The sequence below is a fragment of the Amblyraja radiata genome, chromosome 5 (assembly GCF_010909765.2).
Source record: "Amblyraja radiata isolate CabotCenter1 chromosome 5, sAmbRad1.1.pri, whole genome shotgun sequence".
Lineage (NCBI taxonomy): Eukaryota > Metazoa > Chordata > Chondrichthyes > Rajiformes > Rajidae > Amblyraja > Amblyraja radiata.
The window spans coordinates 57,037,716-57,316,631 of NC_045960.1; the positions used below are offsets into that span (position 1 = coordinate 57,037,716).

The following is a 278,916-nucleotide window of genomic DNA, read 5'->3' on the forward strand; positions in this document are numbered from 1 at the left end:
CACCGTAGTGCCACAGGGCTGTGTGCCCAGCCCTCTCCTCTACTCCCCCTTCACCCATGACTGCATCCCTAAGAATGGATCCAACGCCATCATTAAATTTGCCGACGACACCACGGTGGTAGGACTGATCAGTGACAACGACGAGTCAGCCTACAGGGATGAGGTCCAGCACCTGACCACCTGGTGTGCCAACAATAACCTCGTCCTCAACTCCAAGAAGACGAAGGAAATTATTGTTGACTTCAGGAAGATCAGAGGGGGCAGACATTCCCCCATCCATATAAACGGGACTGAGGTGGAGCGCGTCTCCAACTACAAATTCCTCGGGGTACACATCTCGGAGGATCTGTCCTGGTCCCTCAACACCTCCAAGCTGACCAAAATGGCGCAGCAGCGCCTTTACTTCCTGAGGAGGCTTAAGAAAGCTCACCTGTCCCCCCAGATCCTGACCAACTTTTACCGCTGTACCATCGAAAGCATCCTGACCACCTGCTTCACGGTATGGTACAGCAGTTGAACCGTAGCGGACAGGAAGGCACTACAACGGGTGGTAAAAACCGCGCAGTACATCATCGGTGCCCCGCTCCCTGCCATGGATGCCCTCCACCGAAAACGGTGCCTGAGACGGGCCGGGAAGATCATCAAAGACCCCTCCCACCCCAACCATGGACTGTTTGCCCTCCTCCCATAAGGGAGGCGGTACAGGAGCCTCAGGTCTCGTACTAGTAGGATGAGGAACAGCTTCTACAACAACACTATCACATTGCTGAACTCGGAGTCCCGCCGATAGATTTCTCCAGTCTCTCCGTCCACATTGTTTGCTTATTCTGTATTTTTATTTCTATATTGCACTATTACTACGGACTGACGCTAAACTGCATTTCGTTGTACCCATACTTGTATTTGTGCAATGACATTAAAGTTGAATTGAATTATGATTTAATATATAAGGAAACTTATTAAGAATTCATTAATTGTGTCTAGTGGGCAAGATAATCTTCCGTTAGTTAAATTAAACAAACACAATTTGTTGTAATATAATTGTAAGTATATAAGCCATCACATGTTGTTTCTGAGGTAGACAAAAGTGCTGGAGAAACTCAGCGGGTGCAGCAGCATTTATGGAGCGAAGGAAATAGGCAACGTTTCGGGCCGAAACCCTTCTTCTGATTTTCCAGCATCTGCAGTTCCTTCTTAAACAACATGTTGTTTCTGATACTTGGAAAATAAATACAATAAATGTGCATCTTGGCCCAATGCTCAGAATGAGTTCTTTGTATCTTGTGGATTCCAGCAGCTGCAGTCTCTTGTGTTATATCTCTGCATATTCTACTTGTTTAGTTGCCCCTTGTGATTGTACAGTTTGAACACCGTCGCCATACTTGCATCAAGAAAATTGATAAACTGTATCTACATTTGCATGGAGAGGCCTTGCAGGCAGTTTGTGGCAAAATACCAAGAAGTTGAATTAAGTGAATGTCTTAGCGTGCTATAAGAAAATTAATATTTTTGTAAATCGTTCTGCACTATGTATAAATAGGTCTTTTTCCTGGCTGGTAATACTGTAAGAGTAATGAATGAGGAGTCTAGGAAAATGGTGCTGGAGCCATGTAAATGTTTTGGATGCAGGGGGCCATAGCTCAGGTTGAAGAAATTACTGATAATTCAGATACACTGGAAAATAAGTTGTGAAGGAGAAGTAAGGATGCTACAAAAGGAAGTACAGTAAAATTCCAATAGCATGATATCCGACTATTCAAAAATCCAGAAACCCCTGGTCATTATCTTTCACCCCATCAGTCGTCGCATGCAGCACGTAATCCTCTGACATTGTTCCCACGTCTAACAGGATCCCACCACTAGCCACATCTTCCCATCTCCACCAATTTCCGCTTTCCGTAGAGGCCGGTCCCTCCGCAAGTCCCTGGTTAACACAGCCCTCCCCATGTACTTTCCCCTGCAACCGGAGGAGATGCAACACCTGTCCCTATACCTCCTCCCTCAACTCCATCCAGGGACCCCGACAGTCCTTTCAGGTGAGGCAGAGGTTCACTCGCACCTCCTCAAACCTCATGGACGCATATCGGCAAGACCAAGTGCAGACTGAACGAATGTTTCGCTGAACACCTACGGTCAGTCCGCCTTGTCCTCCGTGATCTTCCAGTTGCCAAACATTTTAACTCCCTTTCCCACTCCCATACCAACTTTCTGGCCTGGGCCTCCTCCACTGTCAGAGCGAGGCCACCCACAAATTGGAGGAGCAGCACCTCATTTCGCTTGGGCAGCTTACAACCCATCGGCATAAATATTGATTTCTCTAACTTCAAGTAACCCTTGCATTCCCTCTCTGCCCTCCCGCACCCTACTCCTCTTGCTAATTTTACCGTTTGTTTTCCATCATTATCACCTCGTCCCAAGTCAACAATGGACCATTGTGGCATTCACCTTTTCTGAGTCATCGATGCTGGCTCTGCTTTGTTCTGTACCTTCTCAACCTCTGAAATCCCTCTCCCTGACTCTCAGTCTTATGAAGGGTCTCAATCCGAAATGTCACCTATTCCTTTTCTCCAGAGATGCTGCCTGACCCGCTGAGTCACGCCAGCATTTTGTGTCTATCTTCAGTGTAAATCAACATCTGCATTTCCTTCTTACAGAAAAATCCCAATGGTTTGGCATTTGGATCAGAAGTGATGTTTCCATATTCCTTTGTCATAGTCATAGAGCTATACAGCACAAAAACAGGTCCTTCAGCCCAACTGATCAATGTCAACTTTGTTTCCAAAGCGTGCTAATCCCACTTGCTTACGCCTGGCACATATCCCTTCAAACCCAATTTAAACATGTATGTGTACAAGTGTGTCTTAAACGTTGCAATTGTACTCGCCTCCACAGCTTTCGTTGGCAGCTCATTCCTGATGCACACCACTTTTTGTGAGGAAAACGTTGCACTTCAGGACCTTTTTAAATCTTTCCCTTCTCACCTTAAACTCATGTCCGTTAGTTTTAGATTCTCGTACCCTGGGGAAATGACTGTGGCTATTCAACTTATGTGTGCCCTTGTGATTTTATAATTCTCTATAAGGTCGCCCCTCAGCCTCCTACGCTCTAGGTCTAGGTGAAAAAGTACAAGACTACCCAAACTCCCCTATTAGCTTAAACCCTCGAGGCCCAGAACATCCTTGTAAATCTTCTTTGCACCCTTTCCAGTTTAATAACATCCTTTGAAACTCACCATGGCCCTGTTTCCCACTCTCGCCTAGGTTCAGTTGGGCCCTAGTTCCTACACCTCTCTGAATGTCACTGACCCCAGTTCCTGCACTACACTGAAACTCACTGGGACCCAGTTCCCATGCTCCTCTGAAACTCACCAGTCAATTCTTTTTTCTCCTAATGGATTGCAAATTTTTGTAACTGTGTTCCTTAAATGGCAGTGGAAGGTTTAGGTTTATTAATGTCAGTGTACCAAGGTACAGTGAAAAACGTTGTTTTGCATGCTACCAATCAGATCAGAAGTGAAGAGTTTCAACATTTCTAAGGCAATGGTAGATAGATCCTTGACAAGCAAGAGCTTGAAAGTCACATGGGAGAGGCAGGAACATGGAGCCAAGGTTACAGTCAGGTAAACAATACCTTTATATGGCAGTGCAATCTCAAGGTGCCATTTGACCTACTTCTGTTCTGAATGTATAAGTTGGCAGATATATGTGGTCTTAGAATTTGTACTTTCTTGGAATTTGTATACTCTCATCTGAAATCCCATTATATCTATTGAATTTCAGATTGTTACTTGGTAACATATAATATCTTAAAAATGTTTTAACGAGCCGGTAGAGATACCAGACGGATCAATTTGTGATGGTGACGGGGATAGTCAGAGCTGAAGTTCTATTTCCTCAGGTCAATGAGGAGGGGAAAGGGTGACAATTGGCATTGCATCAGAGGGAAAACTACAATTACAGTCGATAAAAGCCAGTACTTGCGCTAAATCTGTCAGCCATAAAGTCACTGCAGCCATGGAAAGGTGACCCAGTCACCTACCAGCAAAGGTCAGCAGGTCACTGAGACGCGTGGATTGATAGTGGAAGACATCAGATCTGCAGTGCTATTATTCAAACTAATTATTTTGGCTTGGTTTAGACAGTTTGGGTTTATAAATGGGTTTGATATGTCCAATTTAACCTTGGCAATTGTGTTCTTTAGTTCTGAAATAATAAAGGCCTGGTGCTATTTGGAAAGGTGTGGTTTAAAGTAAACATAAATTCAATCAAAAACCGAAGTGCAGATTCGAAAAATAAACTAGTATGAGGTTGGTTTATTTTATGCATGCATATATTTTCTAACACTTTTTTTGTTGTGAAACACATTCCAGTCTTTAGATATATCTTTGCAAAGTATTTCAGCGTTGTAGATTGTGTAACTAATGCTGTTGATTCAGCTCAACATGTGATATACTTATGATTTTGTAACTCTTTGTAATGTGGCTGAGTCAATACTGAGAAACAATTAAAAAAATGAAAACTTTACGCTGACTCCATTTTGAGGAAGAAGTTGAATGAGGATGGGGGGAGAGATAAGAAAAGAATTGTAATGAGGAAAATTGCATTTCCAGCATTTTTTCATTTCAGAATTCACATTTTTGAGGTTAGTGTATTGTCATGTGTACCGAGGCAAAAACGTGAATAATGTTTAGCGTAAAATAAAGTCCAATCAAAAATAGTCCGAGGGTCTCCTATAAGGTAGATAGCAGCTCAGTACTGCTCTCCAATTGTTGGTAGGATGTCAAGGCTGCCAACATTGGGTGAGACTTGAGAGTAAGAAATTGCGAGGGAGCGTAGTGACCAAGGGGGGGTGGGAGGGGGGTGTTCCCCCTCCCACGGTAGGGAGCTTTTGCATTTTTCAGCTTGAAATTGTGCAATCTGGTGCATACTGTAGCGAGTCTTTTAACTTGCATTTGAATGCGACATTTATGCTTTAAATTGGATTAGGTATGAATAAGGTAAGGCTAAATTACATTCCTAATTACATTCCACAATAGAGCCAGGCTCTGATCAACAGGTGCAGCACATGAATGACTATATTCATGTATGGAAATCAGATTATATTCATGCTGTTATGCATATATATACAGAAAAACTCAGAGAAACAATGCAAAAGTCGGACTTCCATCACTGTTCTGCACAAATAAATCAATCAACCTTGTTCAAGAAGTAACTGCAGATGCTGGAGAATCGAAGGTAGACAAAATTGCTGGAGAAATTCAGCGGGTGCGGCAGCATCTATGGAGCGAAGGAAATAGGCAATGTTTCGGGCCGAAACCCTTCTTCAGACGGTTTCAACCTTACCCTTTGAATATAGAAACAAGACGAAAATAATGCCACATATTCAATCATATATGGTTCAATGAAATTAAGATATATATGTAAAAATATATATGGAAGCAGGCCCTTCCGCCCACAAAGTCCACACCGACCAGCAATCTATCATACACCAATTCCATCCATCACGCCAGGGACAATTTACAGAAGCCATTTAACCTACAAACCTGCACTTCTTTCGGATATGGGAGAAACCGGAATATCCAGAGAAAACTCATGTGGTAGTAAGGCAACAACTCTACCACTGCGCCACTGTGCCACCCCATTAAATTATTTTTTCTGTAATATATTTATTATGGTGTCACGTGAATAAAGATGAACATGATTCTGATTTCTGCCCTTAGTTGGATAACACACATGTCCAGTCATTGTGTTTTATGGCTGGTTTTCAACCTCTTCAGGCTGAAGGACTCGACTCGAATCATCACCCATTCTTTCTCTCCATAGATGCTGCCTGTCCTGCTGAGTTTTTCTAGTTTTTAGTGTCTATCTTCAGTTTAAATCAGCATCTGCAATTCCTTCCTACACTATTTGTTAAGCAAAACAGGTCCTATTCTCATTATATAATTTTGTGATCAGTGTGAGAGCATGAGAATTTTGTGAAATGCGTGAGTCTCACGCGCAATGCGTGAGAGTTGGCAGCCCTGCTAATAATGCAAACATTTTATGCAAGTTCCAATTGTTTGGTCAAAAATCACTTATTACTGCTTTATAACAGTTAAGTTACTTTAAAACCTTTTCAGAAATTATGGCAGTCAACAAAAAATCAACGAACAAATTAAAGCAAACTAAAAAAAAATGACATGTTCTCTTTCCTGACTCTACCTCATAGGTACTTTAACGCTGTTAACAGAGCAAAGGGATATGAATCTCAAGAATCAAAATGGGGAAAGTGAGGGCAATTTTGCTTAAATGGTCATTCTAAGCCCATTCAGAACTGCATAGAGTCAGAGTTATACAACATGTACGTGGCTGGCCCAATTTGTCCATAATGATCAAGTTGGCATTTTGCATGCCCAGGGACTGGCTGCCATTCCCAGATCAGCTCGCGTCCCAGGAACTGGCTGCCATTCCCAGATCAGCTCGCGTCCCAGGGACTGGCTGCAGTTCTCAGGTCGGCTCGCCTGCCCCGCGAAAACGAATTGAAATAAAAAAGTGGTGTTTCGGGTTACGGGCCGGATTCGGCCCGTGTGACACAGGTTACCGAACCCCGTCCTAGATGTTTGGCCTCATTGTGATCCCCCCCATGTTTTACAACCAACTCACCTGGTTAGTTCCATCTCCGGCTGCTTCATGTTGTCGGCGGCTGCACATCCAACCAAGAAAGAGGAGAAGAGAAGAGATGCGACGTCACTCACAGCTGCCAACTGACACTCTTCCACAGACCGCACAGATCGCTCTGATGTAGCGCAAAAGAGACAAACTGTGCATGTACTGAAGACAGTATGAGAATTCTGTCATCAGTGTGAGAATAGGCTGAAATGCGTGACTCTCACGCTCAAAGGATTGCCAAGCGTGAGAGTTGGCAGCCCTGTCTAAGGCCAGGATGTGACAAGACACACAGGGAGACACATACACAAAGGAAGCCACACACACACACACACACACACACACACACACACACACACACACACACACACACACACACACACACACACACACACACACAGCGAGACAGACACACACACACAGGGAGGGAGACAGACACACACACGGGGAGACACACACACAGGCACACACACAGGGAGACACACACACACACAGGGAGACACACACAGGGAGACAGACACACAAGCACACACACACCTTTCCTTCCCCCTCCCTCCCTCCATCCTCCCCTTCCTCCCTCCTGCTCCCTCCTGCCCCCATCCCCCCTCTTTCTCCCTCTCCCACCCTCTTTCCTCACCCTCCCTCTTTCTTCCCTTTCTCCTTTCCTTCCTTCATCCCCTTTCTACATTCCCTCCCCTTGTCTCTCTTTGCCTCCATCCCTCCCTTTCTTTCTTTCCCTCTCTCTCTCTTTCTTTCCCCCCTCCCTCTCTCTCCCCGGCCGCCACCGGGCACGGTGTAATGTGGATTGGCGGCGCTGGCGCTGCCGTGTGAGTTGAAGGGCAGGAGAGAGGGAGGGAGGGAGTTAGGGAGCGAGGCTGCAGCGGCGGCCGGCAGCGCAGAGCCCACAGCTGGCAAACAGATGCGCTGACACCCGGCGGCTGCACATCTGACCAAGAGAGAAGAGACGCAACGTCACTCACAGCCGTCAACCGACGCGCTTCCCCAGACCGTGCAGATCGCTGTCGTGGCGCAAAGAGACAAACTGTGCAGCAAAGATCGTATAGCTCCGCTATAGGATCCTGTGCAGGGACTGAAGTCAGCGTGAGAATTCTGCCTTCAGCGTGAGGGCGTGAGAATTGGCTGAAATGAGTGAGTCTCACGCTCAAAGTGTGAGAGTTGGCAGTCCTGGGATGGTTCAGTTGCCTGATAACAGCTTTTATTTGCTTTTAGATATTTTACATTAAGCATCAAAACTCCATTCATTTTCTGACATGATTTTAATAGGTTGATCCAAAGGAAATTATTAATAGATGCAACATACAGTGCCCTCCATAATGTTTGGGACAAAGACCCGTCATTTATTTATTTGCCATTGTACTCCCCAATTTGAGATTTGTAATAGAAAAAATCACATGTGGTTAAAGTGCACATTGTCAGATTTTAATAAAGGCCATTTTTATACATTTTGGTTTCACCATGTAGAAATCACAGCAGTTAATTTACAGAGACCCCCCATTTCAGGGCACGATAATATTTGGGACATAGTAATGTCATGCAAATGAAAGTAGTCATGGTTAGTATTTTGTTGCATATCCTTTGCATGCAATGACTGCTTGAAGTCTGCGATTCATGGACATCACTAGTTGCTGGGTGTCTTCTCTGGTGATGCTATGCCAGGCCTGTATTGCAGCCATCTTTAGCATGCTTGTTTTGGGGGCTAGCACCCTTCAGTTTTCTCTTCAGCATAGATAAGACATGCACAATTGGGTTCAGATGGGGTGATTGACTTGGCCACTCAAGAACTGACCATTTTTTAGCTTTGAAAAACTCCTTTGGTGCTTTAGTAGTATGTTTGGGATCATTTTCTTGCTGTAGAATGAACCGCCAGCCAATGAGTTTTGAGGCATTTGTTTGAACTTGAACAGATCGGATGTGTCTATACACTTCAGAATCTATCTTCTATAATTAATAAATTAAACGCCCTGATTAAATTTTGGAAAACTCTTCCGATGTCTTTAATAGGCCGAATAAATGCTATAAAAATGATAATTTTACCACAAATTTTATATCTATTCCAATCAATACCAATATGTAGCAATGTTACAAAATTTTGAGATTTTAAAAATCAAGTCTGTAATTTATCCCATCAGATAAAGCATAAAAATAAGTTTAATTTGACACCTAATTCACTTTCATATCTCAAGTATTTAAAAAGTTATGGCCATTTTCATACTCGGAAATGAGCATCTTGTTCCCTATTGATTTTCTATGGACATAACAAAAAAGCTGTGATCTTGAACAGTCAAAAGCCCATAACTTTCTTAAAAATTAAGAAAACTGAATGAAATTTTCAGTTATCATAGATTGAAGCATTCTGAAACAAATATAAAATAATCTTACTTGGATGACCTGAAATTAAAGCATATAATTAGTTAGTTACCTAATTGTAGCTAATTTCAGACTTCAATTACTAGATCTAAACATCTATCCATTTCTTAATAAATGATTAACATTTTTAAATAGCCTAAATGTCCAAATAATATTCACAAATAATTCACAATAAAACATGATTTTAAAATCTCATTTACATTAATTTATAGGCCAAATGGAAGGAATTTAGTGTTCAATTGCTGTAAATAAATGCCCATTTAAATCAGCTTTCTAGTGGGTCCCTGTGGAACGCGCTGGTTTAGAACGTTCACATTGCGGTAGATTTGTGCCCCAAATGCCCAGAAAAATACTGCGCGATATAATGGGCCCAAATTGAGCTACTCGCAATATTAAACTTTGTATAAAGGGTTCTTTAGAAGCCCTTTTTAATGTAAATATATACAGCCTAACTTCAGCTGTTTGCTTTATGAGACTCTGCGGTTGCTGGCGGTCACGGGTTTAGAGATTGATTTTTAAACTACTATAACTATTTTACGAGGCCTTTAAAACTAATAATAGCTTTTGCGACGGGGTCTTCCAGCGATTTTTCGTTAATAATTAACTAGGCTGAACATCTTCGATTTGAACAGCCTAGAGAAAATCGCGTTTTAAACCCGCCCCCTCTAAACGGCGCCAAAATCGCGCACACTTGCAACGGCAGATTTTCAACGACGCTTCAGGTAGGCTTTGCAACATACCTACAATATGCTTACCAAAAAAGTTTTTAAAAAAACTGGATTCTGATATCACAAACTTTATATGGGACTATAAATCCCATAGAATTCAAAGAAGACGTTTGTGCAAACCTAAAGAATTTGGTGGATTAACACTCCCTAATTTTTTGTATTATTATTGGGCAGCAAATGTCAAAAATATGATTCACCTGTTGGACAACTCTGCCCAACAGGTGGATTGGATAGTAATGGAGAGAGAGGATTGCTCCCCTTTTAATATAGGAGCGATCCTTCTCTCACCAATAAAATTGAATAATACAAAATACAGTAAAAATCCAATTATTCATAGTACAATTAGAATTTGGAAACAAATAAAATTAACCTTAAAATTAAGAAACCTATCGCTTCTTTCTCCAATAGTTAATAATCTGTCGTTTAAACCATCTATTATAGATAAATCATTTACATACTGGGAAAGAATAGGAATTAAAACGTTTGGAGACATGTATGAAAATGGAAATTTTTTATCATTCCAACAACTACAACAAATACAATCTGAGAAGTAATCAATATTTTAAATATTTTCAAATCCGTGACTATTTGAAAAAATATACACAAGAATATCAAAATTTGTCTCCAGACCTATTAGACGAAGCAATGAATATAAAGGCGGAATCAACTAATTTAATATCATACTTGTATAATATCATCCTAAATATAGAATTCAATTCAATTCAATTCAATTCAATTCAATTCAATTCAATTCAATTCAATTCAATTCAATTCAACTTTAATGTCATTGCACAAATACTGAGTATGGGTACAACGAAATGCAGTTTTGCGTCAGTCCGTAGTAGTAGTAGTGCATATAGAAATTTTAAAAAAAAGAAGATACAGAATAATCAAAAATACAGAATAATTAAACAATGGGGACAGAGGGACCGGAGAAATCTATCGGCGGGACTCCGAGTTCAGCAATGTGATGGTATAATTGTAGAAGCTGTTCCTCATCCTACTGGTACGAGACCTGAGGCTCCTATACCGCCTCCCTGATGGGAGGAGGGCAAACAGTCCATGGTTGGGGTGGGAGGGGTCTTTAATGATCTTCCCAGCCCGTCTCAGACACCGCTTTCGGTGGAGGGCATCCATGGCAGGGAGCGGGGCACCGATGATGTGCTGCGCGGTTTTCACCACCCGTTGTAGTGCCTTCCTGTCCGCAACAGTGCAGCTGCTGTACCATACTGTGAAGCAGGTGGTCAGGATGCTCTCGATGGTACAGCGGTAGAAGTTGGTCAGGATCTGGGGGGACAGGTGGGCTTTCTTGAGCCTCCTCAGGAAGTAAAGGCGCTGCTGTGCCTTTTTGATCAGCTTGGAGGTGTTGAGGGACCAGGACAAATCCTCCGAGATATGTACCCCGAGGAATTTGTAGCTGGAGACGCGCTCCACCTCAGTCCCGTTTATATGGATGGGGGTATGACTGCCTCCTCTGACCTTCCTGAAGTCGACAATAATTTCCTTCGTCTTCTTGGAGTTGAGGACGAGGTTATTGTTGGCACACCAGGTTGTCAGGTGCTGGACCTCCTCTCTGTAGGCTGACTCATCGTTGTCACTGATCAGTCCTACCACCGTGGTGTCATCAGCAAACTTAATGATGGCGTTGGATCCATACTTAGGGATGCAGTCGTGGGTGAAGAGGGAGTAGAGGAGAGGACTGAGCACACAGCCCAGTGGCACGCCGGTGTTCAGTGTTATAGTGGAGGAGGTGAGGTTGTTGACCCTGACAGACTGTGGTCTGTTGGTGAGGAAATCCAGTGTCCAGTTGCAGAGGGAGGTGGAGATGCCAAGTCCGCTGAGTTTGGTGATCAAGCTGGCGGGGATGACAGTGTTAAAGGCAGAGCTGAAATCAATGAACAGCAACCTGATGTAGGAGTTGTTGTTGTCCAGGTGGGTCAGGGCAGAGTGTAGGGCCGCCGATATGGTGCCCTCTGTTGACCTGTTGGCCCGGTAGGCAAACTGATGGGGGTCCAGTGTGGGGGGGAGGCTGGCTTTGAGGTGAGCCAAGATCAGCCGCTCAAAGCACTTAGCAATGACAGGGGTGAGTGCCACTGGGCGGAAATCATTGAGACTCCCTGTGGCTGACTGTTTGGGCACTGGCACGATGGTTGATGTCTTGAGGCAAGTGGGGACAACACCCTGGGCCAGTGAGAGATTGAAAATGTCGGTGAAGACTGGGGATAGTTGTCCAGCACATGCCCTAAGAACCCGACCAGGGATGCCATCGGGGCCGGCAGCTTCGCGCTCATTCACCTTGCTCAGTGCATCTTGTACAGCAGAGGTGGAGAGACTGAGGGGTTGTTCATTCGGGGGTGGAGCAACTTTGATGGCTGGGGTTTTGTTGTCCCGGTCAAAGCGAGCATAGAAATGGTTTAGCTCGTCAGGAAGGGTGGCGTTGTCTGGGGATTTGATTCCTTGCCACATGCGCCTGGGGTCAGAGTTGTTTTGGAAGTGCTCCTCAATCCGCCGTTTGTGATTGAGTTTGGCATTCCTAATTCCCATTTTCAGATTGGCCCTGGATGAGCTGTATCCCTCAGCATTGCCAGATCTGAAAGCGGCATCGCGAGCCTTCAGTAGGAGTCTGACCTCCCTGCTCATCCACGGCTTCTGGTTAGGGAAGGTCTTTATCTCTTTGTGGGTAGTGACATTATCAGTGCAGAATTTTATATAGTCCATAACTGTTGAGGTGTATGAGTTGATGTCCACTTGTGAATTGAAGGTGGACTGAGTAGCAAACAGACTCCAGTCTGTCTGCTGAAACTGCTGCTGTAAAACAGAGACAGCCCCCTCAGGCCAAACCTTCACTGTCCTCATGGTAGGTTTCACACGTCTGATCAGACGTGTGTATTTGGGGAGCAGGAACAGAGAGAGGTGGTCAGACTGACCAAGGTGGGGGAGGGGGAGGGATTTGTAGGCTTCAGTAATATTAGTATAAACTTAGTCCAGAATATTGTTTCCTCTGGTTGGGCAGGAAACATGCTGATGGAACCTGGGGAGTACAGTTTTAAGGTCGGAGTGGTTGAAATCACCCGCAACAATAAATGCCCCCTCTGGGTGAGCAGATAGATGTTTGCTGATAGCAGCTTGCAGCTCTTCCATTGCTAGCCTGGCATTAGCGTCCGGGGGTACATAGACTGCAGTGATAAATAGAAGGGCCTGCACTTTAACATCAGGTATTCCAGGTCAGCAGAGCAGTGACTACCAATCCTAACAACGTCCGTGCACCATGTGTTATTCACATAAATGCACAGTCCGCCGCCCTTGGTCTTACCGGAGTCCTCCACTGATCTGTCGGCCCTGAAGACAGTGCGCCCCTCCAGCTCGATGGCGTTGTCTGGGATGTTGTTGTTGAGCCATGTTTCTGTGAGGACCATGGCGTTGCAGTCGGCGATCCTTCTGTGTGTGGTGATCCGCAGCCTCAGTTCGTCGATTTTACTCACCAGGGACCGGACATTCGCGAGGAAAATGCTGGGCAGAGCTGGCTGGTGAGGATTTAATTTCAGCCTAGCTCGATGGCCTCCCCGCTTCCCACGTCTTTGTTTGCGGTCTCTGCGCCGCCTCCGGGCACTTCCTGTCGGGGGAGCTGGCCTGCTAGACCACTCTGTCCTGGCGATCTCCGGCGGCAGTTGAAAGTCGCTTCTGGGGCTCGTTACGCAGAGACGGCCGAGCTCCAGTAGCTCCTGACGGCCGTATAGAGTCTTCGCTCGGGTGCTCCGGGCGAAAACCAAGGTAATGATTAATAGGAAAATAACTAAATTACAAAAACTACGGAGACGCAGAGCCTCGCGTTGTGCACGCGACGCCATCTTGAGATTGAAGACCATCATCCGATAGAATTAGAAGAGATTGGGAATGAGAACTAGCTATTAAAATTTCGAAAGAGAGGTGGGATAAACACTTGCTATATGTGCACGAATGCTCGATCAATGTGAGACATATTCTAATCCAATTTAAAACTTTACATAGACTATATTACTCAAAAACTAAAATAAGTAAACGTTTTCCAAATGTCTACCCCATCTGTGATAAATGTCTATCCCAAGAAGCAACTATAGCACATTCCTTTGTTTTTTGTATAAAAATCCAAAAATATTGGAATGAAATCTTTGAAATTTTTACAAAAATTATTTAAAATAAAACTGAAACCGAACGCAGAATTGATTATTTTTGGAACAATGGAAGCCAGCTTTGAGCTTAATAATGGCAAAAAAACTTATACTTAAATCCTGAAAAAACGCTCCCATACCAACGATAAAAATGTGGATTTCAAATATGTCCGAAATGTCACACCTGGAAGACATGAGATTCCTCCTAGCAGGCAAATCAGACCATTTCCAAAAGATTTGGTCTCCATTTATCGACTTATTACAAGTATAGGGTGCAACATAACTTTGAAAATAAATGGTTTCAGGACCTGGTGAGGGGTGTGTAAAGATACGAAGTAGGTATATCCCTTTTATGTTATTTTACTTTCTTATATCTTCTGTTCTCTATTTTTCTCTTTCTTTTCCTTTGGTTTTCTTTTTATCTCTTTTTCGTGTTTTACGTTTCTACGGGTCTCTCTTGATCACTCTTTCACGCACTTACTATCCTATCTAACTCTCTCTTCTTTCCTTCTTTTTAAAGTTTAAAACAAGAAGTGGTACAGGAAATGTATTATGTTATTTTTGGCTTATATCACTGTAATGTACATTACTTCTAATAAATAAAATATTTAAAAAAAAAGAATATCTTCTTTATTATATTACTAAAAGTCTGATCTTAACCGCTTTTGACTTACTGTGATGTGATTTCCGAGAGAACGCCGCCACTTACGGCCGTCATTTCTGGCCACCTCGCTCAGAGCCCCCCTCCGCCGGACTGCACCGGAGGATATTTCCCATCTATGAAAAATCAGAGAGATATTAATGGGTTTTTTAAATTGCCATTCTCTCTACTGCCCCCGCTGGCGGCAGGGGGGACGGACTATAAAACCCGGAAGTGTCGTGGCTCACTCAGGGGGTGACGTCAAGATGGCGCCGTTGAATAATTCAGCAGAGCTGCTCTGTCTATGGTGAGTGTGTTTGTTGGATGTTATTTAAAGCACGTTTATGCTTCAGCACCAGCAGCCTCTACAGGAGGCTTTAAACATACGTTTTACACACTATATATTCAACACGTTCTGAAGTTACTTGCCATTTTAGTATTGAGTGAGTGTGTGTGAGTGAATGAGTCTGTGTGTGTGAATGAGTCTGTGTGTGAATGTGTGTGTGTGTGTGTGTGTGAATGAGTGTGAATGAGTGTGAATGAGTCTGTGTGTGAATGAATCTGTGTGTGTGAATGAGTCTGTGAATGAGTGTGTGAATGAATCTGTGTGTGTATGAGTCTGTGTATGTGTGAATGAGTGTGTTTGTGTGTGAGAATGAGTCTGTCTGTGTGTGTGTGAATGAGTCTGTGTGTGTGAATGAGTGTGTGTATGTGTGAATGAGTGTGTGTATGTGTGAATGAATCTGTGTGTGTGTATGAATTAGTTGTGTGTGTGTGAATGAGTCTCTGTGTGTGTGTGAGAGAATGAGTCTGTGTATGTATGTGTGAATGAGTGTGTGTATGTGTGTGTGTGTATGTGTGTGTGTGAATGAGTCTGTGTGTGTGTGTGTGTGAATGAGTCTGTGTGTGAGAGTGAGTCTGTGTGTGTCAGTTTGAGTGAGTGTGTGTGTGAATGAGTCTCTGTGTGTGAATGAGTCTGTGTGTGTGTGTGAATGAGTCTCTGTGTGTATGTGAATGACAAGGAGCAGAGTGGGGGGGGGGGGGGTCAAGGGAGGAGGGGTGACTGAGTGAACTGCCAGTGTACCAGGAGTGAGTGACTGCACTGACAGCCCACGAGCCGTGAGTAAGTGAACTGCCAGCCCACCAGCCATAAGTGCCTGAACTGCCAGCCCAATAATCCATTCAGTCCACCCTCTCCCCCTTCTCTCTCACAGTCTGCCACCTGTTTTGGGCAGAATTTCTGGCAGTTTCTCAGCTGCCAGCCTGCCAGGTCCGAGTGACTGTACTGCCAGGCCTCAGTGACTGAGCTGCCAGCCCAAGAATCCATTCAGCCCACAATGTCTATACTAGCCCTCTGGAAACCAGTACCTTCGGCCCACAACATCCATACTAGCGCAACAGAAAGCCCCCCCCCCACCCCCCCACTGGCGAGCAATATTGGAATTGGTAGAGAGGTGGAATATTGCTTTGGGTGACCAGCCTCCTGTGTGATGCTGGGACCCGACAGGTCCCACTTAGTCTAGTATATAACTAAAACTCTGATCTTGTGCTCTTCCGGGTTGTGGGGTTTTTCTTTTCTTTTTTTTAAATATTTTATTTTATTAGAAGTAAGTACAATCATACGGCACCAAAATGCCTAATATATATTTTCATAATACATTTTATGTACAGCTTCTTATTTATTTCTTTGTTATAATAAAGAAAAATAAGAATAAAAAAAATAAATTAGATAGTAAAGGATAGAAAGACGTGAGATATATGGTGTGTGAAGAAGGAGAAAAAAGAAGAATGAATGAAGAAAGTTGAAGAAAAGAAAATAGGAAAAAGAGAATAAGACATAAAGAAAAGAAGTAAGGAGATCATTGTTTATAATCTTGACTATCCCTCGTCCAGTCCTGAAACAGTTAGCTTTTACAATTGTGTTGCACCATATGATTCCAAAAAGACGACAAATCGAGACCAACTCGTTATGAATTGGTCTGATTTATCCATTAGGAGGAATCGCATTTCCTCAAGATGTGCGGTGTCCAACATGCTTGCAATCCACATTTTAAGCGTTGGTTATTGATGTATTTTTCCAAAATTTAAGCATTAATTTTTTTGCTATTATTAGACCATAATTAAAAAATAAATTTTGAGATGGGTTCAATTTATTCCCATCTTCCATTACTCCAAATATAATCATTTCAGCATTAGGTTCCATTCTTATCTTAAATAATTTTGTAAATATTTCAAAAATATCACTCCAAAATCTATAAAGTTTTATGCAGGAGACAAAAGAGTGTGTTATAGTTGCGTTTTGGGATAAACATTTATCACAAATGGGGGATATATTTGGATAAAATTTGTTCAATCTTGTTTTTGAATAATATAATCTATGTAAAATTTTTAATTGAATTAGATTATGTCTTACATTAATCGAACATTTGTGAATATATATCAAGTACTTTTCCCATGTAACCTTCGTAATTTTTATAATTAATTCCCGTTCCCACTCTTCTCTAAGTACTTCTGTCGATGGTAGGTCTATATTTAAAATATTATTATATAAATATCATATTAATTTTTGTGAGTCAGCTTTAATATTCATTGCTTCTTCCAATAATTCAGGAGTTATTCTTTGATATCCTTGTATGTATTTTTTCATGAAATCGCAAATCTGAAGATATTTAAAATATTGTTTTTTCAATTTAAATTTTAATTGTAATTGTTGGAATGAAAGTAGGTTTCCCGTTTCATACATATCCCCGATCCTTCTAATTCCGAGACTTTCCCATTGGTTATATGTTTTATCAATAAGAGATGGTTTAAATAAAGGGTTATTCGCTATTGGCATTAACAATGATAAATTTCTTAATTTTAAAGATAATTTTATTTGTTTCCAAATTCTTATTGTATCATGTATAATTGGGTTCTTCTTATATATTGTGTTGTTCAGTTTTTTCGGGGAGAAAAGGATCGTTCCTATATTACAAGGAAAACAATCCTCTTTCTCCATTTTTATCCATTCTGTCTGTTGGGTAGAACTATCCAGCCAATAAATTATATTCTTAATATGCACTGCCCAGTAATAATACATAAAATTCGGGAGTGAGAGCCCCCCGACATCTTTTGGTTTACATAAGTGTTTTTTTTTTTAATTCTATGTGATCTATAGTTTTTCTATTTACTTAAAAACGGCAAGCGATTGCGCTACAATTTTGCCAGGTTACTCAAAGTTCTCTTGTGCTGCAAGTGCAACAAGTTTCGTTCTGATCGGTGGTATATTGTAAAAGTTATCGAGATTTAAAAATCTTTAAAACCGCACGTGCGCAGATTCCTTCAGTCATGCCACGCAAATTGGTCTCTTCTCCTGTCAGTCAATGCCACAGCCGGGATGGCGATGCCCCTTCCTGCCCCACCGATGGTGGCCTGTACCGCCTCACTCATAAACTCCTCCCTCCCCTCCTCACAGTAACTTGTCTATCGTCTCCCCCACCACTGGCGGCGGCCGCGGGGGGGGGTTCAGTGGAGGCCATGTGGAGGTCCAGTGGAGGCCCTGGTCCTGTCTCTTTCTTCCGTCTCTTTCTCCCGTCTCTCTCTCTCCCTCATCACTCACCCCTCTCCTCCGCTCGCTCTCTGCGGCAATGGCGGTCCCGTCTACCCCTCCCCCCGTAGCCGACTCCTCCGCCGCCGCCGTTGCGGTAACTCACCCTCACGGCCTTCTTGGAGGAAATCTTCTCCACCAGCTCATCATAACTCGTGTCCACCGTGAAAAACACTGACTCCATTCCCCACAGCCACAGTCTGTGGCCTGGCAGCGGCAGCGAGGTGGGCGAGACGGGGACGGGCTGAGCGGTAGCAGTGGGCGGTCGAACAGGACGGTGACAGGCTGAGCGGCAGCTGAGCCAGAGTGGGCAGAGGGAGGGAGAGTCGGGTTGAGGGTGTCCGAGCAGTTTGCGCGGAGTTTGAGTAACACACACACACGGGGAAAATGAGAGGGAGGGAGTGGTGAGGGAGGGATTGTGGGAGGGGAGGAGAGGAGAGTGGGAGAGGAGGGGGGAGGTAGGGAGTTGGGAATAGAGGGAGAGGAGGGTAGTGGGGGAGGTCAAGAGGGGTAGTGGGGGGATGGGGGAGGTGAAGAGTTGGGGATAGAGGGATAGGAGGGGGGTAGGGAGGGGAGAGGAGTTATGGAGGGAGTGAGTGAGGGTAGGGGAAAGGCGAAGGAGGGAGAGGTGAGGGAGGGGGAGGGAGTGCTGGGGGGTGAGGGGAAATGAGCTATGCCTGCACAGTTGGGGGCTATGCGTGAGTGGTGCAATATTGCATTGGGGGAATGGGTGAGTGGTAGAATATTGCATTGGGGAACGGGTTGTGTTGGGGTCCAGACCTCCCATGTGACAGGGACCCAACAGGTCCCACTTAGTCTAGTTCATTATGCTGCTACCGTCAGCCATTGTATCACCAATGAAGATAAGTGAGCCAGTACCTTCAGTAGCCATACATGCCCAGGCCATAACACCCCCATCGCTGTGTTTCACAGATGAGGTGGTATGCTTTGGATCTTGGGCGGTTCCTTCTCCCCTCCATACTTTGCTCTTGCCATCACTCTGATATAAGTTAATCTTCGTCTCATCTGTCCACAAGACCTTTTTCCAGAACTGTGGTTGCTCTTTTATGTACTTGGCAAACTGTAACCTGGCCATCCTATTTTTGCAGCTAACCAGTGGTTTGCATCTTGCAGTGTAACCTCTGTGTTTCTTTTCATGGTCTTCTGCGGACAGTCCGGACATGTCCACATTGACAAATCCACACCTGACTGCTGAAGAGTGTTTCTGATCTGTCGGACAGGTGTTTGGGGATTTTTCTTTATTATTGAGAGAATTCTTCTGTCATCAGCAGTGGAGGTCTTTCTTGGCTTGCCAGTCCATTTGCGATTAGTAAGCTCACCAGTGCTCTCTTTCTTCCTAATGATGTTCCAAACAGTTGATTTTGGTAACCTAAGGTTTGGCTGATGTCTCTAACAGTTTTATTCTTGTTTCTCAGTCTGATAATGGCTTCTTTGACTTTCATTGGCATGGCTTTAGTCCTCATATCAATAAACACAATAAAAGTTTCCAAAGGTGATGGAAAGACTGGAGAAAAGACTTGGTGCTGAGAGCTCTCTTATTCCTGCATTAAGGAGCCAATTAAACACGCCTGAGCAATTACAAACGCCTGTGAAGCCATTTGTCCCAAACATTATGGTGCCCTGAAATGTGCACTTTAACCACATGTGATTTTTTTCTATTACAAATCTCAGATTGTGTAGTACAGAGGCAAATAAATAAATGATGGGTCTTTAATCCAAACATTATGGAGAGCACTGTAAAATATTTCTGAATTGTTCAAAATTCCATACTAAAGTTTTGCATTAGAATTTTACTCTTCATTTTGAAAAGCAAGAACATGTAATTTTCATAATACACAGGATATATGTTTCAATATATATTTGTAGAACTGCAGCATCCCAACTGCAGTATCTCTGCACCCAAAGTAAACACATGCAGGATACAGCTGTCAGCTCAGCCCAGATCAAGTAAAACATTACAACCTTCTACTTCCCCATACTCTGAATTCTATTCAATTTTCTAACTGCCATTGTGAAATTAAAAATATTTTCCTCATGTCTGAATTTATGATTATTTGGGTCCCAGCAACTGGATTACACCACCACACAAAAACAACTTGCATTTTTATAAAGCACTATAGGTAGTGAAACATCTCAAACAGCATTTTTGAGGTACAAAATTTAACAGTGACATTGAGATGTTAGGACAGGTGATCAAAGAGCATTAACTGATTTAGGAGGTTTATGAAGTTCAAGCAACTATTGATCGGGATTATCCTGTAAAAATCCAGAAATTGAAGTGATTATTTTAGAATGTATTAGGCAGGTACATTAAATTACAATAGTCAGCACAATTTTTTTTAAATCTATAAATTAGTACCCAAAGGTACTACATTTTTAAAAATTGAGGAAGAAATCAATTAACAGAAATTTTTAGTGATGATTTTTCCATCCTTTGGACAAATGAAAAATATTATGGAAATATGTTGCAAAAAACATAAATTGCACTAAATCTTCTGCCATGTTTTACAGTAATATTGCCTGAGTTGTTGTTTTTACCTGCTTTTAACTATTTATACTGTTCCATCAGGGACTGGATTGTTTTTAGTGTTATTATGTGTGAAATGTTTTAAATTTCATGTGCGATGCTCCGCTATTCCCTGGGAAACGTCTTTTCATTTTGCACTGTACAACTGTTGCTTGCAAGATGACAATAAAGGTTGATGATGATGATGATGATGATTTTAGTCAAATGGCAGCAGCAGCAGAGCTGCAGCCTCACAATGCCAGAGACCCAGGGTCAATCCTGACCTTGGGTGCTGTCTGTAGGGAGTTTGCACATTCTTCCTGTGACTGTGTGGATGACCTCCAGATACTCCGGTTTCCTCCTATATGTCAATGCTTGCGGGTTTGTAGGGTAATTGTCCTCCGTAAATTGTCCCTACCTTGTAGTGGGATAACAAGTGTGAACACGTGATCAATAGTCAGCGTGGACTCGGTGGGCCGAAGGGTCTGTTTCCATGCTATATGCCTAAACTAAACCAAATGGCATTTTTAAAGAAACAGTACATTGGGGCAGAATCTGCAGTGTGTTAACTTTAAAAGAGATGAGGGATGTAGCGAAGTGGACATTGAATGGAATGCCAAAGCTTGGATTCCTGACAACTGAAAGCAAGATCATCAATGATAGAGAGATTAAATTTAGAAATGTCCAAAGAGTGAAACCCAGTAACATAAAATTAAGGCTATTAAACCAGTTGAACTGCTCAAACATAAAAATAATGCAGAGTGATTTACAGGCTGAGCAAGGTAGCGACTTTAATGGAAATTAGCGCAATTGGCATACTGTCAATAATGTCAGTAAATGAACACGTGATATGTTCATTTAAATGCCTTAACACTAAATCATGTCATTAATGGGATCCTTAGATATGATATAATAAATGAAGAAGGGAGATTTTTTTCAGTCAGGAAGCCAAAGACAAGATGTGCCAAAAGTATTCTTCTGATGTTAGCAGAAGACCTCCTGCCCATCCTGCACAGGAATATCTTTCGAAAACTGAAATACACAATAAGGTGAGCATCCCTTTATTATGCCATAATAGGCCATAATTTTGCATGTACCCAATTATTTTCAAGTTATTGTAAGGGACATCCACAATCTTTTGCAATAAACTGTTCTGCACTTATTGAATTGAGGAATTCTCAGAATCTTTCAACTCCAGAGGAACCAAATTCATCTTTCTCACTTGAGATAGAGCAACCACACGTTCAAGACATGTGCATGGATTTGACTGGTTTGTAGGATTTCTCATGGTGTACAGTAGGTATCCACTGACTGCACTTAGGTTGCATTGAAGGCACCATTTGAAAACCTTGAAATATTATACATTGCAGAAACTTAACTTCCTGAATGAACATCTGCTCTGTGACCAAAAGCAGAACATTATGGTCAACGTCTTATACGCCAGGTGCAATAACAATTCTTCTCACATGCTTTTAACAGTTCCACCATTTGATTAAATGCCACTAAACATCCATAATGAAGCTGCTGAATAGATTGGGGGGGTAAGATTAATTATCTGTAATTGGTTTAATGTATTCACAAAATCATAGGTAAATTATCAAACTCAGTTTGGTTTAAACCCCTATAAATGTTTAAATGAATTATATGTTGTGCAGTTAATAACCTGCATGATCAAAAACATCTAGAGGAAGTAAAATGGGAGCTCAGTTTAATTAACAGATACAGTATGGAAACAGGCTCTTTTGTCCACCAAATTCAGGCTAATCATGGTTTTCCGGTAGATGAGTGTCATACAATTGGCATGCTTTATTAATTGTTTAAATTCCAGAATGCTGCCTGGATTAGAGGGTTTCAGCTACTAGGAGAGGTTGGATAAACTTGGATTGTTTTATCTGGAACGTTAGAGATTAAGGGGAGACATGATAAAACAAGGTTGAGCGGAGACAAGAAGGGTGTCCCAAAGAGCCACGGGAGTGTCCTGGGGAGCCATGCGGGCACGATCCACCCGCCGAACAACCTCACCGCGGCCGACCAGAACGACGACCGGAGACCAGAATGCTCCACGGTAGGCCTGACTCGCCCCAGAAGCCTCCCAGCGGACTGTGGTGAAGCCGGGCGGCGAGGCCTGTCTGGGCTGAAGGAGCCTCAGCGGTGGCGGCGTTGGGAGCCTCAGCGGCGGCCGCGGGATACTCGGCAGTGGTATGCAGGTGCCTCGGCGGCAGCAGGAGCCTCAGCGACAGGGGGGCCTCTGCAACAAAGTGGGCCATGGCGGCAGCAGGAGCCTCAGCGGCAGAGGGGCCACTGCGGCAACGTGTGCCTCGGCGGCAGCAGGAGTATCTGCGGAAGGGAGGCCTCTGTGACAACGTGGGCCTCGGAGGCAATGGGAGCCTCGTTGGTGGTGGGGCCTCATGGTCGATGAGCGTGAGGGGGAAGGGGAAGACAATGGACCCGGTGTAGGGGACAGCCGTGAAGAACAATGGGATCCGGCGTGGGGGGAAACGCTGTGAGGGACGATGGGAGAACAAATGGGGTACATGGTGTGGGGCACTCTAGTTTAGAATCCTCTGCCCAGAAGATAAGTCTGTGTTTGTTTGTTTGTTCATTTGTTCCGGTGAAGGCGCTGTGCACACGGCAGCCAGCCAACAGTCGCTTGTCTTGTTCTTTTTATTTTCACTATTAATTTCGAGCTTTTGGGCACCTTGTGTGTTGTGACTGTCGGCAGACCAATTTCCCTACGGGGATGAATAAAGTTTTATTGTATCGTATCATATATCATAAAAGCATATAAAATTGTCAGAGGCATAGATAGAGTAGACAGATTTTTCCCAGGGTGGAAATGTCTGACATTGGAGGGCATAGCTATAAGGTGAGAGGGGGAAAGTTTAATGGAAATGTAAGGGACAAATATTTTATACAGAGAATGGTGAAGGCCTGAAAAACATTACCTGTGAAGGTGGTAGAAGCAGATGTGATAATGCTATTCAAGAGGCTATTAGATAGGCAGGTGGAAGTGCAAGGGATAGAGGAATATGGATCATGTACAGGCAGATGAGATCAATTTAACTTGGCATCATATTGAGCACAAACATTGTGGGGCAAAGGGCCAATTCCTGTGCTTTACTGTTCTATGTTTTAAATGGAACAAATTATTTATGTGAAGTAGGAAGGCAATACTTTAAAGTGACTCCATGGTTTTGTAGACCCTACAAATAATATTTTGCTGTCTTTATTTCAGATATTTAACCCTGAGGTAATGAAAGAAATACTCGGAAAATGTAGACTGTGAAGAATGTTTTATGCATAACTTCAAAGAAAGTGTAGTGAGGTGAGGAAGTATTTAGACCTGTAATTCCTGAGTTTACTTCCATAGAAGCAAATGCTGGTGCATCACCAACCTGGAGCTGTGGAGCTTGGAGTCTGAAGAAGGGTCTCGACCCGAAACGTCACCCATTCCTTCCTGCCTGTCCCCCTGAGTTACTCCAGCATCTTGTGTCTATCTTCAGTTTAAATTCATTCCTACACATTGGAGCTGTGTGTAGCAGTTCTGAACATATTTCAGCAGCTCATTAGCAATACTTTCACGAAAAATATCCATGGGCAATTTGTGTCATGCAACCAGTTGATAACAGTTTGCAGAGCTGATTGGGCTTTATAATGTTGGACCTGGCCCAAGCCATTATCACTGCTCACTGTCCCTATATGCTCATACTCCTTTTTAGGTCTTCAGCACCCGTGAATCAAGCAGCAAGATCGCAGACAGCACTTACTGTAGGTCTCAGGTAATGTAGTTCACTTTACTGGAAAGCCTCTAAAAGCAGCTATCATAGGGAAGGAGTTTTATCTTTTCTGAGTCATGCACTAGTTAACCCAGATCTGTCTGCACCTCAGAGCTCTGCAGGCTCTCACCTTTTAGATAATATGCTTACTATGCAAATCCCTTAACTCTAGCTCTCCTTGGAATGACATTAACTCAATCTTACTATTAGCAATACCAAATGTAATCTGTAAGCACACATTAAATGATAGTAGGTCAAATGTGCTCTTTACTTTGCTGGGAATATACGATCACCTGCTTGCTTGGCATAGAATAAAATTGGTGGAGGGTGGAGAGGATTTCATTTTCTTAATGAAGGCTATTTGATGTAACATTCATGAATTTCAGTGAAAATGTAATCAGTCGCATTTGATGTAGAAATGTAAGAGAGAAGCAAGAGTCATAGGGCCAACGAGTCAGACAGCACTAAACAGGCCCTTCAGCTCAACTTGCCCATGCCAACTAGGATGCCCCATCTATGGTAGTCCCACCGGCCCTGTTTTGGTCCTTATCTCTAGAAACCTTTCCTATCTATGCCCAAATGCCTTTTAAATGTTGTTATAGCAATTACCTCAACTACCTCCTCTGGGAACTCATTCCATATGCCCACTACCCAATGTGTGAAAATGTTGCCCCTCAGTTTACCTTTAAACCTTTCCCCCCTGGGATGGGACTTGGAGTGCAGGAGGATGATGGGTGATCTTATGAAGGTGTATGAAATGATGAGAGGAATAGTAGACACACAGTGTCTCTTGTCCAGAGTAGGGGAATCGAGAACCAGAGGATATAGGTTTAAGGTGAAGGGGAAAATCTGAGGGGTAACTTTTTCACACAAAGAATGATGGGTGGATGGAACAAGCTGCCAGAGGAGGTAATTGAGGCAGGGACTATTACAACTTTTGAAGAAACAATTAGTCATGTACAGGATAGGTTTTGAGGGATATGCAGCAAATGCAGGCAGGTGGGACTAGTGTAGATGGGACATGTTGGTCGGTGTGGGCAAGTTTGGCCGAAGGCCCTGTTTCTACTCTGTATGGCTGTATGACTATGACTCTCACCTTAATCCTATGTCCTCTGGTTCTTGATTCCTGTACTCTGGGTCAAATATTCAGTGCATTCACCCGATCTCTTCCCCTCCTGATATTACCCTCCTCCAAAAGATCATCATTCAGTCTCCTGCACTCCAATTAATAATGTCCTAGCCTGCTCAGGCCCTCATGTCCTGGCAACATCCTCGTAAATCTTCCCTGCAAGAGGAAGTATTGTTGATATGTAAATTATATTCAATTCTGAAATAGATTTTGTATTAGAAGAATCAAAAGTGTTGGAAAAAAGTACCGGTATCTCTTCTTGTATGAGACACCAAATGTCTATCAGGACAACAGCTTGCAGAAGCAGCCAAGCATGGGACTAGGGCATAAAAGAAAAATCACCCTTTACAACAGCAAAGAAAGTAGATCTGGGGATTTGAGTGGATCAACCATACAATAATATTCAGGTCAAGGAAGTTATACTTAAAGACAGCAGCATTATCGGATTGTGTAGATAGAGCCACAGGCAGACTAGTCTGAAATGTTATTTCAAAATCTGTACTTGCACTTTGAGGTACTGATAGATGTCATTAGAACTTCAATTTTAGAACAAAAAGAGAATTTGGTTTATGTTTTCAAGTAGAAACATCTCATTGTAAAAATGCAAAACGAGAGCCATTGAGTGTGCCTGGTGTCAAAATCATAAAAATCACAGGCTTAATTTCAATAATTCTTTTCCAACAGAATAAAAGTCAATGTACATAAGCTTTTTAATTATGTCACCATCAAATCACATCGAACGCAGGGCACTCTTTTAGAAAGTAGGTGAGGAGGAACTTCTTTAGTCAGAGCGTAGTTAATCTGTGGAACTCATTGCCACAGAAGGCTGTGGAGGCCAAGTCAGTGGATATTTTTAACACAGAGATAGACAAATTCTTGATTAGAATGGGTGTCAAGAGTTATGGGGAGAAGGCAGGAAAATGGGATTAGGAGGCACAGATAAGCCATGATTGAATGGCGGAGTAGCCTCGATGGGCCAAATGGCCTAATTCTACTATTATAATGTGAACTACTAACACTTTGAAAACACTGTGAAAAGTTCTATCAAATGATCAGTATGTTAAAAAATATTCCATCTGAACACACATTAAATAAACGGTTTTAAAATATTGGTTTAACCACAGTGGCCTTCTGCCTGTCAAAAATGGGACTGTATTGTTGCAAGAATAGGAAGCAAGCACTTACAGTTACAGTCATCCTATTTCTGTCTACAGCACAATGATTCCCTGGGCATTGTGCAAGACAACTAAATCACTCACCTGAGTCAAACAGTGGAGGATTACGAGTGGAATTTGGCGTGAATCATAATTGGTAATCTAAGCCTGTAGGATATTGCAAAGATAATGGAGCCAATAGAATGTAAATTATTCAGGATCACGATAAGGATTTGATACAAAATGCGCGATAATACACAAGGAAGCAGTATAGATCTATGATGGGAAAACTGGTAAAAAGTATTTTGGAGGAAGTAGACTACTACTTTTGGGGAAAGCATATTTATAGAGTTCATAGATATAAGAAATACCAAAGAGAGGGAGCTGTGATAATTAAATACATGAAAGTGGCAAACTTTGGTTTGGGATCTGAGTGGTGGAGATGAAAGTAAATAGTCTTTAGAGTAGAGAAGATTTGGCATTGGAAATTTGTCCCATAAGCTTGTGCTTTTGTGATCCGCTCCACCAATAAGCCAGGGAAGCAGGATGCAATTAACATTAAAAGGAATAAGGTTGCATAGGCTATTGTTACACATATGAGTCAACATTAAGGCCTTCTTTGGTCGAATGATTGCCCCACCATCTTACTTTTGTAGGATTTACAGTACCCTTTACAATGTGGGATTTACAGTATATGTACGATGGGTAAACTCACTGTGTAACACTGATATCACTTTGTAATCTGAAATATTTTAGCTAGTTTCTCACAAGTGTTTCTTCAGTGTCATTAAAGATGCATTTTTACTAGAATGTTGCCTGGGTTTCAGCAACTAAGTTACAGAGAAAGGTTGAACAAGTTAGGGCTTTATTCTTTGGAGCGCAGAAGGTTAAGGGGGGACTTGATAGAGGTCTTTAAAATGATGAGAGGGATAGACAGAGTTGACGTGGATAAGCTTTTCCCACTGAGAGTAGGGAAGATTCAAACAAGGGGACATGACTTGAGAATTAAGGGACAGAAGTTTAGGGGTAACATGAGGGGGAACTTCTTTACTCAGAGAGTGGTGGCTGTGTGGAATGAGCTTCCAGTGAAGGTGGTGGAGGCAGGTTCGTTTTTATCATTTAAAAATAAATTGGATAGTTATATGGACGGGAAAGGAATGGAGGGTTATGGTCTGAGCGCAGGTATATGGGACTAGGGGAGAATACGTGTTCGGCACGGACTAGAAGGGTCGAGATGGCCTGTTTCCGTGCTGTAATTGTTATATGGTTATATGGTTATAATATGCAGAAGGGAGGCTCGATTTGAATCAAAATGCTATTTCATTTCAAAGTTAAAAAGCACACAAATTTTGAACACTCATTTTAATTTCAACAGTACACTTGACCATCTTTTACAATAAAATGTAAAGAAAATGACATCCTTCCCAGGTCAGTAGTTTATTTTATCTGAGTTATGCAAGAGAATTTTGAGCTGTTGTCTTTTACACTCCCATCTTCCAATCTTATTCTTAATCTTAATATCAAAGATATATCTTTCAAAAATGTCTGTCTACCTGTTAGTATGATTTATCTTATCGGTCATGGTTACAAAGAAGGAAAAAACTGTTTATACAACACATTTCCAGGGTCAGGATGACCCATAGCACTTCATAATGATTAAATATGTGTTTTAAGTGGTGTTGAAATGTTAGACATGGTGTAGTCAATTTATAAGAATGAAAGGGCGGCACGGTAGCTCAGCAGTAGAGTTGCTGCCTCACAGCACCAGAGACCGGATTCGATCCTGACCTCGAGTGCTGTCTGTGTGGAGTTTGCACATTCTAGACAATAGACATAGGTGCAGAGGCCATTCGGTCCTTTGAGCCAGCACCGCCATTCACTGTGATCATCCCCAATCAGCACCCCGTTCCTGCCTTAACCCCATATCTCTTAACTCTGCTATCTTTAAGAGCTATATCTAATAGACAATAGACAATAGGTGCAGGAGTAGGCCTGTGACCATGGTTTCCTTCAGATGCTCCGGTTTCCTCCCACATCCTAGAGATGTGTGGGTTTGTAAGTGATTAGTTGCTGTAAATTGTTGCTGTAAATTGACCCTAGTGTGTAAGGAATGAATGTAAAATCAGGATAACAGAACTAGTGTGAACATATGATCGATGGTCGGCATGGATGGTGGGCCGAAGGGTCTGTTTACATGCTCTATCTCTAAAAACAAAAGTTCCCATAAATAACAATGTGACAATGAAGAGATCATGATTTTTTGAAACCAGTGAATAAATTAAGCACAAAGGAGTAAATCTCCTGCTCTTCATCAAAGTTTTGCATCTATCTTTTGCCTGACAGGTGAGAGTATTCCCAACAGTGTTATGGCTCATTGAAAGGGGATCATTGAGTTTGAAGCACACAATTAAGATGTTTATTTTCTGTTCTGCTCGAAGACAAATATCTTTAATTACACTCAAAATAAATCTATTGTAGCTGAATCCGAGGTAAATATCTGACAAGAAAATGTAAGTTTTAGTACTCGCCGATACCATGGATACAAAAAAGCATAAAGCATTGGGTTCAAAGTAGAATTAAAGAATCCAAACCATGTAATTACATCATCTAAAGGAGTTGGGATTAAACTGTCAAAATACGGATTAAGAATGCTATTTACATAGAAAGGCAGCCAGGAGAATGTAAAAATTCCCATTATTGCACTTTGATTTTTAACAGCTATTTGTTCCTTATTATGCAAAGTTTCTTTATTTATTTCCCCCGTGTCATTGTTTGGCAAATTTCCAATTTTTCTGCCACGTTTACATTTTACCACAAAAAATGTCTTAATGTATACACCCAGAATGATCAAAATAGGAATGAAAAATATGATCAAAAAATCCATATGTCCCTCAAATTTAGCATAAGCAATGCAGCTGCCTTCACAGGCCATAGTAGGCACATAATCAGACAGTATCTTTTTACTGAAGTCCAAAAAAACCACATTAAAACCATAATAGATAGCAAATAACCAGATCAAACTAAGAATGATAAATGTCACAGGCACAGTTATTTTTATGGAATAGAGCAAGGGGTCACAAATAGCATAGTAGCGATCAATAGCAATAAAACATACATTATAAATTGAAACTATTGTTAATACAATTTCAAGAACTGAATGAATTTTGCAAAACACATGTCCAAAATACCAACATGTTTCAATGGATCTAATCATACTGTAAGGCAATACAATAGATGCTACCAGAAAATCAACAACTGCTAAAGATAATACAAGATAATTAGTGGGTGTCTGTAGTTGTTTGAAATATAAAACCGAAGCAATCACCACCAGATTCCCCAAAATTGAAATAAATATTGATAAGCTAATAATAAGGTACAGTGTTGCTTTGATTGCTATTGGCCTAGTGACTCTGGGACAGGATGCGTTAACATATTGAAAACAATATTGCACATCTTCTGAATTCTCAAGATATGTTAAATTCATTCTTTTTCACATTGATAATCAACTTCCTTGAATCACAGAGAGATGACAAAGTTATTTATTCGGGTAATGATTGATTGGAGTCATCTTCATCAAGAACCCTTTCTTCACATGATTATTTGCGATTTCTGCAAAAATAATCTTTTATTATTTCAGAATATTTGAAAGCATGGGAGTTCACTTTCAAAGGAAAACAACGATTTTGAAAAATACATGCTCAAGCGTAAACAAGTTCACACAAATTCAAGATGCAAACACAAAGGATATAATTTTGTGTAATACAAGACCCCTATATAAATGTACTTGTTTGCTGTTATCTGCTATTAAGACAATTAAAACAAAATTGTAAAGCATTACAAAAATAAGTTTCTAACTTAATGTAATGATTTAGAGTTTTTAATTTTGCACGACCTGTTTTTTGAACATCTAAACTTTTGTCAAGCAGAAAGATATTAGTGAAAATGTGAAATAGACGGCTCCTAATTTTCATTTCCATTGCCCTCAACAGGCCACAGCCCCCCCCCTCCCCCCCCCCATTTCATACAAAAAAAAATCAGTTCTATCATTGTGAAATGGAAATTGATTTCAGATTCCTTGTTAATTTGATTCCAAGGATTGTAAAGTATTAACCATTGAATTTGATTTCTTGATTATTATAAAAAAATAGATTGATTCCTCAGTCTAAAAACAAAATAATACAGTCAAAACCTATCTAACCTGCTGATATGATTTAACCCATTGAACACTGATAGCAAAGTGAATAACCCCAATATTCCAATTGACTCGATCAAGAAATGTACAATTCAACTACTGAACCCCATTTTAAATTCTATTCCTCTTGAGATGCACACCATTTTCTCATTAATATTTTATGTTTATACATTACATATTAAGAAAATTTTACAACAATAAATAAACCATGGTCATTGTATACAGGGTGTATCTAAGGCCACTGACTGGATATTTTGTGTATGCCTCTTTCCACCTTTAGCAACTTTTCTGGAACAGCAGTTGTATATTCAAAATTTCACCTCCTCAGTGGAGATCTGTACCAATACAGATAAGGATTCACAACCTAGACAGAATTTGCTAAATTATTAATGGTTGGAGCCAGATATCCCGCTCTACAGAAAGGATAATGAACCTTATAAAGGATGCACAAAAATACCTGCATTGGTTTCTTTCCTCTTTGGGCATTAATTCTGAAGCTGGGAATACTTAAAACTACCATTAAAACAGATGTCTATCCTGCAGCTTTCATTTCTCTCAAAGTCTATCATAGATGCTCACTACAATACAAATTTATTGTCATTTGAGCCCCAGTGAGACTCAAACGAAATTTTGTTTCCACAGCCATACAAACAAAAACAATGTCCTACAGACATACACACAATTAAGTTCACACAAACATCCATCACAGTGAACCCACTGTGTTGGAAGGCAAAGTCTTTTCTCTCCCCTGCTCTCAATTTCTCTCCCGATGTCCAAGCTCCAGGTGGGTGATGCTAAGTCCCACGGCCATTTTAGGCCGCGCGGGGCGATTTACGGCCCCGCTCCCGGTCTGAAAGTACAAGGTCGGAGCCCCAGCGTGCGACGGTGAGTCCCACGGCCATGAAGCCGCGCCAGGTGATGTACGGTCCCGGTCCAGGTCGTTCCAACCCCGCGACACGGGCTGGAGAAGTCGCGTTGCGGGAGCTCCGGGAAGCGGTCTCTCTCTCCCCCCGGACCCGCGAGCTCCCGGTGTCCCGACAGTCCACCGGACCTGCGGCTGCGTTGCTGGAGCCTCCGAGCCCCAGGAGTCGAGTCGCAGCAGCGAGTCACCACCGCTCCCCACGTTCCGAGGCCGGCCAGCCCCACGATGGTGAGTAGTCCGCAGCTCGCAGTCTCCCGAGCCCCCGGGTCGTTCAGGCTGGAGGCCGCTCCACGGTGCTAGGCCCCAACGACAACGGAGACCCGACAGGGAAAAGGTCGGGTCTCCCGAACAGGGAAGAGATTTAAAACGGTTTCCCCCTCCCCCCCCCCCGCCCCCCACATATACACATTTAAAACCAAGCTTAAAAAAACACAAACACTACATTTAACTAGACAAAAATTAAAAAAAGACAGACAGGCTGTTTGGAGCCGCTGCAACGAGATCTGTACTATCCTCCTACTTTATGAGGAAAAAACTTAAAATTGAAAATATTGAACAAACATTTTGAAGCCAATCACTTTGAAAGCAGCTGCCCAATTTAAAAAAATCGAAATCATGCAAATATTTAAATGGTGCTGAAATATTTAGAGAGATTCATGGTACCTTCACAAACTATAGGTTGGCTGAAGAAGGGTCTCGACCCGAAAAGTCACCTATTCCTTTTCTCCAGAGATGTTGCCTGACCCACTGAGTTACTCCAGCCTTTTGTGTCGGTCTATGCTGTCTTCAACATGTAGTTAAAATGCAGGGCCAAAAGAACAAGTTCAATTACAGACTTTTTGAATGATTGAGATTATTTAAGTAAATGATTTATGAATAAGGGCTACAACTAAGAATCAATTTCAAATGATTACATTTGTGTTATGGACAAGATAGACTAAATTGTGGAAATCAAAGTTTGCCTATCAATTACAGTAATTTGCTAAAGTCAATGGAATAAAAAATTTTGGAGGTAAAAATAACCTCGACTACAGAAACACTACATGAATTACTTTATTAAAACAATTAAATCATATCTATGGAAGTATTATCTTAGCAACTGTTCTTCAATACACAAACCTTTTTGCACTGCAGTACATTATTTTGATTCAAGGTTTGGTTTGTGCAGGACAATGGAATCTCAGATTTGCCCGCCTCAGATTGGGCGGGCAAATGGCAAACAATGGGAATATCTGAAATGGAGGCCAGAGAGCCTAAGAAAAGGGAAATAGTCAGATGATCCAAAACATTTTCATAAATATCTGATATCGCACGATGCACAATTTCTCAAAATGTCAATATAGATTTGGTGTTATAAATTATGTTGTTAAAAGTTGTTACAAAAGAGAATGCCAACGTTCATTTTAATTATTTAAGTATTTAATATGCGATAATTTGACGTTGTACTTCATATATTGCCATGTTTTGTACAGTAGATATTCCAGGAATAAGAACATCGGCAGATTTGTTTCTGTTTTGACTGACAGTAAAATTGTTACAATGCTCCCCCTAGTGTCTGACAGGTGCCATTTCTGGTCAGTATGTCATTGTCATGACCTCTGTTGCTGTGTGTTAAGTTTGCGTGATCTCTGTAATCACATTCCTTCCACATCCCAACTGTGCAGGGTATTGAAGTTCTCAATGCAGCAGCCCCCTGTGCTCATCACTTCTCTAAAATAAAAAGACAGCATTTGAAGCCGACTTGTTGGACAAAGTTGACTCTATCCTTAGCAGTGAGGACCTAAGGGATTTCAGATCTTTCAGCACATAAATATATCATGGAGTCATTAGGCCATTTGGCCCATCAAGTACTATATCAATCTAATTTTCCAACTCACTCCATAGCCTCCCATGCCATAAAAATTCAAATCCAATGCTGAGAAGGTACCTGCCTTCAACAATGCTTTCCCTATTCCAAATACACACTGGGAGCTAAATTCTTCCTCAAAATCTCCTAGCTCTTTTCGTAAAACCACGCCCTTTTGTTACAGACACCCTTGCTAAGATATAACGTTTCACATTATCTACCATATTTATGACCCTTATAATTTTGATTATCTCAGTCTGGTCATCCCACAATCTTCTCTCTGATGAAAACAAACCCTGCCTACCGAATCACTCTTCAATCAATGGAGTTTATTAGCATTTCTGATGTTCATAAACTTTCAAAACTATTTAAAATATTTAAAACTATTAAAATATATTTTTTAAGTTAAACAATGTAAGCAAGTTAAAACCATGATCTAAAACTCTTAATAATGTAAAGTGGCTAGCACTGACAGTCTCTCAAACCCATTCCTCTTCAGTTGAGTGCAAAGAAGCTTATTCCAGCTTTAACTGGATCTCCCATCTCAAGTGATGGGCACATGCCACATCTTTGCTCTCTGCTGCTGGACTCCATGAAGGGTCTAGCATCGGAGCCAAGGTGCAAATTTCCTGCTGAGCAGCTGACAAAAAGGTGACTTTCACATTCGCAGACACGTGGGAATCTTAAACGTTTTGGCGCTCATGCATGGCGATGCCAATGGTTTAATCTTCCTGTATAATTATGGACAGAAAATAGTTGTCTGCTTATTCACATTAAATTATTTCTCTTTAAGATGAAAGCTGTACATTTCTTTAAACATAGTGACATGGTGCATCAATAGCTTTTAGAAATTTTGATTGTGATCATTTAAATACTCTAATCACAGTTATTGAATATTTTTGAATATTTTGTAATAATGACAAACAGTTTCAATGTTAAGAAATCTACTTTGTTTTCTCGAAAACCAAAATATACATGCACCATTTAAAAACTAAATGTATATGCATATTCTTTCCATACAATTGAAAGACTTCATTAGATGCAAAGAAGGCTTCCTGAGCTAATCACAGTATCACTTTTTCTGCAGATTAGATTTTCAGATTCCTCTTAAAATTGGTTTAACTGATTTAGAATCTTTATTCCAAATTTGGGTCAGGTTAGCTACTCAAAGGAACATCAAATAGTTTTACAGCCAGTAAATCATATATTTTATTTTCACGATTTGTCAATGTAGATATATATATATTTATGCACAGAATATTTTACCTGTAGGAAAGATAGACAAGAAGAATTTGAAAAAATTGAAGAATTAAAATTTATAACTAAATTCAGTACACTCAGCCATTCAGCTGGATGTATGAAAATTGTAAATAAATTACAGTACATCACGCAGGAGTATTCTATGTAGAAACCTTTAAATAAATTGTCAAACTATATGTCATTGACACTGCAATTCTATATTTTAAAGCTAAACAGTAGTAATGTAAAATATAGCAAGAATACTCAAAGTACATTAGCATTTGCTTTTACAATTATTTAGCAATTTGAAAATAAATTATGAACTTCTTTAATATTATTAGAAAACATTCCAGTTGCATGAAGATTCTATATGCATAAATACTGGATAAATGTAAATTTACTGTATAAATGCAAACAATGAAACTATCAATACCTTTATTGATGTTATCCTTATTAGTATTGCCCTAGATAGTTGTTTGCAGGATCCATAAAATATAACCTGATAATATGTTTAATTTTTATTCCAGTGGTCACAATAGTATTGCTTTTGCCATTCCTCCTCACCTATTATGAGCCAATTCAACAGTGTCAGTACCGGGTTGAAGTAAATTGAATAAACTTTAAGAAGATTAATATATTTAACAGTCTTAAAGGCCGAGCATGTGGCAGTCTTAATGATAGAGCATAATTAGTCAGATATTTTTATGCTACATTGAAATCCCAAATAACCTTCTCAATATCTTAAAGCGTGTTTTGAGATTGATTCAACATTTTAGTGATATCACCAAACAAGCCACAAATAGAAAATAATATTGATAAATAATTATTACAATTATGATGAAGTGATATATTATTGTAATTTAACCATTTTCTTGTGTTATCTTTAACACAGTGAGAGTATTCTTCCCTCATCAGATCAGATCAGATTATTTAATAATTAAAGTGTATAATTTAGATTGATGTTTCAGTCTTTTACTGATAAAATATCTTGCTACTCAAGGTTGCCACTTTTCAATACAAGATTAAACCATTCTCCCATCTGCGCAGAAGTGCCTATTTGAAAGAAAGCAGGTTTCGACTCCAGATCAAATTTATTCCCAAATAATCATTACCAAAACAGATTATATGTTTATTTCATTATTTATGCTGTCAATTATTTGTGGTTAATTAGATGACCACAAAGGAGTGTTAACAGGTTCTAAAATACATTTAAATTACTTTAAGAAGCTTTTAATTACACATTCTTAAATATATGCATCAGGTGTACTATTTATTTTGCTATAATGAAATAATATACTTAGTAGAATTCTGTAAGAGCTTGAGCTAGATTTGTTTGAGGATTTACAGAATTTTGCAAACCATTCAGTTGAAGCAATGTAAGTGTCAGAGTCAAAGGATCTTTTCAAATACCCGGGATATCCTCTATTGTTTCAATGCGTCAACATCCCCTTAGTGATTTTATGATAAATGTAATTCTATTCTTAATAATACTATTTATTCTTGTAAAATATCCAGGAAAATCATATGGTCCTAGAGACAAACAGCACAGAAACAGGTTCTTCACCCATTGAGTCCACATCAACCATCAACCATACATTTAAACTCATCCTGTGTTAACCCGTTTAATTCTCTCCATATTATCATCAACTCCACCACCTCCTGCCCCCCCAAGATTCTACTACTTATAGATTCATAGTGTCATAGAGCAATACAGTGTAGAAACAGGCCGGCAGCCAGCGAACAGTCGCTTGTCTTTTTCTTTTTGTTTCACTTTTAATTTCAAGTTTTTGTGTACCTTGTGTGTTGTGATTGTCGGCAGACCAATTTCCATCCGGGGACGAATAAAGTTTTATCGTATCGTATCGTACAAGAATTACAAGGCAATTAGAAATGAGTAATAGCCCTGTCCCACCGTACGAGTTCATTCAAGAGCTCTCCCGAGTTTAAAAAAAAATCAAACTCGTGGTAAGTACGTAGCGGGTACGTTGGAGCTCGGGGACGTCTCTTAGCGGCTCGTAACGCTAATGGCAGGTACTCGGGAAACGCGATAAGCTCAGGAAGACTCGTGAATATTTTTCAACATGTTGAAAAATGTCCACGAGAGCCCCGAGTACCTACGAGCAGCCATTACCGTAAATCTCCGAGTTCGAATCAAGGCAAACTCGGGAGAACTCTTGAATGAACCCGTACAGTGGGACAGGGCTTTAAGCTGCCGATGCTGGAATCTTGAGTAAAACATCAAGTGCTAGAGTAACTCAGAGGGCCAGACAACATTTGTGGAGGGAATGGACAGACAAAGTTTCAGGTCGGGATCCTTCTTCAGATGGTAACAATTCATGCTGATCTCGCCAGTAATCTCCACATCCCATAAAATAATAAACATAAACCTTGGTATCCGTTGGATGTAAAAAATTATCTTGAAAAAAAACACAAAAAGCTATGGCAGAAAATGTACTGATTCTGCTAGTTCAAGAAATGTGAAAGATAATTCAAAGATTCGAGATGGAATGGTTGACTATATTGGACATCGCAACAAGATTAACTGCAGCCATGTGCAGAAATAACTACAGGGATAAGCATTCAGGATTCTGTGGTGAATTTTACCAGGATTGTATTTCAAGTTGGAAAATAGAGACATGCAAAGATCAGCTTGTAAAGTTTTAGTTTCATTCAGTGTGGAGACCATATTTGTTGATGTATGCTCTGGGGCAAATTGGCAATTACCATGGATCTGCTGGTCAACTATCAGCAAAGTCCAGCAGAACATGTAACATATTCTGTCAGTTACCAATACTAATATTTACAAGAACTTATTATTTGAACAAATCACGCTAAGCAGGCATCCAAACAAACTATGTAAACACCTTGCCCAATTAGCATACTATATTATCCATGGCGCAAAGCCATTGGGTCTCATCAACGCTTCACTCTTGATTCTCATTTAGATTAGTGATAAATTCTCATGAGCATTCTAGTCATAAACTAATGGGCAGTCACAAATATAGGAACATATGTTGTGTTAGACTTAGCAGGCTGTTCTGTTGGGATTCTAGAGAAGTTACAGACAAAGATGCTAACTTATCTTTAAGAAGATTTATGGCTCAATTAGTATCAGAACACACATGGAGTTCATTGTGTCTACACAAGGATCTATTTAGCCCATCAGGAGCAATCCAACTCTCATCCCTGATCTTTATTTCCCTGTACCCCTGCAACTTATTCTCTCTCACCGATGCCTATCAACTGATTTTTTTAAATCCTTGTTGCCATTCACCTACACTAAAGGGTAGTTAACAGTAAGCAAATAGCCTGCCAGCATAACTTTTGGATGTGAGAGGAAACTGGAGCAGCCATACGAAACCCACTTAGACACAGAGAGAATGTGCAAACTTGCATACAGTACACAAGGTCAACATCAAACTCGTCTTCATAAAGGTTGAGAGGCAATATAAATTTTCAATATATAAAGCATTTTGCATTTGGCCAGCTCTGGATGGGCTGTCATATTAAAGTATTTTCAGCATCCCTCTTTTGAAATCAGAAAGTTGCTGATTTATTGCAATGAATATCTTCATTGTAGTCATAAGTGAGGTCATAAGTGATAGGTTTAAGAAAGAACTGCAGATGCTGGAAAAATCGCTGCTCTAGGTGTCAACTGCTCTGCATCGGTGAGATCAAGCGCAAGTTTGGCGATTGCTTCACCCAACACCTCCACACAGTTAACGAACCCGATCTCCCGGTGGCTCAGCACTTCAACTCCCCCTCCCATTCCGTATCGGACCTTTCTGTCCTGGGCCTCCTCCATGGCCAGAGTGAGTCCCACCGCACATTGGAGGAGCAGCACCTCATATTTCGCTTGGGCAGTTTACACCCCAGCGGTATGAACATTGACTTCTCCAATTTCAGGTAGTCCTTGCTTTCTCCCTCCTTCCCCTCCCCTTCCCAGCTCTCCCACAGCCCACTGTCTCCGCCTCTTCCTTTCTTCTTCCCGCCCCCCCACCCCCACATCAGTCTGAAGAAGGGTCTCGACCCGAAACGTCACCTTCCTTCGCTCCATAGATGTTGCCTCACCCGCTGAGTTTCTCCAGCATTTTTCTCTACCTTCATAAGTGATGGTAGAATTAGGCCATTTGGCCCATCAAGTCTACTCCGCCATTGAATCATGGCTGATCTATTTCCCTCCTAATCGTATTATCCTGCCTTCTCCCCATAACCTCTGACAACTGTACTAATCAAGAATCTATCTATCTGCATTAAAAATATCCACTGACTTGGCCTCCACAGCCTTCTGTGGCAAAGAACTCCACAGATTCACCAACCTCTGACTAAAGACTAGACTATCACTATTGCTGAAGGCAGCATTTATATATAATCCAAGGTTTGGTAAACAATTGAAGATGAATTGACTGGATAGAATGAAACAGCAATTGTTGAAATGTCGACATGAGGAACTGCAGATGCTGATTTACCAAAAAAAGACATAAAGTGCCGGACTAAGTTTGTCAGGCTGCATTTCTAGAGGAAATGATTGGTTCTGAAACAACCATTAACCCGATACACCATGTCCTCCAAAGATGCTGCCTGACCTGTGAGTTACTCCAACACTTAGTGTCTTTTGTCAGCAATTGGTAAAACTCTGATGACAAGTCCCTGGATCCTGAAAGAATTCACACTAAAGTCTTAAAATAAGTTGATATAAGGTTCTGAATTTCCCAAATTCTCTGGGTTCAAGGAAGGTTCTGTAAAATCTAACTTTTTTTTAAAAGTAAAGGAGATAGAACACAGGAAATTTAAGATCATAGCTGGTGGGAGAATAAGGGAGAATTATTAATACATAAATTATAGTAGGGTATTTAGATAAAAAATTGGTATCCTGGGAGAAGTCAACATGTATTTGTGTAAGGGAAAACATGTTTGAACAATTTGTTTGAGTTCTTTGAAGCTGTTACATGTGCTGTGGATAGAGAATATGTACATTCTTAGATTTCCTGAATGCATTTAAAATCAAAATAATTTGGAAAAAATAAAAACTTATGGTGTCATTGGTAACTGCATGGATAGAAAAAAATGCTTGGCTAATAGGAAAAAGAGGGCAGGAATGCATGGGTCTGTTACTGGTTGCCCGCATGTGATGAGTATGTTGTCACTGGTTTCAGTGCTGTACCTCAATGTCTTTCAATTTATATAAATGACTAGACTAAGAGGGACCCGTTGGGTCCCATGTTCACACCGGAGGGCTGGTCCCCCGACGCAATATTCCACCTCTCCACCAATTCCAATATTGGTGGCCAGTGGGGGGGCTTTCTGGGTGCTCGTATGGGTTCTTGGGGTGGCAGCTCAGTCCCTCAAGCCTGATCTGCTGGCAGCTCACTCACGGCTGGTGGGCTGGCAGTTGACTCATGACTATTCCTTGAAATTCCATTTCAAGCAGGGTGCAAGTCCACCAAATTCAAATCCATGTTCCTACCATTTCAAGCAGGGCGCAAGTCCACCAAATTCAAATCCATGTTCCTACTATTTCAAGCAGGGTGCAAGGCCACCAAATTCAAGTGCAGTTTCACACCACTGTAAGCTGGATCCAAGGCCACCAAATTCAGTGCAGTTTTATTCCACTTCAAGCAGGGTCCAAGGCCACCAAATTCAAATGCAGCTTCATACCATTTCATGCAGGGTGAAACCACCATAAAACCACACAAAACACCAAACTCACAGTTCAGTAGACATTCAGTGTGTTCAGTTGATTCACAGCTCAGACAGAGTCATGACCTCTCCCTCCCCCATCATGCAGAGACTGAGCCACACCCACACTTCCGGGTTTTATAACCCTTCCCCCACCCACCGGAAAAGGTGTGGCTTTCAGGGCGTGATTGACAGGAGAGAGATTCTCAAAAAATTTTAAACACAAATAACACTTTTATTTTTCATTGATGGGAAGAATTCTCTGCACCTGCTCAGCGGAGGGGGGACTGAGTAAGATGGCCAAAAATCACAGCCGTAAGTGTAGCATTTTATCTAAAATCAATATACAGTGCAAACAGGAAGTAAGTGCATTTGCAGTAGTGCCTTTCAACCTCAAGCCAAAGCACCCAAGCCACCATTTGCAGTAAGTAGTTCCTTTCAACTTTAAATCAAAGCTCCCATGCCACCATTTGCAATAAATAGTGCATTTCAACTTCAAGCCAAAACACCCAAAACAACCATTTGCAGGCAGTGCCTTTTTACTTCAAACAAACCATATTTTCATTTTCAAACCACATTAAGGGTTCTCACAGTTGTGTAGACATTTGTTCAGTGTTATTCAGAGCTCAGAGAGACGTGACCCTTGGCTTCATCCATCTTGCAGATAATGAGTGAGGCACACCACTTCCTGGTTTTATAGCCTCTCCCCCTCCCTCCAGCAGGTGCAGCAGAGAGAATGGTGATTTAAAAAAAAAACATTAATATCTCTCTGATTTGTCATCGATGGGAAAAATCCTCCACACCCGTAAGGCGGAGGGGGGCTCTGGGCGAGGTGGCCAAAAATGACGGCCGTAGGTGGCGGCGTTCTGTCGGAAATCGCAGCACAGTAGGCCAAAAGCGGTCAAGATCAGAGATTTAGTAATATAGATTGGATGAAACCACAAAAGATATAACTGCAATATTGGTAGTGGTAGTGGGGAAACTGCTAGAATCAGTTATTAAAGATGGGATAGCAGCACATTTGGAAAGTGGTGAAATCATTGGACAAAGTCAGCATGGATTTATGAAAGGTAAATCATGTCTGACGAATCTTATAGAATTTTTCAAGGATGTAACTAGTAGAGTGGATAAGGGAAAACCAGTGGATGTGTTATATCTGGACTTTCAGATGGCTTTCGACAAGGTCCCACATAAGAGATTAGTATACAAACTTAAAGCACACGGTATTGGGGGTTCAGTATTGATGTGGATAGAGAACTGCTGGCAGACTGGAAGCAAAGAGTAGAAGTAAACGGGTCCTTTTCACAATGGCAGGCAGTGACTAGTGGGGTACCGCAAGGCTCAGTGCTGGGACCCCAGTTATTTACAATATATATTAATGATTTGGACGAGGGAATTGAATGCAACATCTCCAAGTTTGCAGATGACATGAAGCTGGGGGGCAGTGTTAGCTGTGAGGAGGATGCTAGGAGGCTGCAAGGTGACTTGGATAGGCTGGGTGAGTGGGCAAATGCATGGCAGATGCAGTATAATGTGGATAAATGTGAGGTTATCCACTTTGGTGGCAAAAACAGGAAAGTAGACTATTATCTGAATGGTGGCCGATTAGGAAAAGGGGAGATGCAACGAGACCTGGGTGTCATGGTACACCAGTCATTGAAAGTAGTCATGCAGGTGCAGCAGGCACTGAAGAAAGCGAATGGTATGTTAGCATTCATAGCAAAATTCATAGCAGACTCTTTTTCCTCAGAAGGCTCAAATCCTTCAATGTGTGTAAGGATATGCTGCACATGTTTTACAACACAGTGGTTGCAAGCGTTATTTTCTACGCTGTTGTCTGCTGGGGCAACAGCATTAGTGCAAAAAACAATAGGAAGCTGGTCAAACTGGTTAATCGAGCTGGCTCAGTGCTGGAGGGGAGAGTAGACTCTGGGATGGAGGTGCTTGAGAGGCGTATGAGGCACAAGGTGCAGGTCATCCTGAAAAACCCCGGGCATCCCCTCCATATAATTCTGGAGAGTCAAAAGAGCACTCGGAACAACAACCGGCTCCTCTCCCTGCCCTGTAGAACGGAGCGGTTCAGGAGTTCCTTCACCCCTGCAGCCATTAGATTTTATAATTCGGACCGCTAGGCTGTAGGGGGATGCATTTTGCAATTATTAATTTTTAACTGTTAATTATTGGTCTTTTTAAGTATTTATTGCTCTCAGGTAGTGTCCACATTGTATTTTATGTATTTTCTGTCTGCGTTCGTTTTGAATCTGTGGGTTTGTTGATTGGGAGGTTCTGGACATCTGAATTTCCCTGAGGGGATCAATAAAGTATTTATTATTATTATTATTATTAAAAGGATTTGAGTATAGGAGCAGGGAGGTTCTACTGCAGTTGTACAGGGTCTTGGTCAGACCACACCTGGAGGATTGCGTACAGTTTTGGTCTCCTAATCTGAGGAAAGACATTCTTGCCATAGAGGGAATACAGAGAAGGTTCACCAGACTGATTCCTGGGATGTCAGGACTTTCATATGAAGAAAGTCTGGATAGACTTGGCTTGTACTCGCTAGAATTTAGAAGATTGAGGGGGGATCTTATAGAAACTTACAATATTCTTAAGGGGTTGGACAGGCTAGATGCAGGAAGATTGTTCCCGATGTTGGGGAAGTCCAGGACAAGGGGTCATAGTTTAAGGATAAGGGGGAAATCTTTTAGGACCGAGATGAGGAAAACATTTTTCACACAGAGAGTGGTGAATCTCTGGAATTCTCTGCAACATAAGGTAGTTGAGGCTAGTTCATTGGCTATATTTAAGAGGGAGTTAGATGTGGCCCTTGTGGCTAAAGGGATCAGGGGGTATGGAGAGAAGGCAGGTACAGGATACTGAGTTGGATGATCAGCCATGATCATATTGAATGGCGGTGCAGGCTCGAAATGCCGAATGGCCTACTCCTGCACCTATTTTCTATGTTTCTATTTCCTGATTATACAGAGAAAGGTAAGAAAGGCAGCTGTGAAAAAGAAATAAAGAAGAAAGGTAAGAAAGCCAGCTGTAAAAAAGAAAATGTGAGGTAGTGTGGAGAAAGTCCAGGCATTTGAAGAATAATGTGAGAAAATGTAACATTGTCCATTTTGGCACAAATCAAAAAAAAAGCGTATTATCCAAATGGCTGAAGGTTGCACAGCTCTAGCTGAGGTGACGAGCTGTGTTCAAGTACATGAATCACAAATTTAGTATGTAGGCATGCAATTCAGAAAACAAATAAAATATTATAGTTTATTATTATGGCAATTGAATGCAAAAGTAGGGAGATTGGTTATAAAGGGCATTTGTGAGACGAGTTCTGGAAGATTATTTAAGGAAGTATGTAAATGGGATGGGAGCAATTGCAATAGGTTTACTGGAGACTGAAAAAAGGTCACAATCCAAAATGTTGCATTATCTTGGCCTTTGGAGAATGTTGCCTGCTAAGTTACTCCAATACTTTGTGTTTTACAAGACTAACATCTTGAATAGATTGTTCAAAAGGGAACTGCAGATGCTGGAATATCGAAGGTACACAAAATTGCTGGAGGAACTCAGCGGGTGCAGCAGCATCTATGGAGCGAAGGAAATAGGGCAATCTTGAATAGATTGTTGTGATATAAAGGTTGGACAGGCTAAGCGTATATCCACTGGTTATTAAAAGAATGATAAGACTGAAACATAAGAGGCTTAGGAGTGTTCTGATGATTATAATATGCTTATCATGCGGCATTAACCGTTATGTTGCCATACCCAGCACAGATCTGGCATTGTCATCGTGCTAGTATTCCCCTGTCAAGGCTGTCAAATGCTCCCTAGCCTCATTCATTGAGCTGCAGCATGCAGATAATATTTGCATACATACACACAAGTTCACAAGTTATAGAAGTAAAATTTGACCATTCGGCCCATCGAGTCTACTCCGCCATTCAATCGTAGCTGATCTCTGTTGCTAGACAGTTGGAGATTGAATTTCAAGTTATCATCGATTCATTCATTCACTTCTTCTTCTTCTTATCTAGTCCACACACAAGACTAGAAGTTGTTCAGCCAGAGCTGCATACAATGGTGTCTGTCTTGTGGCTTCTTGTCGCTTCTTGTGCTTCTTGTGCGTGGTGGTGGAAAGATTGGTGGAAACAGGGCCGCGACGTGAACGCTCTTTCCTTGACCCCGATTCATCCACTGAAGCATACGTTATATACCTGTATGCTGGCATGAATATCAGTGAAATAATGTTTTCGTTGCTTTTTCAAAATGTAATTTTCCTATCAATAGGTTATTTTCATTGCAAGCTTCCAATGTGTATGTCCATAGCTGAATTACACCCAAAATTTGAACACATAGAAGCATCGGAAGGATGAATGTACCCAGATTGATCTTATAATAATTTAGAAAACTGATTAACAATAAGAGTACGTAGTCAACATTTTCTTAGCTATTCAAGCTGATTTAAAATATCAGTCTGTTATTAAACCAGTGGTCATTAGTGCATTGTTGTTATAAGTAGAGTATGTAAACCCGCTCTGCCCTCTTGTGGTTTTGGTATGCATACAGATTTAAATTAGTGAACAGAGATCACAATTTGCGCAAACAATCATGAATTATATAAAGCTCATATTTGTGAGTGAATTATTCCAGCCGTCAGTCTCTGGATAATGTACTATGCTTATAACCACACAGTAGGTAAATTTAATTTACATTAAATGCATTTGAATTTATCTGCAACCCTAAATGCAATTTGATACTGTTACGGTACCATCAGGAAATTACTGTATTCTGCTATCATAAGGGTTTACTCAAGAAGGAAAATATTCAAACATAGGAACATAATAGGTATATAGTAGACACAAAATGCTGGAGTAAACCAGCGGGTCATTCAGCATCACTGGAGAGAAGGAATGAGTGACGTCACCCATTCCTTCTCTCCAGAGATGCAGCCTGACCCGCTGAGTTACTCCAGCATTTTGTGTCTACCTTCGATTTAAACCAGCATCTGCAGTTCTTTCCTACACATAATAGCATGCATAAAACCATCATTTTGACGAGTATCTATTTTTCTTGGATGCAACGGTGAAAGGGATTAGATTTTTTTCTATTTCATTCTTCATTTTATTGTTCCAGGATTTCTGCTTCATCAGAAGGGGGAAGCATTGCCACAGCTATGAGAATGAATAAGCGCATGGCCAGTGAGGTCATGCAGAGGAAATTCTTATTGTTTTATCGCACCAATCATTGAAGTGCCCCAGTGAAAAATGACACGATTGCATGACCGTGGACCTCTGCTGATTGTGGACCCTGGACCAGCATGGAATCAAGAGAAGTGTTGAAAGTCAATCTAGCATTCTAATTAAAGTCCCTGTAGCACAGCAGTAATTTTAAGGACCTATAGCAGTTCTTAAACTTTGCTTTTCACAGTGTTGGTCACTATCCGAGCCTGCAGTTATATTTATGTGGCCCCGGACCTAGTTAATATCTTGGGACAGTTCAGCAGGGAAAGGCAGAAGGATAAATTAGTCTTTTGCATTCATCAAAGAATCGGGTACTGATTTACAAAGGAGGCAATCTATAGAATCTACTTGCTGTTCAATGGTACAGGCTGCTTTTTGTAATAAGGGCAACACAGTGGTGAAGCTAGTAAAGCTGTGCTTCACAATGCCAAAGACAGAGGAGCGGCAGGTGAAGGAGCGAGTGCGGGGATTGGCTGCAGAACCTTGCTGAGTTTTCAAGAGCGGGTAATTTAAAAACTGGTCGGGGCCAGCCTGCAACACATACCTTCAAGGTCGGCAGCGGAGTATCAGGTGATGGAGCGAGTGCGGCGATTGGTTGCAGAAGTTAAACCCTTGGTGAGTTTTCAAGACTAGGTCATTTAAAAAATGGTCTCTAAATTGGTAAATTAGCTAATTAGTTAATTGAACAGCAAATAAAAGCAGGGCTTGCTCTCGGGGGAGTGCCTTGGTGAGTAAAGTGTAAGTCTTTGGCTCAAGAGTCTTCGGGGAGGAGGCTGAGGCAAGGAGGCTACATTTGATTTGAAATTTGTGATTTGTGACTTTTTGTCCACTGAAGAAATGGCAGTCAAGTTGGTACAGTGTGTTTCCTGCAGGAGCGTAGGTTCACCAGGTTAATTCCTGGGGTGGCGGGACCGTTATATGATGAAAGAATGGAGCGACTTGGCTTATATTCACTGGAATTTAAAAGAATGAGAGGGGATCTTATAGAAACATATAAAATTATTAAGGGATTGGACACGCTAGATTCAGGAAACATGTTCCCGATGTTGGGGGAGTCCAGAACCAGGGGCCACAGTTTAAGAATAAGGGGCAGGCCATTTGATGAGGAAAATCTTTTTCACCCAGAGAGTTGGGAATTTGTGGAATTCTCTGCCTCAGAAAGCAGTGGAAGCCGATTCACTGGATGCATTCAAAGGAGAGTTTGATAGAGCTCTTAGGGCTAGCGGAATCAAGGGATATGGGGAGTAGGCAGGAACGGAGTACTGATTGTGGATGATCAGCCATGATCACATTGAATGCTGGTGCTGGCTCAAAGTGGCGAATGGCCTACTACTGCACCTATTGTCTCTGTATCTCTATGAATCTATGTAAAGACACAGGTTCGATCCTGATCTCAGATGCTGTCTGTGTGGAGTTTGCATGTTCTCCTTATGACTGTATGGTGTTCCGGTTTCCTCCCACATCCCAAAGACATGAGGATTTGTAAGTTAATTGATCTCAGTAAATTGCCCTAATGTGTAGAGAGTGGATGCAAAATCGGTAATAACATAGAACTAGTGAGAACGGGTGATTAATGGTAGGCATTGACTTGGTAAGCCAAAGGGCCTGTTTCCATGCTTATTCTTTCAATCTTTCAATGAATCAATCAGTCACAACCAAAATATATTTATGGAACAATCATGAAATCATTCTGCGATGACTTCAAAAATGATCCAATTCAATGAAGTGTATTGATTGCTACCATCTCCACTGTAAAATAATAGGAATATATTTGATTCTGCCGTTACCATCAATTAAGTTCAAGCCCATTTGGGAAAGTGGGCCAATGGTAGATGGAATTCAACTCAGAAAAGTGTGAGGTAATGCATTTTTGTAAGTTAAACCAAGGTAGAACTTAAACGGTAAGCAGTAGGGCTCTGGAGATTGCTGCAAAACAGAGTGCCCTAGGAGCACAGATACATATTTCTCAGAAAGAGGAGACCCAGATAACAGGGTGGTGAAGAAGGCATTTGGCATGCTTGCTTTTATCGGTCACGGGATTGAGTGGAGGGGTTGTGTCCTCATGTCACAACTGTATAAGTCGTTAGTGAGTGTGGTTGAAAGTCAGTTCCAGCTTGGCCAGTGAATTTAAGCTGGCATTTACTGGCATTTCACCTCTGGCAGTCACAGATATGCCTAACATATTTTCTTTCAACTAGTTTCAACAGTTTATTTTGATAGGAAATTTTAAATGACTTTGGAAAAAAAATCACAAATTGTGGCATCTGTTCATTTGAATGGAGACTGTGATTGGCATATCTTCACAACACATATTAGCATGAGTTTGGCAGTCATTTGCCAAATGACTAAACTTAGGATACTTTCAACAAATGGTACATTTTGTTATGGAATGGTTGCTGTCTTCACCTTCTTTAAGAATGTTGTTATTTAACTAAACTCTGTGAACATGTATAGTCAGTCTCCCTCGGTTATTAGATAAACATTTCCATCATCACCTGATTTTAATAGGAGAAAAAATCATAAAATATTAACTGCAATAATCATAAAAAGCACTTCTTTCAAATGCATAAAATGCTGAATTTAATCAATCAAATTGAGAATGCAAAATATCTTTGAAGAATTCATTGAAAATTATTTTTATTTCCCTCCTTTGGCAGCGGATTTTAAAACCCTGGCTAGAAAAACGATATCCTTCATTTTTAAGGCAGAAAAGGCTGGAAGCACTCAACAGGTCCGGCAGCATCTCATGAACAGTTTGAATTGGTAATTATATTTTCTTTCCACAAATGCTGCCTCGTCTACTGAGCTTTTCCAGCATTTTCTGTTTTTCTTTCTGATTTCCAGCATTGCAGTTATTCAATTATTGACCTCCTGCTTAGATCTCTGTGTGAATATCGTGCATTCGTCAACCTAATGGGTGTCTGTATGCTCTATTTTTGCGAGAGAGATCAAGCCATCCAATTTTCAGATTTGGTTCATTTTATTAACTGAAGACACAGGCTGAGGAAAATAATTATTCTATCTAATAGCGCTTGCTAGAAATGTGGCAACCTGCCTGATCTAGCTGCAGGATTTACTCCAATTCATATATGAATAGTGGCCTTTATATTGCACAGTTTCAGTGTTTCTGCTTATGTAAATGTGCTTAGTTATACATCTGATTCGATTCAGGACACTCTTTGAAAAATATAGGTTCCTTCCCAACTGGCAAAGTCATGAAATGTTAGGAACATCTGCAAATAATTTAATCATGCAGTCATCTTAAAGGTGTAATAAATAAAGGGAAAGGATGAAGGAAGACATTGGATGCTAACACTCAGTTAATATTATAGAACATTGAAAATACAATATAGGAATAGGCCCTTCAGTTGACAATATCCATGCTGAATATGATGTTAAGCTAAACTAATCTCCTCTGCTTGCACGTGATTCATATCCCTCCATTTCCTGCATATCCATGTGCCTATCTAAAAGCCTCTTAAATACCACTATATCTGCCACCCTTGGCACCATGTTCCAGGTATCTACCACTCTGTAAAAAAAACTTGCCCCGCACATATCTTTTAAACTTTGCCCCTCTCACCTTAAAGCTATGCCCTCTAGTCCTTGAAATTTCCATCCTGAGACAAAGGAAAAAGGTTCTGACTATCCACCCTATCTATGCCTCTCAAAAATGTATATACTTCAATCAGGTTTCTCCTCGTCCTCGGATATTTCAGGTGGAATAGTGGCGCAGTGGTAGAGCTACTGCCTCGCACTGTCAGAGACCCAGGTTGAATCCTGTCTATGGGTGCTGTCTCTGCAAAGTTTGTATGTTCACCCTGTGACCAATTGGCTTCTGTAAATTGTCCCCAGTGTGTAGGATGCAAAAGTGGGATAACATGGAATTAATGTGAACAGGTGATCGATGGTCAGCCTGGGCTCAATGGGCCTAAAGGCCAGCTACCACCTTGTATCTCTAAAAACTAAAAAACCTAAAACTAAATTTCAGTGAAAACAACCCAAGCTTATTTAAACTCTCTTTATACGTAATAGCTTCTATTCCAGGCAACGTTCTGGTAAACCCCTTTTGCATCCACTCCAAAGCCTTGACATAATTCCTGTAATGGGATGACCAGAACTGCACACAATACCTCAATTGTGGCCTAACCAAAGTCTTATTAAGCTGCAACATGACACCCTTGGTTTTCTGCTCAATGCCCTGCCTGGTGAAAGCAGGCATACCATATGGCTACTTGTAATGCCACTTTCGGGGAACTATTAACTTGGACTCCAAGCTTGGAGTGTCTGGAACGGCCTTGGTGCCTTGGTGCACCAATGCTATTGAAAATCTTGCCATTAACTATGTATTTTCCCATTAAATTTGACCACAAAAATTGGAATAGCTCAAACTTTTATTAAACTCCATCTGCCATTTTACAGTAGTTTCGTTAGTTTATGCAGTTTATCAATATTCCGCTGTATAAATTGTCCTTAACAAACAAACAACCAACATCCACGCACACATCTCAGTGGCACCCCTCTGGTCATAGATCTCCAGCCAGACTCATATCCTTCCAGTACAACCTCTGCAGTAACTTATATACCATTGACATGAGGCTCACTCATCTATAATTTCCTGGGTTATCTCTACTTCCCTTTTTTAAAAAAGGAACAAAATTGTTTACTCTTCAATCCTCCTGGAAGTCACATGTGGCTAGCGAAGATACAAAGATCTTTATCAAAGTCCTTGCAATCACCTCTTTTCCTCCCTCAATAACTTGGGGGTAGATCCAATCAGGTCCTGGGGATTTATCCATCTCAATGCCTTACCCAGGTCGCCGTGAGGTATGCTCCGGAGTGCTGAGACCGCCGACTCCAACATCGCGGAGCTGTGTTTGCTGAGCATCCAGCCACGAGCGTCGCTGATTTTAAGAGGGCCTGAAACATCGGGCCGCAGTCACAGCGACTGCGGAGGCCTCAATAGGCCCGACCATAGGTGAACAAGAGGAAGAGGACTGGACTTTGTTGCCTTCCCTCATTGTGAGAACCATTGTGGGGGATGTTTTTATGTTTAATGTTAAATTCTTTAATGTTGTGTTTTATTTTTATTGGTGTGCTGCAAATGGCTCAGAAAAGATGGCTGCCGGAGTGAACTCTGGCACGACTAGCTGCCGCTGCTCTCTCTCCAAATTATGTATTATTGTTGTATATGTTGTTTTTGTTTCATTTTATTTATATATTTGTAATTTGCTTGTTTTAACTGTAAGATGTCCTTGAGTGTTCTGCAAGGCGCCCATAAATAAAACGCATTATTATTATTATTATTATTATTATTATTATTATTATTATTATTATTATTATTATTATAATAATAATAATAATAATAATTATTATTATTATTATTATTATTGTTCTTCATGAGCCCCAAGTCCACCTCCATCTTGATCTCAAACTGCCCGAGTATATTACTCTTCCCCACACTGATGTCATTGTCCTCCATGTCCTTGCTGAATACAGATGCAACATTTTCATGTAGTATCTCAACTACATCCTCCTAGTCCAAGCATAAATTATCTCTCTTGTCTTTGAGCAGTCCTTCCTACTCCCTGCTTACCCATTTGCTTTTAATGTATGTCTAAAAACGATTGGCATATTCTTTTATCTAACTTGCCAATTACACTTCATGGCCATGAAGTCCTTTTAGCCCTCCAAATTGTCCACGAGTTCCTTCCTGCTTGCTTTGTATTCCTCAAAGACCTAGTCTGTTTTCATCTTTCTAAACCTTATATCTGTTTCTGTTTCTTTTTACCAAGCTTACAATCTCTTTTCGTGCATACTGGAATGTGCCAGTCCTGAACTCTGATCAACTGGCCTTTATATGACTCCCACGTTTCAGATGTGGATTTACCCAACAATAACAACTGCTCCCAATGTACTGTCCCTTAGCTCCTTCCTAATAAACCTGTAATTTGCCTTCCACCAAAGTCACGACTTATTCTTATTCATAATTATCTTAAAACTATCACTTGGGAGTTTGGTGCAACCAGTGGACTGATGTCACTGATCTTGAGACTGAGAGAGCTGCCCCTTAATAGAGAGATCCGGTGATCGCCATGCTGCGGAATTTCCTCTTTATTAAGCTATTTGGCTACAATAGTTCAATGGAATCAATAGTGTCCAACACCAGTGACCTCATTAGCAAAAGCAATTTTTAACAAAGCCTCAAACATTTTATGTAAAGTAAGGTTGGCACACACATGAGATTAAGATTGTTGGTGCATAATAAAGTATTTTCAGAATGATAAAAGTTAACAATTTAAATCCTTTGAATACTTTATTAGCGATATATTGTTTCTTTATTTTTTCAGAGAGGCAGCCAGTCTATGATTATATTTTGGCAGTAATCTTTTGTATCGGTCACCACTGGTGCAGCGTACCAGCATCTCTAAACTGGTAAATATCATTATTTAGTTTTCTGACCACGTAACATGTGTGTTTAATAATTGTGCATATTGGCACCATTCTGTCTACCTATAAAAGAACTGTTACTTGGTACACCCATTAGAAACTCCTCCACATGAAACAAAGCATTTCATTATTCCTTACAGTGCCAGAGACCTGGGTTTGATCCTGAATCTCGGTACAGCGTTTGTACATTCTCCCCGTGAGCTGCGTGGGTTTTATCTGGGTGCTCCGGTTTCCTCCCACACACCAAAGACGTACAGGTTTGTAGGTTAATTGACTTGGTGAAATTGTAAATTGTCTCTAGTGTGTGTTGAATAGTGTTAGTGTGTGGGGATCGCTGGTAGGCATGGACTCGGTGGGCCGAAGGGCCTGTTTCCGTGCTGTATCTCTAAATTAAACTAAACTACATTCCGAAGGAACGTAACGGGGTAGTTGTTCTTAATGACTTAACAGCAATTTTTGGATTTCCACATTTAACGTGGATTCTCTGCAATTTGCTGAAGGCTTCATGGTGTAAATCATAACAACAATAGGAAAGATATCAAGAATTACAAATTCAAAGTTAATAAAAATTAAAGTGAGTTTATATTTAACCAAAATAATGGTATTTTCTAATCTTATAGCATATTGTGATTCAATTCTACTTCTCCATGTCTGATTTTTATTGTTTTCAATTTTATTTTTTATGTTCGAAACCAATAATGATAAAACTCTTGAAAATAACATGCATCCTGATTATTTACTTTTATGGTCAAATGACTGGGACAATTTCCTCTTGAGGGCAATTCATCTGCATGCAATGATATTTACATAAATGAATAACCAAGTAGTATAATTATTTTTTAGGATTAATGCTCTGACAATTACATTATGAGTTACATGGTATCTTGAGTATCAGTATCATTACAGATTGCATATTACATATCAATTGTGAGTCATAGAGTCACACAATACAGAAACAGGCCATTCAGCCCAACACATCTATGCCAACCAAGATGCTCCATGTAAGCTTGTTCCTATTTCCCCATGTTTGGTCCATATCCCTTCAAATCGTTCCTCTCCTTGTACCTGTCCAAATATATTTTCAGTGTTGTTATTGTACTTGCCTCAACTACTTCTGGCAGCTTATCCAATATACCCAACTGTGTGAAAATGGTGCCCCTCAAGCTCCTATTACATATTTTCCCTCTCGCCTTAAACCTATGACCTCTGGTTCTTGATTTCCCTACTCTGGGTAAAATAATCTGTGCATTTATCCCCTCGTGATCATATACACCTCTATAAGATCACTTCTATCCTCCTGCGCTCCAAGGAATAAATGTTCCAGCTTATCCAATCTCTCTCAATAGCTCAGGCCCTTGAGTCCTGGCAACATTATCGTAAATCTTCGCTGCACTTTTTCTAATTTAATGGCATAATTCCTATATAAGAGTGACCAAAGCTGAATACAATACTTCAAGCATTGCATCACCAATATCTTGTACAAATGTAACATATCGTCCCAGCTTCTATACTCAATAACCTGACTGATGAAAGCCAAAAGCCATCTTCCACCCTATCCATCTGTAATGCCATTTTATAGGAACTATGTACTTGTAGACTTGAAGTTCCAAGTTCCCTCTGCTCTGCAACACTCCCCAGAGCCCTATCGTGCACTGTGAAGCTCTTGCCCTGATTTGTTTGGTGTTCAGCCATGAGTGAATGGCGGTGCGGGCTCGACGGACCTGGTGGTCTACTCTCGCACCTACTTTCTATGATTCTATGATTCTATGACCACCCAAAACACACCTCATATTTGTCAGAATTAAATTCCATTTATTATTCCTCGGCCCCTTGCCCAGCTGTTTAAGTTTCTGCTGTAATTCCTGATAAGCATCTTCACTGTCTATGATACCAGCTATTTTAGTTCAAATAGAAAGAATAAGGACCTGTTGCATTTTGATATAAATGATTAACAGCAATTGGCCCAACACTGATCCCCGCGGCACACCACTAGTCACAAACCGTTGTTTGATAAACAATCTTCCACCATGTTTCCTATCAAGCACTGATTCTGTATCCATCAAAATCCTCATTCTTGGGGAAGTTTAACTCAGTTGGCCAGGAGAGTGAAGGGGGAATTCCGTTGTGTCATGGTTTTCCACAACTCCCTCCATTCTCTTTTGCCCATCAATCCCACAAAATCCCTGTTCTAGTCCTGCCACACGCCATTTTTTCAGGAAAAAGAGAGTTGCACAGGCATCCACGGATGTGAGGACAAAACTCTTACCAACGTATATAATTCTGAGACCTATTGCATATAAAATCCAGAAAAATCAAAAAAGATTTCCAGGTGATACAGTAAAAATGAGTGGGGAGTGGGCTAAACTATTGCTAGCTGTTCCATAACTTGGGCAGGAATTTTCAAGCTTTTGTGGAATGAGGAATTGGGAAGGCCTCTGGATGTTTGTTCTGTGTGTGAAGCCAACCAGTAAACTAGAAGTAAGATTCTCTCCTCTGATCAGCACATTTAAAGTCACGACATTTACAAATTTATAAAAATCTTAATAATGTTAATTAATAAAATAAATAAGCTAATTGGTTATTATTTACATATGCAAGTTTTTTCACACTTTATATTTTACTTTCAGTACATGTTTATTCTGGAGGACGCAGGCTGAAATATTTTGCATGTGTAAATAATTGTTACAGCTTTTCTAAACCAGGCAAAAAAGAAGCCGTAGATAACAGGATTAAATGTAGAATTCAAGTAGCCCAACCAAACAAGGGTATCAAGCAAAACTGGTGAACTAGAATGACTGACAAATGCATCCATTGTGTTGCAAACGAAAAATGGAGACCAACAGATCAGGAATGTTCCCACCACGATTCCTAGAGTTTTGGCAGCTTTTTGTTCTTGCTTTCGTGAACAACGGCTTCTATTTACTCTGATGTTTTGAATTTCAATGGTTATTCTGTTTATACTTCTCACTTGTTTCATCGCCACAAAATAAAGCTTACAATAAATACAGAGCATGGCAACTGCTGGGATGTAGAAAGAAATTATTGATGCAATCACCCCTGATATTTCATTGAATACAAGTGTGCAACTCCCATTGCATGCAATATCATTGTAGTAAAATGCCTCAATTCCTTTCAGATTTAATTTAAAATAGATCAAGGCAAAAGCAAAAACAGCAGAAACACCCCAGCTAATGAAGATCATTATCTGCACTGAAAAAAATGTTATTCTTAATTTGTACCTCAATGGATCACACACTGCATAGTAACGGTCAACAGAAATGAAACAAAGATGTAATATTGAAGCTGTGCTGAGCATAATATCAAAGCTGGTGTGAATCTTACAGAATGGCATTCCTAAATACCAACACGTTTCCACTGATCTCACCATGCTGTAAGGCATAACCAAACATCCCAATAGAAAGTCAGTAGTAGCCAGGGAAAGAATGAGATAATTGGTGGGTGTTTGAAGGTGCTTGAAATGGAAAACTGAAATGATGAGTAACAGGTTACCAACGATGGTAAATAGAATTATTAACGTCATAAGTATATACAACAGAACCCGCACGCTGCTTGTTCGGTCTGCTTTAGGACAGGATCCATTTACAAATTCATAACAGTAATCAACAGTTTCTGTTCCCTCAAAGATGCTTGTGTCCATTTCCTTCCTTTAAAGGCTTGTTAAATTTGATCACTCAATCTAATCCCGAATCTCTGTGGAAGTGTGGGACTTCACTGCTTCTGCTCTTCATTTCATCAATGAACTGGAAGAGGTACAAAACAAAAAGCTTAGACTTACTTCAATCCCACGATTTAGTCAGAGGCTAAATTTACACAAAGCACTGAGTGCTTTGGAGGAACTCAATGGGTCTGGGGTGGGCATGGACAGAGAATGCTTTTGGTCGGGACCCTCCTTCAAGCTGACTTTTCAGTCTGAAGAAGAGCTCAGACCTCAAACATCGTTTGGCCATTCCCTCTACAGAGGCTGCCTGACCCACTGAGTTCCTCCAACACATTGTGTTTTGCTCAAGATTCCAGCATCTAAAGTTCCTTGTGTCTTGAAATTTACAGAAACTTCCTTATAATAATAAAACAATGTTTTGAGAATTGAGTAAAATCTGATTTAATGTAAATAATAATGATCTACTGAAGTTTTTACTTTTTTTCAAAATACATTCGATTTTATTTCAAGCATCATAATAATTGTGACATTCAGGGTTTTGTAAACCTGAGTGACTGCTCTTTACATTGCATGAAAAGGTTTCAGTATCAAGAGCTCTGTACCAAAGTATTGACATTAGATAACATTTGTTTTACTTTTAAATTTTTGGAAGCTGGGTACTATTGAATGTGTAGCTGGTAATGTTACTTCCAGATACAAGACTATTTTTTGGTGTATTTCATTAAAAAAAACAGTCATAGTAGAAAACAGTATTTGCCTAAATATTATCCAAGTGGTCACATTGTGATTTAATATCCTAAAATGTATTTTAAAACAATGGGTCATCTTACCTGTATATACAAAAACTTTGTACAAATCGTTTCAGCTAGAGGTATCTATCTGGAATTATTAAATTCTCATTGTATCCCGATGTTTGGTATCAATAATCTGTGAAACAATTAATGAGATATATCAGTATTTAGCATGCAATTACAAATATATTATAAATATGAGATATATTGAATAAGCAGGACAGATGACTCGCTGCCACCTCACATTTTATGCATGTTTGCTTTATGTATTTATAGAATAACGTGCTTAGTTAATTAATACCAAAGTTTAATTAACGCGGCAGTACTTTTGAAATAACACGCTCAAGTTTAGGCCTTGCAGCACAGTGGCGTGTGATACATAGTACAATAGTGATGGCGTTCAGCGAGCTCACTCATACCCTTGCCTCTGTCTCTGAATTCATCCCCATGATATGGTGGACCCCCACTACCAGTAGCCTCGCTCCTCATGTCAACTTGGGCAAGTAGAAGTTGCCATCTTTATTTAAAATGATACTAGCTTGACATATTTCATCATGAATTCAAAATTTGAATTTCATCTATTCATGATGAAATATATCAAGCTAGTATTAATTTAAATTAATTTTTTTTTTCTCTAAACACAAACTATAATCAACCTTAATAAAATAATAATAGAAAATGTTGGAAATATTCAGTTGGTCAGGCATTATATGCAGAGAGAGAAAAACAGACTTTTATAGATTTTACAGACTTTATCTATTTCTGTTTTGCAGGAATTAGTAATATTATTGTGGTAGAATTGATAATAAGTTATCCACCTTGTTTTTCAGCAAATAAAACAGGCCATTCATTCCACTTAGTGCATACTAACCATCACACACCAGGTTGTAATATTCCTACATCAATCTTACACCAATCCAATTATATTTTGTGGGGCAATTGACAGTGGCCAATCAATCTATACAACCTGCAATGACTTTGGAGCACCTTGGATGAAACCCTCATGGTCACATGACAAGCTTGCAAACTCCACACTAGGATTGGGCCCATCTTGCTGCTGCTGAAGCAGCAGCTCTTTTAGCTGCACCGCTCTGATGCCTTGGCCCATGTCCCTATATTTATACATAAACTAAAACCATAAAGGTTGGACTCATTAATAATCAGTACATTAGGAAGAAAAAAACAATCACATAGTTAAAAGATAAGTATTTCTCACAAGGCCTATTTTTTTTAAATAACGTGCATGAGACCTGACCTTGCTGGTGCTCCACACCCTGTCAGGCTGCCAGGTCTCAAGCATAGAAGTCCCAAGGCTCTGCCCCAGGAACTCCTGATAGGCTTTAACAAAATGCAAATCTCCACCCTCACTTTCCCTTACGTTGACAAGTGTTTCAACAATCTTGGCGACCTTTAAAACTTCTAAAATTCTGAGCGATTTAAAAATTAAAACACATGGCAATAAAAATAGTAAAATGAAGTGACGAGTGTCTCCTCACCATACCTCTTACTTGCTGCAGCTTTACTGGCACATTAGTGCAATAACACAACAAATATACAATAAACAATAGTACAATAAATTATCCGTTATACTAGGTAACCAGACCACAACAGGGCAAGCTGAAGTACGTAGTATAACCTTACCCAAAGTCCATAGTATTTTGATACTGAGGTGGTGTTGTGGTTAGAGTTGTGCTGTATGGTTCAAGAGTCTTTGCCACATAATCCACAGACTTAAAATCTCTACTGAATTCAATAGTCCTCTTAGATAGACACAAAATGCTGGAGTAACTCAGCGGGATAGGCAGCATCTCTGGAGAGAAGGAATGCGTGACATTTTGGGTCAAGATCCTTCTTGAGATCTCCTTCAGTCCTCCAACTGGTTTGGATCAGAGAAGTGACTACACCAAACGTACTACTGGGGATCCTAATGGGCCTGTCCCACTTAGGCGATTTTTAAACGGACCGCCGGCGACCCACTCAGTAATACTGCCACATGACTGCCATATGTTCTCGTACGCATCAGCCAAATAAATGAAAATGGGACATGCTAAATGTCTCTATCAAATATCCTCAAATTATTAACACCAGTGTGATACGGATCAAGGAAGCTTCCAGACCAGACTTGTTTTGACACTTGGCACATCAAACATGTTCATCTGCATATTTGCTCAATCTGTTGATAATTGAGACACTTGTGTAGTCAGCGAGTCAGCCCCCACGACACTAATTTTGGGAGTTTGGGTTCTCTGTCCTCGAAAGCTTTTTGACCATCAGTGTGAATGACTTTGTCCATAAAGATGTTTGAACATTTGGAGGGTCTTCTCAGTTACAATGTGCTCCCATTATAAATATACAATTCAATAGAAACATTTGTCAGACTTAAAATGGCGAAGTAAACAATGTCATTATAGTTATTGATATTGTATTGAAGCACCTGCTGTTATCTTTGTTTTTATGAAACCATTGGACTTTGAGTTTGGGCAGATTCCACTGAGAGGGTGCCTGAGAGAATCTCTGGTTTTTGTGAAGGGTAAAGACTTTTACATCCAGATTCAGTCTCCGATTAACTCAGTTCACTAGTCACAACTGAATCTGATTCCACCCTTTAGCATGTTCCATGCATCTCTCTGTAAATAATTTATGTTGCAAATCTTCTTTAGACATTTCCCTCTCACCTTAAACCGTGCCCTCTATTATTTGGCATTTCCGCTGTGGGAAAAAGACCTTAACTATCTGCCCTATCTAAGCCTCTTATAATACAATTTACTTCCATCATGTCGCCCCTCAGCCTCTGCTGTGCCAGCTCGCCTAACCTCTCTTATGGCTAACACTCTTTAAATCAAACAACTTCCTGGACCCTCTTCTGCATTCTATCCGAAGCCTCCAAGTCTTTCCTATACTGTGTCAACCAGAAATGGACAAAATACTCCAAATCAGAATCAGAATCAGAATCAGATTTTATTCGCCAAGTATGTTTTGCAACATATGAGGAATTTCACTGGCCAGGTAAGTCATACAATTAAAAGTAACAGACTCAAAAACACATTTTAACATGAACATCCACCACAGTGACTCCTACACATTCCTCACTGTGATGGAACGCGAAATAAAGTTCAAGTCCTTCCTTTTGTTCTTCCTCGGTCGGGAGCCACGAGCCCCCGTTGACTGGACGGTCTTGACTCCCATTGCCGGCGGCATTCGGGCCCTCCGCGTCGAGTCAATCAGCACCTGCATTGGGGGGTTGTCAGCTCCCCCGCGCCGGGCAATCGAACCTCGCGTCGGGGCTGGTCGAACCTTCTGCAGCGTTGGAGCTCCCGACTCGGCCTCTCCTGAGACTGCGAGCCCTTGATGGTAAGTCCGCAGGCCGCGGTAGGAGCGATCCCAGGCAAGGGATCCGCTCCGATGTTAAGTCCGCGCGCGCGGTGGGGCTCACGACAGTCCGAGGAGGCCTCCAGCTCCAGCGATGGTAGGACGCAGAGCCCGGAGAATGTGATCCGAAAAATTGATCACATCTCCAGGAAGGTAAGAACTTGAAAAAAAGTTTCCCCCAATCCCCTCCCACCTCCCCCCACATAAAACAAACCGAAGCACATTAAAACAAACTTTTAACAAACGCAAAAATAACAAAAAGATGGAAAACAACCGACTGCCGGCAGGGCTGCCATCTCCCCAGCAACCCTGTTGGTTGTGGCCTAACCAAAGTTTTATACAGCTCTATATCGTGCTATATTACTATTACTAACTATAATAGGCTCTATTACTAACAGCAGACTAACTCATAGAAGACAGAGAGTTGTGGTGGAAGAGCATTATTCTGACTGGAGGTCTGTGACAAGTGGTGTTCCACAGGGATCAGTGCTGAGAATTCTGTTATTTGTCATAAGGTCATGAGGGATAGGAGTAGAATTAGGCCATTCGGCTCATCAAGTCCACTCCGCCATTCAATCATGGCTCATCTATCTCTCCCTTCCATCCCCATTCTCCTGCCATCTCCCCAGAACCCCTGACACTGTACTAATCAATGTAAATAAATCGATGTATATAAAATACTTGGACACAAGAGCAAATGGGTTAGTTAATTAGTTTGCAGCCATCACCAACATTGCTGGAGTTGCGAACAGTGAAAAACATTGTCAGAGTTGATAGCACGATATAGAGCAACTCAGAAATGGGCGGAGAATTGAAACATGAAGTTCAATCCAAGCAAGTGTGAGATGTTGCACTTTTGGAGCTCAAATGTAAAGGGAAGGTATACAGTTGGTGACAAGACCCTTAACAGGATTGATGTGCAGAGGAATCTTGGGATCTAGTGCATGGCTTCCTGAAAGTGGCAACACATGTAGATAGAATGGTAAAGAAAGCGTATGGGATGCTTGTCTTCATTTCTCAGGTTATTTTGATCGGAGTGAGGAAATCACGATGCAACTCTATAAGAATGGGGTTAGGCCGCATTTGGTGCCGTTCTGGTCACCACATTACCGGAATGATGTGGAGGCTTTAGAGAGAGTCCAGAAAGGTTTACCAGAATGATGCCTGTGGGTCAGACTTTCACAGTGGGTGCTGGTGAGTGGTACGGAACAGAAGGACTTAAGGATGTAAGTACATAGTTCCCTAAAAGTGGCATGACAGATAGGCAGGGTAATGAAAAGGGTTGACTTTCATGAGCAAGGGCAGTAGGTGTAGAAATTGAGATGTTATTTTGTAAAGACATTGATGAGGCCACACTTTATGTATTGTATTCAGTTATGGTCACCCTGAATAAGAAAGATACAAGCAGAAAAGATATATGATGTTAGAATATATAACATAGAAGAGAACTGCACAAGAACAGGCCCATCGGCCTGCAATGCCTGTGCTGAACATTATGCCAAGACCATCTCTTATCTACATGCACATAATCCATATCCCTCCATTCCCTGCATATCCATATGCCTATCCAAAAGTATCTTAAAAAACATTTTTGTATCTGCCTCAACCACCACCTCTGGAAGTGTGTTTCATGTACTCACCATCCTCTTTGTAATAATCTAGCCTTGCACATCTCCTTTAAACTTTGCCCCTCTCAACTTAAAGATATGCCTCTAGTATTTGTTTTTTCCACCCCAGGAAAAAAGATTCTGACAAGCTCCCCTATCTATTGCCAGTAAGTAAGTAAGTAAGTAAGTCCGTCAGTCAGTCAGTCAGTCAGTCAGTCAGTCAGTCAGTCAGTCAGTCAGTCAGTCAGTCAGTCAGTCAGTCAGTCAGTCAGTCAGTCAGTCAGTCAGTCAGTCAGTCAGTCAGTCAGTCAGTCAGTCAGTCAGTCAGTCAGTCAGTAAGTAAGTAAGTGTAGATGGTTTATGCATGCAACCTATAATGTAGCTACCTCATCACCACTAACCACGCCCCATCATATTAGTATAACTGTAGTATCCTCCCATTGTTCCTCCCACTAGGTCCCAGTACGCCTGAAGGCTGGATGCAGTCAGTGCTGGGACGTGTGTGCCATGTGCTATATTAAACTCCTAGTAAAGGTTACAGTGTGTCAGATATCACTCCTTTACATGGTGTCAGAAAGTTAAACTCGCGTCTCCCGTTTACCGGTTTTCTTTTATTTGTCCCCTGAGTGCCCTGTGTTGGGCTTCCCTTGATATGGCATCCTCATGCCACCGCCATCTCCCCTTGTCTTTGACGCTGACATTGCGGAGCGATGGTCGACTTTTGTGTTGGACTACACTCACTTCGTCAATATTGCGCACCGGAACGACCCAGCTGCGGTCAAAGCCTCACTCCTGCTCAACCTGGCCGGTCCCGACGCAATGAAGAGAGCTCAGGCGTTCGTCTACGAACCAGCAGTCCTGGATGACAACGGCCTGCCGGTCGAGCCAGCTGAATCTGCCGATGACCCGGTATGTCTTTTGCGCAAGTTCGCGGAGATATGCGACCTGCCCTCCAACCGTATACTGGAGCGGGCCAGGTTTTTCTCACGCAAGCAACAGCCGGACGAACCTGTCGAGTGTTTCATCGCTGACCTGCGCTACCTTGCTCAGCAGTGCCGTTTTGAAACCATGCGCGACCAGCTCACCAGGGACATTCGCGTCACTGGCATGCTTGACCAGAAACTACGTGCCGACCTGCTGCAACGGCCTGACCTAACCCTGACTCAAGCAATGCATGCGTGCCGCATCGCCGAAGTGGTTACCCCTCCGCATGGGCCGAGCAATAAATCTGACTGGTGTTGCTGGACAACGATGCATGCAGGACAACTTTCGCCCTCCACCGCGGCCCGTTCGTACATCTCGGGTCCCGCGATCTCAGAAGTGTCCAAACTGTAATTATGTGCATCCTACGGAATCACAGTGCCCAGCACTCGGAAAGACTTGCAATTTCTGCAGGAAAATGAACCATTTTGCAGCTGCCTGCCGGTCCCGTGGGAAAGTGCATTCAGCTCCTAGACAACTCCTAAACAACCTTCAGCAAGTTGATAGCGAGATGGATTCTCAGTCCTCTGTCGACACTGCCCCCAGCTCTGAGCTCAGCTATTCCATGGGAGATGCAAGTGTTTACACTCTCCTCCACAGCCGATCTCGCCTCCCCGATCCATCTGTGCTCATTACTGTGAACAATAAATCCTTCTCTGCGAAGCTGGATACGGGAGCAAAAGTGAACGTAATGTCAACATCACTGTTCAACAAGATAAGGAATAATGAGCTGTTGACTGCAGATCGCTCTGTTTTGCGTGCCTATGGGGGAGAGGAGCTAACACCTGTGGGGAGGGCGACCTTCCATTGCGTGCTACAGAAATCGTCCCGTGACCTGTCGTTCTTTATTCTGGATTGCGACTGTGTAACTCTACTGAGCAACCAGGCCTGCCAGGATCTTGGTCTGGTGTCCTTTGACCGTACGGTCCACGAGGTGCAAGCAGTGATGGACCCACTATCCGAGTACCCGGACCTGTTTGACGACAAGTTGGGGAAGCTGCCGCTGGTGTATAAAATCGCAACAGACCCATCCGTGGTGCCTGTGATCCATCCACCCCATAGAGTGTCGTTCGCCATGAAGGGCAAGGTGGAGAGCATGCTGAAAGACATGGTCAACATGGGAGTGCTGGAAGCTGTCAGCGATCCAACCGAATGGGTCTCCACCATGGTCGCCACAATGAAGAAAGGAAAAAATGAAATACGGGTATGCATCAACCCTAAGGACTTGAATCTGGCGATTAAACGGCCCCACTACCCTATGAGGACTGTTGAGGATGTTGCCGCCCAGGTCGGACAAGCCACAGTGTTCTCCGTCCTTGATGCCAGAAGTTCGTTTTGGCAAATACCCCTGGACAAACGTTCCACGGACCTAACCACGTTCGGTACGCCCTTCGGCAGGTTTAAGTTTTTGCGGATGCCGTTCGGCATCAACTCCGCCAGCGAGGTATTCCAGCGTTCTATGGAACAATTGTTTGCAGGTCTGCCCTGTGCGATTATTGTAGATGACATTCTGGTCTATGGCAGGGATGTGGCCGAACATGACCGCCACCTCCGACGGATTCTGGACCGTGCACGGCAGATCAATCTAAAGCTGAACAAGTCAAAATGCAAATTCCGGGTGCCTGAGGTCAAATACGTTGGCCACATTTTCACGGCCCAAGGGTTAAAGCCTGACCCGCAGAAGACCAGCGCCATCTCAGAACTGCCTGCCCCGACAGATGTTATCAGTCTACAGCGCTTCCTGGGTATGGTCAACTACCTGGGCAAGTTTATCCCTGACCACAGCGAGTTGAGCGCACCCCTGAGACAACTCACTAAAAAGGACATTGCTTGGTCATGGTTTCCACACCATCAGCAGGCGTTTGACCTGCTAAAGACGAAGCTGATCAGCACACCTACTCTGAAGTTCTTTGATCTACTGCGTCCGGTCGTGGTCACTTGCGACGCTTCTCGTTTTGGACTGGGCGCTGCTTGCCTGCAGCCCCATGATGGTAACTCGCTGCTGCCTATCTCTTATGCCTCCAGGACCATGACGGACACAGAGCAGCGCTATGCGCAGATAGAGAAGGAGCTGCTGGCGGTGGTGTTTGCGTGTTCGAAGTTTAAGGACTTCCTATTTGGAACCAGGTTCACCGTTGAAACGGATCATCAGCCACTAGTGACGATACTTAACAAGCCTATACACTGCGCTCCTGCCAGGCTACAGCGGATGATGCTGCAGCTACAGCGGTTTGACTTTAAAATCGTGTACAAGAGGGGCACCGAGATGCATGTGGCTGACGCGCTGTCCCGGGCCCCCCGGACCTCCTGCGACCAGCACCCCTTCGAGCAGGCAGACTTACAGGTACTGAACGTTAACTTCGTCCCTTCCAAGCAACTCCAGTGCCTGGTTGAGCATACTGCCAACGACCCCGACCTGCAACAGCTTGCTGCTGTCATTAAGCGCGGGTGGCCTACCAAACGGACTTCATTGCCTGCTAGCGTACACCCCTATTTTTTGGTCCGCGATGAGTTGGTCCTCCGGGACGGCATTATTATCAAGGGACATAAAGTGGTCGTCCCTGCCTCGCTGCATGGTTTGTACTTCGACGCCGCTCACATGGGGCATCCAGGGGCAGATGCCACTATCTCGCATGCCCAGGAACAATATTACTGGCCGGGCATGGCAAAGTACATCAAGGCCAGGGTGGATTCCTGTCCGGACTGCAACTCTCTTGCCCCGCATCAGCAGAGTACCCGCAGAGCAATGGACTGGCTGAACGGGCGGTCCGCAGCGCAAAGCACTTGCTTGAACAATCCCGTCTCTCCAACGGGGATTTCTATCAGGGTCTCCTGAACCTTCGGAACATTTCCAGAGACAGTACTATGCGATCCCCTGCCCAACGACTCATGTCCCGAGTTATTCGCCCTCCGATGCCGATCGCCCAGCAGTCCCTGATGCCCAAAGTCCTGCGGCCTGCTGATGTCCAGCAACGAATTGCCCAGAAGCACGAAATCCAGCGCCGCTCGCACGACAAATCCTGCCGCCCCCTATCCCCACTGGTGCCTGGACAGGTCGTCCGTTTGCAGACGCCCACCGGCTATTCCCGACTTGCCACCGTTGTCGGGTTCGACAGCGCGCCACGGTCCTACCTGGTGGATTTTGAGGGGACTGCATACCGACGCAGCCGCCAGCACCTGTTGGCGGTCAACGAGCCCAAACCACCGATTCCGTATACCCCTCCGTCGCGTATCGAGCCTTCCTCTACTAACTTACCACCTGCTCCCTGCATGCCCCGGTCGGTCCGTTTGCCTCGGGCACCTCCCCCTGCTCTTCCTGGGTTCGCTCCCCAGGCCCTGTTGTCCCCTGTCAGGTCTTCTCTCTCTCCGACTTCTGCTCATTCTACCCCTCCTGTTTCACCTGGCTCACCTGTGCCTCTCCGTTCCCCTTCCAAGCTTGTTTCTCCACCCACCTTCTCTCCCCCTCCTGTTTCTGTTTCTGTCCCTCCTCCTATTCTTTCGGGTGGGGAGGGTGAGGGTGCTGTGCGCACTCGCTCGGGTCGGATTGTAAAACCTCCGGCTCGATACGGAGAGTTTGCTTAGCTCTGCAGGTACTGTATAACCAACCTGCCATTGCTGTAACTTGTTTAAATTGTATGGGGAAGGATGTAGATGGTTTATGCATACAACCTATAATGTAGCTACCTCATCACCACTAACCACGCCCCATCATATTAGTATAACTGTAGTATCCTCCCATTGTTCCTCCCACTAGGTCCCAGTACGCCTGAAGGCTGGATGCAGTCAGTGCTGGGACGTGTGTGCCATGTGCTATATTAAACTCCTAGTAAAGGTTACAGTGTGTCAGATATCACTCCTTTACAGTCAGTCAGTCAGTCAGTCAGTCAGTCAGTCAGTAAGTCAGTAAGTCAGTAAGTAAGTAAGTAAGTCAGTCAGTCAGTCAGTCAGTCAGTCAGTCAGTCAGTCAGTCAGTCAGTCAGTCAGTCAGTCAGTCAGTCAGTCAGTCAGTCAGTCAGTCAGTCAGTCAGTCAGTCAGTAAGTAAGTAAGTAAGTAAGTATATTGGCCAAGTATTCACATACAAGGAATTTGCCTTGGTGCTCCGCCCGTAAGTAACAACATGACGTACAGTGACAGTTACGAATGACTCAGAAAACACTAAACATTAATAATAATAAGACATTAATGATAAAACACCATTGAACAAGCATGTGAACCAACAAAATACCAGATCAAAGGGAGGCTACAGATTTGTGGCTATTGAGTAGAGCAACTACTCGTGGATAAAAACAGTTTTTTTATGTCTGGCTGTGGCAGCTTTGACAATCCGGAGTCGCCTTCCAGAGGGAATTGATTCAAAGAGTTTGTGGCCCGGGTGAGAGTGGTCAGAGATGATCTTGCCCACTCGCTTCCTGGCCCTTGCAGTGTACAGTTCATCAATGGAGGGAAGGTTGCAGCCAATAATCTTCTCTGCTGATGACGATTCTCTTCGGACGATTCGCTGCAGCCTCCAGGTGTCGTGCTTGGTGGCCGAGCCAAACCAGACCATGATGGAGAAGGTGAGAACTGACTCTACGATGGCCGTGTAGTATTGGACCATCATTGCCTGTGGCAGATTGTGCTTCCTCAGCTGCCGCAGGAAGTACGTCCTCTGTTGTGCCTTTTTGACTGTGGAGTCGATGGTAGCCCCCCACTTAAGGTCCTTGGAGATGATGGTTCCCTGGAACTTAAAAGACTCCACAGATGTGACTGTGGTGTTGTTGATGGTGAGGGGAGGGTGAGCTCTTCTAAAATCTATAATCAATTCCACTGTCTTAAGAGCATTGAGCTCTAGGTTATTGCTATGGCACCAGGACGCCAGCTGTGACACTTCCTGTCTGTAGGCAGATTCGTCCACATCCTGGATCAGTCCAATTAGGGTTGTGTCATACGCAAACTTGAGAAGCTTGACAAAGATGTCTGTGGAGGTGCAGTCATTGGTGTAGAGAGAGTAGAGGAGAGGAGAGAGTACGCAGCCTTGCGGTGCTCCTATGCTGACAAAGGCAGCTGGCAAAGGTGAAGCCCATTCTTGAACGACAGCATTTTGAAACAGTAATCCATGCCTTCATCACGTCTCGGCTGGATTACTGTAACGCACTTTATTTTGGAGTTAGCCAATCTTCCCTTGCACGTCTCCAGTTGGTTCAGAATGCTGCTGCTCGCCTTTTAACTGGAACACGTAAGAGGGAGCACATAATGCCTATTCTGGCCTCCCTCCACTGGCTGCCTGTGTACTTTAGAGTTCATTTTAAGATTATTTTATTTGTTTTTAAATCTTTAAATGGTCTCGCCCCGCCTTACTTCTCTGAGCTGCTTCATCCCTATGCTCCTGCTGATCAGCTGCTCCTGGAGGTACCGAGGTCTAAGCGGAAGCTCAGAGGGGATAGAGCCTCCTCTGTTGCTGCTCCGACATTATGGAACACTCTACCTTTGCACATTAGACAGGCCCCTTCACTGTCCATTTTCAAAACTAGTCTTAAAACCCTTTTCTATTCCTTGGCTTTCGACCCTGCATGAGACTTTGCTCCTGTTTTAGTGTTTCTATTGTTTTTTTTATTGTTTTTACTGTCTTTTAATGTTTTTATTGTTTTGTTTTATGTTCATGATTAGTCATGTACAGCACTTTGTTGCAACAGTGGTTGTTTTTTAAAGTGCTCTATAAATAAAGTTCAGTTCAGTAAAGTTCAGTTTGCGGGTCCGAGATGTGCTTTCCCAGCCTCACATGCTGCTTCCTGTCTGTCAGAAAGTTGGTGATCCACTGACAGAGGGGTTCAGGCACAGTCAACTCAGAAAGTTTGGAGTGTAGTAGCTCTGGCACAATGGTGTTGAATGCAGAGCTAAAATCAACAACCAGGATCCTCGCATAGGTCCCCTGGCGGTCCAGGTGCTGTAGGATGAAGTGCAGTACCAGGTTGACTGCATCATCCACAGATCTTTTGGCCCGATATGCAAACTGCAGAGTTAACTCCAGCAGGGAGTTTGTGATATTTTTCAGCTTGGCTAGCACAAACCTTTCGAGTGTCTTCATGACTACAGAGGTCAGTGCGACAGGCCTGTAGTCATTAATCCTTGCCTTTTTGGGTACAGGGACAATAGTGGAAACTTTGAAGGAGGCAGGGACAGTACATGTTTGCAGGGACTAGTTAAAAATGTCTGTATATGCCGGTGCCAGCTGTTTGGCACAGAGCTTAAGAGTAGGGGAAACATTGTCAGGTACTGGAGATTTCCAGCTTTTTTGTCCTCTGAAAAGCCTCTCCACCTCTTCTATTTTTATTGTTGATATTGGATAAGTTATGTTGTGCAGCACAGAGGGTATGGGTGATTGGGTGTGAAGTGGTGATTGGAGGGGGTGGGTGTAGAAAGGCCCAGTCTTTGCAAACTGAGGTCAGGCTGTGACTGGGTGGGTCTCATAATGTTATATATTTTATCAGGTCTCCCTGAAACCTCAGGTGTTCCCGAGAAAACAATCCAAGTCTGTCCAACCTCTCCCTGTGGTTAATACCCCTTAATCCTGGCATCATTCTGGTAAACTTCCTCTGCATCCTTGCCAAAGCCTACACTTTCTTTCAGTAATGAAGCAACCAGAACTGCACACAATACTCCAAATGCAGCCTTATCAAAGTCCTATAAAGCTGCATCATGACTTCCTGACATACTCAATGCCCTGTCTTATGAAACCATATCCCTTCTTTATCTACTTGTGTTGCCACTTTCATGGAGTTATGGACTTGGAACCCAAGATCCATCCGTACATCAATGCTGTTAAGGGTTGTGCCATTAATTGTACATTTTCCCCTCACATTTGACCTCCAAAAGTGCAACACCTCACACTTTCTTGGATTAAAGGACTCAAAGGACTCGAGTTATAGGGAGAGGTTGGACTGTCTAGGACTTTATTCCTTAGAGCACGGAAGGCTGAGGGATGACCTTATAGAGGTGGATAAAAGCATGAGGGAAATAGATTAAATGAATGCACAAAATGTGTTTTCCAAAATTGGGGAACCAAGAATGAGAGGACATAGGCTTTTGGTAAGAGGAGAAAGAATTAATAAGAATCTGAGGGACGACGTTTTCACCCAGACGGTGCTGTGTATATGGAATGAGCGGCCAGATAAAGTAATTTAGGCAGGTAGAATAACAATGTTTAAAAGACATTTGGATAGGTACATTGATAGAAAACGTTTAAAGGGATTTTGGCAAATGGGACTAAAACAATAGCATGTGGGTCAGCTTCGTTGAGTTGGTTTGAATGGCCTATTTCCACATTGAATGACTCTATGAATCTTTAGCAAATAATGGTCAGGGAAAATGATAGTGAGGGTCTGGCTGAAATCAGTAGCTGCACAGTGAGGAAGTAAGTTGTGGCCATCATCATGGGTCCACTTTGCGTGCTGGCCTCAGTGGATCTACTTACTTCTGTAACAGCCAACAAAGCACACCAATGTTGCTACTTCTTCACAAGACTGAGGAAATTCAACAACTCTCTAATGACTCTTACCAATTTCTACTGATGCACCACAGCTTGTTACGGCAACTGCTCTGTCCAACACTGCAAAACATTGCAGAGTTGTGAACACAGTCTCTGTTGACTCGATGCTGTCTTGGAAAAGCAGCTGACATATTCGAGCTTCATTCACACCCAGTTATTATCTTTTCTCAACTCTTCCGTTGGGCAGATGATGCAAAATCTTGAAGGCATTTTACACCAGATTCAGAAACAGCTTCCCTGTTATCAAACTCTTGAATGGACCTCTCATATAGGAAGAATGAATAGTAAGATTAAACGAGAACTTACCAGTTTGAAGTTTGATCTGTATTTTATGAGGAGTTACGATGAGGGATTACGTGAAGAACCCCGCCAGGACGCATGCGTGTCATTCTTCAAAGCAGCGGTGTGAAATCACAGATAACTGTAATGACTAAACATAGTAAGATTAGAGAAGAGATACCAGTTAAGTATATGATCAGGGTGGGAGCGGAGGGCACGTAATCCCTCATCGTAACTCCTCATAAAATACAGATCAAACTTCAAACTGGTAAGTTCTCGTTTAATCTTACTATTTTATTTCGGAGTCACGTGAGTGACTACGTGAAGATTTTAAAGCTCTGTGATTTCATGCCGTGGAAACAAGTCCATGCATCACGTCTGCCTTGACTGTGGGAGGAATTGTGTTAACATAATTTGGACATGAATTCGACATTGAAATCATAAAATTTGTTAACACAAATTTATAACCCCTTTTTATGGGTTTAAATTAATTTACAGAACTTAAAATTGTTTCTGCAAACGTTCCAGGTTTCATTACTGGTTTATTATAAAATAATTGGAATGTTTTCCCCTCTAGACCATCCTGCTACCTTGAGGATTTGGTCCATTGGTACATCCAACTGTATTGCTGCTGATGTAGCTGCAGCCCTGGTGGAAAGAGATTTTAAAATATTAGTATCCTCCCCAGCCTGTGTTAGCACCTGTTTCAGCCATCTTGAGATGGTCTGGACCGTCACTCTTGGTGTGGTTGCTAGTGGCTGACCAAAATGTGCCTTTTCATTGCCTCTTAGGATATTCGTTTTCTCCATGTATAATGCCAGATGTCTTACTATACACAGACAGTCATCTGTTGGGTATGACCTAATTGTATATTGAGGCCTGCTGATCCCTTTCTGTTCTGCTTACTAACTCATAAATATGAAACGTAATATTTTCTGTTGAGGAAGTCATGTTGTCCAGTTTAGTTTTTGCAGTGACTGTATCCTCTGTGCCGTGACCAATACCATTAGCATGACTGTTTTAATGTCAGTCTGTGTAGGGACAGAACTGTTGCTGGAGACCAATTCCTGAGCATCTTCAGGATTATTCTTACATCCCATATTTGGGAGTATCTGGTTCTTGGGGATAGTATTAAAAATTCCCCTCATAAGTTTTGTACCAGTGGGTGAGTCCCAACAGTGTAATGCTCTGTCCCCTGCCATAGGTAAGTCGATAGGGCACTTCTGGCGCAGTTGATGACACTGTAACTGAGCCCCTCATCATAGTGGAGGCCTGCCAGATATTCCAGAACAGACGGGATGTTCATGTCTCTGATACCATGTTTGATACCACTGGGAACCATGGTTGTGTAGGCCAATCAGGTACTACCAATACCAGATGCAGAGTCTTGTTGTATTTCCTTAATACCCGACTGATGAGGCAGGAAAAGGAGGGAATGCATAAATAAACAATTCCCCCCCCCCCCCCCCCCCCCCAATGCAGCGAAAATGCATCTGTCGCCGCTGCCCCAGGGTCTGGTTCCCATGAAACATAATTTGATAACTGGTGGTTAAGTCTGGATGCGAATAAATCGATATCTGGTGTTCCATATTTGCTGTGATATCAGCAAATACTATTTTATTCAACATACATTTGATGTTTTCATTAAATTTGCGTGACCTGGTGTCTGCCACTGAATTTAGTCTTCCTGGTAGGTAAGTGGCTGATATCCAAATATCTCTCTGGATACACCATTGCCAAATTGTATAGCCAGATTGTCACATGATGTCGATTTGTTTCCACCCTGTGGTCAATGTATGCTACCACGGAGGTATTGGTATTGGTGGCTCTCCACCCAAGTGCACTGGCATCAGTTTGTAGTACCATGGAAGGGTTACTGACAATGATTGGATTGGAACAAAGCCAGATGTTATCTATCCACCATTTTAGTTCCATTTTAGCTTGATTGGTAGTTTCACAGATCTGTCAAAGTGACCTGCATAATTTAGAGTGCTTGTATTTTGCTCTCTGTAAGTTTTGGTAATGTAGAGGTCCAAATTGTGTGGCTGGAAAGGCAGCCATCATTATGCCAATTACTTTTGCTACCAATCTGATGGATGGTTTGCTGATGTCAGTGAGGTTATTGCAAGCCTCTATTAAATCTCTAGCCTTTCCCTTAGGCAGAGTCACCGACATGTGAACTGAGTCAATGGTGAAACCCCAGATAGTCCATAGTAGTGGAAGGCGTTAGTTTAGATTTAACTGGATGAAAAATGAATCCCAGTTTTCCAAATAACTTTTTTGTGGCTGTTACAGTTTGTTTGGCCAATTCTAAAGTTTTGCCCACAATGAGTATGTCATCTAAATATGCCATGACCATGTGTGTACGTTTCTGTAGAAACGCTAGGGCTGGTTTCAAAATGTTTGTGAAACAGCCTGGGACTGATGATAACCCATTTGGCAGTGCTTTATACTGTCAGAGTTGTCCCATCCAGTTGAATTTTAAGTAACATCTGTGGTCACCTCGTATAGGCACTGAATAGTAAGCATCTTTTAAATCGATGCTGGCCATTGAAGTAACCTTTGGAAATTAATTGTTTAGCAGTAACAAAGGTATCCATTTTGTCAGATCTATGATGATGCGATAACCATCATCTTTTTTTTTTTTTTTTTTTTTGATAAATATATTGGACACGAATTCTAATGGTTCATGTTGAGTTTTCTCAATTACACCTTTTATGTAAAGCCGCTTCAGTTCAGCTTGCGCTTTTGATTTTCCTTTATCAGAAGGCACGAACATTCGGTTCAGTATATGTTGAACTGGAGGGCTGTACTTGTGTATAAACTCTATTGTATATCCCTGGATACTGCTTTAGATGTAAGTATCGGTTGTTATCATGCTCCATGCATTCAGAAAAGAGTGTAATCTCCACCCAATCTCCGTGCTCCCTGTATATTGTAGGGAACCAGACCCACCTACCTCCATAGTTACCAGTGGCAGGTTTACTTTTTGTAGGTTCTTCGCTGCTGTTGTCGCGCTGGGTCTGGATTTTCGGTTTGGTTGGCGTTGGAGGTCCCCGCATCTTCCAAGAAGGCTGGCCTGGGCCATGGCCTAAAAAGACTCATGTTTTGGGTACCGGACCTTCGAGCTTTCACCAGTTCTGCTGGTGGGTGCGTGGGGGTGCTGTCTTTGGCACCCCCTGCACACTTGTCTTTCCTTCTGCGGACCCCTCTGGTTAACTCTTGCGTCAAGTCGCCCCGTGAAAAGGCCGCTTAAGTGGAAGGAACGCAGAGTCTTCTTACCTGCTGTTCCCGACTTTCAAATTCTGGAACGCAGAGACTCCTTACCTGCTGTTCCTGGCTTTCAAATTTTGCCGCTAGGGCAATGCGTGTAGCGATATGATACGCATGCGTCCTAGCGGGGTTCTTCACGTAGTCACACGTGACTCCGAAATAAAATTCATGTTGCAGCTCCTACACATATACTGTATAGTCTGATTTGTCTGCATAGTACAAATCAAGGTTTTTCCACTGTGTTTTGGTACAGTACCAATACCATTAAGTTCAGCAGAGGGAAGGCTCTGCCTGAAGCTGAGAAGTTGCATCTGAAAATGGGAGGAACAAAGTGAATGGCAACAGCAAGCAAACAGCAATGGATGGGTAAGGAATAGATTCATGGAGAAACCTGTCCATTTTTTCATGGAATCTTTTTAATGATGGCTGATTTACAGTGATGGCATAAATGTCAGAAGATGAGATGTTCATACAATGCTGAAACTGCAGCAAATAAAATGGTTCAGGGTGCTTGTGCAGTGCAGATTCAATGCCTAGGGTGTTCAAATGAAAACCAAGCTTATTCCACTCTTGCTACCGTTTACTTGCTTCATTTTGACTGAAAAACAGGTTTATATTATCTATCAGTGACTTGAAATTGCAACATCAATGCACTCACTTTTTTTATTAATTAAACATTTTTAATATGCCATCATTTCTGCTAACGTAATTTTGTATCAATCCATTGATAAATTCAGCACCAATCCTGCATATCATCATACGAATACACCTGGAGATGTAACTGAGATTCACTGTCAATATTCAAATGACACAAACAGCTTTTACACTGTGTACATTTTAGCTTTACAATTTCACTAACACAGATTATTTTACGTCAGAGAAGCTTTCAATTAATAAAATAATAATTCTGTGCATTTGCATAAGAACAGATAGAATGAATAACACAAAACTTGTCGAAATTCAGATGTCATAAGCAAAACGGAACACTTACCACAGCTACTTATTGCCTCACTGTCTCCTGCAGTCACACTGCATGCCTCTTCAAAGATCAGAAGTGATGTAGGATATTCATATCTCTCTCCAAACAAATCCATTTTACTTTCATGATCATGGCAGTTGAGAGATTGCGATTTAAAGCCAAGCACGCAATTAAAGTTGTCTCAAGGGGCAATCATCCAGTACTGGTCAATAGAGAACATCTCTTTCTATTTATGAATAACACATTGTGAGCCATTCTCAAATATTTACCAACAGCATTATGGTCATCAATCCCACTATTGCTAATTACTCTGTACAAATGATTGCTCGACAATGTCCTTTACAGCTAAAATGCCAATTAAACATAAAACTAATGGCAAACAATATCAGTGAACGGGTTGACGGTAATTTCAATATTCCAACAGCAAATACCAAAGTTAAAATTTATTTTCAAATGCATGTTCAACTAAACCAAGTTTAGCAACCTCTCCATACAACTATATTACTTTACGTTTTATTAAAACGTGTATTTTGAAAGATCCGAAGTAGATCATTAAAATGAGTTTATTCCATAAATGGCGATTATACAGGCAAGAAAGAAGGTAATAAAATGTATCACTTTTCTTCCACCCACTTAAGCAAGAGAGTTCGTAATTCCATTATGAACTTCTCATCCGGAAAAGTTAAATATTTGTCCTACTCTGGGACATAAACTACAACCTCATGGACTGGGCATTCAAAAGTTAATTCCCAGTTGATTAAACTAAATAAGAGGGGAAGTGCGTTTCTATTTCAGGAACACAAACTGTTTGAATATCTTCTGAAATATTATTTGCATCAGTAAAATGTAATATTTTTCAAACTTGAATGATTTTCAATTTTACTACTTAGATTCACAGGGTCATAGTCATATACAGGGGCGAAAATCCCGGGGTGGGGGCCAGGGGGGACACGCCCCCCCCCCCCTGTTTTGAGAGATGGGGGACGATCCCACCCCCTCACCCATTTCTTGTAATCCGCAAAATTATTTTAAAATATATGTTGTTGAAAATATATCAAGGAGAGAATAGGCTGATAGATCACTAGATAGATAGAGAAAGATAAAAAGGCACATTGGCCGTGCAAGCCTTTGTAACTCTTTAGCGTTTGGTGACATTGAGGTTTATTATTGCAGTCGCAATGACAAAAGTAGTAAGATTAAATGAGAACTTACCAGTTTGAAGTTTGATCTTTATTTTATGAGGAGTTACGATGAGGGATTACGTGAAGAACCCGCCAGCCCGCATGCACGTCAATCTTCAAAGCAGCAGTGTGAAATCACAGATAACAGTTGATGAACTGAATATAGTAAGATTCGAGCAACTAGAACTACCAGCTGATCTTTATGAGAGAGTGTTGGGAGTGGAAGGCACGCAATCCCTCATCGTAACTTCTCATAAAATAAAGATCAAACTTCAAACTGGTAAGTTCTCGTTTAATCTTACTATTTTACTTCGGAGTCACGTGAGTGATTACTTGAAGATTTCAAAGCTCTGTGATTTCATGCCGTAGAAACGAGTCCATGCATCACTCACTGCATCAATTGACCAAGGATGAGTGAACATTAATAATGCATTCAGACATGACATAGATTTAAACATGCTGATGCTTTATAATGAACAATAATGACAATAGTAACCCCTCTCAACCGGGAGGAAACTATAAACAGAACTTAAAATAGAGTTGGCAAATAGAGTTGGCAAATACACCCGGTCTGGCAATGGGTTTGTTATAAAATGTTTGGAAAGATCGTTCGTTTGACCATCCTGCAGCCGCTAGGATGTGGTCCAGCGGAACGTCCATAACCCTGCTGCTGTTGATGTTGTTGCAGCCCTGGTGGAGTGAGATTTGAAAATGTCAATGTTCACTCCTGCACAAGCCAGAACCCGTTTAACCACCTGGAGATGGTCTGTACTGATACCTTCTAATGAGGTTTTATGTAACTAACAACATTGCTAGTTCAAAGCCCTTCAGGCTCTTAGTGACCTTAACGTATTGTAGTAGATGTGACCACACACAACCAAAGGTCCATGGGGTATGCCCAAAATATAGTTTGAGACCTGATGCCCCTGGTCTGCTCTGCTTGATTAAGCCATGAACATAAATTGTTATTTTGCCTGCAGATGTAACCATCCTGTCCAGTCGCAGCTTATGCAATGACTGGACCCGTCGCGCTGAGCCAGCGCCATGAGCATAACCACTTTGTAAGTGAGTTTGACCAAGGACAGGGATGTAGCTGGAGCCTACCGGCGAAGCGGCGTCAGCACAATGTTAACATCCCATATCTCTGCGTACCTGGGCTTGGGAGGTTTTAGTTGAAGATACCCTTCATGAATCTGGATATCAGAGGGTGAGACCTGACAGAGTGGGTCCCGCTCTCTGCAGAAATATGATGAGAAGGCACGTTTGGCACAGTTAATGGTACTATAACTTGATTTTTGTCAAAGACCCATTCGAAAATGAACTCTCAGACGTCAATTATTCGTGCCGTATATATGTAAATTAGTATTTAAACAAAATACTTTCCATCTCCTGATGAGGAAATGTACTGCTTATATGGTGTTATCCCTGCAATCTGCAGTGAGCACGTCCATGGATTGGCCTGACAACTCGAGCCGCAGGACAGTCTTATCAGAGTCTGCAAGTCAATGAATTGATTTTATCATGCATTGGATGGTTGCCCGAGTCATGGGCTGAACCAGCAATTCTATGTTAGAAATAACCATATAAGGTTTTATTATCATTCCCAACATCAGCAGGAACCATGGCTGCATAGGCCAGTCACTACAAAATGCCTGAAGCGGGATTTTGCTGAATTTTTTGCAAGACCCGACTGATGAGGCAAAATGGAGAAAGACATTCCTCCCCAATGTAGCGAAAATGCATCTATCGCCACTGCCATGCCTCATATATATATTTTTTTCTTTTTGCAACTGGTGATTGAGCCTGGATGCAAACATCTCGATTTTTAGTGTTCCATGAGCCACCAAGTCATTAAATACTTTGTGATCCAACATCCATTCTGTTTTGATATTGATTTTACGTGATGATACACCAGTGCCAAATGAGGTTAGGTAAACTATCACCGGATACTTTGACTTGATTGCACCCATGTGATTAACATATGACACCACTAAAGTGTATCAACTTGGACTTGAGCATGCAGTTTATGCATATTCGCACAAAAACCTTTAACCCATAGAATGCACCTAGTGTCTATAGGTAGTTGATACCATATAACTGAAGAATAGGTAACTCATGCAAATCCCATCACCTCCGTAACTAGAGATGGTATTAGTAATTTTCAAGCTTTGAGCACTAGCATCAGTTTGTAATATAACTGAAGATTTACTGACGAAAAGTTAGTGGAGCAATGCTGAATACTGTTCGTCCACCATAGTGACTTTCATGGAGGTAAATAACGAGACCTACTTACCAGCGTCTCTAACTCCAGGTCCCTTACCTTTGCTGGAGTTCCAGCAAAATTTAATTCGCAGACTCTGTCCATGTTGTCATTTCCATTAGATCGCTGATGCTGCTGGCCAACTTCTCCTGTAGTGGCTAGTCCGTCTCGGACGGAGCAGCAAATTTTGAGGCAAAGCACACCGCTTTCCCTCATGCGATTGTCGTGCATTATGCATTAAGCATGGGACCCCGGCACATAGTCATATTTGGGTTCCTGTTTGGAGTTAATCCATACTAACCTTAGAGACTCTTTTTAGAGTGGGAGTAATTGCACCTGAACCAGGTGTCACCATCCGTATCCTCAATTTGTCTGTGCATGCCTCTGTACCAAGCGTGTTTTGCAACTCCATCTCCCAAGGTCTTATAATATATATGGCTCCACCTTCATCCTTTATACATCCGAATGGGAGGACTTATGCGGTGAACCAGGAGCTGCCTCAGGCATGTGTGCATGTATTTTAGCACCATCTCCATCACTGCGTTCAACCGAGTGGGAGGAATGGCGACCCTGAACTAGGCGTTGCTTCAGGCACATGTGCATACTCCTGTAGCACTCTCTCTACCACTCCATCATTTGAGTGGGAGGAAATTTGCAATCCTGAACCAGGAGCTGCTGCCTGACATGCCTTAAGATGGAGCGTTCTTTGACTGCGACTGGTCGCAATCTTGTCTGACATAGATGCCCAAGACTTGGCACTCACTCTGAGTTAGGGTTGTCAGGTTGCTTCCTTCAGCAGCCGCCAGGACTAGCTGTGCAAATCGATGCTTTGTTGGTATCCTCATTTCCCAAACAGGCTGCACGTGCTAGTGACTCCGAATCCTGCTCCTTTCCGATGCCAATGCAGTATACAGAGAAGGACTGGAGCGCCTCTGGCCCCTGTACACCAGACATAGTGGGAGAAACGCTGGAACAAAAACCTGCCAGTTATTTGTCATGGGCAAAGACGTTTACATGAATGAAGCCGCCCAACCCAGTTAAATCAGAAATTTGATTACTATATTGATATGAATAAAGTGGCCATCTTGGGGAAGAATCTTCCACAGTCCCTTTAATGAGCGGAATTACCATGACGCCACCATGTCTAGCTCGCACAGGTGACTGATAGGTATAGCTCAACAAGGCTTTCCAAGCCAGGGATCTAGACCGCCATGGTAGGTCCGATTCTACTACACAACTTATTGGTGTAAATGATAATAAAATGTCTCTTTTGATTATGATAGTCACAACGTGATCTAGTGGCAACTATATAAATGCCCACCCTGTATAGCCATACTTTAAAAGAATACACTATAACTAGTCCACACAACCCATGTTTCGGAACCCAGACTCACGTACCTGCATAGTTACCGGTGGTCTTGAGGTAAGCCCAAAGGCCCCTGACGTAGGTTCCATTCCCATCCTTGATTTGGAGGGTAGAACTGCCGGGGTGCGTGGATAGTATATTTTCCCTGATGGCCAGCTTGGGCCTAGGCCTGAAGACCTTTACCCACAGAATCAGTTTTCTGGCTGCTACCAGCTTTAGAGAAATGCTACTGCCATTGGAGACGTAAGGGTGATATTGCCGCTAGTAATGTGAGGGGAACTCTGGTTCCCCCCCCCCCCCCCGGGTATTCTGGAATCTTATTCATAAATGTAGGATGTGCCCTGGACACACTTCCGGGGTTGGGGTCAGTCACACACTGACCCCTTGCACTCCTCTCCACTGAGGGGAGATTAGTAAGCAGCCCTGAAAGGAAATGCAGACGCTGGTTTATACCGAAAATAGAAACAAAATGTTTGAGTAACTCAGTGGATCAGGCAGCATCTCTAAAGAAGGGTCCCGACCCGAAACGATACGTCACCCATTTATTTTCTCCCCTATTGCCTTGCCCTTCCTCCCAGACTTTTACAATGTTTCCCCTTCAGTGCTAGGCCCAGCCCTCTTTGTGAAGGGTCTCCTGAAGCGCTGTCTCTCCACTCTCTGCCGATTGCCTCTGGTGTGATCTCTGTAGTCCATGTTGTACGTCTCTTGGAACTTCTCCTTGTTTGTTCCACCACAGGATTGTGAACATGCTCTCAGTCTCCTACTCCCCTGCCCTGCAACGTAAATAATAGCCCGAGAATCTACTCGTGACTGAGACCTTTCATTGCTCATCCATTCTGGCTTCCCTACGAACTCTTGACATCCTTCCTGGTGTGAGACAAGAGCTGACCCTGGAATCTATCCAGGATTAGCCATTGTTTGTCATGGCAGCTCTCTGTGTTTTTTTGTCCCTGATTCCTATATAAATAGGAGCAGGAAGGTTGGGTTATTCAGCAACGTTCTCCATTAGTCCGACCCCTTGACCTCGTGCCCTCAGACCCCGGGCCCCTCCTCCCCCCTCCACCCCACCCCCCCCCCCCTTTCACGTTCACCGGCCCGCCAGCCCGCCCCTACCGCGGTGAGTTGCTGACCCCCCACCCGGTGTGTTACGGGTGAGGTTGGTGCTTCCTGCAGACACTGAACCGGCCGTGTTGGTCACTAAAGTACATCCGCTGTGCTGGCCGCTAACTCCCGGGGGAAACATCGCTAAAAAAGTGGGGGGGCGGGGGGGCGGGGGGGCGGGGGGGCGGTGCAGCCTCCCCAGCCCCCCCCCGGTTCTGTGGCCCATGTTTGAGGCGTCAGGAGATGTGCCATTCTCCACCAGATACCCAGCCTCTCATTAGCTTTTGCAAATGCAGCATTTTTAACGCAAACGTTTTACACAGAGAGCGGCTGGAGTTTTAGTTTGAGAGATACAGCGCGGAAGCAGGCCCTTCGGCTAGGGACAATTTTACATTTATATCCAAGGCAATTAACCTACAAACCTGTATGTCTTTGGAGTGTGGGAGAAAACTGAAGATCTCAGGGAAAACCCACATGGTCATGGGTAGTAAATACAATCTCTGTACAGACAGCACCAGTAGTCGGGATTGAACAAAGGTCTCTGGCACTGTAAGCGCTGTAAGGGGGCAACCCTACTGCTGCGCCACTGTGCCGCCCCTGGCTGACAATGCCTGTTTGCCATTTATTCCCACTCAGGCATTGTCTAAGCTTGATCTTAAGCTAATAGCTGTAAGGGTGGACATTTCAAATGAGTCAGTAGGCAATGATCAGTAAAAGAAAATTGGACAGCATCTGCCACTTTACCTCCTTTCCTGTATAATCCATCCACACCATCCTTGTTGGACCTCACAATATTTCATTGATATACAACCCTGTAAATTAAAAGAATGAATTTAATAAGCATTACACGTGTTCCAGTTTAAGAAAACAAGTTATTTCAATGTAGCAAGATTAACATTTTGTGATTAATGAGAAACTCCATTAAATTATATTGTGCAAAACCAGTGAACTAAAAGGATCATTCAAGAATCCAGCTGAATTTTTAAACCCAAGGCTAATCTTTTTGGGGGAAAAAGCTCCAATAAAATAGGTTATTTCATTTACTAAATAAATGCAAGATAATTATTAACCTGTCATTGTTTTGATCTCGTAACTATGCTTTTGCATTTTGTGAAAATGAGCAGGTGAGACTTATTAAAACAGTGTATACCAAGTGATGAAGCAATCCTGATATATTTGAAGCAACAGATGTTACCATAAATGTATTGCCTTTGGAAGGGGATTAATGATTAACAATTTAAGATGAGTAATCTTTAATTTCAATGAATTATAATTTCCCACAAATTTCACTATGCACTATTGCAATATATAAAGATATAAAATAAAAGGAAGCAATTTTAGTAATACCATAGCAAAGGCACATTATAAAAACTCATTATCAGGAAAGATTTTACTATCATAAAACATGTTACTGCTAAAATAGACTGTAAATATGACCTTATTTCTTAGTAAGTGAAATGTTTCTTTATTTTAAGTATTACAGAAGATCGATTTCTGTATCAAACAGAAGGGCAATGGGAATTTATGTAGTAAAGGAATCAGAAGGTAGTTTGTGCCATTTTTGTGACTTGTTTATATTAGCATGGTGAGCTGCCAGGGTGAATTAAAATCCTTACCAACCGTATTAATTCTGTTGTAGGAAATCATTTTAAAAGATTTCTGGTTTTGCACAAAAACTAAGCTTCATGCCCATAAAAAATCTGGACTATGGGGTATTAATACAATGAGAAATTGGACAAACTTGGATTGTCTTCTGTAGAATGCCAGAGTTTGAGGGGAGACCTGATCGAATTATATAAAATTATGAGAAACATAGATAGGGTAGACAGTCAGAGTCATTTTTCCAGGGTGGAAATGTCAAAGACTAAAGGGCATAACATTAAGGTAAGAGGAAAAGTTTAAAGGGAATGTGTGCTCCAAGGACTCTATTCCTTGGAGCACAGGAGGATGAGGGGTGATCTATAGAGGAGTACAAAATCATGAGAGGAATAGATCGAGTGGATACACAGAGTCTCTTGCCCAGAGTAGGGGAATCGAGAACCAGAGGGCATACGTTTAAGGTGGGGGAGAGAATTAATAGGAAACTGAGGGGTAACTTTTTGACACAAAGAGTGGTGGGGTGTATGGAATGAGCTACTGGGGGAGGTAATTACCATTGCAATGTTTAAGAAACATTTAGACAGCTGTATGGATAGGATAGGTTTAGAGGGATATGGGCCAAACACTGGCAGGTGGGACTAGTGTAGATGAGACATGTTGGTCAGTGGGAGCAAGTTGGGCCGAAGGACCTGTTTCAATGCTCTTTAACTATGACTCTATGACTATGACTCTGTGAAAGGATAACCATGTTACAAGCCATCTACATATTTTTGAGAAATTCATATTTTGCTCAGGAACATACTTCAATGTTATGTTGAAGGTTTTTTTGCTTGAGGGCTCAGGGAACTGCATGATTATTGATTGAAAATATGGCATTTCTGTGATTTCTCTCATATATGTTTGCTGTGTGAGGTCTGCCATCTTCCACAAAGTGACGAAGGACAAGATTCATCTTTATATCTAAACAGGAAGGGCCAACTTCCAGAACCAATGTCCTCTGCCACAAGACTTTTGATAGGCATTGAAAGAATCTCCTATCTGGGGCTAGCATTGTGGATACAGTGTATTATCATGGCTGCAAAGCAATTTGGGCCCCAAACTTTTCAAATTCTCCCAGTTTTTTTGCGGTTTAGTTGATGTTAGCTTGACAAGGTCTATTGCTTAGATGGAGAAAGAAGGAACTGTGGATGCTGGTTTACAAAAATGTACCCAAAGCGTTGGAGTAAGTCAGTGAGCCAGGCAGCATCTGTCGAATACACAAATTAACGCAACGTGCTGGAGAAACTCAAGAGGTCAGGCAGCATCACTAGAGATCTATTGCTTTGCTGGTCTGTCAGTAAATGCATAACTTAGAATGGGCGGCACAATGGCACAGCGGTAGAGTCGCTGCATGACCAGGACACGGGGGCCTGAGCTATAAGGAGAGGTTGAGCAGGCTAGGTCACTATTTCTTGGAGCACAGGTGGATGAGGGGTGATCTTATGGAGGTGTACAAAATCAGGAGGGGAATAGATCAAGTAGATGCACAGAGTCTCTTGCCCAGATTAGAGAAATCGAGAACCAGAGGCAAAGGTTCGATCCAGACTATGAGTGTTATCTGTACAGAGTTTGTACGTCCTCCACGTGATGTGGATTTTGATGTGGACCGGAACCCGGGTGCTCTGGTTTCCTCCCACACTCCAAAAACATACAGGTTTGTAGGTTAATTGGCTTCAGTGAAGATTGTCAATTATCCCTAACGTGTAGGATAGAGTGAGTGTATGGGGATCACTGGTCGGTGCGGTCTCAATGGGCCTGAAGCTTGAAATTGTGCAATATGGTGCATACTGCAGCGAGTCTTTTAACTTACACTTGAATACAATATATATGCTTTAAATTGGAGCATTTTTGAAAGGGGGGAGGCTGTGCGATCACTGGCCTTGGGGGTACCCGGTGAGGGAGTGGAGCAACCGAGTGGGGAGAGGGTGTGGAAGAAGGGTGTCCCCCCTCCCAGGGTAGGAACTTTTTGAAATTTGATGTATTAAAATCATGTTTTAGTGCACTGTAGAAGTATGATTTCAATGTTTTTTGAATTAAGTATTTTTAAGAGGTAACTTTTTAAGGGGTAACGTTATCCACACAAAGGGTGTATGGAACAAGCTGCCAGAGGAGGTAATTGAGGCAGGGACCATCCCAACATTTAAGAAAAAGTTAGACTGATACATGGATAGGACAGGTTTGGAGGTATGGACCAAAAGCAGGTAGTGTAGCTGGGACATGTTGGCGGGTGTGGGCAAGTTGCGCCGAAGGGCCTGTTTTCACACTGTATCACTCTATGACTACATTATACCTCCACCATGCATGAATGCTTCAAAATCAAGTGATCGAGTTTTATTGCCATATACTCAAGCATAGAAACATAGAAAATAGGTGCAGGAATAGGCCATTCGGCCCTTCGAGCCAGCACTGCCATTCAATATGATCATGGCTATTCATCTAAAATCAGTACCTCTTTCCTGTTTTTTCCCCCATATCCCTTGATGTCGTTGGCCCCAATAACTAAATGTAACTCTCTCTTGAAAACATCCAGTGAATTGGCCTGCACTGCATTCTGTGGCAGAGAATTCCACAGATTCACAACTCTCTGCGTGAAGAAAGTTTGTCCTCATCTCAGTCCTAACTGTTCCCCCCTTTATTCTTAAACTTTGACCCATGGTTCTGAACACCCCCAACATCGAGAACATTTTTCCTGCAGTTACAGTAAGTGAAAATCTAGCAGGCAAGCAGGATGCTTTCTCCAACCACCCTCATTTGAAGTCCACTATCTTCCACCGTTTCTACCCAGTGCTTGGTACTTACTTCCAGCAGCCACTGGTTGTCCTCCAGGATGCACCGAGCCGCTGCCTGATCCATGCCGGTCACCTGAACAAATTCGGCACAGAGACTCTCTCTCTCTCCCCCCTCTCTTCCGCTCTCTCTTCTCTCAACCCCCCTCTCTCTCCCCCTCTATCTCTCCCTCTATCTCTCCCCTCCCCCTCTCTTTCCCCTCTCTCTCTCCTCTCTCCCTCTCTGTCTCTCCTCTCCCCCCTCTCTCTCCCCTGTCTCCCCCCCTCACTCTCTGCTCTTCCCTCTCTCTTCTACAATACAATACAATACAATACAATTTATTTGTCATTTGGACCCCTTGAGGTCCAAACAAAATGTCGTTTCTGCAGCCATACATTACAAAACAAAAAGACCCGAGACACAACACAATTTACACAAACATCCACAAAAAAACGTATCTCTCCACTGCACGCCCCCCCCCCCCCCGATGTCAGAGTCAAAGTCAAAGCCCCCGGCAGGCGATGGCGATTGTCCTGCGGCCATTAAAGCCACGCCGGGTGATGCAAGGTCGCACACTGGGTCTTGTTGTTGGAGCCCCCGGCGTGCGCTCGCAAAGTCCCGCAACCATTCCAAGCCGCGCGGGGCGGTGATGTAAGGCCCCGCTCCAGGTGCTCTTCAACCCCGCAACTCGGGCGGGAGAAGTCGCCGTTGCGGAAGCCCCGAAAAGCGGTCTCCCAGCAGGGACTCGCGGGCTCCCGGTGCCGCCGTCCGCCAGACCCGCAGTTGCAGCCTCCGAATCTCTCCCCCCTCTCTCTCTCTATCCCCTCTCTCTCCCCTCTCTCTCTCTCTCTCTCTCTCTCTCTCTCTCTTCCCCTCTCTCCCTCCCACCTCACTCTCCCCATCTCTCTCGTCCCCTCTCTCCTCTCTCTCTCCCCCCTCTCTTTCCCCTAACCCTCTCTCCCCTCTTTCCCCCTCTCTCTTTCCCCCTCTCTCTTTCCCCCTCTCTCTTTCCCCCTCTCCCTCCCCCCCTCTCTCTCCCCTACCTCTCTCTCCCCCCCTCTCCCTCTTCTCTCTCTCCATTCACCCCCCCTCCCCTCTGTCTCCCCTTCTCTCTCCTCTCACCCCCCTCTCTCTCCCCACTGTCTCCCTGTCTCCTTCCCCTCTCTCTCTCTCCACCTCCCTTTGAGAGTCGGTCCCTTCGGCACAGAGACTCTCGCGGCAGCGGCGCAACGCTTCCGACGCCTCCGCGGCCCGGGACACTCGCACTGTCGGAGCGCTCCATGGCCAGAGCTGCAGCGTCAGCCCCGCAAACACTCGACAGCGCCGCAAACACTCGAAAGTCCCGGCTCCCCGCACCTGTTCCCGCCGCTGGTTCTGCTCCCATCCCTCCCGCAGCCCCTGCTCTCCAACACCCGCGGACCATGCAGTTTATCCGAGTTTTGAAATTTTCGTTGATCACAAAATTTCTCACCACTGAGCGTGAGAAATTTCTGATGAGCGTGAGGGCGTGAGAGTTTGCTCAAAGCGTGAGAGTTGGCAGCCCTGCTGTTTCTCTAATCTATGCTATACTAAACTAAACTAGAGTTTCCCTTCTTCTATAAATGGCTGTTAGTTTTGAAATGTGAATTGTGTGCACAGGAGCAATAGATAGCTCTTTGCAATTGCACTTGTAAAGAAAAATGGATCAGAGGTGTCACTTCAGTGAAGTTCATTCACACTTCTGGCAATCAGTTAACACCATCACTTATACTGTTGTTCATATTTACTGGAACACATAATTATGTTTGGATATGCATAAAAATACCTGAACACAAAGGTTAGAGTTTCCTAAGACTACAGCAATTATGCAAGAATGATACAGAGTTCCACAACCGGACCTAGAAATATCTCCCGGACATGAATGGCTTTATGAGGGGCGAGAAAGTATCTTTAATCTTTAAACACTTGTTTATCCCAGTGACCTTTCCAGCCAGGCACATGTGAAATCTGTTTATCTCAAAATGCACAGCTGGGTCGTACAAGTAGCAAATGCATTGTTTGCCTGGGTTAGTCAGGTTATTTATTCCCCTGCAATGTGCACATAACAATACTTAAGAAGTATCAGCACTCTTTCTAGCCAGTTCCGATGGAGGTAGGAGAGGTTTAGTTTAATTTATATGCTTAGTTTTGAGATATAATGTGGAAACAGGCTCTTTGGCCCACCAAGTCCACACTGACCATCAATCACCCATCCCATACAAACTAGGGTGCAATATACAAAGGCCAATTTACATACAAACCCACACATATTTGGGATGTGGGAGGAAGCTGGAGCACCTGGAGGTAACCAACCTCCCCCTCCTCTCTCCCCCTCCTCTCTCCCCCTCCCTCTGTTCCCCCTCCCTCTGTCCCCCTTCCTTCTCTCCCCCACAGGTCACAGGGAGAACTTGCAAACTCCACGCTGACAGCGCCCAAGGTCAGGATTGAACCCGGGTCTCGGGCGTTGTGAGTCACCAGCTTTACCAACTGCACCACTGTGATGCCACTGCTCTGACTCCAGCTTATTAAAGCCAACAGGTTTCGAGCACAAAGGGTAATGGCAGTGGGACAATGATAGCAGCATATCTGCAGGCAAATCCTTGCCGCTATTTACATACAGGAAAGGTAGAAATGTTAGTCAGCAGTGGCCCTCTTGAGAAGAGAAACAAGTAATTCAGAATGGGTGATAAGTCAGCTGTTGGTCTCTGCATCTGTCATTCCCCAACACACATACACAGGTTGTGGATACCACATCTATCGCTTGCCAGGCTTTGTTCCGCCACCACCGCTTTTCCACTTTTAACCACTTTCCACAATCAGTATGAAGAAGGGTCCCGGCCCTAATTGTCAGCTATCCATGTTCTCCAGAGATACTGCCTGACCCGCTGAGTTACTCCAGCACCTTGTGCTTTTGTTATGTAAACCAGCATCTGCAGTTCTTTGTGTCTCTATTTTCTTTCGGTTGGGGTCATGGTGGCCATCTATGTATGTACTTATTACCTGCCTGAAACATGTTGGAAGGCTTTTTAATTGGGTTCACTTTGTTATTTTCTCTTTAAGAACTACGATTGTCTTTTCTATTAAACCATCTTTGGCATCACTTCCTTCTTCAATAAAATAGGCAAGTAATTATTATATACTTTCCAATAAATTATTGGATATTTGTGGCCAACTTTCTGTCCTTAAACTTGAATGCATACATCACAATGAAAGAAAAAAAATATGATAAATACTTTAATCCGTGAGATATTTGAACATAGATTGTGGGACTGGATTATTTTACAAGATAATTCCTAGATGGGTTTACTGTCATATGCACAAGTACAGTGAGGTACAGGTACAATGCAAATCATCCCTGCAACAGCCGCACAGGCATGTAAACTCAGACAAGCACACAAAAGCAACTGCAGAAGAGATGTGGAGGCTTAGGAGAGAGTACAGAGGAGGTTTCCCAGAATGCTGCCAGAATTAGAGGGTTTTACTTACAGCGGGAGGGTAGATTCGGATGTTTTCTCTGCAATATCGGAGGTTGAGTGGAGAGACCTGGAGTCAACCCTGACCTTTTGAGCTGTCTGTGTGGAGTTTGCATGTTTCGCCTGTGACCGCGTGGGTTTTCTATGGGTGCTGCGGTTTCATCTCACATCACAAAGATGTGTGGGTTTGTAGGTTAATTGGTCTCTACAAATGTCTCCAGTGTGTTGGCATTGGATGCAAAAGTAGGATAACAGAACTAGTGTGAATAGGTGATCAATGGTCAGCATGGACTTGATGAGCCGAAGGGCTTGTTTCCATGCTGTATATTTCAATCAATCAATCAATCAATCTTTCCACTGATATTAATAGCGATGAACTTAAGCAGTCAGTGTAAATTACATTTCTTCATGTTAAATGCTTACAAGAATTCTATATGGTTTCAAAGTATAAAGTAGAAATAGCCAAATAGCCAAATAGTCATATTAATTTTTCAATATTATGCTAAACATCAAAATACAATTTTAGATATGTGTAGGAAGGAACTGCAAGTGCTAGTTTACACCAAAGATAGATACAAAATGCTGGAGTAACTCGGCGGGACAGGCAGCATCTCTGGATAGAAGGAATGGGTGACTTTTCGGATTGAGACCCTTCTCAACCTGAAACGTCATTCATTCCTTCTATCCAGAGATGCTACAATTTCAGATAAAATATTTAAATGAATCCTTATACTTTATACTTAACATTAAGCCATCCCCATCCATTCTCATCTTTCTGGTTCCTCTTCTACTTTTACACAACATTCTTACATTTTACTCTTACATTATTATTTCTAACTAATTTGTGAAATTTTTCCTTGCCATTTTGTATTCACCCCTTTACTTGCCAAAAATCATCTGGAAACAAACAAGGCGATTAATATCAGTGGATAGGCCAAGCTGTAGCAAAGAAAAGTTACAGAGAGCATCAAAACCAAACAGAAAAGGCTTTGAGGGAACCAGAGAAAAAACAACAAAGAAATCAATTTGCCCACATTTCAGATTGATTGCTGCACCTCCAGGTGATTGCTTTTGCATTATTTTCAGTCTGCAATGTAATCAGTCCCCTTTGATAAGCCCTTCATTCTGTGTGAATCAGGAGATGAATTCAGAGGGGAGTGTGTGCTTTGGGCAAACAAGGGAGTGGTTACATATTAACAACTACCACATTCACATCAGTCTTAGCCATAACTGGACGATCAGTGGGTTCAATTGGATCCTGACCCTTCATAGGTGAGTGTGTGAGCAGTGGAATGTCGTACTTCTCAGAACTAACACACAGTTATCATCCATCAGTGAGCAAACAGCATATGGTCTCTGCAACTTCCACCTTAGAGAGTTCTTTCTAATCGAGGTTTAATTTAGATATTGTAACGGGCATGATTAAGCAAGCTTTATGATGCAGCTGACATTAGAATGTGAACTTTAATAATAGATAAATGTAATATGCTTGATAGATATCATGGCAGTATTGCATGACCACTTTATGAGTAAAATTGTAAACAATTTAAAATCAATATGTAACAGATGAAAATTAAATCAAGGAAGTAGAATAATTTCAGTGATTCAGTCTACTTGCCTATATAATCCTCAAAATATGATCACACAGAAGAATTAATAATTCACAAAGTGAAGTACAGTTGAACCTGCCATTAACTAGAACAATGAAAATTAATAATCTCGACCCGAAACGTCATCAATTCCTCCCCAGAGATGCTGCCTGTCCCGCTGAGTTACTCCAGCATTTTGTGTCTTCGATTAAACAAGGATCTACAGTTCTTTCTTACACATACAGTATTATCTGCGAACCGTTGCTTTTTAGTGTTGCTTTAATATCAAAGATATAAACTATCTTATGAGACAGTGGAGTGTTTCTAATGACAGCTGTCACCAATACTGTAAACATCATTCCTTATCAGTAATGTGATTATTTATGATAAATCAACACTGAAATACAATAATTATCCAGCATCGTTGTTTGCCTTCTAATATATTAGTACACCAGCTTTATTAAAGTTTTGGCCACTATATAGATTGGGACCTGCACCTGAACTGCTGAATTCACAGACGGGCAAAAGCCATGCGATGAGTCAAAGCAGTCTTCTCCTGTTCATAGAAGCATAGTTCAGTCTTCTCCTTAAAGATGCATAGTTCAGGCTAAAGATTCATAGGTGAAATAGCATCTAAAATTGTGCCAAAGGAGCATATTCATTTGGAAAATTCGGAAAAAAAATTCAACAGTTAGCTGACACGTTTGAGAATATGGTAATTTATTGTTGTTACTGTACAAAGAATTGAAATCCAACCATGGGATCATTTTGAGTATAGCAACAAGATGATTTTTCAGTTGCAATATTTTTTACTGCTCAGCAGTAAAACAGTCTAGTAAAAGAGGAGTTATACGGCATGGAAACAGACTCACAGGACCAACCACTTAGTTTCAATGTGTTCTTCGTACAGAGTTTACATATTCTCCCAGTTTCCTTCTACATCCCAAACACATGTGGGTTGGTAGGTTGGGTATAGAAAGGAACTGCAGATGCTGGTTTACACTGAATGTAGGACAGGCAGCACCTCTGGAGAGAAGTAATGGGTGACGTTCCAGTTGAGACCATCCTTCAGGCTGAATTTTGTGTCTATCGTTGGGTTGGTAGGTTAAATTTGCCAATGTAAATTGCATATGGTGTCTAAATTGCCTATGATGAATGGTGGAATCTGGGGGGGAGTTGGTGGGAATGCAGTGTGAATAAAATGTCGCTATAGGATTAATGGAAGATTGAGTGTTTGATCATTGGCATGGATTTGGTGGGCTGCAGGATCGGTTTCCATGCTGTACCTCTACAACTACTAAATGAGCAATCAACTGCACAGGAGCAGAGTTTGAAAGTAGCATAGAGTTTCAACTAAACACCCAGCACACATCATGGAAGAAAATATGTATACTGTATATGCACAAGATCATACAACTCCACATTCACAAAGTGATTTTTAAATTCTTGAATAACTTGTGGGAAATAACAACACAACACTTACAGTGTTCTTAACTAATTTTGCAGATTTTGCTGATATAATTGGAAAAGGTTAAAATAATAAAATGATGGCATTTGTAATAGTCTAAACAGGAGGGAGACACTATTGTCAGCATCTCTATAGCTCCATAATTGCAATTTCCTCTGCAATAAAGGTGAATTAGAAGAGATTTATCCTGGAGGAATCGGTTGCGAATATTTTAAAAGTTAGAATAATTTTCAGGGCTTTTCTGAACCAAGAATAAAAAAATGCATAGATCACGGGATTGAATGCAGAATTTAAGTACCCTAACCAAAAAAAGGTGTCAAACATAAGCGGGGGTGTCTTATGACCAATGAAAGGATCTATGAAGTTACTGGTGAAGTAGGGAGTCCAGCACATTAGGAACACCCCCATCACTATCCCCAACGTTTTCGCAGCTTTCCTTTCACTTGTCTGGGAGGCTACGTTTTTATTTTCGTTGGCAGACTGGATCTGTCTTGTAATGTCATTGATGGCTCGGGCTTGTTTTGTGGCTACAAAATATATTTTCATATAAATACAAAGCATAATAAATCCTGGGAAGAAAAAGGAAACTAGTGAATAGATCACCGTACATATTTTCCCCATCACTAGTGTACAACCCCCATAACAGTATATTTTATTGTAATAATAGTCTCGAATTTCTATCAAGTTTAATTCTAAACATATCATGCCAAAACCCACAAATGCGGAGAGAATCCAACTGAGGAGAATCATCATGAGGACGATGTGAAGATTTATTTTGATCTTGTACTTTAGCGGGTCACACACCGCGTAGTAACGGTCAACAGAAATAAAGCAGAGGTGGAATATTGATGCAGCGCACAGCATGAAGTCAAAGCTTGCTTGGAGTTTGCAAAACAAGTCCCCTAAATACCAACAGTTTTCAATTGATCTGATCAAGCTGTAAGGCATCACCATACATCCCAGCAGAAAATCAGCTATTGCCAAAGAAAGAACCAGATAATTTGTGGGCGTATGGAGTTGCTTGAAGTGGGAGATTGAAACGATCACTAACAAGTTGCCAAACATTGTAACCAGAACTGCCAATGCACCAAACGCATACAGTGAGACCCGGAGACCATGGGACCGGATTGCTCTTGGACACGAATTTTCCTCAAGTTGATAGCAATTTTCATTGGTTGCCAGACTTGTATTCATGTTAGTTCTACTAGCTGATGTTTCAGTTTGTGCTCGAGAAATGATTGAATCCTTCCGTTCTTCACCGACTCCTTTCCTTAATATCCATCTACTGTACATCCAACTGCAAGCAGAAAAATTGTCAGAGAACTTTCAAAATGGAACATTTTTTGGAGATTTCAAAGCAGAAATATTGCAGATTTCAAACTTTTAATTTTGAATGTAAATGCGAGAGTTTGGATAATATTTGGAAAGGCTTAATTAAAGTCATAGTCATAAAATCATACAACACTGAAACTGGCCCTTCTGCCATACTCGTCCATGCCGACCAAGATACCCCATCTTCTGGTCCTATTTGCCCGTGTTTGACCTTCTAAACCTTTCCTAAATTGTGTACCTGGCCAAATGTTAAATGCTGTTATAGTACATGCCTCAGATACTTTCTTTGACAGCTCATTATATATACCTACCACCCACAGAAGCGGCACAGTGGCACAGCAGTAGAGCTGCTGCCTCACAGCACCAGAGATGCGGGTTTGATCCTGACTACAGGTGCACAATCTACAATACAATACAATTCAATTTATTGTCATTTGGACCCCTTGAGGTCCAAACGAAATGTCGTTTCTGCAGCCATACATTACAAAACAAAAAGACCCGAGACACAACACAGTTTACACAAACATCCATCACATCGTTGTGGTGGAAGGCAAAAAAAAACTTATCTCTCCACTGCACTCTCCCCCCCCGATGTCAGAGTCAGAGTCAAAGTCAAAGCCCCCGGCTGGCGATGGCGATTGTCCCGCGGCCATTAAAGCCACGCCGGGTGATGCAAGGTCGCGCACCGGGTCTTGTTGTTAGAGCCCCCGGCGGGCGCTCGCAAAGTCCCGCAGCCATTCCAAGCCGCGCGGGGCGATGGTGTAAGGCCCCGCTTAGGTGCTCTTCAACCCCGCAACTCGGGCGGGAGAAGTCGCCGTTGCGGAAGCCCCGAAAAGCGGTCTCCCAGCAGGGACCCGCGGGCTCCCGGTGCCGCCGTCCGCCAAACCCGCAGCTGCAGCCTCCGAATCTCCGGGGATCGGGTGGCAGCAGCGTCCACCACCGCTCCACCCGCTCCGGACTCGGCCAGCCCCGTGACGGTGAGTAGTCGGCAGCTCCACAGCTGGAACCCCAGGTCGTTCCTGTTGGAGGCCGCTCCACGTTGCAGCCCCAACGACAACGGAGACCCGACAAAGAAAAGGTCGGGTCTCCCGTGCACGGGAAAGATTTTACTAGGTGCACAATCTGTACGTTCTGTGGGTTTTCTCTGGGTGCTCCGGTTTTCTCCCATATTTCAAATATATGCAGATTTGTAGGTTAATTGGCTTCTGTAAATTGCCTCTAGTGTACAGGATGCAAATGTGGGATAACATAGAATGGGTATGGTTGTACGGGTGACCAATGGCAGGCATGGAATCAGTGGGCTGAAGGGCCTATTTCCACACTACCTCTAAACAGTTGCCGCTCAGGTTCCCATTAAAATTTTCCTCTCTCACCTTCAATCTACAGTATGTCCTCTAGTTCTTGATTCCCCTAAAGACTGTGTGCATTCACCATATCTATTCCCCTCATGACTTTGTGCATCTCTATATGATCACCCCTCAGCCTCCTGTGCTCCAAGGAATAAAGCCCTAGCCCATCCAACCTTTCCCTGTAGCTCAGGCCATCATGTCCCGACATTATCAGACGATTACAATATATGCAACATATTTTGTAATCATTAGTATTGGTATATAATGAGCAGAATTCAATAATTTTTCTGCAAATAATACACATTATAAATTGCATATAACATTACATCTTAATTTTAGGTCTTAAACCAGGTTGATAAATGTGCACAGGAACTTTAGATGATGGAGTAACTCAGCAGGTCAGGCAACATCCTTAGAGAACATGGACATGAACCCTTCCTCAGTATCAGGAGCCTTCCTCATGGATGTTGTCCATGTCCTCCTGGGATGCCACCTGACCCACCGAGTTACTCCAGCACTTTGTGTTCTCTACAACACTTTGGAATTCTTTGCCAACTTTGTCACCTGAGTAGCAATTCAATGCCGTGTGCAACCTTCCTCGAGTTCAATTCACTAAAATCAATTGGACTAAAAAATGGGCAGCTTCTATGACCCACTGGGATAGGTGGCAACTGTGACCTGACACTGTCCTCTTGAATGGGTCAACTATCAGACGACATGACCCAAATATTTATTAGTTCAAAAAGGAAAAGAGATTGACCAAAGGTATAAATTAATGGTGACAATGAATTTGGTTTTAAATCAAGATTATTTTGGGCTCCAAATATTTTGCATTAATTTGAACTGTGGTATTCTAATGATCACAGTAAAGCACTGTATTTAAAATGTCAACATTTTGAAATTTAAAGTTAAATTAAAAAAATGTTTGATTTCAGGTGTCTCAACGCCTCTCAGACACAGCAAGAAAGATGAGTATTAGTCCAAATCCTGATCATTAACCAGCCATTTTTATGTGAAGCTTACATATATCAAGGTCAGACATGGGGGCAAACATCATGTGGCAATCTTCAGGAGAGCAGCCCGAAACTGGGATGACACATTATTCTACACTAAATCTACCTTTCACCATCAATTGCTTCTGACAGAAGTGGAACATGACATGTTTGCATCCATTAAAATTAAAAGTCCTACCCAAAACATGGACAAAGATATGCAATTTAACTGCAATGATGTTTACATTTTGAAAAATAATTATGATGGGTACCCCAATGATCATTTCTGGAATGAGGAGTCAAAAGTTGGCTGAGAATAAAGTGTAAATTAATATTTCAAACACTCCTATCATTCATTGAGAAATGTGCATATCAAATATCACATCAATCGATTGCATCAAAATTAAAATAAATCTGTAAAATGCAACTCTGCTTTTAATACACTTCAATTAAAACATTTGTTCCAGTTTCTGTGACTAATTTTGATTATCACATTTGATAGGTGGCAATATTGGCAAGTTATGCTTAAAACTGATAAAGCTTAAGAAGATGAGAGATAACATTGATTTTCTATTCACTAAATAAACAAAGCTCCCAATACCTGGACATGGAATCCCTCTGATTTGCATCACATCTTCCTCCTTTTGATTTTCTGAAACATCTAGGCGATTACTTTCTGCAAAAAAACCCATAATAAAAACAATGAGGTAGTACATACTTAAAATAAAGAAGTCATTTTTGAACAGAAGAGCAATTCAACAAAGCAGGACAGAAGACATCACTTTAAATTGTTCTCTGGAACTAAGCAGTTAACTTGGGAAAGGTAGCTGAAATAAAACCAGAATTTAGGTTCAACCAAAAACAGTATAAACTTTAAAGAGTTTCATGTGTCGCATAATGTTTTGTTTTCTTTTCTTCATCTTGAAATTCAGTTAATGCATTTTTCAGTTGCTATGAGATGTTTGCTAATAAAGCTACTCTATACAATGTCAAACTTGAAGGATTTCACCATTGGTTCCACTATATCAAAACAGAACACTCACAATGCCTCCAATGCTTCTACTACACACCACAACTAAACATAAATTGCCTTCTGGATGATTTTTTCATATGCTGCTTATATAGAAACATACAGGAGTTTCATCAACAACTAATTGCTATATCTTAGATGCAGTCACAGCTACAGTGGGACCCAGAGGCTACCATCCACCGGGGACATCAGTCAACATCCCAGACCTGTTAATAGACACTACATGAGGGACTATCGCTTACGTGCTCTTCTCATACCCACGGGATATATATTCAAGACCAAAAAAAATCAGTAAAGACTTAAGGTTTCTTCTGATGGTATATGTGTTGCAATTAAGATTTGTTATCGCGATATCCAGTAGCAAACGCAAAGGCTTTCCACTACAATCTTCCTCAGCAGTAAATAAATTATATGGTACAAGTACAACTTGTTAAGTACAACTGGAAGTTTGTGGATGAACCGTCTTGTTTGAGTGATATAGGAGCAAAGCACCATCTGTGCTGCCTGTATATTATTTGGCATCATTTTTGGTTGGAACAATAAACTCTATAAAACAATTCCAACATGTATAATTGGCTAGACACAAAATGCTGAAATAACAGAGCGGGACAGACAGCATCTCAGGAGAGAAGGAATGGGTGATGTTTCAGGTCGAAACCCTTCTTCAGACTGAAGAATGCAAAATTGCCTGTCGCACTATCAAATATATTCAAGTCATTCAAATTGTTTTTACTTTTTGATTCTGCTTACAAGGTACTGGGTACAAAGCATCCCCATACAATTGGTTGATTAAAGGCAATGTGCCTTATGTTTAAATATCAATATTGACTGTTGAGCAGCGAATGTGGGAACTAAAATATTAACATGGTTGTCAGTGGAGAGAAACCTTAGTGCACATAATATTTCCATATCAATGAAATTCACTGGGGTTACACAAATGAAGGTAAGGAATAAATATGAAATGATCTTAAGGAAATTAAGAAATTAAAATTAATATCCATTTAGGTCATGGATTTATCAAAAGTGGAGATAATGCAGGTGTAAAAGGACAACTGGTATTGTCATGAATCATACAGCATGGGAACAGGCTCTTCTGTCTAACTTGGCCATGCCAACTAAGACATCCCACCTATGCCAGTCCCATTTGCCCACATTTGCCGCATATTCCTCTAAACTTTTCATATCCGTGTACTTGTACTAATGTCTATTAAATGTTATTATTGCATCTGCTTCAACTACTTCCTCTGGCAGCTTTTTCCATGTACCCACCATGTGTGAAAAAACCTGATCCTCAGATTTCTATTAATTCTTTCCCTTCTTACCTTAAATCTATGCCCTCTATTTCTTGATCTCATATCCTAGGAAAAAGAGTCTGTGCATTCATTCTTTCTATTCCCCTCATTGTTTTATACACCTCTGTATGATCACCAACCAATGTTCTTGTACAACTGTAATATTATGTCTCAAATTCTCTGGTCCCTGATTGATCACTGCCAGCATGCTAAAGGTCTTATTCAGCACACTGCCCACCTGACTCCTCTCTTTCAGGGAACTATGTACACATAATCCTGGATCCAGCTGTTCTAATGCACTTCCTAGGGCCTTCCATTTGCTATGAAGGTCCTATCCTGATTTGGCATCCTAAAATTCCACAATATACACTTATTTGAATTAAACTGAAATGGCCATTCCTTGGCCCAGATCAATAGGCCCTTTGCTTTTAGGGAGTGGATGCAAAAATGGGATTACATCGAACTAGTGTGAATGGGCGATTGACGGTCAGGTGGGCTGAAGGGCATGTTTGCATCCTGTACTTTTCCATCAGTCAAAAAAAAACAGAAAACACAATTTCCAGGTGATTATGGAAATTTATGTTTAAGAAGGAACTGCAGATGCTGGAAAAATCGAAAGTAAACAAAAAATGCTGGAGAAACTCAGTGGGTGTGGCAGCAGCTATGGAGAAAAGGAGTAGGTTATAAAAAGTTATGGTAATTTATTGATACTGTGCTCGATTTATTGAGTTAATTGAAACAAAATCATCTTGTATCAATATACTGCATATAATGCAACAAAACACCCAAGAGCACTTCACAAGAATGTCAGCAAACAGAATATAAAGTGGCCTTGTAAAGAAATATTAGGAAAGATAACTAGAAGCTTGTGCAGAGTGATGAGTTGAATGGGGTGTCTTAAAGGAGCAGAGAGAAATAGGAAGTGAAGCGATTTAAGGGGTGGAAGGGTGAGGGAGGGGGGTGGGGGGGGGGGGGAGGGGGGGGGGGGGGGGAGAGATTTCAAGAGCTCAAGGTCATGGCAACTGAAAGCACACTTACCAGTGGTGGAATGATTAAAATAAGCAGTAGTCCTGGTGCCAGAGTTGGAGGACCTCGGAAAACTCAACGTGGTTCTAACACTGAGATAATGGAGAAATATACTGTATGTTCTCCAACATGTACACTTCTCTCCAAAGCCAAAAATCTAATAATTACATATCTTAGGAAATCTTCTGGAAATTATGAATGTTTTTTAACAAAGTACAAACAAGTCAAGGATAAAGTGACTCAGAGATATAAATCATCTTGTATTTATAATTTAATCATCAAAAGAGAAATGACAAAAACAAATAAAAACTTACGATGATAGACGACGTTTCCTGGAATGATTTAACTGGCAAAATAAATGATCTGCATTTTGTGAGCCATTGCTTTTTTTTTCTTGACAAACCCAGAAGATTGTTCGAAAAGTAAACACCATTCAAATTACGTAAGTGTCGCAAATCCGAAGAATTCTGCAACAGAGTTGCATCGCGATTGTTACTCCCACTGTTGCTTTTAGGATACTCTTTGGTGCGGTGACCGGGAACAATGACTGAGAGCAGTAATTCAGTGGTTCAACTAGATCAATGATCCCACCCAGTGTGCCGGATTGGAAAGCTAATCTGCTAGAGATACATGTGCAAACAGTAAGGTATGAGTGAGATCTATCAAGACACAGAGGAAGTAATAAAGAGCATTAAGCGATACAGAAACTGATAGAGCAGCTAGGAAACAGTATGCTGATAGTTGATCAAAGGAGGTGAAGGACTGGTGTTCGACTGTGTGTGGCTTTGTCGAAATATAGGAAGTTTAGCTGTAAATCTATGTTCTTTTTTTCTGAATACTTAATATGGTATTTAATAAAGACATTGCTTATGGCTGAAGAGGAAGCAACAAGCAAAAAATTAGTGCAGCAAATGCAATATGCCAGAAGTCCTTCCTTAATGTACTTGATATTTTCACACAATACAAGTATAAAGCCATCACAGTTCAACGTGAAATGCTTTCATCTAGTTCAATCTATCATTTTTATTATGTTCATTATAACTTGATCTGTTTCTTCAAGACTGTTCACTTAATAAGACTTTTTTCAACATATACATTTTCATATGAACTTTTATCCTTTATCTGCGCACTGTATATGGCTTGATTGTAATCATGTATTTTCTTTGTCTGGTTTAGAACACAAAGGTTTTTCATTGTACTTCGGCACACGCAACAATAATAAACTAAACTAAACTTAAACTATGAAACATTTAACTAACAAAAATCAGTTGCCATTAATTGATGATTGTAGAAGATTTACCAGTGGGTGGCGCCAGTTTGTTACATTTTGAGGTGTTGAACCCAAGGATTTAAATCCTGAAAAAGCAGACTGCGCATTACCCTATCTATTCCCCTGGTGATCTTAGATGCCTTTATAAGATCATCCCTCATCCGTCTGTGCTCCAAGGAATAAAGTCCAAGCCTGCCCAACCTCTCCCAATAGCTCAGGCCTTCAAGTCCTGGCAACATCCTTGTAACTCTACTCTGTACTCTTTCCAGCTTAAGCTGGAGTTGCGCTCTATCCATCTTGAGTTGGCTTCCTTCCATGTTCACTTATGCAAGGCTTAGAGAATACGTTAGCGTGATCGTTAAGCCTCAAGGTAGCATTGCAGCATAACACTAAGTGTTTGAGGAACTTAGCGGGTCTTGATCCAACTTGATTCACTCAATGTAAGAGCAAGAAGCCCCTGAGTTTACTAGGTACAGCAAATGCTATAGGACCAGTCAACATGTAGCAGTAGTACTGAAGCACTCTATCCTAGATGCAGCTGATGCATACTCCAGATAAAGTACTCCAGTGCAATATAACACTATCTACCTAGATATGTGGAAATTGTCTGATTAAGTCCTGTGCACAAATGTAGGGGAATTCCAATCCAGCTAATCATGGCCCAATCATCAGCAAAGTGATGGAAGTTACTTTCAACCAGTTACAAAATGCACTGCAGTTTCTAGCCTGCACTACTACAAACTGGGTAGGAAAGAACTCCAGATGCTGGTTTAAACCAAAGATAGACCCAAAATGCTGGTGTAACTCAGTGGGACAGGCAGCACCTCTGGTGAGAAGGAATGGGTGACGTTTTGGGTCAAGTCCCTTCTTCAAACTAGTTACTCCAGCATTTTGTGTCTACTCCAAACTGGATTTGCCAATGATGCCCAAATGAAGAAACAAAATAATCTATTTATTTTTAAACATGTTTACTTGATTAGAACCAAGAACATGAATTATGAATTTTACACTTTAGTGGAGTATATTGAGTTGTATGATCAACAATAATGCAAGTGAGCATTGACACAAATATGGTTTTTATTACCTGCCTTAGCTTTTTCTGCTATTAATTTGTTGTGTATTGAAAATCTATATTATTATGAGCAACTTTCATAAAATGGAAATAATTAAAATGATTGCGAAGCAGATTTGATTGTTGTAAATCTGATTTCAATTTACAATTGAGGAGGTACATATTACACTTTAATTTATACCGTACCTTATCAAAGTGTTTCACATAATTAGTTACTTTTGGGTTGAGTGGCTGTTGTTATGCAGACACCAAATGGACAAAGGTTAATTTCTGGAATGGTTACTAGTGACAACATCTATAGTACAGGAAGTGTAATAGAGAGGCAACTCATTTCTGTAATACGGTATATTTATGCTTCAGGTTAATCATTGTTATAAATGTCTTACATGTAAATGTAAAACACAGGTACAAATATTCATCATCGTATTGAATTTATTTCTCACTGGAACAACTATAGTGGCAAACATTATAATTGCCAGAAGAAAAATCTACAGTAAGAATCATGTGTATATTTGACCTACGTTCATTTTGATTGTGGTCCATGAAATTGGAGCAATGGTAATTAATTAGTAAAATAACATTAGTACTTGATTTTTAATGCTGAAGTCCTGATGTCCTAAATATTTTTCACAAATGTGAAGCATCCAACCATACCAATTGCTTCTTACTCTTCCATTAAACATTCTGACCAAAACCTCACAGGCTCTTCTGGATCAATTTCTGTTTGAATTCCTCATTGTGAGCTCCTACGGTGGCCCAGGATGCACAGATATTGGTTTACAGCAGGTAGGTACACCACTGCCTGTACTGCCCAGTAAAGTCCACAGACACATCCCAGAAAACAATGGGATGTAAAGAACATGGGTAGAAAATGACCTAAACACCCAATCCCCCCAAAAATAAAATCTCCAAACTAAGGAAGCTGCAGTGGTACAGGGTACAGTTGCTGCTTTACAGCACCAGAGACCCGGATTTGATCCTGACTATGGGTGCTGTCTGTACAGAGTTTGTATGTTCTCTCTGTGTGGGTTTTCTCTGGGTGCTCCGGTTTCCTCCCGACCAATTCATCCCTCCCATCCCCCCGCCCTCATGCTGCTCCTCTAACAGATTGTTTATTGACCTATTACTACTATTTCTTACATTCAGATACTGATTCTGATGCTTTCCTGTAGCTTGTAAGTTTATAACTTCATGTTCGAGGAGTAGAATTAGGCCATTCAGCCCATCACGTCTACTCCGCCATTCATATATGGCTGATCTATCTTTCTCTCTCAATCCAAATGGAGCCGACCAGAGAAAAGGCAATTCTGGATTTAGTGTTGTCCAATGAACCAGATTTGATAAGAGAACTCGAGGTAAAGGAACCGCTTGGAGGTAGTGATCATAATATGATTAGTTTTAATCTGCAATTTGAGAAGGGGAAGGTTAAATTGGAAGTGTCAGTGATGCAGTTGAACAAAGGGGACTATGAAGGCATGAGAGAGGAGCTGGCCAAGGTAGACTGGAAAGGGACCCTAGCAGGAATGACGGTGGAACAGCAATGGCAGGAATTTCTGGGCATAATCCAGAAGACGCAGGATCATTTCATTCCAAAAAGGAAGAAAGATTCTAAGGGGAGTAGGAGGCAACCTGGCTGACAAGAGAAGTTAGTGATAGAATCAAACTAAAAGAAAAGATGTATAACACAGCAAAGAGTAGCCGGAAGCCAAGGATTGGGAAACTTTCATAGGACTACAGAAGGAAACAAAACGGGCAATACGGGCTGAAAAGATGAAGTATGAGGGGAAGCTGGCCAGGAATACAAAGAAGGACAGTAAGAGCTTCTTTAGATATGTTAAGGGAAAAAGAATAGCAAAGTCAAATGTGGGTCCCTTGAAGGCAGATACGGGTGAAATTATTATGGGGAACAAGGAAATGGCAGAAGAGTCGAACAGGTACTTCGGATCTGTCTTCAGTAAGGAAGATACAAACAATCTCCCAGAAGTACTGGAGGACAGAGGATCTAAGGGGGTCGAGGAACTGAAATAAATTTTCATTAGGCGAGAAATAGTATTAGGTAGGCTAATGAGACTGTAGGATGATAAATCCCCTGGGCATGATGGTCTGCATCCCAGGGTCCTCATGGAGGTGGCTCTAGAAATAGTGGAAGCATTGATGATCATTTTCCAATGTTCAATAGATTCAGGATCAGTTCCTGTGGATTGGAAGATAGCTAATGTTATCCCACTTTTCAAGAAAGGAGCGAGAGAGAGAAAACAGGGAAATACAGAACAGTTAGCCTGACTTCAGTGGTGGGAAAGATGCTGGAGTCAATTATTAAAGAGGTAATAATGGGACATTTGGATAGCAGTAAAAGGATTAGTCCAAGTCAGCATGGATTTATGAAAGGAAAATCATGCTTGACTAATCTTCTGGAATTTTTTGAGGATGTGATAAGTAAAATGGATGAAGGGGAGCCAGTGGATGTAGTGTATCTAGACTTTCAGAAAGCCTTTGATAAGGTCCCGCACGGGAGACTGGTGACTAAAATTAGAGCACATGGTATTGGGGGTAGGGTGTTGACATGGATAGAAAATTGGTTGGCAGACAGGAAGCAAAGAGTAGGAGTAAACAGGTCTTTTTCAGAAGGGCAGGCAGTGGCGAGTGGAGTGCCGCAAGGCTCGGTGTTGGGGCCACAACTGTTTACCATATAAATTAATGATTTGGAAGCGGGAATTAGGAGCAACACTAGCAAGTTTGCGGATGACACAAAGCTGGGTGGCAGTGTGATCTGTGAAGAGGATGTTAGGAGGTTGCAGGGTGACCTGGACAGGTTGAGTGAGTGGGCAGATGCGTAGCAGATGCAGTATTATATAGATAAATGTGAGGTTATCTACTTTGGTGGCAAAAACAAGGGGGCAGATTATTATCTCAATGGGGTAAGGTTAGGTAAGGGGGAGGTGCAGCGAGAACTGGGTGTCCTTGTACACCGGTCACTGAAAGTTTGCGTGCAGGTACAGCAGACAGTGAAGAGAGCTAATGGAATGTTGGCCTTCATAACAAGAGGATTTCAGTATAGGAGTAGAGAGGTTCTTCTGCAGTTGTATAGGGCTCTGGTAAGACCACATCTGGAGTATTGTGTACAGTTTTGGTCTCTGAATTTGAGGTAGGACATCCTTGTGATTGAGGCAGTGCAGCGTAGGTTCACGAGATTGATCCCTGGGATGGCGGGACTATCATATGAGGAAAGATTGAAAAGACTAGGCTTGTATTCACTGGAGTTTAGAAGGTTGAGGGGGGATCTTATAGAAACATATAAAATTATTAAAGGACTGGACAAGCTAGATGCAGGAAAAATGTTCCCAATGTTGGGCGAGTCCAGAACCAGGGGCCACAGTCTTAGAATAAAGGGGAGGTCATTTAAGACTGAGGTGAGAAAAAACTTTTTCACCCAGAGAGTTATGAACTTGTGGAATTCCCTGCCACAGAGGGCAGTGGAGGCCAAATCACTGGATGGATTTAAGAGAGAATTAGATAGAGCTCTAGGGGCTAGTGGAATCAAGGGATATGGGGAGAAGGCAGGCACGGGTTATTGATTGGGGACGATCAGCCATGATCACAATGAATGGCGGTGCTCGAATGGCGGTGCTCCACCTATTTTATATCTTTCTATGTTAACCCCATTTTTCTGCCTTCTCCCCATAACCCTGTTGTGGCCCTGAGCCATCTGCCTGGGCCAGGTAATGCAAATTAGACATTCAGTAGGACACAGAACATCAATGGAGTGCGCCAAATGCCTTCATCACCACCTATGTTCATCCATGTCGCCACCTTCATGCAGCTGTGTACCTGAATCTCTTGGTCACTTTTCTACAAATGTAGCAATAAGAGTGTCTAGAATAGTTCAAGGAGTTTAGAAATATAATGTGGGCTGACTTGACTAAAGCCATCATGCCTTTGGATCACTGTGGATGGAAGGATTCATCTTTAGAACCTTTCCTGCCAAGCTTCAGAAATAATGGCTGAGTCAAACTGCAGGAACTCCACTCACCACAGCAATGTGAGAGCAGCAACAGCACAACAACACATGCTCCTGCTGCATGTTGCAGGTACTATCATAATGTCATCAAGTTGGGAAAGGGGAAGTACAACGGAATCTGGGAGACCTTGTACATCAGTCTATGAAAGTAAGCATGCAGGTACAGCAGGCAGTGAAGAAAGCGAATGGCATGTTGGCCTTTATAACAAGAGGAACCGAATATAGGAGCAAAGAGGTCCTTCTGCAGTTGTACAGAGCCCTAGTGAGACCACACCTGGAGTATTGTGTGCAATTTTTGTCCCCTAATTTGAGGAAGGACATTCTTGCTATTGAGGGAGTGCAACGTAGGTTTACAAGGTTAATTCCCAGGATGGCGGGACTGTCATATACTGATAGAATGGAACAGCTTGGCTTGTACACTCTGGAGTTTAGAAGGTTGAGAGGGGATTGGGGATGATCAGCCATGATCACATTGAATGGGGGTGCTGGCTCGAAGGGCCGAATGGCCTACTCCTGTACCTATTGTCTATTGTCTATTGATTGCATCAAAGGATCACGTGATTGCGATCAGTCAGCTCCAGTATGCGGCTTCCCAAAGTGTAGGGATGAAGGAGCTCCGACCGTTCTGCAGACTTAAGGGCCTGTCCCACTTACGTGTCCTTGGCACGCAAATTACGCAACCTCATGGTCGCGTTGAGCCGCGATGGTCCCATGAAGGTCGCGCGCGACTTCATTCGACCGCACAGCCGTCTGGAGAGCATGACGTAATTTGAAGGTGGACGCAAAATGCAGGAGTAACTCAGCGGGACCGGCAGCATCTCTGGAGAGAAGCAATGGGTGATGTTTCGTGTCGAGAACTTCCCCAGGCCGAGCTCGGCGATCATTTGACTGCTTCTGCTGCTGTTAGAGGCGAGACGTTGTGTCACACCAGGGTCTTGGGCCTGTCCCACTTTGGCCGTCAGTTCCGCGACAGGCCGTTGTCGCGCGAAGATTTTGTTCGCTACACAAATTTCGGAGCCACGCGCGATATCGCACACAACTCCATACCCCTCCACGCTTCTCAGTGGGACCGGCCCTGCGTGGCCATACGGTGCCCGTGCGCCTCAAAGCGACCACGAGGTCGCGTAATTTGCGTGCCAAGGAAACGTCAGTGGGACAGGCCCTTTAGATTCCCATGAATCTTTCAGAGCCTTGTAACGAGCACCTATCTGTCCAGGCTTGCTGAATGCCCAGAGGTGTTTTGTAGCTGTTTATTTGCATAATAGAGCAAGTAAATTTAGTAAGGAGTTAAGAAGGTGGACTTGCATCATAAAACCTGGTGTAATATCTTCCAGTTTAATCTCTTCTGTCAGTCGCTGTTCTCTGAATGAAGTCAGCTATGGTCAGTGACAGAGCATTGAAATATTTTTGTACAGACAGCTGTTGCTGTTGGTATGAAGTGGAACATGGTTTTAATGGATGAAAAATTCACTGAACTTGTCCTGTCCCCTGCCATAATATCCACAATAGACAGGAATAATACAAATGGCTATTTTAAACATTTTAAAATCACAGGATTGCCTATGGAGAATCTCTGTAGAAATTTCAGGCAATTAATTTTAATGGGAAGCGTTTAATGAGATTATGATTGCGGTGAAGGAAACTTAGTAACAGGTTTATGTATAATTGTGGTTTAAAATGAAACAGCCCTGATCTATCTGTGCAAAATGGATTTTGCCAACCTGCAATTTTAGGCAGGCTATTAGTAAAAATGTGTAAAAGGAAATGGAGCAGAATTTGTGAAGCTGACAACAACCTTGAGCTCTATATTTTGTTTCGTACAGACTTTGCATTTTTTAAGTAATGCAAACTCTGACCTTACTGAATTGTGTTTTTATATTTCAACCTAAAAAGCCAGATGCCATTCCTGTCACATGCACATGATATGCAAATAAATCCACAAGAAGGGTGCCAATTTCTATCCAAAGCTCCCTTCACGTCGGCAGGGGTGAAGTACACATAATGTCCAATGGATTCAGACACAAGGAATTGCAGATGCTGGTTTACAAAAAAAGCACAAAGTGCTGGAGTAACTCAGCAGGTCAGGCAGCATCTGTGGAGGACATGGATAGGCAACGATTCAGGTTGGGACTGAAGATTAGTCTTTTTTTTTCTTCCAATGGATTTAAGCTGTTCTAACCTTCTGCCTCCTGTTCTCAGCAGTTGAATGTCAGGCTGAAACTTCACTACACAACTGGGGGTATGTTGTAATCACTGAGGTGCTGTTGCTCAAATAGGATATTAAATGGAGACCCTGGCTGTTCTCTCTGGGGGTGGGCAGAAACAGTTCCGTTGCATTACGTGTAGACAAGCCAAGGGTTTTCTCAGGTGATACAAGACACATCAGATGCTGGAATCTGGAGGGGAAAAAAACTGCTGGACGACCTCAGGAGGTTAGTCAGCATCTGCGGAGGTAGAGGGATGGTCAACATGTCAGGTTGAGACCCTGCATCAGAACTGAGAGTGTAGAGAAGAGATAGCCAATGTAAAGGGGGAGGGATGAGGCAGGGGATGGAGGGTGAACCAGGTGAAGAGGGGGGGGGGGGATGATGGGCTGATGGAGCCAGGTGGGGGAGAGATAGAGTTGGGAAATGGTGGTTAGTGGGGATAGGTAGAGATGGATAAAGAGGGAGTGGGGGAGGGGGGAAGCAGACGGAGGCTGGTTAGGGAAAGGAGAGTGGAGGTAGAGGCTGGACAGTAGCGTGGAGTAATAATAAGCTGCAGAGTTTTTTCTGCTGTCTTGGACATCCATCGAAGACAACATCACCTAAGTAGATTATCTGCTTTATCGCATTATTGTCTGCATCACCTCTTCGTGTGTTGTTTAGTTTAGTTTGGTTTAATTTAGATTCAGTGATACAGCATGGAAACAGGCCCTTTGGCTCACTGACTCCACGCCGACCATCGATTACCGGCCCATGGTTTCCAAGAATGGATCGACTGGGCTCATATTCACTGGAATTTAGAAGGATGAGAGGAGATCTTATAGAAACTTGTAGAAAATTCTTAAGGGATTGGACAGGCTAGATGCAGGAAAAATCTTCCCGATTTTGGGTTTACCTACCAATATATCCCATCTACACTAGCCCCATCTGCCTGCATTTGGCCCACATCCCTCTAAACTTGTCCTATGCATGTACCTGTCCAAATGTTTTGATAGTCCCTGCCTTAACTTCCTTCTCTGGTAACTTGTCCCATGTGAAAGTTGGCCCTCAGGTTCTGTTAATATTGGCTAAAATAGAGATATGTAAAATGGAGGATCATTGCATTTGCAAAATCTGTTTGGTCAATTTCTGTGAAAAGCTGAAGGCTGCAAATTGGCGCCAGCTAGTCTGTTCTGGATGTCAGATGTGGGAGGTCATGGAGTCTGAGTGCCCTCCAGACGTCCACATCTGCGCCAGGTGCGTCGAGATGGGGCTCCTAAGGGACCGTGTTAGGAACCTGGAACAGCAACTCGATGACCTCTGTCTGCTCAGGGAGAGCGAGGAGGTCATAGATAGGAGTTACAGGGAGGTGGTCACTCCAAGACCACGGGAGACAGAAAACTGGGTCACAGTTAGGAAGGGCAACGGGCAGAGGCAGGGACTGGTGAGTACCCCGGTGGCTGTACACCTTGAAAATAAGTACTCATGTTTGAGCAAGGGTGGGGGAGACAGCCTACCTGGGGGCAGCGACAGCGGCCGGGCCTCTGGCATAAAGACCGGTCCTGTTGCTCAGAAGGGTAAGGAAAAGAAGAGGAGGGCAATTGTAATAGGGGACTCTATAGTCAGGGGGTCGGATAGGCGATTCGGTGGACGCAGACAAGAGACCCGGATGGTAGTTTGCCTCCCTGGTGCCAGGGTCAGGGATGTGTCTGAACGGGTCCAAGAAATCCTGAAATGGGAGGGAGAGGAGCCTGAAGTTGTGGTACATATAGGTACCAACGACATAGGTAAAAAAAGAGAAGAGATCCTGAAAGAAGAATTTAGGGAGTTAGGTAGAGAGTTAAGGAGAAGGACTGCAAAGGTAACAATCTCAGGATTACTGCCTGTGCCACGCGACAGTGAGAGTAGGAATGGAGCGAGGTGGAGGATAAATGAGTGGATGAGGGACTGGTGCAATGGGTATGGATTCAAGTTTCTGGATCATTGGGACCTCTTTTGGGGAAGGTGCGACCTGTACAGAAAGGACGGGTTGCACTTGAACTCGAGGGGGACCAATATCCTGGCGGGGAGATTTGCAAAGGCTACTGGGGAGACTTTAAACTAGTATGGTTGGGGGGAGGGACTCAAATTGGGAAAGCTAGCAGTCAGTGTGTGAGGCAGGAGGCAGAGAATGGTAGCACTCTGACCCAAAATGTAGGGGAGAGAGAAGAAAAAGACAATAAACAGAGAATAAGAGAGGGTGGGTTTCTTAAATGTGTATATTTTAATGCTAGGAGCATTGTAAGAAAGGTGGATGAACTTAGAGCCTGGATTGACACCTGGAAGTATGATGTTGTGGCGATCAGTGAAACATGGTTGCAGGAGGGCTGTGATTGGAAACTAAATATTCCAGGATTTCGTTGCTTCAGGTGTGATAGAATTGGAGGGGCAAGAGGTGGAGGTGTTGCATTGCTTATCAGGGAAGATATTACAGCAGTGCTTTGGCAGGATAGATTAGAGGGCTCGTCTAGGGAGGCTATTTGGGTGGAACTGAGAAATGGGAAAGGGGTAGCAACACTTATAGGGGTGTACTATAGACCGCCAAATGGGGAGCGAGAATTGGAAGAGCAAATATGTAAGGAGATTGCAGATATTAGTAGTAAGCACAAGGTAGTGATTGTGGGAGATTTCAATTTTCCACACATAGACTGGGAAACACATTCTGTAAATGGGCTGGATGGGTTGGAGTTTGTAAAATGTGTGCAGGATAGTTTTTTGCAGCAATACATAGAAGTACCTACTAGAGAAGGGGCGGTGCTGGACCTCCTGTTAGGAAATGAGACGGGTCAGGTGGCAGAGGTATGCGTTGGGGAACAGTTCGGGACCAGTGATCACAATACCATTAGTTTCAATATAATTATGGAGAGGGTCAGAACTGGACCTAGGGTTGAGATTTTTGATTGGAGAAAGGCTAACTTTGAGGAGATGCGAAAGGATTTAAAAGGAGTAAATTGGGACATTTTGTTTTATGGGAAAGATGTGGAAGAGAAATGGAGTACATTTAAAGGTGACATTTTAAGAGTACAGAATCTTTATGTCCCTGTTCGGTTGAAAGGAAATAGTAAAAATCGGAAAGAGCCATGGTTTTCAAGGGAAATTGGACACTTGGTTCGGAAAAAGAGGGAGATCTACAATAATTATAGGCAGCATGGAGTAAATGAGATGCTTGAGGAGTATAAAGAATGTAAAAAGAATCTTAAGAAAGAAATTAGAAAAGCTAAAAGAAGATATGAGGTTGCTTTGGCAAGTAAGGTGAAAGTAACCCCAAAGGGTTTCTACAGCTATATTAATAGCAAAAGGATAACGAGGGATAAAATTGGTCCATTAGAGAGTCAGAGTGGACAGCTATCTGCAGAGCCAAAAGAGATGGGGGAGATATTGAACAATTTATTTTCTTCGGTATTCACCAAGGAGAAGGATATTGAATTATGTGAGGTAAGGGAAACAAGTAGAGTAGTTATGGAAACTATGAGATTCAAAGAAGAGGAAGTACTGACACTATTGAGAAATATAAAAGTGGATAAGTCTCCAGGTCCGGACAGGATATTCCCTAGAACATTGAGGGAAGTTAGTGTAGAAATAGCAGGGGCTATGACAGAAATATTTCAAATGTCATTAGAAACGGGAATAGTGCCGGAGGATTGGCGTACTGCGCATGTTGTTCCATTGTTTAAAAAGGGGTCTAAGAGTAAACCTAGCAATTATAGACCTGTTAGTTTGACGTCAGTGGTGGGCAAATTAATGGAAAGGATACTTAGAGATAATATATATAAGCATCTGGATAAACAGGGTCTGATTAGGAACAGTCAACATGGATTTGTGCCTGGAAGGTCATGTTTGACTAATCTTCTTGAATTTTTGAAGAGGTTACTCGGGAAATTGATGAGGGTAAAGCAGTGGATGTTGTATATATGGACTTCAGTAAGGCCTTTGACAAGGTTCCTCATGGAAGGTTGGTTAAGAAGGTTCAATGGTTGGGTATTAATGGTGGAGTAGCAAGATGGATTCAACAGTGGCTGAATGGGAGATGCCAGAGAGTAATGGTGGATGGCTGTTTGTCAGGTTGGAGGCCAGTGACTAGTGGGGTGCCACAGGGATTTGTGTTGGGTCCACTGTTGTTTGTCATGTACATCAATGATCTGGATGATGGTGTGGTAAATTGGATTAGTAAGTATGCAGATGATAGGTGGGGTTGTGGATAATGAAGTAGATTTTCAAAGTCTACAGAGAGATTTATGCCAGTTGGAAGAGTGGGCTGAAAGATGGCAGATGGAGTTTAATGCTGATAAGTGTGAGGTGCTACATCTTGGCAGGACAAATCAAAATAGGACGTACATGGTAAATGGTAGGGAATTGAAGAATGCAGGTGAACAGAGGGATCTGGGAATAACTGTGCACAGTTCCCTGAAAGTGGAATCTCATGTAGATAGGGTGGTAAAGAAAGCTTTTGGTGTGCTGGCCTTTATAAATCAGAGCATTGAGTATAGAAGTTGGGATGTAATGTTAAAATTGTACAAGGCATTGGTGAGGCCAATTCTGGAGTATGGGGTACAATTTTGGTCGCCTAATTATAGGAAGGATGTCAACAAAATAGAGAGAGTACAGAGGAGATTTACTAGAATGTTGCCTGGGTTTCAGCAACTAAGTTACAGAGAAAGGTTGAACAAGTTAGGGCTTTATTCTTTGGAGCGCAGAAGGTTAAGGGGGTCTTTAAAATGATGAGAGGGATAGACAGAGTTGACGTGGATAAGCTTTTCCCACTGAGAGTAGGGAAGATTCAAACAAGGGGACATGACTTGAGAATTAAGGGACAGAAGTTTAGGGGTAACATGAGGGGGGACTTCTTTACTCAGAGAGTGGTGGCTGTGTGGAATGAGCTTCCAGTGAAGGTGGTGGAGGCAGGTTCGTTTTTATCATTTAAAAATAAATTGGATAGTTATATGGACGGGAAAGGAATGGAGGGTTATGGTCTGAGCGCAGGTATATGGGACTAGGGGAGAATACGTGTTCGGCACGGACTAGAAGGGTCGAGATGGCCTGTTTCCGTGCTGTAATTGTTATATGGTTATATGGTTATAGTCTAGGTTCGAGATTGAATGAACAGATAAGGTGAGGTCCAGATGACCTCTCTATTGTTAAAATGTATGAGTACTTTGCAGAGAAACCCAAAGGTGTTGCAAATGCATTAGCATGATTGGTTGGCTGCAGAAGGATTGTAAATACTGTTAATAATGTTGCAAGACGTTTGTGTTACTGTTTGATGACTGGCTGAAGTGTGAAGCCTTGTTTGAATTGTTTATACTCCACTGGAGAATGTTGCATTATTTGATTGATTGACTTCCTTCCAGAAGCGTCTGTAGAAACATTGTACTGGGCTGCTTTGTAATTGGGTTGGGAGACTCAATAACACTTTAATGTGATCGATATTTGTGATTGGTTTGTAGGGGTACCACCCCCATGTAGATCTGCCCCACAGGGTTCGATGACCTATAAAAGGTAACCCCCATGAGGTTCATTGTCGATCTTCTGGAGGAGCGCTTGGGACTGCATAACCTTTTGGATGTATCCGCTTGCACGAAGCTGGAGGAGCAACCTATACCCAGCCACTGACACTCTCCTCCGCTTAGCGGAGTTGGTCCTCACCCTCAATAACTTTACATTTGACTCCTCCCATTTCCTCCAAACACAAGGCGTAGCTATGGGCACACGCATGGGCCCCAGCTACGCCTGCCTCTTTGTCGGGTACGTTGAACAATCCTTGTTCGATGCGTACCAGGGCCCCATCCCCGACCTCTACCTCCGCTACATTGACGACTGCTTTGGTGCCACCTCCTGCACCCACACACAACTGACTGACTTCATCCACTTCACCACCAACTTCCATCCGGCACTCCAATACACCTGGACGATTTCCGACACTTCCCTACCATTCCTTGACCTCACCATCTCCATCGCAGGGGACAGACTCCTGACCGACATACATTACAAACCCACTGACTCACATGGCTATCTGGACTACACGTCTTCCCACCCTGCCCCCTGTAAAGACTCCATCCCCTACTCCCAATTCCTCCGCCTACGCCGCATCTGTTCCCAGGATGAGACATTTCATACCAGGGCATCGGAAATGTCCTCGTTCTTCAGGGAACGGGGATTCCCCTCCGCCACCATAGATGAGGCTCACACCAGGGTCTCATCCATACCCCGTAACACTGCTCTCTCTCCCCATCCCCGCACACGCAACAAGGGCAGAGTCCCTCTGGTCCTCACCTTTCACCCCACCAGCCGGCAAATACAACACATAATCCTCCGCCATTTCCGCCACCTCCAACGTGACCCCACCACTCGCCACATCTTCCCATCTCCCCCCATGTCTGCCTTCCGCAAAGACCGCTCCCTCCGCAACTCCCTCGTCAATTCTTCCCTTCCCTCCCGCACCACCCCCTCCCCGGGCACTTTCCGTTGCAACCGCAAGAAATGCAACACCTGTCCCTTCACCTCCCCCCTCGAATCCATTCAAGGTCCCAAGCAGTCGTTCCAGGTGCGACAAAGGTTCACCTGTATCTCCTCCAACCTCATCTACTGCATCCGCTGCTCTAGATGTCAGCTGATTTACATCGGTGAGACCAAGCGTAGGTTGGGCGACCGTTTCGCCGAACACCTCCGCTCAGTCCGCAATTACCTACCTGACCTCCCGGTGGCTCAGCACTTCAACTCCCCCTCCCATTCCCAATCCGACCTCTCTGTCCTGGGTCTCCTCCATTGCCAGAGTGAGCAACAGCGGAAATTGGAGGAACAGCACCTCATATTCCGTCTGGGGTCCTTGCGTCCTTATGGCATCAACATTGAATTCCCCCAATTTGGCTAGCCTGTGCTGTCTCCTCCCCTTCCTTCACCCTCTAGCTGTCTCCTCCCACCCTCCCATCCGCCCGCCCTCGGGCTCCTCCTCCTCCTCCCTTTTTCCTTCTTTCTTTCCCCACCCCCCATCAGTCTGAAGAAGGGTTTCGGCCCGAAACGTCGCCTATTTCCTTCGCTCCATAGATGCTGCTGCACCCGCTGAGTTTCCCCAGCAATTTTGTGTACCTTCGATATTCCAGCAGCTGCAGTTCCCTTTTGAACACATAAACCTATGTCCTCTGGTTCTTGATTCCCCTACTCCGGGTAAGAGACTCTATTCCTCTCGATTTTGTACACCTCTGCCAATATGACAAAGGCAATAGGTGCATGGAAACACCACCATATGCAAGCAGACTTCCAAGTTATACACCATTCTGCTATGGAAATATATTGTTGCTGCTCCAAGCTCCCAATAAAATGAATACAAATAAATCATACTGACACTTTGACATTAAAGGCATAATATTTGAATTTTATTTTACGTTAAAACTCAGAAACAAAGAACTGCAGATGCTAGTTTATACCAAAGATAGACACAAAGTTCTGGAATAAATCAGCAGGTCAGGAAGCATCCCTGGAAAAAGGGATTGGTGACGTTTCGGGCGGGGCCTGAAGAAGGGTCCCAACCCGAAACATCACCCATCCATTTTCTCCAGAGATGCAGCCTGACCCACTGAGTTACTCTAGCACTATGCATCTATATTCATGTTTATATAGGATGGAAATGAAAACCAGTTCTACTCTTTGATGAAGACACAAGAGACTGCAGATGCTGATATCTGCTGGAGGAATTCAGCAAACTGGAACTTGCCAGCTCTTGTTCTCTCGCTCGTTCTCTCTCTCGTTCTCTCTCTCACGCTCTCATGATGTTACTGCATAAACTATAAATTTAGTCCGTTTAATGTAGTCATTAACCCATGACCATCAACTCACTTGCAACTTTAGTTTAGGTTAGAGGTACAGCATGGAAACAGGACCTTTGGCCCACCAAGTCCGCATTGACCAATGATCCCTGTACATTAACACTAATTATACACACACTAGGGTCAATTTACAATTATACCAAAGCAATTAACCTACAAGCCTGTACATCTTTGGAGTTTGGGAGGAAACCGGAGATCCCGGAAAAACCCGAGGTCACGTGGAGAACGTACAAACTCCATACAGACAGCACCCGTAGTCAGGATCGTACCCGGGTCTCTGGCGCTGTGAGGCAACAACTCTACCGCTGCACCACCGTGCTGCCCAAACTACACTATTATTTTATCAAGTGGATAAACTGTTTATACAATAATCATGATTGAAGTTTTAATTTTACATTGTAAAATGTATGAATAAGGAAATGTTATACTCAAATTTAATCAATTGTAAAACCACTGAATCCTGGGATTACATCGTTTATAGCTTAAATAAGTATTTTTGGTGCAATACGCCTGTGCTGGTTCAAGCTCTACAATTAGAGTTATCATCTCTACATGCAGTATTTTTTCAATTACATTTTAAATGGTATTATAATCCTCATTTTAATCGGCAATCTGGTGAACTATTCCTTGCTTAAAACCTTTCATCTTCATTCATCCAATGGTAATCCTGTCAATTTTCATGAAAAGCAACTCACCTGGAAATATTATTTTCCTTTCCTTCCTAACAATAGCAGGTACGATTTTTGCTCCTGACAAATTTTAACCTTCTCAGTTGCAGTGAATTAAAAAAAAAATCAATTTCATTTCAAATGTATTCCAATGAATATCTAGTTTAGCTATTCAAAGACTCAAATTCCCTCTCAATGGGTAACACTCAAACACTGACCCAATTGATGTACAAAAACTGTTTAGATTTGAAAAGTGATCTGATGTTTCCAATCCTATACTTATTCAAATCTTGGTAATCTGTAATTTATTTATTGACTACTATAATTTAAAACTATGCCGTTATTATAGAAATTAGAGCTCATCATATTGAGAACAAATATAAATCTACGTAACGTGTAGAAGAACAAATGGTACGCATTAACTTAGTCATTATATTCATTGTATTAATTTTAGATTGGTTTTATTCACATCGCTCATTTACTTAATTTACATCACACCTATTACAATCTACATTCACAAATTTAATATATACATAGAAACATTTGATTACGTTAATAACAAAGCATGAAGAGATATGGAGCTCTTTCACAGCAGTCCTATTTGACGATTGTTGAAGAGCAATTTACAAATTTATATTCCATTCATAACTCAACTTAAAAAAAACCTTATTCGATAAAGATAATTTGCTGACGTGCATATTTTAAGGCTTGAACTATTAAAGGAAAATTGAAATATGGAAACAATATGCTTCTTACACCACAAAGTTTTTTTTTACAGTATTATCTTGCAACCCAATCAATTATCTCCAAAGTTTAAAAAAAAAACTGTACTTAAAGTATTTTAGCAGAATCATATTATTCAATGTAGTTACAATAACAATTAAGATTTTTTTTAATTTGGTGGTGTTCTCAGTTTTCAGAATTCAATGAACCAATACAATTCTGACATAAATACCAAGTCACCAGACCTGAAACACTGCCTGTCCATTCCCTCCACAGGCTGTCTGATTCCCTTCCCCATTTGCACTTGTTCATTGCTCAAGATTTCAGCATCTGCAGTTTCTTCACCAACCAGTTTGGCAGTTTTTCCATGTAAAATGAGCAATCTCTACTGTGGGGTGATGTACCATCAGCAAGTCTACAAGATTGTTCAGAACGTTCAAAAGGCCAATGAATAATTATATCACAGTGAAGGAGAGAACAAAATAAAAGCAGAACTAAAACATTTGCATCTATGAATGCCAATTTCTATGTTCCTAGACACAACAATTAGGAAATCACAGAACCACAGCTAATCAAACTACACAGCATCTACACCAAGATGTGTTCTACATCAAAAAATCAAGTCCTGGAGGAACTCAGCAGGTAAGGCAGCATTTGTTGAGGAAAATGGACCGATAATGTTTCAGGTGAGGACCCTTTCTTAGACTGATTATTCTTAAAAGGGTCCCGACCTGAAACATCATCTCTCCATTTCCCTCCACAGATGCTCCATCGATGAACCCATTGAGTACCACCAGCAGTTTGTTTTTTTACTCAAGATCCCAGCATTCACAATTTCTTGTGTCTCCTCTAATTGGTGTCCTGAAACAGCACTAACGTGAAATTTACTTTAAGGATAGATATTTTTTATAGATTCACACAGACAATCTGCAGCTTCTTGAGGAGGACACACTGAGAATTCAGGAGGCAAGATCAATGAGCCTCACAGGCTTCTCTAGGGGCAAGAAAAATGCATCAAGGAATCTCAATTAGTAACAAGCCAGAAAATTGGGAAATCCATGAAATAACCTCATACCTACCAACAGTGATTGATCTGCCATTCAAGTGATTATTGCTCTGGAATGAACACATTAATTCATAGAACCTACTACAGGGTGGGGCACAAGAGAGTCTGGAAACAGTATAGCATGGTAATTTAAAGCAAACAAGTTAAAAATGTGTACTGCTTTGGAGTGAATTGCATTAAAGGTTATGACAATTTCGCATTTCATTATCAGATAGCATCTAAAATGTCCTCCTGATTTATCGCGTAGATTTAATTAATTTCTCTCTTGATGTGAAACGTGCTACGTCAATAGGAATGTGCTAGAACAGCCCATGAGGTTAATTGATTTCCTTTTCCAAATTCTCAGTGTGTCCACCTCAAGCAGTCTGTGTGAAAAGTGTCAGCGACAAACAGCATGGAAACAGGCTCTTTGGCCCAACTTACTCACATGAACCAAGATGCCGCATCTACGCTAATCCACTTGCCTGATAGTTGGCCCATATCCTTCCAAATTTTTCATATCCATGTATCAGTCCAAATGTATTTTAAAGATATTTATTGTGAAAGTATCTCCCTTAACTACCTCTTATGACAACTCGTTACATATACCACAACCCTCTGTGTGAAAAGGTCGCCCTCGGGTTCCTATTAAATCTTTCCCCTTAAACCAATGTCCTCTGGTACTTGATTCCCCTTCTCTGGGTTAAATGCACATTTACCCTATCTATTCCCCTCTAATTCTTATACATCTCTGTAAGTTCACTCCACATCTTCCTGCGCTTCAAGGAATAAAGACCTAGCCTACCTAACTTCTCCCAATAATCTCTGGCCCTCGAGTCCTGGCATCATCGTTATAAAATGGAATCTATATTTTAAAAATCTATCCTTAAAGTACACATGAAAGAAACACACTTTTAGAGACTAATTTAAATGGTTGCATTGGTAGGAATTGGGAAGAAATCAAAGCAGCTTTCTAAAGAGCAGACAATTCATGTTACCGAGGATGAACGGACAACTTTTTAAATTTTGGCTCAGGTATGTGCTGATTCAAAATGCAGCATAATACCAAGAAAAGTAGTTCTCTGAATCTCCCCCAAGTAACATCCAGTGTGTGAACCTAGTCCATGAATGCCAGCAGGCAATTCAATCATAAGGAGGGGTAACACAGCAAACACTGCTCCTATCATTACTTGAGACGGCAGTCAAAAGCAGTATCTGTGGCAAGTTTATTTCTCCCTCCCTGCCCAAGAGATATCTTTATTTCCCTTTCCCTCTCCATGCATACCTTTTACCAACCATATTGCAGCCAACTATTAATGATATATTCGTGCCTCATGTTTCATGCTGACCAGTGCTTTATTTAATAACCAACGTATTAATGGAAGCCAAACCTTTCCACTGGTTCTGAGAATCTTTCTGCAAAGTTCTGCATACTTCCAATGGGAAAAGAATCAAACTTCAGATCATCAGAATGTTTTTGAAAAAGTTCAGAACCCAAGAAGTTCAGCAGATCCTTTACAGGAATAGGAGAATATACCTGAGATTGGGAAGTGACATGATAGTACAAGACACAAAAAAAAGAATATTATCTACATAATCAAATCTATTTAGACCAATCCATGTGTGAATAATTTCATGAATAGCAGAATGTTATAATAACCCATACAATACAGTAGTCAATTGCTAATTATCAATGGTAATTTATGTTCAAAATGTTCTCTGCTTTTAGTTTAGTTTAGTTTAGAGATACAGCGTTGAAACAGGCCCTTCTGCCCACCGAGTCCGTGCCGACCAGTGGTCCCCGCACACTTATTCTGTCCTACATAAACTGGAGACAATATACAATTATACCATGCCAATTAACCTACAAACCTGTACGTCTTTGGAGTGTGGAAGAAAGCCGGGAAAACCCCATGCAGGTCACGTGGAGAACGTCAAACTCCATACAGACAAGCACCCATAGTTATGTTCGAACCCGGGTCTCTGGTGCAGTAAGACAGCAACTCTAACGCTCATCTACCATGCTGCCCTTTTACTCTTTGTGATATTAATTATTGCTTCACTACACAATGAAACAATTGTAACATATTAAAACAATTGTAACAAGATGTCCAACATTCTCTACAGTTTTGTAACTTTTGTCATATGTAATCATTTCTTTTTAATTCATTGCTGAAATGGTTTTGTCAAAGTGGTAGCCTATTTTCTTCCTGATGAATCCGTTTTATCTTCAGAGTGGCAGCAGTTAATGCAGAGTAGAATAGCTGAGGGATTTGTCCTTGCTCCCCGAGGCTACCTGGCTGGTAACGTTGTAGCTCTCTGAAAGATCAGAGCAGGAGAAAAGTTAATGGCTTAGGTCAGCGGCAATGCCATATTAATGCACACAATTTTACTGAGTCAATAGACATAGACAATAGACAATAGACGCAGGCGTAGGCCATTCGAGCCAACACTGCAATTCAATGTGATCATGGCGGATCATCCCCAATCAGTACCCCATTCCTGCCTTCTCCCCAGATCCCCTGACTCCGCTATCCCTATCTAGTTCTCTCTTGAAAGGATATAGAGACCCAGCCTCCATCGCCCTCTGAGGCAGAGAATTCCACACTCACAACTCTCTGTGAGAAAAAGTCTTTCCTCGTCTTAAGCTCATTCTAAATGGCTTACTCCATATTCTTAAACTGGTTCAGGACTCCCCCAACATCGGGAACATGTTTCCTGCCTCTATACTCAACTCCTCTTGTTATAAAGGTGAAGATCAGTGTCACTCATGTAATGATTCATACTTTGTAGCTACGCCCACTAGTTTAACAGAAAGCTTCTCAACCCTTCCTCCTTCAGTCTTGAGTTACATATTAAGATGACGTTACCTATGCTGTCACGCTAATAAAGTCTTTGGATCTTAATCATTGTGTGTGACCTAAATTATTCCAACAGCAGAAGCTCGACATTGTGTCAGCGTGTACGGACTCACTCCTTGCTTAATTATATTGTTTTTATTTTAGTTTGTTGTTTTCTCCGGTATATATTACTATGGCTTCTGCTCTCAGAAAACCAGAGATCCTGGTGTTTGACGAGGACCTCGCAGAACGGTGGCACATATTTGAAGAAGATTTCTCAATTTACATTGAAGCAGCTCACCCTACTGCTGCTCCTGGTGTTCGAGCGTCAATTCTTCTTAATCTAGCAGGTACAGAAGCTGCCCGATGTGCCAGATGATTTCATTGTGAACCGGCTAGATTTGACCCGGCTGGTGTCCAGATCGCTCCCACTGAGTCTATCCGTGACCCTGATTGCCAACTATGCAAATTCCGACAGTTATGTGAGTTACGCACTAACTTGATCATGGAGAGGCATTTGACCTTTTCCAGAAGCCAGAGACAGGGTGAACCTGTAGAGATCTATGTTAATGCCTTGAAGCACATTGCCAGTCGAAGCGATTTCAGGGATATATATGGTAGCCTGGTCCGTGACCATTTTGTCTATGGTGTCCGCAATGATAAATTACGCAACGAGTTACTGCAAGATGCTGAGCTTACTCTAGAGACTGCTGAAAACCGCAGTCGCATTGCTGAAATGGCTGACGCTCATACAAAAGTTTTAGGGCACTCTGCTGTTTGTGAAATTAATGTTACCGGCATGTCTTATCAAATCTCTCGTCATTCTCCTCAAGTGTCCGACAACTCTATCATGAGATTAATAAACAATTGTTTTAACTGTGGGGGTTTGCATGCTGCTGCTCGTGACCGTTGCCCTGCGTATGGAAAATTATGTCGATTTTGTAACAAAAGGAATAATTTCTTCAAATTCTGCCGCTCGCGTAGCAACAGAGTTCAAACAAGGCAATCTGTTCATTTGCTTGCCATGAGAACTTGCTCTCGGAATGCTCTCAACCAGCTCCCACGGATTTGCAGGCTGCTAGCGAAGGTTCTGACTTGGATATGCATTCCCTGTCTGATTCAATACACAAACAACTAGACCCCAAGGTCGCTTTGCTCGTTAATGGCAAGTACTTTTTTCTGAAAGTTGACACAGGGGCCAGATGTAACGTGATCAGTCTAGCTGCGTTGAAAAAGTTACGAAAAATAGAGACTGTCGCTCCTACTGCTGCTTCCCTTCTCCCATTTGCAGGAGGTCCAGTGCACCATATCGGTCAAGTCGAGTTACGCTGCTGTCTTAACTCACCTATCCACAACCTGAGTTTCTATGTTGTTCGTGAGGATGTGCCGTCGCTTGACACCTCATCAACAAAAGCAACCACTTATTTCACATCCGGCTCCTGCTCTCCCGTGGTCTACAGTGGCAACTGACATATTTGAATGGCATGGCAAGCAGAACCTGGTAATTGTCGATTCGTATTCTGGATGTTTTGACAGTGATTTGCTTAGCAGCCCCACTTCGAAGCTTGCTCGCCATTTTACAGACCACCGAGCTCCGTGCATACTGTTATCTGATAACAGCAGTCAATTTACCAGCCAACACTTCAAGGAGTTTGCTGCAAGCTGGGGTTTTCGCCACATCACCAGCAGCCTTGAATATCCAGTCGAATGGACTAGCTGAGCGGGCTGTCAAGAATGCCAAACAGGTCATGGAACGATCGTACAGAGCTAATTCCGATGTGTACCTGGATCTGCTCAACTTACGCAACATCTCCCGCGACCCCATTTTGGGTTCACCCGCTCAATGTTTATTGTCAAGGCAGACCCGAGCCACAGTGCCTGTGGCGGATCAGGCATTGATCCCACAGGTGGTTCCACCATGGGAAGTCCAGTCCAGGTTACAGCAAAAGCGTGACATTCAAAAACAGTGGTATGACAAGACAAGCAGGGAGCTGCCACCATTAACCATGGGGCAGATGGTTTGTTTGCAAACTGACAAAGGCCATGACCGTATCGGTGTAACTTCTGGAACTGCTTCTGAGCCACGCTCATATCTGGTCAGTGCCGATGGCGGCACTTACAGGCGTATCAGGTAACATACCCTGCCTGTGAATGAGCCGAGTCCACCGTATTATCCAGACCGTACAAGTGTACTGCCGTCCGTACCCAGCAGATCCGCCTACACCAGCACAACAACCCACTTCGGGAGCGGCTGCTTTGCCAGTGGCGACGCCCCCTCCGCCTGCGCTGCAGTTCCTTGTTTCATCACCTGGAATGTTGGTTCAATCTCCGTCACCCGTGAAGCCACCGGCTCTATCCCCGGTGGAGAAAAAAGGAGATGGTTTTTATCGCACACGTGCTGGTCGTGTTTGCAAGCCCTCCATGAAGTACCCAGGCTATGTTTGACTTTCATCAGCTTGTTATCAATTGCTATGCATGCCTTATTTAGTCAATGGTTGTGTACTGACATTTAATTCTTTAAGAGGGAAGATGTAGATCAGTGTCACTCATGTTATGAGTCATACTTTGTAGCTAGTTTAACAGAAAGCTTCTCAGCCCTTTCTCCTTCAGTCTTGAGTTATGTATTAAGATGAAGTGACCTATGCTGTAACGCTAATAAAGTATTTGGATCTTAAACACTGTGTGTGACCTAAGTTATTCCAACAGCAGAAGCTCGACAAAAAACCAACATGCCATTCGCTTTCTTCACTGCCTACTGTACCTGGATGCTTACTTTCATTGACTGATGAACAAGGAGCCCCAGATCCTGTTGTACTTCCCCTTTTCCCAATTTGGCACAATTTAGATAGTAATCTGGCTTCCTGTTTTTGCTATCAAAGTGGATAACCTCACATTTATCCGCATTAAACTGCATCTGTCATGCATCTGCCCACTCACCCAACTTGTCCAAGTCACCCTGCATTCTCATAGCATCCTCCTCACAGTTCGCCCTGCCACACAGCTTTGTGTCATCTGCAAATTTGCTAATGTTACTTATTGAATCCCTTCATCTAAATCATTGATGTATATTGTAAATAGCTGCGGCCCCAGCACCGAGCCTTGCGGTACCCCACTAGTCACTGCCTGCCATTCTGAAAGGGACCCATTAATGCCTACTCTTAATCCCTAGTCATCTGCTTTCTTTATTGCAGCATTGAGTTGAGCATCATCTTTAACTTATAGCAGCAACTTTTTGTGCAAACAAAGCATTGTGATCAGCAGACTGAGCTGAGAGTAGTGACAAGAGAAAACCGAGGTAAGGTTTACAAAGGTTGAGAGATAGGATGGAGAAAATATGAGGGGGGGAGTGGGATTTGAAATGTTTATCAGGTCAAGGAGGACTCTGAGCATATTTGATATTTGAATGTGCACTCTCTGTGCCAAGGCGCAGATTTATTTTGATGAAGATGCCCAATAAGTTCTGACAGTCCTGGAAATCTGACAAATGGTCATTCATAACTTCATGCTGAACACGCAACGTCGGGTCAAAACAAGCTGATCACTTGCGCACTCAACATGGTTAGATTTGATTCTGGATACTTAAAGCAGGCAGAAGCCTCATTAATCTTCCCAAATCAGCCTCCTATAATGTCAACAGGATCTAGCAGTAGTTGTGATTGGATTAAGGTTGGCAATCAAATAATTCATGAGTGCTTTCCTGCTATGCAGCAGCGAGTTTGAATTCAGCGAGGCATTGACAACAAGTCTAAGGAGTTTCATTTGTGGAGTGAGAATGGGCAGAGATGCAGTTGCCGGCACCCTCCTTCCACCGTCTATCTGCACCCACCACAACTTCCCCATCTCTCACCCTGCACAGAAGATACCTCTATCCATCACCCACATTACACAATCCCATCCCACCCATCATCGCACCATCCCCTCTCCCTCCATTTGGTAGTGTGATTGTCTGGTGGCTTCTTTATGAAATTATATTCATGTGCCTCAATTGTTAAAATTACCCTATATCTTTTCCATCGTAGGAGGACATAAAATATATCTTGAAATGCTGTTTTCTTGCAGAACTCTGCGAACGGACTAAAATCAGGCCTGAGATGCCAATTTAATCACATACTTCAACGACACATTCCTTCCCTAGTAAATGACAGCTTTCTATATGAAAATCAATTTCTCAACTCAGCTGTGATCAGTTTTATATTTATACTTACTGTTTCTCCCAGGAAATGCAAAACCAGGCTTGGAGCGAAACCTTCCAGTGGAAGAAGTCTGTACAGTCTGATAAAGGAAAGGTACGGTGTTAATGCATGAAGCAACCAATGTTACTTCTAAATTTCTTCTCCAAGAGACCTTCTGAACGTTCTCAGCAAATTACCATAATGCAATTTAGATTTTACACAAGATTAGCATCCTCTACACCCTGTTCCCAACTGGGATAACAGGCCTGTATTCCAGAGAGTAATGGTTTCTTTCAATTCACTTGTCCCAAGCCATCTGGAGCTTAAGAGGGGTGGGGAAAGGGGAATAGCATCTCCTTGAACTCTAAGGTCACCACTCTTTCTTGTGTACTTGGCTAATTTATTTCTTTATTTCCATTTGAGATGACCCCCTCCCCACCATGTTGGCAATCAAACTGGAAAATATTTGCTGCTTCAGAGGCAAGTATCGCCTTCCAAACAAGCGGAACCTACATTGCACACAATACTGCCGATGTGATCTTACAGTTATAGTTACAGTTATAACTCCCTCACCCTGGTACTCATCCCACCCCTGACACACTTTACAATGAAGGGTACAGTGGCCACAAACTGTTCTACTTCAATAATGAATCATTCACGATGTTGTGCAATTATTTAAAAACCTACACAATGAATAGAAAATCAAATATATATTTATTTTGAAAATCTAAATATAGTTATGTGCATGCAAGCTTAAACACCGACTTTTATGACATTGATTTTTTAACAGCTGTTTTAAAGACCGTGTGTCCAGTGAGCTATTCAGTACCTGATCCATCGTCACACATGCACCCAGAGATTCAATGGTGCTTCTTACTTTCCCCTCCCACAATCCTTGAACCTGTATTTGTCCACAAGTCAGGACAGGAGTGAGGACATTAACTGAAGTTTGACTGTTCATGGAGAGGCACCGTCACTTTGTTACACAACGTCGCACACTATTTTAATTTGCTGAAAGATTGTTGACGGGACAGGTGGAGATGGGTGGGTAGCCCAAGCTGGCACCTCCTCCATATACCATGGACTGAAAACTCCCATCTTGTTCAAATCTTAAATCCCTCTCTATCGCCAGCGGAGTGTCTACTGACTACCACTCCTCTGTATCCCCCGTAGCACAGAAGCTTCTTCCTGCCTGAACCCATTTCCTGGCAGACCCATTGTTTCTGCTTGTTCGTGTCCCACCGAACTTATTTCCACATACCTCGACTCCATCCTATCCCCCCTGGTTAAATCCCTCCCTACCTATGTCCAAGACACCTCACACGCTCTTCGTCTCCTCCATGACTTCCGTTTTCTAAGCCCCCATTCCCTCATCTTCACCAAGGATGTCCAGGCACTATACACCTGCATCCCCCACCAGGAGGGTCTTAAAGCCCTCTATTTATTCCTCGACCGCAGAACCAACCAATCCCCGTCTACTGATGCTCTCCTCCGCATAGCAGAGCTGGTCCTTACCCTCAACAACTTTTCGTTTGACTCCTCCCATTTCCGCCAAATCCAAGGCGTAGTTATGGGCACGTGCATGGGCCCCAGCTATGCCTGCCTCTTTCTAGGGTACGTCGAACAATCCTTGTTCGAGGCGTACTGTGGCCCTATCCCCGAACTCTACCTCTGCTACATCGACGACTGCATTGGTGCTACCTCCTGCACCCATGCAGAACTCACTGACTTCATCTATTTCACCACTAACGTCCATCCAGCACTCAAATTCACCTGGACCATTTCGGACATCTCCCTACCGTTTCTAGACCTCACTATCTCCATCGCAGGTAACAGACTACTGACTGACATCTACTATAAACCCACTGACTCCCATGGCTATCCGGATTACACTTCTTCCCACCCTGCTTCCTGTAAGGACTCTATCCCCTACTCCCAATTCCTCCGTCTATGCCACATCTGCATCCAGGATGAGGTGTTCCAAACCAGGGCATCGGAGATGTCCTCATTCTTTAGGGAAAGGAGGTTCCCCTCTTCGACTATAGAGGAGGCTCTCACCAGGGTCTCTTCTATACCCCGTAACTCTGCTCTCACTCCCTATCCCTCCACTCATAACAAGGACAGAGTCCCCCTTGTCCTCACCTTCCACTCTACCAGCCGTCACATACAACAGATAATCCTCTGACATTTTCGCCACCTCCAAAGGGATCCCACCACTGGCCACATCTTCTCATCTCCTTCCCTTTTGGCATTCCGCAGAGACCACTCCCTCCGTAACTCCCTGGTCAATTTGTCCCTTCCCATCCAAACCACACCCTCCACTGGTACTTTCCCTTGCAACCGCAGGAAATGCTACACTTGTCGCTTTACCTTCCCTCTTGACTCCGTCCAAGGACCTAAGCAGTCTTTCCAGGTGCGGCAGAGGTTTACCTGCACCTCCTCCAACCTCATCTATTGCATCCGCTGCTCTAGGTGTCAGCTGCTCTACATCGGTGAGACCAAGCTCAGGCTTGGCGATCGCTTCGCCCAACACCTTCGCTCAGTTCGCAATAACCAACCTGATCTCCCGGTGGCTCAGCACTTCAACCCCCTCGCATTCCGAATCCGACCTTTCTGTCCTTGGCCTCCTCGATGGCCATAGTGCGTCCTACCGTAAATTGGAGGAGCAGCACCTCATATTTTGCTTGGGTAGTTTACACCCCAGCAGTATGAACATTGACCTCCAATTTCAGATAGTCCTTGCTTTCTCCCTCCTTCCCCTCCCCTTCCCAGCTCTCCCACAGCTCACTGTCTCTGTCTCTTCCTTTATTCTTCCCGCCCCCACCACCCCCACATCAGTCTGAAGAAAGGTCTCAGCCCGAAACCTATTCCTTTGCTCCATAGATGCTGCCTCACCCGCTGAGTTTCTCCAGCATTTTTATCTACATCCTACTTCCAGGCAACCTAATTTCTCTCGACTTCTCTAATTAGTTTCGTTTAATTTAGTTTTGTTTAAAGAAACAGGCCTGTCATCCCATATAGTACACACCAACCATCGATTACCCGTTCACACTAGTTTTGTGTCATCCAGTCCTACACACTAGGGGCAATTTTTCAAGAGGCCAATTAACATAGTCAAGAGTGTTTTATTGTCATATGTCCCAGACAGAATAATGAAATTCTTAGTTGCAATAGCACAACTGAATATGTAAAGATGGTACTCTGTAAACAATATAACCTACAAACCCACATCTTTTGGATGTGGGAGGAAACCAGAGAATCCGGAGGAAACCCATGTATTGACGGGGAGGGCATGCAAACTGCACACAGACAGCACCCAAGGTCAGGATCGAACCTGGGACTCCTCTGCTGTGAGGCAGCTCTACCAACTGCGTCACTGTGCCGCCTTCTAATAGTCTCTATCTTCAATTAGAAACCAGTGCAAAATCCATTTTCTGACCTAGTTTTCAACTGATTTTCACCAAATCCATCACACATCTTTCTTTTTCATAACATGAACCATCAGCTGATTTTATTCTTTCAGACTTACCCTTGTTCGGGTAGACAATCTACTCAAAGAGAACCTCTTCAGTAAGGCTTCTCGCACCTGTGTTTGCAGCAGAACAAAGCATTATATTAGGTGAGGTGAAAATAGACAAATTACAGAAAAACTGGCAAAAAAAATAACAGATGTATCTCACCTTGCTATCCAAGCATGTTCCAAAGAGAAAAATGAAGAATCCCTGGAAAATATTTTTAAGCAGTTGACAATTAAAAAAAACTTTCAATCATTTTGTAACATTCCATTAAATGCTGAGCTGACAAATTGATCAATCAGGTTGAAGTAGGCTTTAAAAATCAGGGTTTTTTTTTCAAGCAGTGATCTTCAAAACCACTGTTATCACAGTCACAAAAAATGTACATCTTATCTCAGAATCCTGTCCAGTAATTTTCTTACCACAGATATTAGGCTTACTGGTCTATAGTTCCTAGATTTTTCTTAAATAAATGTACAACATTAGCCACTCTCCTGTCATCACTAACGATAATTCATAAGATAGACACAAAAAGCTGGAGTAAGAGCCCTGACAGATTTATGAAAAAGGTTCTTGACACGAAACATCACAGGCAGCATCTCTGGAGAGAAGGAATGGGTGATGTTTCGTGTCAAGAACGTTTTTCATAAATCTGTCAGGGCCCTTGCAAGTTTTTGTCTATCTTCCCACAGTTGGGTCTGCTCCCCCAACGCAGCCGTTCCCTACCCGTAGCCCCCACGGGAGACGTGGTCCTCCAACTCAAGCGGCTCAGGAATCAGCAGAGCGGCTGTTTTTAAAAGGCGTCTTTGAAGCGAGATGCGGGCGCCAGCAGCCGTATGGTCGCTGGCCAGCAGGAGGCGACAAAATGAGTGAGTGGGTGGGGGGGAGAAGGATTTTATTAAAAATGTGTACATAAACACGACAAAATTTAATGAGGAGTGGATACTTGGAGTGAAAAGTGAAAAGTAACAGGTGGGGACCAGCATTCTGGCAGACAGGTTTGCCACTGCTACACGGGTGGTTTTAAGCCGAATAAGGGGGGTGGGGTGTCGAATGGGATAGTTGAGGATGGAGTTAAAGGGAAAGGGTTTCTTAAATGTGTGAGCATAGAGACAGAGGGGTGTAAAATGAGGGTAGAAGCAATAGGTAGCAAGGTGAAAAGTAAAAGTGGCAGGCAGACAAATCCAGGGCAAAAATCAAAAAGGGCCACTTTTCAACATAATTGTATAAGGGGTAAGAGTGTTGTAAAAACAAGCCTGAAGGCTTTGTGTCTCAATGCAAGGAGCATTCGTAATAAGGTGGATGAGTTGAATGTGCAGATAGCTATTAATGACTATGATATAGTTGGGATCACGGAGACATGGCTCCAGGGTGACCAAGGCTGGGAGCTGAACATCCAGGGATATTCAATATTCAGGAGGGATAGACAGAAAGGGAAAGGAGGTGGGGTAGCGTTGCTGGTTAGAGAGCAGATTAACGCAATAGAAAGGAAGGACATTAGCTTGGAGGATGTGGAATCGATATGGGTAGAGCTGCGAAACACTAAGGGGCAGAAAACGCTAGTGGGAGTTGTGTACAGGCCACCTAACAGTAGTAGTGGAGTTGGGGATGGCATCAAACAGGAAATTAGAAATGCGTGCAACAAAGGTAAAACAGTTATAATGGGTGACTTTAATCTACATTTAGATTGGGTGAATCAAATTGGCAAGGGTGCTGAAGAAGATGATTTCTTGGAATGCATGCGGGATAGTTTTCTAAACCAACATGTAGAGGAACCAACGAGAGAGCAGGCTATTCTAGATTGGGTATTGAGTAATGAGGAAGGGTTAGTTAGCAGTCTTATTGTGCGTGGCCCCATGGGCAAGAGTGACCATAATATGGTTGAGTTCTTCATTAGGATGGAGAGTGACATTGTTAATTCAGAAACAAGGGTCCTGAACTTAAAGAAAGGAAACTTTGAGGGTATGAGAAGTGAATTGGCCAAGATAGACTGGCAACTGATTCTTAATGGGTTGACGGTGGATATGCAATGGAAGGCATTTAAAGACTGCATGGATGAACTACAACAATTGTTCATCCCAGTTTGGCAAAAAAATAAATCAGGGAAGGTAGTGCATCCGTGGATAACAAGGGAAATCAGGGATAGTATCAAAACAAAAGATGAAGCGTACAAATTAGCCAGAAAAAGCAGCCTACCAGAGGACTGGGAGAAATTCAGAGTCCAGCAGAGGAGGACAAAGGGCTTAATTAGGAAAGGGAAAATAGATTATGAAAGAAAACTGTCAGGGAACATAAAAACTGACTGCAAAAGCTTTTATAGATATGTGAAGAGAAAAAGATTAGTTACAAAAATGTAGGTCCCTTGCAGTCAGAAACAGGTGAATTGATCATGGGGAACAAGGACATGGCAGGCCAATTGAATAACTATTTTGGTTCTGTCTTCACTAAGGAAGACATAAATAATCTGCCGGAAATAGCAGGGGACCGGGGGTCAAATGAGATAGATGAACTGAGTGAAATCCAGGTTAGCCGGGAAGTGGTGTTAGGTAAATTGAATGGATTAAAGGCCGATAACTCCCCAGGGCCAGATAGGCTGCATCCCAGAGTACTTAAGGAAGTAGCTCCAGAAATAGTGGATGCATTAGTGATAATTTTTCAAAACTCTTTAGATTCTGGAGTAGTTTCTGAGGATTGGAGGGTAGCTAATGTAACCCCACTTTTTAAAAAGGGAGGGTGTGAGAAAACGGGGAATTACAGACCAGTTAGTCTAACGTCAGTAGTGGGGAAACTGCTAGAATCAGTTATTAAAGATGGGATAGCAGCACATTTGGAAAGTGGTGAAATCATTGCACAAAGTCAGCATGGATTTATGAAAGGTAAATCATGTCTGACGAATCTTATAGAATTTTTCGAGGATGTAACTAGTAGAGTGAATAAGGGAGAACCAGTGGATGTGTTATATCTGGACTTTCAGAAGGCTTTCGACAAGGTCCCACATAAGAGATTAGTATACAAACTTAATGCACACGGTATTGGGGGTTCAGTATTGATGTGGATAGAGAACTGGCTGGCAGACAGGAAGCAAAGAATAGGAGTAAACGGGTCCTTTTCACAATGGCAGGCAGTGACTAGTGTGGTACCGCAAGGCTCAGTGCTGGGACCCCAGCTATTTACGATATATATTAATGATTTGGACGAGGGAATTGAATGCAACATCTCCAAGTTTGCGGATGACACGAAGCTGGGGGGCAGTGTTAGCTGTGAGGAGGATGCTCGGAGGCTGCAAGGTGACTTGGATAGGCTGGGTGAGTGGGCAAATGCATGGCAGGCAGTATAATGTGGATAAATGTGAGGTTATCCACTTTGGTGGCAAAAACAGGAAAGTAGACTATTATCTGAATGGTGGCCGATTAGGAAAAGGGGAGTTGCAACGAGACCTGGGTGTCATGGTACACCAGTCATAAAAAGTAGGCATGCAGGTGCAGCAGGCAGTGAAGAAGGCGAATGGTATGTTAGCATTCATAGCAAAAGGATTTGAGTATAGGAGCAGGGAGGTTCTACTGCAGTTGTACAGGGTCTTGGTGAGACCACACCTGGAGTATTGTGTACAGTTTTGGTCTCCTAATCTGAGGAAAGACATTCTTGCCATAGAGGGAGTACAGAGAAGGCTCACCAGACTGATTCCTGGGATGGCAGAAGCTAGTTGAGGCCAGTTCATTAAGATGGAGTTAGATGTGGCCCTTGTGGTTAAAGGGATCAGGGGATATGGAGAGAAAGCAGGTACAGGATACTGAGTGGATGATCAGCCATTATCATTTTGAATGGCGATGCAGGCTCGAAGGGCCGAATGGCCTACTCCTGCACCTATTTTCGATGTTTCTATGTTTCTATGTCTATGTTTCTATGAAATCTCTACCGAAGTGGAAAAAAACCCGGCGTTTCTGGGTCTGGCCTTGGCGTAGCAACGAATCAAAGGCTAGCAGCCTCAAGTCAGAAACACATACAGCCAGCCAGCCAGCAGCCACAGAGTTTTAATCTATATTACTAAAAGTCTGTTCTTGACCGGTTTTGGCCATCTGTGCTGCGATTTCCGAGAGAACGCCGCCACCTACGGCCGTCATTTTTGGCCACCTTGCTCAGAGCCCCCTTCCGCCGTATGTGTGCCGAGGATGTTTCCCGTCGATGAAAAATGACAGAGATATTAATGATTTTACAAAATTCCCCATTCTCGCTGTTGCCCCCGCTGGCGGCAGGGGGAAGGGACTATAAAACCAGGAAGTGGTGTGCCTCAATCAGTGTCTGCAAGCTGGAGGAAGGCAGAGGGTCACGTAATAATTTGTTTATAGGGACAGTGCATATTAATGAACATTTGCATGTAAATATGCGGGATTGTAGCCAATCAGCAGCTAATTTCCGTCTCTAGTTTCTCTGAGCTGTGAATAACACTGAACACATGTCTACTCAAATGTAAGTGTCCTTAGTGGTTCTAAAACGCTTGCAGAATGTGTCTATTGGTTCTAAAATGTTTGCAAAAAGTGTTTATTGGTTCTAAAATGTTTGCAAAAAGTGTCTCTTTTGGTTCTACAATGCTTGCAGAATGTGTCTTTTTTGGTTCTAAAATGTTTTTTAGGTTCTCCCCCCCCCACTCCTCCCCTCTCCTCTCCCCCTCTCCTCTCCCCCCTCTCCCTTCTCCCCTCTTCTCCTCTCCCCCCTCTCCTCCCCCCTCTCCTCTCCTCCCCCCCACTCCCCTCTCCCCCCCTCTCTCCTCTCCCCCCCTCTCCTCCCCCTCCTCTCCCTTCCTTCTCCCCCCCCCCCTCCTCTCCCCCCCCTCTCCTTCCCCCCCTCTCCTCTCCACTCCGCCCTCTCTCTCTCTCCCCTCTTTTTCTCCCCCTTCTCCCCTCCATCCCCGCCCCCACCGTCCCTCCCCTAAACCCCCCTCCCCTCCACACACCCCTACCCCCTTCCCTCCACCATCCCTCCCCCTCCCTGCTCCCCAACTCTCCCCCTCCCCTCATCTTACCCCCCCTCTCAGCACACCCTCCCTCTCCCCCTCCCCCTCTCTCCTCCCCCTCTCCCCCCCTCCCCCCTCTCTCCTCCCCCCCCCTCCTCTCCTCTCCCCCTCTCCTCTCCTCCCCCTTCTCTTCCCCCCCCTCTTCTCTCCCCCCTCTCCTCTCCCCCCCTCTCCTCTCCACTCCCCCCCTCTCCTCTCCACTCCCCCCCTCTCCTCTCCCCACTCTCCTCTCCTCCCCCTCTCCTCTCCTCCCCCTTCTCTTCTCTCCCCCCCTCTCCCCCCCTCTCCTCTCCACTCCCCCCCTCCCTCTCTCCCCCCTCTCTCTCCCCCCCTCTCTCTCTCTCCCCTCTTTTTCTCCCCTCCTCCCCTCCATCCCCTCCCCCACCGTCCCTCCCCTAAACCCCCCTCCCCTCCACACACCCCTACCCCCTTCCCTCCACCCTCCCTACCTCTCCCCCTCCCCTCATCTCACCCCCCTCTCAGCACACCCTCTCCCTCCCCCTCTCTCCTCCCCCCCTTCCCCCCCCCCCCCCCCTCCCCCCTCTCTCTCTCTCCCCTCCAACCCCTCCCCTCCACACCCCCTACCCTCTTCCCTCCACCCTCCCCACTCCCTCCCCCTGCCTGCTCCCCTCCTCTCCCTGCCCTCAGCACACCCTCTCTCCCCTTCTCTCTCCTCCCCCACCTTTCCCCCCTCACCCACCCTCTTCTCCTCCTCTCCACCCCCCTATCCCTCTTGCCCCTCTCTCTCTGTCTCTGTCTCTCTCTCTGCCTCTGCCCCTTCTCTCTCTGCCCTCACTCTCTTATGCCAACACTAATGTCCATCATTAATTGTTGGGTCACGGGACAGCTGTAAAGACCAAGATTTCCTTATCAGAGAAATTTAGTAAATTGTCCGTTTTATTTTTATCACAATCAAATTGTGTTATTATTGTGTCTACAAGAAAATTAATCTACCCACAAAGCCTACTCTGCTGGGCTCATACGTGTAGTGGTCTTTGTTACTCCCTCATAGTCACATTCTGCAGACCTAAGGAATTATCAACTTAGGACATGTAGGACAATGAATAGGACTGGTTTAGAGGGATATGGGCCAAACTCTGGCAGGTGGGACTATTGTAAATGGGGCATGTTGACTGGTGTGGGCAACTTTGGCTGAAGGGCCTGTTTCCATGCTGTATGACTCTGTTTTGAACCTGTCAAACACGCTTAGTTCATCTTCAATGTTTTACCCAGATCATAAACTATGCAATTGCACATTTAAGGTTAGAAATCATTTATAACACTTACTTGAAAAGCATTGAGGATTGTAAATATATAATCAAAAGCAATATGCGATTTCTCTTGAAACGTTGCTATTCCAAATCCCCATGTGAGTCCAAGAATTGGAGTTAGCACCACAATGCTCCTCACAATTTGTTTAAATGTTTCTTGCTCCTCGCTGTGGCCCCTGGACCTATCTCCGATTCTTGGTCGTAAGAGTTTAAATAGGACCACAAACAGAACAACAACGTTGCTTGCAATGATAACCAGAGCAGGTATAACAAAAGCAAGTATCGGATATGAATCCCTCCAACGGAGCCAACAAGCATCTTCTCTTATATAATTTCCTGGATATGTAGCTCCGATTGTGATGACCGAGATAATTAGTGGACATAGATAGCCAACACTGAATGAGATTCCCATCAAGGTTGACTTACTGAAATCATGGAAAATGAAAACCAAGCGAAATATAAGTAGAAGGCCAAGGGTGAACATCCAAAAAAATAGGGCAAGATAGAAAAAATGAATGAAGAACGTTGCAGCCACACAAGCGTTTGCTACGGGCGATACATGGGAAGCCACAATGAACCATATGTTTGCTATCAGCAGGTTTATCGCAATATTCAGAATTGCAACATGGCGAGTGTGGGATGTTTTGTTCTTGGTCACTTGTTTCCATACTATTGCTTCTATAATAATGGTGATTAGTAAGCTGGCGATTGAAATGGCAATTCCAATTTCGGTTAAAATGTCCAAAGCTTTGTTGGATTCACTTAAAGGGGACATTAAAATTGAAAACGATGTTAAATGCTCACAGGTGCAAGCGATGTTGTCTCCTTCCTGACTAGTCATACAGCCTTCATTATTCCATGCGCCTATTCCAGCAAAATCCCAAAATGCGCATGTGGCAGTGTCAAAATCAAGTCCAATGTCCCTTAGTGAGAACGTCATATTCATTGTAAATGTTTTTTTACGGTTTAATGTTACTGTCATAACTAGACTATTAATTTCGAAGTGTGTATTCATATTAAAGAGTGTATTATTTCTTAAAATATCAATCCATGTTGGATATGCAATTATGACAACAACATTATCTTCGGCGGTTTCAAATTCGTCACCATGAATGAAGATATTAGCACTTAAATTATTATAGCCTGTAATGTTAAAACTCTTAAAGGTTTCATTAATGGAAGGGCTATTTTCATCTCGAGTGATTTTAGTAGCGACGAGCTGAAGATTATTTTGTTTAATTACTACAGTGCCATTTGTCAGATTGAGCCGACTAGTAAACGTCTCCACTGACTGTAATAATTGAGAGCTAGGGTTCGCGTCAACTGTTGTGTCAGAGAGAATTGTCCATGTGCTTAATGATTCATCAGAAATCACGGCGCTTACAGTTTGCAAAAAGTTCTGAAAAACACAATGAAGAGCTATATTAATCACACAATGGAATACAATTCACAACATACATTTTTGTAAAAGAATATGCAGAAAGATAAAGACTAAAACATAAATCAATTTAGAATTGTCCTGTTTATCCACAAAGCCTGTCCACATGCAGTGCCTGAAGCAAATTAACTAGAACTTTAGATAACCAGCCACACTCTACCCCCCAAACAGTCACAGAATCTTTCTAAACAGAGACACTAAATAAAGCTGGGGTCAGTAATGAAAAGTAACGTCAGAAAAAAGACCACTCCTGAAAGTTACAGTATGTTTGCTTTGAGTAAATTAATTGGAAATCCCCATATTTGTTTGCACCATGTGATCCTTGCCTCAACCACAAACTTTCACAATTTCTCGATGGAAGCTTGCAGTGAGACAGCCCAGGCCAGCAACACCTTACCCAGAACCATTATACCCTCAGTCATGTAAGGGAACCAAACCTATGGAAAGTGCCCCAGGCGATTCAAAATCTGTAATCCTTGACAAGTATTTAATGGTTCTAGAAATACCACTCAATATCTTGTTTATTTTCCCTATGACACTTATGTGACATAAACATACATTATCGTTTCCTGTACTGCTTCATTTTAATAAAAGCTTCATTCTATGTTGGACATATAAATATACATTGCATTCTATTTAACCAAAGCAACTGTTTAACCTATTTTCCCCATCACAGAGACCATTTCACATAAAACTTAATTCTAAACCTTGTTACCATGACTATAAAAATTTACAATCTAGGCAATTCACTAGCACAAATATTAGCCAAAGTATCCAACACCATTCCCTAAGCAACAGAGCTAGTGATTTATACAATGCTGATTATTGACTGGAGCCAATTCTCAATCCAAGGCATAACATTTTCACTGATTTAAGGTAGACATTGCAGGTAGCACCCCATAGCAAAGAGGAAATATTATAGAAATGATTAGTCTTGCAGAGCTGGTTGGATAAGAGGCAAAGACAACCCCACCATCTATGGAAACAGCAAATCTTATGCAGAAGGACACAAGAAGCTGGGAGTAGGAGTTGGTCACTTCTGCCTCTCAAACCTGCCCTGCCATTCAATATGAGTGTGGCTGATCTGCCAAAGTCTTCCTCTCCTTTCCTGTGCCAATTCCACATAGCTCCCAATTCCCTGTACTCTCAAAAGTTTATCTGCTTCATCTTTAAACTCCCCCAATAACCAACTCTACCACAAATCTCCAGAGTTGAGAATTCCAGAGTTTCTTAGCCAAACAATTTATTCAATTTCCGATTTAAACCAACATTTTCAGTTTTTTTTCTACACAATTTATTCACACCTCTGCTCAGATTGTCATCACGGAGATATTATCATCCCTGTGGTATAATGACCTTCACCACACTCAGCTGCCTGGGCTGTTCACTTCATAGACTCAAGGTCATGCTGATTCCAAATGTCCCCTCCATAGTATTGTTCCAAACAGCTTCTCCTTTTCTCTGCCTGGTCTCTCAGTCTGTTGCTCAGTACTGCATCAAGCACCATGCTCATATAGAGATGACTTCATCCACTTTGATTGCAGTGAGGAGCAAGGGCACCATGAGCAATAAGATACTGCCAGCTTCTCACAAGTGCTTGCAGTCATTGAATACACTCACATCCCCAATATGTGCTAGTTATGGGGAACCGGCAAAAGAGAGGTTAAGATTAGCATAGATTTGCATAGATCACCCAGGATCAGGAGGATGAGAGTGATCTTATGGAGGTCTACAAAATCATGAGAGGAATAGATTGGGTAGAAGCACAGAGCAGGGGAAATCGAGAACCAGAGGACATAGGTTTAACGTGAGGGGGGAAAGCTTTAATAGGAACCCAAGGGGTAACTCTTTCACGCACAGGGTGGTAGGTGCTTGGAATAAGCTGCCATACTTGAGGCAGATACTATCGCAACGTTTAAGAAACATTTAGGCAAGTACATGGATAGGGCAGGTTTAGAGGTATAAGCGTCAGCCAGGTGGGACTAGTGTAGATGGGCCATGTTGCCCAGTGTGGGCAAGTTAGGCCAAATGGCCATTTCCATGCTGCAAGACTATCATGTTGAAAGGCAGACGAGCAGCCTGATGGCTTATCCCTGCTCCTGTTTGCTTGTGTTCTTGTGCATGCTATACATTACATGACCAGTGGGTGCCAGAAGTAAAGGGCCTGTCTCACTTGGGCGTCATTTGCGCATCACACAGGCATTATGCATCACTGCTACGCAACCACGTCTCACCACACGTCATGCACGCGTAAATGATGCGCAAATAACACCCAGTGGGACAAGCCCTTACAGCACTAAACAAACCCTGAGGTGCATGAGGCATAGGCAGAGCAGGAGGATGTGGGGACAACCAGAGCACAGGAGGGAGGCAATGGCTGCACAGGCAATAAAGAGCCCCTGACAGGGAAAGTCTTAGCAAACAGGCTTACAAACCCATAATCCACACGGGCATTCATTAGCTTAAACACCAACAGAGTTCATCAACTGTGTTTGTGGTTCTCCAAGATCACTCTGTACAGGACCTCCCACCTGATATGTATCTCACTGATGAGGTCCCTAAATCTAAGACTGCTTCTCTCTCCACTGAGCCTCTGTCCCCTCCAAGTTAGTCAATGTGGATGTTGCTGCTGTATGTGCCTTTAAATCCTGATATCCTTCATCAACTCCTGCACAAAAGGGGTTAAATTATCAGAGACATTTAGTGTATGGCTTTGGTGGAAAGCACAGCTCTCTTTTCCTTATTTTTATTTGCAAGTGATTTGAAGTACTAGGTTAGTACGAGCCCAAATCCAGATCTGTGTATCAAGGACGTAAAGTTGAGCGGGTTACTGAGGTGAAAGATTATCCGGTTCCTGAGTTGTTACAGAGTCAACAAACTGTGCACTTGCTGTTCATTGCTAAACAATTCTATATGAAGAAGACATGGTGCACAAAGGAAATCAGAATTTTCCTTGGCTGATGCATATTCTTACCGCCAAATCGGTTTCATCAACAGGTACAGTGGCGTTCGCAAATGTCGTCAGTATTCCTATAACAGCTTGTACATTTCCAGGTTCGGTGATGTTTTCATTATCTGAGACATCAGATAATTCCTGAAGAAGACTGGAAAAGTTCGCTGCCACTTCAGCGGGGGACTTGGTTAACTGAGAAATGAAAGCAGAAATAGAATGATATATAAAGTTGCTGGACTGGGAAAGATAAGCAGGTAAGTGTTCCTTGTGTGGCTCACTGATGAGTCCCAATCTATTTGCTGTCCAGTCCCAAACCACCATACCTTCCCTCCATTCCCATCAAACCAATTCCAATGGATAGATAAGATCATGGAAAAAGCAACTCACCTTTAAAGGTTACTAGATCAAGTTCCCCCAACGCAATATTCCACCACTCACCCATAGCCCCCAACTGTGCAGGCGTGGTTGACGGGTTCCCGTTGTGACGCAAGAGATCCCCGTTGTGACTCGAGTCATGGCAACCCACCCCAACTGCGCCTCGCCATCCCTCTTCCTACCCCTATCCTCCTCCATTCCCCCTCATCCATAGCACCCCTCCCCCTCCTCTTCACCCTCTCTCTTCTTTCCCTCTCCTCCTCCCGTCCCCCACTCCCTCCCTCACCTCTCCCTTCCTCTCCTTTCCCTTACCCTCAGTCACTCCCTCCCTCCCTCCGTAACCCCTCTCCCTTCCCTACAACCTCCTTCCTCTATCTCCCTGCTCCCCCACTCATCACCTCCCCCATCTCATTCCCCCACTCTCCCTCATCTCCCCACTGCCCTCCTCTCCCACTATCCCACACTACCTACCGCCCCAACTTCCCTCTCCTCTCCCTCTATCCCCCCTCCCCCACTCTCCCTCCTCACCTCCCCCACTTTCCCCTCCCTATCCCCCTCCTCCTCACCTCCCCCCACAGTGAAAATCACGTTGTAAATGAAACCTTCCCCCAAGAATTTGATTAAAACAGACTTGTTTTTTTTAAATAGCAATTTTTTATGTAAATGAGATTTGGGATCCCATTGTGACATCGTAAGATACAAATTGGCAGTGCAAGTGGAAGTGATTTTCATCAAAGTGCTTTTTGTAAAGTTCAAAATGTGAATAACATAAAATATACCATCATTCTGAAAGAAACTTGCCACATCACACCACAGGACAATGGTGAGTACAGTGGGCCAAAAATTGTAGCACTATCGTGTACCTTTTTGGCGTAGTTTCTGGATCACTCGCACAGACACACACTCATACAAACCAACAAGATGAGAGTTTTAGTAATATACTGGACCAAGGAGAACCCGTTGGGTCCCGTCCCCTCAACGCACGGTTGTGGGGGGAGGGAGCGGCCTGCGGCATCACACACACACTAACCAACCCCTCACACACACACACAATAACCACCCCCACACACACGGGGGGGAGGGAGGGTGAGGGGGGGGGGGAGGAGGGGTGAGTGGGGGGTGAGATGGGGAGTGAGAGGGGGAGGGTGGGAGAGGGAGGTAAAGGGAGGCGGAAAGGGAGGGGGCGTAAAGGGGGGGCAAGGGGAGGGGGAGAGAGTTTAGAGGGGAGGGGTAGAGAGGAGGGGGGAGAGAGGAGGGGGGAGAGAAGGAGGGAGGAGGGGAGGGGGAGAGGGGGAGGAGAGGAATGGGCGAGAGGGGATGGAGAGGGGGGAGAGAGGAGGTGGGGAGAGGAGGAGGAGAGCCAGGCGGGCGAGCAGGCTGCTGTCCCAGATGAGGGCTGATTCGCGAACGCTCCTGTTGGCGGCTGCAGGCTTCAGGCTGCAGGCTTCATTCAGGCTGCAGGCTTCATTCAGGCTTTATTCATGCTTCAGGCTGCAGGCTTCATTCAGGCTGCAGGCTTCATTCAGGCTGCAGGCTTCATTCAGGCTTTATTCAGGCTTCAGGCTGCAGGCTTCATTCAGGCTGCAGGCTTCATTCAGGCTGCAGGCTTCATTTAGGCTTTATTCATGCTTCAGGCTGCAGGCTTCATTCAGGCTGCAGGCTTCATTCAGGCTGCAGGCTTCATTTAGGCTTTATTCATGCTTCAGGCTGCAGGCTTCATTCAGGCTGCAGGCTTCATTCAGGCTGCAGGCTTCATTCAGGCTGCAGGCTTCATTCAGGCTTTATTCATGCTTCAGGCTGCAGGCTTCATTCAAGCTTCAGGGACCGAGTACGGGAAGGGGGGAAGAATAGGAGGAGGGGAGAGGAGGAAGGGAACGGGCAGCGGGCAGCACGCCAACCAAAGGACTTCAGCGGATTCAATCCAGAGCCGTTAGGGGGGGGAGGGGTCATCACAGAAGAGGGCTGATTCCCGAACGGTCCCGTTGGCGGCTCCCGGCTGCAGGCTTCTGGGCCCTAGAACGGGGGGTGGGGGGGGGGGGGAGGGGAGAAGTCGGGGGGGAAGAGGTGGAGGGAAGAGGCGAAGGATGGGGAGAGGAGGAAGGGAGCGGGGAGCAGGCAGCGGGGCGTGCGCAACCAAAGGACTTCAGCAGCTTCAATCCAGAGCCCGGGGGGGTAGAGGGGTCGGAGGGTGACGTTACTCGCAGCATGTGGAATATAGCATGAGCAGAGCCATTGTAACATGCCCATCTCGTTTATTTTCAAACAATTGTGAACATGTTCATAAATAACTCAAGACATAAAGCTCGATAAAGCTTTTTAGGTAAGATGATTTTGGACTCCACCATGCTCTGATGCTCTAATATCTTTTTTAATGTCAACAGTGAATCCACACTCACTCTTAGGGCTAGCAACTCGCTACAAAGACTGATGTCTTTCTGCAAAGAAAAGCTTTTTGCTATCTCTCTAATCCTACGGTCAATAGCTTCCTGCGTGCATTGACATTTTGTAACTTTTGCCAATTTACTGTTAAGTACTATTTCAGTACAAAATAGCAAGGTCCTTCTTGGTGACAGTTCTTTGTGGTGTGCTGATAGATGGAGGGAGGGGTGGGTGAATGATGATGTGCCTGGAGAATGCTGACAGCTGGCAAGCATACATTTTGCCAGCTGTTGATGCTCTCATGGAGTGGCTCTGGCTTCCAATAAATGCTCCAAGTCAATTAAGCAGTTAGAGAAAAGATTTTGTTAAATATCTTTAATCAGTAGTAACGAAGGCAAATGCTAGCATTTATTTCAAGAGGACTAGAATATAAAAACAGGGATGTACTGCTGTGCCTTCATAAGGCAGTCAGGCTTCATTTGGAGTATTATGAGCAGTTTGGGCCCCTAAAGGACCCAGAAGAGGTTTACGCGAATGATATCAGGAATGATTGGGTTAACATATGACGAGCTTTTTAAGGCACTGGGCCTGTAATCGCTGGAGTTTAGAAGAATGAGGGGGGATCTCATTGAAACTTAACGATATGGCCACTAGTGTCTAGGACCAGAGACCATAACCTCAGAATAAATGGTAGTGCTTTTTGATTGGAGATGAGGAGGAAATTCTTTAGTTGGAGGGTGATGAATCTGTGGAATTCATTGCCACAGTCAGCTCTGGAGGCCTTCAATGGATATTTTTTAACGCTGTGTTTGACAGATTTAGATTAGCAAGGGTGTCAGGGGCTATGGGGAACAGGCAGGAGAATGGGGTTGAGAGGGAAAGATAGATCAGCCATGACTGAATGACAGAGTAGACTTGATGGGCCGAATTGCCTGATTCTGTTCTGATAACTTATGAAACATGAAATTACTAAGAAATAATTGAAAACACTTTTATACAGTTAAAAATCTTAAAATAAACTTGATTCATTATAAAAAGTAAATTCCATTATACCTATATGTTCTCCTTGCAGCTAAATGTGCTGTTCTTGTGCCAGATCTATGTGTAGCAGGCTCAGCAGTCAGAATGCCCACCAGCAACTTCATGCTCTGCTGCTGGTCTTGATGAATGTGTCCAATGTGAGGCGCAAATAGGTTAAATTTCTCTCGCCATCCAGGCTTTATTACTCCTGACGGCCTAGCTTGCAAATAACCTACTCCAATCAACTTTTGCAAGTTTCTGCCTATCATCAAAGTTGGCCTTGCTCCAGTTCAGAACATTAACTTGTGGACCAGCACTGTCATAGAGTCATAGAGTGATACAGTGTGGAAACAGGCCCTTCGGCCCAACTCGCCCACACCAGCCAACAATGTCCCAGCTACACCAGTCCCACTTGCATGCGCTTGGTCCCTATCCCTCCAAACCCATCCTATCCATGTACCTGTCTAACTGTTTCTTAAACAATAGGATAGTCCCAGCCTCAACTACCTCCTCTGGTAGCTTGTTCCATACACCCACCACCCTTTGTGCGAAAAAGTTACCCCTCGGATTCCTATTAAATCTTTTCCCCTTCACCTTGAACCTATGTCCTCTGGTCCTCGATTCCCCTACTCTGGGCAAAAGACTCTGTGCATCTACCCGATCTATTTCTCTCATGATTTTGTATACTTCTATAAAATCTCCCCTCATCCTCCGGTGCTCCATGGAATAGAGACCCAGCCTACTCAACCTCTCCCTATAGCTCACACCCTCTAGTCCTGGCAACATCCTCGTTAATCCATTCCTCTATTCTGAACCCTTTCAAGTTTGACAATATCTTTCCTATAACATGGTGCCCAGAAATGAACGTAATCTTCTAAATGCGGTCTTATACAACTGCAACATGACCTCCCAAGTTCTTTACTCAATACTGACTGATGAAGGCCAAAGTGCCAAAAGCCTTTTTGACCACCTTATCAACCTGCGACTCAACCTTCAAGGAACCACGCACTTGTACTCCTAGATCCCTCTGCTCTACAACACCACCCAGAGGCCTACCATTTACTGTGTAGGTCCTGCCTTTGTTCGACCTCCCAAAACGCAACACCTCACACTTCTCTGTATTAATTTCCATCAACCATTCCTCCGCCCACCTGATCAATCAATCCGGATCCTGCTGCAATCTTTCACAAACATCTTAACTATCTGCAAAACAACAATCTTTTGTATCATCAGAAAACTTGCTAATATTGGCCTGTATGTTCTCATCCAAATCATTGATGCAGATGACAAACAGTAATGGGCCCAGCACCAAACCCTGAGACACACCACTAGTCACAGGCATCCAGTCTGAGAAGCAACCTTCCACCATCACCCTCTGCTTCCTTCTATGAAGCCAATTTGCTATCCATTCAGCGATCTCTCCTTGGATCCCATGCGGTCTAACCTTCCAGAGCAATCTGTCCTTGTGGCCTTTTGCTGTCCTTATCCATAACTATTTTAATGTTCATAGTACTGTGGCCATTGGTCACCCACAAACATTTCAGTCACTTGCCCTTCCCAATTTACTGGAAACTAAATCAAGCTTTGCCCTTCCCCTTGTAGGACCGTTTACATGTTGGATAAGTAAACTTTCCTGAACACATTTTACAAATTCCAATCTGTCCAAGACCTTGACTCTATGGCGGTCCCAGTCTATAATGGAAAGTTAAATCGGCACTAAGATAACCCCATTAGTGTTCTATTAGTGTTGCAGCCGCTTGCAATCTCCTGGCATATTTGCTCTTCTAATTCCTATTGAGTAATTGCAGCCCTGTAGCATACTGCCAGCAAGTTGATCATGCTCTTTTCATTTTTCGCCTCCAGCCATCTACCTACACTGGACAAACCATTAGTAAAATCATCTCAGACAATTGCCATGAAGCTCTCCTTAAAGTAACTCCCTCTCTACTGTTACCTCCACCTCATCTGACCTGCAAGAACTGTACCATGGAATGTTAAGCTGTCCTTCCCTTAGCCAGGTTTCCATATTGACTAAAGTGCCCCAGCTGTACGTACCTTTCCACACCCTCGATTCATCTATCTTACCTGTCAAGCCTCTCGCATTGCAATAAATGCAGTTTAATCGGACAGTCCTTTCTCACTCCCTACTGTGCTCTTGCCCATCTTGACAACTGAACTTGCTTTCATCGACTTCCAGCTTCTCGCCTGCCTCCCGCCTGAATTGGATTCCATCCAATGCTAATCTAGTTTAAACCATCCCAAGTAGCACTATCTACCCAGCCTGCCAGGACATTGGTTCCCTTCCAATTCAAGTAAAAACAATCCCTCTAAAGCAGGCCACCTCTGCCCCAGATTCAAATATCTGAATCCCTGCCCCCTCCACCAACTCCTCAGCCACCAGTCCTATCTTCCTGTTTTCGACCCTCACTAACACGTGGCATTGGGAGCAATCCGGAGATTTACCCTCAAAAGGTCCTACTTTTTAAGCCTACTAGCCTTCTCCCACGGTGCGAATTCATTCCAAGTGCTCTCCCGAGTTAAAAAAAAATCGAACTCATGGTAAGCACGGAGAATGAACGTAGCGGGTACGTCAGAGCTCGGGGACGTCTCTTAGCGCTAACAGCAGGTACTTGGGAAGAGTCGTTAATGGCAGGTAAGCACAGGAAGACTCGTGAAGATTTTTCAACATGATGAAAAATGTCCACGAGAGCCCCGAGTACCGACGAGTGGCCATTACCGTAAATCTCCGAGTTCGAATCGGGGCAAACTCGGGAGAACTCTGGGAATGAACTCGTACCGTGGAACAGTGGTTTAACTCTCTGTATTCACTCTGCAGGACACTCTCCGGAAGTGGCGGCGCTGGTGAACGGATGCGGCTCGCCTGCAGTCCGTTTGATTTTACTTTTTTGTGTTGTTTTTTTTCGTTTTGTTTAGCTAGGTTTTTGGTTTATTAGGTTGTGTTTATGTGGGGGGGGGGGGGGGTTGAAACGGGGCTTGCTGTCTCTCCCTTCGGGGGAATGCGACTTTTTTGTCGTATCCCCCTTCTCTGCCTCCGTCTGCGCTGAGGCCTAATGGCGGAGCTGGCGACCTCGAGGCTCCGGAGGCAGCCTGTCAGGACTCGCCCTGGGCTCGCTCCCGTGAGGGCGGCCCGGCTCGGGGCTGGAACGGCGCTCCCGTGAGGGGCTGTGACGCTCCCGTGAGGGCGGCCTGGCAAGGGGCTGAGACGCTCCCGTGTGGGTGGCCCAGCCCGAGGGAAACGGCGCTCCCATCGGGGCGGCCCAGCCCGAGGGTAACGGCGCTCCCGTGAGGGCGTCCCAGCCCGAGGGTAACGGCGCTCCCGTCGGGGCGGCCCAGCTCAAGGGTGGAACGGCGCTCCCGTCGGGGCGGCCCAGCCCGAGGGTAACGGTGCTCCATTCGGGGTGGTCCAGCTCGAGGGTAACGGCGCTCCCGTGAGGGCGGCCTGGCGCGGGGCTGAGACGCTCACGTGAGGGCGACCCGGCTCGGGGCTGGAACGGTGCTCCGGTGGCTGAGACGGCGTTCTGGCGGCGGCGGCCTGAGTCCGGGGTTCGGCCGCGGGCCAGTGGACGACGTCGTCAACAGCTGCGTCCGCTGGACTGGAGGACGGCAGCTTCGACCACCCCGGGCCGCGGTGTTTTAACCGGCCCGTTCGCGGAGCTCTGTGAGCCGCGGGACTGATTTACCATCGCCCGGTGGGGTATCGCCTTAGCGCAGAGGGAGAAGAGGAGGGAAGAGACTGCAGCCCTAAGATTTTTGCCTCCATCACAGTGAGGAGGTGCTTGGTGGACTCACTGTGGTGGATGTTAATTTGTGTTTACTGTCTGTTCTGTTGTCTATTATTGTATTATTGTATGTATGACTGCAGGCACGAAATTTCGTTCAGACTGAAAGGTCTGAATGACAATAAAGGAAATTCAATTCAATTCAATTCAATTCATCCCTTTTCCTACCAATGTTAGTTGTGCCAACATGCACAATGACTTCTGACTGCTCCCCCTCTCCCTTGAGAATGTCATCCAGCCGCAGGGAGATGTCCTGGACCCTTGCACCAGGAAGGCAACACACCATCCTGGAGTCTCATTTCCTGTCACAAAATCTCCTGTCTACCCCTCTACACTGAAGAGTCTTCTATCACTGTCTGACTTCATCTTTCCCCACTGTGCCTCAGATTCATGCCTGATGCCATAGACCTCCTGACTGCTGCTCTCCCTTAACTAGTCACCCATAGGCATGGCCACCTGGCTATGTCCCACCTATGACCTCCTCAGTTTCCTGGATGATTCATTCAACTGCTGCTCCAATTCCCTAACATGGTCTGTAAAGAGCTGTAGTTGGATGTACTCCCCACATGGACACAGAAGTCTTCCTGACCTCCCATATGTAGGAAGAGCATGCAATTGCCATAACTGCCATCTTCAATGCACTCGGCCAGGAAAGAAAGATTAAAAACAGCCTGTACTATATTCCCCCTATCACCCTCTCTGCCGAAGCCTCACTTTCCTTCCGCCTGGCATTTACCCACCGCCTGACACTTGCCCTCCACATGGCCACTACCAAAAAGGCAGCTCCACAAGCATCTGCCTTCCTTTTATTCACCTACTTGGAGCAGTCTATGCAAGATGCAAACTGCTTTCAGCCACTCCAACTGAAAGTCAGCTCATCTCATTAACCGTGTGGCTTCGGTAATTGTGTGGCCTTTATGAAAGCCCTGCTCTTCTGCTCCTTCTTTCACATTTCCAACAGTTAACAAGGTGATTTAAGTTTCAGTGTTAATATACTACAAAGAGGAATTTTGATTTAGTCATGTTTTACACATGATAAAAATTCTTTACAGTGCCTACCTCACGAAGATTACTGATCTCTGGTATTAGACAGAAATTAAGTTCGTCTCCATAGCCATTGACACCACATAGTCTTCTCATGTCTCCTGCTGATCCCATGCATGCGATTGTTGCAGTGGAATTAACGCTGACGGTGCCATAGACTTCATCACTGCATGGAATTTCATTATCTATAGAAAGAAAAATCATATAACATTCCAGAAGATAAATAGTATAATTTCACTAAGCTTATGAGGTTATATTTTGCTCCATGAGTACATTTGATTATTTGTGAATTGCAAGAATAGGCTTCTGCAGAGTTGACTTAGTCTTGCCCACATTTTTTATATTCTGATGTTTAACTACCTAATGATTTCCACACTGACCTGTGTGGCAGTTTGTGATTAACTACGAATTGAGTTTCCTCTTGAAATAAAACACTGGCAATCAGGTCCAAAGCTAGAATTGCCTTTCCATGCTTAATCAATGTTCCAACTGATAGGGTGCCTGGGGGACTACATGTGCCAGGCTATCTACTTCAGCCATTGTAAGCAGAAGCTTCTTTCACTAGTATATGGCAGACACCTGCACTTGGCATTACAACCAATGGAGAAAATTGGTGCTGACAGTAACATGCAGGTCTGGTGTGGTAACTCCAACTATAGTGCTTCAAACATGGGGAGAAAGTAGGAACAGGGTACTGATCCTGGATGATCAGCCATGATCATATTGAATGATGGTGCTGGCTCAGGCTGAATGGCCTACTCCTGCACCTATTTTCTATGTTTCTATCAGCGAAGCAAAAACAGTCATACATCATTTCTCGCCTAGAAATTCCAGATACCAAAGTAGAATGGAATCATGCCATTATGGCAAAGAAGAAACCCATATGGCCCATCACATCTATGCCAGTTCCATCAGGAGTGACCTGGGTCGTCCCATTCCTGCTCTATATCCATGGCTCTGCATTTATATTCCCGAAGATCCTGTTCAATTTCACTTGCAAATCATTAAACATCCCTGCTTTACGTTTGTTACCTTAAAAAAAATCTCCTCGTGTCACCATTCTATCCCATGTGGGATGATGCTGAGTTCAGCAGTGACCTCACCGACACCCGCAGTAGGATGAACGCTCAAGATGTTCTTTTTAAAAAATAGTGACAAGAAAGTTCAGGACCGCATAGGGGCGCAGTCCCTTGTTATCAGGGCACAAGTGAGATGTCGCTGGCAATATCAGGCTTGTCCCGGCAGCTCAGTCCTGCTCTCAAAGGAGGTGATCTCGGTGACCTGGTGACCTGACCTGGTGGCTCAGTCTTTGCCTCTGTGTGTGAGCAGAGTTCTTATGCAGGAAGAGGCATTGGCGTCTCAGGCTTGCCCCAACCACTCAGTCTTAACCTCAGAAGGGGCACAGGCTGCCAAGGCTTTCTCCCTGGCAGCCGAATCTTGCCCACACAGTGGTGCTGGTGGTCTCAGGTTTGCCTCAGTGGCTCAGCCTTCCTCAAACTGTGACAGTGAAACCAAGAATGCTTTCTGTAAAACATGTAAAGATATACAACCAGAACATTTAGACTGGTTTTAGTATTTTTTCTTACATGCTAATTTTTTTTTAAACTATTTGTGCATTCATAATTTCTTGACACCCAATGTGAATCCTAAGTGCTTACATTTTTGATTGTGCAATGGGTACGTATCTCAGACAAAGTAGCATTCTGTTATTTCAATGCACACACCATCATGTTATTTCCAGTTGTACTTTATTATCCAACACTGACAATATCAACATTGTAGGAGTCATTAAGCTTAAGTCAGTTTATTATAGTAATGTCTGGATACCTTTAATTCGTGTCTGTATGTATGCTTGTCGGTGGAATTTAATACATAGAGGGGTGTGTCTATACCTGAAGGGGCTAGCGCAGGTTTGTTAATTTAGTTTCAGTTTACCTCGTGGGATTGTGTGAATAACAGTTTTCACCATGAGCTGAGCAGAGAGCTATGAGTCATGGACATGATTACGGGCTTAGAGCAAGTTTTCGATATGATTGAAACAGTAATGAAGAATGGAAAGTGATGGACTATATTATTGTTTTGTATTACTTCAATAAAAAACAATTAATCAAGAGTTATTTTTACTATCAGAGGGAGCTTGGTGAGTGTGTGAACTATATCTCCACTACATCCTACGAGAAGTTATGACCATCAGGGTTGTAGCTTGAGAACGTTAGTAAGACTGCCATTATATTAAGTGAAAACTGTTTCTATGAGTGGAGTAAGTGAAGGATTGTTACTCTGCGAGTCAGAAGGACTAGTTCCAAGAGAGGAACTGAAGAAGAAGAAGAAGCTGAATCTCTGCAAGAGATTAGAACTTGGATCCTGGATCAAGGAATGTTCCAGCCAGCAGTCAGAAGCTTGTACATCGTAGTTTAAAGATAAAGCAGCCAGTGCTGAGCCATGACCTTGGAAATAACGATGTTTTGAACTTTGATAAGATAAGACGTGCTCAGCAAATGAATGTTTTATAGAAGCGGAACAGGCTGTTTTTTAAACTCGTATAACGATCTGGCAGTCAGCCAAGGATACACCAACTCATGGAGCCACGGACAAGTAAGTATAAAGAATCGCCACCAGAGGGAGGTGTGAAGTCAGGATCCAGAGGATGTGGGAAAAGAATTATCACCAGAACTGAGAAAGGAGACACAGCCCACGTGGAAAGATGCAAGCAGAAGAGAAATAAGTTATGGAAGAAGATTATTAAGTCAGTTGAACACCAGAGGGATCTAATGAACTCAGAGGAGAATGCGAGCAAAGTACAATCTAATCTGGATCAATTATTCAACCATGAGGTTGGAGAAAAGCAAAACTCAATATGGAGTTTAGAACTGCCTGAGGACGAACATAGAAGGCAAACTCAGTGGCTTCAAGAGAAGACAAATATTTTCGATGGTTTCATGGAAGAAGCGGAGAAGTGGTTGTCGTTTGTCGCATCACAAACATTGCGCTCTACGCTGGGGGACGCTAAGCAACAAGGTGTTGAAATGGGAGATGAAATTAGACCCCAAGATAGTGCCTCGAATGTCTCAACACGAAGATCAGGACATGAATCTGGTTCTGTAACCAGTTCAAGTACAGGGGTCTCAGCTCAAATGGAAGTGGAAGCTGAGGTAGCTGCTCTCTCGCTACAAACTGTCACCTTGGAGAAAAAACATAGGATTGAGGAACAAGAAAAACAGCTGAGGAGAGAGAAGGAACAGATGGAAATGGCCGCGAAGTTGGCAGTTGCCAAGACGAAGAAGGAGGCACTGGAAACTCAGAGTTCAAGATGCGCTCAAGAGTAACTCAGAAGAAGAGTTCCTTAGTCCAAGAAGGAGCTGCTAAGCTGGAAATAGCAGTGAAATTACATCTACAGCCAGAGAATATCTGGCATGACTCAGAACTATCACTGAGTAAGTGGATAGGTGACAAAACTTAATCTAAACAACCGGGTGCTAGACCGAAGCAAATAACCTATTCTGTTGAGACTCTTGACAAGCCAGCAACTCGGCACTCTTCCCAGAGGCCGAATACGCAGACTCAAGCGAGCCAAGATTGGCGGATGTCTGTTCACCATCCATTTACGTCCAACCAGGAATTTTAAAGTGAAATCTGTGATTTGGTGAGGAATCAAATGAGAATTTGCGAATCTCCAGCTCAAAATAATATCGCTTCCACTTTACCTCCGATGGAAACTCCTAAGTTCGACGGTGATCCTTTGCAATATGAAACTTTTATAGACCAATTCGTGGAAGCAGTGGAAAAGAATACTAATGAAAGAATTCGCTTTCTGGAGTATCACACAAGCGGATATTCTAAGCAGCTTGCTGGAAGTTGTCGAAATTTGCCTGCACATGAGGGCTATCAAGTGGCAAGAGAATTGCTTAAAGAACATTTTGGTAACAAACACCAGGTTGCTAATGCATACATGAAGAAGGCCTATGCTTGGACAGTTATCAAGGCAGAAGATGCAAAGACATTGCATGAGCTCATGATACTTCGTAAAAGTTGTTGTAGCTCGATGAAGCATGTTAGTAACATGAAGACTATCATTCTAAAACTGCCCTTTAGGCTTAGAGAAAAGTGGATGAATAAAGCAGGTCTGATACAGGAAGATGAGGATCGAGAGGCCATGCTTCCTGATCTGGTGAATTTCATGGAAAGGGAAGTACGGTTAATGTCAAATTCATGCAATAGGAGTATTCAAGATCCTAAACCAGCAACTGTCAAATGTTCTACTTTTACTAAAACAAAAGGAAGATCAGGACCCAAGGAAAGTAGTTTTGCTACCGGTGTAATACCTGTAGAATCGAAAGGCTGAATGAAAGGAGATGCATTTACTATAAAGCCAAAAGAGTTCTGTTTGTCATGTAATGAAGTTGGTCACACCATAAGGTGGTGTCTAAATTTAAGAAGAAGGGATATAAAGAAAAGATGGACTTCTTAAAGGAGAAGGGATTCTGCTTTGGATGTTTGAAGAAAGGACACATGGCTAGAGACTGCAAGAGTTGTATAACTTGTAATAAGTGCTATCAAGATCATCCTGAATTACTTCATAATGTACAGAAGAATACGGAAAAGCCACCGGAGCAAATAGAACAGAAGGAGAAGCCAGCTACCAGTGATGCTGTTACCTCACCTCAGATAATTACGTATATTGGGGCCAAGGTAGAAACCTGTATTTTCTCCATCTTATCAGTAAAAGTAAGGAGCAGCCAGGGGAATACGGTGTTGCAAAGATATGCAATTTTGGATCATGGGAGCTTAGCTACCTTTTGCACAGAAAGCTTGATGAGAGGGCTGGACATCACAGGAGAAAATATTCAGATATTCTTGCGTACCATTAATGAGGAGAAATGTTGTAAAAGTCATCATATTACAGGCATGGAAATATCTAGTCTGGATGAAGACAATTTTATACAACTATCTGATGTGTTTACACATGAGACCATGCCTATTTCTCATCTAAACATAACCAAGCAAAAAGACTTGAAACAATGGCCTTACTTGAAGGATGTTAAGATACCTAAAATAAATTCTGGTTTCGACCTACTTATCTGAACAAATGCTTTGAAGGCATTGGAACCTAAAGGGTTTGTCAGCAGTCAAGGGGGCAGACCATTTGCTGTGAGAACCTTACTCGGCTGGGTTATCTATGGCTCCTTGAGAAGGAACAACAGAAGCAGGAACCAAAATAACCACCCTGCTGCTGCTGTCAATCAAATATCTATTGTTGAATTAGAAGAGCTATTGATCAAGCAATACAATCATGACTTCAATGAAAGTACCAGTAAGGAATCAGAAGAGATATCCATAGAAGAGTTAAAGTTCTTGGATGCTATGAACCACTCAGTAAAGATGATAGAAGGACATTTCAAACAAGAAAGTGTTAGTCTGCCGAATAATCGTTGCATGGCAGAGCAACGCACCCAGAATCTGAAACGCAAGTTTGGCAAGAATGCAAAATTTCATGAGGAATATACATCTTTCCCAAAGGACATGATTGACAATGATTATGCCAAAATGGTACCAACAAACCAGCTAAATAGAAGTGACGAAGAGTTTTGGTATATTCCACATCATGGGGTGTATCACTCTAAGAAAGGGACCTTGAGGGTGGTCTTTGACTGTGCTGCAATCCTCAAAGGAACATCACTTAACTGTCAACTACTACAGGGTCCGGACCTTACTAGCTCACTCATTGGAGTTCTTATTAAATTCAGAGAAGAACGGGTTGCTGATGGCTGATATTAAAGCAATGTTTCATCAAGCCAAAAGCATATTGACTATTTGCAATTCCTTTGGTTGCCTGATGGTGATGTACAACAAGATCTTGTTCCATATCGGATGAAGGTACATCTCTTTGGAGCGGTGTCATCACCAAGTTGTCCAAACTTTGCATTGTGGAAGACCGCCGAGGACAATAAAGCTCACTTTCCAGAAGAAGTGACAAAAACACAGTAAAGAATAATTTCTATGTGGATGATTGTTTAAAATCCATGTCTACAGATGAAGAAGCAATTCAAATGATGAATTATCTGGCTGTAATAAGGGAGGATTCATGTTATCCAAGTGGATCAGCAACAGCCGTGCTGTATTGGAAATCATTCCACTAGATGATAGAGCCAAGGAGACCAGGGAGCTGGGATTTCAAATCTCTGGTAAAGATCCAGAAATTAAACGAAACATCACAATGAATGTTATCATTGAGGATTCATCGAACAGAACAAATGACTTAATTACCCATTTCTCATCATGGAATAAATTGATGATGACTGTGGTGACTTGAAGTAGATCCTGGTAAACTAAAGGAGAAGATTGAAAAGAAGATGCAAGTCTTTAAGGCGTCGTACCGCATACAGGGATTACATCTTGAGGATATTCTCAGAGCAGAAAACGCAATTATCTCTTTCTGTCAAAGACAAGGATACAAAGAGATATTGACGTTAGAAGCTGGAGTACCTGGTGTTAAAAGGGACAGTCATTTGTACAAGCTTGATCCGGTATGAAAGTAAGCATGCAGGTACAGCAGGCAGTGAAGAGAGCGAATGGCATGTTGTCTTTATAACAAGAGGAATCGAATATAGGAGCAAAGAGGTCCTTCTGCAGTTGTAGAGCCCTAGTGAGACCACACCTGAAGTATTGTGTGCAGTGTTGGTCCCCTAATTTGAGGAAGGACATTCTTGCTATTGAGGGAGTGCAGCGTTTACAAGGTTAATTCCCGGGATGGCGGGACTGTCATATGCTGAGAGAATGGAGCAGCTGGGCTTGTACACTTTGGAGTTTAGAAGGATGAGAGGGTATCTCATTGAAACATATAAGATTGTTAAAGGCTTGGACACGTTAGAGGCGGGAAACATATTCCCGATGAAGGGGGAGTCCAGAACCAGGGGCCACAGTTTAAGAATAAGGAGTAAGCCATTTAGAACGGAGATGAGGAAACACTTTTTCTCACAGAGAGTGGTGAGTCTGTGGAATTCTCTGCCTCAGAGGGCGGTGGAGGCAGGTTCTCTGGACGCTTTCAAGAGAGAGCTAGATAGGGCTCTTAAAAATAGTGGAGTCACGGGATATGGGGAGAAGGCAGGAATGGGGTACTGATTGGGGATGATCAGCCATGATCACATTGAATGGCGGTGCTGGCTCAAAGGGCCGAATGGCCTACTCCTGCACCTATTGTCTATTGACTGCATCAAAGGAACACGTGATTGCGATCAGTCATCTCCAGTATGTGGCTTCCCAAAGTGTAGGGATGAAGGAGCTCCGACAGTTCTGCAGATGAATCTTTCAGAGCCTTGTAACGAGCACCTATCTGTCCAGGCTTGCTGAATGCCCAGAGGTGTTTTGTAGCTGTTTATTTGCATAATAGAGCAAGTAAATTTAGTAAGGAGTTAAGAAGGTGGACTTGCATCATAAAACCTGGTTTAATATCTTTCCAGTTTAATCTCTTCTGTCAGTCGCTGTTCTCTGAATGAAGTCAGCTATGGTCAGTGACAGAGCATTGAAATATTTTTGTACAGACAGCTGTTGCTGTTGGTATGAAGTGGAACATGGTTTTAATGGATGAAAAATTCACTGAACTTGTCCTGTCCCCTGCCATATTATCCACAATAGACAGGAATAATACAAATGGCTATTTTAAACATTTTTAAATCCTAGGATTGCCTATGGAGAATCTCTGTGGAAATTTCAGGCAATTAATTTTAATGGGAAGCGTTTAGTGAGAGTATGATTGCGGTGAAGGAAACTTAGTAACAGGTTTATGTATAATTGTGGTTTAAAATGAAACAGCCCTGATCTATCTCTGCAAAATGGATTTTGCCAACCTGCAATTTTAGGCAGGCTATTAGTAAAAATGTGTAAAAGGAAATGGAGCAGAATTTGTGAAGCTGACAACAACCTTGAGCTCTATATTTTGTTTCGTACAGACTTTGTATTTTTGAAGTAATGCAAACTCTGATTGGGGATGATCAGCCATGATCACATCGAAGGGCCAAATGGCCTACTCATGCACCTATTGTCTATAGGTACTAGAAGAAGGGCTTCTGAGAATAGTTTCGGCCCGAAACGTCGCCTATTTCCTTCGCTCCATAGATGCTGCTGCACCCGCTGAGTTTCCCCAGCAATTTTGTGTGACTTCTGAGAATAGGCGGTCGCCTGAATAAACTAGCAATGCCTTAGGATTAGAAACCTATTATTCTCTCGAAGGACTTTCATATTTCAATGTTATTGTTGCGATATATTCATGAATGGATTGGACATGGAGGATGGAACCACATGCTGTCGCAGATGGCACAATGGGCTAAGTGTTTGGCTGGCAACCGGAAGGTAGCTGGTTCGAATCCCGCTTGGAGTGTATACTGTCGTTGTGTCCTTGGGCAAGACACTTCACCCACCTTTGCCCGTGTGTGTCCTTGGGCAAGACACTTCACCCACCTTTGCCTGTGTGTGTCCTTGGGCAAGACACTTCACCCACCTTTGCCCGTGTGTGTGGATGTAATTATGTGAAGCACTTTGGGGTCAATGCAAGTTGACTAAAAATGTGCTATATAAATAAAGAAATTTAGAAATTTAAATTTAACTTTGTAAGAAATATTGGATTATCAAAGTTAATTCTGCTGCAAGAAAGATAATAAAAAATTGTGTTGTGTGCAGACGACATAGGGGAAAATTTGGAGAACAGAAGATGGCAGACACCTCTGGAGTGGATTCAACCTTATAATCCTCCATTTACAGATATAGGAGTACATTACTTTGGTCCTATAAAGGTTAAGAGAGGACGAAGTCTTGTGAAAAGGTATGGTGTAATCTTCACTTGCATGGCAGGCAGAGCAGTACATCTTGAAGTTGCATCTACACTTGACACAGACTTCTGTATTCACGCATTACGGAGATTTATCTATCGACGAGGTCAATCTTCATCATTAAGATCAGATAATGGTATGAATTTTGTTAGAGAGGAAAGGGAATTGAGAGAAGCACTTAACAGCTTAAATCAGAAGAAAATCCAGTGCTATGCATCAGAATGGGATAAAATGGGATTTTAATCCTTCAGCGGGATCTCATCACGGTGGTGTTTGGAAACGGTTGATCCACATGGTTCGAAATGTGTTACATTCTGTTCTTAAACAACAAGTTTTGGATGATGAAGGATTGCAAACTTTATTTTGTGAAATTGAAGCAATTTTAAATGATCGACCCATTGCAAAGAGTTCTGATGATCCAAGTGACCTGGAGCACCAAATCATATTCCTTTGTTGAAAACCAAGGCAATACTACCACCTGGGTTCTTTGTAAAATAAGATTTGTATATGGAGACGGGTACAATATATGGCAGATCTTTTTTGGAAAAGGTGGGCACAAGAATATTTGCCTCCAAGAATCCAAGAATGACAACAATGGTTGAAAGTAAGAAGACATTTTATTCCAGGTGATATTGTTTTGATGGTTGATTCTACTGCAGCACGAGATTCTTGGTTGATGGGAAAATATTGGAAATCATGCCGGACGTAAAAGGTTTGGTGCGTACAGTACGACTTCAGACTAAGAACAATGTCTTGGTGAGTCCAATAACCAAGATATGTCTGCTTCTCGAAGGCGAGGGTGAAGATGGAAGAATCGCTAAAGAAGTCTGAATGCTAAATATAATGCATATTACTTTTGTTTTTTGATATATGTTAAGCCTTTATGACTCCTTTTTTTAAATGTCTATTGGTAATTGCTTCATTATATACACAGAACAATTAGGGGCCGGTACATAGGAGCCATTAGGCTTAAGTCAGTTTATTACATTCATGTCTAGTTACCTTTAATTCGTATCTGTATGTATGCTTGTCGATGGAATTTAATACATAGAGGGGTGTGTCTATACCTGAAGGGGCTAGTGCACGTTCGTTAATTTAGTTTCAGTTTACCTCATCATGGAATTGTGTGAACACAGTTTTCACCATGAGCTGAGCAGAGAGCTATGAGTCATGGACATGATTACGGGCTTAGAGCAAGTTTTCGATATGATTGGAACAGCTATGAAGAATGGAAAGTGATGGACTATATCTTTGTTTCGTATTACTTCAATAATAACCAATTAATCACGATTGGAAGACTTATTTTTACTATCAGAGGGAGCTCGGTGAGTGTGTGAACTATATCTCCACAATATCCTACAAAAAATTATGACTATCAAGGTTGGACCTTGAGAACGTTAGTAAAACCATATAACAATATAACCATATAACAATTACAGCACAGAAACAGGCCATCTCGGCCCTTCTAGTCCATGCCGAACACTTACTCTCACCTAGTCCCATCTACCTGCACTCAGACCATAACCCTCCATTCCTTTCCCGTCCATATACCCATCCAATTTATTTTTAAATGATAAAATCGAACCTGCCTCTACCACTTCCACTGGAAGATCATTCCACACAGCTACCATTCTCTGAGTAAAGAAGTTCCCCCTCATGTTACCCCTAAACTTTTGTCCCTTAATTCTCAAATCATGTCCTCTTGTTTGAATCTTCCCTACTCTCAATGGAAAAAGCTTATCCACGTCAACTCTGTCTATCCCTCTCATCATTTTAAAGACCTCTATCAAGTCCCCCCCCTTAACCTTCTGCGCTCCAAAGAATAAAGACCTATCTTGTTCAGCCTTTCTCTGTAACTTGGGTGCTGAAACCCAGGCAACATTCTAGTAAATCTCCTCTGTACTCTCTCTATTTTGTTGACATCTATCTATATTACTAAATCTCTGTTCTTGACCGCTTTTGGCCTTCTGTGCTGCGATTTCCGAGAGAACGCCGCCACCTACGGCCGTAATTTTTTGCCACCTCGCTCAGATCCCCCCTCCGCCGCATGTGTGCCGAGGTTTTTTCCCGTCGATGAAAAATGACAGATATTAATGTTTTTACAAAATTCCCCATTCTCTCTGCTGCCCCTGCTGGAGGGAGGGGGAGGGACTATAAAACCAGGAAGTGGTGTGCCTCAATCAGTCCCTGCAAGTGATGTGCCTCAATCAGTCTCTGCAAGTGGTGTGCCTCAATCAGAGCTCTGAATGACACTGAATAAATGTCTCCACAGCTGTGAGTACCCATAATGTGGTTTGAAAATGAAAATATGGTTAGTTTGAGGAAAAAAGCACTGCCTGCAAATGGTTGTTTGGGGGTTTGGGTTGAAGTAAAAAGGAACCCTCTCTCTCTCTCCCCTCCTCTCTCTCCCCACCTATATCTCCCTATCCCTCTCTCTCTCTCTCTCCCCCCCTGTCTCTCTCCCTTTCTCTCTCTCTCCCCCCTCCTCTCTCTCCCTGTCCCCCCCTCTCCCCATCCCCCCCTCCTCTCCCCATTATGGTTATGGGGTAAAAGGAGCAAATTAATAATATTAATATAATATCAAGGGGGGTAATTAGCGTGAGTGCGGGGGGGGGGGGGAGATAGTTAGTGTGTGTGACGCTGCATGCCGCCTCCGCACGTTGGGGGAACAGACGCAACGGGTCTGCACTTGGTCTAGTATTTCCTATAATTTGGCGACCAAAATTGTACTCCATATGCCAGAATTGTCCTCACCAATGCCTTGTACAGTTTTAACATTACATCCCAACTTCTATACTCAATGCTCCGATTTATAAAGGTCAGCACACCAAAAGCTTTCTTTACCACCCTATCTACATGAGATTCCACCTTCAGGGAACTATGCACAGTTATTCCTAGATCCCTCTGTTCAACTGCATTCCTCAATTCGCTACCATTTACCATGTACGTCCTATTTTGATTTGTCCTGCCAAGATGTAGCACCTCACACTTATCAGCATTAAACTCCATCTGCCATCTTTCAGCCCACTCTTCCAAATGGCCTAAATCTCTCTGTAGACTTTGAAAATCTACTTCATTATCCACAACACCACCTATCTTAGTATCATCTGCATACTTACTAATCCAATTTACCACACCATCATCCAGATAATTGATGTACATGACAAACAACAGTGGACCCAACACAGATCTCTGAGGCACCCCACTAGTCACCGGCCTCCAACCTGACAAACAACCATCCACCATTACTCTCTGGTATCTCCCATTCAGCAACTGTTGAATCCATCTTGCTACTCCACTATTAATACCCAACAATTCAACCTTCTTAACCAACCTTCCATGTGGAACCTTGTCAAAGGCCTTACTGAAGTCCATATAGACAACATCCACCGCTTTACCCTCATCAATTTCCCTAGTAACCTCTTCAAAAAATTCAAGAAAATTAGTCAAACATGACCTTCCAGGCACAAATCCATGTTGACTGTTCCTAATCAGACCCTGTTTATCCAGATGAATATATATATATTATCTCTATAAGTATCCTTTCCATTAATTTGCCCACCACTGACGTCAAACTAACAGGTCTATAATTGCTAGGTTTACTCTTAGAACCCTTTTTAAACAATGGAACAACGTGCGCAGTAAGCCAATCCTCCGGCACGGCACCATTCCCGTTTGTAATGACATTTGAAATATTTCTGTCAGAATCCCTGCTATTTCTACACTAACTTCCCTCAATGTCATAGGGAATATCCTGTCAGGGCCTGGAGACTTATCCACTTTTATATTTTTCAAAAGTGTCAGTATTTCTTCTTTGATCCTCATAGTTTCCATAGCTACTCTACTTGTTTCCCTTACCTCACATAATTCAATATCCTTCTCCTTGGTGAATACCAAAGAAAAGAAATTGTTCAATATCTCCCCATCTCTTTTTGCTCTGCAGATTGCTATCCACTCTGACCAATTTTATCCCTTGTTATCCTTTTGCTATTAATATAGCTGTAGAAACCCTTTGGATTTACTTTCACCTTACTTGCCAACGTTATAAATATCCTGTTCAGTTAGATCATAAGATACATATTTACAACTTTCCCTCCATCAAAAATTATTTTATTATTCAAAAAGCTACTTACCGGTCAAAAAATTGTACGTGTCAGAGAGTGTACTTTGCACTACTCCCTGGGCTGATTCAATGTCTTTTAAATTGTGGTCGTTGGAGGCTACTTCAAGTGCTACAAGAACGCTCCCATTACTAAAGTAGTAAAGGCCAAATAAATAATTGATTAAAACAAGCATAAGCCAATTCAGACAAACAGACCATTGCTAGTGCAACTAAAAATTTTTTTACTGCCTTTGTTTGGAGAAACCTATACAAAATTAGAGCCTGGTTTGTCTTTTACAAGGTGCAAAATGTAAAACTGGAGGCAGACCAGATGTACTCTTCCAATGTTTAGTGGCGCATTGGTGACAGAGATTTACAGTTTACATGTTTATGTGCACAAATCATGAGAAAATATCAAATGCCATTAATTTTATCACAACAATGTTGAGTGCTAAGATCCTTGTTAACTTCAGGCACCCAGGAAATAATTAAAATCCAAGAAAGTGCCTGTTTGACTTTTTCTTTCACTTCAAGATTCAAGAGTGTTTATTTGTCATGTGCAACTGATCCAAACCAGAACAATGAAATTCTTACTTATTGCAGCTCTATGCACATTAGATGCATCTATAACCACAATAAATATACTATAAATTATCAGTAACTATATCAGTAAAGATGTTATAAATTAGAAGTATCTAGACCATAATGCAAAAATCAAAGTAAATGGTGTATCATAGCAGTGAAAGGTCTATCGTGGTTCAGTAGGCTTGAGGTGGGGAATGGTTAGGATTGTGCAGAGATGTTCAAGAGCCAGATGGTTGATGGGAAGAAGCTGTTCTTGAACCTGGATGTACAGTTCTCAGGTTCTAGACCTTCTCTTGATGGTAACAACAAGAGATAGACGTTTAGACCTTCAGCCCAGAGACATTAGGTTAGACGAACTAGGTACCAATGTCTGACTATGGGAGTGTGTAGGGGGTCACCTGAAATGAATGGAATTGGGAATATGCCGGGTACCACCCACTGCGAGTAGACCTGGGGGACCCTCCAAGGGGCCAAAAAATAGGTGCTAAATAGATGAGTGATGTACCAGTTAAATCCACTACCATGGTGTGCTCACTGCCATGCCTATATCAACAGCACAAACGGCAGACATTTTTCCCGCTGCAAAAAGCCTGCCAGACCCCCAACATAGTCAGACATTGGGACCTATTTTGTCTAACCTAATGTCTCTGGGCTGAAGGTCTAGTTGTGTGGGCCTTCAATGTGAATAGCTGCCTCCTTGAAGCAGTGCTTTGGGGCCACCTTGTGGCTATAGTGGTATCTACATTGTGCCTTGGGCCATGAAAATACTCAAATCCATCAGAGTTTTCCTTTCCAAAAGGAAATACGGGGAATGTTCACTCTGAAACATCGTGCCCTGTATTACAACAGGATTAATTGATCGGAGTAAGGTGCTGGCAGTCTACTCTATTTCATATTGCATGAAATGGATGCCCTGGTTTCCTTCCATAGCTCAAGGACATGCGGGTTTGTCATTTAATTGCCTGTTATAAATTGCCTCTAGTGTGTAAGGTGGTGATAAAGTGGGATAACACAGAACTAGTGTGAACGGTTGAGTGATGGTCAGCATGGACATGGGGGGGGGGGGGGGGGCAAAGGGCTTGTTTCCATGCTCTATCTCTGAGCTAAAGTGCCAAAATGCATTTGTTTTCGACCCTGGTTGCTGGTGTCAAATCTTCAATTTCAGCTCTGAAATATGAAAGGGTATTGTATACCTGAATTTACATGTGAACTGTACACATTGAAGAATCTCCGTTAGAATGGCACGGAGGAGTAATTTCTTTAGCCAGAGGTTGATGAATCTGTGGAATTCATTGCCACTGAATGCTATGGAGGCCAAAACATATGTATTTTCAAAGTGGAGATGGATAGGTTCTTGATTGGGGCAGGTGTTAAAGCTTACAGGGAGAAGGCAGGAGAATGGAGTTGAGAGCGCAAAATTAATCAGCTGTGATTGAATGGCAGAGCAGACTTGATGGGCTGAATGGCATAAATCTGCTCCAAAAGTCTAAGAGTGTAGAATCCAGCCAGAACTACCCAGATTGGGTGGCCTAGCTGCTCTTGCTGGGTCCCTTACTGTCACTCGTATGTAAATGTGCTCATAATATCCCTTTGTTTCCTTTTTAAAACATAATGTAGATGTTTGTGATAAGGTAAAATGATGATAGGGATGAAAACTAGCTCCATGTAAACATTGCATATTGAAATCCACAAATACTGCGTTGTTCTTGTATCTTTGCAGCTCCCACCAGGTTCTTCAGATTTGGCCACGGGACTAAAAAAAATATCAATCCTCAAAATAGTTCACTTACGCGTATCCTAAAACTTTCACCACGGCATCAGGAATCTCTTGTTCTGTAGGCTTCATTAAGCTGGAGAAAAGGTTAAAAAGAGATTACAAACATGACATTTTAAACCAGGGTTTTGTTTTTAAATTGTAGAGAGTCTCATTTTTACTTCTATCTAAGCATGTATAAAAATGAAATATGTTCATCTTGATATTTTAAATTGCCTTAATTTCTATGACCGCTAAGGTGTTTATTGTTAGATATTTCCATATATATATTTAGTATTTACATTTTAGTATTTCCAGGCAATTTCCTAAAATGCAAGCAATGAAAGAAATTGTGCTTTGAAAGTCTGAGTAAAAGACAGCAACATCACCCGGCGAGAACGGCCTGGAACATCGGGCCTCCGTAGAGGCAACTGTGGAGGCCTCAATGGGCCGACTATGGGTGAACTGGGGTTGGGGACTGGACTTTGTGCCTTCCCTCATGGTGGGAGCCATTGTGGGGGGATGTTCTTTATGTTTAAACCTCTTATTAATGTTATGTCTGTATTCTTTCTTTATGTGCTGCACTGGCAAGAAGCATTTCACTACACCTAGGTGTATGTGACTAATAAATAACCTTTGAACCTTTGAACCTTTGAAGACTAGATTGTACAAAATAAGTCCAATAATTGAGGAGAGAACGCAAGCTAGATGGAGTGAATTTAACATCAAATCGGCTCAGAAAGGGAAATAAAGATGGGGGAGCATAGATTGAGATGACAAGAGACTGAAAAGAAAGGTTAAAAAAAAAGGAAATGTACAATTTTGTCATTTACATAATGTAACACTACAACAATTAAACCTGAATGCACTGCTCCAACAACTAAGCTCCTCACTCTAATGGTTAATTTACAGTCCCAGTTTGGCAGCTGAGGAAATTCAGTCTCTCTGAGGATCCTTCAATCCTTCTACTCTGGTGCAGTAGAAAGTATCCTGACCCTGAAACATCTCGATCTGGTTTGGCAACAGCTCTGCCCAGGACAGCAAGGCTCTGCAGAGAGTAGTGCGTTCGGCCGAATGCACCATGGGAACTACACTGTCCCCACCCCCCCTGCAGGACCTACACACCAGGAGGCGCAGTTCCAGAGCCAGCAAGATCATCAAGGACCCCTACCACCCCAGCAACGGGCTGTTCCAGCTGCTACAGTCAGGCAAGCGCCTCCGCTGTCTCGCTGCGAGAACAGAGAGGATGAGACGGAGTTTCTTCCCACAGGCCATCAGGACTGTAAATTCTGATCTCACCAGAGTGTAATTACTGTTGTGTCTCTTTTCTAAATGTAAATACTGGTTCTGTTCTGTTGTTTTGCACAATCCCACAGGCATTGCCATTTTCATTTCACTGTACATCTTGGATGTGTATGTGACAAATAAAGATGACCTGACTTGACTTTGAGCCGTCACTTAATCTGAAACGGACAAGAATTACACTGAAAGAAAGATGCAAAATGCTGGAGTAACTCAGTTGGTTGGGCAGCATAAGGGGTCCTGACCCAAAAAGTCACCTATCCATGTTCTCCAGAGATGCTGCTTGAACTGCTGAGTTAATCTGGTATTTTATGCCTTTTTTTTTGTAAACCAGCATCTGCGGTTCCATGTGCCTTCAAGGAGTACACTGTCAGCACTCAATTTAATTCAATTTAGTTTCAGATGTTATAACTTTCAATACATTTCACCGTTGAGGTAGTCAGTGATTTTGTAAAAGGGACGGATTGCATCTTAACAGGTGGGGGACCAGCATTCTGGCAGGCAGGTTTGCCACTGCTACACGGGTGGTTTTAAACTGAATAAGGGGGGTGGGGTGTCAAATGGGATAGTCGAGGATGGAGTTAAAGGGAAAGGGTTTCTTAAATGTGTGAGCGGAGAGACAGAGGGGTGTAAAATGTGGGTAGAAGCAATAGGTAGCAAGGTGAAATGTGGCAGGCAGACAAATCCAGGGCAAAAATCAAAAAGGGCCACTTTTCAACATAATTGTATAAGGGGTAAGGATGTTGTAAAAACAAGCCTGAAGGCTTTGTGTCTCAATGCAAGGAGCATTTGTAATAAGGTGGATGAGTTGAATATGCAGATAGCTATTAATGACTATGATATAGTTGGGATCACGGAGACATGGCTCCAGGGTGACCAAGGCTGGGAGCTGAACATCCAGGGATATTCAATATTCAGGAGGGAGAGACAGAAAGGAAAAGGAGGTGGGGTAGCATTGCTGGTTAGAGAGGAGATTAACGCAATCGAAAGGAAGGTCATTAGCTTGGAGGATGTGGAATCGATATGGGTAGAGCTGCGAAACACTAAGGGGCAGAAAACACTAGTGGGAGTTGTGTACATGCCACCTAACAGTAGTAGTGGATATGGGATGGCATCAAACAGGAAATTAGAAATGCGTGCAACAAAGGTAAAACAGTTATAATGGGTGACTTCAATCTACATATAGATTGGGTGAATCAAATTGGCAGGGGTGCTGAGGAAGAGGATTTCTTGGAATGTATGCGGGATAGTTTTCTAAACCAACATGTAGAGGAACCAACGAGAGAGCAGGCAATTCTAGACTGGGTATTGAGTAATGAGGAATGGTTAGTTAGCAGTCTTGTTGTGCGTGGCCCCTTGGGCAAGAGTGACCATAATATGGTTGAGTTCTTCATTAGGATGGAGAGTGACATAATTAATTCAGAAACAAGGGTTCTGAACTTAAAGAAAGGTAACTTTGAGGGTATGAGACGTGAATTGGCCACGATAGACTGGCAATTGATTCTTAAAGGGTTGACGGTGGATATGCAATGGAAGGTGTTTAAAGACTGCATGGATGAACTACAACAATTGTTCGTTCCAGTTTGGCCAAAGAATAAATCAGGGAAGGTAGTGCATCCGTGGATAACAAGGGAAATCAGGGATAGTATCAAAACAAAAGATGAAGCATACAAATTAGCCAGAAAAAGCAGCCTACCAGAGGACTGGGAGAAATTCAGTGTCCAGCAGAGGAGGACAAAGGGCTTAATTAGGAAAGGGAAAATAGATTATGATAGAAAACTGGCAGGGAACATAAAATCTGACTGCAAAAGTTTTTATAGATATGTGAAGAGAAAAAGATTAGTGAAAACAAATGTAGGTCCCTTGCAGTCAGAAACAGGTGAATTGATCATGGGGAACAAGGATATGGCAGACCAATTGAATAACTACTTTGGTTCTGTCTTCACTAAGGAAGACATAAATAATCTGCCGGAAATAGCAGGGGACCGGGGGTCAAATGAGATGGAGGAACTGAGTGAAATCCAGGTTAGCCGGGAAGTGGGGTTAGGCAAATTGAATGGATTAAAGGTCGATAAATCCCTAGGGCCAGGATAAATTCCCAGGCTGCATCCCAGAGTACTTAAGGAAGTAGCCCCAGAAATAGTGGATGCATTAGTGATAATTTTTCAAAACTCTTTAGATTCTGGAGTAGTTCCTGAGGATTGGAGGGTAGCTAATGTAACCCCACTTTTTAAAAAGGGAGGGAGAGAGAAAACGGGGAATTACAGACCAGTTAGTCTAACATCGGTAGTGGGGAAACTGCTAGAGTCAGTTATTAAAGATGGGATAGCAGCACATTTGGAAAGTGGTGAAATCATTGGACAAAGTCTGCATGGATTTATGAAAGGTAAATCATGTCTGACTAATCTCATAGAATTTTTCGAGGATGTAACTAGTACAGTGGATAAGGGAGAACCAGTGGATGCGTTATATCTGGACTTTCAGAAGGCTTTCGACAAGGTCCCACATAAGAGATTAGTATACAAACCTAAAGCACACGGTATTGGGGGTTCAGTATTGATGTGGATAGAGAACTGGCTGGCAGACAGGAAGCAAAGAGTAGGAGTAAACGGGTCCTTTTCACAATGGCAGGCGGTGACTAGTGGATACCGCAAGGCTCAGTGCTGGGACCCCAGCTATTTACAATACATATTAATGATTTGGACGAGGGAATTGAATGCAAGATCTCCAAGTTTGCGGATGACACGAAGCTGGGGGGCCGTGTTAGCTGTGAGGAGGATGCTAGGAGGCTGCAAGGCAAATGCATGGCAGATGCAGTATAATGTGGATAAATGTAAGGTTATCCACTTTGGTGGTAAAAACAGGAAAGTAGACTCTATCTGAATGGTGGCCAATTAAGAAAAGGGAAGATGCAACGAGACCTGGGTGTCATGGTACACCAGTCATTGAAAGTAGTCATGCAGGTGCAGCAGGCAGTGAAGAAAGCGAATGGTATGTTAGCATTCATAGCAAAAGGATTTGAGTATAGGAGCAGGGAAGTTCTACTGCAGTTGTACAGGGTCTTGGTGAGACCACACCTGGAGTATTGCATACATTTTTGGTCTCCTAATCTGAGGAAAGACATTCTTGCCATAGAGGGAGTACAGAGAAGGTTCACCAGACTGATTCCTGGGATGTCAGGACTTTCATATGAAGAAAGACTGGATAGACTCGGTTTGTACTCGCTAGAATTTAGAAGATTGAGGGGGGATCTTATAGAAACTTACAAAATTCTTAAGGGGTTGGACAGGCTAGATGCAGTAAGATTGTTCCCGATGTTGGGGAAGTCCAGAACAAGGGGTCACAGTTTAAGGATAAGGGGGAAATCTTTTAGGACCGAGATGAGAAAAACATTTTTCACACAGAGAGTGGTGAATCTCTGGAATTCTCTGCCACAGAAGGTAGTTGAGGCCAGTTCATTGGCTATATTTAAGAGGGAGTTAGATGTGGCCCTTGTGGTTAAAGGGATCACAGGGTATAGAGAGAAGGCAGGTACAGGATACTGAGTTGGATGATCAGCCATGATCATATTGAATGGCGGTGCAGGCTAGAAGGGCCAAATGGCCTACTCCTGCACCTATTTTCTATGTAATGCCCCTGTCCCACTTAGGAAACCTGAACGGAAACCTCTGGAGACTTTGCGCCCCACCCAAGGTTTCCGTGCGGTTCCCGGAGGTTGCAGGTAGCAGGTAGGGAGACTGACAAAAACCTCCGTGAATAACTTGCAGGTTTTCAACAAAGTAACTGACGATACTCGTAAAGTTCCTGGCGATGTTGGAAAAGACATAAAAGGAAAATGTAAGAGTGTGCTTTTAGCTAACAAAGATCTCGAAGAAATAGAAACCATAGCTAAAGTTCTCAAGGATAGTTGTAATGCACAAGATATCAACATGAATATAGAGTCTGTAGCTTGTTTCGGGTATGCACCAGTGACCTCAGCTGAGGTAGAAATAAGTTTTTCACAACTGAAGCATATTCTGACAGACGGCATAGTTTAACATCAGATAATTTGGAAAATAATGCTAGTAATTATGTGCAACCAGGCAACTTTGGTCATTTAATGTAGAATACCTTTATATTATCATTTTAAACCATATTTTGGTGGTGGAAATAAATTTTGCCTTATTCGTGCCTTTTTCGTAATTTTATAATGTCCATTTTGCCTGCCTAGTTTAGAGTTTTTTAATGCCTAAACATCCTGGCTCTACTTATTTGTGTTCTTATTTGTCGCTGGAAATAATATTTTTAGGATTATTATTCCAATGCTGTCTTGCACATTGCCTTTAATGCACAGGAGTACATTTCTACTAGAGTCAGAGAGTCATAGTGTGGAAACAGGCTCACACCAACCAACATTTCCCATCTGCACAAGACTCACTTGCCTGCAGTTGGCCCATATCCCACTAAACCTGTCCTATCCATGTACCAGTCTAATTGTTTCTTGAACGTTGTGATAGTCCCTGTCTCTACTACCTTCTCCGGCAGCTTGTTCCATACACCAACCACCCTTTGTGTGAAAACGTTACCCCTCATGTTCCTATAAACTCTTTCCCCCCTTCACCTTACATCTATTCCCTCCGGTTCTTGATTCCCTACTCTGGGTAAGAGACTCTGTGCATTCACCCAATCCTTTCCTCTTTTGATTTTATCACCCTTCATCATCTTACTATTTCTGAACCTTCACCCTGTTGCACTTTAATGAACTCTTGAGGAAAAGGTGTAAAAGATCCAATGATTCATACATTTTAAGTTATTTTTTTGAGTTAAGGACATCACTTGGTCTCACAAATACAAATTTTGAGTGTAAGATAATGGGCAGGTAGGGTTTGCTTTTGAAGAAACAAACTCTGGTTGCTGAACTATCAGCTAGAGTTGTGAGGAAAATGAAAAGCCGATTAAACACAGATGTTTGAAACATCTGTGAAAGATCCGTATAGCTCTCACAATGAATTAATGCTCACAATAAAATAATACATTGAATAACTGAGATTGCAACACAGAAACAAACATTATTGAATGGATTTTCTACCATGGCACGTTCAGCACATGACAAGACTTATGCCCCTGTCCCACTTTGGAAACCTGAACGGAAACCTCTGGAGACTTTGCACCCCACCCAAGGTTTCCGTGCGGTTCCCAGAGGTTGCAGGTGGTTGCTGGAGGTTGCAGGTAGTGGAAGCAGGTAGGGAGACTGACAAAAACCTCCGGGAACCACACGGAAACCTTGGGCGGGGCGCAAAGTCTCCAGAGGTTTCCGTTCAGGTTTCCTAAGTGGGACAGGGGCATTAGATTCAGAGAGAAGCATGGTCTTGGGTGTGGCTCAAATTGGACAGGACACTCATGACAGAATCAAAGAGAAAACATATCAGAAGCAGATATTACCAACACCTGAGCAGCAAAAATGACAATGCAATTATGCCATGTGGTAAGTCAGGTTCATTTTAAAGTTAAAATTCAGATTAATTCGTTAAATGTGTAATATTGTTGTATTTATACATTACAAAAAAAATCTCTTGCATCAGAAGTATCCCTGTTAATTACTTCCAGTTACAATTTCAATATTCAAAATTGGTCAATCATGGAAAAAACAAACTAGAAATGAGGTCAATAGTCAGCAGGTTAAGCAGAAGCTTTGAAGTTAGAAACGTTAATTCAGTTTCACGCTTCACACACACATTCTTCTAGTTTTCTAAGTATTTTGGGGATTTTCTGCTTTTATTTAAGACCTCGCAACTTCAGTATTTTGCTTTAGGACGACCATATGGAAACTCATACAAGAGGAAAATAATGGCCAAAATTTCTGGATTTTCCCTGGCCACTCTGCAGAGGTTTAAGACTCGAGTATCTGCAGGTATATATGTGCACTTTCTAAATTTCTGCACACCTATGTACTGTCTCACTGCCTTCAATACTGAACTGCTCACAGTAGTCCTATAGGCAAATGTCCATAATATCCAACTCTATGTTGGGGAATCTGTCCAATGAAGCTGTAACGGTTTGTCCAGTTTGCACTGTTCCTATTAAGAACAACTTTGGTAGGTTGGAAATCAGTAATGGAGGCAATAAATATTTAAGAGAAAATCTCAGGTTAATTCACATTCAGTTGTACATCACTGTTGGATGAAATTATGTTCTCTTAATGCTTTCCGACATTTGCACACATTAACTAAAATCATTCTTCCCAAAATTTAATGCCAAAACAATTTATTTAAAAATAAAGTAAATTTTGCATCTGAGAGTACCAAATTTACATATTTTAATATCTGTATTAAAGCTTTTGTTTCAGGATGTTGGTCTTACCCTCCGACAGAAATTATTTTCTACAAACCTAAAGAGCAAGACTTTGCACCAGCACCTCAAAGTTTAACAAAATACTGGTTAAGTTTGCAATGTTATTTGTTCAGTTACATACCCGTACAGTTACTTCATTTGTAAGGCTTTGATACAATTCTGAGGAAGAATCTTTCAGTTCAGCAGTGAAGTTCTGAGATAAAATTTCCAATCCAATGTTCTTCTTTACTGTAAAAGATACACATGATTATGTTAATCCTGGCTAAATTGGACCAATCAGGACTTCAAAATGGGGTTAAGTTTCAGGACTTGCTGGGAAATTTGGTCCAATTGGGATTGCTCTCTGCAGAGCTGGGACAGGCTGCGAGAGGTGCCAAAGAGTCTGGAATTTAGATACAATTTGCAAGCAAAGAATAGGAAGCCTTGCAAATCTTGTTAAGGTTAGAATGGATCGAGTGGCTGCCAACCTGACATACACTTTGTAAATAGCTTGTAAATAAAGGGCCTGTCCCACCAGCATGTGATTGCATGCGTCTAACGTGGTCGCTTGAGGCGTACGGCCGCACGGGGCCGGTCCCACTTCGAACTGCAGAGGCATATGGAGTTGTGCGGGGCTGGTCCCGACATCATACTCAACAATCAGCTGGGCAGGAGGCGGGCCAACTGAATTTGGACTTCGCACGGCGTCGGGCGGTGATGTCATCATGCAACCGCACGCCGGGCAGTGACGTCATCGTGCAACACCACACGCTAGGCGTACGCCGTCAAGACGCTTGATTAAGTGCTTGAATCTGTATTTTTACTGAAACTAGACTGGGGGGAAGCTTAGAAATCAATTACCTTTTTATTATTTCAAATATAAATGATGTGTAATTCTTTGCTACTAAACTATTTGATATTGAATTAGAATTTAGAATCCCACAATAAGCGTATTGATTGCCCATTTTCTTCCAAAGATGGTGCCTGATCCCTTGAGTTCCTCCAGTCACTCTCTTTTATTTTGTTCTTTGAAATGTTGACCAAAAGTAAAGTAACCCCTGGTGGGATGTATCCTAGGATTCTGACAGAACTACAGGAGGAAATCATGGTCTTTGGTGATGGACTGACCATTATCCTTTAGAGACTCTGCAGTAATGAATGTTACTCTCTCTCTCTCTCTCTCTCTCTCTCTCGTAAACAAAAACCAGAGTGGGGGGGAGGGGTTGACAAATTGGGAGTATAAAGATAGAGTTAAAGGGAAAGCGAGTACAGAAAAAGTTACAAAAGACTCCCGAATTAATGGGAAGAAAAGTTCGAGAAGGGATAAGAGTGTAAGATCAGGGTCAATAGTGACCGGTGTGAGGGGGGGAGGTGAATACTGAAGTCAAAGTGTTGTATATGAATTTGCGGAGTATAAGAAATAAAGTGGATGAGTTTGAGGCTCAGTTAGAAATTGGCAAGTATGATGATGTGGGAATTACCGAGACATGGCAACAAGAGGACCAGGGCTGGGAACTGTATATTCAAGGGTATACGTCCTATATCGAATAGACAGGCAGGTGGGCAGAGAGGGTGGGGTAGCTCTGTTGGTTAGGAATGAAATTCAGTCCCTTGCGAGGGGTGACATAGAATCAGGAAATGTAGAGTCAGTATGGATAGAACTGAGGAATTGTAAGGATAAAAAGACCCAAATGTGAGTTATCTACAGACCCCCAAACAGCAGCCTGGATATAGGGTGCAATTTGAATCAAGAGTTAAAATTGGCATGTAGCAAAGGTAATACTACATTTGTTATGGGGGATTTCAACATGCAGATAGACTGGGAAAATCAGGTTGGTACTCGACCCCAAGAAAGGGAGTTTGTGGAGTGCCTCTGTGATGGATTCTTAGAGCAGCTTGTACTGGAGCCTACCAGGGAGAAGGCAATCTAGATTTAGTGTTAAGTAATTAATCGGATTTGATAAGGGAACGAGGTTAAGGAGCCATTAGGAGGTAGAGACCATAATATGATATGTTTTAATCTACAATTTGAGAGGGAGAAGGGTAAATCTGAGGTGTCACTATTACAGTTGAACAAAGGGGACTATGGAGCCATGAGGGAGGAGCTGGCAAAGGTTGACTGGAAAGATACCCTAGCAGGGATGACAGTGGAACAACAATGGCAGGTATTTCTGGGAATAATACAGAAGGTGCAGGATCAGTTCATTCCAAAGAGGAAGAAAGATTCCAATGGGAGTAAGGGGCGACCATGGTTTACAAGGGACGTCAAGGACAGTATAAAAATAAAAGAGAAGAAGTACAACATAGCAAAGATAATAATAATAATAATAATGCATTTTATTTGCTGGCGCCTTTCTGGACACCCAAGGACACCTTACAGGACATAAAATCACAATACATTTATCAATATTAAAATCAAGTTGATTAAAAACAAAAAACAAAAAAAAACTAAAGATACACAAGACATTTTAAGTCATTAAAATCAGGGTGAACATGGTGGAAGTTATGTCGGGTATGCTAATCTAAACAGGTGTGTTTTGAGTTGTGATTTGAATTGATCGATAGTGTCCAGGTGACGGATGGGAGGTGGGAGAGTGTTCCAGAGACGTGGGGCAGAGCAGCTGAAGGCTCTGGCACCCATGGTGCTGAGTCTAAATGTGGGGACAGTTAAAATTGCAGCTGAGGAGGAACGAAGTGACCGGGAAGGAGTGTATGGTAGCAGCAGGTCAGAGAGGTATTGGGGAGCAAGGTGGTGTAGGGCTTTGAAGGTCAGCAGTAAAATCTTGTAGTTAATCCGGTGGTGCACAGGGAGCCAGTGGAGCTGAGTGAGGATGGGTGTGATGTGGTCCGATGATCTGGTGCGGGTGATGATCCGGGCTGCAGAGTTCTGAATGTATTGGAGGCGATGAAGAAGTTTATTGGAGGTGCAAGTGAGGAGGGCGTTGCAGTAATCGATGCGGGATGTGACCAGAGCGTGGATGAGGACTTTTGTATTGTCTTTGGAGAGGGAGGGGCGGAGTCTGGAGATGTTGCGGAGGTGAAAGTATGCAGAGCGTGTGATATTGCTGATGTGAGGGCCAACGGAAAGTGTACTGCCCAGAATGACGCCGAGACTTTTGACATGGGAGGAGGTGGGTATGGGTGAGCCATCAACTGAAATGGTGAACGGGTGGGTTTTGGAGAGTGTGGACTTTGAGCCAATTAGCACGATTTCTGTTTTATTTCCATTGGGTTTTAGAAGGTTGAGTGACATCCAGTTGCTGATAGCTTGAAGACAGGTGGTGAGGGCAGTTGGGGGAAGGGAGGTGTTTGGTTTTGTGGAGAGGTAAAGTTGTGTATCATCGGCGTAGCAGTGAAAATTGATTCCAAAATGACGGAGAATATTGCCAAGAGGTTGGATATAGATGATAAAAAGCAGTGGCCCCAGCACCGATCCCAAGATGAGTGGGAAGCCAGAGCATTGGGTAACATTTAAAAGGCAACCGAAGAGAACTAAAAAGGCAATACGGGGAGAAAAGATGAAGTACGGAGGTAAGCTAGCCAAGAATATAAAGGAGGATAGTAAAAGCTTCTTTAGGTATGTGAAGATGAAAACATTAGCTAAGACCAAAGTTGGACACTTGAAGACTGAAAATGATGAATTTATTATGGGGATCAAAGAAATGTCAGATGCGTTGAACAGGTACTTTGGATCCATCTTCACTAAGGAGGAAACAAACAATCTTCCTGATGTACAAGTGGCCAGAGGATCTGGGGTGACGTTGGAACTGAAGGAAAGCCACATTAGGCAGGAAATGGTGTTGGATAAACTGATGGGACTGAAGGCTGATAAATCCCCAAGGCCTGATGGTCTGCATTCCAGGGTATTTAAGGAAGTGGCTCTAGAAATCATGGATGCATTGGTGATCATTTTCTATTGTTCTATAGATTCAGGATAATTTCCTGTGGATTAGAGGGTAGCTAATGTTATCCCACTTTTTAAGAAAGGCGGAAGAGAGAAAACAGGGAATTATAGACCAGTTAGCCTGACATCGGTGGTGGGGATGTTGCTGGAGTCAATCGTAAAAGATGAGATAGCGGCATATTTGGATAGCAGGAACAGGATCGGTCCGAGTCAGCGTGGATTTGCAAAGGGGAAATCATGCTTGACTGAACTTGTGGAATTTTTTGAGGATGTAACTAGGAAAGTGGACAAGGGAGAGCCAGTGGATGTAGAGTACCTGGACTTTCAGAGAGCATTTGATAAGGTCCCACATAGGAGATTATTGGATAAAATTAGGGCACGTGATTTTAGGATAGTGCTGACTTGGATAGAAAATTGGTTGGCAGACAGAAAACAAAGAGTCGGGATTAATGGGTCCCTTTCAGAATGGCAGGCAGTGACTAGTGGGGTACCGCAAGGCTCAGTGCTGGGACCACAGCTATTTACAATACATAGTAATGATTTTGATGAAGGGATTCAATAAGTAACATTGGCTAATTTGCAGATGACACAAAGCATGGTGGCAATGTGAGCTGTGAGGAGGATGCTACGAGAATGCAGGGTGGACAGGTTGGGTAAGTGGGCAGATGCATGGCAGATGCAGTTTAATGTGGATAAATGTGAGGTTATCCACTTTGGTAGCAAAAACAGGAAGGCAGATTATTATCTAAATGGTGTCAAATTGAGAAAAGGGGAAGTACCACAGGATGTGGGGGTCCTTGTTCATCAGTCAATGAAAGTAAGCATGCAGTACAGAAGGCAGTGGAGAAAGTGAATGGCATGTTTGCCTTCATAACAAGAAGAGTTGAGTATAGGAGCAAAGAGGTTCTTCTGCAGTTGTACAGGGTCCTAGTGAGACCACACCTGGAGTATTGTGTGCAGTTTTGGCCTCCAAATTTGAGGAAGGACATTCTTGCTATTGAGGAAGTGCAGTGTAGGTTCACAAGGTTAATTCCCGGGATAGCGGGACTGTCATATGCTGAGAGAATGGAGCAGCTGGGCTGTACACTCTGCAATTTAGAAGGATGAGATGATATCTTATTGAAACATATAAGATTATTGAACGTTTGGACATGCTAGAGGCAGGAAACATGTTCCCGATGTTGGGGGAGTCCAGAACCAGGGGCCACAGTTTAAGAATAAGGGCTAAGCTATTTAGAACGGAGATGAGGAAACACTTTTTCCACACAGAGAGTTGTGAGTCTGAAGAATTCTCCGCCTCAGAGGGTGGTGGAGGCCAGTTCTCTGGATACTTTCAAGAGAGAGCTAGATAGGGCTCTTAAAGATAGTGGAGTCAGGGGATATGGGGAGAAGGCAGGAACAGATCTAGCAGCTCCTGGTGGACAGAGTGCAAGTGTCTGGCAAAATGAAGTTAGATACAAAATGCTGGAGTCATTCAGTGGATCAGACAGCATCTCGAGAAAAGGAATAGGTGACGTTTTGGGTCAAGACCCTTCTGGGGTCAGGGGAAAGGGAAACTAGAGGTATGAAAAGAAACAGAAAAGATCAGAGTCAGCAGCGATAAACAAAGAGCCCACAATGGTCCATTGTTGGCTGTGGAGGAGGTGATAATGAGGGGATACAAACAGTAAAACTAGTAGGAGGCTTAGGGTGGGGGAAGAACAGAGAGAAAGTGGCTCTACTGCAAAATCTTGTCTGGCAAAACAGTCGCCTAGTCTATACTTGGTCTCACCAATGCAGAGGTGAAAAATCTCAGTGCCATTTTTCAGCACTATTCCAATATCTTTTATTATCTAGCATCTACTTCCGGCACCCTTCATACCTTTCTCGATCTCTCTGTCTCCATCACAGTTTTCCCTCTCAACCCAATCTTCTCCCTTCTCTCTGTAACCTTTGGCACCCTTACTAATCAGGAACGTCAATCTGCACTTTAAAAATACACAAAGACAGCATCCATAGCCATCTGTAGCAATGAATTCCATAGATTCACCATAGAAATAAATTCCTCCTCATCTCCTTTATCAAGGCACATCCTTTTATTCTGAGGCTGTGCTCTCCGGTTCTAGATACCAGTGGAAACATCCTCTCCACATTCACGCTATCAAGGCCTTTCATTAATCGGCAAAGCCAAATCATCAATTGATTCAAATGAACATCAATTTTACTTCGGAGTCACGTGAGTGACTACGTGAAGAACCCGCTTACGACGCATGCGTGTCATTACGCTACACGCATTCGAACTCGTCATTGCTGGAGGAAGGACGTTCCTCCCAAACGGCAGGGGTTGAACCTGCAACAGTAAGGTGAGGGAACGTCGTTTCTTTTACTTACCTTTTTTCTTTCTACAGAAGGCTGATGAGAACTGGCTGGGGAGAGTCTGCAGAACTGCAGGCAGCCAGCAACGGCCGGGGCACTGCTATCTCCCTTAAAACGGGAGCCGGAGCCGACTTCAGCTCCAGGAGCACGCCGACAGCGGTGGAGCAAGTCTGGAGCAGTCATTTCCGACGACTCGGACTACAGCCCCACGGACCTATACATGGGTCCGAGGCGCTGGAAGGAGCGAGAAAGCTGGCGGGGGAGAACCTGCAAAATTGCGGGCAGCCGGCAGCAGCAGCAGCAGCAAACGGCACGCTGATCTCCCGTAATGGGAACAGCTGTGCCCGATTTCGCTCCCGACTTCGCTCCCGCGCCGGCCCCGGCCGGTCGGGAGAGGAGCAGCCGCGAGCGACCAGTGCCCGTGTGCATGGGGGTCGGTTTGAGCGGCTGGAGGAGATGGCAAGCAGCCGCGAGCGACCAGTGCCCGTGAGCACCGGGGTCGGTTGGAGCGGCTGCAGCATGACCAGCAGCCGTGACGGCCGGTGCCCGTGAGCACCGAGGTCGGTTGTAGCGGCTGCGGCATGCAGGATAAGAGCAGCCGGGAGCGGCCAGTGCCCGAGAGCATTGGAGCCGGTTGGACCGGCTGCAGGAGAAATTAAGCAGCCGCGAGCGACCAGTGCCCGTGAGCACCGGGGTCGGTTGGAGCGGCTGCAGCATGACCAGCAGCCGTGAGCGGCCGGTGCCCGTGAGCACCGAGGTCGGTTGTAGCGGCTGCAGCATGCAGGATAAAGAGCAGCCGGGAGCGGCCACTGCCCGAGAGCATTGGAGCCGGTTGGACCGGCTGCAGGAGCAGTACCCCTTGTGGGGCTGCAGAGTGGAAATACTCCAAAGTGGCAAAGCCACAGTGGGCAACTAATAAGCCCCACAGCAGTACTCCTTGTGGGGGGCACAGAGTTTCTCACTCATCAGAGGGGAACACCGAGATTCAATCCTGGGCTGGCTGCAGGAGCTGGAACAGGAGCAGCTTCAGGAGCAGCCGTGACGTCCATTGCCCGTGAGCATTGGAGCCGGATGGAGTGGCTGCAGGAACTGCAGCAAGAGCAGCCTCAGGAGTAACGGCTTCAGGAGCAGCCGCGATGGCCAGTGATCATGTGCATTGGAGCCGGTTGGGTGCCCGAGAGCATCGGGACCAGCTGGAGCGGCTGTTGGAGCATGTAAGTGGCAGCTCCATGAGATGGAGACTAGTCACAGAGGGGCAGCTAGTAAGTCCTACAGCAGTACCTCTTGTAGGGCTGCACAGTGTTCTCCCTCATCAGAGGGGAGTATAGGGGGTCAAGTTTGGGCTCCACTTGAACAGGGGAGCAGAACATACCCCTAGTACACTTAGGGTGCGGAAACCCTATGGGAAAACACTTACCATCAGGGAACTGCAAAACCTGAATGTTCCCAGTATTAACCTAAACATGGTAGGGCAGGGAATTGAAACGAAAGAATGTTCTAAGTCCTAACAGATGAAAACCTGGAACCTCCCAACCTCCAATATTAAAATTTGGAGGCATCTTATCTTAACAGGGAAAGATCTTCACATCGAGGGAACTCTGGGACACATTAAGGAACGTCTTAAAAACTACTTCCTGAGAAATGTGCTACCCTCATCAGACACCGGCACCTCAACGACCACGGAGGATGCCGAAATAGTAACTAACCTACTAATAGGAACCAGGGAGGTTGGTAGTGGATAACAGATCTATCTGTCTGCATAGAATTATTCTACCGACACTTAAAATTCAGAAGTACAGGGGTATACCTTAGAATTCTTCATTCCATTACCCTCCAGTTCAGCATGTACCGAACTGAATGTTCATGCTTACAGGGAAAGAAACAACTAAAGCGCATACTGAACTACAGTGCCCATATATTATAGGACTTATGGAGGACATCCACACGAATCACAGGGATTCGTGTCCTAAATATCCTTCTCATAATTTAGAGGTGGTTACCACTTCATCTTAGATTGACTAATTTGAATACTTCGTACTTTATATTCATTACAAATGGGAACCTTTGGTGCAACTAAGGGATTGATCCTAGGGTACTACATGGCAAGCATGGTATTAAAATACGCTTGCTATATAGGACTCATTGAAGGTGCCCACAGATGTATTTAACACAACAGATCATCTGCGATCCACCGTTAACACACTTCACATGGCAGTAACTTTGCCGTAAGAAAGGGTACAGCCTTTATGGAGGCTTCCAGGGAACTAAACCAGCCATCAGACTGGTAGTAGAATAATTGGCATTAGGGGCTGTGTGACAGCCACATGATATCGGACCTTTACATAATCATAGTACAGAGCGCTACACGCGTCACTCAAGAAATTATGTGGGGGTCATTCTGACCGACTTATGAAACAACCAAACACAGTTATCCGTCTATGGAACCACATACTGATGGGCCTTGGATTGGGATGCTACTAATTCCATCTCCAGCTGTGGGGGAGATGGAATGCTCAAGAGGCATCACTACTAACGTTGGGCATATATACCTGGGGAAGTGAGAGCTAGTCATGGCTTTAAGTCAAATTGTTTTGGGTTATATCACCAGTATGTTAATCTACAAATTGACAACACCACCGGGGTAGCATATGTCAACCATATGGGTAGAAACATATCGACACCATGTGACTATCTGGCCAACAATATTTGTGAATTGAATTGAATCCTTCTTGTCAATCAGACCTTTCGGGCTGAACGAGATGTTGTTGCCTGCAGCCATACATGTAATACTAGCAGCACACAATGGACACGGGCTGGCATCCGCCGCGGTGAGTTCACCGGGTACCTCCACACTGTGATGCAGGCAATAGTCTTAGAGTCACTGTCTCTATTAATCTGGATTAATAGCGTATCCAGATAGAGATTGGATATCAGCTTCCAACTACCAGGAAAACTGAATTTAGTGGCAGACAACAGGTCACGCTAAGTCTAAAAACTCTGTATGGATGTTGGATAAAATATGTATTGCTGGAACAGCTGGTATGGAACACCAGATAACGACCTATTCACATCCATGCTCTTACCAGTTATCAAATTATGTTCTTGGGAGCCAGAACCTGGGGCAGTGGTTCAGATGTATCTTCGCTGATTGGGGGATCATTTATGCATCCCTCCCTTTTGCCTCATCAGTCGGTTATTTAGGAAGAAACTATAGACTTCACGTCTCGAATTTGGATAATACCTGATTGCCCTACGCAACCAGAGGTACTGGTGATATCAACATGGGTCAGAACCATACATCACCATCCATCATAGACCTAACTTACTGGGTCTTCCCGCAACAAGGGGAGTTACCCGTCACTATTATATATTAACCTATTTATTTAGAGTTGGAAGCACCTCTTCTACACCTGGGACTGACGGACCGAATGCGGAATTATTTCAGCGGGTCACAGACAGTCCACCTAAACATCAGTACTTGGTATCATCTAGTAATGGGAAGTACTGTCACAACAATAATCATCACCCACAGATCTATGAACATCCCGTCTGTTCTGGAATTCCTGGCAAGCCTCCATTACGATGAGAGGCTCAGTCATAGTGCCATCAACTGCGCCAGAGGTGCTCTGTCAATATACCTGTTGAAGGTGTTCAAAAGGGAACTGCAGATGCTGGAATGAAGGTACAGAGCGGCATTCTGTTGGGACAAACCCTGGTAAACAAACTCATGAGGGGCATTTTTAAAATTAGTCCCCAGGAACCAGGTACTCCCAAATATGGGATGTGAGCATTGTACTGACCATGTTAAGAAACTGGTCTCCAGCTACAGCTCTGTTCCTACGGGAACTGACTATGAAAACAGTCATGCTGATGGTCCTGGTCATGCCACAAGGGTCCAGTCACCACAGAAAACAAGGTTGGACAACATGATTAATTCATCTGGAATTTATGGTTTACATCAGTGTAATAGTCATACAGAACAGACAGGGGTCAGCAGGCCTAAAAAACAGAATTCAGGGTCTACCCTACAGATGGTCGTCTCTGTATTATAACACACTTACTATCATACTTGAAGTATACTAAGATCATCAGAGGGGAGGAATGTCACTTTAATCAGCTACTAACAGCCATTTAAAACAGTGACAGTCCAGACCATCTCTGGATGGCTAAAACAAGTCCTAAATAGGCTGGAGTGGGAACTAGCATTTCAAATCTCACTCCACCAGGGCTGCAGCTACATTAGCAGCTATGAAGTTGGACGTACCAATGGACCAAATCCTCAAGACAGCAGGATGGCCAACGGAGGAATTTTCCAACGACTTTATAACAAACCAGTCATTGAACCTGAAACATTTACAGAAACAAATTTAAGTTCTGTAATATAATAGACCCATAAATAGGGGCAATAATTGGTGTTCATAATTTTACTGTTGGATTTCAATATCATATTGATGTCTAATGTTGTTAACTCTACTCTCCCCAAAAATCAAGGCAGATGTGATGCATGGACTCGTTCCACGGCATGAAATCACAGAGCTTTAAAATCTTCACGTAGTCACTCACGTGACTCCGAAGTAAAATAGTAAGATTAAACGAGAACTTACCAGTTTGAAGTTTGATCCTTATTTTATGAGGAGGAACGTTGAGGGACTACGTGCCCTCCGCTCCCACCCTTGATCATAGTCTGAACTGGTATCTGTTATCTAATCTTACTATGTTTAGTCATTATAGTTATCTGTGATTCCACACCGCTGCTTTGAAGAATGACACGCATGCGTCGTAAGCGGGTTCTTCACGTAGTCCCTCAACGTTCCTCCTCATAAAATAAGGATCAAACTTCAAACTGGTAAGTTCTCGTTTAATCTTACTATTTTAGGGATGGTTATGAATAAAGTTAATGAAGGCATGAAGCAGAATGCCTCAAAAGCTACACTTCCCAATTATTGAGTAGGGGAAGAATTTTTGTCACAAAGATATCAAGGTCAGATTACTAATACTGAAATGAACTATAACTCAGAACCAATCCAGTCTCATTGTTATTACATCCTGCCTTTGTACAATTTTAGATATAGCTCTTAGGGCTAACAGAATCAAGGGATATGGGAAGAAAGCAGGAACAGGGTACTGATTTTGGATGATTAGCCATGATCATATTGAATGGTGGTGCTGGCTCGAAGGGCCGAATGGCCTACTCCTGCACCTATTGTCTATGTTTGTAATTTAAATTGTTGCACATACCAAGATATTTTCTAATTGTTCATGTAAATAATGTTTCTCCATCACAAACAGCTCAGACATTTCTCATTATTGAGAGAGATATACCTCTTCTGAATGGCGTAGTCGTTGGTAGTGTAGTAGTGGTGGTCTTTGCCCTTGTTGTGGTGGTCTTTGCCCTTGTTGTGGTGGTCTTTTCACTTGTTGTGGTGGTCTTTGCCCTTGTTGTAGGTGCAGTACTTTGTGCGGGTGTTGTCATTATGGGTGAGTCATCGCAGAATACTCCCTCTGTTGGATAACCCCTGATGCAGTCACAAGTCTGTGTGGCTGTAGTATTTGCACTGCAAGGCTGGTATTTTCTACAAAATGTTGAGTTCCATATAAATTCACTAGTACATGTGCATTGAATTTCACTGTTCACTAATTGACAGGCTGGACAAAGAAAGAAAACAAAAGTGAGTAAAACATCAAAATTACAAATGACTATCAAAGGGCTCAGGTAGAGTTGTGCTCCCCTATCATTTGGGAATGTAGCCACAATATCGAAAACATTTCTCACATCAATGCCTAATACTCTTATGATCCCTTGTGAAGTAAGTAGAGAGATTTATAAATTACTAGACTAAGTGGGACCCGTTGGGTCCCATGTTCACAAGGGAGGGCTGGTCCCCCGATGCAATATTCCACCTCTCCACCAATTCCAATATTGGTGGGGTGGCCAGTGGGGGGGGGAGCTTTCTGGAGCGCTGGCATGGGTGTTGTTGGCTGCAGGGACTACTGGTCTTCAGAGGGCTAGTATGGACATTGTGGGCCAAATGGATTCTTGAGGTGGCAGCTCAGTCCCTCAAGCCTGATGTGCTGGCAGCTCACTCACGGCTGGTGGGCTGGCAGTTGACTCACGACTATTCACCAAATTCAAATCCATTTTCCTACCATTTCAAGCAGGGTGCAAGGCCACAAAATTCAAGTGTAGTTTCATACCACTTCAAGCAGGGTGCAAGGCCACCAAATTCAGGTTCAGTTTCCAACCACTTCAAGCAGGGTGCAAGCCACCAAATTCAAGTGCAGTTTCATACCACTTCAAGCAGCGTGCAAGCCCACCAAATTCAAATGCAGTTTCATACCATTTCATGCAGGGTGCAACGACACCACATTCAAATACAGTTTCATACCATTTCGTGCAAGGCCACCACATTCAAATGCATTCATACTATTTCAAGCAGGGTGAAACCACCATAAAAACCACCATAAAACCACACAAAACACCACACTCACAGTTCAGTAGACATTCAGTGTGTTCAGTTGATTCACAGCTCAGACAGAGTCGTGACCTCTCCCTCCCCCATCATGCAGAGACTGAGCCACACCCACACTTCCGGGTTTTATAATCCTTCCCCCTCCCACCGGAAAAGGTGTGGCCTTCATGGGGTGATTGACAGGAGAGAGATTCTCAACATTTCTTAAACACTAATAACACGTTTGTTGTTCAGTGATGGGAAGAATCCTCTGCATCTGATGAGCGGAGGGGAACTAAGATGGCCAAAAATCACAGCCGTTAGTGGTAGCGTTTTATCTAAAATCAATATAGTGCAAACAGGAAGTTGTCAAGTTTAGACAAACAACCATTTACAGGAGTGCCTTTTCACTTCAACCCAAACCCCCCCAAACAACCATTTGCAAGCAGTGCCTTTTCACTTCAACCCAAACCCCCCCCAAACAACCATTTGCAGGCAATGCCTTTTCACTTCAACCCAAACCCCCCAAACAACCATTTGCAAGCAGTGCCTTTTTACTTCAAACCAACCATATTTTAATTTTCAAACCGCATTAAGCGCACTCACAGTTGAGTAGACTGTCATTTTTGTTCAGTGTTATTCAGACTGTTCAGTGTTATTCAGAGTTCAGAGACATGACCCTCTGGTTTCCTCCATCTTACAGAGACTGAGTGAGGCACACCACTTCCTGGTTTTATAGTCCCTCCCCCTCCCTCCAGCAGGGGCAGCAGAGCGAATGGCAATTTTGTTTAAACATTAATATCTCTCTGATTTTTCATCGATGGGAAAAATCCTCCGGTCATGGAAGGTGGAGAGGGGCTCTGAGCGAGGTGGCCAAAAATGACGGCTGTAAGTGGCGGCGTTCTCTCGGAAATCGCAGCACAGTGGGCCAAAAGCGGTCAAGATCAGACTTTTAGTAATATAGATATCTTATAAAAAAACATTGAAAATGTACCAAAGGTTTATTGCCCAGGAATTAATCTCTGGCCAGTAGTCTCGTTCCACTATGTAGTTGAAATAGCAAGTAAAACTCTACATGATATTCAGTGCCATTGACTGAATTTTGGAAGCAAAGCTGAATACAGAGCCTACCTGCTTCTATAAAACAGCATTAGCAGTACCATTTCATGGTTGAAATAAGTTAACTCTCCATTACTCTGAACGTAGTGAAACTTTTCTGGCCAACATTAGCAGAATGGACCAAATATATTGTAAATTTCCATGTTTCCTTTTGGGTTATTCCCTGTGGCATGCTGCTATCTGCTGCTATGCCAGCCCTGGAACACTACACTTGCAGTGAAACTGGGCTCAAGGAATCTTGGTAGTCCACTTAATCACAGCTATGACAAACTGGGAAAAGTTTGTTTCCCTGCAATTAGTACAAAACGTTTGTGCTAAATCCTGGACCCCATTAGCATTTGCTTCATAGTAACACCTAGATCGGGGTAGATATTGGCATAAATAGGGTAGACAGCCAGAACCTTTTTCGCAGGATGAAAGAAAACCAAAAACTAGGCAACATAATTTTAAGGCGATAGGGGCAAAGTTTAAAGGAGATATGTGGAGCAAGAGAGTGGTGAGTGCCTGGAGTATGCTGCCAGCGGTGGTTGTTGGAGGCAGGTACAATAGTGGCATTTAGCATACGTAACGGAGAACTTACGAACTCCATACAGACAGCACCTGGGGTCAGGACCGAACCCAGATCTCTGGTGCTGTAAGGCAGCAATTTCTACCACTGCGCCACTCTGCTATCCTGCCGCTCTTGGGATGTTCTACGTTCTAGAATTTCCCAACAATATCACGGTTGGCGATATATACATTTTGAGATTACATGAAGTGTAATATACCTGTATTTATAATACTCATATATGCATAAGATTGTTGATGTATTTTATCCATACTCACATGTTGTAGGAGTGATGCTGGTAATATTGATAGTGCCATTTCCAATCGGCAGTATAATTGGATAGCTTAAATTAGCCAGGTCCATTTGCAGGGTGCTAAGACCATTTCTGCTTATGCTTATTTCAATATCTATGGTGTATTCAGTTTGCTGATTGACTGTATATTTAACAAAGGAAAAAGTTAGCTCAAGGAGAAAGCGATAAATGATAATATTAATACTAGTGAAAAGCAACCCTGAGAACATCCATAAAACTTGTAAACAAACTACTCCGGTGTTTTTGTTTGAAGTGGAATATCCAGACAAAAACTAGCATGCACGGTTTATTTGCATATTATAACTTAAAAGCATCTATCAAGGCAAAGTATAGTTTGCCTCATGAAATTTAAACTAATTATATAACTGAGCAACAAGGCTCTGACGCGCAAATGAACTAGAATGCTCTTTTAAAGATAATCTTACTTTACCAGAGGTCACAGGATCGTTGCAGTCTTATAGCACTTAATGGCAAATAGGAGCCTGGTTCAAAACATACGCACACAGGAAAATACGGTGAAAGGCTTGATTGTCATTTTAGGAGTCAAAAGTATATAGTAAGCTTTGTCAGAATGCATAGGTTTTGAGGTAATGTGCCAATTCCCAGCGCAGCAGGTGTCGAAAAGAATGTGAAAGAGAGATATCTATCTCTCATGACATAAAGTGGCCTTTTGGAACAAAGAAAGTGGAGACTTGTTTTGTTGCTAAGACACTCGCTAAGAGAGAATAACTAAACTTCTGTGCATTGATTTCTTGATTTGTAAGGGTGTCAGGGGTTATAGGGAGAATGCAGGAGAATGGGGTTGAGAGGGAAAAGATACATCAGCCATGATTGAATGGCAATGGACGATGGGCTGAATGGCCTTTTTCTTTTCCTATTACTTATGAACTTATTGGAGGAATTGTTATATCTCCTTCAAAATCAAGATTTGTACAATTGGAGAGCGGGGACTGCAACTATAAGTTAATTAATTGGGCCATCCACTCACTCTGAATAAGTCTGGAGCAGTGATAACTAAACAGTTCAACTTAAAGGATTTCTTAAAAGACTGACAATAAATGATTGTGATATTCTCCCTGACACAGTGAATTTCAGACTCGATTTAATCCGAAAGTTAATTTACTTTCCTCTTATCTCACAAAGCAAATTAGAATGACTTTATTTCAAAAGGCAACAGGATATATTTAAATAAATCTGTCATTAGAGATAGTTAATAAGGTCATAATATGGGTGGTGTTTAACATGCTCAGGAAGATCTGGAGCTCAAAACACATCTCAATCAACACCAAAATACGCTTCTTTAACTCAAATGTGAAACAGGTGATGCTGTATGGGTCAGAGACATGGAAAACAACAAAACACACTACAAACAGGCTGAAAACATTCATTGTCACCTGCCTTAAGAGAATACTTAGCATCTGGTGGAGAGACAAAGTAAGCAATGTGGACCTGTGGAAAAGAACAAGCCAGGAGCCCATTGACTTACAAATTCGAAGGAGAAAATGGAGTTGGATTGGACACACCCTAAGGAAACCTGCCACAAACATCACCCAGCAAGCCCTGAAATGGAACCCCCCCAAGGAAAAAGGAAATTAGGTCGCCCCAGGAACAGCTGGAGATGAGGTGTCCAGACAGAAATGTCTGAGAGTGGGCTCAACTGGGGAGATCTCGAAAAAAATGGCAACAACCGAGTGAGGTGGAGGACATTTGTCATTGGCCTATGCATTGACAAGGCCATTGACATCCTCCTAGAGGAGCAAAGGGCTTAAGAAGAAGGAATAAGTGATAGGAGCAGAATTTGTCCATTCGGCCCATCAAGTCTACTCCGCCATTCAATCTTGCCTGATCTATCTCTCCCTCCTTACCCCATTCCCCTGCTTTCTCCCCATAATCCCTGACGCTCGTACTAATCAAAGTTTAGGAAATTCTTTCATAATGTCCCTTCATTTTAAAGGGATGTTACAAGATATCATAACATCATAATATCATTAATGACTTACCATTTCTTCTTTGTCTGATGAGGTGGATTTGACTTTTACTGTCTTCTGTTATAGAAGCATCTACTGCCTGAATTGTGACATATTGAGATCATTGAATTACATTTGATGGTTGAAAAAATCTTTCAAGCACAAATTAACTCTTTCTTAGACAATAATATGCTTTAGTGGAATGTTGTCTCAGTCAGATCACGGACTGAAATTAACAATATTCCGGAAGTGGCGGCGCTGCCTTGCAGCCGCGGCTCGCCTGCAGTCCGTTTGTCTTTTCTGTTTTTTGTTTTCTCTTGTCCCGTTTTTACAGTTTATTTCGGTTTATTTAGTTGTGTATGTGTGGGGGGTGGGTGTGGTATGTTTTTTGACTCTTCCTTCAGGGGGGATGCAACCTTTCTTGCCGTATCCCCCGTCTCCGTGTCCAACTGCGACCGACCTCGAGGCTGCGGAGGCAGAGCCAGGACTTACCAACGCGAGGCTGGCCGACTTCGGGGCTGTGGTTGCGGTGCGACCCAACTTCCGACCCGACTTTGGAGCCTCGGAGGCTCGGCCGCGGGCCAGTGGACGACATCATCGGGAGTTCGAGTTCTGTTTTCCGGAGCTCCCGCAACCACAGCTGCGTCCGCTGGACTGGAGGACGGCAGCTTCAGCAGCTTCGACCGCCCCGGGCCGCGGAGTTTGAACCGGCCCGTTTGCAGAGCACGGATTCAGCCGCGGGACTTACCTACCATCACCCGGCGGGATCACAACATCGGAGGCTTGGATTGCCTCAGCGCAGAGGGAGAGCAAGGTGGGAAGAGACAATGACTTTGGGACTTTAAACTGTGTTGAGTGTTTGTTATTTATTCTATGTTATGACTGCAGGCTAAACCATTTTGTTGCACTGAAAAGAGCAATGACAATAAATTGAATCAAATCAAATCAAATATTAGTCCTATCAAATATTGGCGATTCTGATAAAATAGGAAGCAACTTGACTTGGATTTAAACATGAGATTGGCAACAAGACTTGCACAGCTGATTGCAGCCAACCAGTGAGGTCAACAATCACATTTATAATTGTTCCTTATTTTCCATCTTTTGTCTTCTACATCTAAACCCTCTGTTGTGTCTGTCTGGGATTATGATGAAGATTCGATGTGTGCTGGAAGCTGGCAGAATGAGCAGGTCATGCACAGTGTATATCATTTTATGATCAAAAACTTGAGTAAGTTCATACAAACTTAAAGCACATGGTATTGGGGGTTCAGTATTGATGTGGATAGAGAACTGGCTGGCAGACAGGAAACAAAGAGTAGGGGTAAACGGGTCCTTTTCACAATGGCAGGCAGTGAATAGTGGGGTACCGCAAGGCTCAGTGCTGGGACCCCAGCTATTTACAATATATATTAATGATTTGGACGAGGGAATTGAATGCAACATCTCCAAGTTTGCGGATGACACGAAGCTGGGGGGCAGTGTTAGCTGTGAGGAGGATGCTAGGAGGCTGCAAGGTGACTTGGATAGGCTGGGTGAGTGGGCAAATGCATGGCAGATGCAGTATAATGTGGATAAATGTGAGGTTATCCACTTTGGTGGCAAAAACAGGAAAGTAGACTATTATCTGAATGGTGGCCGATTAGGAAAAGGGGAGATGCAACGAGACCTGGTTGTCATGGTACACCAGTCATTGAAAGTAGGCATGCAGGTGCAGCAGGCAGTGAAGAAAGCGAATGGTATGTTAGCATTCATAGCAAAAGGATTTGAGTATAGGAGCAGGGAGATTCTACTGCAGTTGTACAGGGTCTTGGTGAGACCACATCTGGAGTATTGCGTACAATTTTGGTCTCCTAATTTGAGGAAAGACATTCTTGCCATAGAGGGAGTACAGAGAAGGTTCACCAGACTGATTCCTGGGATGTCAGGACTTTCATATGAAGAAAGACTGGATAGACTCGGCTTGTACTTGTTAGAATTTAGAAGATTGAGGGGGGATCTTATAGAAAATTACAAAATTCTTAAGGGGTTGGACAGGCTAGATGCAGGAAGATTGTTCCCGATGTTGGGGAAGTCCAGAACAAGGGGTCACAGTTTAAGGATAAGGGGGAAATCTTTAAGGACCGAGATGAGAAAAACATTTTTCACACAGAGAGTGGTGAATCTCTGGAATTCTCTGCCACAGAAGGTGGTTGAGACCAGTTCATTAGCTACATTTAAAAGGGAGTTAGATGTGGCCCTGGTGGCTAAAGGGATCAGGGGGTATGGAGAGAAGGCAGGTACGGGATACTGAGTTGGATGATCAGCCATGATCATATTGAATGGCAGTGCAGGCTCGAAGGGCTGAATGGCCTACTCCTGCACCTAATTTCTATGTTTCTATGTTTGTATAAGTGATAGGAGCAGAAGTAGGCTATTCGGCCCATCAAGTGTACTCCACCATTCAATCATGGCTGATCTATCTCTCCCTCCCAACCCCTTTCTCCTGCCTTCTCCCCATAACCCCTGACACCCGTGCTAATCAAGAATCTATCTATCTCTGTCTTCAAAAATATCCATTGACTTGGCCTCCACAGTCTTCGGTGGCGATGAATTCTACAGAAGAAACTTACAAAGATGAACAGAGGGAGAGTTGAACTTTCACAGGTCCCATCTGTTCTTTGGGGAGAAGCATGAGAGCTGATGGTATCATTCAAATGATGGAGGGAGTATCAAGAATGCAAAGAATTGATGACAGAGGGAGGTCAATAGCCTTCCTACTGGAATCACATCTTCCTTCCCATTCTGTGTAGTCCTACAGGTCAAAGCTCTTCAAATACACCCTGTTCCGTTCACTGCATCTACCACTTTCAGGCAGTGAAATCCAGACCACTACACTTTCCCCTTTGGTTTTGATGCCTCTTTTAAGTCATGGAGTCAGAGAGTGATACAGTGTGGAAACAGGCCCTTCAGCCCAATTTGCCCACACGTTTGTTTCATATCCCCCCAAACCTGTCCTATCCATGTACCTGTCCAACTGTTTCTTAAACTTTGGGATAGTCCCAGCCTTAACTACCTGCTCTGGCAGCTTGTTCCATATACCCACCAACTTTTGTGTGAAAAAGTTACCCTCGAATTCCTATTAAATCTTTTCCCCTTCACCTTGAATCTATGTCCTTTGGCCATCGATTCACCTACTCTGACCCAGAGACACTGTGCATCCACCCAATCTATTCCTCTCATGATTTTATACATCTCTATAAGATCACCCCTCATCCTCCTGTGCTCCAAGGAATAGTCCCAGCCTGCTCAACCTCTGCCTATAGCTCAGACCCTCTAGTCCTGGCAATATCCATATAAATCTTCTCTGTTCCCTGTCCAGCTTGACAACATATTTCCTATAACATGGTGACAAGAACTGAACACAATACTCTAAATGTGGCATCACCAATGTCTTAAACAACTGCAACATGACATCCCAAATTGTATACTCAATACTCTGACTGGTGAAGGCCAATGCGCCAAAAGCCTTTTTGACCACCCGATCTACCAGCGACTCCACCTTGAAGGAACCATGCACTTGGACTCCTGGATCCCTCTCGTGTACATTCCCCAGAGGCCTGCCATTCACTGTTTAGGTCCTGCCCATGTTAAACTTCCCAGAATGCAACACCTCACATTTCTCAGTATTAAATTTCATCAACCATTTCTCAGCCCACCTGATCAATCAATTAAGATCCTGCTGCAATTTTTCACAACCATCGTCTCTATCCGCAGAACCACTCACTTTTGTATCATCAGCAAACTTGCTAACCTTGACATGTATGTTCTCATCCAAATCATTGATATAGATGACAAACAGTAACAAGCCCAGCGCCGAACCCTGAGGCACACCACGAGTCACAGGCCTCCAGTCTGAGAAGCAACCTTCCATCATCACCCTCTGCTTCCTTCCATATAGCCAATTTGCTATCCATTCAGATATCTCTCCTTGGATCCCATGTGATCTAACCTTCTAGAGCTAGCTACCACGCAGAACCTTGTTGAATGCTTTACTGAAGTCCATATACACAACATCTACAGCTCTGCCCTCATCGACCTTTTGGTCATGTCTTCAAAAAACTCAATGAGATTTGTGAGACATAACCTCCCACGTACAAAACCATGCCGACTATCCCTAATCAGCCCTTGCCCATCTAAATGCATGTATATCCTTTCCCTCAGAATACTCTCTCGTAACTTTTCAACTACAGATGTTAAGCTCAATGGCGAATAGTTTATTTGTGCATTATAGTCATTAATATATAATAAAACCAAAATTCCAAGAGGCTTGTGAAACCCCACAGGGAACAGCTTCCAGTAAAAAAAAACATCCATTAATCATTCATTACTCTCCGATTCCTGCTGCCAAGCCACATATGCCACTCGTCTTTGGTTCACATTAGTTTTGTTTTGACCAACTTGCCTTATCATAAACTAATTAAGATAATATAGACTACATCAAATGCATTGTCCTCACAGACCCTCCTTTTGACAGAAAAAAATTATTCATTAGTCTGACAACAAATTTCCTTAATAGATGCCCTCAATTAAACTGTACTTCTTAAAGTGAAGGTTTATACGGCCTCCTAGAATGGATTCCAATAATTTGCCCACAACTGAAGTTAAAATACTATTTATTTAGTTTATCCCTCCATCCCTCCCTCGTTTAAACAATGGTACATCTTTGGCATTCCTCCAACCCTTAGGCTAACACTGCGATAGCCAGGGGGATGGAAATGCTGCATTGGAATCCTGCACGATTTCCTCCCTTTCTTCTTTTATCAGCTTGGGATATATTTCATCCCGCCCTGGTATTTTTTCTATTTTGAAATATGATAGGTTTACTAGTACTTCCTTTTAAGTTAGCACAGCTCTTTGCAAAAAAACCAAGGAGAGGGTGCTTAAAGATTACAAACACAAAAATACTCTAATCTCCCTCCTCCACTACACTGTGATTTTGGGGCTTTTTCGACTTGGAAGAAGAGAAGTATTGCTACAGCAAATGAATGCTCTGTTGCTGAACAGTCCTAAAATCTAGTGCCATTCTAGGGACCCATGGCTTTGCTCGAGTTCTGTAACAGGAACAGATGACTGAGTAGACAGAGGAAGTGATTCAAGGATGGGCTCAAAGTTTCCTTGAAAAAACACAACTTCTCAACTCAGGAATCTCGAACCCATAACTGCTGTAAATGGGTCCCTAGAATGCAAGAGTACTTAGGTGATACTGGGAACCTCATGTCAAGTATCAAGATCGTATTTGACTTGAGCTTCTCAATATCACCCAAATCTTTCCATGGAACCTCAGAACCTGCAAACCCTGTGTAGAAAAAAAAAATCATGTTCTTGGGGGTTGCCTACGGAGAAGGAAAAAAAATCACTGACATTTTCTCCATTTAAATCCTACAAACACATTCTTTGGCAAAGCCGCCAGGTAAACACGTCATCTAATTTTAACAGAAAAATCCTATAAAACTGGGTTTCGGAGTGTAGCTCATTTACTGTCCATCTAAGTGAAGTGAGGACGCTCCTGTTGGGGAACAAAGGAGGACCCAGCATGGGGAGACCGCCATGAGGAGGGTGAGGTTGGGAGGACAAAGTGGGACCTGGCGCTGGGGTAATTTGTAAGTGCCCTTGATGGGCCACTATTTACATACCTTGAGTATGCAAGCAAATAATTTCATAGTGACTTGTCACATGTTACAATATTCAATCAATTAAACAAGGTCAACCTCACTTTATAACTGCAAATTAAATTGATGCAGTTATTCTGCAACTTTGTAAAGAAAAATAACATACTGCACAAAATGCTGAAACAGCGGGACAGGCAGCATCTCTGAAGAGAAGGAATGGATGATGTTTCGGGTCCTCTCCAGAGATGCTGCGTGTCCTGCTGAGTTACTCCAGCATTTTGTGTTTGCCTTTGATTTAAACCAGCATCAGCAGTTATTTCCTACACAATAACACTGCAGTTTGCTTCCTACACCGTTCTTGATCCTTATAAGTAAATAATCAGAATACATCCCTTCTGAAAGAATATTGCATAATATAATTCCTGGGATATTTTAAATAACATTATGACTAACACTTAATCTGTGTGCTTGTAGTCCCTTTGTTCATTATGTCAGCATTCACATCATTTGCATTTAAAATGAGCCAAAAGGGAGTACAATGAATTTCAGAAATGCAAAATAACGTGTCATTAGAATGTGCTGGCTTTAAGAAAGCCACTCCTCCCTGCCCAGCCTACCCAAGAAATTCTCACCAATACCTGGCTTCCAATTGAAATCTTGGTCCCAGGCAGGAGTGGGTGAAAAGTTTCTAACTCCTCAGAAAAAAAACAAATCAATAAGACTGTCTACCCACTGAACATATCACAGAATCCCTGGCCTCACTGTTCCTTTCTTGGCTTTGAAGTTTTCATTACTTCACTAAGTAATTCACTACGTAAAAAGTACATGACGCATTTTACATTAATTTGCCAGATGAGAACATTCAAATATTGCTTGGTAACAGGGGCGTTAAAAATCTATATACATTCTTGTGAAGCTATAATCTTTGTAACTATGTTTTTCAATTATAAATTGTTTATCGGAAAAGGCTACTTACTGGAAGAGGAGAATTTGAACTATGTGGCTCATCAACTTCAACTTGTTGATAGAAAAAAGTCAGCAACAGGCACCATGACATGATCCTGGTTCGAGGCAGCATTTCAAATGACTAAAATGGTGAATTTACTGGAAAAACAAACAGAAACACATGATTGAATAAGCTATGATGCAAACTTTGCAAATACATTTATGGTGGACAAATAACTTCTGATCTTCAAAGATGCGGAGTAAAGATGCAACATCATGCGGAGGACTAGAATGCCTCAATTTGGAAAGGGGTGGTATTTGAGCACACAATGGTGGAGTGGAAGTGATGGGGAACTTCCCAGTAAAATATATTGACTGGAGTTATGCTCCTTCGTTTTTCTTCCTGTTATCACAGATATCCTTACTCTAGCTGAAAATCCTTTAAAAAAGTAAATGCTGAAAATCTGAAACAAAAACAGAAAATACTGAAAACACTCAATAGATCAGGCACCATCTGTGAAAAGAGAAATAGTTACTATTTCATGTCTAGGGCACTTTATCAGCACTAGTATGAAAGTGTCTAAAGGACAATTAGATAGGAACATGGATAGGGAAAATCTGGAAAGATATGGTGCAGGCAACACAGAGGGTGGTCGGTATATGGGACAAGCTACCAGAGGATAGCTGGAGGCAGATATTATTACAACATTTAAAAGAGATTTGGACAGGTACTTAAATTGGAACGATTTAGAGGTTTAAAGTTACCCCTCAGATTCCTATTAAATATTACCCCTCTCACTTTAAAATTATGTCCTCTGGTTCTTGATTCCCCCACTCTGGGTAAAGGACTGGATGTATTCATCTTATCTATTACCCTCAGGATTTCATACAGCTCTCCAAGATCTCCCCTCAGCCTCCTGCACGCCAAGGAATACAATCCTAGCCTGCCCAACCTCTCCTTATAATTCAGGTCTTCAAGCCCTGGCAACATCCTCTGCACTTTTTCCAGCTCAACAAGATCTTTCCTATAGGTTGGGTGACAAAAACTAAACACAATACTGTACTGCAAATGCGGCCTCACTAATGTCTTGTACAACTGTAACATTACATCCTAGCTGAAATGTTAACTCTCTATGTTCAGTGTGACAAGGCAAATTTCTGATAAAGTGACCCAAAAAGTAACTGATGGAGATTATAATCCTGGCCACAACTAAATTATCACTGCTAGGAATTCACGAGGCTCATAAAATCATGCAGCAAATATGTCTTCTTTTCTTCAAAATTGTTAGCTATAAATCAACATCTAACACAAAGCCAAACTTTATACAAATATTTCAGATTCTTGTAAACATTTATAAAAGGCAATAAATTACAGTAACAATAAGTGATATTTTAAATTATAACATATTGAAATAGATAGAACATGGAAAAGCACAGCACAGAAACAGACCATTTGGCCCACAACGTCTGTGCCGAACTTAATACCTAGACTAATATTATTTGCCCAAACATGATCATTCCAAGCATATCCATGTGGCTATCTAAAAGCTTATTAAATGCCACCATTGTATCTGCTAACACCCTAGGCAACTTGTCTAGGCACCCATCACCATCTGTGAAAAAAACTTGCCCCGCATATCTTTTTTAAATGGTTCTGACAGTCCACCTTATCTGCATTTCTCATAATTTCATATACTTCTACAGGGTCTCCCCTCAAATTCTAGCGTTCTGGGGAAAACCATCCAACCTTATCTTGTAGCTAATACCCCCTAATCAAGGAAGCATTCTGGTAAACCTCCACTGTACCCTCTCCAAACCCTCCACAACCTTCCTATAATGGGGTGAGTCAGGGCCAGCCTTAGGATGTGCGGGGCCCAATTGGGAACAATTTTGGTGGGCCCCAGGTTCCCAGCCAAGGTGTGTCAGCCCAGTTATTTAGTATATATTATGAAATTGTACACTAAGTGCTATGGATTATACACTGTGTGAATCTCTCCTGCTCCCTCCCGTTTGACTGTCAGTAGCTCCGCTGGCTTCCAACCTTTACTGTAGCTGCTAATCACCATTAAATGCCAAGCTTGCAATGAAAGAGCTGCATACTGCCATTGGCAATCAACAGACGCACAACCCCGAGGCAGCCTTCATTGTTGCGGGTGACTTCAACTACTCTAACCTGAAGAATGTACTCCCCAAATTCCACCAACATGCCTCCTTCCCCACTAGAGTAGACAAGGCACTGGACAAAGTCTACACCAACATGGCTGAAGCTTACAAAGCCATCCCCCTCCCCCACCTTGGTCAGTCTGATCACGTCTCATTGTTCCTGCTCCCTAAGTACTCCCCACTCATCAGACGGGTTAAACCAACTGTGAGGACAGTTAAAGTCTGGTCAGAGGAAGCAGACTTCACACTTCAGCAGTGTTTTGGAAACACTGACTGGAAGGCGTTTGCAGCCCAGGCCACCCTTGACTCCCACACGGACATTGATTCCTACACATCCTCTGTTCTGGACTTTATAAACTCCACCATCAATAGTGTCACCTCCCTCAAACAGGTGACCATATTCCTGAATCAGAAGCCATGGATGAACAGCGAGGTCAGGCTACTGCTGAAAGCACGGGACACCGCATTCAGGTCAGGCGATGCTCGAGCCTACAGCTCATCCAGGGCTAACCTGAAGAGGGGCATCAAGAAGGCCAAGCACTGCCATAAGCCCAGGATTGAGGAGCACTTCAACAACAACACCGACCCCCGACGCATGTGGCAAGGCATCCAGACCATCACGGACTACAGACCCTCCAACACCACCCCCACATCCAGCGACGCCTCCTTCCTTGAGGAGCTTAATCACTTCTATGGCCGCTTCGACAGGGACAATCTAGAGACAGCCATCAAGGCTGTGCTACCTGCCGATTACCAACCCCTCACACTCACCCCCTACGACGTATACGTGGCACTGAGTAGGACTAATGCACGTAAAGCTGCTGGCCCTGATGGCATCCCCGGGCGCGTGCTCAGGGCCTGTGCTGCGCAGCTGACAGACGTCTGGACTGACATCTTCCACCTGTCACTTGCCCAAGCAGTTGTCCCCACGTGCCTTAAAACCACCTCCATCGTGCCAGTGCCAAAACACTCCACTGCGGCAAGCCTCAACGACTTCCGCCCAGTTGCACTTACCCCCATCATCACCAAGTGCTTCGAGAGGCTGGTCCTGGCACACCTCAAAAGCTGCCTACCCCCCACATTGGATCCCTATCAGTTTGCCTACCGCAAGAACAGGAGTACGGAGGATGCCATCTCAACGGCACTTCGCTCCACCCTCTCCCACCTCGACAACAGAGACACTTACGTAAGAATGCTGTTCATCGATTACAGCTCAGCATTCAACACCATTATACCATCAAAACTGATCACCAAACTCGGTAACCTGGGCATCAACCCCTCCCTCTGCAACTGGATACTGGACTTTCTAACCAACAGACCCCAGTCTGTTAGGTTAGACAAGCACACCTCTTCAACCCTCACCCTGAACACCGGCGTTCCACAGGGCTGTGTGCTGAGCCCCCTCCTCTACTCCCTCTTCACCTATGACTGCACACCTGTACATGGTACTAACACCATCATCAAGTATGCAGATGATACAACGGTGATTGGCCTCATCAGCAACAACGATGAGTCGGCCTACAGGGAGGAGGTCCAGCACTTAGCAGCATGGTGCGCTGACAACAACCTGGCCCTTAACTCCAAGAAGACCAAGGAGCTTATTGTAGACTTCAGGAAGTCCAGGGGCGGCACGCACACCCCCATCCACATTAACGGGACGGAGGTGGAACGTGTTTCTAGCTTCAGGTTCCTGGGAGTCAACATCTCCGATGACCTCTCTTGGACCCACAATACCTCAACTCTGATCAAGAAGGCTCACCAGCGTCACTTCTTCCTGAGGAGACTGAAGAACGTCCATCTGTCTCCTCAGATCCTGGTGAACTTCTACCGCTGCACCATCGAGAGCATCCTTACCAACTGCATCACAGTATGGTATGGCAACTGCTCTGTCTCCGACCGGAAGGCATTGCAGAGGGTGGTGAAAATTGCCCAACGCATCACCGGTTCCTCGCTCCCCTCCATTGAGTCTGTCCAAAGCAAGCGTTGTCTGCGGAGGGCGCTCAGCATCGCCAAGGACTGCTCTCACCCCAACCACGGACTGTTTACCCTCCTACCATCCGGGAGGCGCTACAGGTCTCTCCGTTGCCGAACCAGCAGGTCCAGGAACAGCTTCTTCCCGGCGGCTGTCACACTACTCAACAACGTACCTCGGTGACTGCCAATCACCCCCCCCCCCCCCCCCCCCCCCCCCGGACAAATTATTTATTCAAATCATTTGCTATGTCTCTCTTCCAGGGAGATGCTAAATGCATTTCGTTGTCTCTGTACTGTACACTGACAATGACAATTAAAATTGAATCTGAATCTGAATCTAAACTGCATTATGTGATTGGACACAATGGCCTTGGAGACAGCGGCTGATTGGACGGGAGGAGAGCTATTTGTTGATTGGACGGGAATTTTAAAGCAAGCTGGTTGGTGATTGGATGCAACCTCCTTAGAGACAGCAATTGATTGGCCGCCAAATAAAATTGTCAAATCTGTAACTAAAATCGCTGGTCGGTGCAAACTCAGTAGACTATCTGGTTGCATCTCCAAACTAAACAGTATAACATGCAGATACATAAAATTAAATTCAGTGATTATTTGACATGATTTCTTACTATGTAAAGCTCAATATCTGACCAATTTCTGTTTAACACGTTTGGTCTGCCGTGAGCATTTTTCTCTCCCAAAACAGTTCATATCTAGCAAACCGATCAACGAACCAGACAGCAGTTGGACGCAGTCGTAGAAACAAGGTGCAGGAGTTGGCCATTCGGCCCTTTGAGCTTGCACAGCCATTCAATATGATCATGGCTGATCATCCAACTCAGTATCATGTACCTGCTTTCTCTCCATACCCCCTGATACCTTTAGCCACAAGGGCCACATCTAACTCCCTCTTAAATATAGCCAACTAACTGGCCTCAACTACCTTCTGTGGCAGAGAATTCCAGAGATTCACCACTCTCTGTGTAAAAAATGTTTTTCTCATCTCAGTCCTAAAAGATTTCCCCCTTATCCTTAAACTGTGACCCCTTGTTCTGGACTTCCCCAACATCGGGAACAATCTTCCTGCATCTAACCTGTCCAACTCCTTAAGAATTGTGTGCGTTTCTATAAGATCCTCCCTCAATCTTCTAAATTTTAGCGAGTACAAGCCGAGTCTATCCAGTCTTTCTTCATATGAAAGTCCTGACATCCCAGGAATCAGTCTGGTGAACCTTCTCTGTACTCCCTCTATGGCAAGAATGTCCTTCCTCAGATTAGGAGCCCAAAACTGTATGCAATACTCCAGGTGTGGTCTCACCAAGACCCTGTACAACTGCAGTAGAACCTCCCTGCTCCTATACTCAAATTATTTTGCTATGAATGCTAACATACCATTCGCTTTCTTCACGGCCTGCTGCACCTGTGTGCCTACTTTCAATGACTGGTGTACCATGACACCCAGGTCTCGTTGCATCTCCCCTTTTCCTAATCGGCCACCATTCAGATAATAGTCTACTTTCCTGTTTTTGCCACCAAAGTGGGTAACCTCACATTTATCCACATTATACTGCATCTGCCATGCATTTGCCCACTCACCCAGCCTATACAAGTCACCTTGTAGCCTCCTAGTTTAGAGGTGTTTAAACGGTTTAGAGATGTTTAGAGGGCTTCAGATGGGTTCAGATGGGTTTAGAAGTGTTCAGAAGTGTTGTAGAGGGAAATAGGGGGTGGACAGAGGGGGTTTAGAGGTGTTCAGAGGGTCCCAGAGGGGTTTAGAGACGTTATAAGCCCCCCGTGAGAAATTATATTTCTCTGAAATTGAAGATAGACATAAAGCTGGAGTAACTCAGCAGGCCAGGCAGCGCAGCGACTCTGGAGAGAAGACCCTTCTTCAGACTGAACTGAACTCTCGTCGGTGAGAGTACTTGTGATTGTCTGAAGAAGGGTCTCGACCAGAAACGCAGCCCTCTCCCCAGAGCCGCTGCCCGTCCCGCTGAGCCACCTTCAACTTCAGAGCCAAACAAAAAACACAGAGTGCTGGAGGAACTCAGCGGGCCAGGCGGCTGCCTCACCCGCTGGGTTTCTTCAGCATTTATGTCTACCGCTAAATGTCAATGATTCCGGGAATGCTGAGGCAACAGGGTGAGAGAGCTAGAGAGAGACGAGATGGGGAGCGGGAGAGAGAGCGAGAGGGAGAGAGCAAAAGACAGAGAGACACAACGTGGGTCGGTAGGTGAATGACTAACCTGCACACCAGGAAGAAACCCCTTCACGCGGTCCGGGGCCCTCACTCATGATGGTGAGTTTAAAGAAATTCTCAACGTGTCATCGATCTACATTCCTCAGTAAATGTAATTGTGTTTTAAACAAGTATTATTGACGCCGCGTGAATTTTATTCAATGGAACATGACGTCATTAATACTCATTCAAAACACAATAACATTTACTGAGGAATGTGGATGGATGCAGATTGATATAACAACTTGTTAACTACTTCATGTTAAGAAGTGCTAACAGTACTAGTTAACAAATCGTTTGTGTCTGATGGCCGTGCAGCGGTTGTTATACATGTTCGTTTTAAAAAAAAATCTTTATTTAACAAAGAGAATTCGTATTTCCGTACGAAATACGGAACATTAGTGCGGGGCCCCCATTAGGCGCGAGGCCCAATTGGGGGCAATCGGTCAAATCGGCTTAAGGCCGGCCCTGGGGTGAGCAGAACTGTACACAATACTCCAAATGCGGCCTAACCAATGTCTTCCTTCGTGAGTTCCTGAAGTAGCTGGCATGAAAAATAATTCATTATATTGTACTCAGTGCATCACGGTGGCATAGCAGATAATTCTGCTCCTTTTGTGACCCAGTAACTTGCTTCAGTTTGGACGGTGTACATGTGGAGTTAGCATGGTCTCCCTGTGACCACATCTGTTTCAGCAGGGTATTCTATACCACATCCCAAAGGCATGCTGGCTGGTAGATTAATTGGTTCCTGTAAATTGTCCATTGTGCTGGCTAGGTAGTAAGAAAATCAAGGTGGAGTTGATGGGCATGTGAGACAGAATTGATTCCAGGTAAATAAGTTGAGGATAGGGATTACACTGAAAGCCGATGTAGATCCATGAGCTTAATGGCCTCCTGTGTTGTAGGTGGGGGGGGGGGGGGGGGGGGGGGGGGGGGGGGGGAGATACTGGAAAAGCACATACATTTTGGAGTGATTATAAAAGTACAGTATTATATTTGAAATTATCATTGTGAAGAGAACATACAAAAAGCAATTTCAGAGAATCTGATCTGGAATTGCACTCCTGACGTGCTGAAACACTGCAGATTCCCAGTCAGTGAATTTGCATAAATTAAAAGGCAGACGGAAAAACATTCATTGCGTGAGACGGATGAATCAAAGCAGAAAATCACCTTTCTCATCACAAGGAAGTGGAGGACAAAATTGGTTTCATAGTAAAAATAGCGATGTGGTTAATTCACAACTGGAATGTAAGATGACACATCTGAACTGGTAAAACAAGTAAGCCAACATGCCAAGATTTTCAAGTCAAAGCAGCAAGAATAATATTGAGACTGCTCATGTTTCTTTTTCTATGTAATGGTCTCAATGATGTAGGAATAAGATTATCAGCAAAGGGAGCCAAAATATAAATCAATTTTAATATACAATACCACAATTATTTTCCTTTTGAATTATTATTGATCTAAACCAGGGGTGGGGAACCTGCAGCCTTCTAGGCCATTAAGTGCGGCCTTTTGAATGAATCCAAATTTTGTAGAACAAATCATTTTATTTTTATTTTATTAATATGTTTTTGTAACATTGCTACTTTTATTATTTTTATTTTAATCTTTAAATGAAAGTGTTTAAAATACGTACTTAAAAGAGTAAAAAAAGATTCAACAAAATAATCCTCCCCGACTGACGGCCACAATTAAAACATTAGTAAGTCATGAGGGTTATTTTAACACCTGTTATGCTCATGATTTAGTTCTAATGCGACTCTAGAATGTGCGTTAACCTTCCACAAAAAGCAGTCACAACAAAGTCGTTAAAAGGTTAGTTAACTTTAGAATTATCAATTTTTTTTCATTTTCTTGAAGTTAGTACATAGTAGTTAGATTTTTACAAAATAATGTACATTTTGAAATATCTAATTGAAGTTACTTGGATGCGGCCTTATTAGATTACAGCTAACTTAATGCGGCAATCCAACATGAAAAGGTTCCCCACCCCTGATCTAAACTGTGATCATGATCTGAACTGCCACAGATTTCTCTTTAGAAATATTTACAAAATCATCTAAACAAATATTTTGTCGAGTCTTGTCAAGAGTCAAGATCAAAAGTATTTAATTATCATATGTACTGACAACAGAAAAATGCAGTTGAACAGACCTATAAACACAATACACATAGATAATATATAATAAACAAAAATTAAATTAGGAAATGTAAGGTGAGAAAACAAGACAAAGGGATGGGGATCAAGGAAAATGTAGTCGGAGAGCAGGAGGACTCACAGAAGGGGAGCAGCGAGAGAGGATTCCAGCATTTTGTGTCTATCTTCGGTTTAAACCAGCAGTTCCTTGCTACAACATTTTGTCTGCTTCACTGCGAAATCTCCTCAAGGGATGTCTCCTTTGAAGAAGTTCCCATCCTCTCTCCAAAGAGAGTTCTGCAACATCCTCTCTTGCTGCTGGGTATAGTGTGAGTAGAGCAGGGGACAGAGCACACAGCCCGAGGGTGGTCCTGTGCTGATGGTTATTATTTAGGAAGTGTTGTTGCCATTTTTTACTGATTGTGGCCTGCTGATGAGGAAGAAGAAAATGTATTTGCATAGAGATGAGCAGAAACCTACTTTGATAACATGTTTGGAGGGATAATGGTGTTATCAACACCAGTGGTTCAGTGCAGAGTGGTGAGCCTCCTTAATCTATTGTGGATGTTTTTTTAATGTTTATTTTATTTGAAGCAATTGTACAAGAATAAAGCAATCGGCATAACAATTATACAATTTTCTTACAGCTTCATTTTAAACATTTTATGAATTGATACATGAATCGGGAAAAAAAGGTAAAAAGGAAAGAATGAAGAAAAAGAAGAAAGATACGAAAAAGAGAGAAGAAAAGATCCCTAAACTGCCAAAGAAGTGAGAGAAAAACAAAACTTTTTAACACACTAAAAATAAAAAAAAAGGTGAAAGGACGAACAACTGTAGGCAGGGCAGCCATACTCAACGGCGCCACCCTCAGAACTACATATATGTAGTGCAATAATAATAATAATAATAATAATAGTCTATTGTAGTTCAGTGCTTATTTGTTGTAGTGTTTAATAGCCTGATGGCTGTAGGGAAGAAGCTGTTCCTGAACCTTGACGTTACAGTTTTCAGGCTCCTGTACCTTTTTCCTGATGGCAGGGGTGAAATGAGTGTATGGCCAGGATGGAGTGGGTCTCTGATGATGTTAGCTTCCTTTTTGAGGCAGCGACTCCGATAAATCCCTTCGATGGTTGGGAGATCAGAGCCGGTGATGGACTGTTCACAACTTTTTGCAGTCTTTTCCACTCCTGCACATTCAACTTGATGCACCAGGCCATGATGCAACCAGTCAATATGCTTCCTACTGTACACCTGTAGAAGTTCAAGAGAATCCTCTCTGACATACCGAATCTCCTTAATCTTCTCCGGAAGTTCATGTGCTTTATTTATAATTGCATTAGTGTGCTGGGTCCAGGAAAGATCTTTGGAAATATGCACGCCCAAGAATTTGTTGACTCTGTCCACCATCGTTGATATAGATTTAGATGAGATTCAACTTTATTGTCATTGCACAAATACGAGTACAGGTACAACGAAATGCATTTTAGCATCTAATCAGAGTGCAAAGTAGTAAAATGCTGGTTAAAACAATATGTACAATGTGGATATATTGATCTAGTACATAGGCAAATAAATATATACAGATAAAAGGGTATAAAAAGATAGCTAGCGTCGGGCCTGTGAGTTCAGCAGGGTAATGGTATTTTGGAAGAAGCTGTTCCTCAGCCTGCTGGTGCGAGACCTGAGGCTCCTGTACCGCCTCCCTGATGGGAGGAGGGCAAATAGTCCATGGTTGGGGTGTGAGGGGTCCTTAATAATTTTCCCAGCCCGTCTCAGACACCGTGTGCGGTGAAGGGCAGCCATGGCAGGGAGCGGGGCACCGATGATGTGCTGAGCGGTTTTCACCACCCGTTGCAGTGCCTTCCTGTCAGCTGTTGAGCAGCTGCTGTACCATACCGTGAAGCAGGTGGTCAGGATGCTTTCAATGGTACAGCGGTAGAAGTTGGACAGGATCTGAGGGGACAAGTGAACTTTCTTAAGCCTCCTCAGAAAGTAGAGGCGCTGCTGCGCCTTTTAAATCAGTTTGGTGGTATTGAGGGACCAGGACAGATCCTCTGGGATATGTACCCCGAGGAATTTGGAGTTGGAGACACGCTCCACCTCAGTCCCGTTTATGTGGATGGGGGTATGTCTGCCACCTCTGGTCTTCCGGAAGTCTACGATGATTTCCTTCGTCTTGTGTTGAGGACAAGGTTATTATTGGCACACCAGGCTGCCAGGTTCTGGACCTCCTCCCTATAGGCTGATTCGTTGTTGTCCCTGATCAGTCCTACCACCGTGGTGTCATCAGCGAATTTTATGATGGCGTTGGAGCCATACTTAGGGACGCAGTCATGGGTGAAGAGGGAGTAAAGGAGAGGGCTGAGCACACAGCCCTGTGTCAGAGTGGAGGTGAGGTTGTTGATCCTAACCGACTGGGGTCTGTTAGTGAGGAAATCCAGTGTCCAGTTGCAGAGGGAGGTGGTGATGACAAGTCCGTTGAGTTTGGTGATCAGACTGGCGGGGATGACAGTATTAAATGCGGAGCTGAAGTCGATGAACAACAACCTGATGTAGGAGTTGTTATTGTCCAGGTTGTCAGGGCAGAGTGAAGAGCCGCAGATATGGCATCCCCTGTTGACCTATTGGGCCGATAGGCACACGGATGGGGGTCCAGTGTGGGGGGGGAGGCTGGATTTGAGGTGAGCCAGGATCAGTCTCTCAAAGCACTTTGCAATGACAGGGGTGAGTGCCACTGGGCGAAAGTCATTGAGTCTCCCTGAAACTGACTGTTTGGGCACTGGCACGATGGTTGTAGTCTTGAGGCAAGTAGGGACGACACCCTGGGCTAGTGACAGATTGAAAATGTCAGTGAAGACCAGGGATAGTTGTCCAGCACATGCCCTGAGCACAGGCCCGGGGATGCCATCGGGGCCGGCAGCTTTGTTGTCATTCACTTTGCTCAGTGCGCCTTGTACAGCAGAGGTGGAGAGACTGAGGGGTTGTTCATTCGGGGGTGGGGCATCTTTGATGGCTGGTGTTTTATTGTCCCGATCAAAATGAGCATAGAAATAGTTTCGCTCGTCAGGAAGGGAGGCGTTGTCTGGGGGGGAGGGGGGGGGGGGGGTGTTAACTTTGTTGTAGTCGGTGATGGACTTGATACCTTGCCACATGCGTCTGGGGTCGGAGTTATTTTGAAAATGCTCCTCGATCTGCCGTTTGTATTTGAGTTTTGCGCTCCCAATTCCCTTTTTCAGGTTGGCCCTGGATGAGCTGTATCCCTCAGTGTCGCCAGATCTGAAAGCGGCATCGCGAGCCTTCAGCAAGAGTCTGACCTCTCTGCTCATCCACGGCTTCTGATTAGGGAAGGTCTTTATTTGTTTGTGGGTTGTGATGTTGTCGGTGCAGGATTTTATATATAAACAGGATTGTGGGTCCTCATCCATCCTCTTCCAAAGTCCACAATCAGTTCATTGGATTTACTGATAATGAGAGCCAGGTTGTTGTGCTGGCACCATTTCGTCAATCGGTCGATCTCACTCTGACTCAACACCATCTGTAATTCGTCCAACAACCGTGGTGTCATCGTCAAACTTGAAGATGGAGTTGGCACTGTGTCCGGCTACACAGTCATGAGTATAGAGCAGGGGGCTGAGCACGCAGCTTTGAGGTGCTCCCGTACTGATTGTTAATGAGGAAGAAGTATTTCTGCCAATTCGAATAGACTGTGGTCTGTGGATGCGGAAGTCGAGGATCCAATTGCAGAGGGATGCACAGAGACCCAGTTCCATGAGCTTGATAACCAGCCTGGAGGGGATGATGGTATTGAGGGGGAAGATGGTATTGTAGTCTATAACCAACACGTAAGTGTTTTTATTATCCAAGTGCCGAGTGGAGAGCCAGTGAGATTGCATCCTCCATTGACCTGTTGTGACGGTAGGCAAACTGTAGTGGGTCGAGGTTCTTGCTGAGGTAGGTTGATATCCACCATAACCAACTTCTCAAAGTACTTCATCACCATAGACGTTAGTGCCACTGGTCGATAGTCGTTGAGGCACGTCACCTTGCTCTTCTTGGGCACCAGTATTATTCAAGCAGGTGGGAACCTCAGACCTCAATAGTGAGAGGTTGAAATATCCGCAAAACCAAGTGGTATGAATATTGATTTCTCCAACTTCAAGTAACCCTTGCATCCCCCCTCTCTCCATCCCTCCCCAACCCTTCGTACTAGCTTCAAAGTCGTCTTGTTGAGTCTGTCTGTAAGTCGTTTTATAAGTTTATATGACATAGAAGTAGGATTAGACCATTCAGCCCATTGAGTCTGCTCCACCATTCAATCATGGCTGATCTATCTTTCCCTCCTAACCCCATTCTCCTGCCTTCTCCCCATAACCCCTGACACCCGTACTAATCAAGAATCTGTCAATGTTCACTTTAAAAATACCCAATAACCATCCTATTTAACAATCCAACTTAAACGCAACAATCCTATCAACAACTGGCGAGCAGACCCGAGTTGCTATCTACCTCATTAGAGACCCTTGGACTAACTTAAATTGGACTTTATCTTGCACTAAACGTTATTCCCTTTAACCTGTACCCTGCCTTCTCCCCATAACCTTTGACACCCTAACTAATCAAGAAGCTACCAATCTCCGCTTTAATAATACCTAATGACTTGGCCTGTCCGTGGCAATGAATTCCACAGATTCAACATCCACTGGCTAAAGAAATTCCTCCACCGTTTTCACCTAGCCCATTGCTAACAATGGCCTGTTTCCTTCATCATCATTACTCTTTTGCATATCTTTAATTCATTTATTTTATATCTCTCTATATCACCGTCTATTCATTCATCACTGTCTACATCTCTCGTTCCCTTGCCCCGCCCCTCAGTCTGAAGAAGGATCTTGACTCAAAACGTCACCTATTCCTTTTCTCCAAAGATGCTGCCTGACCCGCTGAGTTACTCCAGCCTTTTGTGTCTATCTTCAGCCTTATATTGACACAGGTCTTTGTTCAGATGGTTGAATGGTTCAGATGGTTAGTATCATGAAATTCCGTACAAGTGTATGATGGAGGTGAATTTCTATGGGCATTTGAATTTGAGCAGAGTGTTTCACAGTTCCAATTAATGGAATCGGAGATTTGAATGAAGCCACATAAGTGCAGTCCACTGCACAATGAATATCGCAGGCTTTTGTGCCTCGATGGGTGGAATCGTCACTTTTTTCCACACAAAGGGTGGTGGGTGTATGGAACAAGCTACCAGTGGAGGTAGTTGAGGCAGGGACTATACTAACATTTAAGAAATAGTTAGACAGGTACAGGTCTGGAGGGATATAGCAGGTTTGGAGAGATATAGACCAAACGCAGGCAGGTGGGACTAGTGTTGCTGGAGAAGTTAGGCCAAAGGGCCTGTTTACACGCTGTATCATTCTATGACTCTATACCTGGGGCCAAGGAAAGAGCTTTCACGTCGCGGCCCTGTTTCAACCAATCTTTCCACCACCACGCACAAGAAGCACAAGAAGCGCAAGACAGACACCATTGTGCAGATGCCGAGAAGTGTGTTCAGCTCTGGCTGGACAACTTCTAATCTTGTGTGTGGACTCGATAAGAAGAAGAAGACTCTATACCTCAGGGAGCAGCTCTTGGTCTCTCTCAAATCTTAGCCTCCAGAAGTCACAAAGCTTACTCCAGTGTTGGAATCTGTGAGAGATACTTGGCCTCTCTACCAAGAAGAACCAGCACTGATTAGACAAGAATGACAGGGAGATCAAGGAGCTAATTGAACGCAAACAGAAAGCATCCTGGAGTGGAAGCACCACCCTAAGCAGCTCCACAGCTGCCCGAGATCAGGGATGCAGCAGAAAGCTGTGACCTAAAGAACAGATGGTGGAGAGAGAAGGCACGGGAGACTCAGCAACTCGCTAAAAGCAAGCAGTACATCATGATGATAGTCAGGATTCAAATACAATTTAACACTCCCCTGGACTTTAAGTCAATGCAAATACAATTGTTGGCAGCACTGATTACAGGTTGAAGCATCTCTGCTCATTTCTCCATGGGAGACCATGGCGCTGTTGTCCCTACTCCCCACCTTCCTCCATGTCCTCATGTGTGGCGGTTGCAGAGGGAGCTCTTTAACCAAACTAACCTGTTTCCGAGCAGGCAGCACGCATACAATGAGACTGTTCCAAGCTTAGCAAGTCATTGGCTTCCATGAATGTGAAAGTACTATTTAGTTTAGTTTAGAGATACAGCGCAGAAACAGGCCCTTCGGCGAAGAGCATTCCCCGTGCACTAGCACTATCCTACACACAAAAGACAATTTACAATTTTTACTGAAGCCAATTAACGTATACATCTTTGGAGTGTGGGAGGCAACTGGAGCACGCAGGGAAAACCCACGCGGTCATGGGGAGAACATTTCTAAAAGGGAAAAAATCACGATAGCGCCCTCTTAAAGTGAGAATATCCCAATGTTACATCTTTTTATTTTTTTGTTTGAAAACCAGCATCTGCAATTTCGCATGTTCCAAGATATCACCTATCCATGTTCTCAGGAGACACTGCCTGACCCACTGAGTTATTCCAGCACTGTGTCTTTTTTTGTAAACCAGCATGTGCAGTTCCTTGTCTTTACAAATGTTTTTCTGTTTCTTTTTTCTGGGACATTCTCACTTTAAGAAGGTGCAATCATGATTTGGTGCTTACACTATGTGCCAAATACATTTAGTGTACCAAATAAGGTGATAGTACAATTTCTAGGCATCTTAACCTTAAATCAAAAATATATGAAAACCCATGATGATAATGATGATGAAGAATTAATTTGAAGGACATCTAAACAGTACAATGCACTCTTCTCCAAAGCAACAGCAAAAAAAGATAGCTCTACTGTGCAATAGTTAGGAACTATTAGTTGGCAGAAAATTCTGAACTGCCCATTAATGGAAGTGAACGTTTATCAAGGACAGTAAAATGTTATTTCAAGTGGGCATCAGAACAATCGGAATGATAATGTGAAGATTGAGTAAAAAAGTAATGGTTAAAGTAATATCCAAGATATTGTGTGGTAAACTCAGAAGCAGAAGTACACGGGTAAGATCATAATGAATGCCTAATGATAATGTAAGGGCGGTACACACATTGTTTGCTTTGGGCAATTCCATTTTGGCAACAACCCATGACATTGTGTGTATTTATTGGAACCTATATTAATAGTGACAGATTATTTTAGCATGAGCTTAAGGTTTACTGTTCTGGGTTGCCCTCCATTTAGAGTGAAACATTTAGTTTAAAGTCATAGTCACAGATCCAGAGTCAGACAGCACGGAAACAGACATTCCGGACCAGCTTGCCAATGTCGACCAAGGTGCCCCATTTATATTAATCACACCTTCCCTATCCAAGTATCTGGCCAAATATCTTTTGAATATGTTATAGTTTCTGCCTCCTCCAGCAGCTCATTCCATATAACCACAGCCTTCTGTGTGAAAAAGTTGCCCCTAAGATTCTTATAAATCTTTCTCCTTTCTCATCTTAAACATATGGCCTCTGGTATTTGATTCCCGTACTTTGGGTACAATTCTAATATATCGTCATAGTCTATTCCATATGTATTCACTCAAAATATCCTACAGCCTATTGCATAAATGATTTGCAGCTGTAGTGAATGTGGGAAATAAACTTAGATGGGAGGTATGTATTGAAGTAACAGGGCCAAAGCTGGACAGAAGGGACATAAACATGTTGGGGAATTAGATTTTCTCGAGAATCACTCAGGTAAAAAAAATAAGATTGACAATATTAATGAAAATATGAACACAAAGAGAGAAGAATTATGAAAAAAGAATATGCAATTGTATGGTTAGAAATTAAAAAGAGGGGAGGTTGTTATTTTGGAAAACTGTTCTGTGTGTGAAGTATATTGGAAGCTAAAGTGGGTGACGTATACTGCAAGCTAAAATTATTGTTTTGGGGAGACTTTGATTACTTGTCCATTTACTGACATAAGGAGGTAGCATAGAAAGAGAAAGCAAAGTTTTTAAATATTTGGACAGTTATGTTAATAAACTTACTTTACTGGAAGGTGACTTGATAGTTCATTATAAACTTGAGGCTATAAAATCAGGGTCTAAAAACAAGGAACTGCAGATGCTGGTTTACAAAAAAAGATGAAGTATTGGAGTAACTCAGCAGGTCAGGCAGTATCTCCGGTGAACTTGGATAGGTGGCATTTCGGGTCAGGGCCCTTTTTCAGACCAAATGTAGGTGGGGGTGAAAGAAAGCTAGAAGAGAGGAAGTGTGAGGCGGTAGTGCTGGTTGGCAGATGCTACCTAAAATACAAGTAATTAAACTAAACAACCTGAGGAATGGTCCAAACCCGAAATATCACCTATCCAAGTTCCTCGAGGATGCTGCCTGGCCATCTGAGTTATTACAGCACTTTGTGTCTTTTTTAGGCTATAAATTCAAATTGGTTTATTTCGAGAAACACTTTTTAAATCTTGAACCATTTCCAGAATGTTGCAAGAGAATTACCATGAAATGATCTCTTGATATATGTGCTTCAAGGAAAAGATTTTCTTGTGGCTCTATTAATGTTAAAATTTACAAATGCCCTGTCCTCTGAATTAAAATGTATTAACAGACATTGTAAGATCTGAAGCAACAGCTTAACTATTTCAAACAAATTCAGAAGGGTATAAAAAATAAACCTGCTTTTGCTGTCATTATAGTAAAGGTCAATTGTTAGTCACGTGTGTCACCAAAAAGATGAAAAATTGTGAATACACCCTTCTAATTTTGAAAGCATTACAGGTATATTGTTTTGTTATATATATATTATATATACCTGTATATATAATATATATATGATTCATATTTTTCAGTTTATCACACAAAATGTTTTAATGTTATGCTGACAATGTTTGTTTAGGGTCAGAGGTCAAATAGGACTGGTCACGTGTGTGACACCACACGGAAGCATTATACAAACCCTGTGAATTTAAAAAAGCTAGAATGTTTATTTCTTTAGCAAACATGCATTATAGTTCTGTAGGAACTAGTTAGGAAAACAGCAATGAATAAGATTAATCTCTTACAATAATTTTTAACGTATTACTTTGTGATGACCCTCAGCATAGGAGCACCACAAGGCTGCGTATTTTCCCCACTCCTCTACTCTCTCTACACCAATGACAGCATCTCCTCTGTCAAGCTTCTCAAGTTTGCAGACGACACAACCCTGATTGGACTGATCCAGGATGGGGAGGAATCTGCCTACAGTCAGGAAGTGACACAGCTGGCATCCTGGTGCCATCGCAACAACCTGGAGCTCAATGCTCTTAAGACAGTGGAATTGATTGTAGACTTTAGGAGAGCTCCCCTTCCCTTTACCCCACTCACCATCAACAACACAGTCACATCTGTGGAGTCTTTTAAGTTCCTGGGAACCATCATCTTCAAGGGTCTTAATAGGGGGCCACCATCAACTCCACTGTCAAAAAGGCACAACAGAGGATGTACTTCCTACAGCAGCTGAGGAAGCACCATCTGCCACAGGCAATGATGGTCCAAATCTATACGGCCATCGTCCTCACCTTCTCCATCATGGTCTGGTTTGGCTCAGCCACTAGGCACGACATCCGGAGGCTGCAGCGAATCATCCAATCAGCTGAGAAGGTTATTGGCTGCAACCTTCACTCCATTGATAAACTGTACACTGCAAGGGCCAGGAAGTGAGCGGGCAAGATCATCTCTGACCCCTCTCACACTAGCCACAAACTCTTTGAATCACTTCCTTCTAGAAGGCGACTCCAGACTGTCAAAGCTGCCACAGCCAGACATAAAAACAACTTTTTTCCATGAGTAACAGCTCTACTCAATAACCAAAATTCTGTAGCCTCTTGTTGCTCTGGTATTTTATTTAATTCACATGTTTAGTTGATAATTTTTTATTATTAATGTTTAATGTTTTATTTGTAATTCCTAACTATCACTGTATGTCATGTTGTCACTTGCGGCCGGAGCACCAAGGCAAATTCCTTGTATGTGAATATACTTGGCCAATAAACTTATTAATTCATTCATTCTTTCATTCACTTATTTATTCATATCTGGTGATGTGTGTGACATTTATGTTCACTTTCCAAAGAATGGGCCTAAAGCAGCTTTTTCAAAATAATGTACTTATTTTTGGCAAAAATTGGCTAGACCACAAATAGGGCAAGAATATACAGTAAATCCTTGTTATGACAGACTATTGGGGAGTAACGGTGTTCATTATTGTCGATGGTCCGCTATAACTGAATCAGGAATTACCATTGTATGAGTTGCAGGTTAATACACGATAGGACACACAATGCTGGAGTACCTCAGCAGGTCAGGCAGCATCTCTGGGAAACATGGATAGGTGACCTTCCAGGTTGAGACCCTGCTTCAGACTCTCGGTCTGGAATTGGGCCTGGAATCCAGGTGAGTTGGCGGCACTGCCTGCTGGTGTCCGGGGGAGTCAATGGTTGCAGCCCACTGGCGGTCGGAGTGCAGGTGAGGGTCAGCGGTGGTGGTGGTGGTGGTGGTGGTGGTGGTGGCAGCGGCAGCAGACACGAGTGGCAGTGCTCGAGGAAGCTGGGTGGGACGGCAGTGGCAGAGGTGGTGTGGGCAGCCAGCATGGCAAGTGGCCCAGGAGGCGATGCTGGCCAGGGGTGATGTGGACAGCCAACACTGTAAGCAGCAAGGGAAGCAACCATGAGCTGGGGTGGCATGGGCGACCAGCACTGTAAGAGACCTGCAAGGCGCCGCTGGACGGGGGTGGTGTGGGCAGCAAGCCGGCTATTGTATGAGCAGCCGTTGGGAGGTCAGTCCATTATAAAAAAGGTCTGTTAAAATCAGAGTTTACTATATTCTGAGCCCCTCTAACTCAACACTGACATTTCCCAGCAGTCCAAATGCAGGTATATTTTAGGAGCTAATGCCTGTTAGGTGTGCTGTAGAATTCCTATTTCAACAGCCTTATGTCCTATTTCTAATGTGAAACAGCTACAATTATGTCTCTCCTCTGTGGAAGCGACCAGAAAACAAGAGCAAAATTAGCCTTTAGTGATAGGAACCCGAAGCAACCATGATCCTGCCTGTGGCCAACCAAGTAGACCTGCTGTAGCCCTGGTGATTCAAATATCACAATGCTGGACTCCACTAGACCTTGTCAAAGGCCTTGCCAAAGTCCATTTAGACAACGTCCACTGCCCTGCCCTCATCAATTATCTTGGTGACCACTTCAAAACACTCGGATTTGTGAGACACAGTTTCCCATGCACAAAGTCATGCCGACTAACCATAATCAATCCATGCCTATCTAATTGCTGGTAGATCCTTGGTAGTTGCTGATATGACTGTATGACTATCCATGCAGTATGACTGTATGACCCTTCATTAGGATCTCTTCCATTATGTTTTAATCTCACTCATGGTGAGGTTTCACAGTCAGGAGAAAAGGTGTTGTGTAGCCTGTGCTGGATACATAAACAATAGGTGCAGGAGTAGGCCATTCGCCTTTCGAGACATGATCAATGTGATCATGGCTGATCATCCACAATCAGCACCCTGTTCCTGCCTTCTCCACATACCCCTTAATTCCACTAGCCCTGAGCTCTATCGAACTCTCCTGAATGCATCCAGTGAATCAGCTTCCACTGCCTTCTGAGGCAGATAATTTCACAAATTCACAACTCTCTGTGTGATAAAGTTTTTCCTCATCTCAGTTCTAAATGGCTTACTCCTTATTCTTAAAATGTGGCCCCTGGTTCTGGACTCCCCCAACATCGGGAACATGTTTCCTGCATCTAGCGTGTTCAATCCCTCAATAATTGTATATGTTTCTATAAGAATCCCTATCCTTCTAAATTCCAGTGAATACAAGCCCAGTTGCTCTATTCTTTCATCATATGACAACAGTCCCGTCATCCCGGGAATTAACCTTGTGAATCTACGCTGCACTCATTCAATAGCAAGAATATCCTTCCTTAAAATAGGAGACCAAAACTCCATCACCCTGGGTTTTCTGTTCCCTAGTGCATCTGGGAGATTGTTTGTGTCTTCCTTAGTGAAGACAGAACCAAAGTACCTGGTCAACTCATTTGAGGCATCTTTTCTAATTCTTTCCTACTCCAGGTGAACAAAATGTATCCAGGCGACTATCGGACTATCTTTGATCGGACTTTATCTTGCACTAAACGTTATTCGCGTTATTCCCTTCATCATGTATCTATACACTGTGTCTGGCTCGATTGTAATCATGTATTGTCTTTATAACTGACTGGTTAGCACGTAACAAAACCTTTGCACTGTAGCTCGGCACACGTGACAATAAACTAAACTGAACTAAACTAAGAATCCCCTCCAACAGCTTCTCCACAATGATGTAGTTCCCTAGCTAATTTCTTGCTGCCTAGCTTGTCTGAAACCTTAATTCCCCCAATACATACACACAACCTTGCGATTAGAATGAATCAACCAGTGTTACCTGGGCAATAGACAATAGACAATAGGTGCAGGAGTAGGCCATTTGGCCCTTCGAGCCAGCACCGCCATTCAATGTGATCATGGCTGATCATCCCCAATCAGTACCCCATTCCTGCCTTCACCCCATATCCCCTGACTCCGCTATTCTTAAGAGCCCTATCTAGCTCTCTCTTGAAAGCATCCCGAGAACCTGCCTCCACCGCCCTCTGAGGCAGAGAATTCCACAGACTCACCACTCTCTGTGAGAAAAAGTGTTTCCTCGTCTCCGTTCTAAATGGCTTACTCCTCATTCTTAAACTGTGGCCCCTGGTTCTGGACTCCCCCAACATCGGGAACATGTTTCCTTCCTCTAGCGTGTCCAAGCCCTTAACAATCTTATATGATTCAATGAGATATCCTCTCATCCTTCTAAACTCCAGAGTGTACAAGCCCAGCTGCTCCATTCTCTCAGCATATGACAGTCCCGCCATCCTGGGAATTAACCTTGTAAACCTCCGCTGCACTCCCTCAATAGCAAGAATGTCCTTCCTCAAATTAGGGGACCAAAACTGCACACAATACTCCAGGTGTGGTCTCACTAGGGCTCTGTACAACTGCAGAAGGATGTCTTTGCTCCTATATTCGATTCCTCTTGTTATAAAGGCCAACATGCCATTCGCTTTCTTCACTGCCTGCTGTACCTGCATGCTTACTTTCATAGACTGATGTACAAGGACCCCCAGATCCCGTTGTACTTCCCTTTTTCCCAACTTGACCCCATTTATATAGTAAGCCGCCTTCCTGTTTTTGCTACCATAGTGGATAACCTCACATTTATCCGCATTAAACTTCATCTGCCATACATTTGCCCAATCACCCAACCTGTCCGAGTCACCCTGCATTCTCATAGCATCCTCCTCACAGTTCACACTGCCACCCAGCTTTGTGTCATCTGAAAATTTGCTAATTTTACTTTGAATCCCTTCATCCAAATCATTGATGTATATTGTAAATAGCTGCGGTCCAAGCACCAAGCCTTGCGGTACCCCACTAGTCACTGCCTGCCATTCTGAAAGGGACCCGTTAATCCCTACTCTTTGTTTCCTGTCTGCCAACCACTTCTCTATCCATGTCAACACTCTACCCCCAATACCATGTGCCCTAATTTTGCCCACTAACCTCCTATGTGGAACCTTATCAAATGCTTTCTGAAAGTCCAGGTACACTACATCCACTGGCTCTCCCTTGTCCATTTTCCTAGTTACATCTTAGTCAAGCATGATTTCCCCTTCGTAAATCCATGCTGACTCGGACCGATCCTGTTACTGCTATCCAAATGTGCGGCTATCTCATCTTTTATAATTGACTCCAGCATCTTCCCCACCACCGATGTCAGGCTAACTGGTCTACAATTCCCCGTTTTCTCTCTCCCGCCTTTCTTAAAAGGTGGGATAACATTAGCTACCCTCCAATCCACAGGAACTGTTCCTGAGTCTATAGAACATTGGAAAATTATCACCAATGTAGCCACGATTTCTAGAGCCACTTCCTTAAGTACCCTGGGATGCAGAGAATCAGGCCGTGGGGATTTATCAGCCTTCAGTCCCATCAGTCTATCCAACACCACTTCCTGCCTAATGTGGATTTCCTTCAGTTCCTCTGTCACCTCAGATCCTCTGGCCACTATTATATCAGGAAGATTGTTTGTGTCCTCCTTTGTGAAGACAGATCCAAAGTATCTGTTCAACTCATCTGCCAAAGAATGCAGCTCAAAGAATACTGGTGCAGATTATACTCGATGTATTTACTGTAAAACAAACCTACAAATTGGAATTGGCTAGGTTTGAGATGAAACCTCAGATGCTAAATTCTAACATTTCCACTCTCAGACTTGTCAATGCACCGAGGCATTTCTCAGCAGGATAATTGTGAAGGAAACCAGCAATTTGTTCCATCAACAGCACAGCCACCCACCACACAGTATGTTCAGTTGCCATTCACATCCAAGCGATTACAAACTTTGCAGCAGAAGAGATCTCGTGCAGAGTCAGCACAGGCATTATCCACCAGAACCCCAGTCAGCATGCAACACTGCCCTCTGGCAACCGTTGCAATTTCAAATCGTAAATCAGTGGAATCTAATTAAAAAACTATGATTCATAAGTTGTATTCATATTGATAGAAAGTTTCCTTCACAATTATCCTGCTGAGAAATGCCTCGGTGCATTGACAAGTCTGAGAGTGGAAATGTTAGAATTTAGCATCTGAGGTTTAATCTCAAACCTAGCCAATTCCAATTTGTAGGTTTGTTTTACAGTAAATACATCGAGTATAATCTGCACCAGTATTCTTTGAGCTGCATTCTTTGGCAGATGAGTTGAACAGATACTTTGGATCTGTCTTCACTAAGGAGGACACAAACAATCTTCCTGATATAATAGTCATCATGATTATGCATTTAACAATCACAAAACTCATCTGGGTACACTGGTATTTTTTGTAGTTAGATTTTATCTTAAGACATTGTGCAACACCGGGAACTATATGTGCAACAGATATAAAATTACCAACATATAGCAACAGGAGAGAGCTTTCAACAAATCAGAGTGGGTGAAAGTGCTATGCCTGTTGCAGTAGAATCATCGTGCTGTACAGCATGGAAACAGGCCCTTCGGCCCACCTTATCCACTCTGACCAAGTTGGCATATTAGGCTATCCCCATTTACCTGCATTTGGACCATATTCCTCTAAAGCCTTCTTGTCCATATATCTGTCCAAATGTCTTTTAAAAGTCATAATAGCATCCGCTTCTATAGTTTCTTCTTGCAGTCCATTACAGTTTTATGCTACCCTCTGAGAGAAAATGTTTCCCTCAGATACCTTTTAAATCTCTCCCGTCTCACCTTAAGTCTATGTCCTCTAGATTTGGAATCATCTACCCTGGGAAAAAGACTGCGCATTCATTTTACCCATGGCCTTCATGATCTTGTAAATCTGAAGGTCACTCCTCAAACTCCTACATGCCAAAGAAAAAAATCCCAGCCTATTTAATCTTTCCCTATAATTCAAGCCTGAAATTCCAGGTTACATCCTGGAGAATCTCTTCTGCACTTCCAACTTAATGACATCATTCCTGAAGCTAGATGACCAGAACTGAACACAACAAGTACAATCCCACCAATTACTTGTATTACTGCATCATGATGTCCCAACATTTGTACACAATATCCTTCCCAATGAAGGCAAGCATGCCAAGCACCTTCTTCATCACATTGTTTGCGTGCCTCGTCACTTGTAGGAACCGTGCACCGATACTCCGAAAACTCTCTATTACATAACACCCTCCAGGACTCTAACATTTACTGTGTAAATCTTGTCAGAATTAAATTTGCTGTTCCTTGACCAATTTTCCTACCTGATCTAGACCATTTGTAAACTTAGATATCTTTCCTCACTGCCCACTATACCATCAATTTTGGCGTCATCTGCAAATTTACTGTCCGCATTGTCGTCCATATCATTAATGTGGATAATAAGCAGCAAAGGACCCCACGGATCACAGACCTCTGGCCACAATCAGAAAAACAACCTTCCCCAGCCATCCTTTAATTCCTTCCTCCAAGCCAATTATGAATCCAACTGGCTAGCTTCGCCTTGGATTCCATATGAGCTAACCTTTCAGACAAGCCTACCATGCAGTGCCTTGTCAAAGGCCTTGCAACGTCCAGATAGCGACGTCCATCTCCTGCCCTCATTAATCCACTTGGCAACCTTTTCAAAATACATTATTGGATTTGTCAGAAGTGATTTCTCATGCACAAAGCCATACTGATCATCCCTAATCAGTCTGTGCCTATATAGTTGCTATTAGATCATATCCATCAGAATGTTCTCGAACAACTTATCCCTGACTAGGTTCACCACCATGTAATTAACTGGGTTGTCTTTGCTGCCCTTCTTAAATAACATATAATATTAACCACCCTTCAGTCTTCTGGAACGTCATCTGCGGCTACCAACGATACAAATATCTTTGTAAAGGCCTCCACAATTTCCTTCCTACCTACCGGAAGGTGCGAGGATGAAATTGGTCTGACCCAGGGAATTTATCCACCTTAATGTGCTTTGAAACTACTGATACATCCTCTATGGTAATTTGTGCTAATCATCTAATACATCGCAACTCTTGTGCCTCAAGCCCTTGACTTCCATGAACTTTGCCTCAGTAAAAGCGGATTAGAAGCATTCATTTAATAGCTCGCTCATTCTGTGGTTGCACTCTTCCCTTGCCACTCTTACACTCTAAACATATCTGTAGAATCTCATGGGATTTTCCTTTACCTTGACAGACAACACAATTTCATGTTCTCTTTTTGCCTTCCCGATTGCTTTCTTAAGTGTACTCTGACTTAGATTAGAGATTAGTTTGATCTGACTGCCTAAATTTAACGTATGCCTCATTTTTCCTGCCAGAGGCCCAACATCTCTCATCAAAATGCTTCTCTAAACTTACCAGCCTTGCCCTTCACCCTAGCAGGAACATGCTGCTCCTGTACTCTTGCTATCTCACCTTTGAAACCTTCCACTTGCCAGCTGTCCCTTTACCTGTAGACTCTCCCAATAAACCTCTGCGTTCCCACCTTATGCCTTCAAAAATCACCTTTGGCCCAATTTAAGAACCTTAATTGGTGGGCCAGTCCTATCCTGCTGCATAACTACTTAAAAACTAATAGAATTATGGTTATTGCTTCCAATGTGCTCTCCCATTGACACTTCAGTCACTTGCCCTACACCATTCACTAAGTTGTGTCCTCTCCAAAGGTGCTCTCCATATATTAATCAAGGAAACTTCGGCACATTTAACAAATTCCACTCCACCTTGCGTGTTAAGCCTCTAGCATTGAAATAGCTAGAGGTATCCCTCTCACTTTACTGTGAACCTGCCTATCCAGTCTGCTAAACGCTTTATTTGACGACAGTATTCTCCCCCCCCCCCCCCTCCCTCTCCTCTGAGACTCTCCCCTGCCAATCTAGTTTAAACCCTCCCGAGTCGCACTAGCAATTCTTCCTCCCGGTATATTAGTATCAGCTCATAAACGTGTAGGATGGGATCAGGACTAAATGCTTGACACACATATCATTCATTCATTGAGAAATTCAGTGGTCTCTCTGATATTGCTTTATATCTATCACTGTGATCTCCCTTTGTCATTTTTCTTCATCATCACTCCTTTACAAGGAGTAAAACCATCGCCCACCAGAACTTCAGAAGGTAGGAGAATGGGGTTAGGAGGGAGAGGTAGACCAGCCATGATTGAATGGTGGAGTAGACTTGATGGGCTGAATGACCTACGTCTACTTAAAATCACTTAAAATCTTATGGTAGACACATAACTCAGTGGGCCAGGCAGCATCTCTGGAACATAGATTGCCACATTTAAGGTAGGTGGAGAAGATCATAAGTGTGTAGGAAAGAACTGCAGATGCTGGTTTAAATCGGTAGACACAAAATGCTGGAGTAACTCAGCGGGACAGGCAGCATCTCTGGAGAATAGGAATGAGTGACGTTTCGGATTGAGACCCTTCTTCAGACTTCATTCCTTCTCTCCAGAGACGCTGCCTGTCCCACTGAGTTACTCCAGCATTTTGTGTCTACCGATTTAAACCAGCATTTGCAGTTCTTTCCTACACACTTATGATCTTCTCCACCCACCTTAAATGTGGCAATCTATGTTCGTGAGAAGCTATCAAACATTGCCTCATATTGTTTCTTGCCACAGTCCATCGTGCATTCTTTCCTTCATCCTGCTTCAGTCAATGCCTGGTGTTCTTATTGTGATCACGATTTAATTCGTATCTAATGCAAACTTCAGATACACCAATGATCAATTGCATTGGAAACTGGAATCAAAATCTAAAAATGGTTGAATTCAGACTCGGGGATTTCATTATTTTCATATTTTGCCGAGAGCTAAATTAATTTTTTAATCTCTTACTTCAATGGAGATGCAATGTTTTTCCATATCGTATCTCCATCCGCACTGCGGCCTAACATTGAGCAGTTGACAGCCTCTGCTGGGGACCGACTTTGGGAGCCTGCGGGACTTCCCATCGTGGAGCTGGTGATCCCTTTGTCAGGGATCGACCTCGGAGCTCCAACCGTGGGAGACTGCGGACTTTAACACCGTAGAGCTTGCGGTCCCTGGTTAGAGACCGACTTCGGGAGCTCCAAGCCGTGGGAGCTTCGATCGCCCCGATGGATGGTTCGACTGCCCGACCGCAGGAGAATAAAGAGGGAAGAGGTTTAGACTTTATTGCCTTCCATCACAGTGAGGAATGTGGGGAATCTGCTGTGGTGGATGTTTATGTTAACGTTTAGGTAGTTGTGTGTCTTGTTGCTTTTTTTAGTATGGGTGTATGGTCATTCGAATATCACTTGTTGGTACACGTGACAATAAAATACTTTTGAAACCTTTGATGATGCAGTGATGAACGGAATTGGGATGGTTTAACATAGAAACATAGAAACATAGAAATTAGGTGCAGGAGTAGGCCATTCGGCCCTTCGAGCCTGCACCGCCATTCAATATGATCATGGCTGATCATCCAACTCAGTATCCCGTACCTGCCTTCTCTCCATACCCTCTGATCCCCTTAGCCACAAGGGCCACATCTAACTCCCTCTTAAATATAGCCAATGAACTGGCCTCGACTACCCTCTGTGGCAGGGAGTTCCAGAGATTCACCACTCTCTGTGTGAAAAAAGTTCTTCTCATCTCGGTTTTAAAGGATTTCCCCCTTATCCTTAAGCTGTGACCCCTTGTCCTGGACTTCCCCAACATCGGGAGCAATCTTCCTGCATCTAGCCTGTCCAACCCCTTAAGAATTTTGTAAGTTTCTATAAGATCCCCTCTCAATCTCCTAAATTCTAGAGAGTATAAACCAAGTCTATCCAGTCTTTCTTCATAAGACTGTCCTGACATCCCAGGAATCAGTCTGGTGAACCTTCTCTGCACTCCCTCTATGGCAATAATGTCCTTCCTCAGATTTGGAGACCAAAACTGTACGCAATACTCCAGGTGTGGTCTCACCAAGACCCTGTACAACTGCAGTAGAACCTCCCTGCTCCTATACTCAAATCCTTTTGCTATGAAAGCTAACATACCATTTGCTTTCATCACTGCCTGCTGCACGTGCATGCCCACTTTCAATGACTGGTGTACCATGACACCCAGGTCTCGCTGCATCTCCCCTTTTCCTAGTCGGCCACCAATTTATCTTGATATTAAAAAGGATGAGAATGTTAAAACAAAAACGTTGTTTAATTGGGAACAGACAGCAACCAGAGGAATCCTCTGCAAGGGATCAGTACTAGCACATGGATTTTGGAGAACCTTGTTTGGTGATAACCTGCTGTGAGTTTCTGCCAAAGATTGCATTGAGTACTCTTGACGTGGCTCCTCCACATCAGTGAGACCAAGTGTAGACCATGTCACTGCTTCAATTTGCTAGCACAAAACTAGGTTACTAGCACAAAACTAGGATTTGTTTCTAGTTTTTATACTGGAATATAAAAACATGGATCTAATGCTGAGGCTTTACAAGGCAATGGTCAGGCCACATTTGGAGTATTGTGAGCAATTTTGGGCCCAATATTTGTGGATGGATGTTCTGCCATTGGAGAGGGTCTGGAGAAGGTTTAAGAGAATGATCCCAGGAATGAGTGGGTTAACATATGATGAGCATTTGACTGCACTGGGCCTGTACTCGCTGGAGTTTAGAAGGTTGATTGGGGACCTCATTGAAACTTACCGAATAGTGAAAGTGGAGAAGATGTTTACATGAGTGGGAGAGTCTAGGACCAGAGGCCATAGCCTCAGAATAAAAGGACGTACCTTTAGAAAGGAGATAAGGAGTAATTTCTTTAGTCAGTGGGTGGTGAATCTGTGAAATTAATTGCCATGAACAGTTGTGGAAACCAAGTCAATAGATATTTTTAAGGCAGTGATTGACAGATTCTTCATTAGTACAAGTGTCAGGGGTTGAGGGTAGAAGGCAGGATGCTAGGAGCCTACAAGGTGACTTGGATAGGCTGGGTGAGTGGGCAAATGCATGGCAGATGACGTATAATGTGGATAAATGTGAGGTTATCCACTTTGGTGGCAAGAACAGGAAAGTAAACTATTATCTGAATGGTGGCCGATTAGGAAAAGGGGATATGCAACGAGATCTGTGTGTCATGGTACACCAGTCATTGAAAGTAGGCATGCAGGTGCAGCAGGCAGTGAAGAAAGCGAATGGTATGTTGGCATTCAAAGCAAAAGGATTTGAGTATAGGAGCAGGGAGGTTCTACTGCAGTTGTACAGGGTCTTGGTGAGACCGCACCTGGAGTATTGTGTACAGTTTTGGTCTCCTAATCTGAGGAAAGATATTCTTGCATAGAGGGAGTACAGAGAAGGTTCACCAGACTGATTCCTGGGATGGCAGGTCTTTCATATGAAGAAAGACTGGATAGACTCGGCTTGTACTCGCTGGAATTTAGAAGATTGAGGAGGAAACTTACAAAATTCTTAAGGGGTTGGACAGGCTAGATGCAGGAAGATTGTTCCCGATGTTGGGGAAGTCTAGAACACGGAGTCACAGCTTAAGGATAAGGGAGAAGTCTTTTAGGACCGAGATGAGAAAAACATTTTTCACACAGAGAGTGGTGAATCTCTGGAATTCTCTGCCACAGAAGGTAGTTGAGGCCAGTTCATTGGCTATATTTAAGACGGAGTTAGATGTGGCCCTTGTGGCTAAAGGGATCAGGGGGTATGGAGAGAAGGCAGGTACAGGATACTGAGTTGGATGATCAGCCATGATCATATTGAATGGCGGTGCAGGCTCGAAGGGCTGAATGGCCTACTCCTGCACCTATTTTCTATGTTTCTATGTTTCTAGGAGAATGGAGTTGAGAGGGAAAGATAGATCAGCCATGATTGAATGGCGGAGTAGACTTGATGGACTAAATAGCCTAATTCTCCTCCAAGAACTTATGAACTAAATGATTGGCCCAGAACAAAATCTGGCAACTCTAAACTGGGCATCCATGGTCCACCTCACCATCAATAACAACAAAATTGTATGCAAGCACATCATGTAACCACACAACACAATTGCTTCCTCATTCTAACATTCCAAGCAAACCAGGATTAAATAATAAATTAAAAGCCATACTTTTCTAAACATTAGTGTACGCCTGGAACAGCACCAATTTAGGTAACCTCCCACAACCCCCACCCGCCTCCCACAACCTTCCCTTTATCTGCCCCGCTTCCCTCTCACCCCACCTGGGCTCACACTTATTTCTCCCCTCCCAACTTCCCTTCCCTCCTGCTAGTTTCCTCCCTCTGGCTTTGCAATTTGTAACTCTTCAATGCCGTCTCTCGCCTTTTGCTTTTATCTCCAACCTTTGTTCCAACCATCTGCCTCTCAATAAAAAAAACCCTTGTCTGCATCCTACTATTTAGTCCTGCTTCCTCCCTCTTCCAGTTCTCTTCTCCCCCACTACAATCAGTCTGAAGAAGGGCCTCAAGTCAAAACTTTAAGGGCCTGTCCCACTTGGCTGACAGTTACGTTGACATTTAGTGACTGACGCGCGACTGTCACGCGTGCCATCTTGCGTCTTCATGCGTCAGCACAGCCACCTGGAGCGGATGATACCCAGTTTATGATATTTACCAAGATTATGATATTTATGGTGATTTTCTAAAAGGTTCCCGTTTCTTGAGTGGTGCTAGCAATTGGAAAACTGCAGATGTAATGCTCCTATTCAAAAAAAGAAGTGAATGAAAGGTAGCAAGCTGCAGGCCAAATTAATCTGTCGGAAGGAATTGCAGGTGCTGGTTTAAATTGAAGATAGACACAAAATGCAGGAGTAACTCAGCGGGACAAGGAGCATCTCTGGAGAGAAGGAATGGATTATGTTTTGGGTCGAGACTCTTCTTCAGACTGAAGAAAGGTCTCGACCCGAAACATCACCCATTGCTTCTCTCCAGAGATGCTGCCAGTCCCGTTGAGTTACTCCAGCATTTTGTATCACTTATCTGGTTTGCTCTCTATTTCTATATTGGTATGTATTGGTATGTAAACTTTGTGTGCAAGGATTTCCAGCTCATTTTGAACACAAACATCTTCCAAACCCTCAATGTCTCATTCCTCATGTGAATTGCCTGTTGCCAAAGATTGCCAACATTCCCATTGTTCTGAAAATGCTAAGTAATTATCCACAATGTACTCTTAAATCGCGCCCGCTTATATCCATGACGCGTAAAAGGCGGACCGACTGCGTATAGGCAGCGCGCGGCGTGCATGGTTACGCATGTTGACGTAATCATGCATCACCATGCCCTACACGTATGAAGTCAGGACGTCAGTGTGCGACCGCAGTACGTCCTCGTGCGTAAGCGATACGCCAAGTCAAGTCAAGTTTATTTGTCACATACACATACAAGATGTGCAGTGAAATGAAAGTGGCAATGTCTGCGGATTGTGCAAAGAAACTGCAGAACAGAATCAGTATTTACATATTCGAAGAAAAAAAACTGCAGTTTTAAAAAGACACAACACAACAGTAAATTGGTACAGTAAATTAGTCCCTGATGAGATAAGAGTTTACAGTCTTGATGGCATGTGGGAAGAAACTCCGTCTCATCCTCTCAGTTTTCACAGCATTACAGCAGAGGCGTTTGCCTGACCGTAGCAGCTGGAACAGTCCGTTGCTGGGGTGGTAGTGGTCCCCCATAATGTTGCTGGCTCTGGATCTGCACCTTCTGATGTATAGTTCCTGCAGGGGGGGCGAGTGTAGTTCCCATAGTGCGTCGGTCGAACGCACTACTCTCTGCAGAGCCTTCTTGTCCTGGGCAGAGCAGTTCCCAAACCAGATTGTGATGTTGCTGGACAAGATGCTTTCTTTTTTTTTTATTTATTAGAAGTAGACATATTATAAAATGTAGTTACACATTATAGTGTTTATCTATTGCTTTACTATTGTTTACTTATGTTTGGGTACTTCAGTTATGAGGTTTGTATGTACATAATAGTTGTATGTATATATATGTCTGTAGGTATTATGGGAAATTGCCTAGGGTAGTATTATTATTAGTAATGAATTGATTTTTAAATATGGTAGAAGTGTTGGGGAAAAGGGGTGAGATTTAATAAGTTATTCTTCTTCTCACTCCTTTTCGAGCTTGTACAGACACAGAGTTGGACATTGGAACTTTGATTTTGTTCTTCTCATTGCTTTGTAAATATTGATTGTAATGTCCAATTGTTTGATAATTTCGATTTTGTTAATATTAATGTCGTTAATGTCTTTACTTGTTCGGAATAAATAAATAAATAAATAAATAAATAAAATAGTAAAAAAACTTTTCATATACATCAGTCATACATTATTAAAATGTTCCATTATCAATTACTTCTGCTTCTAGTGTTTTTAGTTTTTATAGAAAGAGGAAGAAAGAGAGGGTAGAAAGTTACAAAAAAAAAAGAAGAAGAAAAACACAACAGAAAAACAAGGGAGGTGGAATGGGTTACCTGTAATACGTCAATGGAGATAGGTTCGTAGGTTATAAAGTATAGCTTTTCATCTGGTCCTGAGTTCAAGTTTCAGTTGGGTCCTCGTGCTGTGCCAATCTATCCCTTCAGATAGTTAATGAATGGAGCCCAAATTTTATGCTTTCTACAGCCCCAGAGTAGAAGCACTGAAGGATCCTCAGAGAGACTCTAAATTTCCTCAATTGCCTGAGGTGGTAAAGGCGCTGCCTTGCCTTACTCACCAGTGCGGCAGCGTGTGATGTCCATGTCAGATCCTCTGTGATGTGGACTCCCAGGTATTTAAAGCAGCTCACCCTGTCCACAGTAGCCCCATTTATCTCCAGTGGCGTATATGTCCTCGGATGTCGTGCCCTTCAGCTCCTTCGTTTTTAGGACATTCAAGAGGAGGCTGTTGTCCTGACACGAGAGTGCCAGATCAGCCACCTCCTCCCAGTAGGCCTTCTCATTGTTATCAGAGATCAGGCCCACCACCACAGTGTCATCAGTGCCGGTGGCGTGCGAAGATTTTGTGCAGCACGAAATCCTGGAGCGCCGGGCGATACCGCGCGCAACTCCACACTCCTCCACGCCTCTCCATGCGCCCGTCCCGCGCTACCCACAGGCTACCCGTGCATCACAACACGACAACCACATTTTTGGAGGTCGCGTAAATGGCGCGCAAATGACGGCCAAGTGGGACAAGCTCTTTACCTATCAGTGTTCTCTACAGATGCTGCTGGACCTTCTGTGTTACTCCAGCATTTAGTGACCTTTTGTGTATTACCCATAAACGGCAGTCCCTTGTTTCTACTAAGATAGCTGGAGTAACTCAGCAGGACAGGCAGCATCTCTGGAGACAAGGAATGGGTGATGTTTCTGGTCGAGACCTTTCTTCAGACCCTCGTTTCAACAATCTGCTTTCTCTTTCAGGCAACCCCGTTTTCAATCATTTACACAGTTTAATATCAGACTACCACAGTTTAGTATTTTAGTATTCTAATTCCAGGCATCATGCTTAATAAATCATAGTTAAAAAAATATTCGTCTGGCACCAACTGTCCTTTATCTAATTAGATTTCAAATGTAACAAACAACCTTGGCAATATTATCCAAATCACATCAGACCTTAATTGTCCTCTGACCAGTCCACTCATCCCCAATTCGCACTTGGATTTGTCTGATAAATTGATGTTACTATTTTTCTGTATAGTTTGAAAAATTGCCTCAAACCCCTACCCCCACCCCCTCTCCTCTCCCTCCCCCATTTCGATCAAGGAGCTTAAAAGGGGAAGTGAAACCTGCCTCCAGTCCAAAAATATTAGTAAACTCATTTACTCCCCCAAAAAATACGTTCTCATTGAGTTAAGGAACTCTCGCAACAATAAATTGGAAACAAATATTTTTAAAGTAATTTAAGATTTTAAGATTGGTGTTTTATTAATCGTTCCCATTCTTACCTTAATCTTTGCAGTGAAAAATACTCTCTCCGATACTACTCGTTGCGTGTCCCGATCGCTAAAAAGCTGAGGAGAGATGTGTATCCTCATTAAATAAATACTTCCTTGTCGGCGGCGGAGTTGCAAAGAATGACTTCTGGTGTGTGAAGCCCGGCCCCTCCAGGACGAGACAACCTGCTGGCAAAAACTATCGGCTGCTTGAAATCGGCACCACGGCCTGAAGTGCAGGGAATGAACCTTGTGCAGAGATAGCGAAGTCCGGGGCAGGGATTGTTGTGAACGTGTTTTAAAAGGGTTTTGGGGGAGGCGGGGATGTAATTCTCAACCCTAAACTCAGCCCCACCACGTTATAGGTGTTCACGATAATCACGATAACGTTTGTTTTTTAACCACACGACACTGATTTTTTTGGTGTGTTTTTAATGTTGACGAACTATATTTTGAACTGATATTGTTCTCTTCACGCTACCGTTGTGCTTAAGTCTGGGATTAATTGTATTCATGTAAAAGTATTATCAGATTTGATTAGATAGCACGCAAACCGAATAAACTTTCCACTATACCTCGATCAACCTGACAATAACAAACCTAAACAGAGGATTATGTGAACATTAAAATATTCACGTTCATAAATTCTAGGAGCAGAATAAGGCCATTCGGCCCATCAAGTCTACTCTGCCATTCAACCATGGCTAATCTATTTTACCTTCTCAACTGCATTCTCCTGCCTTCTCCCCATAACCCCTGACAGTTGTACTAATCAATAATCTATCTATCGCCACTTTAAAAGTATCCATTGACTTCGACTTGGTCTCCACAGCTTTCTGTGGCAACAAATTCCACGGATTCACCACCCTCTGACTAAATAAATACCTTATCATCTCCTTCCGAAAGGTATGTCCTTTTATTCTGAGGCTATGGCCTCTGGTCCGTGAATATTTGCAAACTGTACATCATTCTCAAAATGAAACAATGTTATCCTTGTCCATCGTGCATCCTGGCTCCTGCAGATCCCACCATTATTGCAGGGCTACCAGAGAGCCAGTGGACCTGTGAGGGTCCTGCAAAGAGAAGAAAGCAATCCTTACTGCCAGGCTATTCAAAGGCTGAATCTCCAGAGGGTGGCTGCCCCTCGGGGGTTTGTCTGTCAGAATGAAGTCAACCAGTCAACCACTGGGGTTCGGATGCAGGCCGAGATTTCATGACAAACCAGGTCCAACCCCAGATGGACAGGATGTCTTACAAAACCAGGTTATGTGGAACTCAGGATGAATGTCAGAGCAACTTGGTAGATGACAGGCAGATAATTTTTGGACAATGCAAATGGTGATAGATTGGTAAACATTGATGTACAATACAGGTGTTTAACGAGAGAGGGAAACCCTCCACTATCTGCAGAAGGTCCTCCAGATAAAATCTCAAATTGCAGTAGAAGGATTCCACTGCAGAGGTCAATGCCAGTAATCCAACTCCAAGAACTGAGCTGGAGTTCAGTGGCCTCACATACATAGTTAAAGTGATTGCATGCATCTTCAAACACAATATCCGCAGAACTTTACAATGTCACTCTTCAACACTACTCAGCCCACTAGAAATCCAACATTCATCAGCAATAAACATACACAAACTGCTGGAGTAACTCAGCTGGATAGGCAGCATCTCTGGAGGACATGAATATGTGATGTTTCTGGTTAGGGGACTTCTACAGACTTCGGAGAGAGGAGGAGATCTTCAAAGCAGGCATACCTTGAAGAGATTTTGCAGTGGAACAGTTACATGTTGAAATAAGGAACTGTGGATTCTGCTTTCAAAATAAAGACACAAAGTGCTGGAGTAATTCAATAGGTCAGACAGCATCTCAGGAGAACATGACTCATCAACCAAAAATCCCTACCAATCATAACTTAGACCTAACATTATTATGTTTTCTAAAGAACACAAAGTGCTGGAGTAATTCAACGGGCCGGGCAGCTTGTGGACCTGAATAGGTGACGTTTCAAGTCGGGACCCTTGTTCAGGCACATTTTCTTTAACTCACAGTAAATATACAGGAAATGTGAAAAAAAACTGAAAATGCTGGAAATACTCAGTAGATCGGGCAGCATCTGCGGAAAAGGAAACAGGCTTAGATCACGTCAAAGATCCTTCATCAGCAACATGTGAAGTTATTCACTTTGGTTAGAAAAAATAAGTATTATTTAAATGGTGATAGATTGGTAAACATTGATGTACAAAGGATGTGGATGCTGTTTACACCAGCCAATAAAATATCCAGCTACAGCAATCAGTTAAGAACGCAATTGATATATTGGTCTTAATTGCAAGAAGTTACAACTACAGGAGTAAGAATGTCTGCAACAATTACATGAGACCTTAATGAGAGTACACAAACTTTTATTTGCAGTTTTGTTCTCCTTGACTAAGAACTCCTACATTTGCCATGGAAAGAATGAAACAAATATTCACCAGACTGATATCTAGGGTGGCAGGACTGAAAGGTAACATTTTCACACAAAGGGTGGTGGATGTATGGAACCAGCTGCCAGAGGAGGTAGTTGAGGCTGGGACTATCCCAACATTTAAGAAAGTTTGACAGGTACATGTCCAGGTTTGGAGGGATATGGACCAAATGCAGGCAGGTGGTACTAATGTAGCTGGTACATGGTGGCTGGTGTGGACAGGTTGGGCCAGAGGGCCTGTTTCCACACTGTATCACTCTATGACTCTATTACTCCCACACAAAGAAAAATTGGACCCATTGAACAGAAAGGAGATCTCATGTGAATGTACAACATTCTGCAGAGCTAGGCTGGCTGGATGGAGGGAGGATGTTTTCCTGGTCTAGAACTAGTAGTCACAGACTTAAAACACAGGGTAAGCTAGGGAGGACTGAGATTGGACAAGTTTCTGTTCACTTAGAGCATGTTGTAGATCTCTCTTCTGCAGAAGGTCGTGTAGGCTGAATCCTTGAATATATTTAAGAAGGAGGTAGATAGGTTTCATCTACAAAAAGGCTTTCAGGAGAGAGATGAAATATCATGTTGGGATAGAGGATCGACGATATTCAGTGGTGGACAGCTCAAAGCCTATTTGTGCGCCGTTTGCCATGTTTCTAAGTGCCTAGAATCGTGGGCAGGTAATGGAGGTTAGTTTATGTTGAGGATATTTTGCAAAAAATATTATGTTTCTGGAGTGGTCATTCAGGTGTTTCAACAAATGCACCGGAGACATGAGTTCAAATCCTATCACAACAAATGGAACAGTTAAATTAAATGAGTTTAAATGAGAATTAAAATCTCCAATTATTCTACACCTCCTTCCCTCCAGGGCTGGATTCAGAGTCTGCAGTGGGCGAGCCAGCTCTACCGACTCACTGTTGCTGGACGGCGTGCTGGGGCTTGCCGGAAAACTTGCCGGGAAGAACCCAAGTATCTCGTGCTCTAATTTAGTTTCCTTCTGAAATTCCAAGTACACGGTTTGGGACTTTGACCAGGCCACGCAGAGGCTGGAGCTGTACATGCAAAAGGTATTTATTCAGCACCAGCAGTCACAAGGCGAGAGACCTGATTGGAAACTCCCTTCATAGAATCTCCTGGAAGAATTGAAACTCAAAATACAGAGTTTTTATATTCTTTAAGCTCGAAGAAAAGAGCAGGTGATTAAATGCAGTTTTGCCATAATTCACTGTATTTCATTCAAAAGCTTTTCAATGTACCTCGGTACATGTGACAATAATAAACCAAACAATAGTTTTAAGTGCATAGTTTACTTCACTGTCGTGAGTGTAGACAATTATGTTAGAAATACATATTTATGGTGGAACCACATCTTAACTAATAAGACATAATATTCAGTCTGAAGAAGGGTTTCGGCCCGAAACGTTGCCTATTTCCTTCGCTCCATAGATGCTGCTGCACCCGCTGAGTTTCTCCAGCATTTTTGTGTACCTATAATATTCAGACACCTTTGTTCGGAATCCAGAATTGACAGCAGCCTTCATTCTCCACCATATTCAGAGAGGCAGCGCACTGGATGTGCAAATACATCGATTGTCCATTAACAAATATGACCATGCTCATGTGTTGTTCCAAAATAGCCATTTTGGAGTCGCTCTGATCTCATCATTTGGGTTGCTTTGACGTAGCCTGATCAACATGCCCATTTATTTATTGTGTTTCACTGTGTGTGCTCGTGTGTGTGTAACAATGATCAAAGCTCAGGATATTCTACACCTAATGACTGCTTCAAGGCAGCAATGGGTTTCACTTTATTTACCAAAGTGTTTTTTATACAAGTGACTGTTTAGAGTCATAGAGTAATTGAGCTATACAGTACGGAAACAGGCCCTTTGGACCAATTTTTCCATGCCAGCCAAGTTACCAAGCCTAATGGATCCCATTTTACCAGCTCCTGGCCCTTACTCCTCCAAACCTTTCCTATCCATGTACGTATCCAGTGCCTTTTAAATATGATAATTGTATCTGCCTCTCCAACTTCCTCTGGTTCTTTGAGACTAAGGGGAAAGTCTTGCCTATTTACTGTATCCCATTGAGAATGAGAGACCCCTTCCACCCCTGCAATGGACTGTTCCAGCTGCTACGGTCAGGCAAACGCCTCCGTTGCCATGCGGTGAGAACGGAGAGGTTGAGAAGGAGTTTCTTCCCAGAGGCCATTCGGACTGTAAACGCCTATCTCACCAGGGACTAACTCTAATGAATGTTTTTCCTTCCATTATTTATTATGTAAAAGAATATGTGTGTTATGATTGTGTTTATAGTTTGTTTGGTTGTTTGGTTGTTTGTCTTTTGCACAAAAGTCCGCGAGCATTGCCACTTTCATCTCACTGCACATCTCGTATGTGTATGTGACAAATAAACTTGACTTGACTTGTATCTCTGCCCCTTGTGGTTTTATAAACTTCTAAAAGGTCACCCTTCATCTACCTATACTCCGGGTATGAAGTTCCAGCCTGTCCAGCCTCTTCTCGTAACTCAAATCCTCTAGACCCAATAACAATAGACAATAGATATATAGACAATAGGTGCAGGAGTAGGCCATACGGCCCTTCAAGCCAGAACCACCATTCAATGTGATCATGGCTGATCATCCACCATCAACATCCTTGTAAATCTTTTTTGCACCCTTTCCAGTTCAATGACATTCTTCCTAGAGCAGGACAAGCAGAACCATACACAGAATTCCAATTGTGGCCTCACCAATGTCTTGTGCAACTGTAACATGCCGTCCCAACTCCTGTACTCAACGCCGTGATGTGGCACATGCTTTCTTCATCACCCTATCTATCTGTGTCTCCCCTAGGTCTCCCTGCTTTGCAATATTCCCCTGCACCCTATCATTTACTGTGTAAGCCCTGCCCCAGTTTGTCTTACCAAAATGCCACCTCGTATTTATGGAAATTAAACTCTGTCTGCCATTCCTAGCCCAATGGCCCAGTTGATCCAGATCCTACTGCAATATTAGATCAAATCCTTCATTGACCATCATACCATCAATTTTAGTGTCATCCGCAAACGTGCCAACCATGTCACTCTATTCTCAATCCCCCCCCCCCCTTCAGACTCTAGTGACCTGTGAACAGATTCTAGTAATTTCCCCACTAGCGATGCCAGTCTAATTGATCTCTACTTTTCTGATTTCTTTCTCCCTCCTTTCGTAAGTTGGGGGGGGGGGGGGGTTACCAGTCCACAGGAACCATTCCAGAATGTATGGAATCTTGGAGTATAACAACCAGTGCATCCACTGAATCATCATTTCTTTCAAAATGTTGTGATTCGTCTCATTAAGTTCTGAGGACTTTCTCACTTTTAGTCTCACTATTTATAAGAATACTCATTTATTTCTTCTCCTTCGCTCTACGTCTGTGCTTTATTAGTTCCAGGAATCTGTTTTGTGCTATCTTCTGTGTAAACATTACATATTCATTTATATTCTTTGCCGTTACGTTAGTCTGCAATATAATTTCTCCTCTCAGTCTGTAAAGGCCCAACAGAGCTTATCTTTTCATTTTTATGTATCTATACAAACTCTCACAGTATGCTTTAGTTTTCTTAGTTGATTATGCTCATATGATCACTCTCCTTATCAATACCTTGCTCTTCCTTTGCAAGTTTGAATTGTTTCCAGTGCTCCAGTTCTCAGCCATGCTGTTCCTTTTGGCAACATTGTGTGTTTTCCTCTTGATTGTTCTTGAAGAGATACATATAGTGACTATAAACTATGTAATGCTTATTTAAATGTTATTCATTGCTTGTTTACTTTTATAATTTTTAATCTTCAAATCTACCATGAGTCTCACCTCATACAATACAATACAATTTTATTGTCATTTGAGCCTCAGCGAGGCTCAAACGAAATTCTGTTTCCACAGCCATATAAACAAAGACAATTCCTAAACAAACACACAATTTAGTTCACACAAACATCCATGACAGTGAACCCACTGTGATGGAAGGCAAAGTCTTTTCTCTCCCCTGTTCTCCATGTCTCTCCCGATGTCCAAGCCCCAGGCAGGCGATGCTAAGTCCCACGGCCATTTTAGGCCATGCCGGGCGATTTACGGCCCCGCTCCCGGTCTAAAAGTCTCGAAGTTGGAGCCCCCGGCGGGCGCTGTAATGTCCCACGGCCATGAAGCCGCGCCGGGCGATGTATGACCCCGCTCCGGGTCATTCCAACCCCGCGACACGGGCTGGAGAAGTCGCGTTGCGGGAGCTCCAGGAAGCGGTCTCTCTCTCCCCCCGGACCCGTGAGCTCCCGATGTCCCAGTCCACCGGACCTGCGGCTGCGTTGCTGGAGCCTCCGAGCCCCAGGAGTCGAGTCGCAGCAGCGAGTCACCACCGCTCTCCACGCTCCGAGGCCGGCCAGCCCCACGATGGTGAGTAGTCCGCAGCACCGCAGTCTCCCGAGCCCCCGGGTCGTTCAGGTTGAAGGCCGCTCCACGGTGCTGGGCCCCAACGACAACGGAGACCCGACAGGGAAAAGGTCGGGTCTCCCAGGCAGGGAAGAGATTTAAACAGTTTCCCCCTGCCCCCCCCCCCGCCCCCCACATATACACATTTAAAACCAGTATTAAAAAACACCAAACACTACATTTAACTAGACAAAAAATAAAAAAAGACAGACAGGCTGCAACGAGTGAGTCACGCCACCAACACCTGAATTGTTTGTTTTTGTGGTATTGGGATTAGTTACATTGAACTGAGATAGAATGAAAAATGTTGTTTGTGGGCTATCCAGTCAAATCATACTCTACATGAAGACAATCAAGCCGCACACAAGTGCAACAGGTAGTGCAAACAGAAACATGCCAATGTGCAGAATATAATGTTACAATATGATAGCATTACAATTACAGAGAAAGTGCAGATAAAAAATAAGGTAGGTTGAGAGACCACTCCCAGGTGAAATCAGAGTGCGGTATTCAAGTAATTATCAAGATGTTTCAAGCTCTTGTAATGACTCAATTGTAAGCTCTTGTAATGACTCATCTTTGCTGCCAATTTCTTTTCATGTTCACCAGGTCCATTTCTGACACCTCCCCTCAACAACCTGTACTTCCATCTCAGGGGCTGGGTTAATATCCAACATTCATAACTGATTTTCACTGCTGCCTCCCTGCCTGCCTTTTGAATGGTCTTCCTTCCACTCCCCCTGTGTCTCCAACTTCAATGTGTCACTCTCTACACCCACAGTTCTCCTGAGTTCTTTCTTGTCCCTCAACTGTGGTTTAACCTCAACTCTAGTTGAGTGAGGTCTCAAACACATCTACTCCCTTTCCCTATCCTTATCCAATCACTCCCAGATCAAAGTTAGGGTTCCCCTTGTCACCTTCCAGCCCACCAACCGCAACAAGTCATCCTCCCAAGTGTCTAACACCTCCAACGTGACGCCACCATCAGATCCATCTTTCCCTGCCTGCACCCTTTGCGCATTCAGAAGGGACCTCTACTGCCCCTCACAGCCTGGTTTACTCTTCCACCTCAATCAACAACCACCTGCCTTCTCATGCAAACATATGAGTTGCAATACCTGCCCTTTTACTTCCGTCTACTACTGCCTCAGGATCCAAACAGTCCTTGAAGTGGCAATCCTCTGCTGCATAATATTGAAATAAAATCCACGCAATGTGATAGTTATTTTAATTCCACACCCTAAGTACCAACCTGCAATTTTCTCCAAAATGCAAACTAATTTTTTCATCCATTTTACATAATTGCTATTAGAATCATGCCCATAATTAAGCTTTAATTGCCATGTGCACTGTATATTCATTCTGGCTTTTTCATATTCCAAAAGCAGAATATTCCAGTTGCTGGAAATTTGAAAATATTCAAATACATTTTTGTACAATATACACTAAATTAGTATATCGCATTTGCTGCTCACAGTGCAATCTCCTGCACATCGTGAAACCTAAATATTGGTCTGCTTTACACTCATTCACATTTCGAACTTCACAGCACTTGGCACTTTAATTCTTTATCTATCTCCCACTCTGCCCTCTCTGTTTTTAGCTCCTACATTGTTCTAACAACTCTCCATGGAAGCTTAAGGAACAGCACCATATATTCCCACGTGGTATAAACTTAAAAATACAAAAGTTAGCGGTTTTGCAGATAGTGAAGACTAGACTAAGTAGTACCAGGGAGGGCTTCACACGGGAGGGCTGGTCCCCCAACGCAATATTCCACCTCTCCACCAATTCCAATATTGCTGGCAGTGTGGGGGAGGGGGGGGCCTTCTGGAGCACTAGCATGGTGTTGTGGGCTGAAGGGACAAATTTCCAGAGGGCTAGTATGGACATTGTGGGCTAAATGGATTCTTGGGCTGGCAGCTCAGTTACTTAGACCACACATGGCTTCCGCGCTCACCGGAAATTACGCAATCAGCGTGACCTCTGCACTCACTGGAAATTACGCAATCAGCCCACTAAGCAGAAGTCATGAAATGAGCGGGTCTTTTGAACCAAACACAGTCTGACCTAATAAAGCATTTATTCCTTCCAAACACAGTCAGACCTAATAAAGCATTGCAAGCACAGGCAGGGTAGCAGGCCAAACAACTCATGGCATTGTCATTAAGGGCTAACAAATCATTTATTCAATTCAATTCAATTCAATTCAATTAAATTTATTGTCATTTGGACCCCTTGAGGTCCAAACGAAATGCCGTTTCTGCAGCCATACATTACAAACAAATAGACCCAAGACACAACATAATTTCCATAAACATCCATCACATTGCTGTGATGGAAGGCCAAAAAAACTTTTCTCTCCACTGCACCCCCCCCCCAGATGTCAGAGTCAAAGTCAAAGCCCCCGGCTGGCGATGGCGAATTGTCCCGTGGCCATTAAAGCCAAGCCGGGTGATGCAAGGTCGCACACCGGGTTCTAGATGTTAGAGCCCCCGGCGCGCGCTCGCAATCCCGCGGCAATTCCAAGCCGCGCGGGGCGGTGCTGTAAGGCCCCGCTCCAGGAGCTCTTCAACCCCGCAACTCGGGCGGGAGAAGTCGCCGTTGCGGAAGCCCCGAAAAGCGGTCTCCCTCCAGGGACCCGCGGGCTCCCGGTGTCGCCGTCCGCCAAACCCGCAGTTGCAGACACCGAATCTCCGGGGGTCGGGTCGCAGCAGCGTCCACCACAGCTCCACCCGCTCTGGACTCGGCCAGCTCCGCGACGGTGAGGTGAGTAGTCGGCACCACAGCCCCCGGTCTTCCTGTTGGAGGCCGCTCCTCGTTGCAGCCCCAACGACAACGGAGACCTGACAAAGAAAAGGTCGGGTCTCCCGTGCAGGGAGAGATTTAAAAGTTACCCCCCCCCCCCCCCCCCACACCACCCCCACCCCCCCACACACATACCCCAACAAAAAATAACAAAAACTACATAAAAACATAGACATAAAATAATAAAAACGCAGACGGACTGCAGAGGCCGCTGCTGACGAGAGTCGCGCCGCCTACCGGATTGCAAGTGCATTGCAGACTCACAGTTCATTTGATTCACAGCTTAGAATGAGAGTTGTGGCCTCTCCCTCGCGATCTTGTAGAGTGACTGAGTCATGTCCAGGCATCCGGAGTTTTATATTTTATAGTCCTGCCCCCTCCCCGGGAAGGGGCATTATCTTCATCGCGGTGATTGACAGGCGAGAGGATCTCAAGGTTTTTTAAACACTTAGAACTTTTTTATTTTTCATCGATGGGAAAAATCCTCAGGGCGTGCTCAGCGGAGGAGGACTGTGATTAAGATGGGCAAAAATCATAGTGATATATGGTCAATCAATCAATATACAGCGCAGACAGGAAGTGGTCAATATGACACTTTAAATTACATAGATGGTTGTGAACGACTGCAGCAGGATCTGGATCGATTGGCCAGGTGGGTGGAGGAATGGTTGATGGAATTTAATACCGAGAAGTGTGAGGTGTTGCGTTTTGGGAGGTCAAACAAGGGCAGGCCCTATACAGTAAATGGTAGGCCTCTGGGTAGTGTTGTAGAGCAGAGGGATCTAGGCGTACAAATGTATGGTTCCATGAAGATTGAGTCGCCGGTAGATAAGGTAGTCAAGAAGTCTTTTGGCACTTTGGCCTTCATCAGTCAGAGTTTTGAGGTCATGTTGCAGTTGTAGAAGACGTTGGTAAGACTGCATTTAGAAAATTGTGTTCAGTTCTGGGCACCATGTTATAGGAAAGATATTATCAAGGGCCTGTCCCACTTACACGACTTTTCAGCAACTGTCTTCGACCTTCAAGCTCGAGGGCATTCGCCTGAAAAACCGCGATCTGATCGACTGTCAGCGATAAAACCGCGTGCTGGATCGACCGTCAGACACACACACACACACACACACATACACAAACACATCGCAAAGGCGGGGGCCAGGGAATGTGGGGGAGTACTGTCTGAAATTCAGACCCGCGATGAACAGGAAGATAAAAGACGGCTTGCACAGTGTACGTAAGTCCTTTAAAAGAGCGGGGAGGGAGAGGGGGGAGAAGGGGAGAGAAAGGGGGAGAAAGGGGGAGAAGGGAAGAGAAGGGGGGGAGAAGGAGTGGAGATACTTTTAAGAAGCCAGACAACATTTAATAAAGTTTAGCGGGCATTTAACGTTACCGGTTGGTTTTTCTTGGTTCTGAAAACTCATGCTTATTTTTTTTTCCCCAATGTGCCAATTAAAATGCCCGGTCAGCTAAGGAGATTGCCTACGGCTACCTCAGCTACCTATAACTACATGGCGACCCCACTACCACTGCACTACGAGTTCAAAAGAACAATGCCGACCAATTTTTACTCGCGGAAAATATTACAGCATGCTGAAACATTTCCCTCGACCAAACTGAGGCTGCGAGTATGCAGGAACTTCTCTCGAGCATGAAGGAGAGTTACAGCGGCCTCCGAGAACCACGTGTCGACCATGCTGCAAGTTTGTGGCGAGCGCAAACTCTTCTAAACTCACAAATTAGGTCGCCATAGTGGGACAGGTCCTTCAAGCTTGAAAAGGTTCGGAAAAGATTGACGAGGATTTTGCCAGGACTAGAGGGTGTGAGCTATAGGGAGAGGTTGAGTAGGCTGGGTATCTATTTCATGGAGTGTAGGAGGATGAGGGGAGATCTTATAGAGGTATACAAAATCATGAGAGGAATAGATCGGGTAGATGCACAGTCTTTTACCCAGGAAATCGAGGACCAAAGGACATAGTTTCAAGGGGAACGGGTAAAGATTTAATAGGAATCTGAGAGGTGACTTTTGCTCACAGAGTGGCTGTATTGAACAAGCTGCCAGAGGAAGTAGTTGAGGCTGGGACTATCCCATCGTTTAAGAAACAGTTGGGCAGGTACATGGATAGGACAGGTTTGGAGGGTTATGGACGAAGCGCAGGCAAGTGGGACTAGGGTAGCTGGGACGTTGTTGGCCAGTGTGGGCGAGGTGGGCTGAAGGGCCTGTTTCCACACTGTATTAATCTATAACTATGAGAATGAATTCAACTATTTCAGATAACTGAACTCTTGCATCTCCCATGTTTTACATTCAGCTGTGTTTACTCATTTCCCTTCTGCTATTTGTCCCCCCTCCCATATGCACTCTCCCCACTTCCTTTACCTCTTTCTTTCATCAACCGTTTAATTTTGCATGGTCCCCATCCTACGCCAGACATTCCACTTTGTTCTCTCCACACCTTCCCTGCTTGCATCACAACTTAAAGTGTGCTTCAATCCCAATTTGTCCAGGTTTAAGAAAAGATTTTTGACTAGAAAAACGAAATCTGTTTCCGTCTCTACAGATGCTGTGTGCTGTACTGTGCATTTTCAACATTTTCTGTGGGCATTTAAAAAAAAAATTCCACCATCTGGAATATTCTGCTTTTGAAATATTAAAGGCCAGAATGGATGTCCCAGAATACAGTCAGCACAGTGGTATATCATTAGAGTAACGCCCCTGTCCCACTTAGGAAACCTGAACGGAAACCTCTGGAGACTTTGTGCCCCACCCAAGGTTTCCATGCGGTTCCCGGAGGTTTTTGTCAGTCTCCCTAATGGTCAAAAGTGGTTTCCGCTTCTTCTATAGAGCATATAGAACATAGAAGAAGTGGAAACCACTTTCGACCATTAGGGAGACTAACAAAAACCTCCGGGAACCGCACAGAAACCTTGGGTGGGGCGCAAAGTCTCCAGAGGTTCCGTTCAGGCTTCCTAAGTGGGACAGGGGCATTACTGCCTTACTGCCAGAGACCTGTGGGTTCGATCCTGACTACCGGTGCTGTCTGTAAGGAGTTTGCACGTTTTCCCCGTGTCCTGCGTGGATTTTCTCCTAGATCTGCATTTTCCTCCCACACTCCCAAAACATACAGGTTTGTAGGTTAATTGACTTGGTACGAATGTCAAAATGAGGATGGTGTTAATGTGCAGCAATCGCTCGTCGGTGTGGACTCGGTGGGCCGAAGGGCCTAGTTCCACACTGCATCTATAAACTAAACATATGACAACTAAACCTTAATTATGGGCATCATTCTATGAACAATGAAGTAAAATCAACGAAATATTACTCTGCATTGTGGAGAAAAGAGCTGGTTGATTCTTTGATTGTAGAAAAAAAAAACAACTACATTATTCAAGTTTTTTCAAAGTTATGCAACGGAAAATGCCTTTACCAGGGGAGAAATGCAATAACACCCATTGCAATTCCTTTAGCAATATTCAAGAGGCATGTCAATATACAATAGACAATAGACAATAGGTGCAGGAGTAGGCCATTCGGCCCTTCGAACCAGCACCGCCATTCAATGTGATCATGGCTGATCATCCCCAATCAGTACCCCGTTCCTGCCTTCTCCCCATATCCCCTGACTCCACTATTTTTAAGAGCCCTATCTAGCTCTCTCTTGAAAGCATCCAGAGAACCTGCCTCCACCGCCCTCTGAGGCAGAGAATTCAACAGACTCACCACTCTCTGTGAGAAAAAGTGTTTCCTCGTCTCCGTTCTAAATGTCACTCCTTATTCTTAAACTGTGGACCCTGGTTCTGGACTCCCCCAACATCGGGAACATGTGTCCAAACCCTTAACAATCTTATATGTTTCAATGAGATTCCCTCTCATCCATCTAAACTCCAGAGTGTACAAGCCCAGCTGCTCCATTCTTTAAACAGAGTGTTTAATTGCCATTAGTACCAACGAGGAACAATGAAATTCTTATTTGCAGCATACAATACACAGAGATAATATAACTCCTTGGTGCAACAAAGGATAGTCCATAGAAATTCATAGTTAAGGTTAGTGACGCATATTGTTCACAAGTCTATTGTTTGCTGGGAAGAAGCTATTCTTGAGCATGGTGTGTCTGGTTTTTAGGCTGTGTACCCTTTTCCTGATGGTAGTAGTGAAATGAGAGTGTCGTCTCAGTCTTTGACAATATTGGCTACCTTTTTGAGGTAGCACCTCCTTTAGATCCCTTCCATGATGGGGAGGTTAGTATATGTAATGGACTGCGCAATGTCTATCACTCTCTGTACTCTCCTTTGCACCTGCCAGTTAGAGTTTTTTTTAATTTTTAGCTTAAATTTTTTTTTAAATAGGTGCAGGAGTAGGCCATTCAATATGATCATGGCGGATCATCTAAAATTAGTACGCTGTTCCAGTTTTTTCCTCATATCCCTTGATTCCTTTAACCCTAAGAGCTAAATCTAACTCTCTCTTGAGTTGCCAAATCAGCCATTTTGGCGAGACAGGCAGGTTGAGTAAAACAATTTTTATTGTGGAACAACAAACAAGTTAGAGTACTCAGAAAACTGCATGCCAACTGTACAATATCTCCTGCTACCGGGAGGAGCGCTGTCGACTGAGGAGAAAAGCCCACAAACTCACACCCGCGGTCACGTGATGGTGCCAGCCAATAACGAGGGTTCGCACTTCCCCAAGCCACCACTAGGTGTCGCTACAAGACCCCCCCCCCCCCCCAGAACACGAGCGGGAGGCCGAATGAGGCAACCAGACCGAGTGGAAATGAGAGGAACAGGCACAATCGGCGGGACAGGAGGAACTGGCAGAAGAGAGCCAGCAGGAGGCAAAGTCACAGGGGAAACAGGCACAACAGGTGCAACAGGAACGGCCAGCGGACGACCTCTACGCCAGCGTGAGCCACCACCACCGGGCTATCGGTAGCCAGGTGGGCGGGCTTGAGGCTAGCCACCGAAACGATTTCCTCTCGACCCCCGACATCCAAAAGAACAGTTGCGACGCCGAGGCGCAACACCCGGAAAGGACCCTCATAAGTCGGCTGCAGCGGAGTCTGGTGCGAGTCCCTGCAGATAAACACAAACAAACAGTCCTTAAGCTCCGGTGGCACATATACAGGAGCAACCCCACGTTGAGAGGTCAGAATAGGAGCCAGGCCGCCCATTTTCTCCTGGAGATTCGCCAACACAGACGAAGTGCGCTCCTGTCGCCCCCGACCAGCAGGAAGGAAATCCCCAGGCACCCGCAGCGGGGAGCCATACACGAGATCTGCGGAAGACGTGTCTAAATCTGCCTTCGGGGCCGTGCGGATCCCAGCAACACTCAAGGCAACTGGTCCACCCAATCCGGGCCCTTAAGCTGCTATCAGCGCCAACTTCAAATGTCGATGGAAACGCTCCACCAACCCGTTGGCCTGAGGGTGATAGGCGGTGGTGTGATGCAGCTGTGTCCCATACAGCTGTGCCAAAGCCGACCACAAGGCAGAAGTAAACTGTTCACCACGATCAGTGGAGATGTCCACAGACACTCCAAAACGAGCTACCCAGTGGGCCGCGAGGGCCCGAGCACAAGACACGGCGGAGGTGTCAGCGAGTGGAACGGCCTCTGGCCACCTTGTGAAGTGGTCCATGGTGGTGAGTAGGTGGATGGCACTGCGAGACGTCGGCAGCGGACCCACCAAATCGGCATGGATATGCTGGAACCGGCAGGGGGGGGAACCACGAACGTCTGACAGGGAATGCAGGCCCTAGCCCAGGCCGCAACCTGTTTACGAAGGCCCAGCCAGACGAACGTGTCTGCCACCAACGCAGAAGTCGCCCGGATGGAAGAATGGGCCAGACCATGGACAGTGTCAAACACACGTCGAACACATGTCGCCGCCAACCCACAGGGACGATAGGGCATGGTCTCCCGGGGGACACGTCGCAGAGGACCGACACACCTGCCGGACTGAATGGGACATCAGCCAATATTAACCCCGAGGCAACCATCCAATAAGCGTCCATCTCACCACCCATACGTTGCGCAGTGGCCAACCCCGAATAGTCCATGCCGGGGTCCACGGACGACATGGCCGGGACTGCAGGACGAATCAAAGCATCCGCGACCAGGTTCAGCTTGCCTGCAACGTGCTGGACGTCGGTGGTGAACTCCGACACGAACGCCAGGTGCCGTTATTGCCGAGCTGACCAGGTGTTGGACACCTTTGTAAAAGCAAACGTTAGGGGCTTGTGGTCCGTGAACGCTGCGAAAGGCCTGCCCTCGAGGAAATAACGAAAGTGGCGGACCGTCAAATAAAGGACCAGGTGCTCCCGAATAAAAGTGCTGTAGCTCCGCTCCGGCGGCCGAAGGTGTCAGCGGCTGCCAGTGTCCGTCAATGAATTGCTCCACGACCCCTCCGACAGCCGTATCCGAGACTTCCACGGTGATGGTGGACGGAGCAACAGCACGCGGGTGCACCAGCATGGTGACATTGGCCAGCGCCTCCTTCGCACCATCGAAAGCAGCCGCGGTCTCGGCATCCCACACTAGGTCCCGCAGCTTACTGGCCAGGCACTGAAACAAAGGCCGCATGATCCGGGCCACCGGCGGCACGAAACAATGGTAAAAATTCACCATGCTGACGAACTCCTGCAGCCCCTTGATGGTGAGTGGCCAAGGAAACTGCCGGATCGCCTCCACATTAGCGGGCACAGGTGCAGCGCCCAGTGAGGTGATGTGGTGTCCCAGGAAGGAAATAGAGCGGAGCTCAAACTGACATTTGGCGGGATGATCACCAGCCCGTGGTCCTGAAGCCGCTGGAACAGCACCCGGAGGTGCGCGCAGTGTTCCTGGTGGGAGCAGCTGGCGACCAGAATGTTGTCCAGGTACTCAAACACGAACTCCAACCCCCGATCCACCATATCCATCAACCCGAACAGCATGTGCAGCCACTCAAATAGGCCGAATGGGGTGATGATGGCGGTTTTCGGCACATCATCGGGGTGGACGGGAATCTGGTGGTAGCCACGCACCAGAACCACCTTGGAAAAGATGGTAGCACCGTCCAGGTGGGCCGTGAAGTCCTGAATGTGCGGGACTGGGTAGCCGGTAATCCCCACACGGTCTCCACCCCCAGATGATTTGGGGACCATGTGTTATGGGGATGTCCACGGGTTGTGGGAGTGCCGCACAATTCCCATGTCCTCCATTTGACAGAACTCCTCCTCAGCGAGACGCAGCTTGTCGAGCGGGAGCTTGTGCGCCTATGCATGCAGTGGGGGACCGGCAGTAGGAATATGATGGACCACCCCGTGCTTAGGGGCGGCCACGTGAAAGCGAGGGGTCAGGAGCTCTGGGAATTCTGCTAGTATGGGAACAGATGCCCTGCCCTCATCCGTCACAGATCCCAGGTGCGGGCTGGAAGGGACCGCAGGCAGCGGGGACGCGGGCCGAGGAGACACCGGAGGCATGAGGCGCCGGCCCCGCACATCCACCATTAAAGAAAAGGCCATCAGAAAATCTGCGCCCAGCAACGGCTGGGAAACATCCGCAATGGTGAAGGCCCACGAGTAATGAAGGGAGTCGAGGACGAGGGAAAGGGTCCGAGTGCCGTAAGTGCGGATGGGGCTGCCATTGATGGCAGTCAGGGCGTGGGCCATGCTTACTGGCACGAGTATCGAGCCCAGATGGATGAGGATGCTCAGCACAGCACTGGTGTCCACCAGGAGTGACAATCCCGGATGTAGAGGCGATGGTTCAGGCCGACCGCGATAGCCTCTACTGCCGATCGGCCGAGGCATTTCCCGGAAACGAGCAGGGGGTGCGGCATCGGCGGGCCTTTGCACCACAGTGTTGGTGGTAGTAGCCACACTGGCGCTTACTGTGGTCTCCAGCGGGCGGCTGCCGCGCGGCGATGGCAGCGGAGGGCTGGACGACCCCGCGAGGCTGCTGGTGCGAAGGCATGGACACCCGGCTGATGGATCCACTGTCTAGCTGCTTGTCCGGCATCTGCTCGTGGAAGGCCTGCTCCAACAGCAGACAGGGCTGATAGCCATCCATCAGTGCGAGCATCTCGCTCATCAGCGCAGACAGCTTGCGATCGCCGAAGCCGTCTATATGCAAAAGGTGAGCCGCGCGGTCGCGGCGACTGAGCCCGAAAGTGCGGAGCAACAGCGCCCGAGGCCCTCGTACTTGCTGAACATGGGCGGATTCTGCAGGTAAGGCAGCAATTGGGTGGCAGTCTCCTGATTGAGAGCCCCAATCATGTAACAGTAGCGGGTGTCATCCGCGATGATATTGCGGAGCTCAAATTGGGCCTCAATGTGGGTGAACCACACTTGAGTCTGTACCGCCCAGAAAACGGGCAGTTTCAGGGCCACCGCGTTGTGCTGGGCGGGCTGGGCGTCGAGGTTTTCGGCGGCATTCATAATCAAAGTCCGAAATAATGATCGGACCAGCGGGGTCACCACTTTGGCGAGACAGGCAGGTTGAGTAAAACGATTTTTATTGTGGAACAACAAACAAGTTAGAGTACTCAGAAAACCGTGTGCCGGGTCAGCCAACATTATAATAGCTCCTGCTACTGGGAGGAGCGCTGTCGACTGAGGAGAAAAGTCCGCGAACTCACAACTGCGGTCATGTGATGGCGCCAGCCAATAACGAGGGTTCGCACTTCTCCAAGCCACCACTAGGCCATGATGGAATCAATCTGTCATTCTATGCAACAGATGGAGAGGTTTGATAGAGCATTCATCGACATACGGAATCTCTTCAATCTTTTGAGCAAGTAGAGGAATGTAGTGGGCTTTCTTTGCAACTGCATCAATATGCTGGGCACAGGACCAAACTTCAGATATATGAACGCCTAGAAACTTAAAGCAGTTGACTCTCCACCACCATCCCGCCGATAAAGACAGGTTCATAGATCCTTGGCTTTCCCCGACTAAAGTCAACAATCAGCCCTCTTAAATTTTGAACTGTAACCTCCTACAGTAATTTATCTTTGTACACCTGACACAATTTCTGTACCAGTCACAGACAGAATGATATCATTATTCAAGGAACAGAAGGCGTGTTTCATGAGTAATTATACCATTCTGCCTGTGACTGGTACAGAAATTGTGTCAGGTTTACAAAGATAAATTCTGGAGCACTATGAGGGAAATTAGACCAAATAATAGTGAGATTAAACGAGAACTTACCAGTTTGAAGTTTGATCTTTATTTTATGAGGAGTTACGATGAGGGATTACGTGAAGAGCCCGCCAGCCCGCATGCGCGTCAATCTTCAAAGCAGCGGTGTGAAATCACAGATAACAGTTGATGAACTGAATATAGTAAGATTCGAGAAACTAGAAATACCAGCTGATCTTTATGAGAGAGGGTTGGGAGCGGAGGGCACATAATCCCTCATCGTAACTCCTCATAAAATAAAGATCAAACTTCAAACTGGTAATTTCTCGTTTAATCTTACTATTTTACTTCAGAGTCACGTGAGTGACTACGTGAAGATTTCAAAGCTCTGTGATTTCATGCCGTGAACACGAGTCCATGCTTCACACACTGCATCAATTGACCAAGGATGAGTGAACAACATTAATAATGCATTCAGACATGACAGATTTAGACATGCTGATGCTTTTTAATGAACAAATAATAAAAATAGTAACCCCTCGCATACGGGAGGAAACTATAAAACAGAACCTAAAATAGAGTTGGCAAATAGAGTTGGCTAATACCCCTGGTCTGGCAATGGGTTTGTTATAAAATGTTTGGAAAGATCATTCGTTTGACCATCCTGCAGCCGCTAGGATGTGGTCCAGCGGAACGTCCATAACCTTGCTGCTGTTGATGTTGTTGCAGCCCTGGTGGAGTGAGGTTTGAAAATGTCAGTGTTCACTCCTGCACAAGCCAGAACCCGTTTTAACCACCTGGAGATGGTCTGTACTGTTACCTTCTTATGAGGTTTTATGTAACTAACAACATTGCTAGTTCAGAGCACTTCAGGCTCTTAGTGACCTTAACATACTGTAGTAGATGTGTGACCACACACAACCGAAGGTCCATGGGGTATGCCCAAAAATCTAGTTTGAGACCTGATGCCCCTGGTCTGTTTTGCTTGACTAAGTCATAAACATAAAATGTTATTTTGCCTGCAGATGTAACCATCCTGTCCAGTCACAGCTTATGCAATGACTGGACCCATTGTGCTGACCAGCGCCATGAGTATAACCACTTGTAAGTGAGTTTGACCAAGGACAGGGATGTAGCTGGAGCCTACCGGCAAAGCAGCGTCAGCACAATGTTAATATCCCCTATCTCTGCGTACCTGGGCCTGGGAGGTTTTGAGTTGAAGATACCCTTCATGAATCTGGATATCAGAGGGTGAGACCCGACAGAGTGGGTCCCGCTCCCTGCAGAAAATATGATGAGAAGGCACGTTTGGCACAGTTAATGGTAATATAACTTAATTTTGTCAAAGATCCATTCGAAAATGAACTCCAAGACGTCAGTTATCCATGCCATATGATATGTAATATTAGTAATTAAACAAAATACTTCCCATCTTTTGATGAGGAAATGTACTGCTTATCTGGCGTTATCCCTGCAATCTACAGTGAGCATGTCCATAGTTCAAGTTCAAGTGAGTTTATTGTCATGTGTCCCTGTATAGGACAATGAAATTCTTGCTTTGCTTAAGCACACATAAAATAGTAGGCATTTACTACAAAACAGATAAATGTGTCCATATACCATGATATAAATATGTACACACATGAATAAATAAACTGGTAAAGTGCAAATAACAGAATGTGGTTATTAATAATCAGAGTTTTGTCCGAGCCAGGTTTAATAGCCTGTGGGGAAGTAGCTATTCCTGAACCTGGTTGTTGCAGTCTTCAGGCTCCTGTACCTTCTACCTGAAGGTAGCAGGGAGATGAGTGTGTGGCCAGGATGGTGTGGGTCTTTGATGATACTGCCAGCCTTTTTGAGGCAGCGACTACGATAAATCCCTCGATGGAAGGAAGGTCAGAGCCGATGATGGACTGGGCAGTGTTTACTACCTAACAACCTGACAACTCACTAGTTCGGCCTGACAACCCGAGCCGCAGGAACAGTCTTTTCAGAGTCTGCAAGTCAATGAATTGATTTTATCATGCATTGGATGGTTGCCTGAGTCACGGGCTGAACCAGCAATTTTTGTGTTTAGAAATTACCATATAAGGTTCTATTATCATTCCCAACATCAGCGGGAACCATGGCTGCATAGGCCAGTCAGGCACTACAAAAATGCCTGAAGCGGGATTATGCTGAATGGAAACTGATCCTATGGAAATTAGTTGTTAGACAGTAACGAAGTTTCCTATTCATAAATGTCTATACTGCACATGCGAGTTGAACCGATATCCTCCATTTTGACAATTAACAGGCCATGCCTGCCACAATTGCGAGCCTGCCTTGAAAGGCAACTCCGGCCATAATTCCGAGAACTCTGGCCAATTTCCGCGTCTGTCTCGCTTGTATACTGTGCAGTATAAACTAATCTCATGTTATCATTTTAGTTTATAAACAGATCATTTGCACAAAAAACAAGTGTAAATATTACCAACTTGTAAATGTTCCACATACCCCATGTTTCGGAAAGAACCAGACCCACCTACCTTCATGGTTATCAGTGGTCTCATGGTAAGCCCAAAGACCCCTGATGCGGGTTCTATTTCCGTCCTTGATTTGGAGAGTAGGATTGCTGGGGTGCGTGGATCCCATATTTTTCCTGAGGACCAGTTTAGGCCTTGGCCTGAAAGACCTGTGCCCAGCTTTCAAGCTGCCACCAGCTTCAGTGAACCGCTTACTGCCGATGGAGGCATGGGGTGTGTTGCCGCCGACACAATGAAGCTTTGCTCATCGTTGGTACCTTGATTAGTCCGACAGCTTTTGTTTCCTCATCCAGGTCTTACCTGTTTGGTCAGGTTTTCCCTGAAGAGAAGATTCTGCGGCTGGACATTGCTGGCCTTACATAAGCCTGCAAGTTTGGAATTTAAGGCAGGTCTGATGGCGTTCTTCTGAAAGCAGTTCATTTTGAAGTGTGCATTGCACATCAACACCAGGCCAGTAATCTTTAAAATTTGTTGGAGTTTCATTTCCTGGGTTTTCATGCCACCTCCTATATCACCCCAGATAGCACTGTTCACTGCCGGTGCTTTCAGGAACAATTTACAGGTGCATGGTATCTCACAGCCGGCACCTGCTTTTGTAATGATGTGACGTGAGGTAGATGTTGCTTCGCGAGGGGAACTCTCTTCCAACTCTTCCAGCAGGAGCTCCTTCGTTTGCGAGGATATCGCAACCCTTGATGCCATGACAGAAATTTCTGGACCCTCACGCATGTACTCCAGTATGTTCCCTGGACATACTTCCGCATTTGGAGTCAATTACCCACTAACTCCTCGCACTCCCCTTCACAGAGAGGGAGATTTGTAAGCAGCCCTGAAACAGGTGCTGCCGCAGGCCCCCGAGGAGTCCTGTGCTGATATGGCCCCTCCATGGACTATATCAGGATGGAGGATCACCTCAGTGGGATGCACGCCCTGCGGACGCTATCCATGCTCCATCTGGGTAAAAACGTCCAAGGACATACCCATGTCGGAGGGGAACCCTCCTGGCCTGACTCGTCCCAGTCGAGGCCTCTCAGACTCCATTTGGCTGCCGGAGTCTGAAGTCGCCGCCGGCTACCCACACTTCTGCGGTCCATAGCCGTGTCTTCCCACGGTCCCCGTAGCCGGGTTTCCCCGAACCAGGTTCCCCGCGGTCTTCCTACGGTCTCCGTAGCCGGGTTTCCCCGAGCCGGGTTACCCGCGGTCTTATAGCTTCACGTGGTCCCCGCAGCCGGGCTTCCTCAAGCCGGGTTCCCCGCGGTCTTCCCACGGTCCCCGTAGCCGGGTTTCCCCGCAGTCTTGTAGCTTCATGCGATCCCCGCAGCCGGGCTTCCCCGAGCCGGGTTTCCCCGCGGTTTCCGCAGCCGGGATTCCCCACGGTCCCTGTAGCCGGGATTCCCCGCGGTGTCCGTAGTCGGGTTTCCCCGCGGAGCCGGGAATTCGACCCCAGAATGTCTCCAACAGGACTCTGCAAAAGAGCTTCCTGCAAGGAAAAACAACCTGAAAATAAGTTCACAACTTACCTGCAGGGTTTAACTTACCGCTGGAGGAGCAACGCGCCTGCCAGCCAGTCGTTGCAACCATGCGTTAGACGATTATGACGCGCATGCGGGCTGGCGGGCTCTTCACGTAGTCACTCACGTGACTCCGAAGTAAAATCCTCAGCATTGAACATATTTACTAGCCAACAGCTAGATTGGTGTACCCATAAATTAATTCATTTATGTGTAGGAAAGAACTGCAGTTGCTGGTAAAATCGAAGGTAGACACAAAATGCTGGAGTAACTCAGCAAGACAGGCAGCATCTATGGAGAGAAGGAATGGGCGACGTTTCGGGTCGAGACCTTTCTTCAGACTGATGGCAGGGGAGGGGGCCGGACAACGATAGAATGTAGGCGGGGACAGTAACACTAGTGGGAGAACTGGGAAGGGGAAGGAGAGCGAGAAAGCAAGGGCCATCTGAAGTTAGAGGTCAATGTTCATACCGCTGGGGTGTCAACTACCCAAGCAAAATATGAGGTGCTGTTCCTCCAATTTGCGCTTGGCCTCACTCTGACAATGGAGGATGCCCAGGACAGAAAGGTCAGATTGGGAATGGGAGAGGGAATTGAAGTGCTGGGCCACCGGGAGATCAGATAGGTTAAGATGGACTGAGCGAGGTGTTCAGTGAAACGATCGCCGAGCCTGCGCTTGGTCTCGCCGATGTAGAGAAGTCGACACCTGGAACAGCAGATACAGTAGATGAGGTTGGAGGAGGTGCAAGTGAACCTCTGCCTCACCTGGAAAGACTGTTTAGGTCCTTGGATGGAGTTGAGGGGGGAGGTAAAGGGACAGGTGTTGCATCTCCTGTGGTTGCAGGGGAAAGTACCTGGGGTGGGGGTGGTTTGGGTGGGACGGGACGAGTTGACCAGGCAGTTACAGAAGGAACGGTCTCTACGGAAAGCAGAAAGGGCTGGAGATGAGAAGATGTGGCCAGTAGTGGGATCCCGTTGGAGGTGGCGAAAATGTTGGAGGATTATATGCTGTATACGACGGAGTGGAGGTGAGGACAAAGGGGACTTCACTTCTGCTTGATGTGTAAGAAGGAACTGCGGATGCTGGTCTACACTGCAGATTGACATAAAATGCTGGAGTAACTCAGTGGGTCGAGCAGCATCGGGAGAAAAGGAATAGGTGACATTTTGGATCGAGACCCATCATCAGATCTGAAGATGGGTCTCGACCCAAATCATCACCTATTCCTTTTCTCCAGAGATGCTGCCTGATCCGCTGAGTTATTCCATCATTTTGTGTCTATCTTCCCCTTGATTTCTTCAGTGCTCCTTTGATAGTAATACCCCCACATCAACAATTATCCCAATCTCACTTTTGACTCTTTTGGGGCTCCTTGATTGTTCAGTGCCCCTGTCCCCTCGATTTTCTCATCCTGTGATATTTGGGCATCTGTCATACCCTCAAGTTCCAGGCGTTCCCCTGTGGTTCTGATGCTGCTGAGGCCCAGATCACAACTCCCTCCTTCAAGTGTATTCGTTCCCTGCAACCATCTGATTGGAGTCTTGCCCCTGACCCAGTGATCCCCTGAAGTCATCATTGAAGGCTTTGGATCTTCATCACATGATTCCCCTGTCATTCAGCCCTGTTCCTGGGTCGGATAGATTTTGAAAATGCACTCTCAGGTGGGCAAGTCTAAGACCAGAGATCATAGCCTCAGAATAAAAGGACATTCCTTTAGGAAGGAGATTACATAGAAACATAGAAAATAGGTGCAGGAGTAGGCCATTCGGCCCTTCGAGCCTGCACCGCCATTCGATATGATCATGGCTGATCATCCAACTCAGTATCCCATCCCTGCCTTCTCTCCATACCCCCTGATCCCTTTAGCCACAAGGGCCACATCTAACTCCCTCTTAAATATAGCCAATGAACTGGTCTCAACTACCTTCTGTGGCAGAGAATTCCACAGATTCACCACTCTCTGTGTAAAAAATGATTTTCTCATCTCGGTCCTAAAAGACTTCCCTCTTATCCTTAAACTGTGACCCCTAGTTCTGGACTTCCCCAACATCGGGAATAATCTTCCTGCATCTAGCCTGTCCAACCCCTTAAGAATTTTGTAAGTTTCTATAAGATCCCCCCATCAATCTTCTGAATTCCAGCGAGTTCCAGCGAGATTAGGAGGAATTTCTTTAGTCAGAGGGTAGTGAATCTGTGGAATTCATTGCTACAGAATGCTGTGGAGGCCATGTCAATGCAGCGATTGATAGATTTGTGATTAGTGTGGGTGTCAAGGATTATGGGGAGAAGGCAGGAGAATGGGGTTAAGAGGGGAAGATAGACTAGCCATGATTGAATGGCGGAGTAGGCTTGATGGGCTGAAAGGCCTAATTCTGCTCCTAGAGGTTACGAAATTATGAACACCCAGCCACAAGATTCTTGCAGACATTTCTTCCCTAAATCTCCGTGTACGCCAATGCATCCTGGTAATCTACCTTCCCCAGCAATCCACCTCCAGGCCCAGTTATTCACCCCCACCCCCTGTCTTTGTGGTTACTGTGGTTACCATTCTATCTTGGCATTGTCGTTCGTACAGTAGTCATTGTGATTGTCATAAATGAATCATTGACCTATTGTAAATTATCCAAGATTCAAATCTGCTTTCCAAGAAATGTATGAGTCAACAGCCAACCGCCTCCACACAAAGTAATTAATTCAAATTCATTTCAAAGTTATCATTCATGAAGGTCAGCATCAAATAAGTTAACAAGTGGTTTTTGATGCCATGTTAGAGTAAATTCTATGTAAACTGCGTAAGGCACAACAGTGCTCTCAATCTCCATCATATTAAACACAGACAAAAAAAGACCTAATTCAATGGAAGAACAAGTTTCAGGATTTTGGTATCCATATTTTTGTTATGCTAGCATTGCTGAATATTATAAGGATCGTGTAAATCACCACAGATTTGTGCAACATTTTGCAGCATGGGTCTGGATTTGCAGATCACCTAAACAAATCAGCCAGCAGGAGGCCTGCACACTGTTCTCTCACAAAACTATTGTTTCCAGCTGAACCACCACATTGTTGAGAACTACTCTTGGCTGCTGGATTTGATTTGATTAATTGTACCTTGAACATCGAAACACAAAGGGCTGGAGTAACAGCAGAACAGGCAGCTTCTCCGGAGAACATGGATAGGTAATGTTTTGGGTCTGCACCCTCCTTCAGACTGATTTTTTTTTGGTGGGTGGGGACAAATGGGTGAGACCCCAGGTGAGGCAGAGGCATGAGAAAGTAAAAAAGAGTTGTTTGTAGGTCAGTTACATAAAATTGGAGAATTCAGTGTTCTTACAGTTAGGTTGAAAGATACTGCTGGGATACCTGGATAGATATGAAGGAGTAAGTATAGGGACAGGTGCTCCAGTTTGTGTGTGGCCTCACTAAGGCAATGGGGAAGGCCTAGGACAGAATGGTCAGTATGAGAATGGGAAGGGGAGTTAAGCTGGTTATCGGCAGAAGACCCACCAGGTCTACTCCTGGTTCCTTCCCCTAGCTTCACAATACACACCTCTTCCATCCTTATCTCACAGCTTTTCATCTTTGGCCTTTGTCCAACCACCTGCCGATAAACCCATCTCTTTACCTGTATTCACTCGCTAGGCTTTGTCCTTCCCTCCCCACCTCCCAGCTCTTCCAGTTTTCTGCCCTCTCATCACTATTAATGTGAAGAAGGGTCCTTGCTGAAATAGAACCTGAAACAGAACAGAGAGAATTAGATTTAGCTCTTAGGGTTAAAGGAATCAAGGGATTCCAGTGTGAACTGTGAAGAGGATGCTATGAGAATGCAGGGTGACTTGGACAGGTTGGGTGAGTGGGCAGATGCATGGCAGATGCAGTTTAATGTGGATAAATGTGAGGTTATCCACTTTGGTAGCAAAAACAGGAAGGCAGATTATTATCTAAATGGTGTCAAGTTGGGAAAAGGGGAAGTACAACGGGGTCTGAGGGTCTTTGTTCATCAGTCAATGAAAGTAAGCATGCAGGTACAGCAGGCAGTGAAGAAAGCGAATGGCATGTTGGCCTTCATAACAAGAGGAGCTGAGTATAGGAGCAAAGAGGTCCTTCTGCAGTTGTACTAGTGAGACCACACCTAGAGTATTGTGTGCAGTTTTGGTCCCCTAATTTGAGGAATACTTGCTATTGAGGGAGTGCAGCGTAGGTTCATAAGTTTAATAATAATATCTTTTAATTCCCGGGATGGCGGGACTGTCATATGCTGAGAGAATGGAGCCGCTGGGCTTGTATACTCTGGAATTTAGAAGGATGAGAGGGGTTTGTTTTGAAACATATACGATTATTAAGGGTTTGGACACATGTTCCCGATGTTGGGGGAGTCCAGAACCAGGGGCCACAGTTTAAGAATTCGGGCTAAGCCATTTAGAAACATTTTTTCCACACAGAGAGTTGTGAGTCTGTGTAATTCTCTGCCTCAGAGGGCAGTGCAGGCCAGTTCTCTGGATACTTTCAGGAGAGAGCTAGACAGTGGACTCAGGGGATATGGGGAGAAGGCAGGAACGGGGTCCTTATTGTGGATGATCAGCCATGATCACATTGAATGGCGTTGCTGGCTCGAAGGGCCGAATGGCCTACTCCTGCTTGTCGGCGGGAGCATTGCGAACCGGCTGCCCTGCCAGCAGCATGTTAGTTTTTTCTACTTTTTTTGTTTTTTTAGTGTCTCAATGTTTATTTTTAATGTTTCTCTGTGTAACTTGTGTGCCTTGTGTGGGGGGGGTTGTATGGCGGGGTAAGTGGGAAATCGCTTGTCGCCTCCGCCACGGAGAGACAACTTTTTCCATGTCACCTCCCTCGTAGCCTAACATAAAGGATCGGTGCGGCCTTTCCCGGAGACACGCCCAGGGCTTCAGCAGCGCGGACTCTTTCATCGCGGAGCGGGCGAGCCCTCGCCGGAGAGGAGCGCTCTGTTCGCTGGCTCGCGGCAGCCTGAAGCCGTGGTCTGCGGAGCTCCAGCTAACGCGGCGTCTAGAGCCTGGGATCCCTCGTTGGGTACCTCGGAGGAGAAGAGCTCCGACCGCCAGCCTGCGGCCTACTTCTAACCGCGGGCACGGCGGGGACTTACCATCCGGAGGGGGGTCCCTCGCCGGGATCCCTGAAGGGGAGCTCCAACTGCCGGCCCTGCGGTTTGCAGTGCTTCTGGCTGCGGCGCAGCGGGAACTTTAAATCTTCGACCGCCGGCCTGCGGCCTACACCATCTTGAAGCCGCGGTCTCCGGTGGGGAGGCACCGATTCAGGAATTACCTGGACTTACCTTGTCTGCACATCTGGACGCCCGCAGCGGCGACTGCGGAGGGTTGTGGTCCCGACCATGGGAGAAAATGGAGGAGGACTGATCAAACTTTGTGCCTTCCACCACAGTGATGAATGCTGTGGTGGATGTTTGTGTTAACTTTTTATTGTGTATTGTGTGTTCTTTTTCTATTGTACCACTGCTGGCAAATTCATTTCACTGCACTTTATGTGCAAGTGATGAATACAACTGACTTGACTTGACTTGACTTCTGCACCTATTGTCTATTGATCTAAATCCATTTAAAATGATAGTAATATGAGGTCTAATAGAATTAAATGTTGAATATTGGTGGGGAGGCAGGATTGGAAAATGTTTTGACTAATGTATTCTTCTTGTACCAAAGAATGAACTGTTTTTTTTAACTAAAGTTGATCAGAACATGGATATTTTGTGGCAAGTGATCCAAAGATGTCCACTATTGCATCATTATCCATGACATAAAGGACTGCAGGATTGATACCCTTTCACTTGCCTCAGTTATCAGCACACTGCATGAAATATTTGAACTCAACAGAAGGCATTGTAATCATGACCTTCACTGACAAGGATAATAACAGAAGGTGCATGAAATCATCATCTCCAAGTTTTTCTCCAAGTCACAGGCCAACCTGACTTGCACATGGTCTGGAACTTCCTACCTAGGGTTAGCCAGAATAGGTCTCTAACATGAATATATATTTTTGTGAAGGAACCCCATTATCACACTTTTGGGGGGAACAAGGGATGACCAGTAAATGCTGGCCTCAACATCTCAAAATGCATCTGTTCAAACCTCGTCTACTGCACTCAATACTCCTGCTGGGGCCTATTTTACATCGGTGAGACCATGGGTAGACCAGACGATCATTTTGCTGAACACTTGCGCTCGGTCTGCCAAGGCCTGCTCAATCTCCAGTTGCTAAATATTTTAACTCCCATTCCCATACCAACCTTTCTGTCTGAGCCTCCTCCATTGTCAGTGTGAGGTCACACACAGACTGGAGGAATAGCACCTACTTCTTCATCTTGCATATGGTGTGCACAGCCTAAAGTTGTAGGATAACTTGTTCTATTTGATCTTATTTGATTGGGCTCGCCGGGTTGATTACATTAATCAAAACAGGGCGGACCACGTGAAAGTTTCAATCTTCCACCCCGAATAGCACCTCATATTCCACTTGCGTATCTTACAGCCCAATGTTATGAACATTGAGTAGGAAGGAAAAACAAGGGTCTCGCCCTGAAACGTCACCTTCTCCTTTTCTCCAGAGATGCTACCTGACCCGCTGAGTTACTCCAGCTTTTTGTGTCTATCTTTGATATGAACATTGAATGCTCCAATTATAAATCATATACCCTACCCCACTCTCTTTCCAGTACCCCCACCAACCCCTGTGCCAACCATTTCTCTCGCTATCCTGCCCATCTCCCCATGCTCCACCCCAAGTTCCTTTCCACCTATAATCCCCCTGAGGCTTTACATTTCACTCCTTTTGTCTAATTTTCAACTTAATTAATCCTATCTATTCCGCTTATGATACCTTTATAAGATCACCCCTTATCCTCCAGTACAAGGAAGCCCTAGCCAGCCAAACCCTTTCTGATAGTTCTGGCCCTCAAGCCCTGCAAATCTTATCTGCACTCTTTCCAGTTTAACAACATCCTTCCTATATCAGGATGTCCAAAATTGAACATAATACTCCAAATGCAGCCTCATCAACATCTTGCACAACTGTAATATAACATGACAACACAAAGTACTGGAGTAACACAGCAGATCAGACAACGTCTCTGGAGAACATGGATAGGATCAACCATTCACTATGACATATTGAATGGATATGCTTACTGAGACGTTATTTTAAGGAGGAGAGGGGAGCTTATGGAAACATAAAATCCTTAGGGGATTGGACAGGCTAAATGCAGGAAAAATGTTCTCCATTTTGGGAAAGTCCAGAAACAGGGGTCACAGTTTGAGAATAATGGGTAGGCATTTAGCACTGAGGTGAGGAAAATCTTTTTCACCCGGAGAGTTGTGAATCTGTGGACTTCTCGGCCACAGAAGGCAGTGGAGGCCAATTCACTGGATGTTTTCAAGAGAGTTAGATATAGCTCTTAGGGCTAAGTTGTGTATGTGTGTGGGTGGGGTGGGAGAAACATGTTTTGGTCTCTTCCTTCGGGGGATGCGACTTTTTCTTCGGTCGTATTCCCCGTCTCCGTCTGCGCCGAGGCCTAATGGCGGAGCTGGCGGCATCGGAGCTGTAGCGGCAGCAGCGGCGGCAGCGGAGACCTGACTCGGCCCCGAAACTGTGGCGGCGGCGGCGGCGGCAGCGGAGACCTGACTCGGCCCCGAAACTGTAGCAGCGGCAGCAGCGGCAGCGGAGACCCGGCTCGGCCCTGGAGCTGTAGCAGCAACAGCAGCGGCAGCGGAGACCCGGCTCGGCCCCGAGGCTGTGGCGGCGGCAGCAGCGGCAGCGGAGACCTGACTCGGCCCTGGAGCTGTAGCAGCAACAGCAGCGGCAGCGGAGACCCGGCTCGGCACAGAAGCTGCGGTGGCGGCAGCAGCAGCAGCGGAGACCCGGCTCGGCCCTTGAGCTGTGGCGGCGGCAGCAGCAGCAGCGGAGACCCGGCTCGGCACAGAAGCTGCGGTGGCGGCAGCAGCAGCAGCAGCGGCGGAGACCCGACTCGGCCCTGGAGTTGCGGCGGAGGCAGCAACCACCCGCGGAGTTTGAACCGTCGCCTCGGCGCAGAGGGAGAACAAAGGGGGAAGAGACAGAGACTTTAAGATTTTGCCTTCCACCACAGTGAGGAGGTGTTTGGTGAACTCACTGTGGTGGATGTTAAATTTGTGTTGATTGTGTGTTTTTGCCATTTTTTAAAATTATATGTATGACTGCAGGGAAACAAAATTTCGTTCAGACCGAAAGGTCTGAATGACAATAAAACGAATCTAATCTAATCTATCTAATCTAATGGAATCACGGGATATGGGAGACAAAGCAGGAACGGGGTACTGATTTTGGATGATCATCCATGATCATATTGCTGGCTCGAAGGGCCGAATGGCCTACTCTTGCAGCCAGTTTCCATGTTTCTAAGTGCAATTACAAATGGGTTTAAACTGTAGATAAGTGAATTATGAGTACAAATTGTGTCTGAGACATTACTTGCTGATAATAGTTACAATGTAAGCTAAGTGGGGGGGGGGGGGGGGGGAGAATTAAGATGGCAAGCTTTTATTTTCACTGTTTCATTGTATCTGATTAAAAAGCAACAATATTTCCCTTGAAGTGAACTTTCAAAATCTTCAGGAATGCAATATTTTACTTATTACATTTTCTTCTCCCTGCAGCAAAACATTTTGTTCCCCAGTATCCATCTTGGAACATTTGAATGTTGATTTTGGCTGCTGATGGGTAACACCTTGTCATCATGCAGCTCATAATGCACATTCCTGGTTGGCGAGAACGAGTGGCATAAACTCCTTCCAGAAACAACCAGTTGAGGGATCCCTGAGCATTTTTAAGTCTTGCAGATGGAACAGAAGCCAACATCCAATGCAGTGATCAGTGAATGCGGAACTTTACCAGTTAATATATTTAAAGGAGAAAATATTAGTTTGCTGCATTAAGATATTTTGTGGCCAACTTTCCCTCAATTACCTTTCCCTCAATTACGATGCTTTTATTGTCCTCCTTGTAGATTTCATTTAATTTGTCCAGTCCCATTGAAGCCATCGTCAGGTTCCAAATGTAAATCCACCAGTGTGAATTGCGGAAATGAAGTAGTGGTGAGCATGTTATATAATACAAGAGACAATTCATGTCCTAGGACAGATCACCGTTGACATGGACAGGTGGGTGTACGGTTAGTTGGCAGCAGCAGTGCTTTAGAATTAAAGATGACGTCCATCAGGTTTCAAGGGTCATCATTCATCAGGTGACCTGGTCCAGACCTCTGGCTGTTTGCTTGCTCTCCCTGTGATCACATGGGTTCCTTCAAGTAACTCTAGTTTACTTCCACGTCTCAAAGATCTGTTGAAGATACACAAAAAGCTGAAGCAACGCAGCTGGACAGGCAGCATCACTGGAGAGATGGAATGGGTGACGTTTCGGGTCGAGACCCTTCTTCAGACAAGTCAGGGGAAAAGATCTGCTGGTTAGTTCATTAATTGACCACTATAAATGACCCGTGTAGATGAATGGTGGTATTGAGGAGAGAGCTGATAATAATAATAATAATGGATGGGATTTATATAGCGCCTTTCTAATACTCAAGGCGCTTTACATCGCATTATTCATTCACTCCTCAGTCACACTCGGTGGTGGTGAGCTACTTCTGTAGCCACAGCTGCCCTGGGGCAGACTGACAGAAGCGTGGCTGCCATTCTGCGCCTACGGCCCCTCCGACCACCACCAATCACTCACACACATTCACACACAGGCAAAGGTGGGTGAAGTGTCTTACCCAAGGACACAACGACAGTATGCACTCCAAGCGGGATTCGAACCAGCTACCTTCCGGTCGCCAGCCGAACACTTAGCCCATTGTGCCATCTGTCGTCCCATCTGATAGCAGTATGTAGAGAATAATATGATATCAGTGAAGGAGTAGTGTAAATGGGTGCTTAATAGTCTTAGCATGTGAGCTGAAGGGTCTGTTTCTATGATGTCTTCTATAGATGTGCTGTAGGAAGCATGTTTCCGGGATGCATCACAGCAAGGTTTGGAAACAGCTCCATCCAAGACTGCAAGAAATTGTGGAGAATTATGGACATAGACCAGACCACCACACAAAACAACCTTCCTTCCATTGACTCAATTTACACCATGCTGTCTCGGCAAGGCTACCAGCATAATCGAGGACGAGTCTCACCTGGTCACCCTCTTCTCCCTTCTCCCATCAGGCAAGAGGTACAGAAGTGTGAAAACGCACCTCCAGATTCAGGGACTGTTTCTTCCCAGCTGTTATCAGGCTACTGAAACATTCTATCAACAACTAGAGAGCGATCCTGAGCTAATTTCTACCTCAATGGAGACCCCTGGACCATGTCTAATCAAACCTTACCACACTTTATCTTGTGCTGAATATTATTCTCATTATCATGTACTCTGCACACTGTAAATGGCTCGAATGTAATCATTTATTGTCTTTCTGCTGGGATTAGCACGTATCAAAACCTTTTCACTGGACCTCGGTGCACATGACATTAAACTAAATGATGACTAAATGACTGAAAACCCAATTCCAGATGTACACATTCTTCATGAGTAAGGGCATATTATTGCCTGGGGGAGAGGAATTTGTAGCCCCACGTTAGTCCCCTAGAATTTGAATTGAAAGATACAGCAGGGAGACAGGCATGTTGTCCCATCAAGTCCACACTGACCATCAATCACCCATTCCCACTTGTTCTATAGTATCCACTCCTTATACACTAGAGGCAATTTTTAGAGGCCAATTAATCTACAGACCTGCACATCTTTGGGATGTGGGAGGAAACTAGAGCACCCAAGATCAGGATCAATCCATGTCTCTGATGCTGTGAGGCAGCAATTCTCCCAGCTGCACCACTGTGCCCCTCTTCTTCCGCTATTGCCTCAGCATCAAGTCAATGGATGGTGTGAATCTTGATGAAGCATATCATGGTGCTGAGCAGCATAATCACCCACTTAGAAGCTGTCGGGTCAGAAGACGTTATTACACCGAGCGGCGGACTGGCTTGCGAAGCAAAAAGGGCTGTTGAGCCAAAACCAAAGAGGCCAACGTCAGGCAACACCATTGTAGTGGGAGACTCCATTGTGAGAGGTACGGTCAGGGGTTTCTGCGGCAACAGACGGGATTCGAGGATGGTGTGCTGCCTTCCTGGTGCCAGGATCCAGGATGTCACGGACAGAGTGCAGAAAATCCTCAAGGGCGAAGGTGAACAGCCGGAAGTGGTAGTGCATGTCGGCACAAACGATGTCGGAAAGAAGGGGATGAATATTCTGCAGCGTGACTTCAGAGAGCTCGGAAAAATGCTGAAAAGCAGGACCTCCAGGGTTGTTACCTCCGGTTTGCTTCCAGTTCCTCGTGCTGGCGAGAGCAGGAACAGGGAGATACGGGACCTGAATGTGTGGCTGAGGAACTGGTGCACGGGGCAGGGATTTAGATTCTTAGATCACTGGGATCTGTTTTGGAGTAAGGGGGAACTGTACAAAAGGGACGGATTGCATCTTAACAGTTGGGGGACCAGCATTCTGGCAGGCAGGTTTGCCACTGCTACACGGGTGGTTTTAAACTGAATAAGGGGGGTGGGGTGTCAAATGGGATAGTCGAGGATGGAGTTGAAAGGGAAAGGGTTTCTTAAATGTGTGAGCGTAGAGACAGAGGGGTGTAAAATGAGGGTAGAGACAATAGGTAGCAAGGTGAAAAGTAAAAGTGGCAGGCAGACAAATCCAGGGCAAAAATCAAAAAGGGCCACTTTTCACCATAATTGTGTAAGGGGTAAGAGTGTTTTAAAAACAAGCCTGAAGGCTTTGTGTCTCAATGCAAGGAGCATTCGTAATAAGGTGGATGAGTTGAATGTGCAGATAGCTATTAATGACTATGATATAGTTGGGATCGCGGAGACATGGCTCCAGGGTGACCAAGGCTGGGAACTGAACATCCAGGGATATTCAATATTCAGGAGAAATAGTCAGAAAGGAAAAGAAGGTGGGGTAGCCTTGCTGGTTAGAGAGGAGATTAACGCAATAGAAAGGAAGGACATTAGCTTGGAGGATGTGGAATCGATATGGGTAGAGCTGCGAAACACTAAGGGGCAGAAAACGCTAGTGGGAGTTGTGTACAGGCCACCTAACAGTAGTAGTGGAGTTGGGGATGACATCAAACAGGAAATTAGAAATGCGTGCAACAAAGGCAAAAGAGTTATAATGGGCGACTTCAATCTACATATAGATTGGGTGAATCAAATTGGCAAGGGTGCTGAGGAAGAGGATTTCTTGGAATGTATGCGGGATAGTTTTCTAAACCAACATGTAGTGGAACCAACGAGAGAGGCTATTCTAGACTGGGTATTGAGTAATGAGGAAGGGTTAGTTAGCAGTCTTGTTGTGCGTGGCCCCTTGGGCAAGAGTGACCATAATATGGTTGAGTTCTTCATTAGGATGGAGAGTGACATTGTTAATTCAGAAACAAGGGTTCTGAACTTAAAGAAAGGTAACTTTGAGGGTATGAGACGTGAATTGGCCAAGATAGACTGGCAATTGATTCTTAAAGGGTTGACGGTGGATATGCAATGGAAGGCATTTAAAGATTGCATGGATGAGCTACAACAATTGTTCATCCCAGTTTGGCAAAAGAATAAATCAGGGAAGGTAGTGCATCCTTGGATAACAAGGGAAATCAGGGATAGTATCAAAACAAAAGATGAAGCATACAAATTAGCCAAAGCAGCCTACCAGAGGACTGGGAGAAATTCAGAGTCCAGCAGAGGAGGACAAAGGGCTTAATTAGGAAAGGGAAAATAGATTATGAAAGAAAACTGGCAGGGAACATAAAAACTGACCGCAAAAGTTTTTATAGATATGTGAAGAGAAAAAGTTTAGTTAAAACAAATGTAGGTCTCTTGCAGTCAGAAACAGGTGAATTGATCATGGGGAACAAGGACATGGCAGACCAATTGAATAACTACTTTGGTTCTGTCTTCACTAAGGAAGACATAAATAATCTGCCGGAAATAGCAGGGGACCAGGGGTCAAATGAGATGGAGGAACTGAGTGAAATCCAGGTTAGCCGGGAAGTGGTGTTAGGTAAATTGAATGGATTAAAGGCCGATAAATCCCCAGGGCCAGATAGGCTGCATCCCAGAGTATTTAAAGAAGTAGCCCCAGAAATAGTGGATGCATTAGTGATAATTTTTCAAAACTCTTTAGATTCTGGAGTAGTACCTGAGGAATGGAGGGTAGCTAATGTAACCCCACTTTTTAAAAAGGGAGGGAGAGAGAAAACGGGGAATTACAGAACAGTTAGTCTAACATCGGTAGTGGGGAAACTGCTAGAATCAGTTGTTAAAGATGGGATAGCAGCACATTTGGAAAGTGGTGAAATAATTGGACAAAGTCAGCATGGATTTATGAAAGGTAAATCATGTCTGACGAATCTTATAGAATTTTTCGAGGATGTAACTAGTAGAGTGGATAAGGGAGAACCAGTGGATGTGTTGTATCTGGACTTTCAGAAGGCTTTCGCCAAGGTCCCACATAAGAGATTAGTATACAAACTTAAAGCACACTGTATTGGGGGTTCAGTATTGATGCGGACAGAGAACTGGCTGGCAGACAGAAAGCAAAGAGTAGGAGTAAACGGGTCCTTTTCACAATGGCAGGCAGTGACTAGTGGGGTACCGCAAGGCTCAGTGCTGGGACTCCAGCTATTTACAATATATATTAATGATTTGGACGAGGGAATTGAATGCAACATCTCCAAGTTTGCAGATGATACGAAGCTGGGGGGCAGTGTTAGCTGTGAGGAGGATGCTAGGAGGCTGCAGGGTGACTTGGAAAGGCTGGGTGAGTGGGCAAATGCATGGCAGATGCAGTATAATGTGGATAAATGTGAGGTTATCCACTTTGGTGGCAAAAACAGGAAAGTAGACTATTATCTGAATGGTGGCCGATTAGGAAAGGGGGAGATGCAACGAGACCTGGGTGTCATGGTACACCAGTCATTGAAAGTAGGCATGCAGGTGCAGCAGGCAGTGAAGAAAGCGAATGGTATGTTAGCATTCATATCAAAAGGATTTGAGTATAGGAGCAGGGAGGTTCTACTGCAGTTGTACAGGGTCTTGGTGAGACCACATCTGGAGTATTGCGTACAGTTTTGGTCTCCTAATCTGAGGAAAGACATTCTTGCCATAGAGGGAGTACAGAGAAGGTTCACCAGACTGATTCCTGGGATGTCAGGACTTTCATATGAAGAAAGACTGGATAGACTCGGCTTGTACTCGCTTGAATTTAGAAGATTGAGGGGGGATCTTATAGAAACTTACAAAATTCTTAAGGGGTTGGACAGGCTAGATGCAGGAAGATTGTTCCCGATGTTGGGGAAGTCCAGAACAAGGGGTCACAGTTCAAGGATAAGGGGGAAATCTTTTAGGACCGAGATGAGGAAAACATTTTTCACACAGAGTGGTGAATCTGTGGAATTCTCTGCCACAGAAGGTAGTTGAGGCCAGTTCATTGGCTATATTTAAGAGGGAGTTAGATGTGACCCTTGTGGCTAAAGGGATCAGGGGGTATGGAGAGAAGGCAGGTACAGGATACTGAGTTGGATGATCAGCCATGATCATATTGAATGGCGATGAAGTCTCGAAGGGCCGAATGGCCTACTCCTGCACCTATTTTCTTTGTTTCTATGTTTCTATGTTTCTATGTCTGCTCCTCCTAGTCAATAATGGCAATGCCCATGACAACATTGCAGGTGTCTTTGAACCAGTTTGTTTGGCTACCTTTGTGCATTGGCCAATGAAGTGGAAGAAGAAGAGAATCGAGGACCTTGGGACGCAGGCGGATGAGGATTTGTCTTATAGAGTACAAGATCATGAGAGGAATACATAGTGTAACTGTACAGTCTTTTACCCAGAGTAGTGGAATCAACAACCTGAGGACACGGGTTTAAGATGACGGGGGAAAGATTTAATAGGAACTAGAGGAAAGGTGCAACTTTTTTACACATAGGGTAGTAGGTGTATGAACCGAGCTGCCAGAGGAGGTAGTTCTGGGATTATCACAACATTTAAAAAACATTTAGACAGGTACTTGGTTAGGACAGGTTTAGAAGCATATGGGCCAAACACAGGCAGGTGGGACTAGTAGTGAGGGGGGTGGGGGAGCATGTTGGTCAGTGTGGGCATGTTGGTCAGTGTGGGCATGTTGGTCAGTGTGGGCATGTTGGTCAGTGTGGGCATGTTGGTCAGTGTGGGCATGTTGGTCAGTGTGGGCATGTTGGTCAGTGTGGGCATGTTGGTCAGTGTGGGCATGTTGGTCAGTGGGGCATGTTGGTCAGTGTGGGCATGTTGGTCAGTGTGGGCATGTTGGTCAGTGTGGGCATGTTGGTCAGTGGGGCATGTTGGTCAGTGTGGGCATGTTGGTCAGTGTGGGCATGTTGGTCAGTGGGGCATGTTGGTCAGTGTGGGCATGTTGGTCAGTGGGGCATGTTGGTCAGTGGGACATGTTGGTCAGTGTGGGCATGTTGGTCAGTGTGGGCATGTTGGTCAGTGTGGGCATGTTGGACAGTGTGGGCATGTTGGTCAGTGGGGCATGTTGGTCAGTGTGGGCATGTTGGTCAGTGTGGGCATGTTGGTCAGTGTGGGCATGTTGGTCAGTGTGGGCATGTTGGTCAGTGTGGGCATGTTGGTCAGTGGGGCATGTTGATCAGTGTGGGCATGTTGGTCAGTGGGGCATGTTGGTCAGTGGGGCATGTTGATCAGTGTGGGCATGTTGGTCAGTGTGGGCATGTTGGTCAGTGTGGGCATGTTGGTCAGTGTGGGCATGTTGGTCAGTGGGGCATGTTGGTCAGTGTGGGCATGTTGGTCAGTGGGGCATGTTGGTCAGTGTGGGCAGGTTGTGTTGATGAGCCTGCTTCCATGCTGCATGACTCTATGACCCTTCATTAGGTCCTCTTCCATTATGTTTTAATCTTACTCATGGCAAGGTTTCACAGTCAGGAGAAATTGTGTAGTGTCGCCTGCGCGTGAGGCATCTTTTCTAAGTCTTTCCTACTCCAGGTGAGCAAAATGTATCCAGAAGACTATCGGACTATCTTGGATCAGACTTTATCTTGCACTGAACATTATTCTCGTAATTCCCTTTAATTATGGGAACATGATTGTAATCATGTATTATCTTTCCACTGACTGTTTAGCATGCAACAAAAGCTTTTCACTGTACCTTGGTACATGTGACATAAACTAAACTCAGACTGCACTGTTGATAGTCACCCTTGGCCTGACATGGGTATCTGGCAACCATCACGCATCTGCTGACTGGGCAGAATTTTAGTTGGAGGCCTTTCAGATATTACATCCCTCCAATCCTCCACTTCACGGGCCTGTGTGGCCTGGTTTGTGATTAAATCCCATGCATTTCATCGTTAGCGTGGGGACTCCAGTGAGCATTCGAATCCACAAAATCTTGATGTTGGTAGCTGGGATCAGTGGCAAGGCCATAAGTTCTGGGGCCACTGGTGAAGTACTACAGGTTTAGATGTTTGGGCCTCACTTATTCACAATCTACATCAATGATTTGGTTGAACAGAACAATTACCATATTTCCAAATTTGATGATGATTCTGAACCAGGTGGGATTGTGAATGTGGAGGAGGATGTTAAGGGGCTTCAAGAGGATTAAGGACAAGTTGAGCGAGTGTGGATGAATATGGTTGATGGAAAATAACGTGGAGAAAGTTCATCCACTTTTGTGAATGCAACAGAAGAGTAATATATTTGTGAAATGGTGTAAGGTTGAGTAGTGCTGATGTCCATAGGGAACTATGTTTGCTTGCAATGATTGGGATCAGAGCAGCATCAGAAGGAGAGCGCTGTGACAAGGCTCAGTCCTTGAGTTCATTCAAGAGAGATGGATGGTTTCCTGAATACTAAGGGAACAAAGAGATGCAGGAAAATGATACTGATTTAGTGGATTTGGCGTGGTCTTGATGAATGGTAGAGCAGGCTGAATATCTGAATTCTGTTCCTATTTCTTGTATTCTTATTTATTGTGCGGGTTTCTTCTATTTACATAGCCGCTGAGGCCAGAGCTTTTCTCCAAATGTTATGCTATTGAAGACTTTTTGAATCATTCCTTGCCTAGAACCTCTCCGTATCTAGAACCATGAGCGGCAGTGGTGCTGCAGTAGTTACTACCTTTAAGCACCAGAGACCTGGGTTTGATCCCGACTACGTGACGTCTGTACAGAGTTTGTACATTCTCCTCGTTACCTACATGGGTTTTTCCAAGATCTTTGGTTTCCTCCCACTATCTAAAGACGTACAGGTTTGTAGGTTAAATGGCCTGATATAAATGTAAAATTCCCTTCGTTCATGTAGGATAGTGTTAATGTGTGGAGATCGCTGGTCAGTGCGGACTTGGTGGTCCTTCGGACCTGCTTCCACGCTGTATCTCTAAACTCTTCTTCAACCCATCTGCCGCTGGTGGCCCTAGAATAATAAAGTCCAGCTGGCATCAATATTGGGATCATGAGATAGTGCAAACATCTCCCACTTGGCAAGGCGACAAATCTCAATGAGGATACGATCTGTAGCGACAACGGAAATAGCCTGGTGGCCTGAATGCACCTACTGCGACGACAGATCAACAGCAACGTGATCTCAGTATCCCCATTGCCCCACTTGGGCAATAAGAACATAGACAGCAGACTGTTGTTCAACTATTGCTCCGTATTCCACACCACCCTCTTCTCAAAACGTACCATCAAACTCGAGGAACTGGGTCTCGACTTGTCCCTTTGCGGTTGGATACTCGACTTACTCATTGGCAAAATACAATCAGTATGAATTGGCAACAAAGGGCAGCACAGTGGCACAGCTGGTAACGCTCTGCCTCAATGCCAGAGACCCGGGTTCCAATCTGACCTTGGATGCATTTTCCCTATGATCATGTAGATTTCCTCCAGGTGCTTTGGTTTTCTCCCACATCCAAAAGATTTGAGAGTTTGTGTCTTGTTGGGACTAGGGGAGATTATGTGTTCGGCACGGACTAGAGGGGTCGAGATGGCCTGTTTCCGTGCTGTAATTGTTATATGGTTGTTATATTATATGGTTGTTGTGTTTATGACTGTTGGCAGACCAATTTCCCTCCTGGGATAAATAAAGTTCTATTGTATCGTATCGTATTGTTAGTTGGCCTCTGTAAATTGCCCCTAATTTATAGGGAGTGGAAGCAGGTGTGATAATATAAAACTAGTATGAACAGGTGATCATTGATCCAAGTAGACTCGGTGGGCCAAGGGGCCTGTTTCATTTTGTATTTTTTAATCAATCAACCAAAAATATTGCTTGGAAAGCAGTGATGGGATCGGTCAAACTCAGCATGAAGTGGAAATTAAGCTTGACTAATCTTCTGGAATTTTTTGAGGATGTAACAAATAGAATGGATAAGGGAGAGCCAGTGGATGTGGTGTATCTGGACTTTCAAAAAGCCTTTGATAAAGTCCCACACAAGAGATCAGTGTGCAAAATTAGAGCACATGGTATAGGGGGTAGGGTATTGGCATGGATAGAGAACTAGTTGGCAGACAGGAACCAAAGAGTAGGAATTAACGGGTCCTTTTCAGAATGGCAGGCAGTGACCAGTGGGGTACCGCAGGGCTCGGTGTTGGGACCCCAGTTATTTACAATATATTTTTACGATTTAGTGAGGGAATTAAAAGTGACATCTCCTAGTTTGCGGATGACACAAAGCTGGGTGGCAGTGTGAGCTGTGATGAGGATGCTATGAGGCTGCAGGGCGACTTGGATAGGTTGGTTGAGTGGGCATATGCATGGCAGATGCAGTATGTGGATAAATGTGAGATTATCCACTTTGGTGGCAAGACCAGGAAGGCAGATTATTATCTGAATAGTTTCAGATTAGGAAAAGGGGAGGTGCCAAGAGTCCTGGGTGTGCTTGTACATCAGTCACTGAAAGTAAGCATGCAGGTACAGCAGGCAGTGAAGAAAGCTAATGGCATGTTGGTCTTCATTGCGAGAGGATTTGAGCTTAGGAGGAAGGAGGTCCTACTGCAGTTGTACAGGGGTCTGGTGAGACCGCACCTCGAGTATTGTGTGCAAATTTTGGTCTCCCAATTTGAGGAAGGACATTATTGCTATTGAGGGAGTGCAGCGTAGGTTCAGCAGGTTTATTCCCGGGATGGCAGGACTGACATATGGTGAAAGAATGGGTCGACTGTGCTTCTATTCATGGGCAGAAATCCCAGGGGGGGACGGGATGGCCACGTCCCCCGCATGTTTTGAGAGGTGGTAGACAACCCCCCCCATGTTTTGTAATCCGGATTTTGAAATTCGGTGAAAAAATATCTATGAGATATCTTAGCTTTCCTCGAGACAGTGGGGGTGGGACTGATGATTGAGGGCGCCGATTGGACAAGAGAGACGTTGGTCAGCAGGCAGTGGGGAACATGATAATTCAGAGCAATGAGTGGAGGAGGTAGGTGTCGGTCAGAGGCGGACGTAGGGGGCGGGACTGAGGATAGAGCGCAGTAATTGGAGGAGCGAGACGTCCTGATCATAGAGCGTAGTTTGATTCGGCCCGTTCGCGGGGCCTTTCATCACCCGGCGTGGCTTAAAATCGGCCGCGGGATCTTCCATCGCTCTGCAGTCAAATTGCTGCATTGAGGCGATCGAGGCTCCAGATGTTGAAGCCCCCGCTGGGCGATGGAAGATCCCGCGGCTAGTTTTAAGCCTCGCTAGGTGATGAAAGGCCCCACGAACGGGCCGATTGAAGCCCCATGATTCGGGGCGGATGAAACTGCTTTTGCTGGAGTTCGGAGTTGGTCACCAACCAGGTCAGCTCCCAATGTTATCATCTACAGGGCCTACGGCCGAAGCCGCGTGTGTGTGCGCATGAGTGTGTGCGCGTGTGAGAGTGTGTGTGCGAATGTGTGTGCGTGTGCGCGTGCATGAGTATGTGCGTGTGACCGAGAGTGTGTGCACGCGCGCGTGTGAGTGTGTGCGTGTGCATGAGTGAGAGTGTGAATGTGTGCATGTGTGTGAGAGTGTGAGCATGTGCGTGAGTGTGTGTGCGTATGAGTGTGTGCACGTGTGCGTATGAGTGTGTGCGCGTGTGCGTGTGAGTGTGCGCGTGTGAGTGTGCGCGTGCATGCATCCACCAAGAAATTGTGTCCACCATGGTTGGATAGCGATTTCCGCCCCTGCTTGTATTCACTGTAATTTATAAGGATGAGAGGGCATCTTATAGGAACATATAAAATTCTTAGAGGATTGAACAGGCTAGATGTAGGAAAAATGTTCCAGATGTTGGGATAGTCAAGAACCAGGGGTCATAATTTAAGAATAAGGGGTAGACCATTTAGGACAGAGATGAGGAAAAACCTTTTCACCCAGAGAGTTGTGAATCTATGGAATTCACTGCCACAGAGGGCAGTTGAGGTTAATTCACTGAGACAGAGTTAGATTTGCCGTATTTCCCGGCGGAGAAGGCGCTATTTTTTAAACAAAAATAGGCCTCAAAATTTACCTGCGTCTTGGAGGCCGAAGGTTAGATTGTTAGCCAAGAACGATAGACGAGGCTATCACTCAGTACAGCGGCTGTAAAAGGACAGCACTGCCGCGGGGGGGAGATAAAAGAGTTCCTTCCACAGCTGCGGGGGGGGGGGGGGGGTGGATAAAATAGTTCCTTCCACAGCTGCGGGGGGGGGGGGGGGGGGGGATCAAAGAGTTCCTTCCACAGCGTGGGGGGAGTCTGGTCCGGGTCGGCATGGCAAAGTAGCAAACTTGGCTGGGCCTGCCAGGGGTAAAGTTGCGGGGAGGGCAGGAGCGTTGAGAAGGAGGGGGTGGGGGGATCATGCCAGCAACTCACTCAGTAGGTCGGATGGCTGTGAGCAGCTGCCAGGACCGGACAGCGGAACCGGCCGACACCTGGTTTCCTCAGCTATTTATATTTGCTAATGATTCCATTATAAGTACATTCACCAGATTTGGATATAAATGATGTAGTAAAAATCCCATCTCTATCTCTATCTGGCTCAAAGGGCCGAATGGCCTCCTCCTGCACCTATTTTCTATTTTCTATTGGAGAGCAAGCCAATCTTTTCCTTTTAAAAAGCTTGGGTATAATCCAGAAGGTATTGAATGTAAGGGGATTCTTACAAAAGACATGTAGCACCTCTATTAGTTTCAACATTGCTTTGAAGGATTGTTTTTGAGAAGTACACAGGAAATTCCTGAGCACACAAGAATATTTGTTCTCACAATTCTATGAAGCAGTGTTTTTCATTGAAATTCAGATGTTTTTAAGCTTCTTCTTGAAACCATTATACAAGATCCAGATTGTCGCTAGTGGCTTCAATACTGTGCTGGTGCAAGTCTACCAATGTTTTGTTAAATTCTGATAAATGTTAATGTCAAAGAAAAGCTTATAACCCCGGAAGGTATTTTGCTGTTTAATTAAAAAAAAGTCCTGGAGTAACTCAGCATGTCACACAACATCCCTGGAGAACATGGACTGGTGATGTTTTGGGTTGAGATCCTTTTTCAGTCTTCAGGTCTTGACCCGAAATGTCACCTGTTCATGTTCTCCAGAGTCGCTGCCTGACCTGCAGAGTTACTCCAGCACTTTGCATCCTTTTGTGTATTAACCAGCATCTGCAGTTCTTTGTTTATAGAAAATGCTGGAAATGGTCATCAGCTCAGTCAGTTGACATCTGAAGACTGAGACCTTTATCAGGTTTCAGATTTCCAACATCCAGTTCTTTTTATACCCATTTCAGATTTATGTTTGATTATTGGAAGGGTTCAGTATGCATCTCTAATACTTAGTGATTTTCTACTTAAAGGACAATATACTTTTGTAACTTGGACAAAATATCACTTTTAACAACAATATGAAGCATGTATTTCACCCTGGAGAGGGTGAAAAATAAAGAAGCCTGGACTGGAACAGTTTGAAACTCAACTAAACAAGCAGATGAGGAAGAAGAACGTGGAACTGGATGGAGAGTACCAAAAGACTACAATGCACAAATAAGTGGGCATTGTTAGTGAACAAACATCCAAAAGTGATTGACCAACTGAAGCTGTCCAAGAGACTGTAAAATAACCTTCACAAGCACAATATCTGCTTGCTCACACCTTCACAATGTTTTCCAATGTCAGTGCTTCTAATGGGAATAGTCACACTTGACAGTGAATAAATCCCTGCTGACAGAGATCAGAAGTACAAAAGTGGAAGTGAAATGAATGATTGGAGAATTATATACTGGGCACCTTGGTGGAAGGTCATAGAAATGTTTTTATTTCCTTCATTGGTCTGAGGAAGAATCTTGTCATTCAAGAAGGGAAGGATTGAGTCCTCAAGTAGATTTGCATTCTAAAGATATGGAAAATTTGGACTAAATAATAAAACAAGTAAAATATTCTTAATGAGGACCGTGTACTGGGACATTGAACACAAGATGATTGTAAATTTGCCAGACCTTTTTACAATATTTAGTACTGTACTCTCATTATGGAAAATGGCATTAATAGTGCAAATGGGAGACAGACATTGGGAGAATGCAAAGGGTTTCTTTAATCTAATGGGGTAGAAGGAAGACCTAGTGAAGCACAAAGTTATTGCCAAGCTAAACTGGTTTGCACACTGAATAACTTCTGTTGTGACTCCACTCATTTTCTTCACATAAAACACGTTGCTATGGGAACTGTTTTAGTCCGAGCTAAACATGGGATGAGAGTCTGTGGGCGTCTTGTGGATATTGGTGACTAGCCTGTTCTCAGAAATAGAAACAGAGAAGCGCTAGAAATGGGAAGGTGATGCAAGTGTGGGAATGTTGAGATTTTCGGGTGAGAGTGAAGACAAGAAACTACAATTATTAACAAAACAGAGAAAGAGGTGCAGGTGGGGACCTATGTAGGAGCAGGTCAAAGCACGTACCACAAATCCCAAGAAAGGAACGGTTTAGCCAAGACTCAAACAGTTCCCGTAGCAACACCTTTTATTTGAAGGAAGTGAGTAGAGTCAAAGGAGAAGTTGTGCAAAGTGAGAACACGTTTAGCTTGACAATGGAGTGCAATGGATAATTAGGACTGGATTATTCTCGAGAACAGTGTTTCCAACCAGGGTTCCCCGGAACACCAAGGTTCTGTGAGAGGTCACTCGGGGTTCCGAGAGAAATAGGGATATATAGGCTAATCATATGTAAATGCATTTTTGAGTTATTGTGTTTAATTTCATATTCATGATTATATTATACATGTACAGCATGTTCATATGACACATTGCCTTGATTTAGCTTGTGTCTTTTCAACTGTCAATAAACGATTAAGTTATTGTGGTAGTTATTATCTGTTTTCGTCTGTTTATGTGTTATTTATGATTTTGGTTATTTATGTGTACTTTTGTGTTTACAGATTTGGTTGATTTTTTTGTGAATGAAAACCTTATGAGGTCTCTTGAACTTTGATTTCAGTTTTTTTTCCATTGTCAATAAACTTGAGAAAAACGTGTTATTTTTTGCTTAAACCAGTTATCAGAAAAAATATATTATGTTTGCCTTATGAACTTTAAGTTTATGAAAGCGAAAGAGAGAGATTAATAAAGAAATAATAATCGTTAGGGGTTCCCTGAGACGAAAATTTATTTCAAGGGTTCCGCAAGGGTAAAAAGGTTGGGAAACGCTGCTCTAGAAGGTGGTTGAAAGCAAATAGCTACAGAAAGTGCTGGAAATACTCAGCTGGTCAGCCAGCACCAATAGAGTAAAAAGCAGTTCATGTTTCAGGCTGATGATTTTTCATCAAAGCTGGTAATAGTTAGAAATGGAACATACATTAAGTTTCAGAGAAAGACGGGTGGGGATAAGAGAGCAAAGAAAAAGTATGTGATAAGAGTTGAGACCAAGAGAATCTGTAATCCAAATGGCGATGCTACTAGCTGAGAAATAGTGAAGACTTGTTAACTGCAAATAATCAGAAGATGTAAATCGAAGCAAATAGTCCTCAGACCACCTCAAAGAAACATGGCAAATATGGATGGTTTGCCATGTGCAAATGACATGGAGAGATTTATGTCAGAGAACTAGAAATCTTTGAAATAGTGAAGGGCACTGAAGTGAATGTAGGTCGGAACTGACTGGATTGGGAGCAAAAATATAGGAAGAAATAAGTTCTAAAGGTCAAGAACAGACAAACAAAAGTTCAGAAGGCTGACCTCTGAGGTCCCAGGAAAGAGGTAAAAGTATTCAGCCTGCTAGTCATAGGCTACAGCATACAGCAATGGAAACAGGTTCTTCAGCACAACTTGTCCATGTTGACCAAGTAGGCACTTTGGTCTAGTCCCATTTGCACACACTTTGCCCCTATCCCCCAAAAGGTTCCCTGTCCATATATCTGTCCAAATGACTTTTGAAAGTCATAATTGTATCTGCCGCTACAACTCATTACATGGATCACCCTGAATGATAAAGTTGCCTTGAGATCTTCTCAAAACTCACCCCTCTTGCTTCAAACTTCTAGTTTAGAATATACTACTCTAAAAAACGAGTGTTCACTTTATCTATGCCACTCACGATTTTATAAACTTCAATGTTACCCCTCAGCTTATTATGCTCCAAAGAAAAGTCACAGGTTATCCAAACTATCCTTATAATTCATGTCTGTGAGTCCCAATAACATCCCAGTGAATCTTTTTTGCAGCCTTTCATAGGAAAAAAATAGAAAATAGGTGCAGGAGTAGGCCATTCGGCCCTTCATGACAACCTTCCCATTGTCAGTGATGTCCACTACCCTGCCCTCATGAATATGGAGTGATCTGACAGAGCTTCGCCCACCCTTGGCTGTAATTGCTCCCAAAGCCGTGGGATCTCTATGGGTGCTGATCGCAAACATCATGAACCACGGAGGTCCAGCAGTAAGCGAGGTCCCCAGTGGCGATCTCGGCACGGGAATCCTCACCCATTACATTGGGGATATGATTATACTTTTAAATAAAATGTAACCTCCCTATACAGGTATATCTTTTATGCTGGGTTGCATTGGGTTATGCAATGCCATTGGGCAACCTTGTACTTGGCAAAGTTTTAAGTAGCACATTTTATAAAGTCAATTGGACTTTAGATTTATTGATGCTTCTGAATTTTTCTTTTCACACATACACAGAAGCCTAAAGATAACGTTATCTGCTAATCAAAAAGCATATTACATATTTATAAGGAATACAAATGAAGGGAGTGGAAATGTTCTCGGTCATGAGTCACAAAAAGCTAGTCCAATAAAAATTTGGAAAGGCAAATGAAACATAGGACTTTATTGCAAAGGGGCTGGAGTGTCGAAATATTTATACAATTGTAAGTTATTGCCAAGGCCATACGTGGAGTGCAGTTTTGGATCCCTCATTTAAGAAGATGTACTTGCATTGAAGGTAGTCCAAAAGAGATTCTCAGGTAATTCAAAGGATGAGAAGATCGCGTTATCACACACTGTGGAAGAAGTTGGACCTGTATGCTTAAGAAATTTATTAAAATGAAGAATAATCCTATTGAAACAATTAAGATGCCAAGTAGGCACACAGGTTAATATTGATGTGCCTTTGTTAAAGGGAGTCTCAAACAAGGGGGATATATTTACAATGAAAGAGGGCAGTTATGTATACCCAGAGTGCACAGTAATTTCTCTCAAGAGTGGTGAGCCTGTACAAACCTTGAGCATTACAGTCTGCTATCAAAGAAATGGTGACACAAGTATGTTCCATGTGTGACCCAGTAGGTTAAATCAATGGAAATACATAAGCATGGTTTATACATTTTTGAAAGAATGGGGAATTAGCAGCTATGTAGAAATGGCATAGTTGAGGCTTGGGCCTCATCAGTCTTGATCGTATTAAATTTTGGGCAGGCTTGAGGGATTAGATGGCCTACCTTTGCTCCTAATTTTTTTGCGTTGTGCTAGGAAATCTCATTTTCAGTCACAGTGGATCAGAATATGTGCACTGTTTTGTTGAGCAAGCTCCAATTTATAATCTGCATCAGGAATCTGCAAATTCGGTTTCAATACATTTCCTGCACCAAGGAGCTCTGTCACACACATGCCTCTGTTGTGTTATTGTAAACATATGTCAAAGTAGGACAAGGTGTATCATAAAAGTTAACTTGACCTGTTTTTGTTTTTTTACCCGCATCACACCACATCTATTAAGCAGAGCCAAGGAATTTATGCCATGTCAACTGAAGTCTGTGAACAAAGACAGATTAATTTTTCATTGGACATTTATCACATAGGGTACTGGGCTTTTATTCATGTCAAGTCATCTGGACTTGCCCCTATGTATTTCAAATTGATATCAGCTGTAGGACGTTTGATATAGAAATTTGCCAACTTGAACCTTTGCCTCTCTTGCAGTAAGTGGTCGAATATATAATTTAGGTTGATAATACCAGGATCTTGACTCAAAGTGCAAATGATGATTTGTCATAAACTATAATTGGAGACAATAGTCGTCTTCGAACTCTCGTCTTTAGAAATGGTCAATGAAGAGTTGCTACTCTACAAGCTTGGAACAAATTTGGATTATTTTCTCTGGAACACCAGAGGATGTGGAGAGACCCGATAGAAGTATATGACATTTAGAGATGTAATGATATGATGGAGAGTACAAAATACATAACCTTTTTGTTGTTAATTAAGTATTATGTTTATATATCTTTATATGTTATATGTTTATATATATGAGTATTAGAAAGGCGCTATATAAATCCCATCCATTATTATTATTATTATCTGTGTGATGCTGCAAGTTAGAATTTCATCCCATTGAGGGACAAATGATAGCGATGTTACAAAACCTTCCATCAGCGGCGCTACAAATCTGTTACTGCCAGTGCTTGCGATTCCGGAGGCTTTTGGGGGGGATTAAAATGCAGGCTTGTATTGGTTGTCAGAAAGGAATTTTCTCGGGCTGCTAGCTGAAGAAGAAAAATCGTTCGCCTTTCCATTCTTTGTTTTAATCTTATGATGCGAAAATGTTATTTAGGCCCACATACATAGAAACATAGAAAATAGGTGCAGGAGTAGTCTGTCCAGTCTTTCTTCATATGAAAGTCCTGACATCCCAGGAATCAGTCTGGTGAATCTTCTCTGTACTCCCTCTATGGCAAGAATGTCTTTCCTCAGATTAGGAGGCCAAAACTGTACGCAATACTCCAGGTGTGGTCTCACCAAGACACTGTACAACTGCAGTAGAACCTCCCTGCTCCTATACTCAAATCCTTTTGCTATGAATGCTAACATACCATTCGCCTTCTTCACTGCCTGCTGCACCTGCATGCCTACTTTTAATGACTGGTGTACCATGACACCCAGGCCTCGCTGCATCTCCCCTTTTCCTAATCGGCCACCATTCAGATAATAATCTACTTTCCTGTTTTTGCCACCAAAGTGGATAACCTCACATTTATCCACATTCTACTGCATCTGCCATGCATTTGCCCACTCACCCAGCCTATCGAAGTCACCTTAAGGGGTTGGACAGGCTAGATGCAGGAAGATTGTTCCCGATGTTGGGGAAGTCCAGAACAAGGGGTCACAGTTTAAGGATAAGGGGGAAATCTTTTAGGAACGAGATGAGGAAAACATTTTTCACACAGAGAGTGGTGAATCTCTGGAATTCTCTGCCACAGAAGGTAGTTGAGGCCAGTTCATTGGCTATATTTAAGAGGGAGTTAGATGTGGCCCTTGTGGCTAAAGGGATCAGGAGGTATGGAGAGAAGGCAGGTACAGGATACTGAGTTGGATGATCAGCCATGATCATATTGAATGGTGCAGGCTCGAAGGGCCGAATGGCCTACTCCTGCACCTATTTTTCTATGTTTCTAACTGATCTTCTCCATAAAGACTTGGTCTATTGCTAGAAATTGTAGTTTATTTACCTATCTGTTATGGATTTACAGCATATAATACAATAATATTAAAGCACCGATCTTGAGAATATCACATTTTTAAATTTTTAAGGCAGTCTGGGTGTTTATTACTATTTCCGTCACAACGGTCAACGAAATTAGGTACAATTGGGTAATTAACTAATTATATGCTTTAATTTCAGGTCATCCAAGTAAGATGTTTCATATTTGTTTCAGAATGCTTCAATCTATAATAACTGAATTTTTCATTCAGTTCTCTTAATTTTTAAGAAAGTTATGGGCTTTTGACTGTCCTCGATCACAGCTTTTGTGTTGTCAATGGAGAAGAAATAGGGAACAAGATGCTAATTTCCAAGTATGAAAATGGGCATAACTTTAATACTGAAGATATGAAAGTGAATTAGGTATCAAATGAAAGTTCTTTTTATGCTTTAATCTGATGGGATAAATTACAGGCTTGATTTTTTAAATCTCAAAATTTTGTAACATTCCTACAAATGACAATAAAACTCTTGACTTGACACATTAAAATAAATCAAGGTTCCAAGTGATGTTTCTAC

General features: G+C 43.6%; 5 protein-coding genes and 1 long non-coding RNA gene across 7 annotated transcripts; 1 reads left to right on the top strand and 5 right to left on the bottom strand.

Moving 5' to 3' along the window:
* Positions 1 to 21,905: 21,905 nt before the first annotated feature.
* LOC116973749 (trace amine-associated receptor 4-like) lies at positions 21,906 to 30,204 on the bottom strand. Its single transcript, XM_033022055.1, has 3 exons — positions 29,323 to 30,204; positions 25,121 to 25,226; positions 21,906 to 22,060 (listed from the first exon to the last, which is right to left on the bottom strand). Exons 1-3 carry the CDS (start codon positions 30,202 to 30,204, stop codon positions 21,906 to 21,908), a joined length of 1,143 nt encoding a protein of 380 aa, XP_032877946.1.
* A 24,713-nt stretch (positions 30,205 to 54,917) lies between these two features.
* Positions 54,918 to 55,952, bottom strand: LOC116973750 (trace amine-associated receptor 1-like). The gene has a single exon (XM_033022056.1). It carries the CDS (start codon positions 55,950 to 55,952, stop codon positions 54,918 to 54,920), a length of 1,035 nt encoding a protein of 344 aa, XP_032877947.1.
* Positions 55,953 to 91,763: 35,811 nt separating this feature from the next.
* Positions 91,764 to 92,832, bottom strand: LOC116973751 (trace amine-associated receptor 1-like). Its single transcript, XM_033022058.1, has one exon. It carries the CDS (start codon positions 92,830 to 92,832, stop codon positions 91,810 to 91,812), a length of 1,023 nt encoding a protein of 340 aa, XP_032877949.1. The 3' UTR covers positions 91,764 to 91,809.
* A 23,324-nt stretch (positions 92,833 to 116,156) lies between these two features.
* On the bottom strand, positions 116,157 to 170,409 carry LOC116973330 (adhesion G protein-coupled receptor F5-like). 2 transcript variants are annotated; one of them, XM_033021290.1, is made up of 9 exons: positions 170,337 to 170,409; positions 161,189 to 161,194; positions 147,331 to 147,500; positions 138,719 to 138,889; positions 134,323 to 135,705; positions 128,190 to 128,231; positions 128,039 to 128,095; positions 124,543 to 124,609; positions 116,157 to 119,816 (listed from the first exon to the last, which is right to left on the bottom strand). In XM_033021290.1, the coding sequence occupies exons 3-9, from the start codon at positions 147,427 to 147,429 to the stop codon at positions 119,743 to 119,745; spliced, it is 1,893 nt and encodes a 630-aa protein (XP_032877181.1). In that variant the 5' UTR covers positions 147,430 to 147,500; positions 161,189 to 161,194; positions 170,337 to 170,409; the 3' UTR covers positions 116,157 to 119,742. The 2 variants fall into 2 exon arrangements, with proteins under 2 accessions (XP_032877181.1, XP_032877180.1); XM_033021289.1 differs by lacking the exons at positions 161,189 to 161,194; positions 170,337 to 170,409 and having other exon boundaries at positions 124,539 to 124,609; positions 147,331 to 147,794.
* Positions 153,937 to 161,244, top strand: LOC116973332. The gene is made up of 3 exons (XR_004412041.1): positions 153,937 to 153,947; positions 157,295 to 157,304; positions 161,141 to 161,244. It is a non-coding gene; the product is annotated as an uncharacterized LOC116973332 (long non-coding RNA).
* Positions 160,350 to 227,759, bottom strand: LOC116973331 (adhesion G protein-coupled receptor F5-like). The gene is made up of 9 exons (XM_033021291.1): positions 227,491 to 227,759; positions 193,470 to 193,597; positions 186,876 to 186,942; positions 184,841 to 184,996; positions 181,883 to 182,093; positions 181,770 to 181,840; positions 170,331 to 170,437; positions 162,615 to 162,674; positions 160,350 to 160,389 (listed from the first exon to the last, which is right to left on the bottom strand). Exons 2-8 carry the CDS (start codon positions 193,569 to 193,571, stop codon positions 162,642 to 162,644), a joined length of 747 nt encoding a protein of 248 aa, XP_032877182.1. The 5' UTR covers positions 193,572 to 193,597; positions 227,491 to 227,759; the 3' UTR covers positions 160,350 to 160,389; positions 162,615 to 162,641.
* Between the last annotated feature and the right edge of the window lie 51,157 nt (positions 227,760 to 278,916).

Coding starts and splice junctions, on each gene's coding strand:
- LOC116973749 (XM_033022055.1), bottom strand. CDS start 30,204: ATGAATTTAACATATCTTGAGAATTCAGAAGATGTGCAATATTGTTTT. Junction 25,227..29,322: donor TCCCAACTCCTTTAGATGAT/GTAATTACATGG, acceptor ACTCTGGACAAG/AGACACTGTGTGTCTACTAT. Junction 22,061..25,120: donor CAGGGGGGAAAGGTTTAAAG/GTAAACTGAGGG, acceptor TTTTGGTCACAG/AGCAGATGTTCATTCAGGAA.
- LOC116973750 (XM_033022056.1), bottom strand. CDS start 55,952: ATGGACACAAGCATCTTTGAGGGAACAGAAACTGTTGATTACTGTTAT.
- LOC116973751 (XM_033022058.1), bottom strand. CDS start 92,832: ATGAATACAAGTCTGGCAACCAATGAAAATTGCTATCAACTTGAGGAA.
- LOC116973331 (XM_033021291.1), bottom strand. CDS start 193,571: ATGCTGCCTCGAACCAGGATCATGTCATGGTGCCTGTTGCTGACTTTT. Junction 181,841..181,882: donor AGTACTGCACCTACAACAAG/GGCAAAGACCAC, acceptor CACCACAACAAG/GGCAAAGACCACCACAACAA. Junction 162,675..170,330: donor CAAATGAAGTAACTGTACGG/GTATGTAACTGA, acceptor CCTTTTCTCCAG/CTTAATGAAGCCTACAGAAC.
- LOC116973330 (XM_033021289.1), bottom strand. CDS start 147,519: ATGATTTTTCTTTCTATAGATAATGAAATTCCATGCAGTGATGAAGTC. Junction 135,706..138,718: donor TTGATGAAACCGATTTGGCG/GTAAGAATATGC, acceptor TGTGTTTTTCAG/AACTTTTTGCAAACTGTAAG. Junction 119,817..124,538: donor TTTCCTGGGAGAAACAGTAA/GTATAAATATAA, acceptor CTGATCTTTCAG/AGAGCTACAACGTTACCAGC.